We start from the raw sequence: 288,358 nt of genomic DNA, 5'->3' as shown, positions 1-288,358 counted from the left end.
ATTGTTAGAGATTGCCTTTAGACTATTGTGTGCAGTTTTGATAAAGCAGCTATCGGAAAGATGCATTTAAGCTGGAATGTGTTGGAAAAGATCCACTAAAACATTATCAGGACTGGTAGGCTTGGAAGGTGGGAGAAATTGTTTGGCATGGACTAGAAGGACCGAACTGGCCTGTTCCTGTGCTGTAAATGGTTATATGGTTAATTATAAAGAATGGCTAGATAGGCTGGTATTTTGCCACCTGGAGCATCAAGAGGATATTCTGGAAGTTTGTAAAATCACGAGGGGTGTAGGTAAGGTGAACATTTATAGTCTTTTCCTTGTGATGAAAGAATATAAAATGTAGATGTAGATTTAAGTTGATAGTGGGAACACTTAAAAGGGACCTAAGGAGTACCTTCTCACACAATGGTAGGAACGAGCTAATAGGTTGGGCTCTGGGTGATAATCTTCCCAAATATTAGGCTGTGAATATTTATTATTTATTTTTCTGTTTTATGGCACATTATAGTCATTTAATTTATACTTTTGGTGTAGCTGTAGCATTGGTATATTCTATTCATTTAAAAGAGGAAGTGATAAAGACAGGGAGATTTGTCATGTTCAAAAGACATCTAATGGATAGAGAAGGTTCAGAGATATGAGCCAATCGCAGGCAAATGGGGAAATCTCTCATTACTGCAGTTGGAGGTTCCCATCTGCTTCAAAAGAGGATCAACCAAGAAGAGCAGAATGAGCTGCCTCAATGACTGTCGTCCAGCAGCCTCACGTCTACTGTGATGAAATGCTTTGAGAGGTTGGTCAGGGCCAGAATTAACACACACCTAAGTAAAGATCTGGACCCACTGCAATTTGTCTACTGTTAGAATCGCTCCACAGCAGATGAAATATCACTGACTCTCCACACAACTCTGGATCACCTAGATAACAGGGATGTGTACATCAGGCTACCTTTGGTTTTCAATACTAATGCACCCTCAATGCTGGTCAACAATCTCCAAAGCCTGGGGCTTTGTACCCCTCTCTGCAACTGAATCCTTCACCACAATCAGTATGAATTGGATGCAACATCTCCTAACTGACAAACACAGGCACACCTTAAGGATGTGTAGTTTGCCCACTGCTCTACTTGCTCTACAACCAGGACTGTGCTTAGCCACATTTTAAATGCCATCTACAAATTTGCTGGCAGAATACAGACTGCAATGAGGAAGGGTCCATGAGTGAGATGGATCAGCGAGTTGAGTAAAACGTGAAAATCTGAAGACACTGATTCAAGCACGAGAATTTGCAGAACGCCTGCAAGACAGAAAGAGAGATAAAGAGATGTAACAAGAACAAAGAATGACGACAAACTACATATAAAGATGTAAAAATAATGTATGAATAAGAACTAAAGGAGGGAAGTAAGGGAGAAGGGGGAGAAGAAAAAGAGGGGTTAAAAATAAATAAAAAGAAAAAGAGAAGAAAAGAGGGGGAGCTTTGTTGTAATGTGAAGATAAGTCTTTTCTAGAGGGGGTTGGGTGGGAGAGAATAACAGTCACTGCGAAATCATTTGAAGCTTGCGAGCAGGTTCACAGTCCAAATGGAGAGGGGAGTTGTGGTTGCCCGTCAAGGACGAAGGGCGACTCAGAAAGGTGGGGGAGGGACACTTGGGGTTAAGGGAATTTTAGATTTGGGAATGGTTGAAATATTTTATGTTTTAGAAGTGTTGTCATACAGTGCGTTCAAAAAAAGAAAACTGAGAAATCAAAATGGGGAAAGGTGGTGGTGAGGAAGCGGAAATGAGATGTAAACAGAGAATGAGATGGCCATGTCAAACTAAATGACTATAAATATTAACGGAATAGATAACCAAATCAAAAGGAAGAGGCTATTAAATTTACTGAAAAAAAAAAAATAGATATAGCATTCGTGCAGGAAACGCATCTAACTGAAGTGGAACACAATAAATTAAAGAGAGACTGGGTAGGGCACATAACAGCAGCATCATATAACTCAAAAGCCAGAGTTGTAGGTATATTAATCAATAAAAATGTACCAATCAAAATAGTGGAGGAAATAATAGATCCAGTAGGGAGATGTAATGATAAAGTGTCAGATATATTCAGAATTCTGAAATTTGGTCAATATATATGCACCTAATGAAGAGGATCAAAAGTTTATGCAAGATTTTTTTTTTGAAGATTGTAGATTCGCAGGGGAATATATTGATAGGAGGGGACTTTAACCTTAATTTGGATTCAAAGATGGATGAAACTGGACAAAAGACTAGCAGAAAGAACAAAGTAGCCAAATTTATGGTTAAATCAATGCAGGAAATGCAACTTTTGGATATCTTCTTTTTCTTTGGCTTGGCTTCGCGGACAAAGATTTATGGAGGGGTAAATGTCCATGTCAGACAACACCCAAAGATGACGGAATACTCATTATTCGAGTAGACATAAAACATACTCAAGGATTGACCTGTTCCTATTGTCAGCCCGTATCCAAGGGAGAGTTAGGAAAACGGAATATAAAACTAGATTGTTATCTGATCATTCGCCCCTGTTATTAGCAATAGAACTGGAGGACATCCCACCAAGAACATATAGATGGAGATTAAACTCCATGCTACTTAAAAGACAGGATTTTAGAGAATTTATTGAATGCCAAATTAAAATGTACTTTGAAATAAATACGGAATCAGTGAAAGACAAATTTATATTATGGGATGGAATGAAAGCCTTCATCAGAGGGCAGATAGATAATAAGTTATGTAACTAAGATGAAAAAGGACTACAATCAGGAAATAGAACAGCTGGAAAGGGAAATAGTAAGTACAGAAAAAGAACTAGCAACAAGGGAAGATACAACAAAAAGAAGAGAATTGGCGGGCAAAAAAATCAAATACGAAACATTACAAACGTATAAAGTGGAGAAGAACATAATGAAAATAAAGCAGAAGTATTACGAGCAAGAAGATAAAAACGCACAAAATACTAGCCTGGCAACTTAAAACAGAACAAGCTAAAAGAACAGTATTGGCATCATGGAAAAAGGACAAACACATTATATATCACCCAACAGATCAATGAAAACTTTAAGGAATTCTTCGAGCAATTATACCGAATTGAGAACGAAGGGAAAAAAGACAAAATAGATGAGTTTCTAGCTAAATTTGAACTACTGAAATTGCAAGAGGAGCAAAACAAATTGATAAAACCATTTGAAATAGAGGAAATACAGGATATATTAAAAAAGCTACCAAACAATAAAATGCCTGGAGAGGACGGACTCCCAATAGAATTCTATAAAACATTTAAAGACTTATTAATTCCTCCTCTCCTGGAAGTAATGAACCAGATTGAAGAAACACAAAACATGCCAGATTCATGTAAAACAGCAATAATTACATTAACACCAAAGACAGGGAAAGATCCACTAACACCAGCATCGTATAGACCAATATCTCTACTTAACTCAGATTATAAGATAATAGCAAAACTATTAGCAAACAGATTGGCTGAGTGTGTACCAAAATTAGTAAAACTAGATCAAACTGGATTTATTAAGAAAAGACGAACAATGGACAATGTCTAAGTTTTCATTAACTTTATCCATGCAGTACAAGGAAATTGGGCGTTGTGTGGAGTGGATGTTGTGCGAATACTACATTTTAATATAAATATATATATAGATTTATATATATATATATATAAAAATATACACACACACACACACACACACACACACACACACACACACACACACACACACACACACACACACACACACACACACTGTACTCGAGTGTACCTGTCAATCCGGGTTTCTGAGCTGTCTCACTAGCCCCTTTTGTACTGCAAAGCTGTGGTATTCCTGTAGATGTGACCAATTTTAGCTAGCTTGTGTGTTCACAAAGAACCGAAAAAAGCCAGCTCCATTAGTCAAATACGCTTCTTATGTCTACCTACCTAAATGGATCAAAGACTGGTAAGTGTAGACCAACCCCCCCCACCCCCCACCCCAATCCACCTTGAGATTCTTTCACACAGTGCTCGAAAGAGGAGCTTTGAAGCTCTGTAAAAGGGGCTACTGATGTAATATTTTCAGCTTGGTGAGTGGATGGGTTTGGAACATAACTTTAAACTGTGCAACCGAGAGGGGAAAAAGAAAGAGGACAATTTAAATGCTGCAAAAAGGCTGTGCAGGACCGCCAGCAGCATTTGCAGATTTTGGCACACTAATGCTGCTAACAGCAGCACCCTGGTGGCAGATCAACAAACTAATGGCAGCAGATTCAAAACGTGCTGGACTACTGGAATTGCTTGACCACAGAGTTCCAGATTAAAGAGGTACAACCTGTAGCAATATTTGCACCTGTAATGATGCCGCTAAACAAATTTTGTGATGTTCATGACAATAAATTCTGAAATTTCGAATTTGAGTTTGGTTGAGCCACAGGGCCTGTTTTCATGCTGTGATCTTTGACTGTTTGATGGACTAATGAATGGAACTATTTGCTAAAGGTAATTATTGGCAAAAGGGATGGGATTTTCACTATCATCTTGCCAGTATTATGTTGCTGTAAATTTGTGTTGTTGAGTTTCATGGCTGTATTGCACTGCCTTAGTGAAAGGTGGAGGTAAATATCTCACATTTAAAACAGCTAGATAAGCATTTGATTGACCAAGACATCTTGTGTGGGTAAATGGAATTAGTTTAGATGGATCCTTGATGGTCAGCATGGATGGTGAGACAAAGGACCTACTTCTATGCTGTGTGATTGTAAGATACTGTGGCCCAGTTGTTGCTAACAAAAGAAGTTGTGGACATGTTTATCAAAAATGAAAGTATTCAAACTGGCAAAAGCTAGTAGAGGCGTAAAAACTAAGCCCATCTTTTGTTCTTGTTCAATAGAAATGATAAATATATTAATACTAATTGTGTTGCTTTGTGTTTGACCTCAGCCTCCACGTACAGCTCATCCCGTGGTAAGGTTCTCCTGTGCTGATTGTGAACCAATGGTCATTGATAAACTACCCTTTGACAAATATGAACTTGAACCTTCACCTTTGACCCAGTACATTCTGGAGCGCAAATCTCCTCACACCTGCTGGCAGGTAAGTGTGTAACTGCAACAACGACAGTTTATTCTGCATTTGTGCCTATTTCTTTTCCTTTAGGCCATATTCATATTTATTCTTTCTGTAATATTGACAGAGTGGATTATAGAATGCTATCTGGTACCAAACTGTAGAGTGCTCACGTGGGTGATGTATCATGCCTGTAGAGTCCACTTGCTCTTGTTAAAAATTAGAAATTCAAGACTCACTTCACTCATCCAAACTTACTCTTCTGCAGTTCCAGGTGTTGCTTTGTTAGGAGTGCCCTGATTTGTTAAACAGAGTCCTACTTACCTGTTTAGGTGAATGTTAAAAAAAATTCCATGTCATTATTTTTAAGAACTGTGTTTCCAATATACTGACAACTATTTATCCGTTGAACAACATCTAGAAGAGCACCCACTTATACCATTGATGTTTATGGGAGTTTGTACATTAACTGGCTGAACTACAGTCTTTCAGTTATCTGATATTGCAAATGGTTTTGGCTTCTCAGTTGATCATTAATACAGCCATGGTACATCACATCTGGCCCATGGGTTGGGTCTCCATGGCCTTCGACCCCTACCACAAACTCTGCTTCTGTCTGGTCAATTAGCTTACCAGTAGTTAGTAGAAATGATCTGGGCATCACCAGCTCCTTAGATTATGTCACCAGGATAAAGCACTGAAGGATGGAAGGGATGCAATGGTAATAGATTGCAGGAACTCTCCTAATCCTGGGCTTGGCAACCAGGCTTCTGTGTCCAGTTTAACCTGATCTTCTTGGCCCAAGTATTAATCCAGATCCATCTTCAACTTTCAAAGGACTGTAAGTGCATTATAACACCAGAGAATAGTGAGGGCAGATCCCTTATTGCCATGGATTGCAGCTGCTACAGCAGTGATGGTAAGGTTCTTTTAAATACAATACCTGCTATACAATCTCCATCAAGTGTTTTTCTTGTTAGAGGCAGGTATGTGTGCATGAACTGACAGCAGCTACTGATGATGGACTTCAAATGAGAATATGCTTTGCCTTAAGAAGTGAGCATGTAGCCTTTTTGAGGGTGGGGATCTTACTTTTTTCTGATTGAGACTTTGAGGCTTTGGAAAGAAAGTGGAGGATAGTTACCAATAGGGACAGGCAACTTTAAAAAAAATCTTTTCAGTGCAGTGGGGATGGCAGGGCAGGGCAAAGAACATTGGGAAGAATTTCAGTGTTCCTGGAGAGAAGTACCTCCAGCCGCAGCTCCTTTCTGGCAGTCAGATTTGAAGCTGAAGTTGGATGAACTCATATAGGAAGTTAAAAATATCATCTTCAATGACAACAGTGAGGTGTCACACCTGAGCTTCAGTCTGTAGGTTGTTGTATGGCCACTAGGAAAAGTGGAGAGAGTAGGCATACAGTGCAAGGTTCCCCTTTGGCCATCCTCTTCAGTAACAAGTACCATGTAATAGTTGATACAATGTAAGTGTTGACACCCCCTCCAATAATTTTTTGGCCCAAACATCTTGTATTTTCCCTATATCGTGTGTAAAAAATCAACCTCCCCCTGTTAATGGCCCTAGCCATCCAGCCACCAGAGCTCCTGAAGCCCCAACCGTATACTCTTGCCTAGGTCCCAGCTGGCTGCTCATCCGAGCTCCTGACACTCTAATTGCAGTCTCTTGCCTATACCCCAGCCACTTACCCACTGGAATTTCCAACAGTCTGACAGTGGATTCTTGCCTTGGCCCCCAACCACCTGCCCATCTGAACTCCCTATGCCCCAACCACGGACCCTCTGCCCCCAGGCCCCAGCTGCCAATCCACCGGAACTCCTGACACCTTGACCGTGAATTCTTGCCTAAGCCCCTGCTGCCTGCCCATCAGAACTCCTGAAGTCCCGAATGCAGACTTAGCACCCAGTTCCAGTCACCTGCTGCCCATCAAAGCTCCCAATGCCTCAAACAACAGAGGTACATATGCATTCAAAAGTAGTATGCGTGTAATAGTCAACCCCCTAAATTTTACCCTAAAAATTGGTCCTCAAAATTTGACTATTGCATGAGTATTGCTTGAATCCCACTTGGGATTCTGTTGGGTGAGCTATCATGGGGCAGCAGGAGCTGGGTCAGTGGCACCATGAGGCACAGCTGGGAAGGATGGAGCCAGGCAGAGCTATAGTGATAGGAAACTGAGGTAGCAAGTTTGGAGGAGATGATACAATAGTTACATTCAAAAGACTTGGGTAAATAGATGTAAGAAAAATAGGTTGTGGGTGTGAGGTAGGAAAACATAGGATAGTTATGGAGTAGATTTATATACAAAGGCACAACATCCTGGGCTGTGGGGCCTGTACTGTGCTGTAATATTTTGAGATGATTGAAGCCAAGTAATTGGAGGAAACGAGTAGCAAGGTGCTGAACTACATTAGAATTACAAGGAGGGGTCTTAGTAGCCTTTGAGCACATTAAAGTTAACTGGGCCTGATGACGTGCATTCTCTCATCCTGTGGTCATTTAGGGATTAAGTTGAGGAAGCTCGTGCTCCAATACTTACATCATTGTTTGCCTCAGTGAAGTGCCAGAAGACTGGATGATGGCTAATCTTGAGCCATTATGTAAAAGGAGCAGCAAGGTCAAGTCAGGCGGCTACAGGCCAGTGAACTTGATTTTAGAGGGTGGAAAACTGTTGGAGAGGGGTTCTGAAGGACAGGATGTACAGTATGGACATTTGGATAGTCACTATGGATTCAGGCTTGGCAGTATACGTCGCACAAATCTGAGGTTTTTTTTGAAGATGTGGCCAAGAGGATTGATGAGAGCAGGGCAGTGGATGTTGTATGTACAGACTTTAGCAGGATCTTTGACAAGGTCCTGAATGGTGTTAAGCTGGAATGTTATATTTTATGGGATCCGAGTTGAGCAGGTCGGTTTAAAAACTGGCTTTGTGAAAGGAGGAAAAGAGCAGTTGCATTAGGATGCTTTTCTGATTGAGCCTATGTCCAATGGTGTGCTGCAGGGGTTGGGTAAAGGTCCACTACTGTTTGTCTAGATTAACGAGTTGGATGGCATTGTAGTTAACATAGTGAATAAATTTGCAGATGTAGTAAACTGGGAGGGAGATTACTTAAGTTTACAACAGGAATTAGATCGGTTGCGTAGGTTGGTTGTCGAGAAGCAAATGGAATTTAACTCTGACAAATGTGAGGTGTTGCACTTCAGTAAGTCAAACCAGACCATGTGAACACCTCGAGAGTGGTGTTGAACAGAGACACCTCTGTGCACAAGTGCATTGTTTCTTGAAAGTGGTAACTCAGCAGCACAGTTAGCGTAACACTATTACAGCGTCGGTGACTTGGTTTTGAATCCGCCGCTGTTAGGAGTTTATACATTCTCCACATATCTGTTTAGGTTTCAAAGTTCAGATTGATGTCAGAATGCATATTGATATCACATGCAGCCTTGAGTCCTCGGGGTGCCCCCGTTTCCTCTCACCCTTCAAAAATGTACGGGGGTTGTAGATTAATTGGTGTATTTGGGGAGCACGGGCTCTTGGTCCAGAAGGACCTGTTACCATGCTGTAAGTCTAAAGTTAAAAATTTCAAATAAGGTGGTGAAGAAGGCATTTGGAGTGCTGGCCTTCATTGGATGTGGTATAGGGTACAAAAGTTGGGCTTCATGATTCATTTGTACAAGCCAATGTTGAAACCATGCTTGGAATACTGTGTTCCATTTTGGTCACACATCTATAGGAAAGATCTGAATAAATTGGAAAGGGTGCAGAGAAGATTCATCAAGAACTGGAGGGGTTGATAAAAGGGTGGTGTTAGTCTGGATCTTTAATCAAAGGAAGCTGAGGGGCAATGTTAGAGGTTTATAAAATCACAAGGGGCATGGATAAAGTGATGGTCTACTTCCCTGGGTAGATGATTCTCAAACTCGAGGCATAGGTTCAAGGTGATGGGGGAATGATTGAGAAGGGACACAAAATATTTTCATTCAAAAAGTGGTCTGCATGAATGATCTGTCAGAGGAAAATGTAGAAGCAGGCATAACAACAACATTCAAAGGCCTTTGGACAGATTTATGTGTAGGAGGTAGTTGGAGGTATACAGACCAAGTGCAGCTAAATGGGAAAAGCCCAAATACCATTTTTGTCATAATGGACTAATGGGACTGAAGGGCCTGTTCAATTTTGTATGACTCTCAAAATGCTAATGTGTATGGTTGGGGGGGGGGGGGGGGGTGGCAGGGGAGCATAGTTGTGTATTGCTGATTGAAAACAGTCTTCTGCCAGGGGCCAACAACCATTTATCTGACTGGAATCCAAGGTTGAGAAATTACTTCACTCATTGCAGTCTGGATTGATTTTAATCACATAATTTTCATACCATTATCTTCAACCATAGTGAGATGTAGTCAAGTTGTACTTAATGGCTCCTTGCAAATGGCACTGTTGTAAGTGCTAAGACTGGTGCTGAATTATCGAGTTGTCTTTTTGAGGGGTGGAGGGTGGGGTGCCAATGGGTTGAAGTGAATATAAGCTTTCAATTATTAGGTTGAGGGAGCAGATGGTCAAGGAAACTGTACCATGTCTTTGAAGCTGATACAAAGATGAGGAGTATAGATAAAGTAAATACAAGCAGCGTTTTTCCACTCAGGTTTGGTTTTTTAAAAAAAAAATTATTTTTCACACTGAACCATATCAATCAAAATATATATAAACATTTCCCTCTTAAATATACACAGTGGCAATTTCTCCCCTTTTTCCCCCCCTACCTTCCCTCCCCCCTTCCCACCTTCTCCAAACCCATTAAACATTCAACATATACAATACAATAAAACCATTAAACAATGTCATCACACAATGAAAATAAACAAGAAAATGGTGTCATCTCCATTTACACACTGGATCAAGTCATTTTGTCTTCTTATCATTTTAGGGGGTGGAGGTCCAAGCAAGCTCTCTCTGTTATGTTCCATGTACGGTTCCCAAATTTGTTCAATAATATGACTTTATTTTTTAAATTATATGTTATTTTTTTTACAATGGAATACGTTTATTCATTTCCATGTACCATTGCTGTACTCTCAGGTTCTCTTCTGATTTCCAGGTTGACATTATATATTTTTTTGCTACAGCTAAGGCTATCATAATAAATCTATTTTGTGCTTCATCCAGTTTGAGGCCTAATTCCTTACTTCTTATATTACTTAGAAGAAAGATCTCTGGATTTTTTGGTATGTTGCTTTTTGTGATTTAATTTAATACCTGATTTAGATCTTCCCAAAACTTTTCCACTTTCACACGTCCAAATTCCATGTACTGTTGTTCCCATTTCCTTCTAACAGCGAAAACATCTATCTGATAATGTTGGATCCCATTTTTTTTAAAAACTTTTGCAGTGTGATATATAACCTGTGTAACCAATTATACCCACACTCCTGCTCGGCTCCGAATCATGGGTCCTCTACCGGCATCACCTACGGCTCCTAGAACGCTTCCACCAGCGTTGTCTCCGCTCCATCCTCAACATCCATTGGAGCGCTTTCATCCCTAACGTCGAAGTACTCGAGATGGCAGAGGTCGACAGCATCGAGTCCACGTTGCTGAAGATCCAGCTGCGCTGGATGGGTCACATCTCCAGAATGGAGGACCATCGCCTTCCCAAGATCGTGTTATATGGCGAGCTCTCCACTGGCCACCGTGACAGAGGTGTACCAAAGAAAAGGTACAAGGACTGCCTAAAGAAATCTCTTGGTGCCTGCCACATTGACCACCGCCAGTGGGCTGATATCGCCTCAAACCGTGCATCTTGGCGCCTCACAGTTTGGCGGGCAGCAACCTCCTTTGAAGAAGACCGCAGAGCCCACCTCAGTGACAAAAGGCAAAGGAGGAAAAACCCAACACCCAACCCCAACCAACCAATTTTCCCCTGCAGCCGCTGCAACCGTGTCTGCCTGTCCCGCATCGGACTTGTCAGCCACAAACGAGCCTGCAGCTGACGTGGACTTTTACCCCCTCCATAAATCTTCGTCCGCGAAGCCAAGCCAAAGAAAACCAATTATACTGTATCATACATAACCTTGTGTTTATTATATTCTTCATAGTTCCAGAGCATAACTTTTCCCACCTTTTTCATTTTTTATCTTTATGTTTAAATCTTTTTTCCACTTTTGTTTGGGTTTATAGCTTATTTCATAATTTTCCTTCTCTTGCAGCTTGATATAAATGTTCGTTATAAATCTTTTTATTATTGTTGTTTCTGTAATCACATATTCAAGGCTGCTTCCTTCTGGTAATCTCAGTCTGTTTCCCAATTTATCCTTTAAGTAGACTTTCAGTTGATGGTATGAAAACATTGTACCATGAGTTATTCCATATTTGTACTTCATTTGTTCAAATGTTAATAAATTATTTCCCAAAAAACAATTTTCTATTCTTTTAATTCCTTTTCTCTCCCATTCTCTAAAGGAAAGGTTATCTATTGTAAAAACAATTTTCTATTCTTTTAATTCCTTTTCTCTCCCATTCTCTAAAGGAAAGGTTATCTATTGTACTGATTTTGCGTCAATAATAATTTTGGTAGTTGGTAATTTGTTTTTTTTCCTTTCTAAGTGAATCTTCCTCCATATATTGAGTAAATACTGGTGAGCATTTATATTGTATCAGCTTTTTATACCACTTATAAAGAATATGTTCTGATACCTTCTCCCCTATTTTATCTAACTCTACATTTAGAGTTCCCTTGACTGTCAGTCCCTTGACTGATAAAAATCTGATAAATACCTTAATTGTGCTGCTCTATAATAATTTTTAAAGTTTGGTAACTGCAAACCACCTTGGTTGTACCTCTCTGTTAATTTATCTAATGCTAACCTCTGTTTTCCCCCCCTTTCCATAAGAATTTCCTTATTATTGTCTTTAGTTTATTAAAGAATTTCTCTGTTAAGGGAATTGGTAATGATTGAAATAAGTTTTGTATACTTGGGAAGACATTCATTTTAATCCAATTTACCCTCCCTATCAATGTTAGTGGTAATTCTTTCCAATCTTCTAAGTCTTCCTGCAATTTCTTTATTAGTGGCTGATAATTTAATTTGTACAGGTGGCTTAAATTATTAGGTATCAGATTGCTTGTGTTTGCCATTTAAATGGTGATTCTTTTTTAAATTCTGTATAATCCGCATTACTCGTTGGCATCGCTTCACTTTTATTTGGGTTGATCTTGTACCCTGATATTTCTCCATATTCCTTCAATTTCTTATGTAGTTATTTTATTGATATTTCTGGTTCTGTGCTTTTTGTGATTTTATTTAATGATGTCATCTGCAAATAAACTGATTTTATACACCTTTATTTTTATCCCTTTTATTTTCTGTTCTTATCAGTTCTGCCAATGGTTCTATTGCTAAAGAGAACAGTGAGGGGGATAATGGACATCCCTGCCTAGTTGACCTACTTAATTTAAATTGGTTCGATACATATCCATTTACTGTTACTTTTGCCAACGGTCCATTATATAATGCTTTAATCCAATAAATATATTTTTCTGGTAGATTGAACCTCTGTAGTACTTAGAATAATTAATTCCATTCTACCCTGTCAAAGGCTTTTTCTGCATCTTAAACTACAGCCACTGTTGGCTTCTTCTTTCCTTGAACTGTATGAATTAGATTAATAAATTTACAGACATTATCCGCTGTTCGTCTTTTCTTAATAAATCCAGTTTGATCTTGTTTTACTATTTTTGGTACACAGTCGGCCAATCTGTTTGCTAATAATTTTGCTATTATCTTGTAATCTGAATTAAGTAGAGATATTGATCTATATGATGCTGGTGTTGGTGGATCCTTCCCCATCTTTGGTATTACTGTAATTATTGCTGTCTAACATGAATCTGGCAAGTATTGTGTTTCTTCTATCTGGTTCATTACTTCCAGGAGAGGAGGAATTAGTAGCTCTTTAAATGTTTTATAGAATTCTATTGGGAATCCATTCTCTCCAGGTGTTTTATTGTTCGGCAGCTTTTTTTAATATATCCTGTACTTCCTCTATTTCAAATGGTTTTATCAATTTGTTTTGTTCCTCTTCTTGCAATTTGGGCAATTCAATTTTAGCTAAAAACTCTTCTATTTTATTATCTATCCCTTCGTTCTCAGTTTGGTATAGTTGTTCATAACATTCCTTAAAGTTCTCATTAATCTCCATTGGATTATATTTAATTTGTTTGTCCTTTTTCCTTGATGCCAATACTGTTCTTTTAGCTTGTTCTGTTTCAAGTTGCCAGGCTAGTATTTTGTGTGTTTTTAATCTCCTTGCTCGTAATACTTCTGCTTTATTTTCATTATGTTCTTTTCCACTTTATACGCTTGTAATGTTTCGTATTTTATTTTTTTGTCCGCCAATCTCTTCTTTTTGTTATATCGTCCCTTGTTGCTTGTTCTTTTTCTGTACTTACTATCTCCCTTTCCAACTGTTATATTTCCCGATTGTAGTTCTTTTTCATCTTAGTTACATAACTTATATTATCTGCCCTCTAATGAAGGCACTGAGGATTGGTTGAGGGAGAAAGGTGAAATGTTTAAGGGGAACATTTGGAAAAACTACTTCATATAGAGAATGGTGAGAGTGAAATGAGCTGCCATTTGAAGTGCTGAATGCAGACTTGATTTTGATGTTTAAGAAAAATTTGGATAGGTAAATGGATGGGAGGGGTATGGAGGGCTATGATCTAGGTGCAGGTCAATGGGACTAGAAATAACAGCTCAGCACATACTAGTTGGGCTGAAGGGCCTGTTTCTCTACTGCAATATTCTATGGTTAAATCACTGACTGCTTGAATTGGAACTTCTAGTAATTGTACCTGGATAAACAAACCAGAAACCTGAAGTAAAGAGACAACCTGGATAAATTCAAGTTCAGATTTATTACAGTTATTATCTGACTGAACAAATGTAAACAGATGAAACAATATTTATCCAGACCACAATGCCACACACACACACACACACACACACTACATCAAACATATAAAAATATTTTGGAATTATTTACTTGATTACAGGATATTGTTCCATCTCACAGCCTGTGGGAAGATGCTATTTCCCAGCCCGGCAGTCCTGATTTTAATGTTCCTGTACCACCTCTTTGATAGTAGTAAGTCAAAGAATCTATGCTGGACGGAAGGGATTTTAAATAATTATTTGAACCCTATTTAAACAGTGCTTCTGTGGAATGCACTCAATACAGGAAAGGGAGACCCCATTGATCTTATTGGCTGTTTTGACAATCCTCTGTATTGACTTCTGGTCCGATGCTTTGCAGCTACTATACCACACAATGATGCAGCCAGATGAGACACTTCCAGTTGTAAAATTCGATGAGTTGACAAGATCAGTGAGAGAAAAGGAATGTTTCATTGTGAAATGTTCTGATCTAAAACATTGACCATTCTTTTGCCACCATGGATCTAAGTAGATTTGATTTAAAAGTTAAGTTAAATAAATGAAAGATCACCAAATTGTTTAAAAACTTCTGGTTCACTAAAGTTCTTAGAAGGTAGAACTTTCCTGCTTATGCTTCTATATGACTGCAGACCACTTGTATGATTGATTCTTAAGTGCTGTACTGTTCAAGGGCATTAGAAATGGCAATAAATGTCAATTCTCTAAATTTGAATTAAATTGATTGTCTTTGATTTAATTAAAGTATATTTTCTCACCTGGAGGAAGGCACCAAAGAGTTGAGAATTGATGGTCCTGATTATATATCAGCCTGAAATTACTAAAACTATAATGCTGTATCTGAGTTGCGTAGGTGATGAGGTCATTGATGTGTACAATAAGAGCATTTCAGCTCATTATTCTCTCCCAGCTACTTGAAATCAGTTCCACTTCCCTGTTCTTTTCTCATGATATCTCCTTTGAGAATTCCCTTCAAATAATACAGGTACACGATCCTTTATCCAGACAGCTAAAATCCGGAAGGCTCCAAAATCCGGCAAGTGGAGACCGGCGGTTGGGGGAAGTGGCCGAGGGACCTGCGGTTGGGGGAGGCGGCCGTTGGGGGAGACTGCCAGGCAACTGGAAGGGGGTGGGGGTGGATAGGCAGCACAATTTGGATGGGTTTTCAGAAATCTTGAAAAATCCGAAGGGTTCCAGATAAAGGATCGTGTACCTGTACTCCTAATACTTTGTATCTACACTGTACTTTGCCTCACTAATTTTTATTTTAAAATTTTTTTCCCAGGTATTTGTGAGCAGTAGTGGAAAATACAGTGACCTTGGATATCCATTTGGTTACCTCAAGGCAAGCACAACGTTAACCTGCGTTAACCTCTTTGTAATGCCTTACAACTACCCAGTGCTGCTACCACAGCTTGGTATGTGTATATTCAACATAACCATAACCTATTGGCTTGCAATGTACAAAGTGTGTTACCGACACAGGTTACATAGTTTTAAAATTTCCAGTGAAAGAATTTTAAATCAAACATTTAAAGATGCTATGGAATTTTGTTGTATTGAGCCATACTTTACTGAATCCAGCTCAATGCCCAAACTCCATGTCCATATAATGATACTGTCCTACATTTGCCTCCTTGGTCATGGAAGTTTGAAAGAATAAAACCCTTCTAATGAGGCAGGCTTGGCTTCAAGAGATGAGTAGCAAACTGGAGAAACACAAGAATTGCAGATGCTGGAGTCTTGAACAAATAAAGAGGAGCTCGAGGGGCTCAACATGGCAATCTAAATACCATCTGGCTGCACAAAGTCCATATCTTTCCATTCCATCTGTTCGTGTCCATCTAAATTCTGCTTAAATATTGTCAGCAAATCTGCTTCCACTACTTCCCCGGCAACACGTTCCAGGTATCTGCCATTGTCTGTGTATATTTTTTTTTTAAATCACCATTCTCGGTGTTTATTTTTTTAAATCACTTTCAATTTCTTTTAAACTTTCTCCCTCTCACCTTAAACCTGCACCCTCCAGTAATTTACATTTCTGTTCTAACTTTGTATGTCCTTCATAACTTTGTATACTTCTGTCAGACCATCCCTCAGCCTCCAACACTCCAGTGTAAGCAATCTACTTTGTCCATCTTCTCCATGTATTCCAAAATACAGTCACTTCAAATATTCTCCAAACCAGCCAACCACTTGGAGAGAACCCTCTCCAAACTGCACCCGATATTATGGAGGAACTTCAGTCGAAGGGTTGTGAAAAAATGGAATGATGTGTCAGTGGATGTCACGGATGCAGATTTGATTTGAAAAAATTTGAGACATTTGGATAGGTACACAGATGGTAGGGTTATGGAGGGCTCTGGTCAGGGTGTAAGTCAGAGATACTAGATGGAATAAATAGTACAGCATGGAGTAGATGAGCTGAAGGGCCTGTTTGTTTGCTGTAGTGTTCTATGGTTTAAGAATTGCCAGAGTGGTCACTAAAGATTGGAAAATTGCAAATGACACTCCATTTGAAGAAAGGAGAGAGGCAAAAGACAGGAGGTTATCAGGCACCCTACTCTCTTGGCTTTTAACTGTTTTGCTTTTGTTGAATACTGAAAAATCTCTTTAAAAGCCTTCCACTGTCCCTTGGCTGTCCCACGTAGTTCATGTATGTTCACAATCTACACTATCCAATTCCTCCCTCATCCTTTGTTCAGGCATAATACACTGGTTTTAGATCCAACTATTGCACCTTCTATTTGTATGAGAAGTTCAATTGTACAGTGATCACTCTTTCCAAGAGAATCTCTAACTACAAGATTGTAAATTTTACCTGTCTGTAATTGTACAGGTCCAGATCTAAGACCACGTATTCCCTCATAGTTTCAGTCACATGCTGTTCAAGAAAGATATCGTGGGTGCAATTTATGAAGTCCTCAAGACTGCTTTGACCTGAATCAAACTGAATGGAGGAGAAGGCCTGAATCTATGTTCTGTGTTTTCCTAATAAGATGTGCACTTTTATTTTTGGATGTATTTGATGAAATCATTGAATTGGAATATGTCATCTTGTCATTGCTGTCAAACCATATCCAAGTTGAATGCTCTATACCAATTAATGTTTGAATAAATTACAGCTGATTTTATTTAGACTATTTTGGTTAATTATTATTGTCTTTACAGATGATTTATTCAAAGTGCACAAACTAAAACCAAACCTGAAATGGCGCCAAACCTTTGATAATTACTTGAAGACCATGCCTCCATACTACCTATTGGTATGTAGCAAATGCTGTAAACTTGAGCTTTGTCTACTTTCGCTTCTTAAGAAAGCAAGTGTTCATTTCCTCTGAAGTGATTTTATTGGGATACAGTAATTAGATATCCACTAATACGAAAAAAGAAGAAAATTTAAAAAACACAAGCCTGAACTGAAATAAAAACTCATCGGGCAACATTTCTGGAACAAGAAACATAGTTAAAGTTTCAGGTCAAACCAAGATCCTTCATCAGAAGCAACAGCCCTAGTTAAACTACTAATGGTGCTTGTTAAAGTCCAGAGTAGATTCCACAAATGGATCGAGATAGCAAATTTAACTAGATACAGTTGAATTGCATTGAATTCTCTGTGACTCTTCCACTTCTACAAATCTTACCTGAAAATGGCTTTTGAAAGCTGTTGCGTTAACTTCAGCACAGTGCATGCCAGCTTTTTGTAACCTTCAGCAATTGTAATGTGAAGATCATTTGGAATGTTAAGGTGGATTGCAACCTAGTAATTCGTGGAATAATAATTCAGACAATTGTGCCAAGGTCTCTCTGTTTCTGTACTCAGTTTAAAACTGCCATTTGATTTATGTTGCCTTACTGTTTTCTATCAAAAGGAATGATTTCCAAAGAAGAATAGTCCATTCTGACCAGTAGCCACTCTGTATTAATCCAGTTGTATAGCATAAGCACTTGGATAATAGCCCTCCTTGTCAAAGCAATTTAAGTTTCACCTAAATGTATCTTAAATTCTGTAGTGACCCAGCTACAACCATTCTCTCAGACTGTACTACAGGTACTCGCCACTAGGTACTTTTCACCCTCAGATCACCTCTGAATCTCTTCCCCCTTATCCTAAATCTCTAGCTTGATCATTCTCTGATATGTGGAGAAGTTTCTTCCAGTCTCTCCTACCTCTACCCCTCATAATTTTATATACCCAAATTATGCCCCTCTGAACCTCCTGTGCTCCAGGCAGAACAGACCTGTATTAAGTATAGATGTGGTGGCCATTGGCCATTGTGCAGGGAAAACATGGGATCTGTAGGCCAATGAGCATGACATCTGCTGTTGGTAAGTTAGAGAATTCTGAGGGACTTAGATGGGCAAGGGCTGTTTAGTTCTGAACCTTGATCCATACCCCACCCATCCATGTACCTATCCAATCATTTCTTAAATGTTGAAATAGAACCCGCTTCCATGACCTCTGCTGGGAACTCAATCCACTCCCTCACCACTGTCTGAGTAAAGAAATTCCCCATTATGTTCCCCTTAAACATTGCACCTTTCACCCTTAACCCATGTCCTCTTTTTCTTGTCTCAGCCAACCTCAGTGTAAAAAGTCTGTTTACATTTACCCTACCAATACCCCTCATAATTTTGTGTACCTCTATTAAATCTATCAAGATTGGCTCCAAGGTGAAAGAGGGATGATGTTGAAGGTTCTTTTGGACTGATGGCCTGTGACTAGCAGTGTGATGCAGGTTTCAGTGATGGGTCCAGAGCTGTTTGTCATCTATACCAATGATTTAAATTTTAAAAATTTTAAATTTGGATGTTCAGCACCGTAACAGGCTCTTCCAGCCCACGTCCCCAAGCTGCCCAATTCTCCAATTTTCCTACAGCCCCCATATATTTTTGATGGGGGTGGGGGGGCGAGAGAGGGAAGGAAACAGGAGCACCCCAAGGAAACCCACGCAGACATGGGGAAAATATACGAGCTCCTTGATGACAGCACCAGATTGAAACCCAGGTTGCTGGCGCTTAATAGCGTGTGCTAACTGTTAGGCTAACTGCGCCACTCCTTTCATTTAGATGGCAAGATTATTAAGTTTGCGCATGAGCAAATTTGCAGAAGGTGAGAGGTATAAGCAAATTGGCCATTGTGTGAGTGGCCAGAACTGGAGTTGGTAATTGGGGCTTTGGTGAGAAGAACCATAAACTAAGGTGAGACACTGGTGAGAGTTTATTATTAATTATTCTTTGACTTTATTAGTGGCAAGATAGAATAGTCAGAATGGCAACAGGGTTATTGGAGTGTTCATCCTGGAGATGTGGAAGTTCTGGGAGACTTGGCATCTCCCTGATGACTGCATCTGCATAAAGTGCATGCAGATGCAGCTCCTTACTGACTGTGTTGGGGAACTGGAGCTCAAAGGCCTTCAGCTAGTAATGGAAAATGAGGAGTTCATAGATAGGAGCTACAGGGAGGCAGTCACTCCAAAGCTGCAGGAGGCAGGTAGCTGAATGTCAGTCAGGAGAGGGAAAGGTAAGGCAAGCAGTCGTGAGGTGCAGGGTACCCCTGTGGCTATTCCCTTCAATAATAAGTACACCACTTTGGATACTGTTTTGGAGGTGGGTGTGGTAGGTTGGGGAAGAGCCACCTACCAGGGCAAAACCATAGTGACTGCATCTCTGGCACTGAGCCTGACCCTGTGGGTCAGACAGCGATGAGGGAGAAAAACAGTGATAGAGTTTTCAATAGTTAGAGGGGCAGGCAGGAGAGTCTATGCACGTGAAGGAGATACCCCGATGGTTTGTAGCCTCCCAAGTGCCAAGGTTGTCTCAGATCAGGTCCATGGCATCCTGAAAAGGGAGGGTGAGCAGCCAGAAGTCAAAGTACATATTGATATTAATGCCGTGGGTAGGTAAAGGGCTGAGAGAATACAAGGAGCTAGGTAGGGAGCTGACGGCCAGGACTTCAAGAGTGGTAATCTCAGGATTGCTGCCTGTGCCACGTGCCAGTTATAGTGACAGAGTGCTACCACCAGGAGGAGTCTGAGACAAAGTGTGTAGCATCTGGGGAATGTTGTTGCATCTTCAGTAGATCCAAAATGGATGCCTTCACATGAGGTCTGGCATGTGTACTGTCCTTAGTGCTGTTTGTTTAGTTCATAAATCTTGTTTTAAAAAGAACCCGTTTCCTTATTGTAATAAAAGAAAAATCACACCAGTGAGGGTAAGAATAGTTGATATGGCAGATTAATGCATGGCTGTATAATTGGTGCAGGGGCAGGGTTTCTAGATTATTGAGATCTATTCTGAGGAAAATATGATCTGTACAAATATGACAGGTTACACCTGAACTGGAAGGGAACCAAAATCTTGATGGAGAGTTTGCAAAAGCTGTTGAGGGTTTAAACAGGTTTGAGAGGGGAATGGGAGACAGAATGATCAGGCAGAGAATAGAGCAGGTGATGGAAAGGTTGATGCAATGTGGCGTGAGATTGTGAGGAAGGACAGGCAGTGAAAGGAGCATAAATATAGTCAGTTGGAGGGATTGAAATGTGTTTTCTTCAATGCAAGAAGTATTTGGAATGAGAGAGATGTACAATTCATGGAATTATGTGATGCAATGACAGGATTAACTCCTGCAGGTGCTGGGGTTTAGATGTTTTAAAAGGGATAGGAAGGGAGGTAAAAGAGGGGAAGTTGCATTGGTAATTAGGGATAGTATCACAGCTGCAGAAAGGCAGGACATTGTGGAGGGATTGTCTCGTGAGTTAGTATGGGTGGAAGTCCAAAACAGGAAGGGAGTGATCCTTCTTGGGAGTAGTCCATAGGCTCTCAAATAGCCCTTGGGACACTGAGGGAAAGATAAGTAGGCAGAGTTTGGAATGGTGCAGAAATAACAGGGTTGTTGTTATGGGAGACTTCAAGTTCCCAAATAGTGACTGGTACATCCTTAATGCAAGAGGGATAGATGGGGCAGAATTTGTCAGGTGTGACCAAGAGTAATTCCTGACACAGTATGTGAGGAAGCTGACTACAGAAGAGGCCATTGGATCTAGTACTGGGTAACGAACCTGCTGATGTGACAGACCTCATAATGGGGGAGCATTTTGGTGATAGTGACCTTCAGCATAGATAACAATAAGAATAGGAGTCAAAATAGTAAAGTGTTTAATTGGGAAAGGGATAATACTGATGGAATTCAGCAGGAACTAGGAGAATAGATTTGGAACAGATTTTCTCAGGGAAAATCGCAGAAGTAATGTGGAAGAAGTAACAAAAGAAACTTGTGAAGTAGGGCATTAGGTGTGGTGTATGTGGATTTTAGTTAGACATTTGACAAAGTTCCCCCACCATAGACTCTCAGAAAATCATGAAGCATGGGGTACATGGAACTATGGATGTTGGGATTCAGAATTGGTTTGCCTGCAGAAATCAGGGGTCAGTGACTCGTGGATCTATTCTGGAACCTTTGTGATTTTTGTAAATGACCTGGATGAAGAAATGGAGGGATGGGTCAGTAAATTTTCAAATGACCAAAGTTGGAGTTGTGGATGGTGTACAAAGTTGTAGTAGGTTACAGGAGGATCAATCTAGACAGGATGCAGAGTTGGTTGGAAAAGTGGCAGACGGAGTTCAAACTGGATAAGCGTGAAGTGATGCATTTTAGAAGGTTGAACTTGAAGGCAGAGTACATGATTAATGCCAGAATTCTGAACAGTGTGAAAGAATAGAGGGACGTTGGAGTCCTAATCCATAGATTTCTCAACAATGGCATGCAGGTTGATAGGGTAGTTAAAGCTTCTGGTATGCTGGCCTTCATTAGTCAGGGGATTGAGTTTAAGTGTTATAAAGTAATGTTGCAGCTCTATAAAACTCTGGTTAGTCCACACTTGGAATATTATGTTCAGTTATGGTCACCACCTTCCAGGAAAGACATGGAAGCATGGGAGTCAATGCAGTGGAAACTTACCAGGATGCTGCCTGGATATTGGAGAACGTATTTTATGAGACAAGGTTAACAGAGCTAGGAGTTTCTCTTTAGAGCGAAAAAGATGAGAGGTGACTTATTAGAAGTCTAGAAGATAGAGAGACGTAGATACAGCCCACACCTTTTCCCAGGGTGACAGTAGTAAATATCAGATAAACAAATATCTGTTTAATGTGGAGGAAAGTTTAAGGGAGACATCAGGGCTATTTTTTTTATATACACAGATTAGTGGGTTCCTGATATGCATTTCCAGAGGTGGGGTGGAGGCTGGTACAATGGGTACATTTAGAAGACACTTAGACAGGCACAGGTTTAGTTTGTTGTACAAGTTGCAATAGGTTGGCATAATGCTGTTGACCAAAGACCCTGTGCTGTAAAGCTTTATGTTCTCTGAGACTGCAATGGACAAGTATGCTGGAGAAACTCAGCAGGCCATGCAACCTCCATCAGAATAAAAGGTAAACAAAGTTTTGGGCCTGAACCCTTCACCTTTCTTGATTGTCCCAAGATTACTCTCCTACTGTCACTTTAGTCACTTACCCTATCTCATTCCAGAAAAGGAATACAACACTACCAACTTTTCAATCTCCATTGTGAGAAACCAGAGAATGGTGGTAGAAGTTTCTATAGCTAAATGGAGGCCTGTAAAGTGCTGTCTCTCAAGAATTAGTGCTGGTCTATTGATGATTGTTAGTTACAGTGCTCTCCCTAATGTTTGAGGCAAAGACATTTTTTTTCCTTTATTTGCCTCTGTAAACCACAGATTTAATTTTAATTGCCCCGCTCCAGTGATTTTAGTGGCCGTTCCAGATTTTATTAAAGGGAATTTGTGTACATTTTGGTTTGACCATGTAGAAATTACAGCACATTTTATCCCCTCATTTCGGGGCACCACAATATTTGGGAAAAAGCAATGGTATGTATATTGAAATATTTATGCTTAGTACTTTGTTGCTTATCCTTTGCATGCAATGACTGATTGAAGTCTGTGATTCATAGACAACATGAGGTGGTGAGTATCTTTTCTGGTGATGCTCTGCTAGGCCTCTATTGCAGTCCTCAGATCCTGCTTGTTTCGGGGCCTTGTCCCCTGTTTTTTCTTCAGCAGATGAAAGGCATGCTCAATTGGTTTTAGATCAGGTGATTAACGGTCATTCAAGAATTTTCCTGTTTTTAGCTTTGAAAAATTCCTTTGTTGCTTTAGCAGTATGTTTGGGATCCTTGTCTTGCTATAGGATGTAGAATGACTTTGGAGGCATTTGCTCGAACTTGAGCAGATAAGATGTTTCTTTGCACCTCAGAATTCATTTGCTACTGCCATCAGCGTGGTGGCCATAACACTTCCACCATGTTTCATAGATGAGGTGGTATGCTTTGGATCTTGGGCATTTCCTTTACAGTGCCATACTTTGCTTTTGCCATCTTTCTTAATCTTGGTTTCATCTGTTCACAAGACATCTTTTGTAGAATTCTGCAGGCTCTTAAATACTTCCTGTCAATCTGTAATCTGGTCATCCTGTTTCTGTGGCTAGTGGTTTGCATCTTGCAGTGTAGCCTCTGTATTTCAACCTCACTGTGGCTTCTTTGTCTTTCATTGGCACAACTCTAGTCCTTGTGTTTAAAAATGCCAACTACAGACTCTAAAGATGATTGAAAACGTAGAACCAAGTTTCCCTCTCTTATATCTGCACCAATGAAGCAATTAAGCATACCTGAATAATCACAAACACATGTGAAGCCCAATGGTATAGTGCCTTGAAATGGGGGAACTATGTATAAAAAGTGCTGTAATTTCTACATGGTCAAGCCAAAATGTATACAAATAACCTTTAATAAAATCTGGATGGTGCACTTTAATCATATGAGAATTGTTTGATTCCAAGTTTAAAACTGGAGCAGGGCAAATAAAGGAAAAAAAAATTCCCAAAATTATGGAGGGCACTGTTTAATTGATGATCATGTTGAAAATTAGAGCAACAAGTTAGCTGATGACACAAAGATTGGAGGTATAAATAACAGCATAAAAGTCTTTAAAAGCTTGCAGCGCTATCTGGACCAGCTGGAAAAATGGGCCACAAAATAGCAGATAAAATTTATTCCAAACAAGTGTAAGGTTTTTCACTTTGAAAAGACGAACCAAGGTAGATCATAAATGCTAAACATTGAAGCAACAGAGGGATCGGGGGATACAGATACATAATTCCCTGAAAGTGGTGTCATGGATAGATAGGGTGGTTAAGAGTATTTCTGTCATGTTGTCCTTTGTAAATCAAAGTATTGAGTATAGGAATTTGAGTATAGGTAAAATTGTAGAAGACATTAGCGATGCCAAAATTCGGAGTATTGTGTGCAACTTTGGTCACCTAACTACAGGAAAAATATCAATAAGATTGAATATGTGCAGAGGAGATTTACAATGATGTTGCTGGGTCTTTTTTAAAATTTTTTAAATTTTTCATACTGTGAACCATATCAACCAAAATATATACAAACGTTTCTCATTAAATATACACAGTGGCATTTTCTCCCTTTTTTTCCCCCCTACCTTCCAACTCCTCTCCAAAACCAAGAAATATTCAACATATACAATAAAACCATTAAACAATGTCATCACACAATGAAAAATAAACAAGAAAAATGTGCGATCGACTTTTACACACTGGATCAAGTCGTTTTATCCTCTTATCATTTTAGGGGCTGGAGGTCCGAGGCAAGCCCTTTCTGTTATGTTCCATGTATGGTTCCCAAATTTGTTCAAATAATGTGACTTTATTTTTTAAATTATATGTTTTTTCCAATGGAATATATTTATTCATTTCCATGTACCATTGCTGTATTCTCAGGCTCTTCCATTTTCCAAGTTGACATAATACATTTTTTTGCTACTGCTAAGGGTATCATAATAAATCTTTTTTATGCTTTATCCAATTAGAGGCCTAATTCCTTACCACTTGTATTACTTAGAAGAAAGATCTCTGGATTTTTTGGTATATTATTTTTTGTGTATTTATTTAATATCTGATTTAGATCTTCCCTAAACATTTTCACTTTTTCACATGCCCAAATTGCATGTACTGTTGTTCCCATTTCCTTCTTACAGCAAAAACATCTATCTGATGATGTTGGATCCCATTTATTTAACTTTGGGGTGTGGTACATAACCTGTGTAACCAATTATACTGTACCTTGTGTTTATTATATTCTTCATATTTCCAGAACATAACTTTTCCCATGTTTCATTTTTTATCTTTGTTTAAATCCTTTTCCCACTTTTGTTTGGGTTTATAGCTTATTTCATCCTTTTCCTTCTCTTGCAGCTTAATGTACATGTTCGTTATAAATATTTTAATTATCATTGTGTCTGAAATCACATATTCAATGCTGCTTCCTCTGGTAATCTCAGTCTGTTTCCCAATTTGTCCTTTAAATAAGCTTTCAGTTGATGATAAGCAAACATTGTACTTCAACTGTTCAAATGTTAATAAATTATTTCCCAAAAAACAATTTTCTATTCTTTTAATTCCTTTTCTCTCCCATTCGCTAAAGGAAAGGTTAACTATTGTAAAAGGGATTAGCGGATTTTGCGTCAATAGTAATTTCGGTATTTGGTAATTCATTTTTTTCCTTTCTAAGTGAATCTTCCATATATTGAGTAAATGATGCAGTACTGTTGAGCTTTTATATTGCACCATCTTTTCATCCCACATAAAATATATGTTCCGGTACCTTCTCCCCTATTTTATCTAGTTCTATCTTAGACCAGTCTGGTTTTTCCCTTGTCTGGTAAAAATCTGATAAATACCTTAATTGTGCTGCTCTATAATAATTTTTAAAGTTTGGTAACTGCAAACCACCTTGGTTGTACCTCTCTGTTAATTTATCTAATGCTAACCTCTGTTTTCCCCCCCCTTTCCATATTAATTTCCTTATTATTCTCTTTAGTTTATTAAAGAATTTCTCTGTTAAGGGAATTGGTAATGATTGAAATAAGTTTTGTATACTTGGGAAGACATTCATTTTAATCCAATTTACCCTCCCTATCAATGTTAGTGGTAATTCTTTCCAATCTTCTAAGTCTTCCTGCAATTTCTTTATTAGTGGCTGATAATTTAATTTGTACAGGTGGCTTAAGTTATTATCTAACCTAATACCTAGGTATCGGTTTGCTTGTGTTTGCCATTTAAATGGTGATTCTTTTTAAATTCTGTATAATCCGTATTACTCATTGGCATCACCTCACTTTTATTTTGCGTTGGATTTTGTACCCCGATATTTCTACATATTCCAATTCCTTATGTAATTCTTTTATTGATATTTCTGGTTCTGTTAAGTATACTATGATGTCATCTGCAAATAAACAGATTTTATACACCTCCTTTTTTTATTTTCTGTTCTTATCAGTTCTGCCAATGGTTCTATTGCTAAAGGGAACAGTGAGGGGGATAATGGATATCCCTGCCTAGTAGACCTACTTAATTTAAATTGGTTCGATACATATCCATTTACTGTTACCTTCGCCAACGGTCCATTATATAATGCTTTAATCCAATAAATATATTTTTCTGGTAGATTGAACCTCTGTAGTACTTTGAATAAATAATTCCATTCTACCCTGTCAAAGGCTTTTTCTGCGTCTAAAGCTACAGCCACTGTTGGCTTCTTCTTTCCTTGAACTGCATGAATTAGATTACAGACATTATCCGCTGTTTGTCATTTCTTAATAAATCCAGTTTGATCTTGTTTTACTATTTTTGATACATAGTCAGCCAATCTGTTTGCTAATAATTTTGCTATTATCTTGTAATCTGAATTAAGTAGAGATATTGATCTATATGATGCTGGTGTTAGTGGATCCTTCCCTGTCTTTGGTATTACTGTAATTATTGCTGTCTTACATGAATCTGGCAAATTTTGTGTTTCTTCTATCTGGTTCATTACTTCCAGGAGAGGAGGAATTAATAACTCTTTAAATGTTTTTTTAGAATTCTATTGGGAATCCATTCTCTCCAGGTGTTTTATTGTTCGGCAGCTTTTTTTAAATATATCCTGTACTACTTCTATTTCAAATAGTTTTATCAGTTTGTTTTGTTCCTCTTCTTGCAATTTGGGCAGTTCAATTTTAGCTAAAAGCTCTTCTATTTTTATCATCTTTCCCCTCCTTCTCAGTTTGGTATAATTGTTCATAAAATTCCTTAAAATTCTCATTAATCTCTATTGGGTTATATGTAATTTGTTTGTCCTTTTTCCTTGATGCCAATACAGTTCTTTTAGCTTGTTCTGTTTTAAGTTGCCAGGCTAATATTTTGTGTTTTTTCTCCCAGTTCGTAATATTTTTGCTTTATTTTCATTAGGTTCTTCTCCACCTTATACGTTTGTAATGTTTCATATTTTATTTTTTTTGACCACCAATTCTCTCCTTTGTTATATCATCCCTTTTTACTAATTCCTTTTCTGTACTTAGTATCTCCCTTTCCAACTCCTCTATTTCCCGATTGTAGTCCTTTTTCATCTCAGTTACATAACTTATTATCTGCCCTCTAATGAAGGCTTTCATTGCTTCCCATAATATTTGTGTTTCACTGATTCCCTATTTATTTCAAAATATGTTTTAATTTGATGTTCAATAAACTCTCTAAATTCCAGCTTTTTAAGTAGCATGGGGTTTAACCTCCATCTATATGTTCTTGGTGGGATGTCCTCCAGTTCTATTGGTAATAGCAGGGGTGAATGATCTGAAAGTAGTCTAGCTTTATACTCCGTTTTCCTGACTCTCCCTTGAATATGGGCTGACAACAAAAACATATCAATCCTTGAGTATGTTTTATGCCTACTCGAATAATATGCCTTCTCTCTTGGGTGCTGCCTCCTCCATAAATTTCATTTCCTGCATTGATTTAACCATAAATTTGGCCAATTTATTCTTTTTGCTAGTCTTTTGTCCAGTTTTATCCAACATTGGATCCAAATTAAGGTTAAAATCCCCTCCTATCAATATATTTCCTTGTGTATCTACAATCTTCAAAAAAATATTTTGCATAAACTTTTGATCCTCTTCATTAGGTGCATATATATTGAGCAAATTCCAAAATTTTGAATATATCTGACACTTTATCATTACATATCACCCTGCTGGATCTATTATTTCCTCCTCTATTTTGACTGATACATTTTTATTAATTAATATATCTACACCTCTAGCTTTTGAATTATATGATGCTGTCGCTACGTGCCCTTCCCAGTATCTCTTTAATTTGTTATGTTCCACTTCAGTTAGATGTGTTTCCTGCACATATGCTATATCTACTTTTTCTTTTTCAGTAAATTTAATAGCCTCTTCCTTTTAATTTGGTTATGTATTCCATTAATGTTTATAATCATATAGTTCAACACGGCCATTTCATATCCTGTTTACACCTCATTTCTGCTTCCTCACCACCACCATCCCCCTTTTGCCCATTTTCATCTCTCAGTTTTCTCTTTTTGAACTCGATGTATGACAACACATTTAAAACATAAAATACTCTAACAACTCCCACATCCAATATTCCCTTAATGCCAAACATCTCTTCCCTCTCTGAGTTGCCCCTTATCCCTTGCCGGGCAACCACAATTCCCCTTTCCATTTAGATTGCGAACCTGCTCGCAAGCGTCAACTGATTTCACAGTGACGGTTATTCTCTCCCAACCCCCCCCACCCCAGAAAACACTTTTTTACACATATAACAAATTTCTCCCTTTTTCCCCTTGTTTCCTTTCTTCCCTTCTCTTTCCCTTCTTTAGTTCTTTACTTTAACATTGTTTTTACATCTTTATATATTATTTTATCGCCATTCTTCATTCTTATTACACCTCTTCATCTCTCCTTCTGTCCTGTAAGCGTTCTGCAAATTTTTGTGCTTCCTCCGGATCCGAGAACAGTCTGTTTTGCTCCCCAGGGATAAATATTTTAAACACAGCTGGATGTCTTAATATAAATTTATAACCTTTTTTCCATAGGATCGATTTTGCTGTATTAAACTCCTTCTTCTTTAAGAGTTCAAAACTTATGTCTGAATAAAAAAATATTTTTTGACCCTTGTATTCCAATGGTTTATTATCATCTCTAATTTTATTCCTTGCCTGCTCCAGTATATTTTCTCTTGTTGTATATTTCAAAAATTTTACTGAAATGGATCTTGGTTTTTCATGTGTCTATGGTTTCAGAGCTAGTGTAATGTATGCCATTCCTTCCTGCATTTCTGTTGTTCCCAGGACCTTTGGGATCCATTCTTTTATAAATTCCTTCATATCTGTTCCTTCTTCATCTTCCTTTAGGCCCACTATTTTTATGTTGTTTTGCCTACTATAATTTTCCAACATATCAATTTTCTGAGCTAACAACTCTTGTAACTCTTTAATTTTTTTTATCACTTTCTTCCAATTTTCTTCTTAAGTCATTTACTTCCATTTCTACAGCCATTTCTTGTTCTTCCACATTTTCTACTCTTTTCCCTATTTCTGTCATGACTTGCTCTAATCTTTGCACTTTATCTTCTGTTCTTTTCATTTTTTCTTTTTATTTCACTAAATTCTAATGACAACCATTCTTTTAATGCTCTCATTTGTTCTTCAAAAAAAGCTTTATCTATATTCTGACCATCTGTTTTACCTTCAATTTCTCTGTGAAGATCTTGGTCTTCTTCTTCCTCTTCTGAGTCTGTACCTGTATTTGTGTCTTTTTTCTTCTTTGTATCTGTGCCTCTTCTGACTTTCCTGATGAGTTGTTTGTCTCACTTTGTCGGGCCTCTTCTTGCTTGGCCTCTTGCTGTTGGTCTTGTTCTTCTGAGCTGCTCATCTGAGCCTCCTGCTGCTGCTCTTCTTTCCTTTCACTCCCTCTCCTGCTGCTTTCCTCCTCTTCCAGCTGAGAGCCTTGGTATCGAGCATCCTTCAGCTGGTCGCGCTGTGGTTGTCTGCTCCTCGGCTGAGCCCCCCTCCCGTCGATGTTCTCTTTCTCCTTAGATTGTGCATGCGTGAGGAGTCTCGCACTTTTGTTTGGTTCAGGGAGCCATTTTTGCAATCGAGGGTTCGCAACTCCGCAGGGCCAATACCAATCTCGGAGATCAGGCGCTCTTCACCACCACAGCTCCCTGTTTCTTTGTGCAGATAAAGCCTTCTCCTTTCTTTTCCGGCGTCTTTTCTTTTTTTCCCATTGTTTTTACTTGTTCCTTCTTGGGTGCCATTTTCTTTCTTTACAACTTTATCTTTTATTTCTTATATTTTGTATTTATTGAACTTTGTCTTTTCTTCACTTTTTTTCTTCTTTTCTGGAGAGGGCTGGTATTACCCTTCCGGCCACTATTCCATCACGTGACTCCTCTTGATGTTGCTGGGTCTTGAAGAACTGATTTACAGGGAAAAGTTAAACAGGTTGTGACTTTATTCCTTAGAGTGTAGGAGAATGAGGGGAGAATTGATGTGCATAATTATGAAGGGTATAAATAGAGTAAATGCAAGCAAGAATTTTCCACTGAGGTTAGGTGAGACAAAAACTAGAGGACATGGGTTAAGGGTGAAAGGTGTTATGTTTAAAGGGAACATAAGTTCTTCACACAGAGTCATGACGTGTGGAACGAGCACAGACTAAATGGGATGATCGGTCTCTTTCTCTGTTGTAGTGTTTTATGGTTCTTTATCATATTAATGTTGCATTTTTAAAAGTTTATTACAAAAGTCTTGTGTATTTGTGATAATTATTAAATTAATGCAAATTTGATAAATTTGTCATCTTCTGATCATTATATTTATGGTTTCAGCCATTGAAAAAAGCACTGCGGATGATGGGGGCTCCAAATTTATTAAATGATAACAGCATGGATTGTGGACTCAGTTACAGTGTAATTTCTTACCTCAAGAAACTTAGCCAACAGGTAAGTATTTCCCAGCAGTATTTGGAATGGGGTACTTTGCCTGCAGGGCATTACAAATGTCTCCACAGGGCAGGAGATGGTGATGTGTTTTGTGAGTTAAGGAGGCAGTCATGAGGAAAGCAACATAGTGCAACATGAAACAAAGTTCATACTTTTTCTTGGACTAATTGCCACTGAAGATTTATTTATCTACTCTTTGATATTTATTATCTTTATCTGTCATGGTATGGCCATTTTTTTGTACTATTGTAGTTGGTGTATGTTTTATACATGTGTTTGCAGCAAGCAAGAATTTTGATGCATTTGTACAGTGTATATTTTTATGACAGTAAACATGTATCTCAGGCCTGGATACTGATCTGAGCTATGTTATTTGAGCTAATTTGTGTAGCATCATGATCAGCCCAAGTCATTGTCACTGTTTGTGGATGATGTAATACAGGCCTATTTCAGATTTTCCCTTTGCCCCAAATATGGTCTTTGTTCATTTGGTCAAATTTTGAATGATGTTGTTTAGACAAAACAGCTTTGGCAAAGTAAATTTGGCAGAGATTTTATAAGAAAATAGCTGAACAGTTGTTACAATGTGTTTAATTTGTTATTTCAACATTGTTTTAAAATAGAGCAAAAAGCTTGATGATGCCAAAATTAGTGGTAGAGTGGACTGTGAAGAATTTTATCTGAGCATCTCAAGGGAAATAAATAGTGATGACCTGAAGAGAATCCATATTACAGAAGCAGAGGTTCTAGAGTTCTCAAAACACATACTGATCTAAATCCCCTGGGCCAGATCAAGTGTATCCTAGAATGTTATGGGAAATTGGCTAAGATATTGCAGGAACCCTATAAGAGATATTTGCAGCATTGGCGAGGTGCTAGAAGACTGGCTCATTGCCATCTCAAAGAATTCTAACCGGTCTGTCGGGCAAGATCTTCCCTAAAGAAACCATGCTGATTTCATCCAATTCTTTTTTGTTCCCTGAGACCTCATGTTTAATAATAGACTCGAAAACTTTGCCTCGTGCATCAATCATGGGTAAGTTGCTGGATGGGATTCTGAGAGGTAGGATCTACTTGCTTTTTTGAAAGGCCAGGACTGATTAGCAATAAATAGCTTTGTGTGTGGGGAAATTGTCTTGCGGCCTTGAGTTTTACCAAGAAGATTAACAAGGGCAGGGTGGTAGATGTTGTCGAAATTGGGTTTTAGTAATGCCTTTGACAAGATCCTGGATGATAAGGTGATACAAAAAGTCAGATCACATGGTATCCAGGATGAGACAGCCAATACAGAATTGATTTGATGGTAGAAGGCAGAGTGGTAGTGAAGGGCTCTGATTCAGGTTGGAGGCCTATAGCTAGTCGTGTGCTGAAGGGGTTGGTGCTAGGTTCATCACTGTTTGTCATCCAAGCAGTTATAACAAATGATGATGTAGTTAGCAGTGTTTGTGCCTGACACCACAATTGGTAGTGCAGTGGACAATTCAAAAAAAGTTATCTAACATTGCAAAAGGATCAGATCAACTAGGAAAGTGGGCCAAGGAATAGCAAGTGGAATTTTACTTGGAGAATTGTGAGGTATTGTACTTTGGGAGTTTTAACCAGGGCAAAGCTTGTAGAGTGAATGGTAGGGCTTTGAAGTCTTTCAAAGAGATTTTCATGGTGCTCAACAAAAGTATATTCCAGTTAGAAACAAGGTTTAATGGCTCTGGGACTTGCTGGAGTTGAGAAGTATAAACGGGATCTCATTGAAACAACTGATAGTGTTTGTGAAGATTTTTCCTAATGTGGGGATGGGAAGTAAATAGTCTGGGTCCAAAAGGAGCAGCCTCAGAATGAAAGGATGTCCCTTTAGTACAGAGATGTGGAGGAATTTCTTTACTCAGACAGTGGTAAATCCCTGGAATTTGTTGCCTTGGATGGCTGTGGAGGCCAAGTCATTGGATATACTTAAGACAGAGGTTGAATCATTCTTGGTAAGAATGAAATCAAGGGTTATGAGGAGAGGCAGGAAAATGAGGCTTAAGAAAGTATAGTAAGTAAATCAGCCATGATGAAATGATGGGGCAGACTGGATGGGCTGAATAGCCTAATTCTCCTATGTTTATGGTCTTGTAAGAGGAGGCTGGGACTTTTCTCCCTGGAATGTAGGCCACTGAGAGAGGACCTTCATTGAAGTTTATATAATCATGTGGGGGAGAGATAAAGTGAATAAGGACAAGTTGGCAAGCTTGTGGAAAGCCCATTTGGAAGGCAGCCTGGTCAAAGCCCCTGTGGTTCAAGCAAGAGGAGAGGACTGGCTGTCTAATGTTTTACTTGGAATAAGTGAAACAAAAAGGAACTCTGTGGTGACCTGAAAGAAAAAGGTTATCATCTGGAAAACCCTGATGGGGCAAGTTTCGTCAGCAAGACACTGGAGTGGCTGATTAAAAAAATAATCATTTGCGGATGTCCTGGAACAACAAATCTTTCTCTGAAAACCGACAAGAACCTTTCTGAGCGATAACCATTTTCCTCTCAAGCACCAAAGCCTGGTGAACTTTATAAATGTTAAATTCTGTGCACAGTATAATAATTGCCTGCAACCAGTGAACTTGGAAGAATAAGAAGTGAGACTGGACTGTGAACCAAAGAACTTTTCTGAACTAACATACACATTACATATGTGTGAGCTTAGAATTAGAAAGGGGTTAAGTTCGATTAGTTCAGTCAATAGCGGTAAGTTAAAGTGTGATTCTATTTTCATGTTTAAAGATAATTAAAAGCATCTTTTATTTAAGTAACCATTTGTCTTGGTAAATATCTATTGCTGCTGGGTTTTGGGGACCTCTGGGCTCGTAACAACAGTGAAACCCCGATTTTAGATGCTCTGATTTAACACAAAAATTGGAATATAATGCAATGTCATTAGACTTGGTCATCAGGGTTCCAGCTTGATTTAAAATACATACAGAATAACTGGGATGTTCCAAATAAAGGAGAAATGGAAATGATGTAGGTATGCACATTAAATAGGGAAATACAGTGAACCCCCAATTTAGCGCAACCCTGCTTTTTTCGTGATGAGATTTTATGGACTCCAACGATCATGCTATAACAGGGTTTCTCTGTAGCTGGCCCTTTTTCCCCCTCAGATTAGATGATGGATTATGTAAAGATGCCAGATTAAGTGAAGGAGGGAGTACAGGTGTATCTCTTAAAAGAAATTTAGACAGGCATGTGATTAGGAAACGTTTAGAGGGATATGGGCTGAACACAGGCAAATGGGACAAGTTTAGTTGACATGGGAAAGTTGTGCTGAAGGGCCTGTTTCCTTGCTGTAGAACTCTGAATGAGAGGTGACACAGTGGTGCAGTGAGTAGATCTCAGGCTTCGTTTGACAGCATAAATGCTGGAAAAATTGTTTCGCTTGTGGGAGTTCAATAAATAATTTTGGAATTAAGGGCTCCAATGGAGACTGAGATGAGGATTTTTTTTACCTTTCTCAGCTTTAGAGTGTTTGGAATTCCTTTCTTCAGAAAACTATGGCAGCTGAACCTTGAATATTTTCGATGCTGAAAGTTTTAAAATCAGTTGAAATTGAGGGGGTCCTGGAAGGTGAGTAAGAAAGTATACGAGGAATGTTGGATAGCCATGACCTTATTGAATGGCAGAGAAGGCCCAAGGGCCCGAATATCCTGTTCCTCCTTACTCCTTTCGTTTTAAAAGCTGAGTTATATAGCATTTTCAAATTTGTGAAAAGTACTTCAAATTTGAACTTGAGATGCCACATTTTGAGTTTCTTTCAGGCATTTTTGATGAATTTTGGGATAATGTACTTCAGTTCTGCTTAAAAGCAGAGTATTTATATGCTCTTTGACGGTGGTTAAAATATTGATTGGCCCAAAGTCTTTATGGGATGATGTTTTCGCTTTAATCTCATGGCTTTTATAGCCCCTACTAGTTGGTAAGAGTGACGTATCAGATTTTCCCATTCAAATTGTCAGGAGTTTAAAAAACAGAGCCAGGAGGATATGCAAAAAAAGGATGATAGCAGAAGTACTAGTTTGATATCTCAAGGAAAGGATGAATAAACTGTCATTTCCCTTAAAAAAGAGGATTTGTGAGAGTGACCTGATGAATGTCTTTCAAATGATGGAAGAGGCAAAAGGGTTCCATTGTGGGGATGGCAAGATGAGAGACCATTGATTCAAGAAATCACTTGAAAATCAAGTGGTGGTTTCAGAAGCAACTATTTTTTTAAATATTGTATTTTTAGTTTTCAAACACATATCACTTAAACATTCTAAATATATATATATATAAAAACAAACCAATATAAACATTCCAGCCCGCCCCCCCCCCTTCATTACCCTCTTAACTTAAAAAAGGTAAACGGATATAGAGTCTTTTTGTCTCACATCAAGGCTCACAATCTATTTTACTAGTTAAAAAAAATAGTATAAGGTTGAGGACAGATCGCGTATTTACAGCAGCAATATTACACTTGTTGGTGGTGCGTGCCAAGGACTGCTCAAAGAAATCTCTTGGTGCCTGCCACATTGACCACCGGCAGTGGGCTGATATCGCCTCCAACCGTGCATCTTGGCGCCTCACAGTTCGGCGGGCAGCAACCTCCTTTGAAGAAGACCGCAGAGCCCACCTCACTGACAAAAGACAAAGGAGGAAAAACCCAATGCCCAACCCCAACCCACCAATTTTCCCTTGCAACCGCTGCAACCGTGTCTGCCTGTCCTGCATCGGACTTGTCAGTCACCAATGAGCCTGCAGCAGACATGGACATACCCCTCCATAAATCTTCATCCGCGAAACCAAGCCAAAGAAAAAAGAAAGAATTACACTTGTGCACCAATAAAGTTTATATACAGTTGTCAGGTCTTCAGGAATGTATCATGTTTATTTCTTAAATTATAAGTAATTTTTTTCCATTTCTGATATCCATCTCTTCAGAGAAATCGGTGTATCTGATTCCACATGATGGCAACACATTTCTTAGCTATTGTCAATGCAATCATAGTAAATGAGATTTGGAACTCAGTTAAATGATTACTGATGTCTTTAAAATTCCCCAACAAATTTAATTCTGGATTGCCAGGGAAGTTGACTCCTGTAATCTTAGATGACCATATATAACCATATAACCATTTACGGAGCGGAAACAGGCCATGTTGGCCTTTCGAGTCCGCACTGGTTCACTGATTTTGTGCGCCCTCTTCAGGCATTGGTCCCGGTTTGTATGACTCGGTCTTGTACTTCTGACACTTCCTGCCAGAAAACATTTACTTTCACACAGGATCAAACAAAATGGAGAAATGTTCCTCCTTCTATTCCACATCGGAAACATCGGTCGGATATTTCAGGCTTTGGTTTGTGCAATCTTTGCGGAGTCAAATATAATTGATGAAGAAAATTGTATTGCACCAAACCATACTTCACATTAATAGTCCATGTTACCCCTTCTTTACATTCAGCCCAGGAATATTCTGATATGTTCATTGCTAAATCTGCTTCCCATCTTTCCCTGTACCTATGAATTCTGAGCTCTTTCCCATCCATCTCGAGGGTAAAATAAATTTGAGTAATATACTTCAGAATATTACCCACCCATAAAATGCGTTCCAATTGACTTGACCCTGGTGGAGTCGTATTTTTCCCCAAATTTCTCTTTAAAAGCTCTTAATTGCAGATAGCAAAAAAAAGGTGCCATTTGGGACATCATGTATTTGCTTCATTTGTTTGAATGACATTAAAATTTCATCCTTTTAACAATCTGCAATATACCTAATCCCCTTCTTGGACCAAATATTTTAAAATTCTATTCCCCATTAACATAGGCAACAATGGATTGTTACATAATGGAGCCCTTACAGAAATTCCAGTTTTCCTTCCTATTATGTCGTTGGTGTCTTGCCATATTATAATCAAATGAATCAATATAAGATCAGAAGACTTTTTTCTTAATTAGTTTCAAGTTCCACCTATAAATAAAATCTTTGGGAGATGCTTCTTCCAACCCATGTAGCACCATATGTAACCAATTGGGTGATATCAAAAGTTGTGAAGCTAGATAGTATTTCTTAAAATCCGGAAGCTTCCAAACCGCCTGATTTGTCGGCCCACGTCAATTTGTTCAGTGCTATTCTTGGCACTTTATTGTTCCATAAAAATTGCTTAACCATACCATTTATTGTTTTTAAAAAACTTATTTGATAAATATATTGATATTGATTGGAACAAATATTGGATATTTGGCATGATCTTCATTTTAATACAGTAACCCTTTCTATTAAGGTCAGGGGCAGGTCCTTCCACTTCAGCAAATCTTTTTCTATTTTTGCCAATAAGGGAGAGTGATTAATTTTATATAGATTGTTCAAATTGATATCGAGCATGATTCCTAAATATTTAATCTCATAATTTTTCCATTTAAGCATACTGTTTACTTGAAATCGCTCATAATTTTGGTTTGTTATTGGTAAAATTTCAGTCTGATGTTCGTTGAGAGGAGGAGGCATCTCCACCTGCACTTTCTGTCGAGGCGACTGGCAAGGCTTGAGTTTTTTCCATCACGAATTTTGGCTTCTTCCTGTGGGATCGTCCAATCATTCTTCAATATTAATCTTTAAAAAAAAAAGTATCCACACTTTTGTAGTTGAACATTTTTTGTTAAAACCACTGTATGGTCGCCTTTTAGAGGATTTTCTCGGAGAGCTCAGAGAAAGACGTCTGCCACACCCCCCACCCCCCAGAAGCAACTATTTTTAAGTAGTGAGAACAGGGAGCTTGTTCCCACAACAGTCGATGTATTTGAGGGGAAGTGGAATAGTGCACAGAAAAATGGAATTTTAAAAAATGTGTAATGAGCAAAGATGACAAAAGTTTGGGTGGAATGGTCTATATATTCTGTGTTATTCCTTCATGCTATAATGCAAGATGATACAGATAAATATGGTTCTTCGGGCAGTTGGTCTGTTTTGTGCAAGATTGGTTTTGGGATGGGGTTGGTAAGAGAAAAGTGAGAAATGTTCACTGCAATACACAAAAATGCTGGAGAAACTCAGGAGGTCACACAGCAAATAGATAAGAGGTAATGGGAGGTTAGAGAAAAATGCTGAGAAGTGATTGGGAAAGGGAAGCAGGTAACTCTGATCAGAAAAGAAAATAAAGGTGTGGGGAGCTGGAGGAAAGGAAGCAGGGGTAGGGAAAGAGGCAAAGGGGAGAGGGTTATCAGAAATTGGAGAGGTTGATGTTAATACCATTTGATTGGAGACTGCTGAGACGAAATACAAGGCGGTGTTCCTCTAATTTATAGGTCGCCTCGGTTTGGTAGTACATGAAGACGTGGATGGATATTTGGGGGAGGCATAGGTGTGTGGAAATAATATGGTTGATCACTGAGAGTTTCTTGTGATTGCAGCATAGAGAGTGAGGAGGTTGCATTAGGAGCATTGGATGCAGTAAATGACCTTTACAAATTCACTAGTGAAGTGTTGTTTCACTTTGAAGGACTGTTTGGGCTCCTGAATGGTGATAAGGGAGGAGGTGTCAGTTCAGGATTGGTATTTCTTGAGGAAATGTTCAATATTTTCTATCACATGATAACAAATACAGTAAATCCCTTGGTATCTGGAATTCAAGCAATGGGCAGCCTCAAGTAACTGGCAAAAAAAGCAAGGAAAATAATTTAAAAAAATTAGAATAAGTAAGAATAAGGTTAAAAAAATTGTTTAAAATTGTAAATATTATCTGAAGTAACATAACCCTTTGGTGAAGATGGGAACAAATATTGAGCTCGCAGAGTGCCTTGGTCCTGCTTTTCTCATAACAGCTGTTTGAATAAAGTTTGAAAAAAGTTGTGTTTGAATAAAATGGCATCGCCTGGGGTGAAGAGCTGGTTGATGCCTCCTGCTGTTGGGTTGGCTGTCTTAAAGTGTCTCCTTATCCCTGCTTAGTAAGTAAGAGTCACCCCAGTCAGAGGCTTTTTCTGTAAATTTGGGGGAGAGGGATTAATTATCTAAAATGTTATTGTCAAGGGGGAGGAACCTGCAGCTGCAGTGACGGCCAAACTTTTTCTAAGAAAGTGACTGAAAATAAAGTAAAAATGCTTTAAGGTTTATTTATTAATGCAAAGGAAGTTTGTTCCATGTAAGTACAGAATAGTAATTTTGTCTTTTAAACTTTATTCCTGATGACGGTATATTAAGCATTGCAAGAGTTTCTACCAATTCCCATAGGTGTTGGATACCACGGGTTTTACTGTATTGCTAAAGAATTGTGAGTTAGATAACTAATTAATGCAGGATTTGGTTGCTTGTTAGTACTATCTTAATTCAACTTTTGTGGTTTGAACGTCTGTAGAGACAACAAATCTTGATCAGATTCAAGATTGATTCACGATTCAATTTATCGTCATGTAATTAAAAACTGTCATACAAAATTACCTTTTGTCTGCTGCAAGGCAGTCAGATTTGCCATCGGCAGAAATTGCCTGGTGCTTCTTACAGTCAGAGAAAGAGAAGCAAAAGATAATTGCCCCCCCCAAACCCCCAGAGTCACCAAATGTCTGTCAATTCTCCTCCAGTGCTCCCACAGCCTCTGCAGCCAGAGTTCAGTCCATACCATTGGCAACCCAAGCTCCAGATCTGAGCTTCTAATATGATTAGGAACCCTTCAGCATCTTTGCACCCTCTCACATCATGGTTCCAATACCTGGTACCCCTTCATCTAGTTTTGAGCCAGTCTCCAGCAGTCTGCGGGCTGCTGATGCGAGTCCCTCTAGCCAGCAGCCTGCGGGAGTTCCTTGCCATGAGTCACCATCAGCCCGCTGCCTGTGTGGGATCTTCAGCTGCAAAACCCCTCACTGGTCTGCTGTTATGGTCACCATAACATGGGCTGTCTCCTCTGCTTCTCCTCAGGCATGGGGGTCTCCCTGTTTCCTGGTGCCCTGTGCCCATCTTCTGGTTCCCTGAAGTCTGCAACCCCTCGTGGCTGCTGCTAGTCATGGACGCAGACCAACAATCACGGGATTTTAAATAAAACCACTGTTGAGTCCTTCAACAGGCCATTTAAAGCCTGTGCTGAGCACTGAGACTTCACTCCCTGTTCTCCATGGATCTGCACCAGTGGCAGCGCTGCCATTTTTACAAAGAACTCTCCTGTGGGAGTATTCTTGTTGCTTTTGTTGTCTTGCTACTGCTGCTGGCAACACTGATGGAGATGACTGGCACTTAATATCAAAGATTTTTTTTTACAGTGGATGGAACATGTCAACTGAAACAACAAATATTGTAAGTTATGAATCAAGCAGCATCTCGGTTGATGTTCAGATCATCTTGCTTTCCATTGGCTTTTGAGAAAAGGTTGCTCACTCACAATGTCAATTGATTTTCCACAGATTTTGACTAGCTGAGTTCTTCCAGCATTTATGTTTTTGTTTCAGATTCCAACATCCACAGTGTAATTTAGTTTCCATGATAGCATTAATATGTGTTACAGGCCAAAATAGAGTCAGATCGTATCATTGCATCGGTTGGGAAAAAGACTCCACAGGATCTGGGAATCAAAGTTAAGAGCCAATCTGGTGTATTGTCTTTAGCTCATCGCAAAGACTTTAAGGCACTACTGCAAGGAATCACTGGAGAGGTGCCTCTCAGGCCCATGGAGCTAAGTATGAAGGAGTTTGCTGGCTTTCAGATAGCAATTCTAAACAAGGTAATTAATGCTTCAAAAAAGTGACTTCCCCTCCTCTACATCAACTCGGCCCTCACCTGCATATCCTCCATTACCTGCACATCTGCACTGGCCTCCCGCCAATGTGCAACAAGGACAGGATTTCCCTTGTTCTCACTTACCACCCACTAGCCTCTGTATCCATTTCCACCACCTACTACGTGATCCCACCAGCAGACACATCTTCCCCTCTCCACCTTCACGAACCGCTCCCTCTGTGACTCCCTCATCCACTCCTCCCTTCCCACCTATCACCCCCTTGACGCTGACCCATGTGACTGCAGACTTATTCTTCCACCCACACTTCCATCCTCACCACTATTTGGAGACTCAAGTGAATCTGCAGGGGTCATCTACTGCACCTAGTGCTTGCGTTATGGTCTCCTCAACATCAGAGACATGACGCAGACTGCGAAATTGCTTTCTTGAGCACTTCAACTTTGTCCGCCACAATAGTGGGGGTCTTCCAGTAGTAACACATTTTAATTCCCTGTCCAATTCCCATGCCAACATGTCTGTCCATGGTCTCATGCTGAGACAATCAGTAAATTGAAGGAACAACTCAAATTCCATCTGGGACCCTCCAGCTGGATGGCATAACATCGACTAATCTGCTTTCCAGTCGCCCTCCCCACCATCTATCCCCATTTTTCCTCTCGCTCTTTCCTTTTCTCTTCTCTCTTCCACCTCTGCATTCACAGAGCCTCCCCTGATCAATTCTCACCTTTCCACTCCTGTCCTGCTATCCATGTCCAATTTATCACCTTTTGTCTGTTGATGTGTGCTCCTCCCATTGCCCTTTCTTTCCTTCTCCTCAACCTTTCAATTCAGGTGACTGCCTACATTTTACACATACCTTGAAGAAGGGCTCAGGCCCTGAAACATCAGTTTTATATCTTTACCTCCTATGGATGCTGCGAGATCTGCTGAGTTCCTCCAACATTTGTGTTTTTACTACATTTTCAGCATCTGCAGACTTTCATGTTTCACTCCATAAATAATGCTTCTGTTTGTTGGTTTTTTTTTGAAATGAAATGTATTTTTGTGCTGTAATAGAGGCTCTATTGCTTTGTGAATTGAGTAAAAACTGATTTGAAAATTTTTACAAGTGGCCTTGTCTTCAAACATAGGACGTTAAGCCCCAGACTTACAGGAATGCTTATGACATCCCTCGCCGGAGCCTGTTGGACCAACTAACTAGAATGAGATCAAATCTACTAAAAACTTCACATAAATTGTTTCGTGGGCAAGACGAAGGTAAGGAAAATGACTGAAATGGCACACATGCACTCTGGTTTGCATCTAAATACAAAACTAAGTTCAAATGTATAGAAAACCTGAGGTCTGAATATTTCAAGCAGTTGAAAACCACAAGGTGATGGACAGGTATAAAGTGCCAAATGGTGGTATTGTTTTAGATCATGTGGAAGTTGGTCCCATCAATTAACATTACATCATCAGGAATTAGCATCAAAGGAAGGAAGTTAATGCTGTGGTGCAATCAGAGGGCTAATGGTGGAAGTAGGTCAGGGCAGTCCCACCTAGCTGATGGTGGACTGTGGTGTTGGCCAAACCAAACAGGGAAAATGTGTTCAAAGTGCTCTTGCAGCAATATGGCAATATGTAGCAAAACTAATTTTGACCTGTTCACTTCCATAGCTTTAAAAAAAAATGTTACTTGAAAAGTAAGCAATACAGAAGAACAAACTTGAGCAATAAATTTAAATCCCACCACAATAGGTAGGGATTTCAAAAATCAGTTAATTAAATCAATTATTCATAAAAATGAAAACATAACTGCCGTGTTGTCATTAAAAGTAGAGCTATCATTTAATGATAGTTAATATGCAGTTTTTGTGAATGGAAATGGTCTTTATCACATCCATTAATGGCATAAATGTTTTTTTAAATTGAAACAAGCATGCCTTTCTTCTGATGGTCAGCAGCAGCCACGTGCTGCCATTTTGAGTCAAATCTGAGAAATCCCCTGATTTCACTCTGTAGCATTTATTTTAAACAAGGATTCCTTAGGTCCAAAATTCCACTCTTTACTATTTTTTGATGTATTACCTTTAAATTAATCTAGTCTCTAAATATTTAGAACATTACAGCTTCATACAGTCCCTGCAGCCCATGATGTGCTGACCAACACAAACCTACTCAACAACTAAACCTTCTTTACCTCACACCCACAGAACAGAAAACAAGCCCTTTGGCCCTTCCAGTCTGTGTCAAACTATTATTCTGCTGAGTTCCACTGACCTTGACAAGGTCCATAACCCCCCCCCCCCCATACCCCTCCCATCCATGTACCAGTCCAAATTTTTCTTAAATGTTCAAATTGAGTCTGCATTCACCATTTCATCTGGCAGCTCGTTCCATACTTGCACTACTCTGTTTGAAGACGTCCCCCTAATGTTCCCCTGTAACCCTTAACCCATGTCATCTGGTTTGTATCTCACCCAACCTTGGTAGAAAAAGCTGACTTGAATTTTCTTTATATATATCCCTCATAATTTTGTATACCTTTATCAAATCTCCACTCATTCTTCTATGTTCAATGGAATAAAGTTTTAACCTGTTTAACCTTTCCCTGTTACTCTGTTCCAGAACTCCCGGCAACATCCCAGTAAATCTTTGCACTCTTTTTACCTTATTGAAAGCTTTCCTCGCTGTCCACATGCCTCTTGTCTTTGTGTCATCTACAAATTTGCTGATCCAATTTACCTCATAATCATCCAGATCATTGATGTAGATGACAAACAATAATGGTCCCAGCTCTGAATCCAATTTACCACATAATCATCCAGATCATTGATGTAGATGACAAACAATAATGGTCCCAACTCTGAATCCTGAGGCACACCACTAGTCACAGGCCCCTGGTCTAAGAAGCATTCATCCACTACCATTCTCTCTGTCTTCTCCCATAAAGCCAAAGTCTAATCAATTTTACTACCTTGCCATGAATACCGAGCTTCTTAACCTTGCTGACTAACTTCACATGTGGGACCTTGTCAAAGGCCTTACTAAAGTCCATGCTGACAACATTCACAGCCTTTCTTTCATCAATTTTCCTTGTTAAACAACCTCTAAGAACTCTATAAAATTGGTTAAACATGACCTCCCATGTATAATGCCATGCTGACTATCTCAAATCAGTCCCTGGCATAATCCTCTTTTTCTTGCACCCATGTGTTTTTCTGAGTCTTTCATATTCCTAACACTTCTTGCATTGAAGTAAACACATTTCAATTCTTCCAACTGACTACATTAATGCTCCTTCCACTGCCTGTCCTTCCTCACAACCTCACAATACATTGCATCAACCTTTTCACCATCTAGTTACCATTTCCTTGCTAAACTAGTTTAAACCCTCTCAACAGCTCTTGCAAACTTCTCCACCAAGATATTGGTCCCCTTCCATTCCTTTTCGCACAAATATTACGTTCCCAAGAAGGGAGTGGAATGCTTCAGAAACCTGAAATCATACCCCCTGCACCAATTATTCATAAGACCATATGATATAGGAGCAGATGTAGGCCATACAACCCATGGAGTCTGCTCTGCCATTCCATCATGAGCTGATTCATTCTCTCACTCAGCCCCTCTTGCCAGTTTTCTCCCCATAACCCTGACCATTCAGATACCGATCATTCTCTATCTTAAATACATCCAACAACCTGGTCTTCACAGCCACCCATGGAAGAAAATTCCAGAGGTTCACCATTCTTTGGCAACAGAAATTCTTCTGTATCTGTTTCTAATGGGCGCCCTTCAAACAACTTTGCCACATCTCTGTCCAAGCCATTCAAAATGCTTCACTGAGGCCCTTCCTCATTCTTCTGAACTCCATGTAGTTCAGTCCAAGAGCTGCCAAATGTTCCTCACATGCTAACCCAGGGGTGGCCAAACTTGCTTAATGTAAGAGCCACATACAATAAACTTCAGATGTTTGTGAGCCACAAGACATGAAAAAATATTACACACACACTTTGACTCTATCATTCACATTGTATTTCTTTTGCCACTTTTGTCCATTCTACGAATCTATCCAAGTCGTTCTGGACCCCTTCTGTTTCTTCATCATTACCTGCCTCTCAGTTGGTTGTTTTTCCAGACTCTTTTGTGTAATCTTCCAAAGGCGCTATTTGCCTTGGCGAGTCTGTTGTCTATCTCGTTGTCGATCCTTGCATCCGATGAAATGGTGCAGCTGAGATAGGTAAACTGGTTGACCGTTTTGAGTTTTGTGTGCCCGTTGGAGATGTGGGGGGGCTGGTAGTCATGGTGGGGAGCTGGCTGATGGAGGACCAACTGAAAAACCTCACAAAGATTAGCGTATACAGAGCCGTTGTCATACCCACACTCCTGTTCGGCTCCGAATCATGGGTCCTCTACCGGCATCACCTACGGCTCCTAGAGCGCTTCCGCCAGCGTTGTCTCCGCTCCATCCTCAACATTAATTGGAGCGACTTCATCCCTAACATCAAAGTACTCGAGATGGCAGAGGCCGACAGCATCGAATCCACGCTGCTGAAGATCCAACTGCGCTGGGTAGGTCACATCTCCAGAATGGAGGACCATCACTTTCCCAAGATCGTGTTATATGGTGAGCTCTCCACTGGCCACCGTGACAGAGGTGCACCAAAGAAGAGGTACAAGGACTGCCTAAAGAAATCTCTTGGTGCCTGCCACATTGACCACCGCCAGTGGGCTGATATCGCATCTTGGCGCCTCACAGTTTCGCGGGCAGCAACCTCCTTTGAAGAAGACCGCAGAGCCCACCTCACTGACAAAAGACAAAGGAGGAAAAACCCAACACCTAACCCCAACCAAACAATTTTCCCTTGCAACCGCTGCAACCGTGTCTGCCTGTCCCGCATCAGACTTGTCAGCCACAAACTAGCCTGCAGCTGACGTGGACATTACCCCTCCATAAATCTTCGTCCACGAAGCCAAAGCAAAGACCTGCCTCTCACTCATCTTTATATCATCTACAAACTTGGTCACAAAGCCATTTATTCTGCAATCCAAATCATTAACACACAACATAAAAAGTGTTCCCCAACTTTGACCCCTGTTGAATACCACTGATAAACAATAGTGAATAAGATCTTTTATTGCTGCTTTGTCTCCTACAGATTAGCCAATGCTGTACCCATGCCAGAATCTTTCCTGTAATTTCATGGGCTCTCATCTTAAGTAGCCTCATGTGCCGCCCCTCATCAAAGGCCTTTTGTAAGTCCAAATATACAACATCTACAGCATATCTTTTGTCTAGCCTGCTTATAGATTCCTCAGCTCTAGCAAACCTCTTTACCATGATGTTGGTCCCCTTCCAGTTCAGGTGCAACCCATCCTTATTGTACAGGTCATACCTTCTCCATAAGAAGTACCAATGATCCACGAATCTAAGTCCATGCCCCCTGCACCAACTCTTCAGTCAAGCATTCAACTGCTAAAACTTCCTTTTCCTGCCCTCACTGGTGAGTGGCACGAGCAGCAAAGCTTTTTATCTTCCTTTGCAACTCTTTACTCCTTCCTCAGGACCTTATCTCCTTTCTTATCTAAGTTATTGGTACCAAAGTGAAACATGGCATCAGGCTGCTCATTCTCCTGCTTGAGAATGCCGTGGATTCTGAGAGGTCCTTAATTCTGCATATAGGAGGCAGCATATCATCTGGGAGTGCCTGTCTTGTGCACAAAACCTCCTATTTGTTCCCCTAACTATCAAATCCCCAATCACAATAGCTAACCCCTTCCTTTTTGAACCAAAGGGTCAGACTCTGAGGGAGACCTGATCACTTCGGCTTGTCCATGGCAGATCGAACTCCCCAGCAGAATCTAAACCATTATACTTAGTGTTGAGGGGTACGGCCACAGGGATGCTCTGTGCTGACTGCCTATTTCCCTTCCCTGTCCTAATAGTCATTCACTCAGCTGCCTGCCTCTTGGGTGTGTTTCTCTTTCATAGCTTCTATCACCCACTCTGTCTCCCAAATCATCTGGAGTTCATCCAGCTCCAGTTACTTAACAGTCTGTGAGTAGATGCAGCTGTGTGCACCTCATAGGTTTAGTTCATAACACAAGACAGCAATATATTGGAGGTCATTTGGTCCATCAGGTCTGCTCTGCTCTTCCATCATGAGCTGCTCTCTTCTCCCACTAAGCCCTTCTCTCCATAACCTTTGATACCCTGACTATTGAGATACCTATCAATCTCTGCCTTAAATACACACAATGACATGGCCTGCGCAGCTGCCAATGGTAGCAAATTCCAGAAGTTCACTACTCTCTGGCCAAACAAATTCCTCAGCATCGCTGTTCTAAATGGGATCCCTTCAAACCTGAAGTTGTGCCCTCTTGACTCCAACGTCTGCTGTCCCAGATTTCCCATATCCTGAAATTGGAGCATACCACTGTCTAGGCTGCCCATCTCTATTACCTACTCAAGATTATTATGAAAAGTTCATGCCTTACCTGTAGCATGTCCTCAGCCTCTGCTCACCAAAGTTTCTTAATCCAAAGCCTCAAATTATCACAGCAGTTGCTCCACTTAAGCTCCCTTTCCCTTTATTAGCTGCAGCTAATTCATCGATGGAGAAATTTAAACAACCACCTACCTTTCCCAGTGCTTTTTAAACTATCTTCTTGTTTCAATTTCCACTCTCGCAGCTCCGAATGAGAAACCTGGGACTAACGAGGTCTAAATTTAGGACGTAGTTAGATGGAGTTAATCATTCACCAAGGTTTTTTTTTTTAATTGTTTTCTTTCTACCCTGTTTTGACTAAGGGTCACTCTACTTGGAATCCAATAGAGTACCATGATTTCCCACATGCTTCCCAGTTGTCAGGTAGGAAATACTGCCCCTTAACCTACATCAAGTCTGATTAAGACCCCATTCAATAAATGGGGGACATTAGGCTTGGGGAGAAGGTCAAATTGTTATATTTCATCTCTATATTTTTTTTTAATGTAGACATATAGCATGGTAACAGGCCATTTTGGCCGACAAGCCCATCCCATCCCATTACACCCAATTAACCAACAACCTGGTATGTTTCAAATGGTGGCAGGAAACTGAAGCCCCAGGGAAAACCCACACAGACATGGGGAAAATGTACCAACTCAAAATATCTTGCTCATTTATATCCTTTTTAGCATGAAGAATACTTTAAGGGATAGTAAACATGGCTTTGTGTGTGGTAGGTTGTGTTTAACCAATCTGATAGTTTTTCAAGGAGTTACCAGGAAAGTTGATGAAGGAAAGGGTGTGGATATTGTCTACGTGGGCTTTATAAGGCCTTTGACAAGGTACCATATGAGAGGTTAGTCAAAAAGGTTCAGACACACTAGGTATTCATGGGGAGGTAGTCAACTGATTCAACTTGGCTACTTGGGAGATGCCAGAGAATGGTAGAGGATAATTGCTTCTCAGACTGGAGGCCTTTGACTAGTGGTGTGCCTCAGAGATTGTTGCTGGGACCATTTTTATTTGTCATTTGTATCAGTGATCTGGATGATAATGTAGTAAATTGGATCAACAGATTTGCAGATAACACAAAGATTGGAGGTGTGGACAGCAAGGAAGGCTTTCAAAGCTTGCAGAGGGATCTGGTCCAACTGGGAAAATGGGCTGAAAATGGCAGATGGAATTTAATGCAGACAAGAGTAAGGTGTTGTAATTTGGAAGGACAAACCAAGAAAGCACATACACAGTAAAGATAGGACACTGAGGAGTGCAGTAGAAAAGAGAGATCTTGGAATACAGATATATAATTCCCTGCAAGTGGCATCACAGGTGGATGGGATTGTTTGGCATCTTGGCCTTCATAAATCAAAGTATTGAGTCTAGGAGTTGGGATGTTATGGTAAAGTTGTGAGGCCATATTTAAAGTATAGTGTGCAGTTTTGGTCACCTAACCACAGGAAAGATATCAATAAGATTGAAAGAGTGCAGAAATTTTCAAGGATGTTGCCCGGACTTCGGGAACTTAGTTACAGGGAAAGGTTAAATATATTAGGACTTTATTCCCTGGAGAATAGAAGAAAAAGGGGAGATTTGATAGAGGTATTTAATATTGAGGGATCTAGACAGAGTAAATTTAGGTCGATGTTTTCCACTGTAAACCAGAGAACATGAGTTAAGGATGAAAGGTTTAGAGGGAACATTAAAGGGGAACTTCTTAATACAGAGTGGTGGGCGTGTGGAACGAGCACCAGTTGAAGTGATGAATGTGGGCTCAATTTTAGTTTTTAATAATAATTGGACAGGTACATAGATTAGAGGGTTATGGAGGGTTATGGTTGGGGACTAGGTCAGTGGGACTAGGGAGAATAATCACTGACTAGAAGGGCCAGTTTCTATGCTGTATTATTCTAAGCTTTTATTGTATGAAATGTCCCTGAGCTTTTGTGAATGTTAGTTTCAAAAACTTTAAATGGCTTTGATAAAAATGACAGATTTGATGGAGAACAGCAAAAGCTGCAGATGCTAGAATAAGCAAAGAATTGCTGGAGATACTCAGCAGGTCCATGGGTAGAAATGATCAATTTGAGTTGAAACTCTCTACCTTGACTGAGATGGAAGAGGTAAAATTAAGTGCACAAGGACAGAAGCAGAAGATAGAAAATAATTGGGAAAGGGATCATTACACAATGATATTGAGCAAAACTTGGCAGTAATTGGGAATAGATTTTCTTGAGAAAATGCACAACAGAAATGTGGAGGTTGTTTGGGGACCACTGCCATGGGTTATGGATAGATTTGTCCCACTGAGACAAAAACAGGATGTTAGGGTGTACCATAGAACATTACAGCACAGAAAACAGGTCCTTTCAGTCTGTGCCAAACTATTATTCTGCTTTGTCCAACTGACCTGGACCCATGCCATATCCCTCCATACCCTTCCATCCATGCACCTATTCAAACTTTTCTTGAATGTTAAAAGTGAGCCTGTGATCATTCATTCCATACTCCCATCACTCTGTGTGATTGAAAACTCCCTCTAATGTTCGACTTCTCCCCTATAATCAACAATCTTGATGATAATGTGGTAAATTGGATCAGCATGTTTGCTGATGACACAAAGATTGGAGGACTGTGATGAAGGCTTTCAAGCAGAGGGATTTGAACCAACTGGAAAAATGGGCTGCAAATTGGCAGGTGGAATTTAATGCAGACAAGTGTAAGGTTTTTCACTAAGGTAGGATGTGCACAGTAAACAGTAGAGTAATGACGAGTGTGGTAGAACAGAGGAATCTGGGAATACAGATGCATAATTCCCTGAAAGTGGTGTCACAGGTAGATAGGGTCATAAAGAGAGATTTTTAGCACATTGGCCTTCATAAATCAAACCATTGATTATAGGAGTTATGTTATGGTGTTGTTGTATAAGACATTTGTGAACCCAGAGTTGGAAGTATTGTGTGCATTTTTGCTTGCTGAACCACAGGAAGGATATCAATAAGATGAAAGAGTGCAGAGGAGATTTACAAGGATGTTTCTGGGACTTGAAGAACTGAGTTACAGTGAAAGGTTGGACAGGTGTGGAGCTTAGAAGAATGAAGGGAGATTTGATAGAGGTGCACTAAATTATGATGGATATAAGCAGGCTTTTTCCACTGAGGTTATGAGATAAAAAGTAGAGGACATGGGCCAAGGCTGAAATGGGAAAATTTAAAGGGAATATTAAGGGGAACTATTTCATGCAGAGAGTGGTGGTAGTGTGGAATGAGCTGCCAACTGAATTGGTGAATGCAGGCTAATTTTGACAATGAAGAAACATTTGGGCAGGTGTGTGAATGGGAGGGGTATGGAGAGAAGTGTTCCATTTGCATGTCAGTGGAACTAGGCAGAATAATAGTTTGGCACAGACGAGAAGGGCCAAATGGCCTGTTTGTGTGCCCTTGGTGTTCTCAGTTTCACAGACTTCTCAGGGATATCATAGCTTTGTGAGGAGCAGGTTGTTCCGCATGAGCCAAATTGAGTTTATTTTTGAAGTGACAAGAAATTGATGTAGGTATGACAAGTGTATATGGATTTTAGTAAGGCATTTGACAAGGTCCTCCATGGTGGATTCCTACTGGAACCTTGGCTGTGTGGATTCCTAATTGGCCTTCCTGATGAACCAGAGGATTGTAGTAGATGGAACGTAATCTGCTTGAAGGTCAATAACTAGCTTTTTCTGATTTTTATAAATGCCCTAGACAATGAAGTGGAAGGATGCATCAGTAAGTTTGCAGATGACATAAAGGATGGAGGTGTTAATAGAAGATTGTCAAAGTTTACAACTGGATCAAAACAATATAGTTAGGCGAAGAAATGGCAGATGGAGTTCAGTCAGAATAAGTGTTAAGTGATGCATTTTGGAACATGGAACTTGAAGGTCGAGTGCATGGTTAATGGCAGGATTCTTAACAGTGTGGTAGAACAGAGGGACCTTGGGGTCTAAATCCATAGATTTCTTAAGGTTGCCATGCAGATTGACAGTAATTAAAGCCCTTTTGGCATGCTGGCCTTCATTAGATGGGGATTGAGTTCAAGAGGCCTGAGGTAACATTGCAGCTCTACAAAACTCTGGATAGATGTTGTTTGGGTTTGGGTGGGTCCCATAGGTTAAGAACCAGATCAAAGTTGAAGTACAAAGCACATGTTTATTTGGGGGATGCAAACGGGACTACAGGGTCAATATGTTAGGCAAACCTCGACACACATACACACACAATACGCAAGGGGTAAGTGTACACTTTGGATAACGAGGGAGAAACTGACAGAAGACTGGGGGAAATTACATGAACACATTCAGCAATCAGGATCAAGGTGATACTACGTGCCCCCATCCTTTGACCAGTATGGACTCTGCTCTTGCTACCTGCCCTAGAGACTCACCGCAACCCAGTGTGAAAGATACTACTTGCGAGCCACAAGGAGTACAAAGAGGCAGAACCAAGTCCTTTATAGTTTTTCAGGCAGTATTGGGGGGGCCAATCACTCGGGCCAGTCTGGGCCCCATTTGCTGCTGTGGCCAATGGCTCAAAGCCATGTGCAGGGGTTCAGCAGGGGTCAGCTGAGATGATTCACCTGGGCCAATTAGGTGAAGGTCAGGGCTGAGTTTAGGCAGGCTGCCTGGACTGCAGCACCTGGTGATTTAGGTGGGCCAATAGCAAGGGTCACCTTAATGGCTTGGGGTGAGTCTTTGACCTTGATTGTCAGTTAGTGTGTCCTCTGAACAGGAGTGCAGCAGCGCCACCAGGTAGTGGATGCTGCCTCTCCATTACAATAGATCATACAGAATATTGTGTCATTTCTAGTTGCCTCATGACAGGAAAGATGTGGAGGCTTTGGAGAGGGTGCAGAGGAGATTTACCAGGATGTTGCCTAGATTGGAGAATGTGTTTAATTTCTCTTTGGAGCAAAGAAGGATGAGAAATGACTTAGAGGTCTACAAATTATGAGAAATGTGGGTAGGGTGGATAGCCAGCATTATTTTCCCAGGATGACAGTGGCAAATAAAAGAGAACATCTGTTTCAGGTGAGTGAGGAATGTTTCGTGGAGATGTCAAGGTAAGTTTTTTTTATACACAGAGCAGTGGGTGCCTGGAGTTCATTGCCAGGGGTGATAGTGGAGGCTGGTGCAATAGGAGCATATTAAAGATTCTTAGATATGCACATAGATGCAAGAATAATAGAGGAATATGGGTGTGAGGTTGGGAACAATTGGGTTGCTGCAGAGCAGGTTGACATAGGTGGTGCAAAATCGTGGGCCGTAGGGCCTGTACAGTGCTGTAATGTTATAAGATAGGAATGGCTTGCAAGTATATGGACCAATTCCAGACATATGCCAGCTTGGATAGGCATGGATGAGTTGGGCTGATGGGTACAGCCTTTCCCTCCTATCTCCAACACCTCGATTTACTGTGTCACATTGTGATGAGGAGAACAAGTTCGGAGGGTCCAAGAAGTAACGAGTCTGAACACAGTTTAACCACGAACAAGAATCTTTATTTACACGCAGGGGAATTTGCAACACATGACAAAAAAACCACACACATTTCATGTGGATGCAGCTAAACAGCCAATACTTGTTACTCCTGATATTGAAACTACTCGCAGTTCCCATAATTAAAAGTGCAGTTTGCTTTTAATTGCAGTTCTCTTAAACACGCAGATCGCGACTACACTCAGTTCCCATGCTTAAACGTGCAGAAGAAACAAACAGTACCAGCCGTGCCTCACTAACTAGCAGTCAGGGTATCCCACTTAACTACATAATTTAATAATAAGGATAAGGGACAACATTCCTTTCTAGGTATGCATCACAATCACCCCCTACTTTGTACTGGCACTCATCTTGCAAATGACTCTTCAGTGTCACCCAGGGCTCACAACCTGGAGTGGAACTAGGGTATGTTTTCAGGGCGGGGGGGGGGAAAGGCCAGAAGAAGGGGCCACCCCAGGTATGCCCAAAGGAGGCAAGGTGTTCAAGAGAGCTAATTGAAAGCTATGCCCTTTGTATGTCATTTGTGTTCACACAAAGCTAACTTTGATTGACTTGGGGAAATTACTTTCAACCTTGCTGGTCAGAAGACCCTCCAGGAAGAAGCACATGGAAATTCCATGGGCTAGTTACCTGTCTGATCTGTTGGATAATCCTCTGGACAGCGCAATGTAACTTTGCCTAAGTGCCAACATTCCTCAGGAATTTCATGGGATAATTTCCTTGTTGGTTGGTGTCAGTAGGATATCTGCTAGTAAGATATTTTAGATGGAACACCTGAGAAACCTGACTGCATTGCTGAGTCCTTAATTAGCATGCTGTCAAATGTGGCAAACTGGACCACCAACAAGAACCCAGGTTTATCTGATTTTATCCAATTCTGAATATGAATTGAGTTGCTTGATTGGGATGCAATCTGATAAAGTGCTGCTGACATTAAAATAATCATGTCATGAAAGTGAATTTAAAAATATTTGTATAATTCATTCTATGATGTTGGAATCAAATGTTTATTATTACAACTGACAGACAGGCATTGTAGCAATTTAATACTACCTTTATTTCAGATTATTTGCACAGTATTCCTGTGGCACAGATGGGCAACTATCAAGAATACTTGAAACTTATGCCTCCTCCTCTTCGTGAAATTGACCCAGACCAACCTAAACGGCTCCACACGTTTGGGAATCCTTTCAAGCAAGACAAGAAGGTAGGCTATTGTGAATGGATTTCCGGGTTTTTAAGCTTCTAGTTAAATGTAGCAAGCTTAAGGGATGGGAGCATGTGTGAAATTATAATGCAAAGAGCCCGAACAAAATGACCTGCATGGACTATAAGATCATTTCAAATTTGGGACTGGCCATAGCATTTTGGTATCCTATTTGGGATGGATTGTTCCACATAGCCAACAAAAAGGCAGGCATAGCTGGGACCCATGCAGGGACCCAGAGCTACCCCTTTGATTTAGAAAAAGTGGGATGAGTCAAAAGGGAAGGTATTGAGGGTGAGAGCAAATTCTGCCAGAGGAGGGTGGTGGTGGAGGGGGACTGGTTGGGTCTGTTGTTAAGAAAGACACAAAGGGCTTTGAGACATTAGGTATAGGAGATGGAAGTGTATAGAGATTGGATATCCATAGTGAATATGAGGCAGTCGAGTTTAGGGAATTGGAAGTTGTTGAAATGATGGAGGGCATGTGAGGAATGGCAGATGCAGGTGAGGATGGACTAGACTGGGATTGGGGGGGGTCGAGAATGGAGTCGAGGTAAGATGATACAAGTTCAGTGAAAATGCAAAAACATTGGGTCTACCGGGACAAACCATGTTGTTTGTTGTTCTGGTTAACCTCTTCATGGGATCTCGTCACCTTTTTTGTATTGCTATAATTAAATTTTGCCTTCTATTGTTAGGGAATGATGATCGATGAGGCAGATGAGTTTGTTGCAGGCCCACAGAACAAAGTCAAACGACCTGGAGAGCCCAACATGCCAGGATCACTAAAGAGAAGACGTGGCTGGTCACCATCACTGCGACGACCTCAAACTCCACCTGCCATTAATCACATTGGAGAAAAAGGATCTGTGACTGCAGAAATCCAATCCCATGGCTGCCCTGAAAAGCCTCTGGAAGTACAGAATGGTAAAGGGCCTTCCATTATTGTAGTGTTAGAAATGGTATGGCTCGCTGCTGATTCCTGCTTTTAGCAGCGATTTAGCAATCTAATCCGAAGCGACACATCCACACAGAGATATAGGATGATGGTTATCACGTTTTAAGTTGATACACCTATGAATCAGCAGAATCTGAGAATGGTCATGTTGTAGGGAGTCATTTAAGCCACTGTCAATACAACCCTAATAGAAGAAGGAAAAGTACAAGCACAGGTACAGGCCTTGGAATCTATGACATTTGTGTTGAGCATGATGTTAAATTAAACTATGTCTATGCTACTTTTTTTTCTTTGGTTTGGCTTCGTGGACGAAGATTTATGGAGGGGTAATGTCCACGTCAGCTGCAGGCTCGTTTGTGGCTGACAAGTCCGACGCAGGACAGGCAGACACGGTTGCAGCGGCTGCAGGGGAAAATTGGTGGGTTGGGGTCGGGTGTTGGGTTTTTCCTCCTTTGCCTTTTGTCAGTGAGGTGGGCTCTGCGGTTTTCTTCCAAGGAGGTTGCTGCCCGCCGAACTGTGAGGCGCCAAGATGCACGGTTGGAGGCGATATCAGCCCACTGGCGGAGGTCAATGGGGCAGGCACCGAGAGATTTGCACATGATACATTACCCTCTGTGCCCTGTGTAATTGTGTGTCTATCCTGAAACCTCCAAAATGAGACTAGATTCTCCTTCCACCATCTCTACCCCTGGCAGCCTGTTCCAGGTACCTATCACTCTTAGTTAAATAAAAACACAACTTGCCCCACACAGTTACTTTAAGCTCTCCCCTTCCCCTCAAGGTCATGTGACATTTTTCCTATAAAAAAATTCTGAATTTCTACCCCATCTTTATCTCTCCTAATTTCATAAACTTCTATAAGATCTTCCTTCACCTTTGCTCCAGAAAAAAAAAACAACCCAAATTTGTCCTATCTCTCCTTATAATTCTTATTCCCTAATCCAGACAACATCCTGTTCAATCTTTTCTGTACCCTTTCCAAAGCCTCCACACCCAAAATCAGAATTGCACACAAGTCAAATTTGGTGAAGCACAAAAGTCTCCAGATGCTGTGATTGTAGTCAAAATGCATAAATGCTGGAGGAGCACAGCTGGTCTCACACCGTGCATAGGAGATAAATATACATTACTGACATTTTGGGCCTGATCGCTTCCTCATGGTATGAATGAAAAAAGACAAGGCTGTCTTGGTGGGTGAGCATTTCACAGACAGTGACAACTCCCTGACCTTTAGCATAGCTATTGTCAAGGATCGGAGACATCAAAATGGGAAAGTGATTAGAGAAGGGTTAATATCCTGTTTTGCGGAAACTGCCAAAATGTTTGGCCTGGAAGTCAGCCTGAAGAAAACTGAGGTCCTCCATCAGCCAGCTCCTCACCATGACTACCAGCCCCCCCACATCTCCATCGGGCACACAAAACTCAAAACGGTCAACCAGTTTACCTATCTCGGCTGCACCATTTCATCGGATGCAAGGATCGACAACAAGATAGACAACAGACTCGCCAAGGCAAATAGCGCCTTTGGAAGACTGCACAAAAGAGTCTGGAAAAACAACCAACTGAAAACCATGAGATAAGGCAGGAACTTGGGAACTAAATTGGGAACAATTTGGGAGTAAACTGTTCTCTGGTAAAGCATAGCAAAAATTGGAGGATGTTTCGGTACCACATATGGTGGGGGGTGGGGGGGGGGGGTGGTCCCTGGATAGGTTTGTCCCAATAAGACAGGGAAAAGATAGAATAAACATGTCATGGTTGATAAAAAGAGATGGACAACTAGTCAGGAAGCACACATAAGGTTTAGAAAGCAACGGTCAAGGAGAGCCCATAAGACTTCGATGTTATTTTACATAGACTTATAAGTGCCTAGAATGCTTTTATCCTATGGTAGAAGTTGAAACATTTGGGGCATTTAAGAGACTCAGGCACATGAGTGAAAGAAAAATAGAGGGTTACGTGAAAGGAAGGGATTTGGTTCTTTTGGGTTGGGATATGTAGGCTGGCACAATGTCGAGGGTCAAAGGACCTGTACTGTGCGTTCTGTATTTTAATTATATGGTAGCCGAAAATGAGCTGAAAAAAAGGATAGAAAAGCTGGAAAGGCGTACGAGAAGACCTTGACAAGCAGGATTAAGGTAAATCCTAAAGCGTTCTATACATACAAGAGGAATAAATACAATGATCAGAGTGAGGGTAGGACCAATTAGGGATAAAGAGGGAGGGGATGTGTCTGTAGATATGGGAGGTCTTAAATTTATACTTTGCTTCACAGGGGAGAAGGACCTTGGTGAATGTCAGGTCAGTCTAGAACAAAAAGAAAAAAAGGAAGAGCTGGATCTTAAAAATATTCAGATAGATATGTCCCCGGGACCGGAATGGATATACCCCAGGAAGCAATGGAAAAGATTGCTGAAGTGTGACAATGATCTTTGTGGCCTCCCTGGCCACAGAAGAGGTACTGGAGGATTTAAGAATGGCTAATGTGCCTTTTTAAAGAAAGGTAAAGGGAGAATCCTGTAAATTAAAGACCAGTGCATCTCTTGCATTAGTGGTGGTGAAAACTATTGGAGAGGATTCTTAGGAACAGGATCTATGAGCATTTAGAGAAGGAGTCAGCATGGCACAGTGAGGGGCAGGGTTTTTTTGTAATTCTTTATTTAGCGCACTATGAACCATATCAACCAATATATTTACAGATGTATCTCTTTAAATATTCACAGTGACATTTTCTTTTTTTCACTTCATCTCCCCCTTCCCACCCGCCTCCAAAAACAGTAAATATTGGACATATAAATTACAATAAAACAATATCTTTATACAAAAGAAATTCAAACAAGAAAGATGTATCATCTACTTATTCGCATTAAATCTTATTGTGTTTATCATTTTAGGAGGTGGTGGTCCTGGGCCTGCTCTTTCTGTTATGTTCCATATATGGTTCCCAGGTTTTTTAATCATTATAACTTTGTCTTTTAAATTATATGTGATTCTTTTTTTTCCAATGGGATACACTTAAACTTGGTTATATATTCCGTTAATGTTTATAGTCATATGGTCCAACATAGCCATCTTATATTTTTATTTTCACTTTTCTGCCTCTTCACCACCTCCATCCCTTTTTTTTCCCCATTACTGTTTTTTAAGTTTTCCTTTTTAATCTCAATATATGACCACACATTTAAGACATGAAATACGCCAACAATCCCCACAAGCAATAACCCTTTAACCCCAAATGAACCTCCCCTCCTTGGATTGCCTCCTGTCCCTTGATGGCAACCACAACTCCCCTTTCCATTCGGTTTGCGAACTTACTCGCAAGTGTCAACCGATTTCGCAGTGACCATTATTCTCCCACCCCCAGCCCCCCAGAGAACATTATTTTCCTATACTTATAACAAAGCTCTCTTTTTTTCCTTCTTCCCTTTTATCCATCTTTAAATTTTTATATATACATTATCTTTACTTTATATTTTTACATATTTTTGTATATTTTCTTGCTGGTCATCCTTCTTGTCACTCCTCCTCCTCTCTTCTCCTGTCCTGCAAATGTTCAGCAAATTCTTGGGCTTTCTTTGGGTCCGAGAACAGTCTATTCCGTTCCCCAGGAATGAATACTTTGAGTACTGCTGAATGTCTTAATATAAAGTTATATCCTTTCTTTCATAAGATTGTTTTTGCTGTATTGAATTCCTTCCTCTTCTTTAAAAGTTCAAAGCTTATGTCCGGGTAAAAAAATATTTTTTGTCTCTTATATTCCAACAGCTTATTGTCTTCTCTACCTTTTTTCTTGCCTGCTCCAGTATGTTTTCTCTTGTCGTATATCTTAGAAATTTTACCAATATGGATCTCGGTTTTTGATGTGGTGGCGGTTTCAGTACTAGCGTTCTATGTGCCCTTTCGATTTCTATTTCTTCATGTGAATCTGTCATTCCCAGCACCTTCGGGATCCATCCTTTTATAAATTCCTTCATATATGACCCTTCTTTGCCTTCTTTCAGGCCAACTATTTTTGATGTTTTGCCTTCTGTAGTTTTCCAATACATCAATTTTCTGTGACAATAAATCTTGCCTCTTTAATTTTTTTTCCCGCTCTCTTCCAACTTCCCTCTTAAATCGTTTATCTCCATTTCTACAGCAGCTTCTCGTTCCTCCACATTTTCTACTCTTTTCCCTATTTCAGTCATGACCAACTCTAAGCTTTGCATTCTGTCTTCAGCTCTTTTCATTTTTCTTTTGATTGAACTAAATTCTAATGGTAGCCATTCTTTTAATGACCTCATTTGTTCTTCGAAAAAGGCTTTATCTAAACTTTGTCCTTCTATCCTTTGAAATTCTTGGTCTTCTTCCTCCTCTTCTTCTGTGTCTCTATCTATGACTGTGTCATCTTATTCTCTTTGTATCTGTGTATCTTCATCCTTCTCTGGTGAGCTGGTTCTCTATCCTTGCTGGGCCTCCAGCTGCTGTGTCTCCTGTTGTTGGACCTCCTGCCGGAGGTCGACCCGCTTCTAGGCCCCCTGCCGCGGGTCAACCCGCTGCTGGGCCCCCTGCCACAGGTCGTCCCGTTGCCACTCACCCTCTTCCAGCCCTTCATTCTCTTTCTCACCACTCTTCTTTCTTGTTTACTTCCCCCAACCAAATGTCCTGATCCTGGCGTCTCTCAGCTGGCCGCTCCTCAGCTGAGTCCCCCTCCCGTCAGCGTTAACCTTTTCTTTTACTTGCGCATGCGCAGTTGGGCACCTCTTCTTGGCTCTGAGAGCCATTTTTGGAGTCTGCCAGTCGGGAGGACACCGCTCCTCTAGGAACTCACCAACACCAGAGATCGACCGCTCCTCTCTACGGTGGCTCTCTGCTCCGATGTGCAGGTAAGGCCTTCTTTCTACTCCAGTGATTTTCCTTCTTCCCTTTTCTCTGTTATTCTTACTTTTTCTCTTTTAGGTGCCATCTTCTGTCTCTTTGTAACTTTATCTTTCTCTTTCAGTATTTTGTTTATTGAGCTCTGCTTTTTCACACTTTTTCTTTTCTCTGGAGAGGGCTGTTTCCACCCAACCAGCCACGTGACTCCCTTAGTGAGGGGCAGGTTGTGCCTCATGAGCATAATTAAGCTTTTCATGGAAGTGACAAAGGAAATTACTAAAGATATGGCAGTGGATGAGGTGTATATGGAGTTTGAGGTGTTTGACTAAAAATCATGAGGCTTGAGATCCAAGGATCCTTGGCTGTTTAGATTTGGCATTGGCTTACCTGCAGAAAGCAGAGGGTAGTATTCTGCCTGGATGTCAGGAACTAGCAGTGTTCTGCTGGGCCTCTTGATCTATGATTTTTAAAAAATGTCTTGGATGAAGTGGAAGGGTGGGTCAGTGTGTTTGCAGATGATACAAAGGTTGTGGATAGTGTAGAAGGTTGTGTATGTTGCAACAGGATGCAGAGTTGGGCAGAGAAATCCAGATAAGTGTGAAATGATGGACTTTGGAATTTTGGTTGTCGGACATTATGGCAGGAAGGTAGCACTGTGATTAAAAAGCCAGTCATGATGTGAGTGAATGGTGGAGCAGCTGGGAGGCCAAATGGCCTTCTCTTGCTTCTTGTTAAAACACAAAATGCTGGATATCTTTGCCTTTGCTACATAAAGGACATTGACCTGCTGAGCTTCTCCAACATTTTGTGTTTTTACTTCAACCATGGTGTCTACAAAATTGTGTGATTTACTTGTGTGTTCTTATGAACTGATAGATTTTTAGATGCTAAAGAAATCCTGCAATAAAGTTCAATGCAGGAAAGTTGCATGAATATAAGAAATGACCAGTATCTTAATGAATAGCAGAACAGGCCCCAGGGTTGGAGTCAAATAGTCTAATCCTTTAAAATCTTAATTTTGTTATTGGAAAAGTGTTCATTAATAATGTTTTTAAAATATTATACATATTGTTGATATGAATCAATGTCCCTTATTGTTCTTTCACATTTAGATGCAAGCATTGTAGCAACAGATGAAGTAAACACAGAAAAGGATATATGGTACCCACTGGATAAAACAATTACAGATGTAAGGAATATGGCACCAGATGAAGGACCTGCTTCACTATCACCAGAGCTTCTGTTGCCTAGTGATTTCCAGACACTTCCAGAACTCAATCATGTGATTGAGGATGCACTTGGGCTAGATGTCATGAGGAATTCCTTGGAGAACCCATCTGAGACTGACAATGAAGCAGATGTGACACAGGAAAGCAATCCAGACATATCCTTGCTTGCCTCTGACATAGTGCAAGTTCATCCAGTTGTTGAAGGGAATAACGCAGAGCTCAGGATCAAAGTCATGAAGGAGATTCGCAAGCCAGGGAGAGGTAAATATATGTTGTAGCTACTCATGCAATGCTGATGAGTGAAAAGCAGGAAACTCACTTTACCAGTTTAGCCTCTGTTCATTTCAACAGAGCATTTGATTGGTTGAGAAAAATGCTTTAACCAAATTAACGCCAATTAGTTTAAGCAAGCTGCTATAGATCACTGTTAAAATACACTTTACAGCAATGGTCAAAATGCACAAGATCGCTATATTGAAATACTGCAAATGACTACTTGAAGCATCTGAACAAATGTGCAGCAACAATTTTGATTCCTTCACATTGGGACATATGAAAGTGAAAAAATATATTGAGTCTCCAGACATAACATGGCTGTCTAGTCAGATTGGTCTATATTTCTGCTCATTGTTGACAATTTTATTGTCATTTTGACCTTTTCTGCTCATTTCTAAACAACTGGGGGTTTTACAGATTGGTGAGCAATTGTTCCTGCTGCCTGTGCCATCAATACATTATTGGGACCAACTGCACAATCTTCTTGATTGAATTATACATTCCTGTGTCTGGAATTGAATGTGTAGAGCATGCTCTGGAAGTGAATGGGAGACATCAGCATATTAGAGGAGTGAGTTGGTGGGGCATTTTGGGAGGTGTTTTGCGATGTCAGGCGAGTTGAATTTTTTTTTCTTTGAGGCCATCTTTGAATTCTACATAAGTGCATAAGAGTGAGAAACAATAATGTAAAGATTTAACAGATTCATCTGGTAGAGAACTGAAACAGCCTTATATACCAACCTAAAATCAGGACTCCTCAGGGATTGGATTGGTCCAGCTTTTCAGGATTCTCAGGCAGTACTTTTTAAAATTTAAAACAGGTACATTTTCATCGTTTATTAGTTAAACATTTTTCCATATAAAATACAAAGTACAAAGATCAAATAAACATTTTTCTTACATGTCCATGAGTTCCAGTGCTTGTTACCACTGTACATCTATGGCACTTACACATGCACATAAAAGTCAAGAATTTTGAGAAGTCCAGATTCTCAGGTGGTCTGGATTTCAGGCATTCTGATTTTTAGATGTTTATTCTATTTCCCATTTACCGGCACTTCAGTCATTTTGATTCTCTCCATCTTGTACTACTTGTTGTAAAGGCTTGGATACCAGACAATATTTTGGCTGTAGAACAAAAAATGAGTGTGCAACAAACTCAATTCCAAGCTCCGACCCTACAACATGGCAAATTGCACATGTTCATAAGGTACAAAAAATCAAAACTCATTCATTATTGCCCAGTCAGAAGATGGTTCTGATGAGTGTGAGGTGTTGCTTTTTGTAAATCAAACCAGAGAAGGACTGGAACAGTAAATGGTAGGGCAATGGGGAGTGTTGGAGAATAGAGAGACTTAAGGATATATGCATAGTCCCCTGAAAGTATTGATGTAGGTAGACAGTGATAAAAAAGACATTGGGATGCTTGAATTCACAGGAGCAGGTTAGTCATATGATCACTGTACAAGAGCGTGGTGAGATCATATTTGGAATACAGTGCGCAGTTCTGGTTGCTCAAGGAAGAATGTCCTTAAACTGGAAAGAGTGCAAAAATAGATTCACAAGAATATTACCGGGGCTAGAGGAAATTTATTAGGAGAGGGTTGACAGGCTGGAACTTACTTCCCTGGAGGCTGGGGGTGACTTTATGGAGGTACCAGCACACAAAATTATATGGGGACATGGATAAGATGAATAGTCAGTCTTTTCTCCAGAATAGCAGAGATGAAAACTCAAGGGCATAGGTTAAAGGTAAGGGGTAGGGGGAAGATTTAAATGCAACCTGAGGGGCAACATTTTCACACAAATTACTCTGTATATTGAATTACCTGACAGAGGAGGTGGTAGATATAAGTGCAATTATAACATTTAAAAGACAGATGCAAGGATAGGAAAGGTTTAGAGGGATAGGGACTTAACGCAGGCAGTGGAACAAGCTCAGATTGGTCAGCACAGATGCACTGATCGAAAGGGCCTGTTCTGTACAACTCATAGCTGGAGGCAAATCATTCCATCTCCAGGACATCAGAAGTTCATCAAAGTTGTGACAAAGGACCAACCATCTCAAATTACTCTGTCTCTGATCTTCTTTGAATCGTGCCACACAGAGTGGTGGGAGTGTGGAATGTGCTCCCATCTGAATTAGTAAATGCAGGTTCAAATTTGTCATTTAAGAAAATATTTGACAGGTACATAGATGGCAGATTACTCTGTCTCTAATCTTCTTTGAATCGTGCCACACAGAGAGTGGTGGGAGTGTGGAATGTGCTCCCATCTGAATTAGTAAATGCAGGTTCAAATTTGTCATTTAAGAAAATATTTGACAGGTACATGGATGGCGGAGTATGGAGGGACATGGTCCAGGTGCAAGTCAATGGGATTAGGCAAAATAATAGTTCAGCACAGTTTGGAAGGGCTGAAGGGCCCATTTCTTTGCTATAAGGTTCTATAAAGATCAGAAGTGTAAATGTGCAATCTTAAGCATGTTCAATTCTATTTGATACTCTTCAGCAAATAAGGCAGTCGATGCCCATGTAGGCAAATACGTGAGAAGCAGCACTCTTGCCAGATAAAGAACCAAAGAGCAATGCAGCACAGGACATGCCTTTCAGCCCATCAGTCTGTGCTAAATATGGTTCCCAAATTAAATTAAAACTCTGCAACTTGCTTTTGATACATATCACCCTATTCGTTGCACATTTATGTCCATCAAAAAGCCTCTTAATTTTTTTAATGTTCCTACTACTATTCCTGGTATCACTTACCACTCTGTTTATTTTAAAAAAAATCTCCCACTCATTTCATTTATCCTCCCCTTCTTTCTGAAAGGCATGTCCTCTTTTTCGGAACATTTTTATCCTGGGGAAAATAATCTGATAGTCTACCCTAGCAATGCCTTTCTAATTATATAATACTCTGTCAGGTCTTTTCTCAGCCTCCAACACTCCAGAGAAAATAATTCAAGTTTGTCCAACCTCTCCTCATAGGTCAAACTCTCTAATTCAGTCAACAGCTTGATAAGTCACTTCCTTTGTCCCCTCCAAAGCCTCCATATCCTTCCTGTAAGAGGTGACCAGAATTGCATACAATTTTCCAAATCTGGCCTAATACAACTGCCTCATAACTTCCTTTCTCTTGTCCTTGATGCCCTGCCCAATGAAGGGAAGCACGTTACTTGCTTTATCACCCTATTTACTTGTATGGCCAATTTCAAGGATTAATGAACCTTGACCTCCAGATTCCTATAGAACCATTGAACATTACCACACACAAACAGGCCCTTCAGCCTTTCTTTCTTCTGCTTATTAATGATTTTAAGTCCTGCTATAAACTATATATTCCCTTTGTATTTGACTTGCCAAAGAGCAACACCTCATAATTGTCTGGATTGAACTGCTGTTTCTCTACCCATATCTATCTGATCTAAATCTGTTGCATTTGTTGACAGCCCTCTCCATTGACAGCTGTACCAACCTTTGTCATCTGCAAATTTACTAACCCACCACCTACGTTTTCATCCAATCTCTCTCCTCCTCTCTTACTACAATCAACAGGGTCCCAACTCTGATAGCTGAGGACCATTGCATCACCACTTGTCACGGGCCAAGTGTATGGACCAGCTGTTTCCAAATCCAAACCATCACCTCACTCTGGATTCCACAGATCTTTACCTTTTGGATCACCCAACCATGAGGAACCTCATCAAATGCCTTACAAAAGCCTATATGGACAATATCCACTGCCATATGGTCATGTGGGAAGGTTTATTAGAAATTATACCCGTGTTTGGTTTATTACCAGAAATTACCAGTTAACGCAATGCTTTTGCAGCATAATGAATGGGACTGGGGTTCAGCACTGTCTGTAAGGAGTTTGTTTCTCCTTGTGTCTGTGTGGGTTTTCACACAGTTTTCTCCAGTTTCCATCCACCGTTCAAAACATACTGAGGATGTAGGTTAATTGTGTATAATTGGGCGGCATGGACTCGTGGGCTAAAATGGCCTGTTACTGTGCTGTATGTTTAAATTTTTAAAAATTAAATTAAATGTAAATGACCTAAACCCAAAAGAAAAATTAGAATATGATTCCAAATCAAAACTTGTACCATAACCTTTTTGATAATCAATATAGACTTGGAATATTGTATACTGTTCTAGTCATCTCGTTACAGAAAGGATGTGGAATCTATGGAGAGGGTGTAGAGAAGATATACCAGAATGTTGCCTGGATTGGAGAACAAGTCTTGTGAGGCAAGATAACAGAGCTAGGGTTTTTTTCTGAGTGAAGAAGGATGAGAGGTGACTTACTAGATAATGGGAGGTATAGATGGGTGGACAGCCAGCACCTTTTTCCCGGGTGACATAGCAAACACCAGAGGATATCTGTACAAGGTGAAAGACTCTTAGACAGGCACGAGGATGCAAGAAAAATAGTTATGGGTGTGAGATAGGGAAGGTTTAGTTTGTTGAGTAGGTTTGTATAGGTTAGCACAATAATTTGATTCAAAGGGCCTGAACTGTGCTGGATTGTCATGTGCTGGAAGAACATGCAAATTAAAACAAGTAGGCAGTCTGCCCTTCAATCATGTTCAGCCATTTAATAAGAAGTAAAACTCAGAAATCTGCATGCACTGGTTGGAGTTAAAACACAATGCTGAAGAAACTCAGCAGTTCAGTGTACTTAATGTTTCATCAAACCCGAAACATTGGTTAATTATTCTTTAATATTGCAGCCATTTATTAAGATGATTTGAATGATCTGACTGTGAATGTTTATTATTTATTAGCACATTGTAATGATCTATTAAAGAGCTGTCCAAATGCACTTGTGCATCGTTTGGCTTAGAAATCGGTAGGGTTCCGGGGCTCTTGTTTTTAGCTTTTCTACCCACTTGCCTGGGAACAGTATTTCTGCAGATATATTGTGTATAAAATAAACACTAAAAATAAGTTTTTGTGTGACAAAAGCTTTTCAGTTAAAATTCACCAATTAAACTGAGGTTAAACAAAATTTGTAGAAAATGTTATTATTTTGACACAGAAGGAAATCATTCAGTCCATCGGGTTCACGCTGGCTTCCAACCGAGCAACCCCATCTGATGAATTCTATTCTGCTCTTTCCCTATAGCTCTGTAGCTGATTCTCTCTCACATACCCATCTGCTCCCCTTTGATTCTTTGGACACTGGGTGATAATCAACCTGCATTTCTTGGGGTCTGTGTTCCATTTGCAACTAATTGTTCTATAATTTCAGATTACAACAGGCTCTTCAGATTATTGGAGAATATACAAGGTTCATCAGACATTCAAAGGAATTTTATTCAGAATACCATCAAAGAAGCTGCCAGGTTTGTCTTGAAACCCTCATTCACTCTAATACATAGCATACTGAAAATGGAGACACAACTGGAGAGGGTGGTGAAAAAGTATTTGATATGCTTGTCTTCATAGTTGAGGTATTGACTTGGGATGTCATGTTGCAAATGTTGGTTAGACCTGATTTGTAGTATTGACTTCATTTCTGGTCACTGTGATACAAGAAGGATTTGACAGCAATAGAGAAAGCACAGAAGAGATTTGCCAGGATGTTACCTGGTAAGGACTGTACTTGTAAGGATTCTCACTGGAGCATAGGAAGCTGAGGGGTGACCTAATAGAGGTTTATAAAACTGAGGTCTATAGATAGGATGGAATTCCCAGGGCCTTAAAGTCTGAATCATAAAATATTGGTGCAAGGATAGACCATTCAGCCCTTTGAGCCTGCACCACCTTTCAATGCTATTATGGTTGATCATGTGACCTCAGCACCCTATTCCTGTTTTCTCTCCATTGCCCTTGATCCCTTCAGTCATAGGGTAACACTTCCTTTTGAATCTATCTAATGAACTGGCCTCAACAACTATGTTAGATGCACTTCCATTCCTACCATCCTGAGTCCACAACAGTTTCCATGTAAAGTACTAATTGTACTTATTCCAAATAGTATTCTGCATTTTTGTTTATAAAGTGTTTTCCTGATTCGGAAGCCCACTATGCCTGGGCCAGTATGAGAATGATCCAGTTATTTCCACTGCAAACAATGAGCTGCTGGAGAAGCTCAGCAGGTCATGCAGCATCCATAAGGAGAAACGGTTAGACACTACTTTGGGTCAGGTCCCTTCATCGTACAAAGTGGGAAGGAGAGATGTCAGTCAGCATCTGTTCTCGGCCTCATCCATTGCCAGGGTGAAGCCATATGTATACTTGAGGAATCATTAATTATTTTTCCTCCACAGAGAACCTGAAACCCAATAGCATGAATATTGTTTTTTTTCCTACTTTTAGGTACTCCCCACCTCTTATCTAGTTCCATTGTTTTTGTCTTTTATTTAACTCCTTTTCTTACCTTTGCCTCTAACCATCTCCACTTCCAGTAGTTGCTTTCCTATCACTTCTTAGCTGCTTTCACCCTTTCATGTACTTGCTCTCACCCCTTCCCACTTTAGTCTTGATAAAGAGTCTCGACCCAAAATGTTGACTGACCATTTCTCTCCATGGATCCTGCCTGACCTGCTGAGTCTGTCCAACTCATTGTTTGCTCAAGATTGTGGCATCTACAGATTTTGTGTTTCTCATTTATTTGCACTCAATTCTGGGAGGCAGAGAAATGACAGAAGGATGGTGAGGATAGAATAAAACTGGCCTTTTTATGGTTGGGGCTGGTCATACAGAGTTTGGTCTGTTCTATCAATTTTCCAAAGTGCCCAGAGGCACAGAAGATTGCTTATGCTGGAATCTGAAGCTAAACACTCTTTTGGATGACCTTAGTAGGTCAAGCAGTATTAGAGGGGTAAAAGAGTGGTTGACAATTTGATCTAAAGCCCTATAGAACAAAACGTCTACAGCATTGTGTCGACCTAATAACCTACCTGACAAGCTGACTAGAATTACCAACTGCGTAACTCTCCATTTCTAAAGATCCCATTGTCCCTGCCTCCACCACCATTGCCAGCAGTGTATTCTTTCTGAAGAACTTGCCTCTTGCATCCTCCTGTATTTACACCCAGTCGTCTTAAAACTATGCTCCCTGTTCATCCTCATGATCAGTGCTTCTCGTCATCCTGTCTACCTCTGTCAGGTCACCCCAAGCCTTCCCCCTCCATTGATGCAAGGAAAAAAGATCAAGTTCACTCAATCTATCTCTTAGGAATGTTTCCTGTGTGTCTCCAGTTTACTACTCCACTGTAAGTATCCCAGCTTTGAAGCTCTTGGTCCCCTTCCCTACAAACAGGAAACCAATAGGGTTCCTCTTGTCCTAACCTTTCCCCCATGTGGAATACCTGTCCCACCCCTTCCAAAAGTCATATTGACACTGGTTTTGTTAACATTTCTCATCTCGATAAAGGCTTTTAGCTCAAAACAGCAAACATCGGTTCTCTCATTGATGCTGCTTGACCCGCTGAGTTCCTCTACCAGTGTGTTTAGCTTTCTTACTCCCATACTTTTTCCATCTTCCATTTCCTTTATAGAAACCTTGAATATATTTTAGCCTCAGATTCTTGTTCATCCTGTCCAGAATTCCAAGTTGGAATCCCTCCCAAGGGGTTTTTGCCCCTACTATAATGCAACATCTCCGTTCAAAGTCAATTATATCCTGGGTGACTGTGACAAAGGTAAACAAATCTTGCTTTTCCCTCTCGATCTGCTTTGCCTTTTTGACAAGGCTGAGCACACAAGCCTCCTCCAACAGCACCCTTCTGCTTCCCACCAGCCTCCTCCAACAGCACTCCTCTTGCTTCCCGCCAGCTGAAAGCACACTTCTCTGAATTCATTCATATTTGTCCAGTCATAGAAAAACGTCGTTTCATGTGCCAATTGATTTAATTTCAACAAAACAAATTGCAAAGTAAAATTGTAGGCTTAATTGGTTGTGAGCTTCCAAAGGTCCCTCGATTCTGGAAAGATCATAGCATTTTGGAAACCCACAGATGTAATGCCTGTGTTCAAGGAAGAATCGAGGCAAAGCAAGAAATTCTTCATCATCTGTCATTAGGGAAATGCAGGTAGTAAAAATCATAATGCAATTAAGATTTTCTGTTTTTGATATTTTGAATTTTCATAGACATTTAGTTCTGTTAAATGTAATATTAAAAGTACCTTTTTTAAAAAATCTTTCTAATTGATGTTCATTTTATTCCCCAGATTTAAAAGACGTGTGTTAATCCAGCAACTAGAAAGAGTACTGGAAGATGTAACTTCAAGGTCACTGGCAGGACAAACCAACCATATCAGTAATAGATAGTCTAACTCTATGATTAGGAACAACAATATTGCCCTATCAGACTGGCCAGCACATGGACTACTTGTAACTTGTTTGAGTTAAGCATCCTGTCATCCAACTGAAATGGCAGTGTTGTTGCAGCCTTGTGGAGCAGGGTCCTGAAAGACTGGTTGAAGAGTTCTGCTAATACTATGGGGCCATTGCCTTTAGAAGTAGATATAGTGAGCATTAAAGGTAGAAAGGAAGGATTGATGATTGCCATTTAGCTCCCTTTGTTCATCCTATTGAAACTTTCCCTGAGGGTTATATTTTACCATCGTTCACATATGGTGCCTTCTTCGGCACATGATCAAGCCATGGGTGGATAGGGAAACAAATGTGATTTTTACGTTTTGAATAAAATAAAAAATGATAAATTTGTAGAAGGAACCATCTACCTCAGACTCACTTTAACATTTTGTTTGCAGTTTGGTAAATAGTTAAAATGTGGCCAATTATCACCAGCTTTGTTTCACTCTGCGAGGAGGATGCTTGCTGTCTGCTGTGAGTACTTTGCACAATGTGCTTTGGAAGCACTGAAGTGAATAGCGGGGTTACTAACCTTTTTATTGTTCATAAGATAAATTATTTTTGGATTACATTGTTACAAATTAAAACACAAAATTGTCATATTTTAAAGTGTGAATTAACTTTTGTAACTTATCTATTGAAAATAAATAGTTTATCATGGAATTTTATATTTACATGTGAAAATATGTATCTGTCATGTTCAGATGGCACTTTATGCAGTTGTAGGATATCTCTTTTAAGCTTGTTAATAAGAAAGTTGTTTTTCGGTTATTGTGGAATCGTATTTGAAAGCCTTTCGCAGTGTGGGGAAAACCAGGTTTGGATGCTGGAAGTTTAGAAATTCTGATGGGCCATGTATAATACATTTTAAAACACATTGTAGCACATTTATTGAATGCATGAACTTGTAATATTCCCATCTTTGCTAGATGTGTAATCTTTATATTTGTGACATAATTTCTAAAGAACACAATTAGTTATCACATTTTAGACTAAAATATATTTGTATTTTAAAAAGATACAATTTGAATGAACAAATCATACATAACCTGTTAGTCAGATTTATATTTGTCTGTTTGAATTTGTGTGGATGGAGGACAAAGTTGGAAGATTTTGCTGTAAATGTATAGGTCATTGCTTAGACCACAACTGGTATACTGCATACAATTTGGTTGTATTATTTAAGGCAGGTAACATTTGCTTTGGAGGCAGTATAGATCAAGTGCAAGTCTAACAGGAAACAGTACTGAGGGGATTGACAGGAGAATGTTGTGAAGACCTTTTCCTGAATGGGAGAATCCAAGAACTAGAGGGCATGGTTTCAGCGTAAAGCAGCATCAATTTGAGATGGACATAAGGAATTCCTTCAGTCAAAGAGTTGTATTTTTTAAAAATGTACAATTTAGGGAACTGTGGAAATGGTATAATTGAAGATACTTCCGCCGAGAGGCTCTGTTTCTTTTAATGAGAATTGTAAATGCATGTTATTTAACTTTGGCCGCCTTCTCAGAATAAGAGAAACAGCTGATGGAGCTATAATTCAGAACAAAAATGAAATTAAATCATTCACAGGGCTTTGCAAAACAAGCTTTTATTGTGCAATAATAATGGCTTGCAGAACCACAGCTGCATGTGTGATTCGTGTTCAGTCCTGACCAAGGGTGTTATTTGTTTGTAGTTTGCACATTTGTACCACAACTATGTGATTTCCTCTCATCCCACAAACACTCCTGGGATAATTGTGTAACGTAAATTACTCCTTGGTGTAGGAAAGTGGCAAAAGAACTAAAGAGGACGAGCATATGGAATAATGAGCAGACTATAGTAAAATGAGTGGAACAATGAAATTGTTCTATTGAGAGACTCCATGAACCTAATGAGTTGAAGGGGCTCCTTATTTGTAATAATAAGTATCAATCACATTGTTCTGTTTGAATCCATGTAGTCAAGGCCAAAGGCAACCAATTTTCTCTGGTGAAGGATGTTCATGAATCAGATGACTTTTTTTCCTTGTATCAAACCAGTACTTTTTTGGTCAGCATTACAGAAGCTGTCTTTTTTTTAATTTCAGGTTTGTTATTAGGTAAATTTGCTGAGATGGGATTGATGTTTTTTAATTTTTAAGTTTGGTCAGACAGCACGATTACAGGTCATTTCAGTCCACGAGTCCATACACCCCAGTATGTTTTGAGTGGTGGGAGGAAACCAGAGCCCCCAGAGAAAACCCACGCAGACACAGGGCAAATGTACAAACTCCTTACAGACAGCGTGGAATTCAAACCCCAGTCCCGATCGCTGGTGCTGTAAAGGCATTGCACTAACTGCTACGCCAACCAAGTTGCCAACTCTTCACTCCTCATCTCAGCCCAGCTTTAGAACATCAGTAACAACATCTGCTCTGCCATATCTGTGGAAAAGGGTGTGTGTGACAAGAGATGTTGCATCAAGTTTATCATGCGTTATTGTCTGAATCTAGAGGCCTATTGGCCTCTGTTAGTGATCTTTTGTGGTGTTCTTGTTTAGTAGAACCAGAGATGTGAGAAAAGATTGTTCTTAACTTTTGTCATATTGAAAGGTAAATTTTAAATGAGATTATTGACCAAATCCCAAATATCTGTAAGCTAAGGGGTGTACATTTATTGTAGGAAGTACAGGTCTGAAGCAAATGTAGTCCTTCAATTAGTTTCAATTATAGTGATTGCTTTATTGGTCAGGCAGGTGAGCATGACAGTTGCAAAAGGCTTGGTTGCACAATCCTTATTATTGCTTGTTGACAAAGGGAGGTTTGTAGAACTCCACATGGTTCAGCGCCTGAACATGTATTCATACAACATGCAACAATGTGTCCCAGAGCTCCAGATAAATGAGGGTCTTACAAGAGCAAATCAAATTCAAACTGAATGAACAGCTACTAATTAACATGATTAACTCCGTATACAATTGTTAGAGATGACGCAGATCGAGCACACGTGGGGTGAATAACATTTGAGAGGCTTTTGAGAAACATCAAAGAGAAGGAAATGACACAATGAAGTGAAGGAGGGTGGAAGGAGCTTTTGCTGCAGCATGGAATCAAAGAATACGGGTGAAGAAGGCCATTCAGCCCTTCCACCTGCACCATTATTTAAAGATATTGGCTGATCATGTGACCTCAGTACCCTATTCCAGCTTTCTCACATACCCCTTGATCCCTTTAAACACCAAAGGCTACATGCATCTTGTTTCTGAATATATCTAATAAACTGTCCTCAACAACTTCTGATGGTAGGGAGCTCCACACATTCACAATCATGAATGAAGTTCCTCCACATCTCAGTCCTAAATGTCTTGCCCTTTATCCTTGGACTGTGACTCCTTGTCCTGGATTTCCCCAACATCAGTGACATCCGTACTGCATCCAACCTGTTTGTCTTGTTTTAATGTGATCCCTTCTCGTTCTAAATTCTAATAACCCTATGGAACTGCAGTAAGATCACCCTGCTTCTATGTTGAAAACCCCTCACAATAAAGGCCAGCATGCCATTTGCTTTCTTCATGAAACCATGTTTCTTATTGTGCTTCCCCTTTTCCTAATCTGTCACCATTCACTAACCATTAGATGGACCAGTGGGACCAACCTATTTGTCCCTATTGAAAGATCTTTGATCTTAAACAACATGTGCTGAGCATTTCTCAGCATTCCCTTTTTTATTTCCAATTTTCAGCTTTTGCTTGCCATTTGCATTTTTGCTTTTTATCTTGTATTCAAGGGCAAAATTAAGCAAGATTGCATGGGACTTCGATGAGAATTCATTGGAATTATTACATACAAGTTTGATCCCAGCAAAATTGGTGATTTCTGATTTATAGGTGCATAGTTCCAAGAAAGTGGCTACACAGACAGGAGGGGTGAAGAAAGCATTTGGAAAACTTGCCATCATCGGTCAGGGCATTGAATACAGGAAATGGGATATCATGATCCAGCCATGCAAGACTTTGATGAGACTGCACTTGGAGTATTGTGCACATCTTTGGTCACCCAGCTATAAGAAGGATCTCAATAAGATGGAAAGAGTGCTGAGAAGATTCATAACTTATCAGGACTGATGGGCATGAATTATAAGGATAGGCTATGACTTTTCTCCCTGGCGAAAGTTAACTATGAAGGTTTGTAAAAGTTGAGGGGCATAGATAAGGTGAAAGCCCTTATCCTAGGGTAGGGGAATGTAGAGGGCATAGATTTAAGGTGAGGAGAAAGATTTGAGAAGGACCTGAGGGTAAGTCACCTTCATCACAGAAGGTTGTAGGTTTATGGAACAAGTTGCCACTGGAGGTGGCTACATTTGTGATGTTCAAAAGGCATTTGGATATATGGATGGGAAAGGTTTCTATGGATAAGGGTAAATGGGATGGGTTTGGTCAGCTTAGAGGAAGACCTGTTTCTATGCTGTAGACTCTATGACTATGCTTGCACTGGAGTCATCGCAATATAGATTCACCAGACTGATTCCTGGAGGAGATGATCGTTGGGAAAAGAAATGGAGTCGGATCTCATATGCTCGTTGCAGTTCATAAGAATGTAAACTGATCTCATTGGAGGCACATTTCTGAGAGAGATAAACCGAGTTGGTGCCAAGAGGTTGTGATTCAAAGGCAGAATGTCTTGAGTGGGACAAAATCAGTTCAGGACCAAAGAGTGTAAATATTTTTTTTAGAAATTAGTGCATTCAAAACTGGCATGTTGTGTGCACTAATGGAAATTAAAGAAAGGTTTGAGCTTGTACTTGGAATTTAGGAGAATGACGGGGATCTCATTGAAATATTTCGAATGTTGAAAGGCATGGACAGAGTAGACATAGACAGGTGTCCCATGGTGGGAGAGTCCAGGACAAGAGGGCACAACTTCAGGATTGAAGGGCATCTGCTTAGAACATAGATACGCAGTGGAATTTATTTTTAACTAGAGGGTGGTGAATCCACAGGTGATTGTGGAGGCTAAGTTATTGGGTGTACTTAAGTCAGTGATTGATAGGTTCCTGAATAGCCAAGGAATCAAAAGTTATGGGGAGAAGTCCGGACAGTGGAGTTGAGTGGGAAAGTGGATCAGCTCATGATTGATGGGTGGGATCAACTTGATAGGCTGAATAGCCTATTTCTGCTCCTATGTCTTATGGGTGGATATGAAATAGCAGTTGAGGCCTGGGTTTTTAATTATATTGAACAACAACTCTGCCTCAATATTGAGGGAGCATTGTGGAAGCAACTCTCATTGGGTAGGTAGAAAGTATTTCATTCTGCTCCTTTAAGTTCATTGAAAACATAATGATCAAAGGATTTCCCTTCCCAGTCACAATCTATTACTGCTACTATCACCAAGGAGAAAGTACAAAATCTATACTCTGCATTCTTGTTTATCTTGCCCCTCGAGGTTCAAGAACAGTTTTTCCAACATTTATCTTCACTTACTTCATTGACCATGCACTACTCTGGAACCACCAGAAAATCTGCCTGCACTGTTGAAACTTTTTTCCCCACTATTTATTATCTATTATATGTCTGTGCATTATGGTAATTTAACTGATGTTATTGCTGATGTGCCATGTGGATGCAGCAAGAATTTTGGTACATCTGAACACTGTACTTCTGTATATGACAATAAACTCATCATACATATGCCTTGTAGAAAGAACTGAAGTTGTCACTATCCTCCACACTTTTGATTATTTTCCACAACCTGTTGTACTCATGGATAGGTTGACTTACCTGGATGGCACATAAAGCAAATTTTTTCACAGAATCTTGGCATATGTGACAATAAATAATCCATTCAATTCATGCAGTGATTTATGTGTGGTCCAGATTGTGGCAGAGGAACTGGTGGTGGTAAAGGTATTGGATGTCTTGATAAGGTGGTGAAACACTTTTGTGATGGTCATTCCAAGGTGTGTGTGATGTCAATATCAACCTGTGCCTGAACACTGGACAAGTCTTGCTGTGTCTAGGGACAGGAGGTCTGAGTTGCATCCTGAGCTATGACAAGTTTTCTACTTCTAGAGCAGTCTTGTTCAGATGAGTAACTGGGTTTGGAATCATGTCCAGTTCTGTCGTTGCTCATAAACTGCTGTATCTAGAGTACTTGAAAGGATGATGCTATTGAAGATATGCTTCTGTGACTTGGTTTAGGAACTGGTAAAATTGAAACTTTTGCCTGATGTTTGTTGCAAATACTGCAATCTTGTCCTTGGCTCTGCTGGCATGAACAATAAGGATGTTCATATTGTTTTGAGTTGTTTTTCCAGAGTGTTAGAGACTGAGGAGAATTGTGATTGATTTATAAAATTGGGGTCAACAAAATCCTCCCAAGGATAAAAGTGGGGGGTGTTTAAAGGGAGATGTCCATGGCTGGTGATAGTAGTGGGAGCAGATACATTAGAAGAGGGCTGAAGCTTCTGGATAGAAATGGGAGTATGAAGGGGTAGAGGGATATCTATCTGGTGCAAGCAGTAGAGATTTAGTTTGGACTGTGCATCTGATGCTGTACTGTTCAATGATAAATTTCTTGCTGCCATCAATTGCTGATTGTGGAAGAAACCAACATTTGATCAAGTGCACTTAAAGTCCTGATGAATGTTGTCATGGATGTCTGCCTCAATTTTTCTTGTGGCTCACTCTGCTATGGTTGGGTTGTCATGTTTGTACCAAAGGCCAGGGGCAGGTTGCCTGATGGAGCCATATCTAACTGGAAAGAATGTGGAAGATCTCCCTGCCACCTACCACAGGGAAGTCATGGCCAGGAACCCCCACCTATCTCCCACCAGTAGACATGATGTTCACTGCTTGAAATGGCAAGAGTTGCACCTTCTCTACCTACTTCTTCTCTCCATACAATCAGCACCAGTTACTACAAACTTAATGGATGATTTCTCATTAAAAAAAACTGTATTTATGTGGCAAGCAGCTGAGGTCCAAGCATTGAACTTTTCATTTCTCTGCCAGTCCAGGACAAGTCAGCACCCATTCCCAAATGCACTGACTTTACTCTCATAAGTGGTTGGAAGGTTCTGAGAGTGCAGACATGCATCACCTCTTATTCTTCCTTGAAGAAGAGCTCAGGCCAAAAACGTTGGCAATATATCTTTGTCTCCTATGAATGCTAAAAGACCAGCTGAGTTTCTCCAGGATTTTGGTGTTTTTATACATCACCAGTAAGCTAAACTCACTCTGCTGAAGAAATTCAGAGGATTGGGCAGCATTAGTGGGAGACAAAGAATGGTCAACATTTCTGACTGGAGCCCTTCATCAGAACTGGGAATGTAAATAAGAGAATCCCATGCAAGGAGAATAAGGTGAGAGCAGGACAGTGACCTGCGGGATGGGCAGAGGGTGGAAATGGAGGGGGGGGGATGAGAATAAGTCAAGAGAGCTAGATGGGAAAGGGATGAGGGAAGGGAAACAAGCCAAAGCAGCATGGAGCAAAAGAGGGAATTAGTTTAGTTACGACATTAGAAAATTCTATGTTCATACTCAATGGGGTGTTGTTCCTCTAGTTTGCATAGATCTCACTCTGGCAATGGAGAAGGTCCAGACAGGTCAGTGTGGGAATCAGAATGCTATAAGCACAGAAAATAGGCCATTCTGCCCTTCTAGTCTGTGCCAACCATTATTTTGCTAGTCGCATTGACCTGCTCCCATTCCATAACCCTCCAGACCTCTCCCATCCATGTATCCATACAATTTATTCTTAAAACTCAAGATCAAGCTAGCATTCAACACACCAGATGGCAGCTCATTCCACACTCCCACCTCTCTCTGAAGGGGAAGGAAATTTAATTATAATCTTTGTTATATACATTGTACAATTTTTATATGCAGTGAAATTCTTGCTTCCCAAAGCCAAGTAGGTGCGTGGTTTAAAAACAAAAGTATACATTAAAAAGAGTCACTAAATATGAAAGCTAGATGGATAATATTCAGTTATCGAAGTGCAAAAAGTGACTTGGCAATGGTGCAGACAGTCATTTATGGTGTTAGAGCAGTTTCTGATTAGTTTAACATGAGCCTGATGATGTTGGACAGAAACTGATCTTGAACCTAAAGGTGCTGGTTTTCAGGCTTCTGTTTCTTCTGCCCAGGTGACCAATGTAATTGGGGAGGTGGTTCCTGTTTGATGTTGGCTGCCTTTTTGAGGCTGGGCTCCAGGAAAGGTTGTGTGAAATACAGACACCTAGGAGATTGAAGGTTCAAACCCTCTTCACCTCTATCCCAACAGTGCAGATAGGTGTGTGGTCCTTTTGCCTCCTTTCTATAATCAACTCCTTGGTCCTGGGACTAGGTGATGTAGAGAGCAAGATTGTTGTTCTGTACCACCCAGCCAGATTCTCCACGTCCATCCTGTATTCGGACTTTTTTCCAGTGATTTGGCCGACAACAAATTTGTCGATCAAGTTGGTACTGAACTTGCCTCTGCAATCATGAGGGAATGACTGGGGATTAGAGTAAAGGGCTGAGCACACAGCCTCAATGCGGAGATGATAGGGAACTGATTGGGATCTGACAATGAGGAAGTTAAGAATCTCGTTGCAGAGGAGGGAAAGGGAGTCACAATTTGGTCATATGTTTTGTTGGTAAGATTTTGTTGAATAACAAAGGTGTGCTTGTGGTCCAGGTGATCTCTCATAGAGCAGAGGGCCAGCAAGACAGTATGCTCTTGGACTGTTGTGACTATTGGTAAATCAAAATAGGTTCTGGCTCTTTCTGAGACAGGAGTTGATTTGCTCCCTTACCAGCTTTTCAAAGTACATAATTGCAGAAGAGGGAAGTGCCATTAGCCAATCATTGTTGAAGCAGGTCATCTTGCTCTTCTTAGACCCTAGTATAATGCATGTATTTTTGAAGCAGGTGAAAACCTCAGACAGTAGCAGCAAGAGGTTGAAAATGTATGCAAATCTCCAGCAAGTTGATTCATGCAGGATTTGAGGATGCCACCAGTTACAGCATCTGGGCCACTATCTCGAGTTCTGAGGGTTCACCCTCCTGAAGGTTCTTCTCGCAACAATCCAAGGTCTGCCTGCCTTTTTGATGCCTATGTGGAACAGTGTTCTAAACCTACCTAAGCACCAGCCCAACTCGTCCTCCATTGCATTGATGACTGTATTGGACTAATCCTGCACCCATCAACTTTATTACTAACCCACGCTCTGCTCTGAATTCACTTGAACCATTTCTGAATTAAACAAGAAAATTGGCAATATCTAACTCTTCTCTCTCCTTTCTAGATCTTTCTATCACTTCAGATGTTATATTCCTACATTTACTACAAACTAGCTAAGAGACCCCTCAGCCTCTTCTCTCCTCTCTCATCCTTTTTTTGTCCTCTTTCCCACCCATCTCATTACCATCCCCCCCCCCCAACTTCCTTTCACTGCCATTTCCCCACAGGATTCTTCTGTTCCCTTCCTCTGCCCCTATCCACCTCCTCAGTTCCATCTGGTATGAATATGGTATAACATCAGAAACCCTGGAGTTGTGGTCGCAAAGATAGGAGGTGATGGAGAAGGGAGGGGACAGCAGTGATCAAGGAAAGGAGGGATGGCTAGGTGAAGGGAGGGAGAACTAGAAAAGGAGAGGGGATGAGGAGAGCAGGTTAGCAGAAACTGTAAAAGTTGATGTAGCATGCACGCTACCCACAAGGAGTCGAAGTTGAAAATTGATTTATTGCACTGGCAGCTCTGCTTGTATTCCCTTCCCGCTACTGACAACAGGAGTGACATAATGGCAGTGCCAATCTCCAATTGGACGGCATTCCCACCATTGCTTGTTTCCCACCATTGCGTGTTTCCCACCGTACAGGCAGTCACCTGGGACGAAGGTCATTGTTCCCCACAGGGTCTGCGTGGGCGCCGCGTTTGTCAGCTATTTTGTGTGTTGGGTCGCGACCCAGTTAACGGGCCATTAGAGTGTTAATGCCATCCAGCTGGAGAGTGCCCAGATAGAAAATCAGTGTTCCTCCAATTTGTGGGTGGCCTTTGTGAGACAGTATATGAGGCCATGGACAGACATGTGAGTATGGGAGTGTGACGCAGAACTGATACAGACAGAGGAAAGGTGCTCAGTGAAGTGATCTCCAATCTGCGCCCAGCCTCTCTGATGCATCACTGGTCATGGGGACAAGGCTGGACAGTGAGGCTGAATGGGAAAATGTATCATCTCATGATTAAATGGTGGGGCAGACTCAATAGGCAGAATTGCCTGTGTCTGCTTCTCTGTCTTATGGTCTGATTGATCAGATTCCAGCATTGCCTCCCTGTCTGGCAGTGCTTCCCTCCCCCATCCCCTGGACATCTTGCCTCTTACCCTGGAATGGGGGATGTGCCCACTTTGCCCTTCCTGTGGATCCCTGCCACCCTGCCCACTTTGCACCATCTTCAGTCTTCATGTACAGTTTGCTTCTCAACTGCCCATTCTATTCAACGCCGCTCCTCTGGCAGAGTGGGGTCAGCTTCAGAGCCTAGCAGCTTCCGGGTACCTCGACGGGCAGTATTCTGTTTCAGCTCCGATGTGTGAAAGGTTTATGGGATCGAACTGCCGACATTCGCAACAATGACCAGCAAGTCTGCCCATGGACAGGGAACTTGGTGCTTCCCCCACACAACTGGGGAGCTCAGTGCTGCCTCTGGGGGAAGGGTGGATGGTGGGGAGGGGAAGGTGGGGAGAGGAGTGCTGCCATGGACTGAATGGCCAGTTCTAAGGGTTAGTTGTCAACTGGCGTTGCAACTCTCTACCGACAGACCAGATGCATGGTGCAAATGCAACCACTCAGCCAGACCTCGGGCTGTTAGCTCACTGACTTTGGTGCCAGAGAGCTCCGCAGCTTTTGAAATTAAAGTGTGAAGAGCTTGGTGTGGAGGGATGTTTGGGTCTGGGCTGTGAATCACCAAGTTACTAGCTGCTTTGCTACACCAGTAAGTGTGATGGTGTAGCGGCCCGCAGCCCACTCCACAGGACAAACAGCAAACAATCATCAAACATGACAGTTGGGCAGATAGCACATGGGGTGAGACGCCTGCTCCCATAGGCCACAGGAATAGCGGTTGAATCAACGAATCACAGCCAGCGGATCACACGGGGTCCAATCCGGGCCCGCACATATGGAACAACCAATCAGCAGCTGACCTTGCTCAAGCCATGCCCTGGTGGTGACATGGCCAGCTGCCTATAAAAGGCAGAGCTTCAGCCCAATAAAGTCAGTGTCGATTACACTCCCTTAGTGTGCGAGTTTTCTTTCTACCTCAAGCTATAACCTTAGTGACCCCGCTACAATGGTTCTTTATTGTAATAAAGAAACTTGGGTTCTTTTAAAACGACTATACTTTATTACCTAAAGTACACACATGACCGTGTGGAGGCATCCATCTTGAATCCAACGCAAGGTGCCACAAGCTAGTCTCTGACTCCCTCTAGTGGTCAGGAGGATCACTAGCACTCTTATGATAACCCCTTAAGATGTTTAATCTAACAACATGACACACTAAAACGGTTTTCATTTCAATTTAAAGTTCAACACTAATGTAAACAGAACATCACCAGCACAAACTTTTAAAAGTGTGCAGTTCTTTATCTTAAGGATTCAGCCTGTGAGGTGCTGTGATAATGCGTTTGAGTCAGGTGCCTGTGTCGGCTCTGCTGCTCCACTGGTGGTGTTTCCTCTGTTGCTGTGCAGGCTGGATCTTCTGCATTGGTCTGTTCCTACAGTGTCTCTTGCATTTTCAGCAGGCTCTTTCAATTCCTTCTCGGTATTTGACCATCCTCTGTTCTGACCATGTAGGATCTTGGATTTACTTCCTTCAGAACAGTAGCCTTTTTGTCCCAAGTGTTGGAATCTGAATCTTAATGTATCATGTTGTGCCAGTGGCCCTAAGCTTCTTGCTGACTTGTCATCGACATCTCTTCTTGTTTGGGCCTGCAAAGTAGGAAACTGTGGTGTGTCGTCTACGTCCCATCAGAAGCTCAGCGGGTGACGTGCCAAGTTTCGGTGGTGAAGCTCTGTAACTCAATAGAGCTAGATACAGATCTGAACCACTGTCTAGTGCTTTCTTGAGCAACTGTTTAACTCTGTGAACTCCTTTCTCTGCTTTAATGTTTGACTGTGGATGCAGAGGTCTTGAAGTCATGTCAAAAATCATACTCTTCTGCAAAGTTCTGGAAATCTCGACAGCTGTAGCATGGTCCATTGTCACTGTTGACAATTTAAGGAATTCCATGACTTACAAAGATCAATTTCATATATTTGATCACACAAGCAGCAGACATGTTAGGAAGCAGCAAAATCTCTAGATAGTTCAATAGAAAGTCAGTAGCCAACAAGTAATTATTCCCATCCATGTGGAACAGATCAGTCCCAGCTGTCTGCCATGGTTCTGTTGGTAACTCAGTTATTATCATGGGTTCCTTTGTCTGCTTTACATGATGTTTCAAACAGATCTCACAGCTGAAAACCATCCTGTTGATGTCGGTGTTTATCTCTGGTCAGTAAACAGCAGTTCTGGCTCTCCTCTTGCATTTTTCCATTTCAAGGTGCCCCTCATGCACCCTTTTCAACATCTCTTGTCACAGTGATTGAGGAATGATAATTCTGCTCTGTCTGAATAGAAGCCCATTGACAACACTCAGCACTGATGTTGTAGTATGGCTGACATTCACCTCTAGGCCATCCTTCATTCAGATTCTTGATGACCTTCTGTAAAACTGTGTCCTTTTCTGTTTCAAATGTGATCTGCTTGGATTTCATGTCTGATACAGGAAGATATTTAGTGACCAGATTCACATTTGTCTCTGTGGAACTCTCATTGTGTGTTTCACTCTGAGTCATTGCTCTGGATAACACATCAACTAACCCAATAGATTTACCTAGTGTGTACCCCCTCTTGATCAGGCTTAGGTTTTAACATGCTTTGTCACCCAGCAGTGATTCTTGTCTATCTGGGACTACTGTGAACATGAGTGGTGCTTTTTATTTTTAACTTTCACCTTGAGTTTGCATGTACCTTTCATGTCAATGTGTCATCCATTGTAGGCTTTGAGCTGTACAGGATTTGCATGGATGTATGGCTTTATCTTCATTGCCCTGATGTGGCGCTCACAGATCAAATTGACCTTTTCCCTTGTGTCCAGCTTGAAATGAATATTTACTCTATTTGTATACAATGATACAGTCCACTTGTCCTGCTCGACTCTTTTCACGTTTCGCTATTCAGTGTCTGTTGATGTACAATCTCCTGCACTACCACACAGTTTCTTCTATAGTGTGTACAGTTTCACTTCTGTTTTTCCCTTTGGAAAAACATTGTTTTGCTTAATGATTCTGCCCTTTATACTTAAATCAGACTTTTCCATAGGTGGGACATCGTTTTGGTGCATGTTGAGTGGTGCATTGTTTGCATTTGAATATCTCTCCATCTTTGTTGTTTCTTATATCTCGAATTTTGTTGTTTATTGTATCTCATTTTTTGTTCGTGTGTGTGGATACACACTGACTGCAGCTATGCCTTCATTTTCACTGCCTTTTGCACTATCACCTTTTTGTGTGTTGCAGAGCTAATTCACTGGCATGCCATATCTTCACTGCTCCAGCTAAGGTAAGCTCTCTCTTTCAAATTTTTGGGAAGAGGTATTTCATCCCTTGCGCTCTTTACATTAATTTGGCTCCAAATCCTTTTTTTGCTGTCTTTACAATTAGTGGCCCACAATCCCACGTAGTTGTCCTCTTATTGCAAGAAGGACTGTTTTAATGAGATGAAAAAATGCTGTCCCTCCCACTCATAATCAATGGTTGTCCGATATGATGGGATATCTGACTTTGGAAAAAATTAGATGTTCCACGACTGAAATGAATCTTAACTTTGTTTCTTTATGGGGTTCTTAATTACTTCCAAAATTTGTAAGATTAACTAGTTTTTGTTTTTTGAACATAATGTTTATGTTCCTTTTTTATTATTATTAGTTGTGGACTGTTTATGTTAGTGGCCTCTGAAGGGAGGGGATTGAATGAGATAATTAGTACAGTGTTTTTCTTTTTATGTAACATAGGTTTCAGAACTGTTTGTATTGCAATATGTTTATTTAAAATTTTCCATACATGTAATTATATTGATTAAATTTTAAATTACAATGATTTTACCCCACTTTTATATTTCCCTCCCTCCTTATACTTCCCACTCAAAAACTATACAAAAAAGATATCAGTGTGATATATAGTTATATGAAATATAGAAGAGAGAAAAACAGTTTCTTGGATTGCATGAAAGGTGGGTTCGCACACTGGGATCCTACAGTATTTGTACAATCATTTTAGTGAAGAAGATTAACACAGGTCTTAAGAGGCTGGAAGTACATTTTTACATTTACCCCTAAACTTTGCAAATTTGTATAAAGTCAGCATATTTATTTCTTAAATTGTATCTAATTTTCTCCAAAGGAATCCAACTTTGAATTTCTGCATTTCATCTCTCCATATCTAAATATGAATCTCCTTACCACCGCTAATGGTATTTTAATAAATTTCACTTGATAAAATGATAATTTTAACTTGGGTCTTGTGCTTTCTATATTTCCTAATAAAAATAAGTCTGGATTTTGTGGAAATACAATACCAGTAATTGGTTCTAAAAAAAATTTTCCTCAGTCCACTCAAAAAGACGTTTTTAGAACATGACCAAGTAGAGTGTAAAAAGGTTCCTATTTCTTGTTGAAATTTTTCTTTAATTTAAAAAAGTTTACATAAATTTATTATTTGAATATAATTAAAAATTAATACTTAGTGATTTTTAAAAATTCCCTGCTCCCATCCTCTCCCCCCTCCCCCAACAACCCAATAGAAAAGAAAAAGAAGAAAGAATATCTGCATAGTATTTATAAAAACTTAATAAAACTATCAAATAAAATCTAACATATCTTAATTTCCTTGATGTTAGGAATAGAAAGATTCAGGTTGGGCGATTACAACTACATTCCTGCAATTTGTAACCATAATTCCCAATTTTTTTTTTAAATTTCACATTTGTTACGTAAATTATATGTAATCTTTTCAAGTGGTACATAACTACCTATTTCAGAATGCCATCTACCCATTCCCAAATACACATCTGATTTCCACATATTTTCTAACTACCGCTTGGGCTATTTCAACAAATTATTTTTGATATTTAATTTCAATTTCAATTCTGTTTCAAAAATATTTTCAAATTTAAAAAAAAATGGATCTTGAGGAAACAACTTTTGTAACTCTTTCCAAAAATAAACCCAATTCTGTCAAAAAAGGGTCTTAAATTTTAATATTCCCATGTAGAAAAGTACCTATTTCTTTATTGCATCTAAAACATTTATCTAAAAAATTAGAATTTAATCCATTTTTTTTAGAGTAAGATATAGTTGATGTAAAAAAAATTTGTCGTATCATTCTATACTGGACTTAATTGTATTAGTCATACCATCCTGACCAAGTTCTAACCAAGTTGCCTTTTGAATATTTATTTTTAAATATTTCTCTCATCATTGTCTTATGAACTCTTGGTTTATGCATTCCTTTTTGCAAAATTATATACATAATTGATATAAACGTTTTAATATTTATATCTGTAAATTTTCCTATTTCTTCACCACATCCAAACCATTTATCTGATAAATTTGATTTCATTTAATTCAATCTTTTATAGTGTTAAATATAATTGGTGCAAATAATTATATTGAACTAATCAATACCTGACATTTTTAATATTTGTCATACAATCTCCACAAAGATCTGACCATCTTTTCTCATCAATTGTAATATGTAGATCTGCCTCCCATTTCTGTCTAGATTTATGGATTCCTTGTTTAATAGTGCCTGCTTGTAATAAAAGGTACATTACAGAAATACATTTCTTAATATTACCTCTCCTTATAAGAATTTCTGACTCACTTCAAGCCAATTTAAAAACATTGTGGGACCTAACTTTTCCTGCAAATATCCTCTCAGTTGAAGATAGCAAAAAAGTGTATTCTGGGTTATTAAATTTATCCCAGATAGATGTGTCTATTTTATTATCATTTTTAAGGACTCTGAACTATATAGTTTAGAATAAAGTTTTTAAATTTTAATTTATTTCTCAAGGTTTATAACTGATCACATTCAAATCATTTTTAATTATGCTAATCATTCTTGAAGCCTGTGCCGATTTCAGTTGCCATGCAAGTACTTTATGTGCTTGTTCACCTAATTCATAGTTTCTCTGTTCTTATAATTATTTTGTCAGTTTGTGATGTATTAGTTTTTTTATTAATTAGTTGCCTACGCTTATCTTTGGAACTTTGCTTCTAAAGATCTTTTTTCCAATTCCTTTATTTCTTGCTCTAATTGATCTACCTCTTTCATATAATCTTTCTTAATTTTAGAGGTAAAATATAATTTGTCCTCTCAAATAGACTTTTAAGGCAGTCCATAATTACAAATTTATCATTTACTGAATTCAAATTTGTATCACAAAATAAATGAATTTGTCTTCTAATAAATTCGCAAAAGTTTTTTAAAATAATATTGAATTCAGTCTACATCTATAAACTGATTTCTCTTTTTCTGGCATTACAATAATCATTAACAAAGGCGAGTGGTCAGATAAAATTCTCGTTTTATATTCAACATCTAATATCCTGCTCTGTACTTGTGCAGTATACTTTAATTATTTTTCCATGCTGCTTAGCGTGCCACAATTCATCAGCACAGGCTGCTAAGTGATGGGTCATTAAAGTCTTCATCTGCAAGCAGCAAATGGATGTCTTCTGACATTTGGTCAAGAAAAAGTTGCTTGTATAGCAGAGAGAGCTTGTGTCCATCAATGAGCGCCAGCATCTCGTTCATTAGTTCGGAAGGCTGTCCATATGGAGAAGTCGTGCTGCCCTGTTGTGTCGGGAAAGGCCAAAAATACATATGATCAGGACTTTTATGGCTTCATACCTATCATTGGCTGGAGGCTAGCATAAGAAATCGACAATACATCCTGCGGTAGTACTTTGTTGCATCAGTAGTAATCTGGCATAGATGGAAATAGGCCTCGGCCTTCTCGAACCAGATCTGTGACTATGAGGTCCAAAATACTGGAAGTTTGAGCGCAATGGCATTCTGCTCATCCATAGTAAGGTCCAAAGTGTTATTTGGATCGTCAGGGTCACAAATGTAGTGCAGTGAATAACGCACAACAGATGTTGTCTGTGAGCTGAACCAACAGAACTGTTGAATGAAATCTTCTCAGGTGTTTTCAGAAATTACAGTTGGCACACTATCACAATCACCCGACTTCTGAAGTAGTGTGTCTCCCAAAGTTCTTTGTGCCCCACAGCCACCATGAACTCCTGATCCTGCAGGAGCCTGCAACTACGGATGCTGGATTGATAATGGAGTGGTGCGGTTCGCCACAGTCGAAACAAGAATTAAAGTCTCCTCCTATCAAAATATTGTCTTGTGCCTCTGCTAAATTCAAAAAAAATTTCTTGAATAAATCTCTCAACATTTACATTTGGTGCATTCAGGTTCAGAAGCGTTCATAATTCTGAAAATATTTGACAATGTACCATCACATATCTCCCAGCAGGATCTGTAACTACATTTTGTATTTTAATTGGAATATTCTTTTTCACTAAAATTATCACACCTCTTGCCTTAGAATTAAAAGAAGCTACAATATATCCAACCCAATCTCTCTTTAACTTCAAATGTTCTTTTTCAGTTAAATGAGTTTCTTGAAAGAAAGCTATATCTACTCCCAATTTTTTAATATTTGTTGATATTCTTCACCTTTTTACATGTCTATTTAACCCATTAACATTATAATTAACAAATTTCACTGTATTACTCATCTTAGTAGACCACTACTTCCTCCACCTCTGCCTGTGAATCTTCCTCCCTCAACTCCATCATTCCAAATCCAATGTGCTTGCACATACCTCCTCTGGCAATCCAGATAAAAAGGAAAAAAAAGGAAAATGCAATTAAAGTATACTTATGACCAAACTTATTATATATAAACAAAATTAACCCTCCCCAACAGGTATTGTAATAATAAAGTCTAACACCACCTCCCTCTATTGAAGTCACAACAACTCACATGATCCAATAGACGTCAGAACCTCCTACCCTCCCCACCCCGGTACATTCTCCTTTCATTCTTTGTCTGTCTTAAAAATTTATTTAAGAAAACCCATAGATTAAACAAAGAAAATAAAGGTAAAGAAAAAATGTCTAGTCTACAATATTCTGAATTACTCCACCTTATGAAAACCACCAAAGGAATTTAGTCCATCAAAGAAACAAAAACATCAATAAATCTTATTCTTCACTGCTTCTGCACTCTTGGCAGATTTTGTGCAAAGTCTTCAGGTTCCACAAAGCTCAAAAATAACTTATTTTCTCCATCAGGTATGAAGATCTTCAAGGTTGCTGAATGGCACAGTACAAACCGATATCTTTCTCCTATAAAATCTTCTTAACTACTTTAAATTCTCTTCTTTTTAATAAATCTGCACTTATATAAGCATAAAATAAAACTTTGGCCCCTTCATACTCAAGTGAACCTCCTGTTGGTCTTGCTTTTTCTGCTACCAAAGATTACATCTCTTTATCTTGGTAACGAAGAAATTTAATTAATAGAGATTGTGGATTTTGAATTGGAAGCAGTTTTGCTCTAAGACAGTGGTTCTCAACCTTTTTCTTTCCACTCACATACCACTTTAAGTAATCCTGATGCCATCAGTGCTCTGTGATTAGGGTGGGATGTGAGTGGGAAGGGAAGGTTGAGAACCACTGCTCTAGACCCAATTGTTACTGAAATATTTTGCTTGAGAAAAATAATCATTGGCCCATTTCCTTTGGAGATATGAAACCCTGCACATAACGAGTCAATTAGGGACGATTAAAACAGTGATTTTCAAACTTTTTCTTTCCACCCACATACCACCTTAAGCAATCCCTTACTAATCACAGAGCACCTATGGCAAAGGGAATACTTAAAGTAGTATGTGAGTGGAAAGAAAAAGATTGAGAACCACTGCAAGAGCTCTGTGTGCTCTTTCAAATCCATACAGGATGCTCAAAATGTTCAGCCCCCAACATTTCAGGGAACCATTCTGGAAAAAAAGGCAATTAGGTCTTGTTTTTCTACACCTTCTTTAAGTCTGTCTATCTTAATGTTGTTTATCCGACTGAAATTCTCCAGTATATCCACCTTTTGCTGTAACTTATTCTCCATAGTTAAAACAGTGGTAGTATCTTCCACTGTAGTCACTCTTTCTCCATATTTTTCATATCTTTTTGCATTTTTTTCATTGAGCCTTCTGATTTGTCCAGTTTTTTCTTCATTTTATTAACAGCATCTAAAACTTTATTTATTTTTCCCTTTACATCTGACAGTACTTCAATATTAGATGTATTGAATCTGCTTTTACCAATGTTAACTTTTTTCATTACCTCTTCTTCCTGCTGCTGCTCTCCTTCTTGGACTTCATTCTCTTCACTGCTGGATGTCTGTAAGCCCATGTTGTCTTCCTCTGATGGTGTCGCTGAAGGCCCCCATTGCTCGTCCATGCGCATGTCACTTCCGGTTCCTTCATGGATGCCATCTCTCAGTCACTGTGGGAGAGCGATGTCAAAAGGTGGCCCCTCAAGTGGATCACTCACCCAGGGAGCAACTTGAACGCTAGCTCCCTGCTTCTCACCAGTTGTAGGCCTCAAGTTTCTTCTGGTCTTCTCTTCATGTCAGGCTCAAGGTAAGGCTGCAGCAGTTTTCACATTTTTTGGAGACGTGTTTAAAGGTATTGTAGATGTATTTAAATGTACTTCAATAACTTTTAATTGTTCAAAGCATTGCTTAGTTTATCTTTTTTTTTACAGTTTTCCCAAGAGGGTTAGGTTCCACGTCCTAACCCTAGACATCACGTTATATCCCCTTACGAGATTTGTTAATAGTTTATTATGTACCTATGGAACATTTATTTGATAAAACCAATAAAAATATTGAAAAATAAGAACAACCAACACCCAACCCAATTCCAATTTAAAAACATACACACATGCACCACTATTCACCCACACTGCACAGAATATAGCCTATGTGCCATCTCTCTCTCTTACACACTGCACTGTGTACATTATTAGAACATCATTTGAAATAGACTATATACTCCATTCTTACAGAATAAATGTAGACTCAAAAATCATTCAACATTTTGCATAATACTCATAAAAGTCAAGGCTGGCATCATAAAATGAATTGAACGCATGGCTTACCAGTTACAGGCAGCGAGTGTTGGTGCTAAATCTCTTAAGAATGGTGTCCTTCCACTCAGTTGTGCATTTTTGGGTTAAGTCCCTCTCAAATGCTAACTGAACCAACTGGACCTTTTTTTTATAGAGCTTTGCGTGACTGTTGTACAAAAATACTTTTCTCAGAGTGAATTCTCGCATATTGCTGTGGAGATGCCAAATGTTAAGGCATGTTTGAAAGCAGTCTGGGTTTTCTGATCAGATGTGTGTAGTACTTTGAAAGGATGTGCTATATAGACCAATCCCCCTCAATTGGCTGTGATTACTTTTGTGAGCTGTAAAACTGTTTAGCAACTTCGTACTCTGTCTCAATTATAGGCGATCGTGACAGATCTGTAATATGCTTCTTAGGTTTTACATCAAGAAATGTATCACTTTCTTTGATACAGTGCAACAAGTGCACTAGCCAACTGTGAGTTACGCTTGCTGAATTTGTGATTCATCTCTCCAAGCAATGAATCAATAGTGTTGTAGTTCATTCTCTGTAGTTCTGTTTTTTGTCACCATCCCTGTGTCCTGTAGTTCCCATAACAATATAATCCATAATTGCATTCACCTTGCATCTCTGTTTGATGATCGCGAGTCTCGGTGATGCGCTGGCAGTCGCGGCCATGTCCCACACCTTATTAAACTTCTCGTCACGATGGAGTCTCTAGTTCTTGACCCTTTCCACCGCTGATCCCTCAATAAGGACTAGTTCGTGTCTTGGATTTGATTGAAATGTACAAAGCCCCAAGTCATCTTGATAGAGAGGATATTTCCTCATGTAGAAGTATCTGTTTTAAATTGAGACATTGCCCAAAGATGTGAAGAAATCCTTTTCTCTCAGAGGGCTGAAGCTTTGGAACCCTCTTCCTCAAAGCATGGCCAGAAGTCGAACTATTTTTCAGGCAAAGGTAAAGAGATTCATCAACATTGGGGCTGTGGTTGCAGTCAGATCAGTGACTGAACGAGGTCCCTCTCTGATGCAGGCATTGACATTCTCTTACACCTAATTTATACGATGGTATGCTGGTACAGTTGGTTTTGTGCATCTATTAGAAGAGCAGAAAGGTTTTCAAGCTGTCCTTGGTCAATGCTGATGTCTCTTCTGTCATAGCTGAGATAGCAGTACCAAGGGGGCTGGTGAGTGGTGAAGTTCTGAAGGTCATGGAGGCTTTGTGGCAGACATCTCCATGAACAATAAGTATGTGCTTGTGATAGGGGATGGGATAAAAGAGGAGGCTACAGTTTTCCCATGGAGCATAGAGGTTAGGAGGAATGGTTCTCAGGTGATAGAGTTTGTAAATACAAAAAGGACAAGCAATTCCCTGTGATGTGTGTGATGTGTCTAAAACTGGTGGGCAGAGGTTGAAGGTGAGGGGAAAAGTTTTAAAGCTGAGCTGAGATACACCATCTTCATACAGATGAGGACAGTAAATGGACCGTTTTTGGGGGGGGGGTGGTGGGAGGAAACCAGAGCACCTGGAGGAAACCCACGCAGGTCATGGGGAGAACATGCCAACTCTTACAATGCCAGATTCGAACCAGGATCAGTGTGCTGTAACAGCATTGTGCTAACCTCTTTACTAACCATGCTGCCCTTATCTACCCCCATAGTTTTTAGTTTATTAACCTAGTTCACAGTAGCCAATGCTTATTTCATACATCTGTAAATGCCTTTATTTAAGTTTAAGACATGGCTTTCAGAGACATGTTTCTCATATCCAAACTGAATGTGAACAAATATTATGTTGTGAACACATGTATTGTTAACAATCCTTCCCAGAGGATCTCTCACTAACTACACATGATCCATGACTGGATGTCAATGAGCTCCTTAGTTAGTCCCACAATTATAGCATCATAGAGTCGCACAGCATGAAGACAGGCACTTTAGTCCAACTCACCCGTGCTGACCAACTTGCCTACCTGAGAGTTCATTTACCTGTGCTTCCCTTGTATCCCTTAGCCCTTCCCTCTCCATGTACCTGTCTAAATCTCTTTCAAATGCTGCAATTGTACCACTTTCACTGGCAGTTTGCCCTATATGCTCCACTGGACCCTTTTAAACCTTTCCCCTCTACCTTTAAATATATAATTCCATGTCAAATATACCCTGTGAATGCACGCAAATGTTTTGGCTCAAAGCCTTATCTGCAGGTTGATTTCGCTGTCTTGATTCCTTTGGACACAAGCTTCTCATTCCCTATCCAGCCTCTCCATATCATTCAAGCAATATCCCCATGAATCTTTTCTGCACCCTTTCCGGCTTCATATCTTTCTGAGAGCTGGTGACCAGACTGCTCCTAAGGGCGGTCTCATCAATATCTTGTGCAGCTGTAGCATGACATCCCTTCTGCACTCAGTTGCCTGACTGATGAAGGCATGTGTGTCAAATGCCTCCTTCACCATCCTGGCTAATCTGAGCCCTATAAGATGAAAGCTCTCCGGTGCTCAGTATGTCTGTGTGACAGTGTGTTGCTATCTCCTCCTTGTGCTCTTTAATGTCAAATTCCACCAATACTGACTCACTGTTGGATAATCGCCCTCATCCCTGCATGCTGAGTTCATCACCAAAAAAGAAGCATTCTTTGAATATTGAGTAATTAATATTAAAATAAGTGTTTCTGAATTCTCTTCAAATGTTCCAATCTTTAATGTCCCACAGGATTATTTTGCTGGCCTGTTCTATGACTTTCCTTCATATTTTTGTACTGAAACAACTTAATAAATTATGACAACACAGGAAAACAATTCTATCTGCCTTATCACAATTTTATAACAACGTGGCAGTGCACACAGTATACAGTCAAATCCCAACTGTCTAAATACATCTGTGGGTTCTTCAGGGAGATGTGAGGAGCTGTCATCGCTCCACCTGAACCATCCTGCCCCAGAACTCGTCTTGTAGTAAGTCTGCAGCTTTCACTGTTGCCCACATCTATGCCCACACAGTGCTGAGTTGGTACACAGCAATTGCTCTTGCATTCTAAAGCTTGGGAAGTTGATTCACTGACTGGGAGGTGCTGCTGGGCCATGATACCCTGCCTGAGCTTCAATCTGCTGTCTCGGTTTGGTGAGGAAGCCTGGAGGAAGAGCGTGGCTGCTCACCGTGTGATCTGCGCTGCTTCAGTGGGACGGTGGAATGTGTCCACTGCTGGGGGCTGGGAGCACTCTCCATGTCATCATCATCTAGTTCTATGGTACAGAAACAGGCCCTTTGGTCTATCTTGTCCATTCTGACAGTGATGCCCATCTTGGCCTGTATCTCGCCACTCACAGAACATTACAGCACAGTACAGGCCCTTCAACCTATATATTCCTACCAAAAAAAAACAAAACCCTCTCTACCTCATAAAACTTTTTAAAATCTATGTGCCTGTCAAAGAGTCTCTTTAATGCCCCTATTGCTCCAGCCTCTACTACCACCCATGGCAATTCATTCCAGGCTTCCACAACTCTGTGTTAAAATAAATAAATAGAAAAATTAAAAAGAACACAACTTATCCCTGACATCTCCCCTAAACTTTCCTCCCTTCATTTTGTACAGATGCCCTCTGGTGTTTGCTACTCCTGCCCTGGGAATAAGATGCTGGCTGTCTGCCTTATCTATGCCTCTCATAATCCTGTAGACTTCTATTAAGTCCCCTCTCATCCTTCTTTGCTTCAAGGAGAAAAGTCTTGGCTCTGGTAACCTTGCCTCATAAGACATATTTCCAATCCAGTCAACATCCTGGTAAATCTCCTTTGCATCCTCTCCATAGCTTCCACATCTTTGTTGTAATGAGGTGACCAGAACTGAACACAATATTCTAAATATGGTTACACCAGAGATTTATGGAGCTGCAACCTTGAACTCAATCCCCCAACTACTGAAGCGCAGCATATCGTAGGCTTTCATAACTGTCCTATCAAGAAGCACAGTGACCTTAAGAGATCTATTGATTTGGGCCCCAGGGCCCCTCTGTTCTTCCATACTGTTAAATATCCTAACATTAGCCTGGTACTTTTCCTTTAAGTTTGACCTTCCAAAATGCGTCACCTCACACATCTGGATTGAACTCCATCTGCCACTTTTCTGCTCATCCTGACTATATGCTGCTGTAGCCTTCAACGCTATCCATCACACCTCCAACCTTCATATCATCTGCATACTTACTGATCAATAAGAGCAGAAGTCCAAGAATAGAACTCTGCGAACTCCATTAGTCACTGAGCCCCAGGCAGAATACTTTCTGTCCACTACTACTCTCTGGTTTCTCCAGGCAAGCCAATTCCGTATCCACAATGCCAGGGTTCCATGGATCCAATGCCTCATGACTCTCATGGTCAAATACCTTACAAAAATCCATACACACCACATCTACTGCCCTGTCTTCATCAGTTTCTATTGTTACTTCCTCAAAAATCTCAATTGGGCTTGTGAGGCCTTCCCTTCACAAAACTATGTTGACTATCCCTGAGTAGACTGTACTTCTCTAAATGCTCATAAATCCTGTCCTTCAGAATTCCTCTAGTTTGACCATTACTGATCCCAGACTCACTGATCTATAAGTCCCTGGATTCCACCTTTTATCCTTTTTAAACAGAGACCATATTTGCCATTCTCCAATCCTCCGACACCTTCCTTGTGGCCAAGGAGGAAGCAAAGATCATCGCCAACATCTCATTCATTTCTGGGGACTTATCAATTCTAATACATTTAAGTAGATCCAGTACTCTTTCTAAATCTCAAATGGTCCAGCACATAAGCTTGCTCTATTCTAACATCGTCTTGACAAGATCCTTTTCTCTGGTTAATACTGAAGCAAAGTATTAATTTAGGACCTCCACAATCTCCTCCACCTCCAGGCACGTTTCCTCCTTTATCCTTAAGCAACCCTATCTTTATTCCTTCTGTTCTTCACATAAGCATGGAATGTCTTGGAGTTTTCCTTAATCCTATTTGACAAGGCCTTCTCATGCACCCTTCTAGCTCTCCTAAGTCCTTTCTTCAGTTCTTTCCTGGCTACCATAACATTTTCATGAGGCCTTTCTGTTTTTTGCTTCCTAATGTATGCTTTCTTCTTCCTCTTAACTAACTGCCCTAACCCTAAAATCCTATCCTGAACCCCACGCAAGAGATTCCTAAACATTCTCTGCATTACTTCTGTGCTTTCTCCCGTGAACATCTGTTCCCAATTTACTCTCCCTAGTTTCTGCTTGATCCCATCGTAATTAACCCTTCCCCAATTAGACACTTTGACATTTTGTCTGTTTTTTTTCCTTGTCCATAGCTATGCTAAAGCTCAGGGGGTTGTGGTCACTCTCACCAAAATGCTCCCCAATTGAGAGGTCCATCACCTGACCAGATTCATTACCCAGTACTGGATCCAGTATGACCTCTCCTCTAGTTGACTTCTCCACATTCTGCGTCAGGAATCCTTGGATACTCCTGACAAATTCTGCTCCATCTATCCATCTTGAAGTCAGCAGGTGCCAGTCGATATTTGGGAAATTGAAATCTCCCATAACAACAAACCTGATATTTTTGCTCCATTCCAAAATCTGCCTATTTATCTGTTCTCTCAGTGTTCCGAGAGCTATTTGGGGTCCTATAGACTACTACTAATACAGTGATTGCTCCCTTCCTATTTCTGACTTCCGCCCACACTGACTCGGTAGACACTCCATCTACAGCGTCCTCCATTTCTACAGCTGTGATACTATTCCTGAGCAGTAATGCTACTTCCCCCACCTCTTTTACTCCCCATCCCATCCATTTTAAACTCTGGTACCTGCATCAGCCAGTCCTGTTCTTGGATCAGTCATGTCTCTGCCACTCCTACCTGATTCATGTCACTCCCTGTCCAAATACCCCTTTCAATGTTGTAATTTACTAACTTCTAATATATCCTCTGCTAGCTTATTCACATACCCTCCAGCCTCTGTGTGGGAACGTTGCCCATCTGATCTCCATTACATTTCTCCCCCTTCACCATAAACCTGTGTCCTTTAGTTCTGAACTCCTTTACTCAAGGAAAGAGAAAGATTCTGACTCTACTCAATCTAAGCCAATAATTTCCTAAACCTCTATAAGAACACTTCAGCCTCCTGAGTTTCCAATGAGAATAAGCCCCACTTCTCCAAAGCCTCCTTATAACTATTATCCCTTAATTCCAGGCAACATCCTGGTGACTCTCCTCTGCACTCTCTATTGCTGCCATATCCTTCCTGCAGTGTGGTGACAAGACTCTTCAGATACGATGGTCCTCTCCATCTCCTGTAAAGGATGATAAATGTTGCTCTCTTCTCTTCCCTCTGCTCCCTTGTTCCACTGCACCACCCTCCATCCTGGAGACTTCTCAATTAGATCAATAGTTGATCTTTTGATTGGAAGAGAGGGGGAGACAGCAGCTCCATTGCAACCAACTGAACGTGATGAGAGATCAGTCAGTCAATACATAGGGAGGTGTTTCCAGCACCCACTTGCTTTGTGTGACCCTGAGCCTCACACCTCAACACTCACTGCTCCCTTCACCACTCACCCTAGCCCAGTTGCAAGTAGCCTCCCGACTCTGAGCTAAGGGCAATTTTTGCTGGAGCAAGATGTCACACCAGCTGCCCTGATGGTATCTCATCCCTCTCTGCATGTAATGCTGGAACTCCTCCAAGCACAGATTCTACAAGCACACTCTATTCTGGGAACCCATCTCGAGCATGAGGGATGCGAGGATTCAAGATGGATTTAGTGTTTTCAGTGTGGTTACACTGTAGTCTCAGAGACCATTCTAAACTACATTCCAATGCCTGAACACAATGAGAATGTTGAAACACTGGAGTATAACAATATAATAATTACAGCATGGAAACAGGCTATTTTGGCCCTTCTAGTCCACACTGAACTAAGTACTCTCTTCTCGTCCAACCTACCCTCACCCTGCCCATAACCCTCCATACCCATATACCTATCCAATTTTTCCTTAAATGCTGCTGCTATTTCTCCTGGAAGCTCATTCCACACAGCCACCATTCTCTGAATAAAGAAGTTCCCCCTCATGTTATTTCTAAACTTTTACCCTTTAACTCTTAACTTATGACCTCTTGTTTCAATTTCTCCTACTCTCAATGGAAAAAGCCTTTCCACATCAACTCTATCTATCCCTCTCATAATCTTAAATACCTCTATCAAATCCCCTCTCAACCTTCTATGTTCCAAAGAATAAAGACCTAATTTGCTCAATCTTTCTTTGTAATCAAGATTCTGAAAACCAGCTAACATTTTCATAAATCTTCTCTGCACTCTCTCTCTACCTGTTGATATCCTTCCTTTAACTCGGTGACCAGAACTGCACACAGTACTCTAAATTTGGCCTCACCAATGTCTTAAACAACTTCAACATAACATCACAACTCCTATATTCAATATATTGATTTATGAAAGCCAATTCCCAAAAGCTTTCTTCACAACCCAGTATACTGTGACACCACTTTCAGGGAATTATGTATCTGTATTCCCAAATTTCTTTCTTCCTCCGCTCTCCTCAGTCCCCTACCATTTACTGTGTATGTCCTACCTTGGTTTGTCCTTCCAAAATTCAGCACCTCACACTTGTCTGCATTAAATTCCATCTGCCATTTTCTGGCCCATTTTTCCTGGACTGAAGGGGAAGTCGATGGTAGTGAAAGGCCTCAATGGGTCCTGAAGGAAATTGTCTGGGAATTGTTCATGATCCCAACTTGATCACAATATTCTTCAGATCAGTTGATGGTTGTTCATTTAACCCCACTGATTTATAAAGGGAAGCGGTGTGCACAGGGAACTGTGGAGAGATTATCATGGCTTCAGCAACAGGGAAAATGCTCACTGGTGAACTGTAACAGCAGAGTACTTTGGAAACGGTGAGAGGATCAGACTAAGTCAACATTGATGTACAAAAGGCAAGTCATGCTGAACAAATTCCAGACCTTGGAGTCACTGTTTAAAAATAAGGGTTGCACATTTAAGATAGAAATTAATGTTTATTTACCCTTAGACAACTGTTTCTTCAAGGGGGTGGTGCAAGTAGAGTCTTTGAATATTTTAAAGGCATGCTTGCTATATTCTTGACATGCAAGAGGCAAAGGTGGGAATGTGGACTTTGGGGCAATAAGTGGGTGATATGACCTCCCACCAGGCAGTTGTGTTGTCTATAGGTCAATGATCCCAGCTAATGTCTCAGTTGCCAACTCAAAAATAAAGGTGGTAGATAACAGTGAATGTCACTGCAAAAGCTTTCACACATCTTCCCTACCCTCTGGAGACAGGCCAAGGCAAGGCATCAATGATCTGACAGAGGGCTGGCAGAGTGAGACAGGCCAGCCGTGCATTATAAATAAACCCTGGGATGTGGGGATTATCAGGGAGCTTTGTACTGCCCGATGGTTGGGGGGGGGGGTGTTCTGGTCTGTTTACTGCCCTGTGCGGGGTGTGTGCTTGGTGTACTGCCCTGTGCGGGGTGCGTGCTCGGTGTACTTCCCTGTGCGGGGTGTGTACTGCCCTGTGTGGTCTGTATGTAGACTTTCCACAGATAAGAAAACTGATGGCTATTATTATGTGGGATGTTTCTTTCATGCACAGGCATAGTCTTTTGAGTGTATAAATTTGGAAGATCAAAAGAATCCTTGTTATGCAATCCACCAACCTGTAAACCTGAAAGAATGTTGGTTTCAATGACCTTGTCCCATGGTTTTCAACCTAATCTTCAACTTTTTTCCTTGAAGATTATATTTGTTCATTAGTCCAACCGTGCAAAAAGGTGCCATACTGCCTGGGTCAAGAAATATGTGTACGTACCATTGCATTCCTGTTCTTGGTCTTGACTTGTACAGGCATTATTGAGAGTTTGCAGTTGTCCTTTCCTGCCCCAGTAAGATCACTTGTCTCAACTGAGGCTGTTACACTGTGGCTTGCTACTTTGTTTCCATTTGCTTATTTTCCAATTCCTTGTTCCTTTGGTGAATATGCAACATTTTAGGATGCTTCCGATTGCACATATCACAGTCGAGTTCCTTCTTACAGTTTTTACTGATGTGTCCTCCACACAGACTGCTAAAACATGTTCTGTTTTCCTTCAGAAAAGTGATTTTTCTCATCATGTGACTTCTTTGCTAACTGTGCACACTTTTCCAAAGTAGGCTCATCTTTACAGAACAGTTTTCCTCAGCAGGCAAACTAATTTTCTTCAGTTACTTTACCCTTTTTCTTATTTGCAACTGACACATTAATGGCAAAGGTACTCTTTCTCAATTTCGGACTAGGCTGTGGCTTGAACTTCTTTACGTCTTTGCTCCCTATTGGAGTATCTTTGATATTCCCAAATGCTGGTACAGTTGCGATCCACATGTGCCATTCAAGGAACTCCACAATATCCTCAAAGGCAGCATCCTTTCCATATTTTGTTTGAAGTTTGCAAACTTGTTCTCCACAAATCTTTCAATGTAAAGGGCAATTTGCCTGTGATGATTCACATATTGGGCCATTTTCTGTCCCATTTTTCCTGGACTGAAGGGGAAGTCGATGGTAGTGCAAGGCCTCAATGGGTCCTGAAGGAAATTGTCTGGGAATTGTTCATGATCCCAACTTGATCACAATATTCTTCAGATCAGTGGATGGTTGTTCATTTAACCCCACTGATTTATAAAGGGAAGCGGAGTCCACAGGGAACTGTGGAGAGATTATTATGACTTCAGCAACAGGGAAAATGCTCACTGGCCAAGTTGTGAAGTGTTGAATGGCCTGTTTTCTGTGTTGTAATGTTCTGACTTCCTTCCTATTCACTTGTATAGTTGCTCACAGGCTAAGTTAGAGGTTTGTCTGTGATGCGTTTTCTTTCATAAATGAGTAGCAAAGCCCAGTTGAATTTTCTCAAACAATTTTTAATAAACACAAAAGGGCTAACATCTGTAAAATACTGATTTATCTTTAACAACAAAACATTCATATAAAGTTAACAAGGCTTAAACTATTTTCAAATGATACTTAAATGGTCAACAGAAATTGTGGACCCCCTAACTCGCCCTACTCTGATTTCCAACTGCCGACGCGCCCTAGTGAACCTCCTTTTACGCAAGCCTGAAACTACTGTGTGCGCTCTTTGGTGTGGTGTGCTGGCCCTAGCTACAACCGCTTCACTGCCAGGGCCGAGTGGAACGCACATGCTTAACCACGCTCCATGGTGCAGCTGGGGCTAATCCGAGTGCACATCACCAAGGTCCATGGCACGTATACTGGTGGACATGCTGATCCTGACTGTCATGGCCACTGCTGGCGCCAAGGCAACCGTACTTGCACCGCCAGGCTCTGGGTCCATAAACAGTGCCAGCCTTCATATATGCACTGATGGGAAGAGGCACCCCAACAAACACTGCTGACACCAGTGACTGCAACAGGTAAGGACTGAGCCTATGTCTATTATGTTGAGTATCTGACAACATGTCAAATCTTCTCATAAAGTGGAGGTGATTGCCTTCTTCATGGTTGCCTTGACATGCTGATTCCAGGAGAGGACTTCTGATGTATGGACTGCCAGGTATTTGAAGGCCTCCCGACCTCTGTCCTGTGAATGCAGACAGGTATATGCTTCCTGGTCCTCCCCTTCCACAGTATGGTCCTTGGTCTTGAACCATGTGTATGGCTGCCTTGCCATGTGATCAATCTGTTAGTCACAGAGTGTCACTGAGTTCTGGGTTGATCCCCATCAATAAGCTAGAATGGGTACACCATCAGTTATAATTGCACAATCAGGCCCTTTGAGCCTCCTAGCCCAGTGTCCTTCAGCCCATCAACTCCTAGCCCATTGTGTACCTCGGCCCATTGTGCCTCCCAGCTCAAGATGTCTTTCAACCCATCAAGCTCCTTTAGGGTATCCTTTGGCCTATCAAACCTCCTAGACCAGTGTGTCCTTTGGACCATCGAGCTTCCTAACCCAGGGTATCATTTGGCCCATCAAACCTCCAAGCCCAATGTGTCCTATACTCCTATGGATGTTATGGTAAAGTTGTATAAGACATTGTTGAAGCCAAATTTGTAATATTGTGTACAGTTTTGGTCAGCTAGATACAGGAAGGATATCAATAAGAGTGAAACAGTGCAGAGAAGATTTACAGGGATGTTGCCAAGTCTAAAAAAAAACGAGTTACAATGAAAGGTTAAACAGGTAGGAACTTTATTCCATGGAGTGTAGAAGAATGAGGGGAGATCTGATCAAGGTGTACAAAATGATGATAGGTATAGAGAGTAAAAGTAAGATAAATACTTGAGGACATGGGTTCAGGGTGAAGTAGAAAAAATTAGAAGGGAACATTAGGGAAGACTTGTCCATGCAGAGAGTGGTAGGAGTTTGGAAGGAGCTGGCATCTGAATGAAGGCTCAATTTTTTAGTTTGAGGTTCATGGACAGGAGGGGTGTGGACAGATATAGTCAGGATGCAGGTCAGTGGGCCTGCAAAATAATAATTCGCCACACGCTCGATGGCTGAAGGGCCTGTTGTGTTCTATGGCCCATCGAGTCTCCTAGCTCGAAGTGTCCTTCAGCCCATCGAGCCCTGCTAACCCAGCGTGCCTCTGGCTTCCACATGCTGAGTGCCCTGCGCTTGGCAATCGCTGCAGTGAATGGTTAGGGTCTGATGGTCATGAATCAACATTTACACAGTGAGTTCGACCCGGAGAAGCCCAGGAATGTGAGCTCGACCAATAGCCGCCTCTTTCAGCCCAAGTACCTAAAATGGTCAACATACGATTTGGGAGGATTAAAGGTTTTGCCAGAGCGGTTGTGACTTGATCCCGGGTCCTGTATTAATAGCTTGCTGACAAACGGGAGGTGCAGATGATGGTCGGAGGTGACGGCGGGAGGAGGGGACGCTCGCACCATGGCTTTTCACAAGACCCCAGGTAAAGGCGTTGCCACATCTGTGGGTAGTTATCCGGCTGTTCAACTTGTTGCATTAATTTTGAAAAGCTTCTTAGTTTTAATTTTAAAATAATCCTACAGCACGGGAACAGGTCATTTCGGCTCATGAGTCCGTGTGGCCCAATTTACACCTCATTAATCCACACCCCGGTACGTTTTGAACAGTAGGGGGGAAACCCCACGAGGAGACGGCGCTGGACTCGACCCCCGGTTCGGTCCTGATCGCCGGCGCTGTCAAAAGCGCAGCGCGAACCACTGCACCCACCTTTGCACAGACTCCCACCGTAGAAACATCCCACTCATATCCAGCGACCTCGCCACCCGGCCCGACCTGCGCCCCTAAGGAGAGGAGTTTCTCCAGCAGTTTGATTTTGGCTCCAGAATCCAGCGTCTGCAATGTCCCGTGTCCAACGTTTCACGTCAATGGCTCCTGATCAGATGGAGGGAAAGCTGGAGATAAACGGCGACTGGAGTCGGTTGTGGGCGAGGTCCTTCCTGCGGGGGGAGAGGGTGTGGCGGCGGACTCGCACTGTTACCTCGTCGAGTCCAACAGCCGGAGTAGATCAGTGCAGGACTGAAACTGGAAACCCAATGCGACCCCCGAGAACGGACCCATCCAACGGTGGGAACACTGGACGCGTACGTGTGGGAACTGTCTGGGCTCCTGGATGGTGGGTAGGGAGAGGGGAGAGGACCTGCTGCAGTTGCAAGGTGGGAAGAGTTGAGGAATGCATCGTGGCGGAGGTGGGGAGACGGTGCTCTTACCCGTTGAACTTGGGGGCAATAGGAAGGAACAGGTAAACATTGTCCTGGCGGAGATGGGGTGAGAGCTGGTTATGGAAGGCTGATGGACAGAATGGATGTGATGTACGGGAAGAGAGGGAGCCTCTGGAGAATTAATGATCCGGTCCATTCTCGTCTGCTTGCAGTATCTCTCCAGATGACATTCCTTCTGGTAACCAGTTACATGTGGATTGTAGGTTGATTCCCAATAACGGGTCTGGTCTCTGTCACTTCAACCTTGTGGAGAATGCTTATCTCTTGGCCAACCAGATAAACACAGCCGCAGGATAATGATTCTGGCTCTCTAGATGCACAATAAAGTTAAGGGTGCTGCGCTAAATAGATCTTTTGGACATCTTTCACTGCAAAGCTTTCGTGAGCATTTATCTGTGACTTGATTGCTTTTGGGAATTGAAAACTAAACAGTTGACTTAAAGCAAGATGAAATAGCGAAGTGCAGCCCAGCTAAAAAAAAAAGTGATTCTCGACAAACTTGTCTGGAGAAAGGAAAGGTTTTCGGTTCTGACGAGGTCAGAACAACTTGTTCGCTGAATGCTAACCAACCACGGTGGCAGGTAACAAGCTTCTGGAGGGACTCAGCGGGTAAGGTCACATCCGCGGAGAGAGCTGGTGGGTCAGTCGGGATCCTTTATCCAGACTAAGATTTTTTTTTTTAATTTAGTTTACCACAGTCTTGTTTCCACAGGTACGGTAAGTAGACCAGAAATAATACATTTTTACATCAACGAGCATCCGATTGTATCAATACAAACCAACGAAACAATTCTTCAGTTCACGGTGTAAAACACACAATCAAACGATACACATAACCTATATACACGTCTTGTATACATATATTAAAATAAATATAGTAAAGTCACGGTCACGGGGAGGAGTTTTAGCAGTTCCTTTGGTCATTCTGCGTTCTCCCTGTCCGTGGAAGAAGCTGTTCCTCAGCCTTGTGTTCCTCAGGCTCTGATCCTCCTGTATCTCTTCTCCGAAGGGACCAGCTGAATGAGGCTGTGTGCAGGTGGAAGGGGTCCTCTCTCATCTTCCGAACTCTCTTTAAACAATGATCCCGGTAAATCGCATAGATTGGGGGGGGGGGGGGGGAGGTGGCAGGAGGGAGACCTCAACGATCTTTAAAACCCAGCAAACTGAGGGGAGAGCGGGCTAGGCGTCCTCTGTGGGCAGAAAGTCAGTAGATTCCAACATTCTCCTTCATTAACTGAGTAACACTGGGAGTTCCAGATCTTCCCCTTGTACATCCTTTTGGCACCCTTGGCACCTTTCATTTGTCTGAACTCACCCAGACGTGTGTGTTGCTTTCTATCTCGTTTTCATCGTAATAAATGTACACTCCTAAATATTTACCAAGATGACAGATTAATCCCTAACCCTTTGCTTCAACTCATCCAGACGCCCCTGTGGGATTTGTTTGCAGCTTCTATGAATCACTTGGCAATGAGTCTTGCGGTTTACATTCCCACCAACTCTCTCAAACTCCTGGAGGATAGATACGCCACCCAATTAGATCTATGTATTCGCGTGTTAGGAATGTGTGTTGGTTGAATGCATTCATTCATGTTGGGATCTATGGGCTTTGTGTGTGTGCATGCATAGATGCACGTTGTGTGTTCTCACATTGCATGTTTCCGTGCCTGTCTGTAAAATTAAAGTCCACGAGTGCGTTGGCATGGGCATACGTTTGGGGTCTGTGCAGGCATGGGCGTGCACTTGAACACTCGCGTGTAAGCAAACTTGTGTGTAGTGTAGGCTAAAACTTTATTCATGCTAATGTTTCCCTGTGTAATACTTGCATATTTGTATGTGGTTGGTACTTGGTGTGTGGGCGTGTGTGTTTGTGTGTCTGCTCGTGTCGTTGGACAGTGGGGAGGTCAAGGTCAAGGGAAGGTGGTGCTCCACATTTCTTGGCCATGACTGAGTTGTTTCCATCCACGGGGGGCGAAGTGCAACTGACTCATGCTGCAGAGATTTGTGTGCGGTCTGGTTTCAATCCCTGCCTTCTCTGTGAAGGTCAGAGGCACAATCTCCAGGCTCTGGAACTTTCTGTCACTCACTGATCCCTCCCCGATGGCCATCAGGGCTCCAAGGCTCGTTCTGTTGGTGAAACATAGAAACATAGAAGATAGGAGCAGGAGTAGGTCCTTCGAGCCTGCTCCGCCATTCAACGAGATCATGGCTGACCTTAAAGTTCAGTACCCCGTCCCCGCCTTCTCTCCATAACCTTTAATACCCTTATTACTGAAGAAATATATCTAATTCCCTCTTAAATATATTTAATGAACCTGCCTCCACTGCCCTCTGTGGCAATGAATTCCACAGATTCACCACCCTCTGGGTATAGAAATTCCTCCTCATCTCGGTCCTAAATGGTTTGCCTATTATCCTCAAGCCATGGCCCTGGGTTCTGGATTTTCCCATCATTGGAAACATCCCATCTGCATCCATTCTGTCCAGTCCTGCCAGAATTTTATATGTCTCTATGAGATCCCCTCTCAATCTTCTAAACTCCAGCGAGTACAATCCCAATTTGCGCAATCTTTCCTCATAAGTCATTCCTGCCATTCCAGGTATCAGCCTGGTGAATCGCCTCTGCACTCCCTCCATTGCAAGAACATCCTTCCTTAGATAAGGTGACCAAAACTGTACACAATATTCCAGGTGGGGTCTCACCAAGGCCCTGTACAGCTGCAGTAAGGTATCCTTATTCCTATACTCAAACCTTCTTGATATGAAAGCCAACCTACCATTTGCCTTTTTAACCGCCTGCTGTACCTGCATGCTCGCCTTCAGAGACTGATGTACAAGTACCCCTAGGTCTCTCTGAACTTCCCCATCTCTTAATCTATTGCCATTCAAATAGTAATCTGCCCTCCGGTTTGTATTACCAAAGTGGATAACCTCACATTTATCCACAAGGGATCTGCCCAGTCCCTCAATTTATCCAAATCACACTGGAGCTTCCTGACCCCCTCTTCCGTGCACACAACCCCTCCTAGCTTAGTGTCATCTGCAAATTTGGAGATATTACATCCAATCCCCTCATCCACATCATTAATGTAAATTGTGAAGAGCTGGGGTCCCAGTACAGATCCCTGTGGTACCCCACTGGTCACCGCCTGCCACTCAGAAAACGAGCCATTTATCCCAACTCTCTGTCTTCTACCTGCCAGCCAGTTCTCAATACTTTGCCCCCAAGCCCATGAGCCTTGATTTTGGAAGCCAGTCGTTTATGCGGGACCTTATCGAAGGCCTTTTTGAAGTCCAGGTACACCACATCCACTGGCTCTCCCCCATCTATTTTACCTGTCACCATCTCAAAGAATTCCAATAGATTTGTCAAGCACGATTTACCTTTTGTAAATCCATGTTGACTCCATCCGATCCCTTCTCTGCTAGTCATATGCTCCGCTATTACATCCTTAATAATGGATTCCATCATTTTGCCCACTACTGATGTAAGGCTCACAGGCCGATAATTCCCCGCTTTTTCTCTACCCCCCTTTTTAAATAGTGGGGTAACATTAGCTACCCTCCAATCCATGGGTACTGATCCTGAGTCTATCGAGTTCTGGAAAATAATTCTTAAAGCATCTGCTATCTGAATGGCCACTTCCTTGAGTACCCTAGGATGTAGATTATCAGGCCCTTGGGATTTATCTGCCTTCAATCCCATCAATTTCCCCAAGACCATGTCCTTAGAGATACTGATTTCTTTCAGTTCCTCCCTTGCATTAGTCTCTGTTTCCCAACATCCTTGGGAGGTTATTTGTATCCTCTCTTGTAAAAACAGAACTAAAGTAAGAATTTAATTGGTCTGCCATTTCCTTATTCCCCATTATATATTCCCCTCATTCCGAATGCAAAGACCTACTCTGGATTTCACCAATCTTTTCCTCTTGACATATTTATAAAAGCTTTTGCAGTCGGTTTTTATATTTGCCGCAAGCCTGTTAAGATTTGACACAACTGAACATCTCTCTGTTCCTCATCTCCAGCACGGAGTTTGGCCTCTCCGTGAACACACTCCCACCTCCCCACAGGCTGCCAGGGACCCAGAGAAGTGGAGGCACATGCCATTTGCCCCATCTTGTCCATGCTGACAGTGATACTCATCCAGGTGAATTTATCTACCCACATGACCATATGTCTGTCTTTCCCACACAATTCTCACCTGGTTTCTGAAAGGAGACTTGTTCCTTTCACTTCTATTCTTTCATGTATGTGGAATATTGAGCAAAGTAAACAGTGCTGCCCTGGAGACGTCCTTCAGTCCATGATGCCGGTCTGAACTATGCCTACCGACCTGTTCGGTATTTATCCACTCTCTATCTGTCCATATATTTGTCTAAATGTCTGTTAAGGTGCTATATGGTATCTGCTTCCACCACCTCTTGCAGGCATCCACCATCTGTGTAAAAATATAACACGGCCACCACACATCTCCCACAACTTAAACCATGTTTTTTGATATTTTACCCTGGGGACATTACATACATACCCAGATTTAGGATGGGCCAGGGTCCCAACGGCAACATTGCAAATTGAAATAGTCACAAGTCCAGACTATTGTATTCTGACTGGCTTTCCTAATGTTACAAGACTCTATCAGCCTCCAACACTCCAGAGAAATCAACCAAATTTTGTTCACTTCTCCCCATAATTCATTACCCTCTAAATCAGGCAACATCCTGGGAAACCTCAGTGCACCCTTTCCAAAGCCTCCATATCCATCCTTGTAATGGGGAAACTAGAACTGCACATAGTACTCCAAGTGCAGCCTCAGCAGTTTTGTATCACTGCAACATGATCTCCTTATTCTTGCACTCATTGCCTTACCCGATGAATCCCAACATATGACCCACCTTCTTCACCACCACTTTTGTGGCCACTGTCGCAGATCTATGGACATGATCCCCAAGCTCCCTCCGTACATCTGTGCTCCAAGGGTCCTGTCACTTACTGGATACTTCCCTCTTACATTTGACCTCCCACAATGCAACAGCCTACCCTTGTCCAGATTAAACACCATCTCGCTTGTCTCCACCCACATCTCCCACTAATCTGTATGCTGCTAAATCCTTCCACCCACCTTTCACTCTATCCACAACTCTGACAACTTTTGTGTCATCTGCCTAACGTACTAATCAGCCCACTTATTATTTCATCCAAACTATTTACATATGACAAGCATCAGAGGTCCTGATGCTGGTCCTGATGCTGGTCCTGATGCTGGTCCTGATGCTGGTCCTGATGCTGGTCATGTATTCCACAATACCATTTTGCCTATCATTGGCAAAAGTCTTCCTGAAGTCAACACATAGACAAGGTTCTATGTGAAAGACTGGTCCAGAAAGTTCAGGCCCATAACATCCATGATAGGTAATGGGTGGCTGAGGGTGATGGGGCGGGTTGCTTTTGTGAATGGGTCTATGACAATTAGTGTCTACCGAGGGACTGGTCCCTCAGAGCAACACACAAATGTGCTGGAGAATCTCAGCAGGTTATACAGTAAGGGTAACCAACATCAAGGTTATCTTGAGCCCTTCATCAGGAATGAGCCCTTTCTCAGCCCCGAAGTGAGGAGCTCTCTCAGTCCCAACAGTAGAACCCTGGATAGGGCCTCCAACCCCCACATCCCTGGAGCTGTGGTGCCATGGAAAGTCCTTCATTCCCCTACATCCCTGCTGCCCCTTCTCGCTATCTGCATCAATTCCACTGAGTTGCGTAACATCCGGAGGTTCTGTGCCTTGGCAATGGCATATTGCCAAGCAGAGGGATGAAATGATGTAATTTTTATGGATTTCTGGAGGATGAGATAAAGGCCTGATGAGAATTTACTGCACTAGCTGAGAGCTCATTGGTGTTGGAAGGACTGTTTCAGCAGAAATGGAGGTCTGGTCACCCAACAGAAACCACACGGATGAACAAACTGTAGCCAGTATTTTGACAGGGATCAGTCTAGCAGTGCATCTGTGGGCAATGACTGTTCATGATGAAGAGATCCAGCATATCAGACCCCAGTAACTCTCGTCCACAACTCAGTCGCACATTTACTGAATTTTAAATCCAATTGGATTTCATTGACCAGAGGCAACTGCAGGTGGAAAGATGTTGAAAGATCAACTGTGATCCTGTAGGATGAGTTAGAGAGCTCAATGGAATGGCCTCCTGACCTTGTGAGTGCTGAGAGATGTTCACTATCCTTTGCTCCCTGTTCAGATGCGTATTACAGGTTCAAGGAGCGGACGATGAGTGACCAGCTCCACTGCCATCACTGCAGGCAGTCGCTGCACGGCCAGAAGTACATCCAGAAGGATGATGAACCCTGCTGTGTGAAGTGCTATGAGAAATTCATCGCCAACCCCTGCGCTGTTTGCAAGAAGCCTATTGGTTGTGGATCAAAGGTGGGTGCCTAGTCCCCCATACCCCACCCATCCGTGTACCTGTCCAAATTTTTCTTTAATGTTAAAATTTAGCCCGGATTCACCTTTAGCTGGTAGCTTGTTCCACACTTCCACTGTGTGAAGAAGTACCCTCTAAATTTTTCCCCTTTCACCCTTAACCCATGTTCTCTGTTTGGTATCAGTGGAAAAAGCATACTTGCATTTACTTTGTCTATACCCATCATAATTTAATATGCCTCTTGTTAAATCTCCCCTCATTCTCCAATGTTCCAGGAAATAAAGTCCTAAGTTTACCAGGAATTGTTGAATGATCTATTGTCATGTGTACTGAAACACAGGGAAAAATTTTGTTTTGGGTGTTATTGATCCAAGTCGGCTCATGTAGCAGGTAGTGTAATAAATAAAAGGTGCAGTAGTGTTACAGTAAGTCGTCATAATGCAGGGTGTATTCTTTCAGGGTGAGGTGTATAATGGGGCATGCAACTCAATGTGAGGACCAAGTGCAGGGGCATCATCTTTTACCAGTGAGAGGTCCATTCAAGAGTCTGATAGCAGCAGGAAAGTAACTATTAATGAATTTAGTGATTTGTTTTCTTCTGTCCAAAGGAGTGAGGGGTGAACAAGAGCATGATTGGGGTGAACAAGAGCATGACTGGGGTGAACAAGAGCATGACTGGGGTGAACAAGAGCATGACTGGGGTGAACACGAGCATGACTGGGGTGAACACGAGCATGACTGGGGTGAACAAGAGCATGACTGGAGTGAACAAGAGCATGACTGGGGTGAACAAGAGCATGACTGGGGTGAACAAGAGCATGACTGGGGTGGGATCGTTAATATGTCCAGCAGCTTTTCTGAGACAGCAGAAGGTATAGATGGAGGTGAGGTTGGTTTGTGTGATGTCTTAGCTGTGTTCACAATCCTCTGCAGTTTCTTGCTGCCTTAGACAGAGCAGTTCCTGACCCATGATGTGATGCATCGAGACACTTGTAAGGGTTGGTAAATGATGCCGGGGATATGTCAGATTTCCTCAGGCTTCTAATGTACTTTCTTGATTGTGGTTGAAGCAGGACATATTGATGGTGATCCTACTCTTGAATGACTTGCTAACATGCATCACCTTGCACTTGTTAGGATTAAACTTCATAACACCTCCGACGTTCTATCAGATCCACATCCTACTGCAACCTGAGACAACCCTGTTCACTGTCCACAACACCGACTTTCATGTCATCCACAAACTCACTGGTTGTGCCTCTAAGCCCATTTCAAGTCATTCGTGTGGTGTGTGATATATCTTTGGCTTGGCTTCGCGGACGAAGATTTATGGAGGGGGTAAAAAGTCCACGTCAGCTGCAGGCTCGTTTGTGGCTGACCAGTCCGATGCGGGACAGGCAGACACGATTGCAGCGGTTGCAAGGGAAAATTGGTTGGTTGGGGTTGGGTGTTGGGTTTTTCCTCCTTTGCCTTTTGTCAGTGAGGTGGGCTCTGCGGTCTTCTTCAAAGGAGGCTGCTGCCCGCCAAACTGTGAGGCGCCAAGATGCACGGTTTGAGGCGTTATCAGCCCACTGGCGGTGGTCAATGTGGCAGGCACCAAGAGATTTCTTTAGGCAGTCCTTGTACCTTTTCTTTGGTGCACCTCTGTCACGGTGGCCAGTGGAGAGCTCGCCATATAATACGATCTTGGGAAGGCGATGGTCCTCCATTCTGGAGACGTGACCCATCCAGCGCAGCTGGATCTTCAGCAGCGTGGACTCGATGCTGTCGACCTCTGCCATCTCGAGTACCTCGACGTTAGGGGTGTGAGCGCTCCAATGGATGTTGAGGATGGAGCGGAGACAACGCTGGTGGAAGCGTTCTAGGAGCCGTAGGTGGTGCCGGTAGAGGACCCATGATTCAGAGCCGAACAGGAGTGTGGGTATGACAACGTCTCTGTATACGCTTATCTTTGTGAGGTTTTTCAGTTGGTTGTTTTTCCAGACTCTTTTGTGTAGTCTTCCAAAGGCGCTATTTGCCTTGGCGAGTCTGTTGTCTATCTCATTGTCGATCCTTGCATCTGATGAAATGGTGCAGCCGAGATAGGTAAACTGGTTGACCGTTTTGAGTTTTGTGTGCCCGATGGAGATGTGGGGGGGCTGGTAGTCATGGTGGGGAGCTGGCTGATGGAGGACCTCAGTTTTCTTCAGGCTGACTTCCAGGCCAAACATTTTGGCAGTTTCCGCAAAGCAGGACGTCAAGCGCTGAAGAGCTGGCTCTGAATGGGCAACTAAAGCGGCATCATCTGCAAAGAGTAGTTCACGGACAAGTTTCTCTTGTGTCTTGGTGTGAGCTTGCAGGCGCCTCAGATTGAAGAGACTGCCATCCGTGCGGTACCGGATGTAAACAGCGTCTTCATTGTTGGGGTCTTTCATGGCTTGGTTCAGCATCATGCTGAAGAAGATTGAAAAGAGGGTTGGTGCGAGAACACAGCCTTGCTTCACGCCATTGTTAATGGAGAAGGGTTCAGAGAGCTCATTGCTGTATCTGACCCGACCTTGTTGGTTTTCGTGCAGTTGGATAGAAGGCTGGCGGCAAAACTCTGCATGCCAAACTGCATGAGTTTTTCAAGCTTTGTTGGGACCAAGGTAAACTGCCTCAGGATCTTCGTGATGCCACCATCATCACCCTGTACAAAAACAAAGGCGAGAAATCAGACTGCTCAAACTACAGGGGAATCACGTTGCTCTCCATTGCAGGCAAAATCTTCGCTAGGATTCTACTAAATAGAATAATACCTAGTGTCGCTGAGAATATTCTCCCAGAATCACAGTGCGGCTTTCGCGCTAACAGAGGAACCACTGACATGGTCTTTGCCCTCAGACAGCTCCAAGAAAAGTGTAGAGAACAAAACAAAGGACTCTACATCACCTTTGTTGACCTCACCAAAGCCTTCGACACCGTGAGCAGGAAAGGGCTTTGGCAAATACTAGAGCGCATCGGATGTCCCCCAAAGTTCCTCAACATGATTATCCAACTGTGTGATATATAATCACAAGACATTTGGACAGATGTGTATAGGAAGGGTTTAGAAGCATATGGGCCAAACATAGGCAAATGGGATGAGCCTAGAATGTCAGCATAGCTGAGTTGGGCTGAAGGGCTGGTTCCAAGCCGTCTGACGCTATGAATCTGTCACAAACGAGGGTCAGCACTGATTCCTGGGCCACAGCACTAGTCATAGATTTCAATCAGAAAAGCACCCATAACATCATAGAACACTGCAGCACAGAAGCAGGCCCTTCAGCCCATCTAGTTCACACCTAACTATCTGTAACCGGACCCATATCCCTCCATCTGTATACCATCCAAACTTATCTGAAATATTGAAATTGAACCCATATCCACCTCCTCCACTAGCAGCTTGTTGCACACTCTCGCCTTGTTCTGAGTGAAGATGGTCCCCTGAAATAATTTATCTTTCACTCTTAACCAATGTCTTATCCAAGAATGCTGTTTGCATTTACCCTTTCTAATTTTGAAAACCTCTGTCAAATCTCTGATGCTCCAGGGAGTAAAGTCCAATCCAATTCAATGTTTCCCCATGAGTCAGGTCTCGGCAACATCCCTCCTCCACTTCCCTCTGCCTCCTACCCCTAGCTTATTTTGGATTCAGTTAGTCAGCTCACCTTGGATCCTGTTAATAAACTTTCTGATCTCACCTACCAAGCATTACCTTGTCAAATTCTTTGCTAAAGCAAATGATCTTTGTTGAACATTGAGCAACAAGCTTATGGGTCTGACCTGAAATGTTTTGCCCACGGATTGTCCCTCTGGCAGTTCATTGCTTGCGCAAGATTCCAGCGTCTGGAGACCTTGTGTTTCTTCACTGAAGATTGGTTTAATATAGTCTGGGAAAACTCCGATAACTTAAATTTATTACTAAAAGTACGAAGTGACAGAACTTTGTGCCTCTGTCACCATCTGCTGGGAGAAGGCAGAACTGCAGCACCTGGCCACATGATTAAGGAGATCGGTTTTGATGACAGTTTCCTGGCGGGCCATTGGCGAGGAGTGTTTCTTGGCTATCCAGGCCTGTCCTGAGTAGCTGCTTCGTGGAACTTGATCCCAGTCCGACAATGCCGTTAAAATCAAACCAGAAGCTGTCACAAGCAGCTCGCAAAAAGTGAGGACAGAGCTGAGCCAGGGAAGAGCGCCTCAGTCTGAAAGCTGAAAACTGGAGGGCTGAATTATATACAGAGGATAGTGGATGGGCAGAGAAATGGCAGATGGAATTTAATCCAGACAAGTGTGAGGTGTTGCACTTTGGGAGGTCAAATATCAGGGGAATATTTACAGTAAATGGCAGGACTCTTAAAAACATTTATGTGCAGAGGAATCGAAAAGTCCAAGGCCATGGCCCATTGAAAGTGGTCACAGCAGGTAGGCAAATAAGGCTTATGACTGCCCTCATTGCCTTCATTGGGCAGGGTACTGAGTGCATGAATAAGGAGGTCATGTTGCAGCTGTATAAAAGTGGCTGCTTGTGCATTTCTGGGCACCCCATTCTGGAAGGATGTGGAGGCTATGGAAAGGGTACAGAAGAGGTTTTCCAGGATGTCGGCTGGTTTAGAGCATTTATGGAGAGAGTCTGGAGCATCAGAGAAGGTGGAGAGACTTGATGTAAGTTTATAAAATTAAGAAAGGCCCTGATAGGATGGACACTCAGAATTTTTTTCCCCAATGTAAAAACAGCACACATCAGATGAGGGGGAAGTAGCTTAAGAGAGATGTGTTGGACAAGTATTTTACACAGGGAGCAGTGGCATTTCAGAGGCTTCTCGATAAGACACATGAATATGAAAGATCATGCATTCCATTCCGTCCATGTGTGGGAGGCAGAAAACACAAGGCTTTTTTTTAAAATCACCCGATCTACTTGTGTGCCCACTTTCAATGAGCTTTATTAGACAGGGACCCCCCAGATCCCTCTGCACATCAATGCTTTTAAGAGCCCCACCATTTACGGTACACTATTCCTTATACTTGACATCCCAAAGTACAAGAGCTAACACTTGTCAGGATTGAACTCCACCTGCCATTTCTCTGCCCATGACTGTAACTAATCGCTATTCTGTTGAATTCCCTGATAATCTTCGATACACTGCACATCTCAACCATTCTTTTTTCTATCTGCAAATGTATTAATTCACCCACCTACCTTTTTCATCCAAGTCATTTATATATAACAGGGGTTCTCACACTGATCCCTGGGGAACACCACTCTTCCACACCTACCTTTGTCTTTTCTGAGCCAGCCAATTTGTATCCAGACTATCAACTCACCACTCATCCCACTTACGTGCATCTTCTGAATCAGCCTTCGATGAGAGACCTGGTCAAACACTTTAGTAAAGTCCATGAACCCAGAAAGCTTTCCAGAACCCTCAGCTCCGACTAATTAAACAACTGTCTCCCCATCGGATATCTTTTTCAAGGATTCTTCTGCCAGTTTTCTGGGAAAGGACTTTCAAAGTCAAAATTCTTTCTCATCTCAGTTTTTGACCACATGGGAGACACCTCAAAAATGAGAATTTAACATCTACCCCCCCCCCCCCCCCCCCCCACAAATCAGCATGTGCAGACTTCAGCGGCTCACTTTTGTGTGTCTCTCATGTGGAAGCTTATTGAATCCCATCCCTGGTGCAGCCCACTGCCGTAACCTGGGTGCCTTCTGGCTCGCCCAGATCCCGCGGAGTTTGCTGGGAGACCCTCCTCCCTCGGTCCTTCCCTGGGTGATGACCCTGTATCCTCCCGCCTGCAGGAGCTCCATCACGGAGGCAAATTCTGGCATGAGGACTGTTTCCGCTGCTTCCACTGCAGCCGCTCGCTCGCTAACGATTCCTTCAGCATCAAGAACGAGCGCATCGTCTGCTCTAAATGTCTGCCCCGCACTGACGCTGCCACATGTCACAGCTGCAAGAGAGCCATCAAGGCAGGTCAGCAGTCAACTCCGCCCAGCTCTGCCTCACCTGCTGCCTACCCCCTCCCAGACCGACCCTGCCCCACTGCCGCTCCCTCCCAGACCGACCCTGCCCCACTGCCGCTCCCTCCCAGACCGACCCTGCCCCACTGCCGCTCCCTCCCAGACCGACCCTGCCCCACTGCCGCTCCCTCCCAGACCGACCCTGCCCCACTGCCGCTCCCTCCCAGACCGACCCTGCCCCACTGCCGCTCCCTCCCAGACCGACCCTGCCCCACTGCCGCTCCCTCCCAGACCGACCCTGCCCCACTGCCGCTCCCTCCCAGACCGACCCTGCCCCACTGCCGCTCCCTCCCAGACCGACCCTGCCCCACTGCCGCTCCCTCCCAGACCGACCCTGCCCCACTGCCGCTCCCTCCCAGACCGACCCTGCCCCACTGCCGCTCCCTCCCAGACCGACCCTGCCCCACTGCCGCTCCCTCCCAGACCGACCCTGCCCCACTGCCGCTCCCTCCCAGACCGACCCTGCCCCACTGCCGCTCCCTCCCAGACCGACCCTGCCCCACTGCCGCTCCCTCCCAGACCGACCCTGCCCCACTGCCGCTCCCTCCCAGACCGACCCTGCCCCACTGCCGCTCCCTCCCAGACCGACCCTGCCCCACTGCCGCTCCCTCCCAGACCGACCCTGCCCCACTGCCGCTCCCTCCCAGACCGACCCTGCCCCACTGCCGCTCCCTCCCAGACCGACCCTGCCCCACTGCCGCTCCCTCCCAGACCGACCCTGCCCCACTGCCGCTCCCTCCCAGACCGACCCTGCCCCACTGCCGCTCCCTCCATCCCCACTGTTTCCCCCTTCAACGCTCCCCACCCACCGCCACCCTTCCAAACCGACCCTGCCCCGCCCTCGCGTTCCCTCCCCAATGCCGCCCCCTCTCAGACCGACCCTGCCCCACCCTCCCGACTAAGCCCCTCCTCCCCGCCGTTGCCCAGCGCCTCTGCCGTCCGAGCAGGGCCAGGCCAGGCTGGGCTCCGGTGCTGACCCGGAGAGATGTCGTCCGCAGGACAGACATGAACATTCGGCCACTCCTGTCCAAATTCCCTGCTTAATTTTCCGGGAGCGCAGGCTCCCCCAGGGGTCGCGGCCGGTGCCACTGCCTCGATCCTGGCTCCAGTCCGCTCCCACGTCCCAAAGACGTGCGGGTAGGTGTCTCCAAAGAAACACTGAGATGGGGGAAGTGAGCCAGTCTGGCTGCGATGGGTCAAACGGCCTCTGATTGTATCGAACTCCGGCGGGTTCGGGTGTTGCTGATGTCCATTGTTTGCAGGAACAAAGAGTTTTGAATACGGTGGATCTCACTGGCACGAACGCTGCTTCACTTGTCACCGGTGCCTGAAGGAGATCGGATCTCAGAGCTTCGTCCCGCAGGGCGACGAGATCTACTGCGTCTCCTGCAACCAGAAGAAGTTTGCGAAACACTGCACCCAATGCAGGAAGGTGAGGGAGGCTGGTGGGGGGGAGGGAAGGAAGGGAGAGGGGTGGGAGGAGAGAGGGAAGGGAGAGGGGTGGAAGGGGAGGAAAAGTGTGGAGGAGGGAGGGAAGGGAGGAAGCGTGTGGAGGAGGGAGGGAAGGGAGAAAGAGTGTGGAGGAGGGAGGGAAGGGAGAAAGAGTGTGGAGGAGGGAGGGAAGGGAGGAAGAGTGTGGAGGAGGGAGGGAAGGGAAGAAAGAGTGTGGAGGAGGGAGGGAAGGGAGAGGGGTGGAAGGGGAAGAAGAGTGTGGAGGAGGGAGGGGAGAGTGGATCTGGAAGAATGTGGGGGGGGGGGGAGGAGGGTCACCTTTTCCTGAGGTATTGTACCGGCTGCTCTCCAACCCTCCCCCGGCTCTAACCATGCACTCCCGTCATCAGCCGATCACCAGTGGTGGGGTGAGTTACCGCGATGAGCCTTGGCACACCGAATGCTTTGTCTGCAAGACCTGTCGGAAGCAGCTCGGCGGGCAGCAGTTCACCGGCCACGAGAACTTCCTCTACTGCGTCAACTGTTACAGCGCCTTCATCGCCAAGAAATGTGGCACCTGCCACAAGCCAGTCACCGGTAGGTCCTTGATGAAGGGCTCAAGCCTGAAATGTCAGCTATGTATTTTTACCTTTGCTATGACCCTGCTGAGTTTCTCCAGCTTTGTCTTTTTACCAGTAGGTCCTGACGCCTGATGCCTCCTGCCTCTGGTGACCTGGGCTCCATCTCACCCCCTGGCTACTCCTTGCCCCTCTCTTCCCCTCCTCCCTGCCTTCTGGTGACCACCCCCCACAACTGTTTCTTCATTCAACTCGGCACAGACTGCAATTTCCATTCCATATTTACTGATCCCAATCTGGCCTCTCTCTTCCGCCCTCTCCCATCCAACCCAAATTCAATGTCCCAACAGCCAATACACTTTAGACGATTTATTCCATGGCCGACCTGTAACCTTCCTCTCTGTCCAGTCCAGGATCGTGGTTCCTTCTACTGCCCCAACAACTGGCAAGCAAGCTGCACCATCAGTGCTTAGAACACTGGTCTTTTAAAACAGGGGCCGTGAATTCGATCTTTCTTGGGGCCTCAATTCTGTGAGGGGCACTGGACAAAGTGGTGACTCTCTATCTTCCTTATGGTGGACAAAGTTAAAACATTTCATGTATGTTATATTCTAAATGTAGTATTACCTTGTCCACAGTCTTCTCACCTGACAGACATCCATGTATTGTAATGCCCGTCCTAGCTGCACAGCACAGAGACAAGGCCCTTCACCGATCCATACTGACGACATCCTCTTTTTGCAGGATTTGGAGGAGCTGAGATTGTTACCTCTGAAGATCGTCAGTGGCATAAGGAGTGTTTCAAATGTAGGAGGTGCTATACTAGCCTTGTCAACAAGCAATTTGTATCTCGCAACAGGGATATCTACTGCAATGACTGCAGTAAAAATCTGTAAAAGCCAAACCACATGGGCTGAAACACTTAGACTGCATTCATGGTCACAAATATTACTAACAGCAAGTAAATGCCAATTAAGGTAACCAAATCTGTATAACTAATAACTATTGGGAATCTTTTCAGAAGTTAGATAGACTGGTTTCTGTAGTGCTAAGTGTTACTCACAGGTAGAAAGCAATGGGAAGTTATGCAGTTTTCAATGCATGCAACATTTAAACTTGCAACTTTATAGATGAGCTTATGACAGCATTAAATGCTGGAATTATATTGTGCAAGAATACTATTTATTCAAATGTTTGATTGCATGAATTACCTGTAGAGGTTGCCCCACTTCTGGGCTCTGAGTGAAAAGTATGCCGTGAAAAAGAAATTGAAGAGTATGAAGTATTTTGCTCTTTTGAGCACCAGGTTATAAACATGCTGCCAAACTAGTTGCACAGCAGCCAGTTTCGATTTTCTGCTAATATTCAGTTGAATTCACATTCATGTCTTTGTTAGTCATGTGGTAGTTTTCAAACTAACCTTTGAGGTTGAAACTTTGTTCCTTTGAAGCAACGTGCCATATGGAAATATATAAATATGTTAATTATAGATGCTGAGTGTGACCTGTGAGCATGCGAGGTTTAACTCAATCCAGTGAATTATCTAGAGGATGAATATCAACTTTTAATAAAATCTCAAATCTTCAAGAGGCCATGAAGTTTTTGGAATGATTTTCAGATTACAAATGGGTGGAGTTTCCACCCAAAGGACCTGAGGCAACTGTATCCTGGGCACATGCACCAGTCTCAAACCCTGCCGCCATGGGGGGGACGGACGGACACACACATCAGTCTCAAACGTCTCCAAGCATCCAGCTGTGACAAATCGGGCTGCAATGTACTCAATCCTTTAGATAGCTTCTGTACAGTTCCTATTGTTTAAATTAACATTCTTTTACCAATGTTTGTACTGCAAACCCCCAAACCTGTACCTTTATCATATGGCACTTCCTGAAAATTGGTTTATTTTCATCTATTCTGCTACATTTCCTAGTGTGACATTTATTGATCTTGATTTTCTTTTCCCTCCACACTGTGTTGACTTCACCTAATCAAGTGATGTCCTGATTACACTTTTAAACAAAAAGAAATTGCTGGAAACAGCAACACTTCCATCCTATTGCAATCACTATTCCCCAGAGATCCTTTCCAATAAGATTAACAATTGACCATGATGTCCAAAATTACCTGATCACTGTGGTACAACTGTACATTGTTCTTGAAAGTGGCTTGAATGTACATTTTGTATTTTACATTTGCCCACTGATTTAGAATCCTAGGCACAGAAAGAGGCTGGTCAGCCTCCTGGCTGCAATGACCATTGTACCCATCTATGCTAATCTCATTTCTCAGCACTCCCTCCATAGCTTTCTGTGCCCAGGTATTTTCTACCTAAATAAGCTTCGGTATTATTCTGCCTCTTTCTGCAGTCTGTTTTGCATTCATACCAGTTTTGGATGAGGAAGTTGTTGCTCAGATCTCTTCTTAATTCCTTCACCTAAACCAGTGGTTCTCAACCTATATCCCCCACTCACATACCATTTTAAGTAATCTCTTATGCCGTAGGTGCTCGGTGGTTAGTAAGGGATTACTTGAGGTGGTAAGAGAGTGGGGGAGAAAAAGATTGAGAACCATTGCTCCACACTACACATGCTCTGTGTGGATGCTGCCTGACCTATCGAGTCTCCTGTTCATTGTCCGTCTTACCCCCGGCTCCTATACTCAATGGAGAACAAATCTGGTACTATGATCAATGCATTCATGAATAGTCAGAATGAAGCAAGCTGAAAACAGTGGTTGAAATTAAAGTTGACCATTGTTATTTTAAACTTGAAAAATTTATTTAAATGTTACACATATTGCTATTTACATAGTTGTGAATAGTGCACTGCACAAAAGCATCATCTGCACAGCGCAAGGGGCAGTTCTGCTAGAGATTGTCATTTTCTGGCAAAGTTTTCAAGTTAATTATCTTACAAAAAGACACAAAGCGGTTGATCTAAGGCACTGTTCTAGTCTAATCAACTGTCACCAAGAACGGAGTCTGGCTGCCTTCAGCACGTGTTACAGACCAGAAGATTTGCACTTCTTTTCCCAGCACTTACAACAAAACAGTTAAACACAGTAAAAGCAGTTCAAGTAATGAATTCCCTCCAGAGTGAATATGATTGAGATGGTTCATCATCATAGCCTGGGCCCCTCCTATCTGATGAACAGTTGTGCAACGTATCAGGAAAAACATTTAATAAGCTTGATAGAATGTGAAAACAGTGTTTAAAGATTCAGCTTCCTATGGACGGCAGAAGAAATTGGAGTTCAGAAGCTCAGGATGCAAGCAGCACATGGTTTAGCTTCACAACTCTCACAGGTTAGAGGCTGCTTAAAAATAACATCTTGATATGATTCCCTTGGGATGTTCCTCAGTTATATTGCATGAATAGATTATGATGCAAGAATGAATACTTAAAAAGACCACCAAGAAATGGTCTTCTGTTGCAATACTGTTTTGAATGTTCAACAAAATAATACTTAAATGTAAGCAGATAACCTTAAATACATTAAGCCAAAGAAAATTTCTTTCTTAAAATGAGTGAAATATTGTAAATGCAAAGTTCCTCCCAACAAACAATCCAAGTTTACTGACTGAAATTATACCATTAATGTACATTAGTAGGTGCAGCTCATTAAAATACAATATTCCAGAGGATGAAATGGAAACAGGATGTCTATTAAATAGGTAAATTCACAATTCCTATTCCAGAACAACATCAAACACATACTGGAAATGTAATGGAACTTCAACCAATATTTCCACATTACGGAGCTCCAGCATCCCTCACTCTCCATGATACAACTCCCTTCACAACTAGTCTCCGGAATTATTTTTAGCTCTTCCCATTGCTTCTGCTCTGCTCTGACAGAACTGAATCCAGTTAAGATCTGGACTGGGTATCACAATTAACAAGACACTAACATTTCCAGTATATTACAGGCAATAATATTTAGCGATTTGTGTCATAAAACGCCTTCACTATCTGATCCCATGACCTGTGACCAGAGACTAGAACAATACTGTAACACCTATGCAATCTGACCTGTAACCAGAGTCAAGTTCAACCATTATGAAAATAATGGTGGATCCAAGGAACTTGTTTGACAAGGTGGGGAGGAAGGACAGACATTAAACTTTACAAATGAATCCAAGTTAGAAAAGCCTACTTTGGAAAGTACAACCAGCAAGGAGTGAGCTCCTGAAATGCAAAAGGGTCTAAATCAGCCTCCTGTATGACATTTCACCATGGTAATGGGCTCATTAATTCTTCTGGGCATCAGGAAAAGTCCTCTAGAAGCAGCTTCATGTAACAAGGCCTTCAGCACTTGGTAAAATACTGGAAGTGTAAGTGCAATTCCAATCAAGATATTCAAAGTTCTAGGAAAATAAAACAAATTACAAAAGTCAGAAACTGCATGGAAACAGGTTGTTCAGCCCATCGGCCTTTCAACCAGGCATTTAACCCAATCCTGTTCATACCAGTTTCTTTCTATGCACATTCACACCAAGCCCAACAGTGGGGGAAACCCACAGCAGAACCTTCCAACCTGCTCACCTTTGGCACATTGGAGGAAACCGGAGCAGTCAGGAGAAACCCGCATGGTCACAGTGAATACATACAAACTCCACCCAGACAGCAATCAAGCTCTTGACTGAAGTCTGGTGTCTGGCACTGGGAGGCAGCAGCTCTGTTGGTATGGGTGGGACATTTTGGTTTTCCATCTGGCCCAGTCAGTCTGCTCCACCATTCAATAAGATCAGGCTGTGGGATTCAGCTTCACTGATCTGCTTACCCTTAATTTCTCTACTATTCAAAAATAAACGTCTTAGATGCATTTAGTGAGGCAGCTCCCAATGCATCCTTGGGCAGAGAATTCCACAAAATCACTACTCATTGGGAGAAGTAGTTCCTTATCTGCTTTAAATCTTGAACCTAGAGGCGATGTCCCCTCATTCTTGTCTCACGTGCCAGTAGAAACATTCTTCCTGCTTCTATCTTGTTTATTTCTTTCATTATTTTACGATTCTATAAGGTACCTCCTTATACTTAAAAACTCCAATGAGTATGTTGCAACCTCAGTCACATTAACTAAACTACACTGATTTATTTTCCACTCAAGTACCTACATTAATTCAAATTTACTATCATCTGACTGTACATTTTCAACCAGATGAAACAGCGTTTCTCTGGAGTATGGTGCACACACGATAAACAACACACAATAATCACATATATACATGAAGATACAACTTAAAGTAAATATATATATATATATATGTGTGTGTGTAAATATTTGGGATGATTTACTCTGTTACATCAATCTGAGCTATTTCATCAATCTGAGCTATTTCCCAGCTTGGCAGTTCTAATTTTGATGTTCCTGTACCTCTTTCTAGATGGAAAGGTCCAGTATAATTCTTTGAGCCTCATTTAAGTAACACTTCCAGTAAATATCATCAATAGAGAAAAGGGAGGCTGCAGTGATCTTCTCAGCTGTTTTGACAATTCTCTGTATTGACTTCTGGTCTGATGCTTTGTAGCTACTACATGACACAATGATACAGCCAGACAGGACACTTTCAATTGTGCCTCTTGAATGCTGTCAAGGTTGGAGCTGGTAGCCATGCCATTCTCAACCACTTTCGGAAGTGTTGGCTCTGCTGTACCTTCATGACTAATGAGGTGGTACTCTGGGTCCAGGAGAGGTCATCCTTTATACAGTACGCATACCGAGGAACTTTGTTCTCTCCACGACGTAACCATTGATGTATAATGAAGAAGGTTGACCTTCTGCCTCCAATCATCTCCTTTGACTTAGAACATAGAACAGCAAGATACAGGTCCTTTGGCCCACGATGTTGTGTTGACCTTAATAAACCTATTCAACAAACTAAACTTTCCCTACCTCACACCCATAATCCTCAATTTTTCTGGAATCCTCTTGTCTGTCTCTTTTAAATGTCTCTATTCACCAGCCTCCACCACCACTCTGGCAATGCATTTCAGGGACTCATTACTCACTGTAAAATAAAATTACCACTGACATCTCCCCAAAACATTCCTCCCCTCATCCTGTACAGATGTTGTTAGTGTTTGCTACTATCGTCCTGGGAAAAAGGTGCTGGCTGTCCGCCCTATCTATGCCTCTCATAATCTTGTAGACATCTATTAAGTCACTTCTTATTCTTCTTTGCACCAAAGAGAAAATCCCCTAGTTTATTAACCTTGCCTCATAAGACATGTTCTCAAAGCCAGGTAACATCCTGATAAATTCCCTTTGCACCCTCTCCATAGCTTTCAAATCTTTCCTGTAATGAGGTGACTAGAACTGAACACATGGATTAAGGGGAAAAAGGAGATGTTTAAAGGGAACATTAGGGGGAACTTCACACACAGAGAGTAGTTGGAGTGTAGAACAAGCTGCTATCTGAAGTGGTGAATGCAGGCTCAATTTTAACATTCAAGAAACATTTGGACAGGTAAATGAATGGGAGGGATATAGTGCAGGTCAATGGGACTAGGCAGAATAATAGTTTGGTATAGAATAGATGGGCCAAAGGACCTGTTTCTGTGCTGTCACATTCTATGGTTTTATATATAGACTGACATGCTTGGAAAATGCACAAAACAGTATTTCACTCTCAGTAAATGCAGTGTCATCACTAGTTAAGATGGTGCTAAAGCTTTCTCTCAATAATGTGGCAAAATCTGTTACACGTGATGTCCCTTCAAATCACTGTATTTTTAACATCTCAATGTTGCCAGCTTATTTTAAAAAAATGAGTTCTCAGTTTAGTGAGAACTTGAACTCCTGTCACGCACCCTTTTGATACAAGCTCTCACCCTCTGGATTGTAGCCCTGGAAACAATGCACTACATTACTCTACCCAGTTTCCTATTAACCGCTGAGTTCCAACAAAGGGCCCCAGGAAATTTAAACTGTTTCTCTTTTCACAGATGCTGCCTGACCTGCTGAGTTCTCCCAGCATTCTGTTATTTCACCCGTGGACTTGTCTTGGTTTGCACATGTCCTTTGCTCACTGACACAAATCATTCCGTACTCAGAATCACACCCCTCCACCACCTTCAACACAAGTGAATCAAACAGGAATGGGAACAAAGGGAAGGGTATTTAGCTCCTTGACTAATAGTGACTCAAGGGGGACTCTCTCTTGCTTCTCTTTCTCTGACAGTAAGGAGCGCAAGACAATACCTTATGGCAGACAAAAGGCAATTTTGTGTAATATTACATTTGTGTTTTATTACATGACAATAAATAGTATCTGATCTGAGCCTCTTCCACCAGTAGCCGAGATTGTGGATGATATATGCCACATTTCTCCCAAAGGGGAGTTCGCAAAAAAAGATTAAAACCAGATCCAAAATAAATCATGGCATCAACTGTTCATGGAAAAGTTCCACACATCTACTCCAATGACCTTACACTTGCTGAGATTCCAATTGGGTGACATGGTTAGCAAAGCAGTTAGTGTAACGCTATTACAGCGCTAACGACCCGGGTTTGAATCCGGTGCTGTCTGTAAGGAGTTTGTATGCTTTCCCTGTGTCTGCATGGGTTTCCTCCCATACCTCAAAATGTATGGGGCTGTAGGTTAATTGGGCAGCATGGGTTAAATGGGAGGAATCGGCTTCTACTGCGTTGTAAATAAAATTTTAAAATTAAAAAAATACATTTGGTGACAGAATATTCCATTATCCCATTTTTGGAAAGACCTACAGAAAGTGTTGAGTCAGACTGTACCTGTCGCTCTCTGGATAGGTTTGGTCAAAGATGTCACTCCTCCATTCTCTTCACTTCCAATCGTGTGACATTCCGGAATGCTTTGGCTACAGTCCTCAGCATTGCAAGCAGCCACAGTTAACTTGCTAGTCTTTGAACAAACACCAAGGTCAATAAACTCATCAATGATCCAGGTACTTGACTTCCCATTCTGATGTATAGTACTTTCACCGATTTCATTTACACCTAAAAGTTCCGATACAATGCAGTTGTCCTTTGGTGCAGCGCTTAAACAGAACAAATGTATATGCTATTACGTGAGAAACTAAAAAAGATGTATAAAGTTTTAAAATTCTTAATGTTATTACTCAATAAACTCTTGCTTTACAATCATCTATATTTAGCTACAATGAGGACTTGCAATTGAAATCCATGCAAGTGATTCGTCAATTATTAGTAATTCCAAAAGTTGACTTAAAAACGGACTCAGTTTCTTGAGCCATACATTGACCATGTTTGTATTTCCAGCATTTTCTGTTTTGATTTCAGATATCTGCATTGCTTTGGTTTCTTTCCCACTCTAGATTTTCTCTAATCTTCAATGAATCAATGAACATGCCTAATTTATTGTTTACTCACCACCAAAATTCTCTGGACTTGGCAGATTAGAATACAGTGAATGTAATACACTGTTTAAAAATGGATGTAGAGACATGGCAGGTAACTATAGACCAATTAGCTCTCATTAAGGAAGAAATAGAGATAGATCTGGATAGAAATTGCTCCACCATGCAGACACAGCATGGATTCAGGAAAGGACATGTTTAACTAATTTACTGAGTTCTTCTTTAATAACGAGTACAGTGGATAGAGGGGAATAGATGGATGATGTATACTTAGATTTCCAGAAGGTATAAGGTGCTGTGTAAAAGGGTTGTACAAAAAATAAAGATGCATGCAGTAATCTACTTGCTTGGAGAGAGGATTGGTAAACCAATAGAAGGCAGTTAGTGTTTCTCCAGTTGTCAGTGGTTAGTGGAGTGCCACAGGCTCAGTGCTGGGCCCAACTGTTCACAATATACATTAACAATTTGGAGGAGGGGACCAAGTAATCAGACAAGTTTGCTGGTGACACCAAATTGAGTGGAAAAGCTATTTTGCGTAGATGACACAGAGTATGTGGAGAGATGTAGATAAGTTGAGAGGTCAAGGGTCTGGCAGATGGAGTACGATAAGGGTAAATGTAAGGTCATTCACTTTGGACATAGTAGGCTGGATTAATATTTAAATCAGCCATTCTCAACCATTTTCAGCTATGCCCCCCTTGGACTCTGAGCAAAATTTATGGGTCCCCTTCCCTGACAAGCAGTCAAGTCTAGGTTTCTTCCCTACTTCTCTCCTACCGACTAATAAAAGACAAAAATTATTTATGTTACGTGAGGTGAAAAAAATAATTTTACTTCAATGTGCTGTGGCCCCCATTGAGAATGGCTGATTTAATTGATTAAATATTGCTGTTGTGCAGAGGGGCCAGGGACTGCTTGTACATGAATTGCAAAAAGTTAGTTTGTGGATATGACAGGTGATCAAGTCATTGCTAAAGGGACTGATCTTAAGAGAAAGGAGGTTCTGCTGCAACTGTACAGGGTACTGGGTGAGGTCTGCTCTCCTAACCTGAGGAAAGATTCAACACAATTTGGAGTTGGTGAAGAGGAGATTCACCATGTTGATTCTGGAAATGAAGGAGCCATTTTATGAGGAGAGATTGAGTACCTGGGACTATGCTCATTAAAGTTTATGACTTTGGGGTGTATGGAAAATCTTATAAATAAAATGATGAAAGGTATACACAAGGTAGAAGCAGGGAGGTTCTTTCCTCTGGTAGGTGAGACTGGAACTAGGGGACACAGACTCACAATCTGGGGCAGTAGATTCAAGACAAGATGAGGAGGAACTGCTTCTCCCAGAGAGTAGTGAATCTGTGTAATTCTCTGCCCAAGAAAGCAGTAGAGAGTGCCTCACTGAATTCATTGAAGACAGATTTTTGAATATAGAGGAATTAAGGGTTATGGGAGCAGGCAGGTAGATGGAGCTGAGTCCACAGTCAGATCAGTCATGAATGGAAGAGCAGGCTTGATGGCCCAGATGACCAACTCTTGCTATTATTTCTTTTGTGATTCATGAAGCAGAAGCAAAGTTTGTGGCTCATCACAGCAAGAAGATCCACTTGGTGTTTAACCGCTGAGTTCCAACAAAGGGCCCCAGGAAATTTAAACTGTTTCTCTTTTCACAGATGCTGCCTGACCTGCTGAGTTCTCCCAGCATTCTGTTATTTCACCCGTGGACTTGTCTTGGTTTGCACATGTCCTTTGCTCACTGACACAAATCATTCTGTACTCAGAATCACACCCCTCCACCACCTTCAACACAAGTGAATCAAACAGGAATGGGAACAAAGGGAAGGGTATTTAGCTCCTTGACTAATAGTGACTCAAGGGGGACTCTCTCTTGCTTCTCTTTCTCTGACAGTAAGGAGCGCAAGACAATACCTTATGGCAGACAAAAGGCAATTTTGTGTAATATTACATTTGTGTTTTATTACATGACAATAAATAGTATCTGATCTGAGCCTCTTCCACCAGTAGCCGAGATTGTGGATGATATATGCCACATTTCTCCCAAAGGGGAGTTCGCAAAAAAAGATTAAAACCAGATCCAAAATAAATCATGGCATCAACTGTTCATGGAAAAGTTCCACACATCTACTCCAGTGACCTTACACTTGCTGAGATTCCAACTTTCCTGAACAATATTATAGTTGAAATGAAAGAATGGTTCCAGCACAGATCCCTGGAGCCCAGTGAAATGCCACTAGCATTGTCAGCCTTCCAACTCAAAGATGACTTGGGAATTGCAGTGTTAGAAAGGAAAAGGGCTAGGTATCTGAAGCAACAATTTGCAGGCTGTAGAGGAGACATGGAATATTAACAGTAGGAGCTTGCTGGGTTGCACGACCTCTCCCCTCTGAAAACTAACAGCTGTGACGTTGCTAGAAAACAGATTCTTAAACTGCATTGGATCATTTATCCTATTTTATTTTTGGATCGAGTTATGTCTAATCAAACTGGGGTGAAGCAGCTTGGGATGTTAAAGGTGCAGTACACATTCCAGTTATTATTTGGTGGGGTGGGACTTAAGGATTTAAAATCTCAAGAGATTTTAAAGTGATCGAAAGAAGCAGATATCAACATCAAAGAAGTCATGTATTAACCAATTAGAATGGAACCCCATTGGAAAATCCAGAACCTTACATTGCACCGAGATCGATTACTACAAACAGTAAATGATGCTTCAGTAAGCAATCATTCTTTGCAGCTTACTTGTTTATGCATAGGTGAAGATGGATAATAGCTAGTCAAAACAGAAAATCGCGCAAATACACAACATACAACATGTCACGTGGTGCTTGTGGACTCCCTTCAGGAATGGTCACCTCTCTCGCCCATCAAACATGGTAGATAACACATAAACTCAATACAGATACAGGGACATACCTTAAACCTATCACCGGCTCTTTGTTCAAATGCACTGCCATATTATTGGGCAGGTTGACACCATTTAACCCAGCCGTACCATCTCCAATAGTTTCAGACAACTCCACACCATCTTGTGCTTGGTCTTGAAGCTCATCGATTCCATTGGTGCTATCTAAGAAAACACAAAGGCCGTGAGAGAGAAATTGACCATTGCTTTGACAACTATAGTTAAACAAAAGAAGGAACAGCCCTTTCTGTGTGGTATTAATATTGCAATGTAGGAAACGATCAGGTCTGTAAGGAGGCAAGTGTCTCTAAGTGAACCCAATGAGGTAGGGACTGATGGATGGCTAACGGAGGGGTTGCAAGGTACAGATTGGGCTGCATGGAGGATGGTCTGGTGCAGTGAAGTGCATGGGGTGGGGCGACAGAGTGCAAAGCTGACAGAGGACAAGAGTGCACATCTCTCTCCCTCTCATTCAAGGCTGTCTGCTGGCCTGCCGCAGATCTCCCAGGCTGATCACTGGCAGACCTGCTGGAGGATGTGCTTCCCCTTTTGTGTAGGTCAGGATCCCCTTGTCCAGCAAGAGGCAACTAGAGGTAGTGCACTTTTAGAAGCAGGAGTGCCACAGGACACCTGGGCAAGTGTTGGCACGGATCTGTATCTATGCTTCCATTTGCTGTATCCCCTTTTCAATCCATTGACAGCTGATCAGAAGAAACGTGCCTTTGTGTTGAGAGTTTCCATCTTGTCCCCTTGAAGTAGGAGGAAGGGAGATGGTGTGACTGTTTGTGAGGTCCAAAATAGTGTGGAATCACTTACCCTCTTCATCTGCATCCTCGTTCCTGGGTTCATCCTCACTGCTTTCTTCAGCTGTGAGATCGTGCATCCTTTCATCCTTCTGCGTGTAATGGGACACCATTACGGCTGAATGTTTATACATCTACCCAGAGAACCAGTCAACTCCTCCATTGTGTAGTTTATCCTCATATTTCTGTACTTATTGGTGTACAAAAGGATGATTGGGGTGGGGGGGGGGGGGTGGGGGTCTCACAGGGCATTTCAAATACTGAAAGGCCTGGACAGAGTTAATGTGGCAACAGGGTCGGCACCAGAATGTATGTTGGGGGGGGGGGGGGGGGGGCAGGGACTGACCTGTTGACGGCAGTGGGGGGGGGGGGGTGGGGCAGAGTGCTAACAGAAACCTAACTGTTGTGGAGGCCATCCCTCCAACGTGGGACAAGAGGGCATTGTTTTTATTGCGTCATGTATCACTATATGCTACTGACATGACGCCCATTAGTAATGTGAAGAGTTGTTAGCATGTGTCAATCTAGACCGACGGGGAGGAGTGGGGGTGGATCTGATGGCTAGGGATGCCCGTGACTGTATAGGGGCATAGCACCTCGTTTGTGGGGGGAGCAATGTCCGTGGATGACTCCCCCTTGGCGTCGACCCTGTGAGGCAATGATGTTTCCAATAGTAGGGGATTCTAGGACAAAAGGACATACCTTCAGGATAAAAGCCATCAATTTAAAACAGAGATGTGGAAAAATGTCTTTAGTCTGAGGGTTGAGGATCGTTGCCAAAGACAGCTGTGAAGGTGATGTCGTTGGATGTATTTAAGGCAGAGATTGACAGGTATTTGATTAGTCAGGGCATCAATGGTTATGGGGAGAAAGCTGGGGAGTGGGGCTGAGTTGGAGGATGGAGCAGCTCATGATTAGAATGGTGGAGCAGGCTCGATGGGCCAATGGTTCTACTTCTGCTGCTATATCTTGTGATTTTACCCCAATATAATTTGTCAATTGCACATGTGGGAATTTCAACTCATGCCAACCTCAGCAGTATTGTGGAGGGAATCACTTTACCCATGGACTAACACCTTGGGCTTTCTGAGAGGCACATTCCATGTGTGGAATTCGAATTCCAGACTGTGAATCTACTGCAGCGAGAGGAAAACAAGCCTGCAGATTCTGGGGAACTAGTAAAATATAGAATAATGGGTAGCATACTACAATTACAGTGCCAGTGACCTGGATTCAAATCTATCGCCGTAAGGACTTACTACATTTTCCCCACGCCAGTATGGGTTTCCTCTCACTCTTTAAAAACATACAAGGATTGTAGGTTAATGTTAATTGGGGAGCATGGGCTTGTAAGCCAGAAAGGACTATTACCATGTGGTATGCCTAACAAAAGTTCTGGAGCAACTCGGGCCACACAGCATCCATGGAAAACAATAGGTATTTGTCGTTTTGGGCTCAGGCCCTTCAGTATACTGCAGTACCAAGATTGAAACCATAATCAAATCCACCCCTCTGATCACTGCTGCAACAGTATCTTCTAAATGTTTCAATTCATCCCAGTTTTCAGAACCTAGATCAGTGAAATTCTACCCTCATTGCCTGTGCCTTATGCATATGGATAACTAGTAAAGGAGTCACTCCCACACAGCTCCAGCACCAGGGTGCTGTCTGTGTGGAGTTTCCATTGTTCTCTGTGACTGTGTGCAATCCTATCCCTCCCTAGTGCTCTAATTTCCTCCAAGATTGCAAAGGTTGGAAGGTTATTTGGCACTGATATTCCCGTGGGAAGAGATTATTGGCTTGAAGGTGGTGATGGGATAATCTAGGTAAGTAACTGCAGTGTATTTGGACATTACAAACTCAATCATGGGGTGCCAGCATTGGAGAAAATGAATGTCCAGGGTGAAGGATGGGATGCAAAGCAAGGCAGCTGTGGGTTAGATGCAGTTGAGCTTTGTGTGCCATTGGACCTTTACTCTTCCAAGCAAGTATGATGAAAGGTCCTTGACCTGAAATGATGGTTCCATTTTCCTCTCCACAGATGCTGCCTGATCTGCTGAGTTTTTGCCAGTCTTGTGGAAGGCAGATCAGTGGCAGGAGGATACCTAACCCATGATCTGCTCTAGTAGTTATATGGCTGTGCCTGGTAGCTTCCTGTACAATAGTACCCAAGTGATGTTGATAGTGAGAGATTTGCCAATTATAATGCCACTGATGTCAAAGACAGAAAGCAAGACTCTCTTCCTTTGGTGCTTCTTGATAGCCTGGAGCTAGAAAGGAGAGGGGGGCACTGGAGGGAAAATAAAGCCTTGCAGGAACAGACACTAGAAACACCACCAATTCCAATGAATTTACCTTTGATTGTTCATGATCATCCTTTCTGGTTCTCTTCATAATCTCTTTAATTCTCTATTAAGTATAGGAAAATGTTATTGTTATGTTGGACAGAACAAAATAGAATATTCAAACCACATCTGCTAAAGAAATATACATTATATTTTCCGAGCTGCACATATTCCAACGACGAGACCAAACTCTTTTCTCTCCTACAAGTACAATAATCCAAGAGGTGAAGGATCAGTTGCTTTCACACACACGGGTTCAGGCACAAGCTTTCCGTCATAGCAGATGAACCACCTCAGTAGCAACACAGCTGGATTGGACCAGATTATTACAAAGTGAATGATGACCAAGTGACTCACAGCTGTGTCACCTGTAGTCAGGTTTAGGCACATTCAATACCTCTCCTCTGCAGCTTACGAAAGTTCTCCTGGCCTGTGTGCTTCAGCAACAAATTAATCAGAAATGGATAGTTTGATTAAAGTCTCATTTCACAACACCTGGGAGCCGATTTCAATCCAGAGACCTCCCTGATGTAAAAGATGATGTGTCTGAAATATATGGGCAAATTTTTTATAATTGAGACAATGGCATAGTTGTGTTTCTGTGGAGTTTCAAAGGTAGAGGGGAGACCTGAATGAAATTTATAAAGATGCAAGTGGCAGAGAGAGGGTCAGAATCTTTTCTCCAAAGTGGAAATATCAAATACCAAGGCATTTGTATTTGAGGCAAGTGGGAGCAAGTTTAAAGGACAAGTTTTTTTTTATTTAAAAAACCCCAGATACTGCCAGGGCTTGTGGTAGAAGCAGATACCATAGCAGTGTTAAGAGGCTTCTAGATCAACATGTGAGCATACAGAGGATAGAGAGATATGGATCCTGCGCAGGCAGTAGAAGCTTAGACATTCAGCACAGTAACAGGCCCTTCCGGCCCACAAGCCCATGCTGCCCAAATACACCTAATTCACCTTTAACCCCCGTACATTTTTGGAGGGTTCGAGGAAACCAGAGCACCCAGAGGAAACCTACGCAGACGTGGGGAGAGATCCTCAAAGACAGTGCCGGATCTGAACCCTAGTCGCTGGCAGTGTAACAGCATTGCGCTAACCACTATGCCCTGATTCGAGTGTAATTTGGACGTGATGTTCAGGGCTTGTTCCTGCACTGTATTGCTCCATGTTCTCAAAACCTGGTGGCACCATTGACAGTGAGAACAGTCTCAGGATATAATATTGTTGGGAAGATGATAAAGCAAGAGCAAATGGAATTTTATCCAGACAAGTACTAGGCAATGCATTAGTGTACAACCACTAAGACCAAGACAGACACAATGAACGATAGGGTTCCACAAAGTAGTGAGGGATAGAATAACTTTGGTGGGGCACCAAACGCAAGAGCAAAGAAGTTGTGGAAAAGCATTATAAAACACCTGAAAGGAAGAATGTAATTGTACTGGAGAGGGCACAGAGGAGATTGACTAGAATGTCGCTCAGCATAGGACAGTTTTCTGAGGAGAGGAGGATAGCAAATGTGAAGCCAATATTTAAAAAGGCTGCAAGGATAATCTGCGCAACTACAGGTTGGTATGCAAGGTTTGAGTAGACAGAATAAGAGGCAACTGGAAAGAAAATTAACCAAGTGTCAGAGGAAGAGAAAGGCTCCAGGGCTGGATGCATCCATCCAGGTGCCAGGGAAGCATTTTAGGGCTGGACGCATCTGTCCGGGTGCTGGGGAAGGGTTCCAGGACGCATCTGTCTGGGTGCTGGGGAAGCGTTTCAGGGCTGGATGCATCCGTTCAGGTGCCAGGGAAGCATTTCAGGGCTGGATGCATCTATCCAGGTGCCGGGAGAGGGTTCCATGGCTGGACGCATCTGTCTGAGTATCGGGGAAGTGGTGCAGGGCTAGACGCATCCGTCTGAGTATCGGGGAAGTGTTCCAGGGCTGGACGCATCTGTCCAGGTGCCGGGAGAGGGTTCCATGGCTGGACGCATCTGTCTGAGTATCGGGGAAGTGTTGCAGGGCTAGACGCATCCGTCTGAGTATCGGGGAAGTGTTCCAGGGCTGGACGCATCTGTCCGGGTGCTGGGGAAGGGTTCCAGTACTGGATGCATCCAGTCAATGAAGTATGATTCTTTAGGCTGGGATGAATGCTGTCTGGAGCTCACCAAGGCCACGGGACACATTGAGACCATCTCTGGTGCACAACATCGGACACATTGACAGAATTTAAATGTGCGTTGAGAACACACCTCCTGCACTTTTTGAACCTAAAATGGACGTTAATTAGCCCACTATGCTTCACCCTTGCTTTGTCCCTGTGTAGCTCTCATCCAATGGGCTTCGGCCCTTCAATAAGTGAGTAAGTTAGAATCTCACCTTCTTCCTCTCAAGACGTTCCTTATGGTTCTGCAGCACGATTCGCTCTCGCTCTAGTCTCTGTCGTTCAGCTTCTTCTGCAGCTTTTGCCTCTGCCTCTTCTCTCTGAAACGTAGGCAGTAAAGTATTACATGATGCAACATCACCAAGAGAATTGGTTTCCCAACAAATTTCAGCATGACTAGATTTCTATTTGAAGATCCACTGAAAAGAAAATCATGAAATTAAAATGTGGACAGATCCAAATGGCCACACACATTTACATCAGACCATAAGACATATGAACAGAAATAGACTATTCAGCCCATTGAGTCTTCCTTGCTATTTAATCGTGACCTGGTCCATTCTCTCACTCAGCCCCACTGTCTGGCCTTCTCCCCATAACGTTTCATGCCCGAGCTAATCAAGAACCTATCAATCTCTGCCGTATACACACCCAATGACCTGGCCTCCACAACTGCCTGTGGCAACAACATTCCACAGATTTATCACCCACTGGCTGAAGAAATTCCTCCAAATTTCTGTTCTAAATGAATGCCCTCTCCCACCATGGGAAACAAACAACCTTTCTACATCTACTCTGTCCATGCCTTTCATCATTCAAAATGTTTCAATGAGATTCCCCTCATTCTCCTAAATTCCAACAAATACAGGCTAAGAGCTGTTATTTTTAAAAATTTTTTTTTATTTTTCACACCATAAACCACATTAACCATGATACATACTTTTTCCTTTTCAAATATATACAGTGCCATTTCCCCCCCCCCCCCCCCCCGTCCATTTAAAGTACAAAATCTAGGATACATTAAACCAGTCAAACAATGTTGTCATTCAATAAAAATAAACAAGAAATTCCACTGAGTCAATTCTTTTCATTTCCTTCTCCTTTCGTTAATTTAGGTAGTGAATGTCCCTGGTAGGTTTTCTCTATTGTGTTTCATGTATGGCTCCCATATTTGTTCAAATATTTCAATATTATTTCTTAAACTATATGTTATATTTTCTAATGGAATACATTTATTCATTTCTATATACCATTGTTGTATTTTCAAATTATCTTCCGATTTCCAGGTTGACATAATACATTTTTTTGCTACGGCTAGAACTATCTTAACAAATCTTTTTTGTGCATCATCCAAATCAATTCCAAATTCTTTGTTTTTTATGTTACTTAGGAGGAAGATCTCTGGATTCTTTGGTATATTGTTTTCTGTAATTTTATTTAATATTTGGTTTAGATCTTCCCAAAATTTTTCCACTTTCTCACATGTCCAGATTGCATGAATTGTTGTTCCCATTTCTTTTTTACATCGAAAACATCTATCCGATACTGTTGGGTCCCATTTATTTAACTTTTGAGGTGTAATGTATAGCCTGTGTATCCAGTTATATTGTATCATACGTAACCTCGTATTTATTGTATTTCTCATCGTTCCAGAACATAACTTCTCCCATGTTTCCTTTTTTATCTTTATATTTAAATCTTGTTCCCATTTTTGTTTAGTTTTACCATTTGTTTCCTCATTCTCCTTTTCTTGCAGTTTAATATACATATTTGTTATAAATCTTTTGATTATCATTGTATCTGTAATCACATATTCAAAGTTACTTCCCTCTGGTAAACTCAGACTGCTTCCTAATTTGTCCTTCAAGTAGGATCTCAATTGGTAATATGCCAGCACTGTATCTTGAGTTATATTGTATTTATCTTTCATTTGTTCAAAGGATAATAATCTATTTCCTGAAAAACAATTTTCTATTCTTTTGACCCCTTTTTTCTCCCATTCTCTAAAGGAAAGGTTATCTATTGTAAAAGGGAGTAACTTATTTTGCGTCAATATTAGTTTTGGTAATTGATAATTTGTTTTATTCCTTTCTACATGAATCTTCTTCCAAATATTGAGTAGATGATGTAATACTGGAGAACTTCTATGTTGTACCAATTTTTCATCCCATTTATATAATATGTGTTCAGGTATCTTTTCCCCTATTTTATCTAATTCTAATCTAGTCCAATCTGGCTTTTCCCTTGTTTGATAAAAATCTGATAGGTATCTTAATTGTGCAGCTCTATAATAATTTTTAAAGTTTGGGAGTTGTAAGCCTCCTTGTTTATACCATTCTGTTAATTTATCTAGTGCTATCCTCGGTTTCCCCCCTTTCCATAAAAATTTCCTTATTATTTTCTTTAACTCCTTGAAGAATTTCTCTGTCAAGTGTATTGGCAATGCCTGAAATAGGTATAATATCCTTGGGAAAATGTTCATTTTAATACAGTTTATCCTTCCTATTAGTGTTAGCGGTAAATCTTTCCAATGCTCTAAATCGTCCTGTAATTTTTTCATTAGTGGATAATAATTGAGTTTATATAGTTGGCCGAGATTTTTATTTATTTGTATACCTAGGTATCTTATTGCTTGCATTTGCCATCTGAATGGTGGCTAAGAGCTGTTAAACGCTCCTTATATAACCTTTTCATTCCTGGAATCATCCTCGTGAATGATTTGAATCCCCTCCAGCGGCAGCAGATCCTTTCTTCTCTAAACACACACACACCTCTATTTATTTATTAGTTATAGGTTCATACATAGGTAATAACAAGAATATATATCCAACAAAGTAATTGTAAATTAACAAATAGATGTAAACAAAAAAAACCCAAAATGTATATAAAACAAAAACGATCTTAATAATCTATTCCTTCCCTTGTGAAGTTACGATTAAATATACATACAGTATGTTCCATTAATGCATGAAAGTCAGGAAAACCAAACCATATAATGGGATCCAATAACCTTATAAATTCTGAAAATAATTAAGGAAAGGACCCCATAAATTTAGAAAATTAAGCTTCATTACATTAGTAGACCATCTAATTTTTTCCAGAGTCAAGCATGCCACCCCATCAGATAACCATTGAGTGACAGCATCCTTCCCTCTCATAAGTATAGCTCTTCTGGCAATAAGAAAAGCAAAGGCAACTACATGAACTGTAGCCCAAACAAATTTAAATCAGCTGACTCACTATTCCAAATAGGATAAGAAAAAGATTAGGAGCCAAATGAATATTAAGAAGTAAAGACAAGATACCGAAAATACTTTCCTAATAATTAGAAAGGGAAGAACATGCATGACCAAAACACACGAAATAATGCACCTTCCTCAGTCTTACACCTGTCATATTTTGATGAGAAATTAGAATGTAATTTAGCCAAGTGAACTTTGGAAAAGTAAGATCGATGTACAACTTTAAACTCCAATAATGAATGTCAGGCACACATTAACCAATTCCATGTAGCAAGCATATCCTTTCTTAAATGAGGTACACAAAACTTCTCACAATACTCCAAGTGAGGTCTCACCGATGCTTTTTAAAGCTTCAACATCACATCCTTTCTCTTGCATTCAATTCCTCTTGAAACAAATGCTAGCATGGAATTTGCCTTCTTCACCACCAACTCGACCTGGAAGTTTACCTTCAGGCTATCCTGCGTGAGGACTCTCAGGTCCTTTTGCATCAGGGTTTTTTTTTCAATTTTTTCCTAATTTAAAAAAATAGCCTGCTCATTTATTTCTTCTACCGAAGTTCATGACTGTACACTTTCCGACATTGTATTTAATCTGCCATTTCTCTGCCCATTCTCCTAATCTGTCTAAGTGGACCTGCAGTCTCCCTGTTTCCTCAACACTACCTGCTCCTCCACCTACCTTCACATCATCTGCAAACTTAGCTCATTCCATAATCCAAATCATTAATATATAACATAAAAATAAGCGGGTCCAACACCGACCTGTGGAACACCACTAGCACCAGGCGTACAAACCGAATATGATCCTTGTATTCCAACTCTCTGGTTCCTGCCAATCAACGAATGTCCTACCCACGCTAGTATGCTTCCTGTTATACCATGGGCTCTTATCTTGTTAAGTAGCCTCATGTGCAGCACCTTGTCAAAGGCCCTCTGAAAATTCAAATACACAACACCCACAGCATCTCCTTTATCTAATCTGATTGTCACTTCAAAGAATTCTAATAGGTTTGTCAAGCAAGATTTTTCCTTCAGGAAATGTTTTCTTTGGCCTATCTTGACATGTGCCTCCAAGCTTTGTAACTTCATCCTTGACAACCGATCCAACATCTTCCCAACCACTGACATCTGGCTAACCAGATTATAATTTACTTTCTGTTGCCTTCCTCTCTTGTTGAATAGAGGAGTGGCATTTGCAATTTTCCACTGCTCCAGGACCATACCAGCATCTATTGATTCCTGAAAGATCATTACTAATGCTTCCAGAATTTCTACCACTATTTCTTTCAGAACCCATCTGGCCTGAGAGATTTGTCCACCCGAGACCATTCAAATTTCTGAGTACCTTCTCCCTTGAAATAGTATCTGCACTCACTTCCCTTCTCTAATACACTTTGACATCTGGCACATTGCTAACGTCTTCCACAGTGAAGACTGATGAAAAATACTCATTTGGTTCCTCTACCATCTTTAACCCTTAACCCATGTCCTCTGGTTTGTATTTCATCTACCCTCAGTCGAAAAATCCTATCTACTTCTGAAAAGTGTAGTAGATGCAGGTTTAATTGTAATTTACAGAAAGCCAATGGGACTCAGTGGCTTTGTGCATTGTGTATTGCAATTCAAAGTGGTACATAATAGAGCGCACATGTCTTTTTTTTAAAATTTTTTATTTTTCACACCATAAATCACAATAGCCATGATATACACTTTTTCTTTTCCACACATTTACAGTGACTTTTTCTCCCTCCCCCCTCCCAAGCCACCCCCCCACCTCTCATCCATTTTAGGTATACAATCTAGGTTGCATTAATTCAGTTAGACAATGTTGTCATTCAACAAAAATACACCAGAAATTCTACTGAGTCCATTCTTTTCTTTTCTTCTCCTTCCATCAACTTAGGTAATGTTTGTTCCCGGTAGGTTTTCGCTATTGTATTTAATGTAAGGCTCCCATACTTGTTCGAATATTTCAATATTATTTCTTAAACTATATGTTATTTTTTCTAATGGAATACATTTATTCATTTCTATATACCATTGTTGTATTTTCAAATTATCTTCCAATTTCCAGGTTGACATAATACATTTTTTTGCTACAGCTAGGGCTATCTTGACAAATCTTTTTTGTGCATCTTCCAAGTCAATTCCAAATTCTTTATTTTTTATGTTACTTAGGAGAAAGATCTCTGGATTCTTTGGTATATTGTTTTCTGTTATTTTATTTAATATCTGATTGAGATCATCCCAAAATTTTTCTACTCTCTCACATGTCCAGATTGCATGAATTGTTGTTCCCCTTTCTTTTTTACATCGAAAACATCTATCAGATACTGTTGGGTCCCATTTATTTAACTTTTGCGGTGTAATGTATAGTCTGTGTAACCAATTATATTGTATCATACGCAGCCTCGTATTTATTGTATTTCTCATCGTTCCAGAGCATAACTTCTCCCATGTTTCCTTTTTTATCTTTATATTTAAATCTTGTTCCCATTTTTGTTTAGTTTTACCATTTGTTTCCTCATTCTCCTTTTCTTGCAGTTTAATATACATATTTTTTATAAATCTTTTGATTAACATTGTATCTGTAATCACATATTCAAGGTTACTTCCCTCTGGTAAACTCAGACTGCTTCCTAATTTATCTTTCAAGTAGGATCTCAGTTGGTAATATGCCAGCGCTGTATCTCCAGTTATATTGTACTTATCTCTCATTTGTTCAAAGGATAAGAATCTACTTCCTGAAAAACAATTTTCTATTCTTTTAATCCCTTTTTTTTCCCATTTTCTAAAGGCAAGGTTGTCTATTGTAAAAGGGAGTAGCTTATTTTGCGTCAATATTAGTTTTGGTATTTGGTAATTTATTTTATTTCTTTCTACATGAATCTTCTTCCATATATTGAGGAGATGGTGTAATACTGGAGAAGTTCTATGTTGTACCAATTTTTCGTCCCATTTATATAATATGTGTTCAGGTATCTTTTCCCCTATTTTATCTAATTCTAGTCTCGTCCAGTCTGGTTTTTCCCTTGTTTGATAAAAATCTGATAGGTACCTTAATTGTGCGGCTCTATAATAATTTTTGAAGTTTGGCAATTGTAAGCCTCCTTGTTTATACCATTCTGTTAATTTATCTAGTGCTATCCTCGGTTTCCCCCCTCTCCATAAAAATCTCCTTATTATTTTCTTTAACTCTTTGAAGAATTTTTCTGTCAGTTGTATTGGCAATGCCTGAAATAAGTATAGTATCCTTGGAAAAATGTTCATTTTAATACAGTTTATCCTTCCTATCAGTGTTAGTGGTAGCTCTTTCCAATGCTCTAAATCGTCCTGTAATTTTTTCATTAGTGGATTGTAATTGAGTTTATATAATTGGCCTAGATTTTTGTTTATTTGCACACCTAGGTATCTTATTGCCTGCGTTTGCCATCTGAATGGGGATTCCTCCTTAAATTTTGAGAAATCCGCGTTATTCATAGGCATTGCTTCACTTTTATTTACGTTTATCTTGTATCCCGACACTTCTCCATATTCCTTCAATTTCTTATATAGTTCTTTTATTGATAGTTCTGGTTCTGTTAAGTACACTATCACATCATCCGCAAACAGACTGATTTTATATTCCCTGTCTTTTATTTTTATTCCTTTTATATTATTATCTCTTCTTATCGATTCTGCTAGTGGTTCTATAGCTAGCGCAAACAATAATGGTGATAGTGGGCATCCCTGCCGCGTTGACCTGCTTAAGTTAAATTGCTTTGATACATGTCCATTTACTGTCACTTTCGCTAACGGTCCCTCATATAATGCTTTAATCCAATTAATAAACTTCTCCGGTAAACTGAATTTTTGCAATACTTTGAACAAGTAATTCCATTCTACTCTGTCGAAGGCCTTCTCTGCGTCTAAAGCAACTGCTACTGCCGGTGCTTTATTTCCTTCTACTGCATGAATTAAGTTAATAAATTTACAAATATTGTCTGTTGTGCGTCTTTTTTTGATAAATCCAGTTTGGTCTAAATTTACCATTTTCGGTACCTGTTCTGCTAATCTGTTCGCTAATAGTTTAGCTATTATCTTATAATCTGTGTTTAGCAGAGATATTGGTCTATATGACGCTGGTGAGAGTGGATCTTTCCCTTGTTTTAGTATCACTGTAATTATTGCTGTTTTACATGAATCTGGTAAGTTTTGTGTCTCATCAATCTGGTTGATTACATCCAGGAGGGGCGGTATTATTAGGTCTTTAAATGTTTTGTAGAATTCTATTGGGAGTCCATCCTCTCCTGGTGTCTTATTATTTGGTAAATTTTTTATTATCTCTTGTATTTTTACTGTTCCAAATGGTTCTGTTAATTTATTTTGTTCCTCTATTTGTAGTTTTGGTAGTTCAATTTTAGTCAAAAATTCATCTATTTTCCCTTCTTTCCCTTCGTTTTCGGTTCGGTATAATTGTTCATAGAATTCTCTGAAGTTTTCCTTAATTTCTTTTGGATTATATGTAATTTGTTTGTCTTTTTTCCTTGTTGCCAATACCATTTTCTTAGTTTGCTCTGTCTTAAGCTGCCATGCTAAGATTTTGTGTGTTTTTTCACCTAGTTCATAATATTTCTGTTTTGTCTTCATTATATTCTTCTCCACCTTATATGTTTGTAATGTTTCATATTTTATTTTTTTATCCGCCAATTCTCTTCTTTTGGTTGTATCTTCCTTTATTGCTAATTTTTTTTCTATGTTTATTATTTCCCTTTCCAACTGCTCTGTTTCCTGATTATAGTCCTTCTTCATCTTGGTTGCATAACTTATTATTTGCCCTCTAATGAATGCTTTCATTGCGTCCCATAGTATAAACTTATCTTCCACTGATTCCGTATTTACTTCAAAGTACATTTTTAGTTGTTTTTCAATAAATTCTCTAAAATCCTGTCTTTTAAGTAGCATGGGGTTTAATCTCCATCTATACATTCTTGGAGGGATGTCCTCTAGCTCTATTGCCAATAACAGGGGTGAGTGGTCCGATAATAGTCTAGCTTTATATTCCGTTTTCCTAACTCTCCCTTGAATGTGGGCTGATAACAGGAATAGGTCTATCCTTGAGTATGTTTTATGTCTAGTCGAGTAGTATGAGTATTCCTTTTCTTTTGGGTTTTGTTTCCTCCATATGTCCACAAGTTTCATTTCTTGCATTGATTTAATTATAAATTTGGTTACTTTGTTCTTCCTGTTAATTTTTTTCCCCGTTTTATCCATATTTGGATCCAAATTCAGATTGAAATCCCCTCCTATTAGTATGTTCCCTTGCGTATTAGCTACCTTCAAAAAGATATCTTGCATAAACTTTTGATCTTCTTCGTTAGGTGAATATATATTAAGTAGATTCCAAAGCTCTGAATATATCTGACATTTTATCATAACATATCTCCCTGCTGGATCTATTATTTCCTCTTCTATTTTAAATGGCACATTTTTGCTAATTAATATAGCCACTCATCTTGCTTTTGAATTATACGATGCTGCTGTTACATGTCCTACCCAATCTCTCTTTAATTTCTTGTGCTCCAATTCAGTTAAGTGTGTTTCTTGGACAAATGCTATATCTATTTTTTCCTTTTTCAGTAAATTTAGTAGTTTCTTCCTTTTAATTTGGTTATGTATTCCATTAATATTTAGAGTCATATAGTTCAGCGTAGCCATTTTATATTTTGTTTATCTTCTCTTTCCGTTTTTCCATCATTACCTTTCCTCCTTTTCCATTTCTGTTTTCTTATTTTCAACTCTTTACCAGACAACATTCCTACAACATCCAACATTTTCCTTATTCTCCTATTTCTATCTTCTTTATCCCCAATCTCCCCTTCCCCTCCTGAGTTGCCCTTTATCCCTTGTCGGACAACCACATCTCCCCTCTCCATTTGGATTTGCGAATCCACTCGCAAGCGTCAACTGATTTTGCAGTGACCGCTCTTTTTCCCCACCCAGCCCCCCCAGAAAAGATTTCGCTTTTTATATGTCACAAAGGTCACTCTTTTAATTCCCTCCTTATTCTCTCTATTCCATTACCTTCCCTTATTAATTCTTGTCTATACTCTCTATGTTTTCCTCTAATTACAGATACTTTCACATATGCCCATTGTCTCTATTCACTCTTATACCTCTTTACCCGCATACATATCAATCGTGGTCATTTTTACCCTCCTTACCCTTCTTCATCCCTCAGTCTATTTTTGTCTTTACCCACATACATATCAATCGTGATAATTTTTGCTCTCATTACCCGTCTTCACCCCTCAGTCTATTTTTGTAATTGTTTTGCAAATTTTCGTGCTTCTTCTGGATCCGAGAATAGTCTGTTTTGTTGTCCTGGAATAAATATTTTCAATACCGCAGGATGCTTCAGTGTAAATTTATATCCTTTCTTCCATAAAATCGCTTTTGCTGTATTGAACTCTTTTCTCTTCTTTAGGAGTTCAAAGCTTATATCTGGATAAATGAAGATTTTTTGCCCTTTATACTCCAGTGGTTTGTTGCCCTCTCTTACTTTTTCCATTGTCTTCTCCAGTACCTTTTCTCTTGTAGTATATCTTAGGAATTTTACTACAATAGATCTTGGTTTTTGTTGTGGTTGTGGTTTAGGGGCCAATGCTCTATGTGCCCTTTCTATTTCCATTTCTTGCTGTAGTTCTGGACATCCTAGGGCCTTAGGGATCCATTCTTTTATAAACTCCCTCATATTCTTGCCTTCTTCATCTTCCTTAAGGCCCACTATCTTTATGTTATTTCTTCTGTTATAATTTTCCATTATATCTATTTTTTGGGCTAGTAATTCTTGTGTCTCTTTAGTTTTTTTATTAGATTCCTCCAATTTCTTTTTTAAGTCTTCTACCTCCATTTCTGCTGCTATTGCCCGTTCTTCCATCTTGTCCATTTTTTTCCCCATTTCTGTTAAGGTCATATCCATTTTATTTATTTTCTTTTCTGTGTTGTTTATTCTTCTTCTTAAATCATTGAATTCCTGTGTTTGCCATTCTTTAAATGACTCCATGTATCCTCTAACAAGAGCAAGTATATCCTTTACCTTGCCTTTCCCTTTATCTATTTCACTGTATTCTTCCTCTTCTTCTTCCTCTGGGTTGGCCATCTGTTGTTTCTTTGTTGCCCTTTCCTCCTCTTCTTTCTTGTTATAGAGCGCACATGTCTAAGGCTAAATGGTCTTGCTTATATCCTTATATAAGTTCTTGTTGTGATAAGTGTAAGAGAGAAGCTTCCTTAATTCATATGTTCTGGACTTGTCCCAGTCTGGAAAAGTATTGAAGAAAGATCTTCCGTACCATATCTTTAATCCTTAATATAAAATTAGCGCCAAATCATTTGGTTGTTCTCTTTGGCACAACAGGAAAGGATGGCGTTCTTTTGTCTTCAGTCAAGAGTTGTACTCTTTCCTTTGCTTGTCTTTTGGCAAGACGTGCGGTTTTACTTAAATAGAAGGATGCTGCCCCACCCACTCACGGTCAAATGGCTGGGGGATATTATGCCCTGTCTGAATATGAAAAAGATTCAATATTCAGGTATAAGATTTCAGATGTTGTGGGGGGCCATTTATGACTCACTTTCCCATTTTATAATTTTTCAACATAATTTGACTGACATATCTTTTCTTTAATTCCTTTTTTTCTCCCTTTTCTTTTATTTCAATGCCAAGTATATATAACATCATACAACGGTGGAAAGGGTTGTGATTTTTTTTCTTTTTCTTTCCCTTTTTTTTCCTTTTGTTTGAATATACTACCCAAACTATGATTTATGGATGTGTTTTTCAATTTATATTCCTGTCTTGATGTATCAATTGCTTAATAGCCATGTATAACACTTCATAATGGATTTTCATTGTACTCTAACATTTGTATTTTTTTTTAAAAAACAAATAAAAAAAATTAAAAAAAATTAAGGACTTAATGAACAGATATGGCTTCCTGTGCCATTAAAATCGACTATTTGGTTTGCTGTACGAGTTCTGGTTTATCCTGATTTGGTGGTTCAAGTGAATTCCAATCTTCACACAACTGGCTTCAGGGAACACTGTCGATGTGTAGAACAATTTTGCCAGCTCCCAGTAGACTCTCTCTTCTCAAACTACAACATCCTGCTTTGCTCTCCCGCGCACTCCAACACTATACTCTGTAAACTGTGCTCTTCTACTTTACACTGCTGTATGAATTTTAGAGCTAACCTGTTAGACTGCTCACAGAAGAACCCTTCTCCCTGTACTAGGTTTGAGATGACAAAAAAAACAAAGTTGCCTCTGGGAAGATTCAACAGAACAAAGTACCTCTTTCTGCAGACTAATAAACATGCAGTATTTACATAGCAAATTGGAATCAGCTAGTTCATTAAAAAGCTGATGGCTTGGTAAGCACAGTCTTAAAAGAGCACAGGATGGCTTAGGATAAAAAAAAGAAAACGCAAAATGCAACTACAGGCTGTTTGTTAACAAAGTAACATTTCTTGTATGAAATGCTCACAGAACCAAAGTCCAAACTTGCAACGAACAGACATATCAGAACAAGAACAGAGGCAGGGTTGGCACCTGAACATGTTTAGTCAGTGTTTAAAAATTTAAAGTTGAAGTATTTTAACCCAAACCATATGTCTTTACCAATGCGTGAACTCTGACCTGGATCCTGAGATCTGCCAGGCGCTCCTGCTCCTCACGATCTCTACACAGTCTCTCTTCTTCAGCCTTTCTTTGATTCTCTTCCTCTGCAAGCTTTCTCTCTTCTCTTTCCAAGCAAGCTGCTTCTTCCATGCGGGCCCTCTCTTCAGCCTCCTTCTTCCTTAGCTCTTCTTTCCTATGCCTTAAAAAGTAAAATCTGCAGTGAGCTTCCACCCTACATTTTCCCATCTCTCAAATACCATCAGGGTACCAGAGTAAATCATTTATTCTTCAATCAATACATCCCAGATCATTCAGTGGCAGAGATTTAACCAGCAACTGGATCAGCTTCTATTACCTTATGGAAAGCTAAAAAAATCACAGGAGAATGCTGAAGTATTGGAGTGGTTCAAACTTGGAAGGCAGCAATAACACAGGTCCTAGTTCCACTGTATGCAACACAGGAGGAATAGAAGAGTGGCCACTCCTAAAGACACAGCGCCATGCCAGCCCGCAGCAACAAATATTTATGGTCACTGCCAAGTAATCAGTTAGAACGAGGAGGGCAGAGCACTCCCAAGATTTTCCAAAAAGGATGTAGTTCACAAATCAGGAATTATATCATTGAGGAAGTCTGGTGTACAGTGAGAAGATGGTTTCCATAAGAATGTGACCTGAGGAGCACCCCCAGATAGCAGAGAACATGACCTTGCAAGGCAAGGAAAGTGATACTGGTCTGATACACACAAAGTTAGATCAGCTACAATTGCACCCACCGTTGACATGTCATCGCCTCCACTCCATGGCTGTAAAGATAATGAAACAGTTATTCAATTGAGAACCAGAAAAAGGCTTTCTGGAGTGGACACCATTCACTTCTGTGAGATGTGTAGGTATAAACCAGTAATTTTCATCCTTTGAATCTGCCCTTCCTAATGTGGGAGATGACCAAGACCAGGGGGCCCATCTCATCATTTGTGTTTGCAGGAGGCAGGTGACTGCAGCCTCCACATCTATGCAAATACTTAGTGATAATTCAGTCACACATGGCAAGTAGTGCCTCCAGTGGAGAGACTGGATGCTTTGCTGAACACCTTTGCTCTGTCTGCGTCAGTGAGAGGGATCTCCAAGTGGCCAACCATTTCAATTCTACACCTCACTTGTCTGTCATGTGCCCTACATGTCCATGGCCTCATGTACTGTCAAACCAAGACCACCCGTAAATTGGAGGTGCAACACCTAATTTTCCGTCTGGGCACTCTCCAACATTAGCATCAACTTCTCCAGTTTCTGCTAGCCTAGTCCCTGTTCTCCCTCTCTTCCCCATCCCTCGGTCTTTTCTCTAGCTCTCCACCTCCTTTCCTCTCTATTTAAAGCCACCCTCCCCTTGTGTGCTGGTGTGCCCTCCCTCCCTTATCCACCCATCACCTTCTGTCTGTGGGGCTGTGCTCCTCCCCTCCATTCAGTTTGGGCGCCTGCTTACATTTTGTTATACATACCTTGATGAAATCTCAAGCCCGAAATGCTGGTTTGTATCTTTCTCTTTACTATATAAAGTGCATCTTGGTGCCTCACAGTTCGGCAGGCAGCAACCTCCTTTGAAGAAGACTGCAGAGCCCACCTCACTGACAAAAGACAAAGGAGGAAAAACCCAACACCCAACCCCAACCAACCAATTTTCCCTTGCAACCGCTGCAACCGTGTCTGCCTATCCCGCATCGGACTTGTCAGCCACAAACGAGCCTGCAGCTGACGTGGACATTTACCCCTCCATAAATCTTCGTCCGCGAAGCCAAGCCAAAGAAAGAAGATAAAGTACTGTGGCAACTGTGTTGCCGTGTGAAATGAAGAACCAGAAAATGATCATAGTCAAGTCGAAGTTCAGTAAAAATTGTTTACTCAGTCACTGGCAGCTTTCAAAACCCCATTCCAAATGTCATCGCATTATGATGTCACAATGTCATTCGGAACCTCTCAAACCAGTTCAATTAAGCTTTCGGTGAGCCGCTACATGGCCCCCCCTCCCCCAAGAATTGGCGACAGGAGGCTAAGCTTCTGGTCCCATTACTGTCCACTGCTCTTGGGTGGGTGTCCGTGCCTTCGCATCAGGGTTGCGCGCTAGGGCCGATCAAGGTTGAAATGAGTGAGCTTTAGTCAGTCAATCATAAATGTCTCTGAATGACCCCCAATGTCCAGTACACAAGCTGTATGATTGTTTCATAGCTCATATTGCCTCTGTAAGGGTGTTCCATGTGCACCTCTACCACAAACACAAATTCACAGTCCCTTTAGGATGAAGGGTGTTGTTGTTCCATGCCTTGATGTAGGAACTGGGGCCAATTTTTCAAGCCACTCCCACAGTCTGCCTAAGACTTCAGTCAGTGGCACCTCCTGTCAGCGTGCTGCAGGCATGAACTCTCCAGGTACAATGAGCAGAGCTCCATAAACCAACTTGGTAATGAGAAGTTGAGATCCTCCTTGGGTGCTGTTCTTATTCTCAGGAGGATCCAGGGCAGCTCGTTCGCCCAATCAGATCCCTGGAGATGGGCCATCAGTGCAGCCTTCCCCCCGACTGCTGTGTTGGACGCATCTATCGACAAGGCGGTTGGTGCATCCATTTGTGGATGGACCAGTAACGTTGCCTTCGCTTGAGCATCTTTGGTCTGCTGGAATGCTACTGTCGTCTCCTTTGTCCATTCGGGTTCTTTGGCACCAGTGGACATGAGGTCGAAGACGGGTTTCATAATATGAGCTGCAGAGGGTAGAAATCGACCATCCCCACAAATTCCTGGAGTCCTTTGATTGTATTGGGCCTCGCAAATTTGAGGATGGCTTCTTCCTTGCTAAGCAATAGAACGACAGCAAAACTGCTGATCTGATGTCCCAAGAATTCGATAGAGGATTGCCCAAATTTGCACTTGACAGGGTTCACAGTTAGCCTGAACTCCTGTAAGTGGTAGAGTAAATGCAGATGCTGCAGATTCTCTTTGTGGGAGTGGCTGGCGATGAGTATGTCGTCTAAGTATTGTTAGGTCTGCTTTGTTCATGAATGAGTGAGACAAACACCAGACTGAGTCGAAATCAGGGTTCTTTGTTCTTTATTACCAGATTGTAACACTTGCGACTAACAATGTTAGTCGGAGAATGCATTCTGCCGTTATCAGCAAAATGGTGATTTTTTATACCCTTGGATACGTGCTTAGAACATCATCATATCATTACTTGTCCAATGACTAAAACTGTTGCTATCCTTTCCCTGCTAGCTTCCTGCCTCTCAATCCATCAATGTCTCTCTTATCTTGTAAGTACAAGGATGCATTCACATCTTGTTACAGCCCTGCACAGGGTAACTCCTTACACATTCCCATCTCATGATGTTTTACCTAACAGGAGTACAAGGACACCTCCCCTTCTTGTTACAGCCCTGCACAGGGTAACTCCTTACACATTCCCATCTCATGATGTTTTACCTTACAGTATATGAAAAGGAAGTCCATGCCACATCCACTGCATCCATTAGTCGCTGGAATGTTTGTGAAGCACTTTTGAGCTCAAAAGGAATTCTCAAAAATTTGAAGGGGCTGAAAGATATTATGATGGCAGTCTTGGGCACATCCTCCGGGTTTACAGGTATTTGGTGGTACCCATGCACCAAGCCAATTTTGGAAAATATCCCAGCCCCAAGATGATTAGCTGAAGGGTAGCAGTCTGCAGTGGTAGTGTCATTGAGACACCTGTAATCCCAGCAAGGTCTCTAGTCTCCCATGGCTTTGGGCACCATATGAGGCGGGGAAGCCCATTGGCTATCAGATCTGATTCCAAGTGCTTCCATTTTGTCGAACTCACATTTTTCAAGCCGCAACTTGTCGGGGGGCAGACGTTGTGCTTGGGTGTGTAGAAGAGGAGCTTGAGTGAGGATGTGGTGTGCGACGTCATGCTTGGGTGTGGCAATGGAGAACTAGGGAGTGACAATATCTGGAACTCCTAAGAAGTTTGACAAATTTGTTGTTTGAGTACTTCACAGTGTCTAGGTGTGGGGCGGGTAGTTTGGCTTTTCCAAGGTGGAAAGTCTGAAACATTGTGTTCACCAACTGACTTCCTTTTAAGTCCACTGTCAGTGAGTGGGCCCTGAGGAAGTTGGCACCCAGCAATAGCTGGGACCCAGCAGCAAGAATGAACTTCCACGTGAACTTATTGTCGCCGAATTTCAGGGGTATAGCCTGTGTGCTGTACGTACAAATTAACTGTAGATTCACTGTAGTGAGCGCTGGACCTGCTCTTCTGGGTGTAAAAGCCTGAGGAGGAAGGACACTAACCCCCATAACCGTGTTGACTAGAAATTTGCACTGGTAGAGTTTGTTCCAGACGTGGAGTAGGCTGTTACGGGGGCCAGCCATCAGCAACAACAGGCCACAGTGTTTCCCGGAGTCATGCTTGTCCAGGGGAACGTGCCCTCATCGCCGGTACTTGTGGAGCCTGGGCCTTTGAGTGTGATGCAGCATTATTTCTTGCTCTTTCGCGCACCACAGAATGTCTGCATGGACGGCCACTGTTTGAGGGTTATCAAAGTCCTCGTCAGCCAACACGAAGCAGATGTCTTCTAGCATATGCTCTAAAAACAACTGCTTGAAGAGCAAACAAGGCTTGTGGCTATCCGCCAGTGCAAACACGTCATTCATTAACTCCAAAGGGGCATGGTTACCCAGGCCATCGATATGAAGGAGCCGTGCAGCTCGCTCACATCGTGAGAGACCGTAAATCTGGAGAAGGTGGGCTTTTAGAGCTTCGTCCTTGCCAAGAGGTGGTGAGACCTGAAGGAAATCCACGAGTCAACCTGTCGTGTCCTGGTTGAGAGTGCTTACCACATGTTAGTACTTAGTGGTGTCCACTTCTATCTTGTGAACGTCACACTGCGCCTCAGCTTTTGTGAACCAAACTTCAGGTTGGGTGGTCCAAAAGACAGGCAGTTTGACCAAAATCACTGTGTTGGTCCAAAATCCGTTTGTCGCAGTCGAAATGAAGAACGAGAAAATGATCAGATGTAGTCAAGTCAAAGTTCAGTAAAAGTAATTTACTCAAGTCACTGGCAGCTTTTTAAAACCCTGCATGTTCCAAATGACATCATCGCATTGTGACATCATGACATCACTCTGAACCTCTTGAGCTGGTTCAATTAAGACTCTGGTGAGCCGCTAAAGTACACTGTTTGACTTGCTAAGTTTCTCCAGCATTGTGTTTTTACCTCAAAAATGATGTCTCCAGCTTTACAGATTTTACTTCAGCACCCACTCTCAGTTGACACTAATCCATATCAGCTATTTTCTCTTGATCTCAAACCCCATCACAAACATTGCTCTCTTCAATTTTAAACATGCCTGTTTAACATTTCCTAGTCTTTTCAAAAAAAAACTTTATTTGTTAAAAAAGTAAAATACAAATATAGAATAAAATATAACAAGGTTTTCTCTCTATATACCCCCCTCCCCTTCACATTCACTCCCTCCCAACCTCCCCCCACCAATCTACCCCCCAAAAATATAAGAAATGGACCTCAATACATAGTCTTAATGAAAGGTCATTTCCGGGTCACCAGTATTTGTTCTTTCTTCTGGTTAAATTTTGAGACTGTCCTAAAACTGATCACTTGCATTACACTCTTGGGTTAAAATCACAATTTGATCACCCAGAAGAACCAGCAGCGCTACACAATCCAGATACTGACATCTTCTTTATGACACATTTCCCAGGGTTAAGAACGACACAACCATATAATATTTGAAGAACTGCTGCTTGGTTCTTCCAGTGATCTCATTCCCACCTGCTTCCTGTAACGTGCTGCAATGGAAACTGCAATGATCATATTAGGTATACTGTGGCGGCTCACCACCAGGCAGGCTCAGAAGCCCCACGCTGGGGGACCACGTGACGCCCAGGTGACGTCAGCGCCCTCCAGCATGGTTCTCAGCCAGGTCCTGCAATAAACTAGCCTGCTCACTGAGCTCAACCTGTCTGGTTGTGTGTGTTCTTTCTGGAGCAGTGTAGCTGCCGCTACAATTGGTGACCCCGACTGGTTCAAACGTCTTTAAACCCATCATGAGCGAGCATGGGATCAGAGCTATAGCCGTGAAACTGCCTGAATTCTGGGTTCAGGAGCCAGAGACCTGGTTCGGCCACGCGGAGGCTCAGTTTCACCTCTGCCAGATTTCATCCGACACGACCAAATTCTACCATGTGGTCGCTGCCCTGCACCAGGCCACCACCAGACGTGTGCTGCACCTCGCTCAGCACCCACCCGCCGAAGACAAATACTAAACCATCAAGCGAGTGCTTACCGGATCCCTCGGACTATCCAGACACAAGCGTGCCACTCGGATGTTGCACCTCGACGCCCTGGGGGACAGGTCCCTGATGGAGCTGATGGACGAGATGCTCGGGCTCATGGGTGATCAGACCAACTGTCCACTCTTCGAGCGCATTTTCCTCGACCATATGCCCGGGGACATCCAGCCGCTGCTGGTCCAGGAGAGCTTCACCGACCTGAGGATGGTCACCCAGGAGGCCCAAGAGCTAAAGCTCGCATGATTCCCGGAGGGGTCAGTGGTCCAGCAAGTCATGATGCACGGGCTTGACAATGCCAAGCCCGCCCCTAGCGCTGTGGTAGAGCTTCCGGCCCTTGCAGGGGCCCCCGAGCATAACCAAGGCCACAGCATCCGCTCCAGGCCTCTGGTTCTACCACCAGTGCTGGGGAGCCAAGGGTCAGAAGTGTCGTCAGCCCTGCTCATTCTAGGGAAACGACCAGGCCGGCCGCTGTGAATGGCTGCAGCGGCTGACCAAAGACACAGCCTACTCTACCTGCGGGACTCAGTCAGCGGCTGGCGGTTCCTCGTTGACACTGGAGCCCAGATCAGCATCATCCCAGCCACAGCCGTCGAGTCCAGGAACCGACCTCGTGGACCTCCCCTCCTTGTGGCCAACGCAACAGAAATCTGGATGTATGGAGACAAGACAGTTCACTTCCAGATCGGCCAATGAAATTTCGCGTAGAGGTTCACCGTCTCGTCCCTTCCGACTGCCATCCTGGGTGCAGACTTCCTCCTTACATACGGGCTTCTGGTGGACATTTGAGGTAGGCGCCTGGTGGACGCCCATACCTTCCAGGCAGTTCACCTCGACGCCTCCCGCTCGGAGCAACCGCAGATGGCCACGATCAACAGGCCCAGAGACGAGTTCCAGCGAATCATGGATGAGTTCCTGACACTCCTCAAGCCACAGTTCTCCGCTGCCTCGCCACGTCACGGGGTGTTCCACCACATCCCCACCCAGGGCCCACCGGTTCACGCCAAGGCACGCTGGCTCCCGTCTGACAAGCTCCAGGTAGCGAAGGAGGAGTTTTCACACCTGTTGGAATTGGGGATCATTCGGTGGTCAACCCATGGGCCTCGCTGCTCCATCTGGTCCCAAAAACCTACGGCGGCTGGCGTCCCTGCGGAGACTATCGACGGCTCAACGAGGCAACAGTTCTTGATCGTTACCCCATCTCTCACATCCAAGACTCTATGGCCACCTGCACAGTGCGAGGGTGTTCTCCAAGATTGATGTGGTGCGCAGATATCACCAGATCCCAGTGCTCCCTGAGGACATACCCAAGACGGCCATCATCACCCCCTTTGGCTTGTTCGAATTCCTGCGCATCCCGTTCGGGCTCAAGAACGCCACTCAGACCTTCCAGCGCCTCATGCACTCTGCAGGCAGGGACTTGGATTTCATCTTTATTTTTTTGGACGGCATCCTCGTCGCCAGCAAGGACCAGGCGCAACACAAGGCCCACCTACGTGCCCTTTTCTCCTAGATGGCCGATTTCGGCCTTACCATCAAATCGGCCAAGTGCCAGTTCGGGAAAGAGTCCATGCAGTTCCTGGTCCATACCATCACAGCCGAAGGAGCCATGCCCACCGCTGCAAAGGTTGCCACTATCAGGAAATTCCCACGCCCGGACAGCCTCAAGGGGCTGCAGGAGTTTGTGGGTACAGTCAAATTTTGCAACTGCTTCATCCCGGGAGCTGCGTGCATCATGCAGCCGCTATTTGCCCTCATCACAGCCAAGCACAAAATGCTAACTTGGAACCCAGAAGCCTGCACCGCATTCGAGGTCACCAAGGATGTCCTCGCGAAGGCCACCACGCTCGCCCAGCCGCACACCGACATTCATATGGCACTCTCTGTCGATGTCTCTGTCACAGCCGTTAGTGCCGTCCTGGAGCAGCAGGTGAATGGACATTGGAAGCCGCTGGTATTTTTCAGCTGCCTGTCTTGCCCGCCGGAATGCAAATGTAGTGCCTTCGACTGCGAGTTACTGGGCATGTACCTGGTGGTGCGGCATTTCCTCTATTTTTTGGAGGGGAGGACTTTTACCATCTTCACCGACTACAAACCCCTCACCCTGGCACTTGCGATGGCAAAGGATCCCTGGTCAGCCCACCAGCAGCGTCACCTCTCCTTCGTGTCGGAGTTTACCACTGACATTCGGCACAAGGCGGGGAAGGACAATGTGGTTGCCGATGCACTCTCGCAACCGGCCATCTGTGCGCTGTGTAAGGTAAAACATCATGAGATGGGAATGTGTAAGGAGTTACCCTGTGCAGGGCTGTAACAAGATGTGAATGCATCCTTGTACTTACAAGATAAGAGAGACATTGATGGATTGAGAGGCAGGAAGCTAGCAGGGAAAGGATAGCAACAGTTTTAGTCATTGGACAAGTAATGATATGATGATGTTCTAAGCACGTATCCAAGGGTATAAAAAATCACCATTTTGCTGATAACGGCAGAATGCATTCTCCGACTAACATTGTTAGTCGCAAGTGTTACAATCCGGTAATAAAGAACAAAGAACCCTGATTTCGACTCAGTCTGGTGTTTGTCTCACTCATTCATGAACAAAGCAGACCTAACAGCTGACACCCAGCCTTGACTTCGACCAGCTTGCCTGGGACCAGAAGTCTGATGAGGAGACAAGGGCCTTCAAGTTTGCCATCACGGGCCTGTAGTTCCGAGACCTCCCGACTCAGAGTGGTGAAGGCACCATCCTGTGCGATATTTCCATGGGCACCCCACGACCAGTGGTTCCCCAGCAGTGGCGCAGGCAGGTTTTCCGACACATCCAAATGGTTTGTATAGCATGGGCTGCGGAAGTAGATCGCGGGCTGGGCCAGAACATGCACCCATTGCCAGACGTCCAAGGTGCACAGGCACACCAGGCGTTCAAGCATGTCCGGGAATGGTTCAGCCACATTGATGTGGACATCGTCGGGCCCTTACCCATTTCCTGGGGCAACTATTACCTGTTTTCGACGGTGGACCACACCACTCGTTGGCCTGAGGCGATCCCAATGCCAGACGCCTCCAGTGATTCCTGCTCCCAAGCCTTGTTGCGTGGTTGGGTTGTCCGGTTCGGCGTTCCGGGTCACCTCACCAGTGATCAGGGCGCCCAATTCACATCTGTGCTCTGGGCACATCTCGCCAACAGGTTGGGGATCCAGCTACACCACACCATGGCCTACCACCCGCAGGCCAATGGGCTGGTCGAACGTCTGCACCACCACCTTAAGTCGGCACTCATGGCCCGCATCACCGGTCCCAACTGGGCGTACGAACTGCCTTGGGTGCCCTGGGGATCCGCTCCACTCCCAAGATCTGAAGGCGTTATCAGCTGAACTGGTCTACAGTGCACCGCTGGCACTACCTGGTGAGTTCGTCAACGCACCTCACAATCCCCAGCGGTCGCTGCACGAACTACTTCCTCACTTCAGGGCACGCTTGGACTTGTTTAAACCCCCACTGCCGCCCAGGCATGGCACCCTCCCGTCTCAGGTTCCCGGCGAACTGCTTTCCGTGGAGTACGTTTTCGATCAGCGGGGCCCGACCGTGGCACCTCTGCAGCAACCGTACGAGGGGCCATACAGGGTTGTACATCGTTCCGCTCTACATTCACGCTGGACCTTGGCGGCAGGCAGGAGCTGTTTACCGTGGACAGGCTGACTCGATCCCACCGAGCCCGTGGTCATAGCCCAGCCCAAGAAGCAGGGCCACCTGGCGAAAAAGGACATTGGCGCCGGTTCTAGGGGGGCTGTGTGGTGGCTCACCACTAGGTAGGCAAACCGGCCCCGCTTGTAAGCCACACGAGGGGCAGCTGGCCAAAATGGCGCCGTTGAGCGTTTTCCCTTCCTCCCAGCATGGGGTTCAGAAGCCTGTGTTGGGGGACCACGTGACGCCTGGGTGACGTAAGCACCCTCCAGCGCGGTTCTCAGCCAGGTCCGGGCTGGGAGTATAAGTGCAGCCCAGCAGCCTGCAATAAACCAGTCTGCTCACTGAGTCAACCCGTCTGGTTGTGTGTGTGTTATTGCAGGAGCAGGTGTAGCTGCCGCTACAATACAAACTTAAAACTATGACACACATTAAACAATTCTATGTGCCTGACCTGCGACATGAATGCAAAGCACATCTACCAATGCAAGGAAGCTTGAGCTTACAGAGAGGTTTGATCACTCTCTGGATGTGGTTTGTGTACAACTTACTTTTCAGCCTCTGCTAACTGCAGTCTCTCCTGCTCTTCACGCTCCTTCTGTTCACGAGCCAGACGCCTGTTCTCAGCCAGGATTTTAGCAGCTTCTTCAGCAGATGTGGTTCCTGTAATAGCATCAATAGGAAAATGAAGTACAGAGAGATGCAGGGGGCTGGAAATCAAGTGTCAGTTGTTTTACTGTGTGACTAAAAAAAATCATTCAGGTCACACAACTTTTCTGATGAAGGATCTTCAATCTGAAATGTTAACCTCTTTTAAGGATGCACAGATTAACTACAACAGTGGTCTGGGCAAAAATAATCAGGAAGGTGGCTCAGCAGTGGTTAACAAGGGATAATATTAGATCCAAGGAGGAGATAACTAATGTGGTCCAAAAAGTAGCAAATCTAAGCATGGGGAACGACACAGGATCCAGAGAAGAACAAAGATGAATGAAAAGGAGGAAATAAGTATAAGTATGGATTCAGAGAGCAAAATAAATGTAAAATTGGCCTTCGGAGGATTTTACATTTGTTTCAATTCATATTTAAAATTAAATATTTGGACGAGCAACCTTGTGATAATGATTAGTACAAGGAAAATAGCACAGCCTGTTGCAATACAACATCTTTAGTTTTAAATAAATATCTTTCACTGCAGTCTCCAACTCTTTATCAGTAAAATGGACAAGCCGCTCATCATCTATTCAGGGCATTAATTATCAGTTTATTTTGCAAATGTCAATCTCTTGACGGGGAACTTTGAATATCAGCAGATCACGTGCTTGACTCTAAGTGGGGATTGAGTACATCTTCCCTGAATCCTGGCAGCTCAAGTTCCCAAAGCACTTCGATGCCAGTGAAATTATCATTTGGTTTTTAACCCAGCAAAGATGGCTGGTATGGCAAATGGAAACACCATGATTTAGGTTTAGAGCTGGAGAGACTATGTTTGAGGAGAATGACTAGACTGATCCCTCACATTAACCAATGCACAGAAGTGAGCCTTGCACTGAATATTACAGCACAGTCCAGGCCCTTAAGCTCATGATGCTGTGTCCACCTACATAAACCTACTCCATCACAACCTAATCCTTCCCTAAGTTACATACTAACCCTCTAGCTTTCTTAAATCTATGTGCATGGCTTTTAACGGTCCCGATTGTACCAGTCTCCACCACCACCCTCAGCAATGCATTCCAGGCACCCATTACTCTGTGTAAATAAACTTACCTCTAGCATGTCCCTTACTTTCCTCCACTCATGTTGTGCATGTGTCCTTTGATATTTGCAATTGTTCCCCAGGAAAAGGTGCTGGCTGTCCACCGTATTTATGCCCCTCATAATCATGTATACCTATATCATCCTTTGTCTCTTCAAAGAGAAAAGCTCTAGCTAAGTGAACCTTTTTCATAAGACTTGTTCTCCAATCCAGACAAAATCCTGGTAAATCTTCTCTGCACCTCATCTAAAACTTCAGATCCTTTCTGCAATGAGGCAACCAGAACTGAATGCAATACTCCAAGCGTGGTCTGACCAGAGTTTTATGGAACTGTGATGTCACCTCTTGGTACTTGAACTTAACCCCCTAACTAATGAATGCCCCAACATACCATATGTCTTTTTAACCACCCTATCAACTGATGTGGTAACCTTATTGGATTGGAAGAAAGAAATGCAAAATATGGTCATCTGAGATTTCAGTACAGGAGATTGGAATGTGTTCCACTACTTAAACCTACTCAAAGCTGAGCAGGGCCAGAGAAGAGAACCACAAGTTGAAAAAAAAATTTAACAGAGCAAGTTGTGATTTGAAATGGATTCACAGCAAGGGCAATGGAAGCAGATTCAACAGAAACTTTCCAAATACTGGAACACAAAAATCTATTAACGCTGGAAAGAGTAGGGAGTAGATCCAATTGGTTAGTTCAAAGTACTACTGGAGGCAGAATGTGACAACCCCCTTTCATTTTGCATGATTTCATGCTGTAATCACATTTCTCCTTTTCCCCAATCTTGTTTACAATATCCTTGGAGAAGAAATTTCCATTCATGTCCAAGAGTTGTTTGCCTGACCCATGCTGCTGTTCTGGAACTGTGTGGCTCTAAAAACTGGTCCCTAGGAATTTCACTCAGAATACCAAAGGGTATACCAAATACTTGATCAAGGTAGGCTTGAATTAGATTGTTTCTGAATATTCATCACTACACAATGAGTTCACGGTAAGTGTACATTAATGGTGAGTTATTTCTAGGAGAGAACTCTCTACGGAACCTATTTGATGTGTTACTTTAATTGATTAAACATCTTTAATGTTGAGTGGGCTCCCTGCAACCAAAATAAATACTGCTCCAAAACTTTGCTGGGCTGCTGAGAATTACCCACAGAAATCTGCAGGAACTCAGCTGGTCTTGCCTCTTTACCGTCTATGGATGCTGCGAGACTGGCTGAGTTCCTCCAGCATCCCTGTTCCTTACTACAATCACAGCATTTTTGCAGACTTTCATGTTTCGAAATGAACTTAGATGCTGAGAATTACCTGCAGTTTCTAATCTTATTTCAGATTTCCAGCAACAACTAGAGTTTGCTTCAGTAAAAGTGACCTGTGAGTCTTTGTTACACTATACACACAGGCTTGTGTAGTGCACAGGTTCCAATATAATCACAAAGTGAGCAATTTGAGCAAATGTATCCACACCTCAAAAACTGCTACGTGCCAACTGCTGGAAGGATAATGCTTTATCATCCAATTCACAGGGCGATGACTGAAAAGATGCTCTAAATACAACCAGACATATTAGGGCCACTGAAGTAACAAGCTCAATACAACTCACCACCTACCTAATGGTGTTTCACTTCCTTTTCTGTTCAGCTTGAACAATAAGGAAAGTCTGAAAAAGGATGAACACTGCCACTGATCTTAGCAAAACTAGCATCTGCAAACCTTGCTGTTCTATCTCACTGTTGACCAGATGCAGGACTCCGAATAATTCATGGGCCGATTTCATCTTCAGCCTGCTGTGCAATTAACACTTCAACAACTAAAATTATAGGAAAGTTGAATGCTGTCCAGTCCTTGGGAACCACTGCACTATGCCCATTTGATCCAAATTTTGTTTGGCAGGCCCATTATTTTCTCACAGGTTCTTCCAACTTACTTTATTGAAGCATCTCTATTAAAAAGAATGATTAAGTTCTGCAAAGAGATCTCAGGGAATTAGTCACGAGGTTGAGGGCAGGACCATTAGGATTATGATCTCAGGATTATTATCCATCCCACGTGCTAGTGAACTAAGAGGATAATGCAGCTTAATATGTGGCTAAAGAGATGGTGGAGGGAGGGCTTCAGATTTCTGGATCACTGGGCTCTCTTCCAGGGAAGGTGGGATCTGTATAGGTGTGACAGCTTGCATCTAAACTGGAGAAAGACTAATATCCTAGTGGGAAGGTTTGCTAGTGCTGCTCTGGTGGGTTTAAATTAGATTCACAGGGGATTGGGAACCAGAGTGCCAAAGCAGATAGTGGAAGGGGGTGAAAAAAGATGTTATACTACACACAAGAATGGAATAAAAAGGCTGTGCGAGGTGAGTCTGTTTCAATGCAGATGAGCCAGTAGTGAAAATGGTTTACAGGAGGGGCAGGACTGGCAGTTCAGTGTTACCAGGTTCCATGTTTCAGGTGCAGTAGAGCTGGAGGGATGAAAGGATGAGAAGTAGCATTGTTAATCAGGGAAAATGTCACAGCTGTGCTCAGTAAGGACAATCTACAGGGCTCATCTACTGAGGCTATCTGTGTGGAGCTGAGGTTATGGGAAAGGTATAACCACATTAATGCAGCAACAATCGGAGGTGCAAATCTGCAGAGAGATAGCAGACAGCCGGAGAAAACAAAGTTGTGATAGCAGGTGATTTTAACTTTCCATTGATTGGGTTGGATGGGTGAGAGTTTGTCAAATGAGTTTAGGAAAGTTTTATAAATCAATATACTGTATATAAGTTACCAACTACAGAGAGCTACCATCTAATGAATCTCCTATTAGGGAACGAGACAGGACAGGTGATGGAAATATAATGTGTGCAAATAGAACAGAAAGCACATAGGGGAGAGTAAGGGAACACTGGGTCCAGTGATCATAACGCCATTAGTTTCAAGATAATTATGGTTTGGTTCTTGGGTTGAGATTCTAAATCGGAGAAAGGGCAATTTTTAGAAAAATGAGAAAGGATCCAGAAAGCTTGGATTGGAACAGATTGTTTACTGGCAAGGATGTGCTTGGTAAGTGGGAGGCTTTCAAAGGTGAAACTCTGGGAGAACAAAGCTGGCATGCTCCTGTCAAGATAAAAAGGCAAAGTTATCAGGAAGAAGGAACCTTGGCTTTAGAGGGATATTGGAGATCTGGTTACAAAGAGAGAGATGTACAGCAGGTATAGGCAACAAGGAACAAGTAAGGTACTTGAGGAGTATATAAATGCAAGAAAAAACCTAAAAGAAATCAGGAGGACTTAAAGACATGACCTTGCTTTGGCAGACAAGGTAAGAGAAAATCCTAAGGGCTTCTAAAGGTATATGAAGAGCAAAATTAGTCCTCTTGAAGATCAGAACAGTTGGGCTATTTATGCAGCCAAAAGAGATGGGGGAGACCTTAAATCAGTTTTTTGCATCCATATTTACTCTGGAATCTGGCACAGAGTATTGGGAAGTGAGGCAACAAGCAGCGAAGCCATGAAACTATACAAATTAAAGAGGAGGAGGTGCTTGCTGTCTTAAAGCAAATAAAAGTGGATAAATCCCCAGGACCTCACAGAGGTAACCCCCTAGACCTTGAGGGAGGCTAGTGCAGAAATTGTAGGAGCCCCGGCAGATGTATTTAACATGGGTAAGGTGCTGGAGGATTGGTGTGCCTGCCATCAGTAGTGGTAAGTTATTGGAAGGTGTTCTGAGAAATCAGATATACAAGGACAGGATAGACAGGGATTGATTAGGGATAGTCAACATGGCTTTGCACATGGTAGGTCACATTTAACCAATAAAGGTCAATTTTTTAAAAGGAGGTTAGCAGGGAAGTTAATGAAGGAAAAATGTGGATATTGTCTGTATGGTCTTTGACAATGACCCACATGAGTGGTTAGTCAGGAATGTTCAGCTGTTTGGTTTTCATGATGAGGTAGTAAATTGGCTTTGTAGGAAAAGCCAGAGAGTAGTGGTGGATGATTACCCCTCAGACTGGAGGCCTGTGATTAGCGGTGTGCCTCATGGACCCATCGTTGTTTATTATCTAGAACAATATCTGAAATATAATGTGGTAAACTAGATCAACAAGTTTACAGATGAGACAAAGATTGAAGGTATAGTGGACAATAAGGAAGGCTTTCAAAGCTTGCAAAGGGATCTGGACTAGTTGGAAAATGGGATACAAAATGGCAAATGGAATTTAATGCAAGCAAATGTGAGGTGCTGCATTTTGGAAGGATAAACAAATATAGGACATACACGGTAAATGGTAGGGCACTGATAAGTATGGTGGAACAGAGTGGGAATACAGATACACATTTCTCTGAAAATGGTATCACAAGTAGATAGGTTTGCTAAGAAAGTTTTTGGCCCTTTGGAGTTCATAAATCAAAGTATGAGTATCGGAGTTATGGTGAAGTTGTGTAAGTCACTGCTGAGGCCAAATTTGGAGTATTGTGTGAAGTTTTGGACACCTAAGGAAGGATATCAATAAGATTTAAAAAGTGCAGAGGAGATTTACTAGGATGTTGGTGGAACTTGAAAAACTGAGTTACAGGGAAAAGTTGGACAGGTTTGGACTTTATTCCCTGGAATGTAGAAGAATGAGGGGAGATTTGACTTGAGGTTAGGTGAGATATAAACTAGAGGATATGGGTTAAGGGTGAAAGGGGAAATGTTTAAGAGGACAATTAGGAGGAACTTCACAGAGTGGTGGGAGTATGGAACAAACTGCCAGCTGAATTGGTAAATAAATGCAGACTCAATTTTAACATTTATGAAACATTTGGACGTGTACATGGATGGGAGGGGTATGGTCCGGACCCAGTTCAGTGGGACATGCCAAAAAAGCTTGGCACAGGCAAGAAGGGCCAAAGGGCCTGTTACTGTGCTGTATTGTTTTATGGTTCAGCTGAAAGCTCCCTGATGACCTGAGGAAATGTTCCAGCTCTATGTGGTGCACAGAATAACCAGCAGGACAAGCCAGGTTGATCATAAGATGGTTAAGGAAGAGCTTTCAGGCTGATCCCCTTCCCAGCTCCTGCTGAGAATACTGCAGTTGATGGTAGTGTTCACCCAAACATCTTTCAAATGTCGTGACGTTTGTCTTTATTGACAGCGTCTCAGAACCCATTGCTCCCTCTTACCTTTCTACCTTACCTGGTTATTGAACGCTGCTCAAAAAAATAGATATTTCTGATCATTCAATCCAGGTATCATATTAAATCTGTTAATCACCCGTCAGCCTCCACTGTTCCAAAAACAATCCCAGTCTAGCCATTCTCACCCTGTAATTTGAATTTTGCACCTCCAATGTTAATTTGATCCAGGCATGCAGCTCACCAAGATGGATTATAATTCAATTTTAGGACCATATACCCTGATCTGTAAAATGGAATCAGATGATTTATCCATCTAGTGTTGATTTGCCAACTTGGCCTGGACATCAACCTTTTGGACCACCTTTCTCCAAAGGACCATGTGAAAAGGCTTTAGTGAAGTCCCTATCGTCCATTAGAACAAATCTCACCCACTTTCCTATATTTTGTTTAAAAAAAATCAATGAAATAATCAGTGTCAGGATCTCCCATCAACAAACTACTCCTGATCAACTCCAAACATTCCAGTGTGGATTTACCTAATCTCTCAGAATTCTTTGCAAGAACTTCCCTACCACTGAAATTCAAAAAAAAAATTAATGAGACCATCTGCACAGAAATTGTTCCATCACATTCAGCAAAGTCAGGCAGCAGGATCTCAATGAAGAGCTTTGGTTCGAAACATCGACCATTCTTTTTCTCCCACTAATTCTGCTTTGGGTGTTGATTTGCTCCAGAAGAGTGTGTTCAGCTTCAGATTGCACAATTTGTAGTCTCCTGTGTCTCAAGGCTATACTGCAACTGCACAGAGTACTGGTGAGGCTGCAACTTGAGTATGTATGCAAATCTGGCCTTTACTTGAGAAAGGATATATTGGCTTTGGAGGCAAGACAGAGGAGGATCAACATTCAGAAATGAGGGGATCAAATACTCATTGAAATTTGCTGAAGGATGAGGGGGAAATCTTATCAAGATATGTACTATTAAGAAAGGAATAGATTAATAGCAGGAAGGTTATTTGGCAGGTGAGACTAGAACTAAGGAACAAAGCATCAAGATTCAGGGAAATAGGATTAAGACAGATGAACTGCTTCTCCCAGAAAGTAGTGAATCTGTGGAATTCTCTGTCAAATGTAGTGGTAGAGTCAGCCTCATTGAATTTATTTAAGACACAATTAAGGTAAGAATTTTGAATAGTAGGGGAATTATGGGTTATGGTGAACAAACAGGTAAATGGAGCCAGATGAAGTAACAAACAGGATAAACAAAGGAGATTCAATGGATATTGTTCACTTGGGTTTTCAGAAGGCCTTTGACAAGGTGCTGCAGAAGAGGCTGCTAAACAAGATTGGAAGAAGGAACAAAGAAGGAGTGTATTTACAAAATGGGAGAGAATTCAGAGGTCTAACTTACAGGTTTAGTTAATAGTGAGGAAGCATGTTAGCATTTATTTCTAGAGGAGTAGAATATAAAAGCAAAGATGAAATGCTGAGGTTCTTTAAGGAGTTGGTCAGACATTTGGAGTATTGTGAGCAATTTTGGGCCCCGTATCTTAGAATCGATGAGCTGACATTGGAAATAGTCCAGAAGATGTTTACCGGAATGATTCCTACCCATTTACTTATTGTCTATTTCCCCTCCTCCCATATCTCCCCCCACCCCCTATAACCCAAGCTTCTGGTGACCATCCTCTTGGTCTACAATGCCACTCAGAATATACTGCGGTTTGACTCCTTTGGGATTCCCATGAGTGAACCAAAGGCGGTATACAAGGCATTGCCTTAAATTTTATTTTGAAAGGTTCAATCTGTTGCATCTCATCTATTCCCCTGTACCTGGTTTCTGCTCAGAATCTTTGGATTTGCTGGATGAGGACTCTTTTTCTGCACTGGTAACTTCCAATTTCTGCTTTAGTTTTCCTTCCTTCTCTGTTTTCTTTTTGGTTGTTGTTGCACTGTTGGAAGCAGCAGCGAGTTGGTGAACAGGTACAGGCTTATGGACAGATGAAGGAGATGGAAGGTTCTGCTTAAACATGCTGGGAGAAGGAGGACGGTTCTTTGGACTTGATCTAACATTCAAATAAAAATCCAAGGTCAATAAAGATTTAAAAAAAAAGTCCTTAACATTCATAAAGTGTCACTATCATCTATACACTATTGAATAAAATTACAATTGAACAACAGCATTTCCAAAACGATTTGCAGTTTAGAATCAAACACACTGATGTAACATGGGTAACATTCAGCCCATCCTTGCCAGAATGGCAGCTTTTTCTACTCCTCCAAACATTCCTGCTTCCAGCTATACCAAAGGAGCCTTTGAAGATTTCTTTTCAATGCTGAGGGTCCTTACGACTGGTAGGCTGAGCTCTGGCTCCCCTTAATACTCTTGGTGATAATAATTTGCACCTACCCCACTCTAATAATTTAATTCACAGTCTCTCTGCTGAGGAAAATTGTCTTCTTCTCATCCCATCTAAGCATTATAAAACATTATAAATTACAATTAAATCTAATCTGTCTCCATTAAAGATAGCTTTCTCATCCTCGTGGCCAATTTTGATTTCATCTGCCAACCTCTTCCCTTGCACTACCAAATCTGCAAGCAAGGCACCCAGCATTGACCCTGTGGAATACCACTGCATACACAGCCTTATTGCCAATACCCGAGTAATTTTTAACCTAACTTGTCATTTTCTGAAAATTAAAACAAAAAATCTGCAGACATTGGAAATCTAAACTAAAAATAGAAAATGCTGAGCAGGTCACACAGTATTTATCGAAAAACAGATAGCATTTCACGTTGAGGACCCTTCAATAGAATTGAGATAGAGAGAAAACAAGATTAAAATCCAGTGAGAATAGGAAGAATGGTGAAAAAGTTTTCTGAGAAAGCAATAAAGAACATTGATTAGGGTGGGACAGTGGATGTTGTCTACACAGACTTCAGTAAAGCATTAGACAAGGTCCCACTTGGTATGCTGGTCCAGCTGATAAATCAGATGGGATCCAGTGAGTTACGTTGAATACAAAATTAGTTTGACTAGAGAAGACAGAGGGGAGCGTTAGAGAGGTATTTCTCTGACTTGAGGTTTCTGACCAGTGGTGTTCCACCAGATCAGTGCTAGGACTTCTGTTGTTTGTAATACAGTCTCTTCCTGACTTATGACCTATGCATTGTACATATGACCAAAAATAATGGCTGTATGCATATGGTAGTGACCATCTCTCAGTTGCCATTCGGTAAACTCACCAAAGAAGATGGTGAGCAAGAGGAAAAACCTATCCCCCTGCTGATAGATCTGGCAAGAAGCCGAGGAAGACGCTTGATTTAGAATTGAAAATGACTTGGTTTATGACTTCTACGTGTCATGTTAACATACTTCCAACATATGTCCATTTCGAGATAGGTCTGGTCGGTCAGAACAGAACTCAGATGTATGTTGGGAAATAGCCATATATACATATAAAAATGTGGATGAAAATGTAGGTGGATGATTAGGAAGTTTGCAGATGACTCAAAAAATTGGAGTTGTGAATACTGAGGAAGGTTGTCAAAGAATACAGCAAGGTATAGTTCAGTTGGAAATATGGGCATAAAAATGGAAGATAAAGTTCAATCTAGACAAATGTGAGATGCTGCATTTTGGAGAATAAAAGCAAAAGAAAATATACAGCAAATGGCATGATCTTTAAAAGCAATGATGGACAGAGGCATCTTGGTGTAAGTCCCTGAAAGTGACAACACAAATTAATAGAGTGGTAAAGAAGGTATACATGTTGGCTTTCATGAGATGGAGCATTATGTACAAAAGTTAGGAAGCCACTTGCAGCTGTATAAAACATTATTTAGGGCACATTTGGATTGCAGGTGGTCCATAACTTACAGCCCTTTGGGTAATGGAAATTCATCCTTGTAGAATTCACAAATCACTACCCACCCACAGAGTATTGGGTTCAGTTCTAGTCATGTTTATACAGAAAGGATGTAGATGCTTTAGAGAGGGTGTTGTCAGAAGTGGAGGGTTTGAGTTATAGGGAGCATATGGATAGGCTGGGTCTTCATTCTCTTGAACATAGGAGGCATATGGGTGGCATTAAAGAATTTTATAAAATCATGAAGGATGTAGATAAGTAAAGGGATATTCAATTTATTTCTGATTCTAGGCAAGAAGGTGTTGGCTTAAGGTGAGGGGAAATTTTCAGGAGAGAGATGTGAGGGACATTTTCCTCTCAGAGTAGACCATATCTGGAACAAGCTGCCAGTGGCAACAGTACAATGACTAAAATGTTCATTTGGACATATGTATGAGAAACACAAAAACTGCAGATATTGGAATCTTGATAGGGTAGGCAGTATGAAATTAGGAAAATTAGGGAGTGAAAGTACAAAGGAAGTTAAAAGCTATGAAATGGAAACCTGGAGGTCAGGGACAGGACTGGGCAGGTCAGGCTGTGCAAGCAGTGTGCAGACCACAAAAGAGATGGAGAAACTCAGCAGCTAATACAGCATCCATAGGAAGCAAAAGGTAACCAACATTTCTGGCCGGAGTTCTCCTTCAGGAGAGCTGCAAGGTAGATGCCAGTTACTTCCTGCAGATGCTGCATGATCTGTTGAGCTTCAGCAATTTGGTGCACTGCACTCGACCCTAGCATCTGCAGATGTTCTTGTTTATCTATGGTAGCAGAGACTGGACTGGTCAGCTCCGATGCAGGTGGAAAAAGTGAGTTACATGAGGTTTGCAAATTCTTTCAGAGTCCAATAGGTAATGAGTATTGTTCATCAACCTCCATTGGGTCTCACCGCAAATGATGTGGTCACATCTGATTTTGGGTCTGGGACTAAGAATTAATGGTACCTTAACTCTAGTTTACCAACTAGATTCCAATTACTACATTGTATTTAATATCTCTTAATTTAATGTTTATTATTGTGTACTTTCTTTACTGTTTGGCTGCAGCAAGAAAGAATTTGTACATAGTACAACGTACATGACAATAAACTCATTATCATTATATCCAGAGAACAAAATAATGTACAGGTATTTATAAAGAGACAAATAATTTATTAAAATGCAGAATATTTACTTGACCGTTGATGGTGAAATTGATCGCTTCACTGTTCCCGATGGTGATGGGGGTCTCTTGGTGCCCATGTTCGAGGGTGAAGGGGGTCTCCTGGTGCCCGTGTTCGATGGAGAAGGGGGTCTCTTGGTGCCCGTGTTCGATGGCGAAGGGGGTCTCTTGGTGCCCGTGTTCGATGGTGAAGGGGGTCTCTTAGTGCCTGTGTTCGATGGCGACAGGGGTCTCTTGGTGCCCATGTTTGATGGCGAAGGGGGTCTCTTGGTGCCAGTGTTCGATGGCGAAGGGAGTCTCCTGGTGCCCGTGTTTGACGGCGAAGGGGGTCTCCTGGTGCCCGTGTTCGACGGCGAAGGGGGTCTCCTGGTGCCCGTGTTCGATGGCGAAGGGGGTCTCCTGGTGCCTGTGTTCGATGGCGAAGGGGGTCTCCTGGTGCCCGTGTTTGATGGCGATGGGGGTCTCTTTGCTATATTTGGAGAGGGAGACCGTCGACGGCTTGCTGTCAAAGCAGGAGATGAAGGGCGCCTTTCTTTGATTTGCTTCTTTTCCTGTATAAAAAAATATCACCCCTCAGTATCTTATAAACGACTCCCATTCCAAACCAATCCATACTATCAGCTTCACTCCATGCACTCTGAATTAAGAATCCCAACTCAACAGATGCCAATTTCTTGCCTGTTAGTCCAGCCACAGAACCAAAAGACATTACAGCACAGAAAACAGGCCCTTTGGCCTTTCTAGTCTATCCAAGACTCTCATATGTACAAAACAGTATTTATTTATTTGTATAGATGAAATACTTGCCCTGCATATGTATTGTTATCTGTATGTGTTTTATGTCTGGTTGTGTGTCTGCATGTTTTGCACTGAGAATCGGAAGATGCTGTTTTGTCGGATTGAACTTGTTCAATTGGATGGCAATAAATTTGACTTGAACTATTATTCTGCCTAGACCCAGACCACTTCTCTCTATAACCATCCCATCCATTTACCTGTTCAAATTTTTCATTAAATGTTACAATTGAGCCTGCATTCCCCTCATCTACTGACAGCTAGTTCCACACTCCCACCACACTCAGTATGAAGAAATTCTCCCTAAAGTTCTCCCCTTTCACCTTTAACCCATATCATCTGGTGTGCTTCTCACCAAACCTCAGTGGAAAAAGCCGACTTGGATTAACTCGATTTATACCCCTCATAATTTTGTATATCTCTATCAAATCTCCTCTCATTCTTCTACATTCCAGGGAATAAAGTTCTAACCTGTTTAATCTTTCCCTATAACTCAGTTCAAGTCCCAGCAACATCCTAGCAAACCTTCTCTGCATTCCTTCAATTTTATTGATATCTTTCCTGTAGTTAGGTGTCAAAAACTGTGCACGAAACTCCAAATTTTGTCTCAACAATGTCTTACAACTTTACCAACCCTTATTCTAAAAAATTTACAAAAGCCAATGTGCCAAAAGCTTCCTTTCCATCCGTATTTACCTCACTCCGTTCTACTGATTACTGTACAAGTCCTCCATTGATTTGTTCTCCAAAATGCCACATCTCACACTTGTCTGCATTGCATTTAAGTTCCATCTGCCATTTTGCAGCCCATTTTCCAGTTTGTCCAGATCCCTCTGCAAGCTTTGAAATCCTTCCTCACTGTCCACTACACCCCCAATCTTTAACTCATCTGCAAACTTGCTGACCTAATTTACTACATTATCATCCAGATCATTGATAGATAACAAACAACAATGGACCTGGCACTGATCCATGAGGCACACCACTAGTCACAGACCTCCAGTCTAAGAGGCAATCATCTACCATCACTCTCTGGCTTTTCCCACAAGGCCAATGTCTAATCCAATTTACTACCACATCATGAATACTGAGTGACTGAAACTTTCTGACTCACATGGGGCCTTGTCAAAGACCTTACTTAAGTCCATGTAGACAATACCCTTGGCCTTTCCTTCATCAACTTTCCTTGAAAAAAAAAGTGACCTTGATTGGTTAAATGTGATTTAATGTGCGCAAAGCCATTTTGACTATCCCTAATCAGGTCTTGCCTATCCAAACAGTCCCTGCCTATCCTATCCTTGTATATCTGATCTTTTAGAGCACCTTCCAATAACATATCTACTATTGATGCTAGGGTCACCCTCTAATCCTTCAGTACCTCACCCATGGTGAAAATGTTTACATTTAAGGAAATGTTAAATAGATCTGCTGGGGCTTCTACAATTTCTGCACTAGCCTCACTCAAGGTCCTTATCGGGCCCTGGGGATTTATCCACCTTTATTTGCTTTAAGACAACAAGCTCCTCTTCCTCTTTAATCTGTATAGGTTTCATACCCTCATGGCTTGTTTGCCTCACTTCACTAGACTGTGCCAGTTCCCTGAGGAAATACAGATGCAAAAACACTTTTAAAATCTCCCCCATCTCTTCTGGTCCCAAACAAAGTTGACCAATTTTGTCCCTTACTATCCTTTTGCTCTTAATATACCTGTAGAGCTATGATTTTCCTTCATCTTATTTGCCAAAGCAACCTCACGTCTTCTTTTAGCCCTTATGATTTCCCTCTCGTTTTTTCCTGCATTTTTTATACTTCTCAAGTCCCTTGTTTGCACGTTGCTGCCTTTACACATTTCTCTTCTTAACCGGATCCCCAATATCCCTTGAAAACCAACATTCCTTATGCCTGTTAACTTTGCCTTTAATCTTTAGAAGAACATACAAATGATGCATTCAAAATTTTTCCTTCGAAAGCCTCCCACTTACTGAGCACTTGCCAGAAATAACCTAGCTCAATTCACGCTTTCGAGATCCTTTCACATTTCTTCAAAATTGGCCTTTCTTCAATTTAGAATCTCAGGTTAAGGACCAGATTTATCCTTATCCATACTTATCTTAAAACTGCCACCTACCCCTCCAGCTGCTGACCCAGTCTGTGACCTTGTTTTCCCTGTCTAGCTTGCCATATCTTCCTCCCCCCTCCAACCCATCACCCCACCACCTCCAGCCTGTGACATCCCCCTCCACCCTGGCCTGTGACTCACTTTCACTGCCCATCACCTCTGGCATGTACCCTTGTTAGGGAAGCTCTAACCCTTCATTCACTCGCTACCTTATCCAGACACCCAGCCACTACAAGCAGGAAGGCTGAGTAAAGCCCTTTGAACATCTTGGCTGGGACAGGAGAAGGGATGTTGAAAACTGCTCATACTCTGAGCCTAGTGGGTGTGTAGCCTGGGCATGATGCCCTCTTACAGAAGTTTGCTCTGACAGACCCCGAGATTGCCCAGATTATAGTGGAATGCAATGCTTAGACCATGGAACTGTACAGCACAGGAACGGGCCTTTTAACCCACCATGTCTGTGCTGATTACGATGCCAATTTAAATTAATCCCATCAGTCTGAACATGAGACCACAAAATATTGGAGCAGAAGTAGGCCATTCAACCCATTGTATCTGCTCCGCCATTCCAATGGTTTGAATCTCTCCATTCCCTGTCTGCTCACATCTGTCTAAACGCCACTGTTGGATCTACTTCCAGGACCTCACCTGGTTGTGTGTTCCAGACACCTACCAACCTCACAAATCTCCTCTGAACTTGTCCCTCTCACCTTGGATCTACATCCACTTGTATTTGACATTTCCATTCTCGGGAAAGACAATGACTGTTCACCCTGTGAATGGCTCTCATCATTTCATAAGCTTCTATCAGATCACCCATCAGCCGCCGACACTCTAGAGCACACATTTCAAACTCTGGCCCGCGGGCCAAATTTGGCCCACAATATAATTATATTTGGCCCGCAAGATCATTTCAAAAATGTATTAGAGGTGGCCCACCCTGCAGCGAGAGCCGATACTGTTTTTTGGTAATGTCACCCCCACCATCCTCCCCCTTCATTGAACATCCTTTCCCATTGTAACACGAGAAATTGTAACATGAGAAGTCTGTCGATGTCATCAGCTGGCAAGCCAGTTGGAAGGCTCCCCGCACAACCAGTCACTTCTCCCACCTGTCGAGCGGTGCAGTGGATGGGCGAGCGCCTGTGATTTCCTGTCAGCGCGACGGGCATGGCAGGCTGCGCACAGCCCCCGGGCAGCGCGAGCCCCGCGCGACTGGCACTGGACGGCCCTTCCACAGCGCGAGCGCACTTCTCCCGGTCGCCACGGCCTTCAGTGCATGCACCCGCGCGGACACCAGGGACGGCTGGTTCGGCCCTGCATGTGAAGAGAGAGATGATGGCTGTCCGCAAAGGCTGATCGGCAGCGCGCTGGGCCTGAATGGGTGGGTAAGCAGGGGTGGGCAGAGGGTGTAGGTGAGGAGTAATGGGCAGGGGAAGTTATGGTGGTGCGAGGGGCAGTTAGAGGGAGGGATGAGTAGAAGGAGGGGTGGATAGGGAAGAGGCAAAAGGGGAGGGGCAGGGCGAGTAGGGGAGGGGTGATTAGAGGGTGAGAGACGGGTAGAGGTTGGAACAGGTTGAGGGGAGAGGCAGTAGAGGGGCGTGTATAGGATGGGGTGGATAGAGGCAGAGCGAGTGGAGTGAGGGGTGAGTAGAGGTTGGGTAAAGGACTGGTCAGGTAGAGGGATGGTGGGTCGAGGGTGAATAGAGGCCTAGAGCCTGAGGAGTGAGCAGGAAATGCTGAGTCCAGATGCAGGCCAAAATGGACACAGCCTGTGAATGCTGACTACATCTCCACAGGGACCAAATATGTTTACCTCAGGTCAAGCAAAGGGTGAACTTGAGCTACCTACTCCTGACCTGTAACATTATCCTCCTAAAGTTATATCCTAAAGTTTAACATTACATATGTTGAAAGAAGAGAAAACATGTAGATGTTGTTGAAAATTTTCAATAAGTATTTAGTTCGGCCCTCGACTTAGTCCAAGTTTTTAATTTTGGCCCTCCGTGAATTTGAGTTTGACACCCCTGCTCTAGAGAAAACAACCCAAGTTTGTCCACCTCCTTCTTGCAGCCAATAATCCAAGAAATGTTCTGGTGAACCTCTTCTGCATTCTCTCCAATGTCTCCACATCTTTCCTGTAATGTGACAACCAGAATTGCACAGAATACTCTAAATGTGGCTTAACCAAAGTTTTGTACAGCTGGAAATAACTTCTTTATTTTTACTCTCAAAGCCCTGATTGATGTAGACAAGCATGCTGTATGTTTTCATTACCATCTTATGCACTTGTGTTGACGCTTTCAAGGAGCTATGCACCCTAAGATCCCTCTGCACATCAATGCTCTTAGGGTCCTGCGACTTACTGGATACATTTCCCTTACGTTTCGCCTCACTTCCCAAAGTGCAACACCTCACATTTCTCCCAATTAAACACCACCTGCTGTTTTTCTGCCCAAATCTCCGACTGATCTCTATTGTTTCCCTTCCACAACCTTTCTCGCCATCAACAACTTCAGTTGTTAACTTAATAAACAGTCGATTTACCTTTTCATCCAGATTAGTTATGTAGATCACAAACAACAAGGACTACTGATCTTGCAAAACACTACTGGTCACAGTCCTCCATTGTGAATAACACCCTTCCACTATGACCCTTGATCCTCTCTGAAATAGCCAGTTTTGAATCTAATCTGGCAGGTCTCTGAGGATGCCAGGAACCTATTCTTCCTGCTTAGCTATCATGCAGAACCCTGTCTAAAGCTTCACTCAGGTCAAATATAGACAGCATCCACTGCCCTAACTTCAATTATCTATAGCCCCTTTCACAATGGCACCTTATGCTGGTAATTAATGGCCAATATACTGGTTAAAAGATCAGTGTGAACACTCATGAATCGGCACGCAGGCGTCAAGCACCCCAGCGATGGACCACCTTGGTAGGGTGATTCATTCCCCGGGGTCATCTGACACCTGCGTGCCCATTAGCCCATTGTGAAAAGGACATGGACTACTATCCAGGGCCAAAGTAGTGACTCATTGATGACATTTTTGTGTCAGTGCAGGAACGTGAAGGAAACAAAAGATTAAAAGGTGTAAACTTTGTTTTCAATTTATTAAATTATGATAAATGTTTTATGATCTTATATTTAAACAAAATTAATCATGCCCAATTATAACATAATTATAAATTTATAAAAGACCATGGGAAAGTGGGAGCAGGAACAAAACACATAGGTGCACAATTTATAAAGACCATGGAAAAGTCACAGAGAGAGACAGCGATCACAAGATAAGCAGGTCATTCGGCCCATCGAGTCTGCTCCACAAATCCATGCTAAGCTCATGACTAGTTCCAAATTCCAGCCTTTTCCCCATATCCCTTGATACCTTGACTAATTAGATACCTATCAATCTCCCTCTTAAATTCTCCCAATGATCTGGTCTCTTCAGTTTTCTACAAATTCATGACCCCTCTGGCTAAAGAAATTTCTCATCTGTTTTAAAAGGGTAGCTTCTAAGACTGTGCCTTCTTGTCCTGGATTCACCCATCTTATTCGCATCGACTCTGTCCAATCCTTTCAGCATTCAAAATGTCTCTATAAGATCCCCTCTCATTCTTCTATACTCCAACAAATACAGTCCAAGAGCCTTTAAACATTCCTCATATGTTAGCCCTTGCATTCTAGGAATCATCCTGGTAAATTTTCTCTGGACTCTCTCCAACATCAGTACATCCCTTCTAAGATAAGGGGCCCAAAACCACACACTACTCCAAATGAAGTCTCACCAATGCCTCATAGAGCCTCATTAACACCTCTTTACTGCCAGTCCAACCGAGTGGTTAACTTTTTAGGTTATCCTACAGAAGGACCCCCAATTCGAGGTTGTACATTGGACTTGCATGACTAAAGACAAATGATCCCATATATTTCTGGATCTAAATCCCCAATGATGTGACAGATGTAACAACAGGGAAGCAACCTTGATACACATGTTTTGATATTGTTGAGCTTATTGGAGGGAGATTTTTTTGTGTTTTGTCAACAATATTACGCATTGATCTTGAACCTAATCCTTTAACCTAGTGGTTCTCAATCTTTTTTTCTCCCACTCACGTGCTCATTCTCTCTCTCTGTGACTTTTCCAGATTTTATAAATTGTGCGCCTGTGTTTTATTGCTGTTACCACTTTCCCATGGTCCTTTATAAATTTCTAAAAGGTTTATATGTCAGGCCAACAACAGGGGCTAAAGGGTTCATACTGTGCTGTACATAATGCTTAATTATGTTATAATTAGGCAAGATTAATTTTGTTTAAATATAAAAATCATAATTAGTGGATGCGTCACTCAGAGGTCACCGATGGAGGATAGGCGCCTCTCTCCCTGGGGATGCCTGGTGGTGAGTGTGAAAGGACGCAGAGAGTCGGTTAACAGTGGTCCAGTGTGAATGGCAAAAACAGCTTCTTTAACTGGTTCATTGAACAGCCAATTTACGTTAGCCAGTGTGAAAAGGGCTTTTATCATTTTCTCCAAAAATATAACCAAATTTGTCAGGCATAATTCCTCCACAAAGTTATGCTGAGAATCATTTCAGATAAAATTAGACCTTGATCACAATAATTTCCTTATTATTGATGCAAGGTACACTAACCTACAATTTCCTGTTTGTCCCACTGCCCTTCTTAGCTCCTCTCCAGTCATTGCTTGTGGAAAAGAGGATCCAAAATTTTCTATCATCCCAGCAATCTCTTCTCTTACCTCTTTCGATACCTTGGGATAGATCCCATCAGGCCCTGGAGACTTATCCACCTTAATATTCTTCATAAGACTTTCTTTATTGATGTCCAACATGCCCTGGATTATTAGCATACCCATTCCTGATCTACTTCCCTCCATGTCCTTCTCCTTGGTGAATACCATTGCAAAGTACTCATTTAGTATATTGCCTCTTCCACTGGGTTCCATCCTTGATCCTTGAGTGAGATAGTTGCAGAGTAGGTTTACATAGGTCAGCATAACATTGTGGGGAGAAGGCCCTGTACTGTGCTGCAATATTCTATGTTTTATAAGTGGTTCTACCCTAGCTACCCTCCTGTTTTCGATCCATTTATAATGCCTTGGGGTTCTCCTTAATCCTACTCACCAAAGACATTCCATGTCCCCCCTTATCCCTCCTGATTCTCTGTTTAAGTTCATTCCTGCTTTCTTGACATTCTTCATGGGCCCTTTCACAAAGTAGAACTAGTAAAACCAGCTGGATAAGTGAATGAAATGGCCACCTGACAACGTTCAGCAATATCTCTATTTAATTGTACCCAAAGGAAGAGGGAAAGAGTGCAAATGGTATCCACAGCTCTACTTTGATTAACAGAATTCAGTGTAGACAAAACAACCATCATCGCATTTTTGGTCTTGTAATGTTGGTACTGACAATGATAGTAACATTTCATCGAATCATACAGCACAGAAACTGGCCCTCTCACTCCACGTCATCCTTGCCCGCCCTTGGTTTCTTGGATTCCAGTGAGAATAGCCCCAACCTATCTATCTCTCCTTTATCTATAGGCCTCCATTCCAAGCAACACCCTGCTAAATCTCTTCTGCTCTATTGCTCCCACATCCTTCCTGCATTGTGGTGACCAGAACAGTACACATTATTACTCTGAGCTTTGTACAGAAATATCACAGGTCTGGATGGAATTGGACATAGGCATGGTTTGGCAGGCAACACTGACTTAAGTCCATTCCAGGCTGACACCACTGTATTGAAATATTAAAATAAACTACTTTGCCTTCTCCGACAGATATCACAAGATCCCATTGTGGACTTGCAAAGGGGAATGCATAAATTAATCCTCGCATTTCAATGGCTCAGTTTAATACCAACTGAATTTAATTTTAAATAGACCCTAAAGCAGGGATGGGCAAACTGCGGCTCATGAGCCACATGTGGCTCTTTCATGTATCATGTCTTCTTTGGCTTGGCTTCGCGGACGAAGATTTATGGAGGGGGTAAAAAGTCCACGTCAGCTGCAGGCTCGTTTGTGGCTGACAAGTCCGATGCGGGACAGGCAGACACGGTTGCAGCGGTTGCAGGGGAAAATTGGTTGGTTAAATACCATATATTGTATAGGACGACCCAAAACAAAATTTTCACTTTAAAAAGGGTCTAAAATTCTCATCTTAACGACGAAGTCAAAACACCACTGCCATCTTCCTGCTGGCTCTGATGCAACCTTGTGCATGCTTCATTAATTATTTATGAAGTTTCAGCAGACCTCAGCGGGGTCCATTCCCCTGGCCCCTGTTTTCAGCTCTGTACAGGCTTTAAATGGCCTGTTACAGGAGCTGACAGTGGTTGATTTTAAAATATCCAAATAAAATTTAAATCTTTATATGACAATTTGTTATTAAAATATTGTGATTTCATTTGAACAGCATCCACTGGCCAGTGGTAAGTGCCAGAATTGGAGATCATCTTAAACAAAGGGTATTGCTCAGAACCAACATTTTATGTGGAAGTTCCGGGGTCATCCTGTACAACAGCATATACAGTTTATTGGCTGAGACAGAAATCACATGAGCCGCTGGTCACAATGGTAGTTTAAGTGGGCGTGCCTTGCAATCACATGATTGGTGTGGTTCTCAAACATCGGAAGTTTATTGTACGTGGCTTTTATGTTAAGCAGGCCTGAAATGTTCTATAATATTCAGTAATATTTCTTCAGCAATTCAAAAGTTTAATGAAGAGCAATGGATACTTTCTCTTTTCAGCTTGAACATTAACCATCTACAAAATGATACTAAATGCCTTCTTCCTCCACTGACCTGCATGACATTGTCTGGCTGCATGCCTCCATCTACAGCATCCAGCTTTGCATCCTGTCGATCAGTGCTGCGGCTACGCAGAGGCTTGCTGGCTGGGTTGATGGGGGAACTCACAGGACCAGATGAAGCTGAACGAGGACAGATATGAGACTCTACAAAGTTAGAATACAAAACAGGAAAACAAGAAAAGTGCAAGAAAATACAAGGGGAGAGAAGATAAAGAAATTGTGCACATTAGGTCACAAATCAAATTCAAAGTGCATAGCACAGCACTTTAAAATTAGGCAGCAATCACGATAATTAGTAATTCAGGTGAGGAAAATGACATCAAAGCAGAATTAGAGAACCTATTTTCAAGCATTCAAATTATCCATGTTCTCTGACAGCATTAAAAAATTGTACTTAAGTGTTAAGCTGCAGGACAACGCAATTCGGTGAGAAACACTGATTTCACGCTGAGTAAACGACTACTAAAACTCAAGCTGAGAAAGTACACCCTAGTGCTGCTGTTCTTTCTGCCCTCGCTATAATGTACCCTTTACAGGCAAAGACAGCCAGAATGAGTCTGCTTCAACAAGCTCTGCCCCAGGTAAGAAAGAGAAAGGCTGGATTTGAGCCCAAGCAGGCGGTACAGCTCCAACTGCTGTTGGTGCAAACCCAGGAGCGGTCACAGACTTTCAACGCCCCTCTGCCGGGGCCTACTGCCCACCAGGTGCACCTGTGGAGGTTTAAAATGTCTAAAGAAAGGGGCCAGCAGCAGTTTTTTTTTTTAACCTGAATGTCCAAGGTTGTCTTTGCCCAATATGGCTGCACCGCACTTAGCTGCGCAGACCATCAAAAATTCCAGGTTCCAAGGAAGCAGCGGATCAGGGCAGAACACCAGAGCAGGAAAATGCCCTACCTTCCCCCCACTTCCATTGGGAAAGCCTGAGAGAGGACCCTACAGGGTAGGAGACCGCAGTAACTTTCCAAGGTCTCGGGTGCAGTTAGCTTCTCAATTGCTTTGGCAGTTTTGAACTAGGGGCTAAGGAGGGTGACTCAGATGCATGGAACTTCAGTTCACCACTGGAATGAACAGAAGGCCATCCAATTATGGATATGGGATCCACGGACAATTTATGTTTCTGAAGGGATTCTTTTGCTTCTCTTTCACTTTTGTCTTGATAGTGCTGGTTTAGTTGTGACTTTGCATGCCTTTAAAGGGCAAAAAAATCTCTTTTTTTATTGTTTTGTGTACAATAAACTTGAAGAAGCTGAAATGTTTATTTCAGAATGCTTAGGCTCCATAATGCAGCCAAGTTCACAACCAGTACAAGGAAAGTAGAAAACTAAAAAGGCTGAAAATATGCCACAGATCATTAAAAAAAAATCAGATAAATGAAAATAAAATAAGCAACCAAACATCAAAATACATCAAGCATACATCAGCACATGAACCAGTTGTGGAGCAAAAATCTGTTCCCATTCCTAATCTTTCTATTAGATTGCAATTCATACCAGTCACATCTATGTGCTATAGGAAGGATGCGATTGAATTAGAGAGGGTTCAGAAAAGATTCACAAGGATGTTGTCTGTAGTGCTTGAGCTAGAAGATAAATTGGATCAACCAGGTCTGTTTTTCCTGGAGTTACAGCGACATGATAGAGGCATATAAAATTATAGGAAGCATGGATAGCATAGATAGCCAGTTTTACTTCCCATGGCATGTGTCTAAAACTTGAGAGCGAAGTTTAAAGGAGATCTGAGTGAATTTTTCACACAAAGGGTAGTGGTCAACTATAATGAGCTGCCAGAGTAACATTTAAAAGGCATATACCCAGATATTTTTTAAATAAACAAAGCAGAGAGGGATAAAGAATTAATGCAGGCAACTGGGGTCCGTTTGGAGAGCCATGATGGTCAACATACTGGAAAGTCAGTGGGCTGCAGCGCCTGTTTCCACAATGTACAACTCTATGACAAGGGAGTCCATCACTGTGACATTTTTGGCAGCAAATAATTTTTCCATGCATTAGAGTTTGGATCTTAAAATTACAAAATGAAAATAATATAGTGATCATCAGCTTTCAAAAGTTAAGCTTTGCTAATACTGTTTCCTGCAATAAAAATGTTTGAAAGGAGTATTTTTAAACATTCTGAACTAACAAGCCTGCTTAGGATCAGATTACAGGCAATGATGGAGACTCAGGGGAGAGTGAAGTACGCAAGGCTGGGCATGATTAAGATGTCTGCTGTTAGGCTGAGCCTCAGACAGCACCATGCCTTTTACCCCTGTCCTACACATCAGGAAGCCAGGAGGAGAACTTGGACTAAAAATGAAAACACATACATTTGATTAATCTGATTTCTTTTCCTGTCTGAAATTAAATAAGAAAGGTAATAAAATTTTTAAAAATATGGAGAGGGAGATTAGAAAATACAGTCAGAAAACGTATGCTTATTACGTACAGCTGGGCCTCAAGGAAGGTCGCTGAGCAGTTCAGTTACTCCAATCCTTGAGCTCGTGCAACTTGATGCTGATACACCCTGGAATCATGTCTCTGGAATTTATTAAATGTGATACTAGCAGAGTTCAAAATAAACATAGAGAGCCACAATTCAAAAACATAACTGCCTCACCTCTCTCATTTGTAATTAGTCTCATTTGAAAGAAATAATTCCGGAAATCTGAAAATACAAGCAGGAGTGGAGAAAGTAGAGGCTTTCAGCTTCTGTAACATGGAAAGGATGAGATTTCTGCTGGGATTATACTCCTCAAACAGGCCGGGAAATGACTGACAACCACTGTAAGATCTTGCAGCTGACTGATCAATTCAAATAAAAACCAGATTTCCTTTTAAGAAATCCAAATGTCCCAAACATGCCCAAGTGTCAATAAATTGTCTTCTGAAATATGAAATCTAACAAATTACTGGAAACAAATTTGAAAAAGAAAAGATGAGTGTAGCCAAAATGTAAGCAGGTATCTTTTTGTCAGCAACAGGAATTTCTAATGGGAATCAATACAATAGTTGAGCGATTAGCAGATACTTGGTTGTCTTCATGGAACAGGCTCCCTGGAAATTCTGGAAAGTCAAACAAAAAGGAGGAAACAAAATTAAAGCACATGTGCTTATAGATAAAACACACAGACTGAAAACTGCTCGACTTTCTTGGGGTAACAGACAGTGAAAAGTTGCTAAATTAAAAACCAGTGCTTCACCACCACTAGTCACAATACACATCAAAGGTTTGGATGAGAAACCAAATGTCGTATTTTTAAAATTTGCAACTAATACAAACTGAATGGAATCGGGAGTTACGGTTGCGAATAATTTTTGGAACCTGGGTGTCTTGCACACCAGGCACTGAAAGCAAACATGAAAAAGCAAGCTGTTAGCTTGCAAATTCTGCAGCAAATATGTCATGCACCAATTATAACGAGCTTTGGTGAGACCACATTTATATTACTGGATGCAGTATTGAACTTGTTAACCAAGGCACGATATATTTGTGAAAGAGGGAGTGCTGCAAAGTTTCACAGGTCAGATTCTGGGAATGGCAGAACTGCCAAATGAGAGACCGGCTCAACTACACCTTAATTCACCACAAAACAAGAGGGTATCTCACTGAAATAAAAGTTCTGACAGGGCTATAGGGGAAAATGTTTCCCATAGTTCGGAGTCTAGAACAAGGGGTTACAATCTCAAGATAGCAATATTTAGACTGACAGAGAGAGGAAAGTGAGATGCTGGAATCTGGAGCGATAAAAACAAACTGCTGGAAGAATTCAGCAGGTTACACAACATCTGTGGAGACTAAGGGACGACTGCTGCTTCAGGTCAAGATAAAGGGTAGTGAAACTGTGGAATTCTCTAGTATGAAGTAGTGGAAGCCAGTATGATGTCAATATTTTAGCTGGTTGATGGACAACTGGCATCAAGGGAGAGCTTGTGAACATGACATTCAGATAGACCATTAACCATTCCTGCCACTTTCTATCTTTGTATTTGTCTTTGTATTAAATTGCAATGGGATAAGAAGTGCATTCAAGTCAAATAAAAAAATCATTAAATTGATTAAGAACTCTAATTTAATATTGTATTTTTAACACTTATTTAATATTTTATTTAATGAATTCTATAGTCCACTTCCCCATTTCAACTCAACTCTCAAGTATCACAACGGTATTACGAATGGGGAGAGAAAGCACACAAGGTATTGGCGTAGCAATTAAAGAAAGAACGAGGACTATTAATGCTGTTAGACGGAATTCCATTATTACTTATAAACCTCGTGAGATTAATGATGAATTTTATAAAAAGTTATATACATCTGAAGGAAAACAGGAAACTGGATCGATTGATTTTTTTAAATCACAGTTGAATTTACCATATTAGAGGATGGAGATATACAGGAATTAGAAGAACCATTTACTGATTCGGAAATTAAAATGGCTATGCTGGAAATGCCAAACAGTAAATCGCCTGGTGATGATGGATTTTCGGTTGAATTTTATAAAATTTTTTATGATGATTTATCTACAGTGTTTGGGTATGTATTACGTCAAGTTGGAGAATATTATGATTTACCTGAGTTTTGTTCTAGTGCTTTAATTACAGTAATTCCTAAAAAAGATAGAAATCCTTTGAAGGTATCTTCATATAGACCAATTTCATTGTTAAATGTAGATTATAAAATAATAGCTAAGGTATTGGCTAAATTTTTACCAAAGTTGATTCATATTGATCAAACAGGTTTTATAATATTTTGCGAGCGATTAGTTTGATTAATAGATTTCGACAATCTTTAAATCATCTGATAGTGATATCCTTAGATGAAGAAAAAGCATTTGATAAAGTTGAATGGAATTTTTTGTTTAAAGTTTTGGAGAAATTTATGTTTGGTCCTTCTTTTATTGGTTGGATTAGGGCTGTATATAGTAAACTGGTAGCTAGAGTATTGACGAATGGTTTGATTTCGGAATCTTTTAAATTAACTCGATCAACTCGTCAAGGTTGTCCTTTATCACCAGCTTTGTTTGTGTTAGTGATTGAACCTTTAGCACAGTTGATAAGACAAAATACACAGATACAAGGTATGAAAGTTTTAGATGAGGAGTATAAAATTAATTTATTTGCTGATGATGTATTGGTGTATTTAATAAACCCAGCTCAGTCACTTTTGCATTTGAAGGAATGTTTAATACAATATGGATGTCTTTCTGGATATAAAGTTAATTGGGGAAAAAAGTGAAATATTACCAGTAAGTGAAGGAGATTATTCAGTTTATAAGAATATTATTAATTTGGACTGGTCAAATTAAATATCTGGGTATAATTTTGAATGTTAATTATCAATCTTTATATAAATTAAATTATGCTCCGTTAATGAAAAAAATTAAAACTGATTTGATTAAGATGAATATCTTTCCGCGTATACAATATTTGTTTCAACCTATTCCGTATTTACTTGATAAATTTTTTTTTCGAGATTTAAATATAATGGTTAGGGAGTTTTTATGGAGGGGTAAATTTTCGAGAGTAGCTTTGAATAAATTATCTTGGAAATATGAGTTAGGGGGATTACGTTTACCACATTTTCAAAATTATTATGAAGCAGCCCAACTTAAATTTATGAGTTCATTGATGGATTTGGTACGGCCTCCTAGTTGGGCTAAAATTGAGATGGCAAGTATTTCAGAATTTGAAATACATCAATTTTTGTTTAGGTGGAATATGAATTTGTTACAACAATATAATGTGCCTATACTAAAACATTTAATGAAGTTGTGGATAAAGAGAAATAAAATGATAGGTTCGAGGGGTAAATTATTGGCTTTGACTCCATTGTATAATAATCAACTTATTTCTTTTTCAATACATAATCAAAGTTTATTGCATTGGAGATTTAAAGGTGTAAAAATTTGGGAGATTGTTTTAAAGAGGGTAGGTTTTTATCTTTTAATCAGATGAGGGAAGATTTTGGTATTGATAAGAATTCTTTATTTCTTTATTATCAAATTCAATCTTTGGTAAAATGCATGTTTGGTAGAGATATGATTTTACCCAAAATGACTAAATTTGAGACTTCTCTTATGAAGGTACCAGAGAAGGGTTATATTTCATTTATGTATCAAATATTACAGGATGGTATGGATAAAAAGGGTTGGGATAGATCTAAAATTAAATGGGAAGCGGATATTGGTTTTACTTTTTCTGAAGAGGATTGGTTAGATATTTGTTATGATAGTGTAAGTAGATTGATAAATGTATGTTATGCAATGATTAATTACAATTTTTTACATCAATTATATTTGACACCTGAAAAATTTTAAAAAATATTTGTGTTTTAGATGTGGTGATACGGTTGGAACTTTTTTTCATGCTGTTTGGTGATGTATACATATACAATCTTTTTGGAAGAAAATTCAATCGTTTTTAGAATATCTGTATAAGATTAAAATAGTTTTAGATCCAACAGTATTTTTATTGGATAGTTTGCAACCTCTAGAAGGCTTGGGATTAAATAAGTTTCAACTTGCTTTTGTATATTTAACTTTATCCATAGCGAAAAAATGTATTGCTAGTACGTGGAAAGATACAAATATGATTGATATTAATAGATGGCATAATGAGATTAAATATTGTTTCTTCTTTGGCTTGGCTTCGCGGACGAAGATTTATGGAGGGGGTAAAAAGTCCACGTCAGCTGCAGGCTCGTTTGTGGCTGACAAGTCCGATGCGGGACAGGCAGACACGATTGCAGCGGTTGCAAGGGAAAATTGGTTGGTTGGGGTTGGGTGTTGGGTTTTTCCTCCTTTGCCTTTTGTCAGTGAGGTGGGCTCTGCGGTCTTCTTCAAAGGAGGTTGCTGCCCGCCAAACTGTGAGGCGCCAAGATGCACGGTTTGAGGCGTTATCAGCCCACTGGCGGTGGTCAATGTGGCAGGCACCAAGAGATTTCTTTAGGCAGTCCTTGTACCTTTTCTTTGGTGCACCTCTGTCATGGTGGCCAGTGGAGAGCTCGCCATATAACACAATCTTGGGAAGGCGATGGTCCTCCATTCTGGAGACGTGACCCATCCAGCGCAGCTGGATCTTCAGCAGCGTGGACTCGATGCTGTCGACCTCTGCCATCTCGAGTACTTCGACGTTAGGGGTGTAAGCGCTCCAATGGATGTTGAGGATGGAGCGGAGACAACGCTGGTGGAAGCGTTCTAGGAGCCGTAGGTGGTGCCGGTAGAGGACCCATGATTCGGAGCCGAACAGGAGTGTGGGTATGACAACGGCTCTGTATACGCTTATCTTTGTGAGGTTTTTCAATTGGTTGTTTTTCCAGACTCTTTTGTGTAGTCTTCCAAAGGCGCTATTTGCCTTGCCGAGTCTGTTGTCTATCTCATTGTCGATCCTTGCATCTGATGAAATGGTGCAGCCGAGATAGGTAAACTGGTTGACCGTTTTGAGTTTTGTGTGCCCGATGGAGATGTGGGGGGGCTGGTAGTCATGGTGGGGAGCTGGCTGATGGAGGACCTCAGTTTTCTTCAGGCTGACTTCCAGGCCAAACATTTTGGCAGTTTCCGCAAAGCAGGACGTCAAGCCATGAAAGACCCCAACAATGAAGACGCTGTTTACATCCGGTACCGCACGGATGGCAGTCTCTTCAATCTGAGGCGCCTGCAAGCTCACACCAAGACACAAGAGAAACTTGTCCGTGAACTACTCTTTGCAGATGATGCCGCTTTAGTTGCCCATTCAGAGCCAGCTCTTCAGCGCTTAAATATTGTTTAATAATGGAAAAAATTACATATGTTTTTCATGATAATTATAATTTTTTTATTAATAAGTGGTTGTTATACTCAGAATATTTACATTTCAATTTATATTGATTAGATTTTAATATGTATATTTAACTTTTTAAAAAATATTCTTTCTTTTTTCTTTTTTATGGCTCTCCTTAGGAGAGTTGGCTGAAGGGGGGGGGAAAATCTTTTCTTTTTTTTCCCTTTTTTTTATATATAAAAAATGTTCATGTTTAATTGCTGTATATGTCATATATTATTTGTTTTTTTGAACGAATAAATAAAGTTTAAAAAAAAACTCTCAAATATCAAAAGGCCCCCCGTCCTTGTCCCAATAGATTTTTTGCCTTGATCTGTGTCCCTCTCTATCCATTTAATCACATTAACTCTCTTTCCTCTCTGCTCCATGTCATTGTCTTGCCTCAGTGGCCCTTCCTTCTTCCTGACAGTATCTCTTATCTTCCAACCCACTGGCACAAGCTGCTGCTTCTCTTTGTGGGAGCTTCATCAATCCTATCATGTGCCAGGTTGACCCACATTAAAGTAAACAAAAGGTAAGTGCATAAGCAGGTTAATGACAGTTACTATTAGCAAGTTCCCAGATATTAGGGATATAGTTTTTAAGGAAGAGAATTACCTGTAGAACCTTGTCCAGCTTCAGGTAAAGCAGCAGCACTCTTGCTCCTAGCTAAAGAGGACTGTGTGGGTGTCAGCAGACGGCTGATTATATTGCTTTCCATGGGACTGTTCTGAGGACGGCGAGCTGAGGGACAGGATGAAACAGAAATGAAGTCAAGATGGGTTAACTGCAGAAGGGGATGGGTGGGGCAATAGCTAATACATAACAAAATATGTTAGTTAGGTTAGTGAATGCTAATGGAAAACAAAACCTAGAAAAGGTTAAAAACATCAGTCTCAAGCAATACAAGGAAAAGCAAACAATGGACCAAGAAATGGTAATTAAATTGGGTACAGTGAGCTCAAACACAGTGCATCAGCCTGCCCATTGACAAATGTATGCAACTACATGGAAAAAGGTATGGTCAAACAGAAGAACATGGTTAAACTCAGCACCGTATTAACATAGCAGCAAGAGCCACATCTGCTTGATAGGGTACGTACACTACCAAAAGTGCGTGCGTGAGGGGTGCATGATGTCAAGCTGCTAGTCAGTGGGTGGAGATATCACCAACTGCACTGATCAGACACCAAGAGACTCTTCAGTAAGCATAACCTTGCCATAGCTTCCTGAGATCAAACCACAAATTCATTGGAGAGCAGCAAACTGCACTGAGAAACTAGGAATCATGTCAACAATGAGCTTCAGTTCAACACTGAGGAAGAAAATTACTCCAATTCAGGGCAGCGCTCTGTCAAATTAGCACATCCTGTTAGCAAATTCAACATTTAAACAGAATGGCAAGCAACTTCACAGATAAAATTACTTCAAATTCAAGAAGGTTAACTACAAACAAGGTGCCAGAAGTTTTCACTTCCAGAATTATAATCACACAGTTGCGCAACAATTGTTCCTCATGGTGATAAAGTAAGGCCTCAGAGTCACCACTACCAACAACAGAGAAATTGAAAACTCTGGAGAAATTTATCTAAACAGATGGCTTTACACTCATCAGGTCAGATGGGGAGAGAAACAGTTGATGTTTAGGGCAGGGACCCTTTATCACAACAAGGAAAAGTAAGAAAATGAGCAAAGAAGTGTAGTTGCTGTTGGAGTGAACCAGGGGAATGCCTGTGATCTGGGTCCTAAGCTGTCAAGATAACAATTTCTTCAAAATAAAACACTGCAGTAAAAGACAGATTTAAACAATAAAATTAATGATCAGCAGTAAATCTAACAATTTCAAATAACTACCAAGACCCAGAATCTTTATTGGAGCCAAACAGAAAATGTAGAGCTGTTGGAGCTTATGCCTATCATTAATGGAGCAGTGTAGGACGAGGCTGAAGGCAGATCAGGAGGATAGTTTGAATTAAAGGCTTCTCCTCCAGGAAAAACAAGGACTGGTTTGACGAAAACAGCCAGGAAATCCAGGAGCTGCTGGCAAAGAAGCGAGCTGCCCACCAGGCTCACCTTACAAAGCCGTCCTGTCCAGAGAAGAAACAAGCCTTCCGTCGCGCATGCAGCCATCTTCAGCGCAAACTCCGGGAGATCCAAAATGAGTGGTGGACTAGCCTCGCCAAACGAACACAGCTCAGCGCGGACATTGGCGACTTCAGGGGTTTCTACGAGGCTCTAAAGGCTGTGTACGGCCCCTCACCCCAAGTCCAAAGCCCGCTGCGCAGCTCAGACGGCAAAGTCCTCCTCAGCGACAAGATCTCCATCCTCAACCGATGGTCAGAACACTTCCAATCTCTTTTCAGTACCAACCGCTCAGTCCAAGATTCCGCCCTGCTCCAGCTCCCTCAACAGCCCCTAAGGCTAGAGCTGGATGAGGTTCCCACCCTGGATGAGACATATAAGGCAATCGAACAACTGAAAAGTGGCAAAGCAGCAGGTATGGATGGAATCCCCCCAGAAGTCTGGAAGGCTGGCGGCAAAACTCTGCATGCCAAACTGCATGAGTTTTTCAAGCTTTGTTGGGACCAAGGTAAACTGCCTCAGGATCTTCGTGATGCCACCATCATCACCCTGTACAAAAACAAAGGCGAGAAATCAGACTGCTCAAACTACAGGGGAATCACGTTGCTCTCCATTGCAGGCAAAATCTTCGCTAGGATTCTACTAAATAGAATAATACCTAGTGTCGCTGAGAATATTCTCCCAGAATCACAGTGCGGCTTTCGCGCAAACAGAGGAACCACTGACATGGTCTTTGCCCTCAGACAGCTCCAAGAAAAGTGCAGAGAACAAAACAAAGGACTCTACATCACCTTTGTTGACCTCACCAAAGCCTTCGACACCGTGAGCAGGAAAGGGCTTTGGCAAATACTAGAGCGCATCGGATGTCCCCCAAAGTTCCTCAACATGATTATCCAACTGCACGAAAACCAACAAGGTCGGGTCAGATACAGCAATGAGCTCTCTGAACCCTTCTCCATTAACAATGGCGTGAAGCAAGGCTGTGTTCTCGCACCAACCCTCTTTTCAATCTTCTTCAGCATGATGCTGAACCAAGCCATGAAAGACCCCAACAATGAAGACGCTGTTTACATCCGGTACCGCACGGATGGCAGTCTCTTCAATCTGAGGCGCCTGCAAGCTCACACCAAGACACAAGAGAAACTTGTCCGTGAACTACTCTTTGCAGATGATGCCGCTTTAGTTGCCCATTCAGAGCCAGCTCTTCAGCGCTTGACGTCCTGCTTTGCGGAAACTGCCAAAATGTTTGGCCTGGAAGTCAGCCTGAAGAAAACTGAGGTCCTCCATCAGCCAGCTCCCCACCATGACTACCAGCCCCCCCACATCTCCATCGGGCACACAAAACTCAAAACGGTCAACCAGTTTACCTATCTCGGCTGCACCATTTCATCAGATGCAAGGATCGACAATGAGATAGACAACAGACTCGCCAAGGCAAATAGCGCCTTTGGAAGACTACACAAAAGAGTCTGGAAAAACAACCAACTGAAAAACCTCACAAAGATAAGCGTATACAGAGCCGTTGTCATACCCACACTCCTGTTCGGCTCCGAATCATGGGTCCTCTACCGGCACCACCTACGGCTCCTAGAACGCTTCCACCAGCGTTGTCTCCGCTCCATCCTCAACATCCATTGGAGCGCTCACACCCCTAACGTCGAGGTACTCGAGATGGCAGAGGTCGACAGCATCGAGTCCACGCTGCTGAAGATTCAGCTGCGCTGGATGGGTCACGTCTCCAGAATGGAGGACCATCGCCTTCCCAAGATCGTATTATATGGCGAGCTCTCCACTGGCCACCGTGACAGAGGTGCACCAAAGAAAAGGTACAAGGACTGCCTAAAGAAATCTCTTGGTGCCTGCCACATTGACCACCGCCAGTGGGCTGATAACGCCTCAAACCGTGCATCTTGGCGCCTCACAGTTTGGCGGGCAGCAGCCTCCTTTGAAGAAGACCGCAGAGCCCACCTCACTGACAAAAGGCAAAGGAGGAAAAACCCAACACCCAACCCCAACCAACCAATTTTCCCTTGCAACCGCTGCAATCGTGTCTGCCTGTCCCGCATCGGACTGGTCAGCCACAAACGAGCCTGCAGCTGACGTGGACTTTTTACCCCCTCCATAAATCTTCGTCCGCGAAGCCAAGCCAAAGAAGAATGGAGCAGTGTAGGACGAGGCTGAAGGCAGATCAGGAGGATAGTTTGAATTAAAATGGCAGGAGACTGGCATCACTATGGACTGAATGGAAGTATCTTCCAAAGTATTCCCCAATCTGAATTTGGTTTCTTTGATGATGAAGATGGAATGCAATACTGCAAATGGGAAGAAATGCAAGCAAACTGATGGTACACCTGGAAGGCCTAGCTCATGATGGCAAAAGGAGCAAAGGTTAGGTGATATCTTTCTTTCATTTGCATGGCACAAGTTATAAGATGTGGTTAGTGGAGGTAAAATAACGGTTGTGAAGACAATGGTCCCCTTGGAATGGAGTTTGGGGAGGAAAGGGGAAAGAGCAGTTCTTGATCCTCCACAATATTCCATGTGGAATTTAAACTGGAGGTAGGGGAAGGTGTGCAGTTCGTGGTGGAATTCTTTGAAGGTGGCAGAATGAAATACCTGCTGAATATGGAAACTGGTGAAGGAAAGGACAAGAACTCCGCACTTGTTCTGGCTTGGAGGAGATGTGGTATGAACTGAAGAGTGAGGAAGCAGAAAAGACATAGTGGAGAGCTTGATTATTTATGATGGAGGGAAAGCCATGGTTATGAAAACGGAAGATATTTTAATGTCTTGGAATGGAAGGTCCCATCATGCAGCAGATGGAGATACTGGGAGATTGAAATGGAGGGATTCATGTTCTTCAACTAGTGCCACATTTCAAGATATTTACTCTCGTGTGGGTGTAAGAGATTAATAATGGTTTAATTATTAGGCTCATTAAACACGCTTAACATTTAGGTCACAAAACATGAAGAACCGTCTGATGCAAATCATCAGCCACCTTGAAGATCTTCTCTTGGAAGTTTGTCTACTTGAGTAGACGATCGAGGGTTACTGGCCAATCTATTTAATGAGGAGCTCCTCTTCTTATCCACTGTGCCTGAGAATCAAGGGCATTGTCAATTATTTATTGAAACATCCTAACCAACAATGATTTCATCCAAATTTTTTAGGTTCACATTCAGAATTAAAATGCATCAATTTTGCAAAATGAGGCTACCGGCAAATTGGAGGAACATCTTATATTCATTAACACCCTCCCTCCCTTTCCCTCTGTCTTCAATCTTCCAGTTCCAACTCCCTTTCCTCTTCTATCAGAGAGCTACCCTGTCCCCTTATCATTTCTCAGCTTTTTTTCTCTTCTCATTCAACCATCTGCCTGATTTTGGTCATACCTGATGAAAGGTCCAGGCCTAAAACTTTGACTACCCTTTACTTCCTATGGTTATTGTGTGACCTGTTTGAGCTTCTCCAGCATGTTTGTGTATTGCATTCTATCTATGCTAGTATCTTTCCCCTAACGCCATGGGCTCCTATCTTGTTTAGCAGCATGGAAGGTGAGGTTTCTGATGGAGATTCAGGGGAGAGTGAAATACACCAATGTTGGGCCTGATTAAGAAGTCTGTTGTCAGGCTGAGCTCCAGACTAAGGCACCATGCCCAGTGAGTGGGAAAATTAAGTTTAATATGGGAAAATGGGAAATTTCCATCTTGGAAGGAAGCTGAGATGCAGAGGGATCTATGTGTCCCTTGCAAGAGTCACAAAAAGCTCCTTTGCAGGTACTATCAATAATTAGGAATGAAGAGGGCTGTCTAGTTACAACTGGATTTAGATCAACTGAGAAAGTGGACCAAGGAATATCAGATGGAACTTGCAAAGTGACCCATTATGGGAAATTAAACCACAGCACACCTGCAATGAGCCCTGGAAAGGTTTAATGAATAGAGACCTTGCATTACAAGTTTATACTTTTCTAAAAGTAGCAACACAAGTAGTGAAGAAGCCATACTGCATGTGTGTCTTCATCAACCAAGGCTTTGACTACAGGAGACAGAGCTGTTAGTTAGACACACCATTGGTTAAGCTGTACTTGGAGTATGATGTGCAGCTTTTGTTGCCACATTATAGAAATGCTGTGATTAAGCAAGGAAGGGTGGAGAAAGGATCAACAGGAATGTTCCTTGGACTGTTGCCTGGACATACTGGGACTGTTTTCCCTTAGGTGAAAGAAGCTGAGAGGTGATCTTATAAAGGGTTCATAAAATTGAGGGGCATTGTTAGCATAGTAGTCACAAACCTTTTCTCAAGACAGGGAAGTCTAACATTCAAAGCTATAGGTGAAAAGTGTGATGGGAAAAATATAGAGGGGATCTAAAGTGTAAGCCCCCACACACACAGAGGGTGATGGGCTTATTTGACAAACTGTCAGAAGATATAATTGAAGCAATACAATTACAATGTTTTAAAGGAATATTTGGGCAGGTGCATGGCTAAGATAGATTTATAGGGCTATGAGTCAAATGGGATTAGTGCAGTCAGACATCTTGGTTGGCATGACGTTTGACTCAAGGGCATCGTTTTCTTGCATCACTGACAGAATGGTATCATGTGATGTGGGGATGAACATAGAAGTATAGGTTACCCTTCATTTACATGGGTGAGACCATATCTGAAGTTCTGTATACTGTATTGATCTCCTTATTTAGGGAAGGGTGTTAAAACGCTTTGGAAGTAGATCAGAGCAATGTCTGGATTGTGTAGGTTGTCTTACGAGGAGAAAATGGATAACCAGATCAGTATAAATCCATTGTCCTCTACCTTCTCCACTGCCAGAGAGCCCAAACAAACTGGAACCACTCATGTTCTGCCTAGGTAGTCCATAACCCAATGGTGGAAACACTGGATTTTACAATTTTAAATAACCCACATTCCATATGCTCCTTTCTCTTTCCTTCTGTTTACTTATTCTGATCATCCAGTTTAATTTCCTTCCCCCGTTGTTCATCGCCCTTCCTATATTTGGCTTCACTTACGACCGTCCAGCCTGTGTCTATCTCCACCCTCCCCTGGTTCATTTACCTACTTTTCTTCCTCTTTATCTCTCTCACCCCTGGTGCAATCTGCTGATCATCTCCTTTGTCACCTGCCAGCTCCAATCTCATTCCTCCCTTCATGGCCCCTCCTTCCCCTCACTCTCAAATCCTGATGCAGAGAATTTTCCTTAATCAACTGTCCCATTGCCTCCACAGAAACTGCTCCACCTGCTATCTTCCTCCTGCACTTGCTCTTGCATCAGATGATGTGTTTTCCAAAAGTACAACAATAATAACAGGTTAAAAGTACAATCAGCTGTGAAATATTTTGGAAAATCCTGAAAAGAGCATGCAAGTTCTAGAATAAATGTTAATCTATCTCTGACTTTTCATGCAAATCTTTGAAGAGCTTGGATTAACCAAATGGTCTTGGTTTTCTCCAAACCCATTAATATAGGGTCCCACACCCACTTTAGTTTAATCTGCAATCATACTTCCAATCAATGCACTGAATCCCAATTTTTGATTAGAATGTTAAATTTAATTTATGAAGAACATTCCGAGATTATTGTATTCTAAAATAACAAAAGGAAATGCCAAGCCAAAAAAGTTGAATATAACAAGGAAATAGCAATTGCTTTAAAGGAAAAGTGTCTAACTCCAAGATAACTAGATAGTTTCTGAAGATTAGTATCTCTGAAAACCATGAACTCACTAAGACAAATTTTCTTCAGATGGATCCAAATCTGTAAGGTTCAAGATACAGCTTTACATTTATATCACAGCCACAGGGACATAAACACTTGAACCATTTTACTGAAATCTGCACAACTGCACTCTTTTGAGGGCACACATAGTAAGGCTTGACAATTCATCTCAATTCAAGAATTTGGCCTGTCCACGAGTCATACAATATTTGTTACATGTTCTCTGTTAGGGTTGAAATCTATACAAAATACTCAGTGTCACAGGATTTCAGAAAATGGTCAAATGGAACTGATTCATAGCCTAATAATCAGACCCATCATTAGTGACTTGCACATTTAGCCTCAGTTGGAGAAACAACTTAAAATTTATTGTTTTATAAAACATCTGCAGAAGCCAATTGCAATCAGTGCCCATTTTCCCCTCATTGTTTTGGGTAGCCCAATGCAAGTCCTTAATGTTGGCCCATGCATCCATATCAGTCTTCGGTCATCACTGATTTACTGATTCATTCCAGGTTGGAGAGGTTACATTTTACATTTTCCTTCATTGGTGCATCCCAGTGGAAAAGGTGCATACTCCAAATCTCTGACAGCCTTCTGTTGAAAATTAAGACAGTGGTTCAAGCAAACCTATGACACAATTTGCAAGTCAGCAATTCTGCTCCAGAAACAGGACACTTACCTTTGTCGGGAGAGTTTAGGAGAACTGTTGAGGATGAAGACAAACGCTTGTTCATTACTGGCCCTGCTTGCTTCATGAGATTCGTGGTGGAAGTAGAGTGTTTGTCTGTAGCTTGAGAAAAGAAAGAGTCAGTAGCGTTCCTGGAATCTTTCAGAAACACTATGCTTGTTCCAGATAAATCTTATCCTGAAAGCATACTTTTGAAGTCCACATCAATTTCTCTGCAACAAATTTGTTGCAATGTTCAGAGTGAAAGGAGCTCAACTGAATAGCCCCACTATTAAAATTTATGGCTAATGTGACAAAATCAATGCTGGAATTGCCCACAGGCTCAGGCTGCAAAGTGGAATAGAAATAGTTAACATTTCAATCCTTCATCATAATGGAAAAATAAGAAAATAAGTTCATGATCTGAGTAGAGGAATGGAGAGAACAGGCATCCCCTCTGACCTCTCCATCCATGCCACTGCAAATTAAAACAAATGCTCTCACTTTTCCAGTTCTAATGAGGGTCACTATTTCTCTCTTATTGCCTGACCTGCTGAACATTTTCAGCACTGTTTTTATTTCATATTTCCAGCATCAGCGAGTTTAAAAAAAAATTCCCTGGCTGATATGATCTTGCCCATAGGTCCACATTCCTTCTTGTTCACAACAAGTCTCAACTTAGTTGAAGACCATAAATTCCATCACAATTCTGACAGAATGAATACATCCTCAACTACATTTCAGGAAGTTCTTGTTCTAAAATTTGGCATTTTAATCTAGATATCCCACTAGATAACCCCTTCAACTCCTCCAACATTCACCCTGCCACTCCAACTCAGAATTTTACAAGATCACCTTCTCTCCAGACCACAATCTAAGTCAAGAAAGCAGTTAAGACATATACACAGCCTCAAGATTCAGGGGAGTAGATTTAAGATGGAGATGAGGAAAAACTTTTTCCCAGGGAAGTGGTTGAGGTGACCTCATTAAACATATTTAAGGATCAGTTAGTTAGATTTTTACATTAAAAAGGTACTAAGGGAAATGGGGAAAAGGTAGGTAGGTGGAGTTAAGTCAATGATCAGATCAGCCATGATCTTATTGAATGGCGGAGGAGGTTCAATGGGCTGGATGGCCAACTTCTGCTCCTGTTTCTTATCTTCTAAGTCCATGGCATACTATGCACATCTGTTCTGAGAGTTCAGGAGCCTGATGGCTTGGAGGAAAAAGCTGTTCCCCCTCCAGACGTAACGGCCCAAGTGCTTCAGTACCTCCTGCCAGATGGCAGGAGGGAGAATAGTTTACATGTGGAATGTTTATTGCTTTTCGCCTTTATCGAGTGTAGTAGATGCCCTTCATGGTAGGAAGAGGTTCCCCAATGATCTTTTCAGCTAACTTCACTATCCTCAGCAGGGTCTTGCGGTCCGAGGTGGTACAGCTTCCAAAAAAGGAAGTGATACAGTTGCACAGGATGCTCTGTAGAATGTAGTGAAGATGGAAGATAGAGTTTCCTCAGCCTTCGCAAGAAGTAGAGGCGCTGCTAGGTTTTCTTTACAATGGAGTTGGTGTTAAGGGATCAAGTGAAATTCTCTACCAGGTGCACTCTGAGGAACTTGATATTCTTGATGATCTCAACAGTAGAGCAGTCAATGGTCAGCGGGCCATGATCTCCTTGGGCCCTCCTGAAGTCGTCAGGTTGTTTGCTATGCACCAATTTGTTAGAGTCCGCACTTCGTTTCTGTATGCTGCCTCCTTGTTCTGATTGATAAGGCCCACCACTGTCGTGTTGTGAGTGAACTTGATGACATGGTTCAAGCTGTGTTTGGCTGCACAATCATGGGTCAGCAGAGTGAACAGCAGTGGACTGAGGACGCATCCCTGGGGGAGGGGGGGGGGTTGTGCTAAATGTGATGGTCTTGGAGGTGCTGTTTCCAATCCAGACTGCCTGAGGATTCCCCGACAGAAAGTCGAGAATCTAATTGCAGAGGGAGATGTTTACCATGAGGATTGGTAAAGAACATCTCCTCCATAATCTCAATCAGTACTGGAGTACCGCAGGGCTGTGTTCTTAGCCCTCTGCTCTACTCACTATACACACTGGTTGTGTGACTCGGTACAACAATAACACCATCTACAAATTCTTGGACGATACCATGGTAGCGGGCTGTATAAAAAGGAGTGGTGAGTAAGCATTCAGGAGGGAGATTGAAAACCTGGGTGAATGGTGCACCAACAACAATCTCGCATTCAATGTCACCAAAACCAAAGAAGGGAAAACCAGAGGTGTACAATCCAGTGATCATTGGGGGATCAGAGGTGGAGAGGGTAAGCAAAGTTTTTTCACGTTGTCACACTCTTGAAGGATCTTTCCTGGACCCAACACACTAATGGCACCATGGAGAAAGCACGTCAGCACCTCTACTTCCTCAGGAGTTTGAGGTGGTTTGGTTTTACATTGAAAACCCTGGGAAATTTCTACAGATGTGTGATGGAAAGTGTGCTGCATCATGATCTTGTATGGAGACACCAATACATCTATGCAGAAAGCCCTGCATGAGGTAGTGGGCGCAGCCCAGGACATCACAGGCAAAACCCTCCCCATCAGCAAGAACATCTACAGAGAATGCTACCATCAGAGACCAGCACCAATCATCAATGATACCCATTACCCAGCTCTATTCTCATTGCTACCAGTGGGGAAAGAGGTATAGATGCCACAAGACTTGCACCACCAGGCTCAGGAACAGTTGTTACCCCTCCACCATCAGACTCAACAACAAACTAAATTAGGGATTAATTTAAGGACCCTCACTTTTTACACTTTTTTTCCCCCTCTGCATTGCAGTTTGATTACATTTCTTTATGTGTTTACTTGTGTACGTTGAGTACAGTATTTTTTGCACGATCATTACGTTGTAATTGAGTGTTGCCCACAGGAAAAGGAATCTCAGTTGTATGTGATGTCATGTATGTACTCTTGACATTAAATCTGAACCTTGAACTTTAACTGCAGTCCGAACAGCTCAACCTGCCATCAAAAAGCAGCCCCTTCAACCTACGAATCAACTTTACATGGAATAATATTGAGTAAATGTAACGTAGAAGTTACAGTCAGGTCAGCCACCGATGATTAAATGATGGAGCAGGCTCCATGGGCTAAGTGTAGTAATTTGATTCACCGCTGTTCCTTTTATCTACCCTGCATTACATCCACAAAGAATTGTAATCGAGTCAGACTTTTACAGCATGGAAACGGGTACCTGAGCCCAATTCACCCATCCCAAGTTGATCTCATTTACCTGTGTTTTTCCAATATCCCTCTAAACCTTAACTATCCAGGCTGCAACATTACCTTATGGCTCTTTGTTTTTTTTTTTTTATAATTTTTTTTAAAAATTTTTTATTTTTCACACCATAAATCACACTAGCCATGATATACACTTTTTCTTTTCCACACATTTACAGTGACTTTTTCTCCCTCCCTCCTCCCAAGCCACCCCCCCATCCCCCCCCCCCTCATCCATTTTAGTTATACAATCTAGGTTGCATTAATTCAGTTAGTCAATGTTGTCATTCAACAAAAATACACCAGAAATTCTACTGAGTCCATTCTTTTCTTTTCTTCTCCTTCCATCAACTTAGGTAATGTTTGTTCCCGGTAGGTTTTCGCTATTGTATTTAATGTAAGGCTCCCATACTTGTTCGAATATTTCAATATTATTTCTTAAACTATATGTTATTTTTTCTAATGGAATACATTTATTCATTTCTATATACCATTGTTGTATTTTCAAATTATCTTCCAATTTCCAGGTTGACATAATACATTTTTTTGCTACGGCTAGGGCTATCTTAACAAATCTTTTTTGTGCATCCTCCAAGTCAATTCCAAATTCTTTATTTTTTATGTTACTTAGGAGAAAGATCTCTGGATTCTTTGGTATATTGTTTTCTGTTATTTTATTTAATATCTGATTGAGATCATCCCAAAATTTTTCTACTCTCTCACATGTCCAGATTGCATGAATTGTTGTTCCCCTTTCTTTTTTACATCGAAAACATCTATCAGATACTGTTGGGTCCCATTTATTTAACTTTTGCGGTGTAATGTATAGTCTGTGTAACCAATTATATTGTATCATACGCAGCCTCGTATTTATTGTATTTCTCATCGTTCCAGAGCATAACTTCTCCCATGTTTCCTTTTTTATCTTTATATTTAAATCTTGTTCCCATTTTTGTTTAGTTTTACCATTTGTTTCCTCATTTTCCTTTTCTTGCAGTTTAATATACATATTTTTTATAAATTTTTTGATTAACATTGTATCTGTAATCACATATTCAAGGTTACTTCCCTGTGTTCAGGTATCTTTTCCCCTATTTTATCTAATTCTAGTCTCGTCCAGTCTGGTTTTTCCCTTGTTTGATAAAAATCTGATAGGTACCTTAATTGTGCGGCTCTATAATAATTTTTGAAGTTTGGCAATTGTAAGCCTCCTTGTTTATACCATTCTGTTAATTTGTCTAGTGCTATCCTCGGTTTCCCCCCTCTCCATAAAAATCTCCTTATTATTTTCTTTAACTCTTTGAAGAATTTTTCTGTCAGTTGTATTGGCAATGCCTGAAATAAGTATAGTATCCTTGGAAAAATGTTCATTTTAATACAGTTTATCCTTCCTATCAGTGTTAGTGGTAGCTCTTTCCAATGCTCTAAATCGTCCTGTAATTTTTTCATTAGTGGATTGTAATTGAGTTTATATAATTGGCCTAGATTTTTGTTTATTTGCACACCTAGGTATCTTATTGCCTGCGTTTGCCATCTGAATGGGGATTCCTCCTTAAATTTTGAGAAATCCGCGTTATTCATAGGCATTGCTTCACTTTTATTTACGTTTATCTTGTATCCCGACACTTCTCCATATTCCTTCAATTTCTTATATAGTTCTTTTATTGATAGTTCTGGTTCTGTTAAGTACACTATCACATCATCCGCAAACAGACTGATTTTATATTCCCTGTCTTTTATTTTTATTCCTTTTATATTATTATCTCTTCTTATCGATTCTGCTAGTGGTTCTATAGCTAGCGCAAACAATAATGGTGATAGTGGGCATCCCTGCCGTGTTGACCTGCTTAAGTTAAATTGCTTTGATACATGTCCATTTACTGTCACTTTCGCTAACGGTCCCTTATATAATGCTTTAATCCAATTAATATACTTCTCCGGTAAACTGAATTTTTGCAATACTTTGAACAAGTAATTCCATTCTACTCTGTCGAAGGCCTTCTCTGCGTCTAAAGCAACTGCTACTGCCGGTGCTTTATTTCCTTCTACTGCATGAATTAAGTTAATAAATTTACAAATATTGTCTGTTGTGCGTCTTTTTTTGATAAATCCAGTTTGGTCTAAATTTACCATTTTCGGTACCTGTTCTGCTAATCTGTTCGCTAATAGTTTAGCTATTATCTTATAATCTGTGTTTAGCAGAGATATTGGTCTATATGACGCTGGTGAGAGTGGATCTTTCCCTTGTTTTAGTATCACTGTAATTATTGCTGTTTTACATGAATCTGGTAAGTTTTGTGTCTCATCAATCTGGTTGATTACATCCAGGAGGGGCGGTATTATTAGGTCTTTAAATGTTTTGTAGAATTCTATTGGGAGTCCATCCTCTCCTGGTGTCTTATTATTTGGTAAATTTTTTATTATCTCTTGTATTTCTACTGTTCCAAATGGTTCTGTTAATTTATTTTGTTCCTCTATTTGTAGTTTTGGTAGTTCAATTTTAGTCAAAAATTCATCTATTTTCCCTTCTTTCCCTTCGTTTTCGGTTCGGTATAATTGTTCATAGAATTCTCTGAAGTTTTCCTTAATTTCTTTTGGATTATATGTAATTTGTTTGTCTTTTTTCCTTGTTGCCAATACCATTTTCTTAGTTTGCTCTGTCTTAAGCTGCCATGCTAGGATTTTGTGTGTTTTTTCCCCTAGTTCATAATACTTCTGTTTTGTCTTCATTATATTCTTCTCCACCTTATATGTTTGTAATGTTTCATATTTTATTTTTTTATCCGCCAATTCTCTTCTTTTGGTTGTATCTTCCTTTATTGCTAATTTTTTTTCTATGTTTATTATTTCCCTTTCCAACTGCTCTGTTTCCTGATTATAGTCCTTCTTCATCTTGGTTGCATAACTTATTATTTGCCCTCTAATGAATGCTTTCATTGCGTCCCATAGTATAAACTTATCTTCCACTGATTCCGTATTTACTTCAAAGTACATTTTTAATTGTTTTTCAATAAATTCTCTAAAATCCTGTCTTTTAAGTAGCATGGGGTTTAATCTCCATCTATACATTCTTGGAGGGATGTCTTCTAGCTCTATTGCCAATAACAGGGGTGAGTGGTCCGATAATAGTCTAGCTTTATATTCCGTTTTCCTAACTCTCCCTTGTATGTGGGCTGATAACAGGAATAGGTCTATCCTTGAGTATGTTTTATGTCTAGTCGAGTAGTATGAGTATTCCTTTTCTTTTGGGTTTTGTTTCCTCCATATGTCCACAAGTTTCATTTCTTGCATTGATTTAATTATAAATTTGGTTACTTTGTTCTTCCTATTAATTTTTTTCCCCGTTTTATCCATATTTGGATCCAAATTCAGATTGAAATCCCCTCCTATTAGTATGTTCCCTTGCGTATTAGCTACCTTCAAAAAGATATCTTGCATAAACTTTTGATCTTCTTCGTTAGGTGAATATATATTAAGTAGATTCCAAAGCTCTGAATATATCTGACATTTTATCATAACATATCTCCCTGCTGGATCTATTATTTCCTCTTCTATTTTAAATGGCACATTTTTGCTAATTAATATAGCCACTCCTCTTGCTTTTGAATTATACGATGCTGCTGTTACATGTCCTACCCAATCTCTCTTTAATTTCTTGTGCTCCAATTCAGTTAAGTGTGTTTCTTGGACAAATGCTATATCTATTTTTTCCTTTTTCAGTAAATTTAGTAGTTTCTTCCTTTTAATTTGGTTATGTATTCCATTAATATTTAGAGTCATATAGTTCAGCGTAGCCATTTTATATTTTGTTTATCTTCTCTTTCCGTTTTTCCATCATTACCTTTCCTCCTTTTCCATTTCTGTTTTCTTATTTTCAACTCTTTACCAGACAACATTCCTACAACATCCAACATTTTCCTTATTCTCCTATTTCTATCTTACCTTATGGCTCTTGAACTCAATCTGACTAATGAAGGCCAGCACACCATATGGCTTCTTAACCATCCCATCAATTTGCTTGGAAACCTTGAGGGATCTTTGGACCTGGTCACCACCCTGTTCCTCCACGCTATTAAAAAACTTGCCAGTAACCACTTACTCCATCTTCAAGTTTGACCTTCCAAATAACATCACCACACTTATGCATGCGGATTGAATCCCATCTGCCGAACAATGCATCCTGTCCATATTCTGTGTAACCTACGACGACTTTCTGCACCATCCATAACACTTCCAACCTTTGTATTATCTACAAACTTACTGACTCACCCCTCCACATGTTTGTCCATGTTATTTACAAAGATCACAAAGAGCAGGGGTCCCAGAACAGATCACTAAAGCATGTGACTAGTCACCCACCTCCAGGCAGAACATGTCCAATAGTTTTCTAATACCCTCTGCTTTCTGCAGGCAAGCCATTTCCGAATCCAAGCAGCAAAGGTTCCTTGGATCCATGCCTCATGACTAGCTAAATGAACCTGCTATGTCAAACACCTTACTAAAATTCATTTACACATCCGCCACCTTATCTTCATTAATTCCTTTTGTCAACTCCTCAGAAAACTCAATTAGGCCCCTCACAAAGCCATGCTATTTTTGATTGGGTGCTTTCCCTTTTCCTCATAGCATGCCCCCTAATAGTGCGAATGCTTTCACTGCTTTCCATCATGTAGCTGGAGAAAATTGCTGCAAGATCTCTTTCTTTTCTTCCCATTAATTTTCTAGTCTCATCCTCTGAGGAACTAATATTCACTCTGGCTATGTTTTTTTTTAATATATGTAGATTTTACTTGCATTTAGTTAGATTACCCTCAACCTATTTTTGCTCTCTTATTCATCATTCTTTGTTCATTTCTAAAATTCTCTCATTCACACAGTCTGCAAATAAACTTTTCCATATTGTTTGAACTTGTTTTTTTTTAAATTTTATACCATTCTTTGGCTATACGTTGTTCATCTTATGAAGAGTCTCTCTCTCTTAACAGGACATAACCCCATAAATGACTACAAATGCTTATCTTTCATCCTACTATTTTTTTGGACCCTATTAGCTAATTCTGCCTTCACATCTTTGTAATTATCTCTTTTTAAGTTAAAGTCACAAGTTTCAGATGTGTTTTATTTTTTAATTGAGCGCTAACCTATCATATTTTAAGTAATCTGTAGCTTGGATCTGAAATGCAGAACAATTCTTCAAAATTGATTGTAAAATAAGAAATTCATTAAATTTTAAGTTACAACATCCCTACAATGGCAAAGTAGGATTTTCACAGTCATAAGGATTAACTTATTATTACTTATTTCCATATATTGTGAAGTTTAAGTGGGGTTTTGTTCTTGCAGTATGTTGTCAGTGAAAATGATGTAGCACCCAGTCAGCAGTTTGGTTGGATCACTGCTGGTTCTTGAACTTGAGTCTGAACCTACTCCAAAAAGGAAGCAGTTCATTGCAAGTACTATTACAGCCTGATCTGCTATAAATGATATTTGGTCAAGAGCCCCTAGCCCCTACCTCCACCCCTGAGCCCACATCAAAGCACTATTCACTGTCCTTCTCCACCTCACACACCCATCTCAGACTCAACTCAACCTTGTCCAGCAGCATCCCAAACCCTCAGAACAAAATTTGACATGTTGTTTCAGATTAAAAGACAGACATTTCTGGATTGATGCAGACAAGAGGGGCTGAATAACATTCTTCTGTTTTGCAGGTTCCGTCAACAGATTGATGCAAATCCAAGTCAATGCTTTCAGGATAAACATTCTGATTGCTGCAAACCAAGTGCATGCACCCATGCTGAAATATCTCCAGGAAAAGAAGCAATTACTCCATGCTAGCAGGATTAGTATTAGTTTCTCCTTTACAGCCACCACTAAAAAGTTAGCTTGCCACATTCATTAACACATTAAAGATCAATATGATTATTCAGCAATAGTTGTTCCAAACTTCTGATACCAGAACCATCTTCAGTGGAAGTCTGGGAGTCTGAGAAAGGAGGGGGGCAGTCTGACAAACTGAGAGGTGATGTTAAGGAACTGTCAGGTACACCTAAATAAAAGAAAATTAATAATAAAGTAAATGGAGATTAAGGTAGCAGCAAAATATGGGAATGAAGTGATTAGTGGTGAGAAAATGAAATGAACCTGGAAATAAGATGTAATGGTTGTTTTTGACCCTGTTTCAAGCTTCTTTCCCCGTTCTTTGACAATCCAATCTAATGACACAGCTTCTCTACTCATTTCCTCTGGGCTCTTGCATACAAATTGGCACAGGATTGATAAGATTAGTGAGCTAATGTGTGGCTCAAAGACTGATGTGAGTGAAATGAATTTGAACTAAGATCCTGCCGAACTGCATGATTTTGGATAGGGCTTTAAACTAAATCATTGGTTCTCAACCTTTTTCTTTCCACTCACATACCACTTTGAGTATTCCCTATGCCATAGGTGCTCTATGATTAGTAAAGGATTGCTTAAGGTGGTATGTGGGTGGAAAGAAAAAGTTTGAAAATCACTGTTTTAATCGTACCTAATTGACTTGTTATGTGCATGGTTTCAGAACTCCAAAGGAAATGGGCCAATGACAATTTTTCTCAAGCAAAATATTTCAGTAACAATTGGGTCTAGAGCAGTGATTCTCAACCTTCCTTTCCCACTCATATACTATCTTAAGCAATCCCTTACTAATCACAGAGCACTTAAAGTGGTATGTGAGTGGAAAGAAAAAGGTTGAGAATCACTGAACTAAATACTGTAATTGTAGGGGGGGGGGGGGGGCGGGGGAAGGTGGTGGGCTCAACAGATTGGAATGGTTAAAAGGAAGGAGAGGTTATTGAAGATTCCAGAATAAAAGCTGGACAGAAGTTTAGAAAAGAATACAAATTTAAACTCGGGCAACACAGAAACAAATGTGAGAAGGGTGGTGAACTTGGTGAAGGTGTTGTAATTGAATGTGGTGAATGAAACAAGGTAGATGAGCTTAAAGCATAGTTAGAAATTGGTAGGTACGATATTGTGGGCACAAAGGAGACTTGGCTGAAGGAGGATCACAGTTGGGAGCTAAACATCCAAGTATACCCATTCTATCGAAAAAACTGGTAGGTAGATAGAGCGTGGCTCTGTTGATTAAAAGAAATAAAGTAAAATCTTTACCGAGAAGGGACATAGGATCAGAGGATGTAGAATCCCTGTGGGTAGAGTTGAAAAACAGCAAAGTTTTAAAAAAAACCCCTGATGGGAGTTGTATGCAGTCCTCCAAATAGCAGCCAAGGTTTGGGATGCAAATGACAAGAGGAGAGGTAGAGAAGGAATGTAAAAAAAGGCAATGTTATGGTGGTCATGAGCAGGTAGACTGGATGGTGTTGGATCCCGAGAGAAGGAATTTGTGGAAGGTCTAAAAGATGTATTTTATAGCAGCTTGTGGTCGAGCCCACCATGGAAAAGGCAATTCTAGATTTGATGCTGTGCAATACACTGGATTGATAGGAAGCTTTAAGTAAAAGAACCATTAGGAGGTAGTGATTACAAGAGAATTCACTACAGTTTGAGAGTGAGAAGCTAAAATTGAATGTGACGGTATTACATCTGAGTATAGGTAACTACAAAGGCATAAGATAGGAGCTGGGCAATGTTAATTGGAAGGGAACCCTAGCAGGGATAAAGGAAGAGCAGCTCTGGGAATAATTCAAAAAACACAGAATCGTTTCATCCCAAAGAAGCATGCTCAAGGGAGGGTGCAGCAACTGTGGCTGACAAGGGAGATCAGACAACAAAAGCACAAGAGAGGGCATACAGTATTGCAAAAATTAGCAGGAGGAATGGGTAGCTTTTAAAAACCAACAGAAAGCAACAAAGGGAGAAAAGATGAAATATTAAAGTAAGCTAACCAACAACATAAAAGAGGACTCAAAATGCTTTTATACAGAGTGAAAGAGAGGCATGAGAAGACATTGGACCGCTGGAAAATGATGCTGGAGAAATGGTAATGCCTTTGTAGTTACCTATACTCAGATGTAATACCGTCACATTCAATTTTAGCTTCTCACTCTCAAACTGCAGTGAATTCTCTTGTAATCACTACCTCCTAATGGTTCTTTTACTTAAAGCTTCCTATCAAATCCAGTGTATTGCACAGCATCAAATCTAGAATTGCCTTTTCCATGGTGGGCTCGACCACAAGCTGCTATAAAATACATCTTTTAGACCTTCCACAAATTCCTTCTCTCGGGATCCAACACCATCCAGTCTACCTGCTCATGACCACCATAACATTGCCTTTTTTTACATTCCTTCTCTACCTCTCCTCTTGTCATTTGCATCCAAAACCCAAAGAAATGGCGGATGAACTGAATAGGAACCTTGCATTCAGTTGTTACTGTAAAAGACTCCAGTGATGTGCTAGAAATTCAAGAGTCGGGGAGAGAAATCAATGTAGTCATTCTTAGTAAGGACAAGGTGCTTGGGAAGCTGAAGGTTGATGTCACTTGGATCGGATGAACTTGAAATGTTACAGAGTGCTTAAAAACACAAGGCAAAATAGGCTGATGTCAGTAGTATTTCCTTTTGGAGTTCTTTGAGTAAGTTATAAACAGGATAGACAAAGGAAATTTGGATTTTGTTTATTTGAATTTTCAGATGGTCTTTAATAAGGTGACACACACAAGGCTACTAAACAAGATACAGTAGTAGCCTATGGTACAATGGTAAAGGTACTACTATGAATAGAAGATTGGCTGAGTAACAGAGGCAAAGAATGGGAATAAAGGTGGCCTTTTCTGGCTGGTTGTTGGTGACTAGTAGTGTTCCACTGGATTACTGTCACATCCACTACTTTTCAAATTATATGTAAGTAATTTAGATAATTAAATTGATGGCTTTGTGTCACATATGTGGAAGATTCAAAGATAGGTGGAGGGGTGGGTAGCGTTGAAGAAGTCCAGACTTTGATAGGTCGGGAGAATGGGCAAAGAAGTGCCAGATGGAATACAACCCAGGAAGTGTTTGGTCAAGCAGTCTGGTATGAGTAAAGTAGCAGACTATTTTCTTGCCCTTCCCTATCCTAGCAGGGAGATACCCTTCTTAGCCCACTGCCCTCTCCCCATCACTTCTCAATTTTTCTCTTCTACCCTCCCACTTACATCCACCTAATATGTCTTAGCTGTTAGCCTGTGCTTCTTTCCTTTCCCCTTCCTCCCTCTCCTTTGGAGGTCCACAGGGACTAGTGTAGGAGTCCCTGAGATAAACTTACAGGTTGAGTCAGTAGTAAGGAAGGGAAATGCAATGCTAGTATTCATTTCAAAAGGACCAGAATATAAAAGATGTAATGCTGAAGCTTTACAAGGTACTGGCCAGACCACATATGGAGTATTGTGAGCAGCTTGGGATTCCATATCTAAGGATGTGCTGGTGTTGGAGTGGGTCCAGATGAGGTTTACAAGATTGATTCCAGGGATGAGAGGGTTAATGATCAAGGAGCATTTGATGGCTCTGGGTCTTTAGATGGATGGGGGGGGGGGGGGGGGGGAAAGAGTTGTATCGAAACATACTGAGTGGTGCAAGGGCTGAATAGAGTGGTTGTTGGGAAGATGTTTCCAATGGTGGGAGAGTCTAGCACCAGAGGGCACAGGTGCAGAATAAAAGGCTATCCCTTTAGAACAGAGATGAGAAATTTCTTCAGTCATATGGTTATGAATTTGTGGAATTTGGCCCCCAAAGACATATGTGGCAACAAATCTTTGGGTATATTTAAAACAGAGGTTGATACGTTCTTGATTAGTAAGAGCTCCATGGTTATGGGGAGAAGGCAAGAGAATGGGATTGAAAAAAATACATCTGCCATGACTTGACTGGCAGTGCACACTGGATGGGCTGAATGGCCTAATTCTGCTCTTAAGTTTTGTGGGCTTACAGAAAAATTTACCATCACCAGCTTTACTTGGTAACCTCCCTACAAATACAATTCCAAACTGCATGGCATGTGCTTTCTTGGGCACTACGGTGTTGTACTGAATCTGGGCTGTGGGTAGAGATACTGGGAACTGCAAGCTTGATGAAACAGATAAGAAATCAAAAATAATCTGAATTATTTTGAGTGATAATTGTTAAGGAAGAGCTTTATAAACAGAAAAGCTACACCACAGAGGATAAAACTTCAACAATTATTATCTATTATTAATAAATGATCAATTTCCCTTAATTCAATTCTCCCAACTGCACAAGATTCTCCTGAAATTTAACAGATGCCAGGATGAATGAACCTCCCTCACCTCCCTCCTCTTCGTTGATTACCTTATCTGCATTCACCTTGGCTAAGAACAAGCTAATGTTCCTTTACAAATTCAAGCATATTTAAGAGCTAAACATAGCCTGTAAATCAAACACGCATTACTGCTATGAGTGAGAAACTACAAGACTAAGGTTATGTACATCTGGCAGTGACTGAAGGACCATTTTGCAAGGGTACTATAATGGCCATTTACCATTTGAACTTTCCTTCTCAGTTGATACAGCTCCTCCCCAAGACCATCTCTTCTGTCTCTGCTCCAGACGCTGGCTTCGTTCTAAGGTGCGTCGCATCACAGCCTCATAGTGCTCCTGTCAGTTGCAAAGAGGATTAAAAATGCACAAGCAGACAAATTGTACACGTCTCCTACGTTGATAGGAATCCTTTTCCAGAACTGCATAAACAGTCATAGATTTTCAAAATGCTGCTTTAAAACATGTATAAATTAGATCAATATGACATAGAAGCAGGTCCTTTGGCCCGCCATGTCTGTGCTGATGACGATTCCAATTTAAACTAATCCATCTGCTGGAACAAGGTTCATATCCCTTCGTTCCATGAATCTTCGTGTGTCCAAATGCCTCAAACATTGCTATTGTATCTCCTCCAACCACCTCATCTGACAGTAGATTCTGGGCACCTATCACTGTATTTAAAAAAAAAATTGCCTTGTACATCTCCTTTACACTTTTTTTAAAACTTTAAAGCTATAACCTCTGGTATTAGATATTCCCAGTCTTTGTGGGGGGGGGGGGGGAAGAGAGAAACAAAAAATATCTACCCTTTCAATGACTCTTGATTTTATAAGCTTCTATCATTTTGCTCCTCAGCCTTTAATGTTCCAGAGAAAACAATCCAAATTTGTCCAACCTCTCTTACACCTAATACTTTTTTTTTCAATATTTTTATTTTGTTTTATGTAAATTGCACATAGGTAATAATAAGTATCTAACAAAGTAGATATGCTACTACATATGGCTACAAATAATCAATGATGCATTGAAAAAGACAAAAAAGAAAAAGGCACATTTAAAAATTATGCTAATAATCTAATCCCTCCCTTGTGAAGTTATTGGTTGAACATGTGTGCTCCATTACTGTAAAAGGGAAAACAACCAAACCACAAAATGGAATCTAAATAATCTTTATAAATTATGAAAAAAATTAAGAAAGGATCCAATAAACTTAAAACATTTAATTTTTTCCAAAGTCTGGCATGTCATCACATCAGATAACCAATGAATCCGATAGGAGGGACAGCATCTTTCCATCTCACTAATATAGCTCTTCTAGCAATAAGAAGAGCCAAGGCAACTACATGGGATTGTAGCCCAGACAAATTCAAGTCCGTTGGCTTACTTGTTCCAAACAGGGCAAAAAAAGGATTAGGAGACAAATTAATATTAAGAACTAAAGACAAGGTACGAAAAATACTTTCCAATAAATGGAAAAAGAAGACATGACCAAAACTTATGAAACAATGTACCTTCTTCAGTCTTACATCTGTCACATTTTGAAATATTAGAAAAGAATTTTGCCAAGTGAACTTTGGAGAATAAGCTCGATAGACAAAGATGAATTTGCCAATTTCAAAATAGAATCCCATGTAGCATCAGAAAATAACTGTTGAAAATCTTGCTCCCATAATTTTTTGTTTTGTCTAGGGAATTACCACTAGACAACAATAATGACACTCATAAAGGACTGATATGAACTTTTTATGATTCGGTTTAAAATTATAAATCTTCTTTATCATATTTAATTCCAGATCTTAAAGGAGTCTCAATACAAAGGAATTCAAGAAGCTCCTAATCTGTAAATAGCTAAAATAAAAATGTTTAGATAGTTTAAACTTAGAAGATAATTGTTCAAAAGAAGTCAAATTTTGGTCAATAAAAAAAATCTTGAAAGGATTGGATACCGAACTCTGACCATTCATGAAAACTAAAATCTTGAACCGTATGTAAAAAAGAATTAGCTAAAAGAGGACTGACTAGCATAACTCTCTGATATCCAAAATGTTTTCTAAATTGAGATCAAATTCTCAACATATGTTTAACAACAAAATTAAAGTTAATTTAGAAGCAGAAAAAGGTAAAGATGCTCCGACTATTGAAATAAGAGAATTCTTCTTAGTAGATTCAACTTCTAGATTAATCCAACGCAACATCCTCTATATCCTTATTATGAATCCAAAAAATAATGTATGTAATATGAGCTGCCCAATAACCAAATCTAGGATCAGATAATGCCAACCCCCCCCCCCCCACCCCTTTCTCTTTAGGGTTCTGAAGAAAAGTTTTATTAAGACGGGGGCATTTAGTTTCCCAAATGAAAGAAGAGATCATTGAATCAAGCGAATCAAAAAAAACTTTTGGGAACAATACAGATACAGCTTGAAAAATATATAAGAACTTAGGTAGTATATTGATCTTAATGATATTAATGCCTCCAATTAAGGTCATTGAGAGAGGAGACCATTGAGCTAAGGACTTCTTGACATGGTTCATTAAGGTGAGAAAGTTCTCCTGAAACAAGTTATTGAAATTCTTGGTAACTGTAACACTTAAATAATTAAAATGATTTTAGCAATTTTAAAAGGAACAGCAAGGTCTAGAAAGCTGGAAGAGTTCAAAACAAACATCTACAGCTAATACTCTCTAATCAAGACAAACAATTGGTGAACGTATTCTGCATCTTTTCTAACACCTCCACATCCTTCCTATAATGCAGAGTGGCAACTAGAACTGCAAACAATACTAGAATACTCCAAACACCAGTCAACCACTGTTCTATAAGCTGCAACACGACAATTTTATATTCAATGCCCAACCAATGATGAATATAGAAACTTAGCAAAGCCTCCATGGATCCCACATGTGGACTTAACCAATGGAAGCTGCTCACAATCTACACTTCCTGCCGAATACTGTTGTAATTAGCCATTGCTCACTTTTTCTGAAGATCCAGACCTAGCCTTATCCATAACTATCTGAAATCAGTTATCACCTTTTCCAAATTACTATGGAAATCTTGATCATCTGACCAGGGTCATTTCTCAATGCAAGATAATGTATGGTTCTTTCACTAGTTAGTCTATCTTTATCAGGAAACCGCCTGGATGCACCTAACAAATTCGGCTCCATTTACACCTCTGGCATCGTCCCAAATAATAGTGGGGAAATGAAAGTCACTCACTATGACAACCATGTTTCTTTTATATCTTTCTGTAATCTGTATCTATTGGGTGATCTACAGTATAACCCTATTATTGTGTTAGCACCTCTTTTTCCCTTGAGCTCCATCCAAATTACCTCACTGGAAGACCTTCAGAATGTCCCAAGTGTCATGGTGCAATTTCCCATTTTTTACATCCTTCTCTATCGTATCTGAAACATTGAAAGCTTGGACATTGAAGTGCCAGTCTGCTCTTCTGTTAACCAAATCTCTGTAATGGCTACATCACAGTTCCATGTTCTGGTCCAGGCTCTATTTATATCTTAGCCGTAATATCATTGCATTGAAATAAGTACAACAGCTCAAGAGATGAACAGGTTTCAACTCCGCCAAGATGAAAACAAATGCTATGAGATGGTCCAAAGAGTTGTACAGGGACATTCCTGTTCTGAAGGATGCTGGTGTAGATGGAGGATGGGAGGTGTAGTATGGAGCAGTTATGAATCCAGTGGTTCCCAGCCACAGCTGGACAAGTACTACATTTGACCCCTGAATTTGTGACTTACCTTTTCCTCTTCTTGCTTTTGTTTCCTCTTCTCTTCTACTGCATCTCGCTTCTGTTGCTCCTTCTGCCTTTGTTCTTCCAATTTCTTCTGTCGCTCTTCTACTTGTTTCTCAAACTGTAGCCGTGCTTTCTTTTCTTTTTCTAGCAATTGATATTCTTTTGCAGCTGAAGACACAAAGTAAAGCCAGACAGTTCATAACAAGGTATATTAACGGAGCATAAATACTAAAATTATGCTTTACACAGTTCTAAGATCATTGCCTAATTGATTCACTTCACAAACAATACTGTTTTCAGTTATTCTATGCTTTTATTATTGCAAACATCCCAAATGGCTTCACAAGAACTTCAGGCAGTGTGTTCCTTAGATCCCCTGTAAGTTTCTTATCCCTTAATCCAAATCCATGTCCTTTAGTTGTAGGTACTGACCAATCTCTCTGTAACTTGACACTTTTGCATTGTTTTACTTGTCTACTATTTTGCTCATGAAACAACCTATATCACTGCACTATTAATACATGTGACAATACACTTGAACTTGAAAAAAGTTTCCTACTATCTACCATATCCAAGTCTCATAATTTTGTCTACCTCTATCAGATGTCCCATTACATTCCTCCATTAGAATAAAAGAAACAAACCCCATCTATCCATTATTTCAATTAAAAATGCTCCATTCCTTGCAACATCCTGGTGAATTTCCATAGCACTCTCTCCAGCACAATCAAATAATTCCTCAATTATGTCAACCAGAAATGTACACATTAAACCAGCTATGGCCACAGCACTGTTTTACAGAGTTCTCTACTCTTGTATTCTGTGCCCTTAATAATGTACGCAGGATTCCTAGGGCTCAGAATGAGACCATTTTGAGGAAGCTAGACTTTGAGGAGAACATCCCTTTATGGAGAATCGCAAGGTGAAGTGGACACAGATGCCAATGTCTCCATTTATTGTTCCACCTTAACAGAAAAGCCAGTTCCAAGATAGCAGTCTTGAAGCCAACGACAATGATAGGAACAAGGATTTTAAATTACACCCAACTATCTCATTTCCCATTTAAATGGATCTTTTCTTAAGATTTCTGATCTAAATAGTTGCTTTTAAATTCCTCAATTGCCAAACTATCAGGATTCAATCTTGTATCAATCAAAATTTCATGCCTCTTGTATCTTTCTCAACAGTTTAATTACTACATAGAGACACAAAGAGAAACAAGCCAAGAAGCTCGCAATCAGTTCACCATCATCCACAGGATGCAAAATTTTCTCCGTGGATTAGCAATTCAAGTATTTTTCTGAAAACGCAACAGGTGGGAGAGCAGAGTGCCAGAAATGGCAGCAAGGCACTGAAAGTGACAGAAAACACCTCATACTGTTCAGACAGCGAGGAAAGTGTACAAATTAACGGAATGGTATAATGAAGGAGAGGGAGAATTAGGGAAGAATGAAGATACACTGGAGATAAATGTAATTAAATGGCAGAAAAGAACTGTCGTATAACATGAGGAGCCTGGACCTTTTCTGAGATGCTTTAGAATGATGTATGAAGTTGCAGGCTGATTACCTCTTTTTTTGTGATCAGGTCAGTATTCACTCTTGAAGAATTACTGATAGTTCCAGGCTATGAAACATTCAAACAGAGTACAGGTGGCCACAGACAGTGAGTCAATAGAGGAGCAATAGACAAAAATCCATCATCTGTCTCACTTTATTGCCCTTTGAATGAGCGCCCAGCCTGAATGTCCGTGTGCCAAATTGCCAGTCCAGACACAGTGCACACGAGGCAGGTAGAAACTCTGAAGTTGCCTGTTACTTGGGGTCTGATTGCTTTGGTCACAGTGCAACTTGATAAGCTACATCCATCATGGCAACTTTAAACAGCTTTAGCAACAGAGCTACTAGAATTCACAAATGGATCTGGATTGACCTTTCGTGATCAGGCTCTGAACAATTATATTATCTTGCACCATTACACTGCCTCATCAACAGGCCATAACAAGTGGCTTGAGCACACTCTCACTCCTCCCCTCCCCCTCCCCCCCATTTGAAGTGGTCACACTGTCAAGGTCAGGAGTGATGCGAATGAAAAGCTTGGTATTTTTCTAAATGTGTCTTATGGTCACCGGACAAATTTGAGCTGCCACTCACCCATCTCCTTTTCCTTTTCTTCCCTCCGTGCTTTGGCTAGTCTCTGCCTCTCAACAGTCTTTAAAATGGAGCCATCTATTACTGTTAAGAGAAATCACAATGTGTTAATAAATATACAAAATATTTTTAAAATTAAAATTTCATTTTGTTTAGCAGTAGAAATTTGCATGAACTTTGCTTTATTGGACATACCCTTCCAGTCATTGGAAACAACTTCTCATATGGAGGCAATGGCTTTGATCAATGAAATGGGACTCATTGAAACTCCACTGAGAAATATAATTGGGGATAACAGTAATGAGACAATGAATGGAGAAGGGTGATGGGTTTATGTTTAACTATTTTAAATAACAGATCAATGGTGCAACATTGCTGCATGTCATTTTGGCTCAGACATAAAGACTCAAGCATAGTAGGCCACTAGGCCCTTCCATTCAGTCTGATCATGGCTGATCAGTTGGAGGTTTCTTTGATGAGATTCTCCAAAGTTATCTACCACCTTAAACCAGGGTAACAATTAGGGACATTAACCACTTGAGAAGTAACTCCACATACTGTACCTTCTGATGGTAGCAGTGTGGAGGGCACGGCTGAGGGCCCTCGAGGTTAGAGGTTGCTTTCTTTTAGAAGTCCTTGATGGAGTGAAGACTGATGGCGCTAGCTGAGTTTACAACTCTGTAGTCTTTTTCTGTCCTGTGCATTGGCACCTCTCACCCAGATAGTGATGCAACTATTCAGAATGCTCTCCATGGTTATACCTGTAGAAATTTGCATGTCTTTGGTGATATACCAACTCTCCTCAAACTTTTGATGACGTATAGCTGCTGGCAAGCCTCCTTCATGATTGCATCCACATGGTGGCCCCAGGACAGATCTTCAGCAATGTTGACATCCAGGAAATTGAAGTTCTTAAGCCTTTCTACTGCTGAGGACTGGTTCATGTTCTCCTGATTTCGCCCTCCTGAATTCGTCCTCCTGAAGTCCACAATCAGTTCCTTTGCTTTGCTAACATTAAGTGCAAGGTTATCTCACTCCTTTATGCTTCTTCATTGCCATCTGTGATTCTGCCAACGACTGTGGTGTCATTGGAAAATTTGTAATGGCTTTTGATTTGTGCTTAGCCACAGTCATGGATGTAGAGTGGTCTAAGCACACATCCTTGAGGTGTGCCTGTGTTGATGGTCAGCGAGGAGGAAACATTGTTTCTGAATTGTACTGACAGTGATCTTCTGATGTGGGTGCGGAGACTCAGGATTTGGAGCTTGTTGACCAATATTCAGGGTATGATGGTGCACGATGTATGTGTTGCTGTTGTCTAGGTGATCCAGAGCCAAGTGGAGAGCCAGTGATATTGCATCTGCAACCCACCTCAGCATATGGGGGATTTAACTTCAAAATAAAATGTGAATAATAAACTAATGTAAATTTGAAAGCCTTGACTATCAAAACTTTCTTCTGGTTCAAGGAAGGAAATCTACTAATCCTTGTGCATAAAGCAATTCCCAACCCAGCAATGTGGACTCTTAACTCTGAAATTACCTAGTCACTCAGTTCAGGGGACAACTAGCAATGGACAATAAATGACATCTATGTCTCTTGAGGAATAATCTATAAAAATCCCTACAAACTTTTATCTTTGCTGAGCCTTTAGACTATGAGAAGCAGATTGGGTTGCAAATTAAAACAGAAAAATAGAACGCAGTAGGTGCATTTCATTAATTCTCACCCTCCCCAGTGCCATTGTAACCACCCTACTCATCAAGGCTTCTTCATCAGCACCTCCCCCCCACTTCTTCAGCAGCAGAGGAGCAGGGATCACCACCAACTGCAAGTTCTCTTCCAAAATGCACATCACACTGATGTGGAAACTTACAACCAGTCCTTCGTTGATACTAGGTCTAAATCTTAGAAATTCCTATCCACAGCCCTGTGGGTTTGGCCCCATCAGAACTGCAGAGGTTCAAGATGTAGCTCATCACCACCTCCTCAAGGGCAGTTAAGGATAGACTACAAACGTTGGCTTTGCTAGTGAAGCCAAGATCTCAGAAATTAGTACGCTACAAAATAAATCATGAAAATGAATTAAAACATCTTTTCAAATGTCTTAAATACAGAGCTGAATACAAGTACTGGAAGGAACTGCCATGGATTGTACATGGTCCCACAGACTGGCATCACTAATATATTTTCAGGAATCTGACTGTCAGCATTCAGCAATGTTCCAGGTACCTGGTTTGGATGGTGCTTTTGCAATGACTGGTGGTGTATCGCAGACTGGACTATTTACACTTTGGCTTCTTCTTTCATCAGCTTGTGCTTGGGCCGCAGCAACTGTGAGAGAAAGGAGGAGGGAGAGGAGAAAAAGAAAACTCATCAATCATACAGCAGGCAACTGTTGGATGACTGTAGCCTTTCTTGGACATCTCTCAACATTTTGACAATCCACCTATTTCACAAACTAAATTTTGCATCTTCTGATGTACTGCTATCATATTTAATTACAGTATCTGGAAGCTAATCCAATACCATGACCACATTACATTACCTACACTTATGTTTTAGGACTGGGACCTCATGCCAGGTTAAACTGCTGCTACCCTACCATGCAAACAGAGCCACAGAATAATTCTTAAATTCATGCCAACACACCAGGCAGGCAGAACATTTCATTGTAACATGTTGCAAGTCAGATCCACAAGAGAGGGCGGCAAGACGAGGCAAGTCTTCCTGTTACAGGAAGCTATCCAATGACATTTAATTCACAAGTAGATTTTGAAGTAAATTTGACCACAAAATAGTTACAACACTGAGGATGCCATTTGGCCCATTAAGTTTATTTTAGCTCACCAGCTATTATCCTTCAAATGTTCTCCTTTCAGATACTTGTCCCCGTTTCCTTTAGAATGTTCTCCCCCCCCCCCACCCCCAGCAATTACTTGCTACAACTATGTTTTCTCTTTTAGTTCTTCAGCCAATCACCTTGGTTTGAAAACTTCTTAGCCTTGACCTGTCATGACTCTACACAATCTTAAAATACCCAATGTTTCAAAGGGAACATCACAACTTCTCCACAGTAAAGGATTTTACTACAAATCTTCTGTATTCTCTCCAAATATTTTGTCCCTTTCCCATTGCATTGTGGCTCAGAACTGGATTCAACATTTCAGCTTTGACTCAGTCGTTGAGTATGGGAACAGGATATTCAGCCCATCACATCCATGCCAACCAAAGGAAAACCGTCCACATTAATCCCATCTCCAGCACTTGGTCCACAGCCTCCTAAATCAGGGTGATTCAAGTACTCATCTAGATTCTTCTTAAATGCCGTTATCAACTGTTTCTACCACACTCTCTGGCAGTAAGTAACAGGTGTAAAGGTTAAACCTGGTGTTTATGATTGTGGTTGTTTTATGACTTTTCCTTTAAGAAAGATTGTTGATTTTTTAGCGTTACCATAGTTACTATGATGTCATATGTTGTAATATCCGAGCGTACGAGGATCTCATTCTCGGAATAACCGTGGAAGGAGAGGAAGCTCACTTGAGAAACCTTTCTTTGAATTCATCATTATTATTCATTATTAATCATTTATTATCATTTTAATGTGTTTATTTTTGTTTGAAGTTAAGTATTATTATAATTTAAAATATGCTTTGTTTTACTCATCATTATGATGTGCGAAGCTATGAAATGTTTATTTCACTTTTATCAATGAAAAATTAAAGCTATTTACAGCTGCAATTACAAAGTTTGATTTATTTGGATGAATAAGATGTAATTCGGAATATCGAGGCTTACGTTTCTCGGAAGATTAATGTTTTGAGATTGGGAATTATTAGAAGTTGGGAAGTGTCATCTATATCTTTTATTCGAAGAAAAGTTTTATAAAATTGTGAATTTGTTTGGAAGAAAGGCTACAAAACTCAATTTGTTAAAAATCGAAAAACTTTTAGTAAAGAAAGTCTGTTAGAAAATTCTGGAAGCTTCTATGAGAACATGTATTGTGCAGTTTGAAACCAGCTGAAGCCTTGAAGAACATCTGGTAACCTTGAAAGAGAGAGAAATATAAGATAAAGAGCTCTGGTTTGCAGAAGCTACCAGAGCCATTGGCAGGAAGCCCAGATTCTGTGTTCTATAAACTTAGATAACGCATTCAGTTTGAGAATCCTACAGAACAGAACTAAGAAATATTCTCAAAAGGACCATGCAAAATAATTTTTTTTTAATAATTCCAAGAAGAAGCCAGGAGAAGACAGGCTGCAGTGTGAAGAATTCAAGATGGAGAAGAAGCCTCGTCGGGCTAAAGACCTCGAGCAAACAGCTCCTCTCACAGAGCTGTCTGGTTGTGAGTTGACCCAGTAGGGCAGATGGATAAGGCTTGACGGAAGGTTGGAATTAGTGACCAGAGAAGAAGCGGCTTCAATTACCAAGCTGGAAAAAAACTCCATCAAGGCACTGCAGACCTCATTCACTGACTTAGCGGTTAGTGGAACTGGAGCAGATTAATGTATGTTGCAAAACCCACTGGTGCTGAACCGAGCGAAATGCTGAAGATATACCATTAATTGAGTCTCTCTGGATATTCAGATGTGAATCTTGATGATAGTGTTTCCAGGGTTATGAGCATAGGAAGATCTTCAAAGTCTTCAAAGGCAGCTAGGGCAAGTACACCTTTGCATGCTTCAAGGATATCAGCTATGCATTCTAAGGTGCAAGCAGACTTGGCTACTATCTGTGCACAATGTGAATGCATCACTATCTGGTTGAGAGGTGTCAATGCACAGGACAGAAAAAGACAACAGAGAAGTTGTGAATTCAGCCAACCCCATCAGTCTTCACCCCATCAAGGACATCTTAAAGAAAGCAGCCTCTAGCCTTGAGGGCCATCAGCCGTGCCCTCCACACTGCTGCCATCAGGAGGTACAGAAGTCATTGAAACTGCAGTATGTGGAGTTGCTTCTCAGGTGGTTAATGTCTGTAATTGTTACCCTGGTAGAATGTAGATTAATAACTGATATTTTAAGGTGGTAGATAACTTTGGAAAAATTGTGGAATTGAGTGCTATGGAGAACTTCATAAAAGAAAAGACATGTTTTAGAAGATATGGAAGTTGAAGTGAAGAATCAGCAATTAATGCAAGAAGCTGAAATGAAGATTCAGTGAGAAGACCGAAAAAGATTATCGATGAGAGAAAAGGAAAGACTAGAGCTTGAGGAACAACGTGCTATGAATACGGCCAGAGTAAAAACATTAGCTCAGGCTTCTACAAGATCTATCACTCAAAGTGAAGTATCCAAGGAGCCTCCAGCAGGTCAAAGGGTACCTCAGCCACAAGAATCAAGTATACTTACACAAGGAGCCACAGGTGGCGCTGTTAGTGCTCAAATGTCAATGAGTAACCCTATGGAAAGAGCTAGCGACATTGTATCTTTACCGAGTGCACAATTTATGGATCTTCCCAAAAGAAGAGCATTTCAATCAGGTTCAACCATGCGAGTTGATCATACTCAACAATTGATGTCTCTTCATGTTGCTGAAGAACCAGTGAAAAGTCAAGGATATTCACCAATGCCATCACAGCTATACCAAGGAACCCCATCAATGCCATCTCTTACATATCAAGGTCCAACACCTATGGCACCAGTTCAAGTTCAGCCAGCTCCATTGACAACATATTATCACTCATAGTGAAACAAAATGAAATTTCTGCTACGTTAGCGCAGTAACAAGGTTCATATGGTTTACCTAAGAAGGAAATTACAATTTTTAATGGTGATCCATTATAATATCTGACATTCATAAATTCCTTTGACCATCACATTGAAAGTAATACTAAAAATGCCAAAGATCATCTGTTTTACCTGGAACAGGTTAAGGAACTAGTCAAAACTTGCCAAGGTTTTAAAAGGGCAAAATAATTATTGAATTATTATTATGGCGATGAGCATCAAATTGCAAGGGACCATATAGACAAGATTCTTTCTTGGCCAGCAATAAAATTAGAGGATGCGAAGGCTTTACAATCATATGCACTCTTTCTGAGAGGATGTTGTAATGCAATGGGAAGTAGTATATATTTGCAAGAGCTGAATTTGATTGCTCATCTAAGATGAAGGACTTATGGAGTACCAAGGTTGCAGTTTAAAATGATTCCCCAAAGGGACATTACCTTTGAAGATATTGAACAATTTTTGGAATGGCTCATACATGTTTACACCATACCAGCATTCAATAGTTCCTAAAGATGTAAAGAAGTCTAAATCATCATCTCAACAGAAACCAAAGGGAAGTACCTTTGTTACTGCTGTGTCAGATACAAGCACAAGAAAGAACAAGGAAACAATGGAAAAAGAAGGTCAGACTGCTCAGGAAAGCAGTTTGTAGTTCAAAGATAAGTATGCTTTAGAAAAATGTTCACAACTGGAAAAAAAATCGTATGACGAGAAATTAACCTTTCTAAAGAAGAATGGAATATGTTTTGGTTGTCTGTGTAAAGAACACATCAGCAAAACTTGTAACAAGAGACTCAGTTGTGATATATGCAGTTTAAAACATCCCAAGTTACTGCATACTCAATGAAGTAAAGTTGAGAAGGATGACAAACAATCTGATTCCAAGACTAAAAACATAGTCAAAGAGAATGCCTCAGCTTCGATTCAGACAAACAGTCTTCCTGGGGCCGGTGACAAAGCTCTCTCGATAGTTCCTGTGCAGGTTAAAACTAAAAAAGGAAGCTTCATACTGAAGACCAATGCATTTCTTGATCCAGGAAGTACCACATCATTTTGTACTGTTGAATTAATGAATAAAAAATCTTCAGGGTTAAAAAAAAATAACAAATCTTGTTGAAGACAATGAATGATGAAAGGAACATTGAAACTAATATAGTTTCATGTTTACAGATTGCTGAATTGAATAGCAATGTATTTTGCAATCTTCCAAGTATATATTCTCAGAAGACAATGCCCGTGAATAAGGAGAATATACCTTATCAGGATGATATCAAACAGTGGGATCATCTAAAAGACGTTTGTTTACCCAAGATTAATGCTAAAATCGAGATGTTAATTGGATTAGGCGTACCAAGAGCTCTCGAACCTCTATAAGTAATGAGTCAAAGTGATGGACCTTATGCCATGAGAACATTGCTCGGATGGACAATTAATGGACCATTGGGAGGAAAAATGAATAATGATCAGGACTTGTTAAATGTAAATATCAACAGAGTTTCAGTTGTCAAACTTAATGATCTGCGGGAACAACAGTTTAAAATTGATTTCCCTGAATGTCTCAAAGATATTTAAGAACCTTCAAAGGAAGATAAACAGTTTCTGGATTTAGTTTCAAATTCTGTGAAAGCTGTGGATGGTCATTACTGTATAGCATCATCTTTGAAGAAAAATTTGTAGGCCAGGTAATAAAATAATTGCAGAACAGCGTATGCTTAATTTGAAGAGAAAATTCAAAAGAAATCCTTCCTTTCATTTGGAATATACCAATGTCGTGTCGGATATGATAACCAAGGGTTATGTAGAACAGGTATCTCAAGATATTTTGGAGTGTAAAAATGGTATAAAATGATTATTTACCTCATCATAGAGTTATACATCCACAAAAGGGAAAAAAAACGTGTAATATTTGATTGTGGAGCATCATTTTGTTTCATTGAATTCTCAACTTTTACAAGGTCCAGACTTAATCAGTACTTTAATAGGCGTTCTGATACGATTTTATAAAGAGCCTATTGTGATTGCAGCAGATACTGAAGTGATGTTTCATCAAGTGAAAGAAAGTACCATCAGAAGATCGTGATTTTCTATGATTATTATGGTGGCTTAATGGCAATTTCAGTAAAGATATGATTGAATACAGAATGACATTTCATTTATTTGGAGCAATTTGGTCACCGAGTTATGCAAATTTTCCTCTCAGGAAATGTGCTGAAGGTAATGAAGAGCAGGTTAGTTCTCAGTCTATAAACATCATCAGAAATAATTTCTATGTTGATTATTGTTTTACTTCAGTAGTTTTAGAAAAAGAAGCAATAAATCTTTATCACGAGTTAAAAGAGATCTGTAATAAAGAAGGCTTCTTCCTTACGAAATGGATTAGCAACAGTCGAGATGTGTTAGCTGTTATTCCTAAGGCAGAAAGAGCAAAGGAGATAAAACACATTGACTTGGATTGTGATGTGCGACCTGTCGAAAGATTTCTGGGGATGCAGTGGTGTGTTCAATCTGATGTTTTCAAATTCAAAATTTTTTTGAAATAATTACCTTTGACAAGAAGAGGTATTCTTTCGGTCGTAAGCTCAATATATGATCCTTTGGAAATATTGGCACCAATAGTATTAATAGCCAATAAAATTCTGCAAGAATTGTGCAGAAGAAAATATGGATGGGATGAAGCTATACCAGATTCCATTGAAAAAGATTGAGTGAATTGGATTGAGAGTCTTAAAATGTTAATTATTTTTGAAGTCGACAGATTTTTTAAACCAACAGACTTTGGAATTGCTCAGTTACACCATTTTGCTGAAGTACATGAAGGTGGTTATGATACTGTCAATTATTTAGTACTGCGAAATAATCAAGAGCGAATACATTGTGGATTTGTAATGGGAAAAGCCAGAATGCCTCCATTAAAGCCAGTCACCATACCTTGAATGGAATTGACTTCCGCTACAATGGCGAGCAAAATGGACACTGTGTTAAGAAGAGAATTACAGATGGAGTGAGCAGATTCTGTGTTTTGGTCTGATAGTACATCAGTGCTTAAATACATTAATAACAAAACTATGAGGTTTCATACCTTTGTGACAAACAGAATTAATGAAATCGAGAAGGTTTTGCATGTTAATCAATGAAGGTATGTTAACCACATAACCATATAACCGTTTACAGCACGGAAACAGGCCATTTCGGCCCTTCAAGTCCATACCGGTTCACTTGAACAACTCCACTAGCTCCTCGGCAAACTCCTGAGGAAGTAGAGGCTTTCTTCATGATGCCATTGGTGTGTTGGTTCCAAGAAAGATCTTCCGAGATAGTGCGGTCGAATCGAGCATACAATACATGCAAACACAGAATCAGACGGAATCCTCATCAGAAGTCCATGGTCAGTACGAGTTGGAAACAACGTCTCCTCCTCATTGATGATCAATGCAGGTGCACCTCAAGAATGTGTGTTTTGCCCACTGTTCTAATCACGATGGCTGTGTGGCTCGGCACAATTCCAATGCTAACTACAAATTTGCTGATGACACAACTGTTGTCTGCAGATTCACAAATGGCAGTGAGGAAGTGTATAGAAGGGAAGTAGTGAGTGGTGTCACAGCAAAAACCTTGCACTCAACATCAGCAAAAACAAGGAGACGATTGTGGACATCAGGAGAAAGTCAGGAGAACACAAACCTGTCCTTATTGAGGGCTCAGCAGTGGAGAGAGTCAAGAACACCAAAATGTTAAAACAGTAGATAATCCAGCTGACATGGCTTCACAAGGAGCAAAAGTTCGATCGTTTCTTGGGTGTTTGGTCCTCAATTTCTTTTGCAATCTCAAGAAGATTGGCCTCAAAATCCAGAAGAGTTAAATGAAGTTTCAATGGAGGATCCAGAAATCCAAATTAATAATGTAAATACAATTCAAATATTTGATAAGGAAGATCTTATTGTTTAAATTAATTTGCTATTATTCCTCATGGTTTCGTTTGAAAAAGGCAATAGCATAGATTCTCAGATTAAAGGCTATGCTTTTACATTGTATCAAGAAAAAAATCTGAAGTCCCAAAGGAGCTGTTACCTGACAGTTGATGAATTGGAGAATGTTGAATCGGAGATAATTTGTTTTTGTCAGGGCAAGGCGTTTCCTAATGAGATATCAAAATTGAAGAAAAATCTGAATGTTACAAAGGCAAGTTGTGTTTACAAGTTGAATCCTATTCTTGTAAATGGCGTATTGAAAGTAGGAGGAAGATTGGAAAAAGCAATAATTCCAAAAGAAGTGAAACATCCAATTATCTTAGCTAAAGAATTTCACATTTCTGAATTAACTGTTCAACATATACATGAGAAATATACGTGGTTATAATCATGTACGATCAGAACTGCGCCAGAAATATTGGATACTTGGTGCTTCGTCATTGATCTAAAGAATTATATCAAAATGTATTATTTGTCGATGTGCAAATGCTAAACCTGGACAACAGCAAATGGCAGATTTGCCACAAGACAGAGTTTCACCTGATGAACCCCCATTTACCTATGTGGGAGTTGATTATTTTGGTCCTTTACAAGTAAAACGAGGAAGAAGTGTTGAAAAGTGATATGGAGCTACTTTTACTTGTTTGACTACGAAAGCAATTCATATAGAAGTAGCTTCATCGCTTGATACAGACTCTTTTATCAATGTTCTTCGACATTTTATCGCCAGATGTGGTCAAGTGAAGGAGTTATGTTCTGATAATGGATCTATCTTTATAGGAGCTCAACTAGAGTTACAAAAAAAGTTCAAAATTGGAATCAACATCGAATTCATGATTCATTACTTCAAAAGGAGATTAATTGGATATTTGACCCACCTACAGAATCACATCATGGTGGTGTGTGGGAATGAATGATTAGATCAATCAAGAAAATTCTTAATTCCATTTTGAATAATCAAATGCTGAATGATGATAATCTTCAGACAGTATTGTGTGAGATTGAAGCTATTTTAAATAGTTGTCCAATAACTTAAGTTTCTATTGATTCAAATGACTTCAAGGCACTTCACCGAATCATCTTTTACTTCTTAAATCTAACCCTAATCCAAATTTCTATCAAGACTTCCCTCAACCTCCGATGCTCCAGAGAAAACAACCCAAGTTTGCCCATAAATTCTCCCCATAACTCATATTCTCTAAATCAGGCAAAGTCCTTGTAAATCTCTTCGGTAACCTTTTCAAAGCATCCACATTCTTCCTGTAATAGAAGACCAGAATCGCACACAGTACTGCAAGTTTATATAGCTACACAAACTGTAATCATTGGACTTAGAAAGAATTCTATTGCTCTTTCCTTAAACAATTCATCCCTATGTTAGAGCGGCTAGTTGAAATGAACTGGGACATTCCAAGATTGTTTATGACAACAGAGAATACTCAGGAGATCAAACTGCATCCGGGCTCAGTATTTCCAGATTTCCTGCAACTGCAACTTTCAGCTTGCTGTGACTGAAAAGGATGCTAGAGAAATACAAGCTTCTCTTTCAAACCCACGACTTAATCCTTTTCTCCAACATCTGTTTACTTACCAAACCTAGAAAAAAATCTATTCCACTGTCACCTAGTGAAATTCAAAGTTTAAAAATTAGACAAAAATAAACCAGCAAAGGGAAAAGTCATCAAGGAACAGAGAGAGACTTGCACCTCAAGATGGAACCTCTTCTGGTACATAAAATTCAGCAATAAAGAGGAATTAAATACCAATCTCAAACTGTTGTAGAAACAAAATCATTGCAAAGCAAGATCCCCATTTAGCTGTCCTGTTCCAGGGGGAGAAAACAAAATAGGATCAAAAATATTTTAACTTTAACATTAAAATAGAATCAAAATTATTTTAATTTCACTCAAACATACTGGTACATGCCTAGATTAAATTGTATATTGGCATCAATACAAAAAGTATCTATAGTAATAAGATCATTTGTATTAAATTGATAATTGATAATGTTTATTGTCATATGCATTGTACAATGCATAGATGCACTGAAATGTTTACTTGTTGCAGCCAAACAGGTACTTCACAAAAAACTAGTATACCTTAAATTCAATTGAAAAGTATTGCAACAAAAAAAAGTGATGATATAATAATACAGGTAGTCTTCTTGTGGAGTTGGAGCAGTTCATGGTTAGTGTAACTAGGGGAGGTTCAAGAGTCTGATAACTTTTGGAAAGAAATGGTTCTCGAGCCTAGGGGTGCTGATCTTCAGGCTTCAAGATTCAATTTGTTGAAATGTAATAAAAACAGTGTCATATTACACAAAATTGCCTTTTGACTGCTGTAAGGTAGACAGATTTGCTATAAGAAATTGCCCGAAACACCTCTTACAGTCAGAGAAAGAGAAACAGTCTTGAACCAGTCTCCAGTAGTCTGCAGCCTGGTGTGAGTCCCTTGACTGCAGTCTCCAGTAGCCCACAGCCTGCATGGGTTCCTTTTCTTAAGTCATCAACAGCCGCCGCCTGTGTGTTCCTCAGCTGTAGAACCCTTCATTGGTCCACTGCTGTGGTTACTGTCCCATGGGTCATCATCTCTGCTTCTCCATCTCCGACCGGGGGTGGGGACTCTCTCTATTTTCTAGTGCCCTGCACCAATCTTCTGCTTCCCAGAGTATGTAAACCCTCGTGGCTGCTGCTGATCGTAGGCAATGCCATCTTGGGCGCAGACCCCTGGTCGCGGGATTTTAAATAAGACCACCGTCAGCTCCTTTAACAGGCTGTTTAAAGCTTGTATGGAGGTAACTGCAGCTGGACTGGGTGGTTGGACCCCGTGGGAGCGTTGTATCTCTGCTCCTTTGGGTCTGCACCAGTGGCAGCGCCTCCGTTACAGTAGCTTCAGCAGTGCCACCCTTTTCATCCCAATTTCATCTGTACTGATTATCTGAAAGTAGAATAGAGAAGGAACCGTGACCAGGGTTATGACTATTTTTTATGATGATCACTATCTTCTTGAGGCATGGATGGGAGGTTAGACCCCATGATGGATCTGGCTATGTTTTCTACCCTCTGAACCCTTCTGCATTATTGGGTACTCAGGTTACAAAATCAAGCTGTGATGTAATCAGTCTATTATTTCCACAGTGCACCTGGAGAAGTTTGATAAGATTATTCAACGGCATGCCAAATCTTCTCAGACTTCTTAGAATGCAGAGGCATTAGTATGCTGTCTTCACAGTTGCATTGATGTATGGGCTCCAGGAGAAGTCTTCTGATATATGGACTATCAGGAATTTAAAGGTATTAACCCTCTCTACCTCCAGCCCTTCAATGCAGGCAGGTGCATACTTATTAGCACTATACATAACGTGGTAAATTGGATCAGCAACTTTGTTGATAACACAAAGATTGGCGGTGTAGTGGACAGCGAGGAAGGCTGTCAAAGCTTGCAAAGGGATCTTGACCAGCTGGAAAAATGAGTTGCAAAATGGCAGATGGAATTTAATGCAGATAAATGAGAGTTGTTGCCCATTTGGAAGAACGAACCAGGGTGGGGCATAAATGAAAAGGCACTGAGGATTGCAGTAGAACAGAGGGATTTGAGAATACAGATACATAAATCTTTGAAAGTGGCGGCACAGGTGAGCTTTTGGCTTCATAAATCAAAGCTATGGTGAAGTTGTGTAGGATATTGGTGAGGCCAAATTTGAAGTACTGTGTGAAGTTTTGGTCACCTAACTACAGAAAACATATCAATAAGATTGAAAGAGTGCAGAGACAATTTACAAGGATGTTGCCGGAATTTGAACAATTAAGTTGAAGGGAAAGATTAAACAAGTTACGACTTTATTCCCTGGCGTGTAGAAGAATGAGGAGATTTGATAGAGATTAATATAATATAATGGAAGTTTAAAAGCAAGTTTTTCTACTGAGATTAGATAAGATAAAAACTTGAGGACATGGGTTAAGAGTGAAAGGGGAAATGTGTCAAGGCAACATTCAGGCAGAATATTCTTCATGCAGAGAGTGGGGGAAGTGTGGAACAAGGTGTAGCTGAATTGCTGAATGCAGGCTCAATTTTGACATTTAAGAAAAATGTAGCCAGGTACATGGATGGAGGGGTATGGAGGGATATGGTCTGTGTGCAGATCATTGGGACAAGGCAGAATAATAATTCGGCAGTCTTGAAGGGCCTGTTTCTGCACTGTAGTGTTTTATAGTTCCTACAGTACAGGATTGTATAAATTTCTAGGGCTTAAATTCTTCACTGTCTGCCAAAATAATAGAAACATAAACAAAAACTGATTTTATATTTTTTACCCTGTTAAGATTACATGGTAATCACCCATTTTACTTGAGAAATGTGGCTTTCAAAAGCAGATATTTGCATGACCAGCGAACAAATTGCACTTTTTGAGGGGGGAGTAATAGACCCATTGGTCTGTGTCATAATTGGGAACCTACAGGGAATTGGGAGTGGAGGGGGAAAATGCATTTGATGCCAAAAAAATTGCATTGAAGGATGTTGAATGAAGCACCTGGTGGGGTGGAAGGAGAGGCGTGGGGAATGATCACTGCTCAGTTCAGGAAATGGGTGGAAAATAGATGAAACGCAGTCAAGATCTCAATGAACTACAGGGCAAGGGACACTGCTTCAGGAAAACCAACAACTACTGCGTGAGCCACTTCAAGGTCTCATGGTTTCATTATTTTCTTTGCTATATTTTTTTATATTCTGTTCAATTTTCTGATCTTTGTAATGATAACAGTCTCATTATCATTACCCAACTCACCATTGTCTCCAAAAATTAATTCATTTGAAAATAAACTGGTTGCAGTCGGCTTCAATTTCCACCAGGATTCATTCCTTCCATGCTAAATTTGAGCCATCATTCAACTTTTATTGATTGTGCCAATTTGCATGTGGCTCAGATAGATATACAGAAAGAATTAGTTCTGTGGTTCTGTATTTTAATTTACTTTTACATTAATTTACATTCCTTTTACTACCACCCTCAGTCCGAATTCATGCAGCTAGGTTTCCATGGATCCCACATCTTGTGACTTTCTGGATTAAACCTTGGGGAGCCTTGTCATACATGAATCCCTTTCAGGAAGAAACAATAACTCATCACCAGCCAATTAATTCTTCCCTTCCTATGTCAGTGATGTAACATTTTGATTACTTCCTATCTTGCAACTCCACTTAGTGTCGGCTGCTCAGGCTTCTGATCTAACTTGATCTTTCTCAAAAAATATAGCTATGGCATCTCCCCCCCCCCCCATTTATTTAATTGCCCCATTTGCCAAAATATTGAGTTTCATACTTTTCAGATTTCATTTTCAGTGGAACTTGACTTTATGCTATTTTGCTGTGCATTAGAAAAAGCCTTGTGGTCTTTCATGGCTTGGTTCAGCATCATGCTGAAGAAGATTGAAAAGAGGGTTGGTGCGAGAACACAGCCTTGCTTCACGCCATTGTTAATGGAGAAGGGTTCAGAGAGCTCATTGCTGTATCTGACCCGACCTTGTTGGTTTTCGTGCAGTTGGATAATCATGTTGAGGAACTTTGGGGGACATCCGATGCGCTCTAGTATTTGCCAAAGCCCTTTCCTGCTCACGGTGTCGAAGGCTTTGGTGAGGTCAACAAAGGTGATGTAGAGTCCTTTGTTTTGTTCTCTGCACTTTTCTTGGAGCTGTCTGAGGGCAAAGACCATGTCAGTGGTTCCTCTGTTTGCGCGAAAGCCGCACTGTGATTCTGGGAGAATATTCTCGGCGACACTAGGTATTATTCTATTTAGTAGAATCCTAGCGAAGATTTTGCCTGCAATGGAGAGCAACGTGATTCCCCTGTAGTTTGAGCAGTCTGATTTCTCGCCTTTGTTTTTGTACAGGGTGATGATGGTGGCATCACGAAGATCCTGAGGCAGTTTACCTTGGTCCCAACAAAGCTTGAAAAACTCATGCAGTTTGGCATGCAGAGTTTTGCCGCCAGCCTTCCAGACTTCTGGGGGGATTCCATCCATACCTGCTGCTTTGCCACTTTTCAGTTGTTCGATTGCCTTATATGTCTCATCCAGGGTGGGAACCTCATCCAGCTCTAGCCTTAGGGGCTGTTGAGGGACCCCAACAATGAAGACGCTGTTTACATCCGGTACCGCACGGATGGCAGTCTCTTCAATCTGAGGCGCCTGCAAGCTCACACCAAGACACAAGAGAAACTTGTCCGTGAACTACTCTTTGCAGATGATGCCGCTTTAGTTGCCCATTCAGAGCCAGCTCTTCAGCGCTTTACGTCCTGCTTTGCGGAAACTGCCAAAATGTTTGGCCTGGAAGTCAGCCTGAAGAAAACTGAGGTCCTCCATCAGCCAGCTCCCCACCATGACTACCAGCCCCCCCACATCTCCATCGGGCACACAAAACTCAAAACGGTCAACCAGTTTACCTATCTCGGCTGCACCATTTCATCAGATGCAAGGATCGACAATGAGATAGACAACAGACTCGCCAAGGCAAATAGCGCCTTTGGAAGACTACACAAAAGAGTCTGGAAAAACAACCAACTGAAAAACCTCACAAAGATAAGCGTATACAGAGCCGTTGTCATACCCACACTCCTGTTCGGCTCCGAATCATGGGTCCTCTACCGGCACCACCTACGGCTCCTAGAACGCTTCCACCAGCGTTGTCTCCGCTCCATCCTCAACATCCATTGGAGCGCTTACACCCCTAACGTCGAAGTACTCGAGATGGCAGAGGTCGACAGCATCGAGTCCACGCTGCTGAAGATCCAGCTGCGCTGGATGGGTCACGTCTCCAGAATGGAGGACCATCGCCTTCCCAAGATCGTGTTATATGGCGAGCTCTCCACTGGCCACCGTGACAGAGGTGCACCAAAGAAAAGGTACAAGGACTGCCTAAAGAAATCTCTTGGTGCCTGCCACATTGACCACCGCCAGTGGGCTGATAACGCCTCAAACCGTGCATCTTGGCGCCTCACAGTTTGGCGGGCTGCAACCTCCTTTGAAGAAGACCGCAGAGCCCACCTCACTGACAAAAGGCAAAGGAGGAAAAACCCAACACCAACCAACAAATTTTCCCTTGCAACCGCTGCAATCGTGTCTGCCTGTCCCGCATCGGACTTGTCAGCCACAAACGAGCCTGCAGCTGACGTGGACTTTTTACCCCCTCCATAAATCTTCGTCCGCGAAGCCAAGCCAAAGAAAAAAAAAAGAAAAAGCCTTAATTTATACTAGCTAAAATACCAAAGGTCTGAGTCAGCCCCAGATGACTTATTTAACAGATAACTAGTTTTAACAGGACAATTACCAACAAGCAGTTCATCTACTAATGCAGTGAAAGAAACAGCATTAAATGTAAAACTTAGCCAAATCGTAGAACACAATGATCTTCAAAACCTTTAAAATTCATCCACTCACCAGAACATTAAGTTTTGCGATCTTTAGAAATGGACTTTTTAAATCTTTTTATTGAGCTTTATAGAACAAGAATCTTTGGCTTGGCTTCGCGGACGAAGATTTATGGAGGGGGTAAAAAGTCCACGTCAGCTGCAGGCTCGTTTGTGGCTGACAGGTCAGATGCGGGACAGGCAGACACGATTGCAGCGGTTGCAGGGGAAAATTGGTTGGTTGGGGTTGGGTGTTGGGTTTTTCCTCCTTTGCCTTTTGTCAGTGAGGTGGGCTCTGCGGTCTTCTTCAAAGGAGGTTGCTGCCCGCCAAACTGTGAGGCGCCAAGATGCACGGTTTGAGGCGTTATCAGCCCACTGGCGGTGGTCAATGTGGCAGGCACCAAGAGATTTCTTTAGGCAGTCCTTGTACCTTTTCTTTGGTGCACCTCTGTCACGGTGGCCAGTGGAGAGCTCGCCATATAACACGATCTTGGGAAGGCGATGGTCCTCCATTCTGGAGACGTGACCCATCCAGCTCAGCTGGATCTTCAGCAGCGTGGACTCGATGCTGTCGACCTCTGCCATCTCGAGTACTTCGACGTTAGGGGTGTAAGCACTCCAATGGATGTTGAGGATGGAGCGGAGACAACGCTGGTGGAAGCGTTCTAGGAGCCGTAGGTGGTGCCGGTAGAGGACCCATGATTCGGAGCCGAACAGGAGTGTGGGTATGACAACGGCTCTGTATACGCTTATCTTTGTGAGGTTTTTCAGTTGGTTGTTTTCCCAGACTCTTTTGTGTAGTCTTCCAAAGGCGCTATTTGCCTTGGCGAGTCTGTTGTCTATCTCATCGTCGATCCTTGCATCTGATGAAATGGTGCAGCTGAGATAGGTAAACTAGTTGACCGTTTTGAGTTTTGTGTGCAAGGTGAACAAATATTAAGAATATGAACATTTCCAAAAATAAATCAATAATGATATACCCCTTTCCCATACAATGTCGGAATGACAAAAACACAAAAAAAACTCTAATCCCCTATCGAAAAAAGTAGAAATAGACTCCATCTATTTGTTAGCAAAAGCCTCCAGAATTGCTCTTACTTACATTAATATCAGTGTGTATTTACTGTGTGCAAAGGAATGCTGATCATCTATTCTTCTCTGGCTCATGTTTATGAAGACCAATCAGCTGTCTACTTCATCACTCCAAATCTGCAGTTATTTTGTGAAGTTTTTGGCTCTTTAATGTGGAAGACTATTCACAATTATTAGAGACTCACAGGAAGGAAATAAAACATCTGTGGACCATTATAGAGATGAAAGGATAACATAAAGGATGAAAGTATAATCCCACAGTATAATCCATAAATCTGAGAATTACTGGATTTCAAATTCAAAAATATACATGCAAGGTTATCACCGCTTTGAAAAGGAGCACCAAACAGTGCCTACTAGAATCCCTGCAAAGGTTAAGGACCCTGTGATATCTGTCTCCAAGGACAATGTCAGAACATCATTCAAGAGGATGAACCCTTGCAAGGCATCAGGCCCTGTCAGCATAGCTGGCAGGGTACTGAAAATCTGCACCAACCAACTAACCGGAGTGTTCACAGACATTTTCAACTTCTCATTGCTACAGTCAGAGGTTCCCACTTGCTTCAAAAGGACATTAATTATCCCGGTGCCCAAGGGAAGTGTGAGCTTCCTCAAGGACTATTGCCCAGTAGCACTAACTTTTATTGTGACGAAATACTTTTGAGAAGCTGTTCATGGCCAGAATTAACACATTCCTAAGCAAAGATCTGGATCCTCTGCAATTCACCCATTGTCACAATCGCTCCACAGCAATTACAATGTCGCTGGCTCTCCACAGCTCTGATTCACCTCGAAAACAGGAATTCATATAAAGAGTTGAAAATAAGAAAACAGAAATGGAAAAGGAGGAAAGGTAATGATGGAAAAACGGAAAGAGAAGATAAACAAAATATAAAAGGGCTACGCTGAACTATATGTCTTTAAATATTAATGGAATACATAACCAAATTAAAAGGAAGAAACTACTAAATTTAAATGAATAAATGTATTCCATTAGAAAAAATAACAGATAGGTTAAGAAATAATATTGAAATATTCGAGCAAGTATAGGAGCCTTACATTAAATACAATAGCGAAAACCTACCGGGGACAAACAGTACCTAAGTTGATGGAAGGAGAAGGAAAGAAAAGAATGGACTCAGTAGAATTTCTGGTGTAATTTTGTTGAATGACAACATTGTCTGACTGGCTTAATGCAACCTAGATTGTATACCTAAAATGGATGAGAGGGGGGGGTGGGGGGGTGGTTTGGGAGGAAATGGGGGGGGGGGGAGAAAAAGTCACTGTATATGTGTGAAAAAGAAATAGTGTATATCATGGCTAATGTGATTTATGGTGTGAAAAATAAAAAATTTAAAAAAAAAAAAAAACAGGAATTCATACATACAGATGCTCTGCATCAACTACAGCTCAGATTTCAATGCCATTATTCCCTCAGTGCTAGTCAAGAAGCTACAAACTCTGGGCCTCTGTACCTCCTTCTGCGACTTTCTCATTGGAAGACAACAGTCAGTACGAATTGCAAACAAAGTCTCCTTCTCACTGGTTATCGACACAGGTACACCCCAGGGATGTGTGCTTAGCCCACTGCTCTACTCATAAAACACCCATGACTGTGGGGCCAGGAACAATTCCAATGCTATCTACAAATTTGCCAATGACACCACAGTTGTCAGCAGAATCATAAATGGCAATGAGAAAGCGGTCAGGAGGGAGATAGATCAGCTAGTTGAGTGGTGTCACACCAACAACCTTGCGGTCAACGTTAGCAAAACCAAGGAGATGATTGTGGACTTCAACAGGAAGTCAGGAGAACATGACCCAGTCCTCATCAAGGGCTCAGTAATGGAAAGGATCTGTCCACATTGATGCAATCACAAAGAAGGCTCGCCAGTGGCTAAACTTAGTGAGATGTTTGAGGAGATTTGTTATGTCACTGAAGACTCTTGAAAACCTCTACAGGTGTACCGTGGAGAGCATTCAGGCTGGGTTCATCACTGGTTAATATCTCAGAACAAAGAAAAATCTCCACATGGCTGTGACATCATAGGCACCAGACTTGATGGACTGGATAGAGTCGACTCCATCGACGGCATCTACATGAGGTGGGGTTTTAAAAAAGCAGCCTCTGTCCTCAAAGACCCCCACCACCCAGGCCATGCCCTCTTCACTCGGCTACCATCTGGGAAAAGGTACAGGAGCCTAAAGATAAGCCCTCAGTGGCACAAGGACATCTTCCCTGATGCCATCAGATTCATAAATAATCAATGAACCAAAGACACTTTGTACATTATGATCTTTTAAAAAATATTTATTGTTGTAAGATGGTTTATAAATGATTGCAGTAATGATGTTGCTGCAAATCACCAAATTTTGTGAATTGTACGTGACAATAAATTCTGATTCCAAAATGCAATGATCTGTAAAACAGACTGGACAATGATTCACAGGATTAATGCAGTGGTAAACATTTCCCTTCAATGGTGAAATAAGAACAGAAAGAGTTTAAAAAAAAAATTATTTATTCATTCAAAATACAGATAATAAGTAACATATATAACAATAAACAAAGCATGAATGTTATATTTTATATATATTAAAAAAAGAAAAAAAAGGAAAGAAACCCCCTCCCCTTACAGCCAACTCTCCTATGGAGAGCCATAAAGAAAAGAGAAAAAAATAAAGAAAAGTAAAGCATACATATTAAAATCTAGTCAATATAAATCAAAATGTAAATATTCTGAATATAACAACCACCTATTAATAAAAAAAACTATAGTTATCCACGAAACATATGTAATTTTTTCCATTATTAAACAATATTTCATCTCATTATGCCAAAAGTCTCAAATTTAATCATTTCAGGTAAAATCATATCTCTACCAAACACGTTTTACCAAAGATCGAACTTGATAAAAATACGCTTACGCTTAATCGGACTGTTTAAACCCCGAACATTAAAAATAGCAAACTTCAACTTTGACATATCCACTAATATTACTAAAAACTAATAATATCAATATATAAAGACTCAGATCAACGTAAATAGGCCCTCCAATACGAGAAAAAGAAACCACAAATTAAAGTCTAAATAAAATGAAAATTAAAAAAAAGATAAAAAGAAAAAACCACCCCCCCAAAAAAAACTACCAAAAGGTAGTAATCCCTAAACAAAAGTTGGCTGTGGATCACCCACCAGTGGCTGATGACTAGTAGAACATAGAACAAATTTCTCCCTCCCCAGCCAAACAAAGAATAACAACAAATTATCATAATGACATAAAAAGAACAGAAAGAGTTCATGGTATTATATGAAAGATATTTGCATGGATAGAAGATTGGTGACGGGCAAGAAACAAAAAGTGGCGAGAAAAGGGACTTTTCTGGTTGGCTGCCAGTGACCAGTGGTGTTCCACAGGCCTCGGTGCTGGGGCTGCTTCCTTTTTCATTATATGTCAATGATTTGGATGAAGGCATTGATGGCTTTGTGGCCAAGTTTGCAAACTATACAAAAATATGAGAGGTAGGTTGTGTTGAGGAAGCTCCAAGTCAGGAGGACTTCGACAGGTTAGGAGATTGGGCAAGGGGATGGCAGATGGAATATGGAGTAGAGAAGTGTATTATCATGCACTTTGGTGGAAGAAATAAAGGAGTAGACTATTTCCTAAATAGGCAACGAGTTCAGAAATCAGAGGTGCAGAGCGACTTGTAAGACCTTGTGAAAGATTACTTAAAGGAAAGAGTCAGTGGTAATATCCTTGTATTCGTTTTGAGAGGAATAGAGTATAAAAGTAGGGGTGTATCATTGAGGCTTTAGAAGGTATTGATCAGATGGAACAAAGTATACTGAGCAGTTTTGCGCTCCTCATCGTGGAAGGATAATCCCTGGAATGAAAGGGCCATCATATGAAGAGCATTTGGTGGCTCTGATACTGTATTCACTGGAGTTTAGAAGAATGAGGCAGGGGGAGGGGGGAAACCTCATGAAACCTATCGAATACTAAATAGACTGGATAGAGTGGATATGGAGAAGGTGTTTCCTATGGTGGGGAAATCTGGAACCAGAAGGCAAAGCAAAACAAAAAGATCCCTTTAGAATAGAGATGAGGAGCAATTTCTTTACCCAGAGGGTGGTGAATCAATGTAATTAGTTGCCATGGACGGCTATAGAGGCCAAGTCATTGGGTATATTTAAGACAAAGGTAGATAAATAAGTTCTTGATTAGGAAGGGAATCAAGGATTACAGAGAGAAGGTAGGAGGATGGGGTTTGAAATGAACAGTAAATGATGGAACGGCTAGGAATTCTGAAAGTTCAAAGTTCAGATTTATTATCAGAGTACAAACATAATATCACGTATAACACAGATTCTTTTTCCTTCAGGCAAAACTTATTGTAGTGCAAAAAACTGTACTCAAGAAGATACGTACACGTAAACAAATAAATGTAAATTGACTGTGATAAAAAAATCAGTGTAAAAGAAAGAAGCTTTTCCATTGTGCAGAAAGAAACAATCCTGCTTCGGTAGCCTGCTTCATCACTACAATTCACCATGCCTGGCAACATCCTCCAAGTCTGCTCTGCACCATTACATCCTTCCTGTAAGCAGTGACCTCCATAGCATGACTTCCCTGCTCTCATATTGAACATAAAAGCCAAGTCATTGGGTATATTTATGACAGAGGTAGATAAAAGTGTTAGTTTTTAGGCTTCTGCACCTTCTGCTTGAAGGCAGCAGTGAGAAAAGGTTGTGACCAGGGTGATAGGAGTTACTTATACCTTCTTGAGGCAGCACCTCACATAGATGTCTGTAGTGAATAGAGGTCAGAACCTGTGATTGACCTGGCTACGTTTGCTACCTTCTGCATCCCTGTATACTCAAGTTTCCAAACCAGGCTATGATGCAACCAGACAATGTACTTTCCACAGTGAACCTGTAAGTTTGGTAGACAATGTGCCAAATCTCTTGAGACTCTTTAGAAAGCAGAGGTGCTGGGATTCTTTCATATAAAATTATGAAAGAGATAGGCAAGATAAAGTCAGTTTCCACTTGTAGGTTACACTAGAACTAGGGGACATAGCCTCAAGATTCAGGGGAGTAGATTTAGGACAGAGATGGGGGGCTGCTCAAGGAAGCAGTGGAAGCTGACTCATTAAGTATATTTAAGACAGTAGATAGATTTTTGCATGGTAGGGGAATTAAAGGTTCTGAAGAAAAGGCAGATTGGCGGAACTGAGTCCACAGCCAAATCAGCCCTAATCTTGTTAAATGGTGGAGCTGGTTCAATGGGCCAGATGGCACACTCTTGCTCCTATTTGAATCCGTGAATTGGGATAAGTTGTTTTCTGGCAAGGATGTGCGAGGACCTTCAAAGGTAAAATTTTGAGACTATAGAGTTTGTATGTTCCTGTCAGGATTAAAGGCAAGGTTAGCAGGCATAGGTTTTCGAGGGATATTGGGGATCTGGTTTGGAAGAAGTGTATAGCAGGGTTAGACAACATGAGCAAATGAGGTACCCAAGGAGTATAAAAAATATAAGAACACACTCAAGAAAGAAATAAGGAAGGCCAAAAGACATGAGGTTTCTTTGGTAGTTAACGAAGGAAAATCCTAAGGTTTTCTACAAGTATATTAAAAGCAAAAAGGATAGTAAGGTGCAAAATTGGTCCCCATGAAGATCAGAGTGGTCAGCTTTGTAAGGAGCCAATAAAGATGAGGGTGATCTTAAATGTTTTTATTCATCTTTATTCACTCAGGAAATGGACACAGAGACATGGGAAGTAAGGAAAACAAGCAGAGAGGTTAAGGAACCTATACAGAATAGAGGAGGAAGTACACACAAGAAAAGCAAACAAGGGTGGATAAATCCCCAGGGCCTGACAAGATATTCCCTCAGATCTTGAGGGAGGCTAGTGTAAAAATTGCAGGGGCTCTGGCAGAAATATTTAAAATGTCCTTAGCCATGGGTGAGGTGCCGGAGGATTGAAGGTTAGCTCATGTTGTTCTGTTGTTTAAAAAAGGCTCCAAAAGTAACCCCGGAAATTGATTAATATGGTTCATAGTGTGAAAAATTTTTAAAAATTAAAAAAAAAGAGGGATCAGGACCAGTTGGAAAAATGATGGAATTTAATGCAGGCAAGTGTGAGGCATTGCATTTTGGAAGGACAAACCAAGAAAGGACATATACGGTAAATGGTGGAGCACTGAGGAGTGCAGTACAACAGAGGGATATGGGAATAGATATACAACTCCCTGAAAGTGGCGTCACAAGTGGATAGGATTGTAAAGAGAGCTTTTGGCATACTGGCCTTCATAAATCAAAGTATTGAATAGAAGAATTGGGATGTTATGGCAAAGTTGTATAAGACATTGGTAAGACAAAATTTGGAGTATTGTGTGCAGTTTAACTACAGAAAAGATACCAATAAGATAGAAAGAGTGCAGAGAAGATTTACTAGGATATTGCCCAACCTTGAGGAACTAAGTTACAGAGAAAGGTTACACAGGTTAGGATTTTATTCCTTGGAACGAAGAAGAATAAGGGGAGATTTCATAGAGGTTTACAAGATTATGAGAGGTTTTTTCAACTTAGATTGAAGAAGATAAGTATGAGAGGACATGGCTTTAGGGTGAAAGGGAAAAGGTTTAGGGCGAACATGAAGAGGAACTTATTTAGTTAGAGAGTGGTGGGAGTTTGGATCAAGCTGCCACCTGACATGGTGAATGCGGGCTCAATCTTAATTTTTTTTAGAATAAATTGGATAGATACATGGATGGGAGAGATCTGGAGGGTTATGGAATGGGAGGTCACTGGGACTAGTGGAATAATGGTCAGCACAGACTAGAATGGCCAAATGCCCTATTTCTCTGTGTTCAATGTCTGTGAAGACCTTTGCCAATGGGTCTGCACAATCCTTCAGTACCTGACCTGAATTTCTCAATCTCTCACCATAAAACTGTTCTTCTGTACACACATTCTTACATTTTCCACACTGTAGTCCATCTGCTGTGTTGCTTGAAGTTTCTTGCATCTTCATCACTTCTCACATTCCATTCTGCCCTATTCTTCCAATCACACATCAGTTTTATTGTCTTACCAAATGGAATTCCCAATTAAAAATTCTCACTGTTTAAATAGTTTAATAACCCAAACCCACCTCCATTATACAACATCCCTGTACAAAACCCTTACATCCAGTTAGTAACTCTCATACATAGTAAAATTAGGTTCCTTTAATGAATAATTGAAATGTAATCATGCGGCTCAGGTAACAGTAAACCAAGAACAAAGATCAATTTACAATTCTAATTCAGATTATATTACTGCAGTAGATTCACCATCAATATTCCTTACATGTGGCACACTGTTCCTCAAGTTTCATAACACTATTTCCTTAATCTACAGTTTTTAGTTTTTAGGATCTGTTCAGGTTTGAAGTTTTTACAAGTAGAGAGTTAAAGACAGCCAGGCTGTGTTCTAGATGACTTTGATAAGATGCCTAATAGCCTGAATATGCCTGAGATTGATTGATCTTGGAAGTTAAGCAGGCTCAGGCCTGGTCAGTACTTGGAGGGGAGACTGCCTAGGAACACAAGGTGTTGAATGTTTTTCTGTGAAGAGCACTGGACAAAGTGGCAACTCTCTGTCTGCCTTATGGTAAACAAAAGTTAAAGAATTTCATGTATATTACATTCTAAATGTAGTATTACGTGACAATAATGGAACCTTTACTTTTAAAGACAGCTAGTGGACCTGTGTTCTAGATTGCTTTGATAAGAAGGCCATTAAGCCAAATTAGAACATGGGATTGAGGATTGGCTAAGAGAAAAACTGTTAGAATAGAGGGATTATATTTGGGTTAGGAGGTTGCAAAAGGGGTTGCAGGGATTGATGACTGGGGTAAGGAATCTAGTATATTAAAAAATCCAATCCAGGTTTTCTGCGGAAGCCAAATTCCAGATTCACAACCCTCTGATTGAAGAAATTCCTTTTCACTTGTTCTAAAGTCTTTCTATTCTGAGGTTGCCCCTCTGGTTCTAGACTCTCCCACTGCTAGAAACATCCTCTCCATGTCCTAACTAGCCCTTTCTATGTTTGGTATATTTCAATGAGATTCCGTTTCAACCCCCCACCTTCATCCTTCCAAACTTCAGCGAGTACAGCCCCAGAGCCGTCATATGCTTCTTGCGCAGTAACCATCTTATCCCAGGATGCATTCTTGTAAACCTCTAGTCCATATCTTACATAAGCACATCCTCAGATATGGTGCTTAAAATACTCCAAATATTGACTCACCAATGCCTTATGAAGCCTCAGCATTACATCCTTCTTTTATATTCTAGTTCTCTGGAAACAAGTGCTGACATTTGAATTGCTTTCCACATACCGATTCAACTTGCAAGTTAACCTTAAGGCAGGGATGTCAAACTCAAATTCACGGAGGGCCAAAATTAAAAACTTGGACTAAGTCGAGGGCCGAACTAAATATTTATTGAAAATTTTCAACAACATCTGCGTGTTTTCTCTTCTTTCAACATATGTAATGTTAAACTTTAGGAGGATAATGTTACAGGTCAGGAGTAGGTAGCTCAAGTTCACCCTTTGCTTGACCTGAGGGAAACATATTTGGTCCCTGTGGAGATGTAGTCAGCATTCACAGGCTGTGTCCATTTTGGCCTGCATCAGGTCTCAACATTTCCTGCTCACTCCTCAGGCTCCAGGCCTCTATTCACCCTCGACCCACCATCCCTCTACCTGACCAGTCCTTTACCCAACCTCTACTCACCCCTCACTCCACTTGCTCTGCCTCTACCCACCCCATCCTATACACGCCCCTCTACTGCCTCTCCCCTCAACCTGTTCCTCCCTCTACCTGTCTCTCACCCTCTAATCACCCCTCCCCTACTCACCCTGCCCCTCCCCTTTTACCTCTTCCCTATCCACCCCTCCTTCTACTCATCCCTCCCTCTAACTGCCCCTCGCACCACCATAACTTCCCCTGCCCATTACTCCTCACCTACACCCTCTGCCCACCCCTGCTTACCCACCCACTCAGGCCCAGCGCGCTGCCGATCAGCCTTTGCGGACAGCCACCATCTTTCTCTTCACGTGCAGGGCCGAACCAGCCGTCCCTGGGGTCCTTGCAGGTGCAAGCGCTGAAGGCCGTGGTGACCGGGAGAAGTGCGCTCGCGCTGTGGAAGGGCCGTCCGGTGCCAGTTGCGCGGGGCTCGCGCTACCCGAGGGCCGTGCGCAGCCTGCCACGCCCATCGCGCCGACAGGAAATCACAGGCGCCCGCCCATCCGCCGCACCGCTCGACAGGTGGGAGAAGTGACTGGTTGTGCGGGGAGCCTTCCAACCGGCTTGCCGGCTGATGACATCGACAGACTTCTCGTGTTACAATGGGGAAGGATGTGCAATGAAGGGGGAGGATGGTGGGGGTGACATTACCAAAAAACAGCGTTGGCTCTCGCTGCAGGGCGGGCCACCTCTAATACATTTTTGAAATGATCTTGCAGGCCAAATATAATTATATCGTGGGCCAAATTTGGCCCGCGGGCCAGAGTTTAACATGTGTGCCTTAAGGGAATCCTGCACTAGGAGTCCTGTCCATTTGGACCTTCATTTTTTGATTTCTCTCCCTATTTTGAAAATAGTCTATGCCTTTATTCCTTCTACCAAAGTGCACAACCATACACTCCCCAAAACTATATTCCATCTGCCACTTCTTTGTCCATTCTCCCAACCTATCCAAGCATCTGCAGACTCCTTGCTTCCACACTACCTGCCTCTCTACCTATCTTTTTATCATTCATAAAATTGGCCATAAAGTCAATAATTCCATCATCCAGATCATTAACATATAATGTGAAAAGTAGTGGAAGCAACACAGATCTCTGCGTAAAACCACTCATGGGCAGCTAAACGACCTAGCTGTATTTTTATTGCAAACAAGGATGTAGCATTTAAAATCTTTAAACATAGAACTCTATGGCAGGAAAGGCTTTCAGCCCAGAATTGTGCCATCCTAACAACCTGCCCTAAAAACTGACAAGAATTTCTCTACTGCATAACCCTCCATGTACCTACCTAATAGTCTGTTAAAAGATCAGATTGTACCTGCCTCCACCACCTTTGTCAGCAGTATATGCACATCCCTCTGCAGTTATGTTCAAAAAACCTTACAACAATGCCCCCTCCATATTAGCCATTTCAACCCTGGGAAAAAGTCTCTGGCCATCCATACAATTAATAACTCACATCATCTTGTACATCTCTATCAGATCACCCTTCATCCTCCATTGCTCCCAGGAGAAAAGACCAAGTTCACTCAACCTATCCTCATAAGGCATGCTCTCCAATTCAGGCAGCATCCTTGTAAATTTCCTCTGAACCCTCTTTATAGTATTCACATCTTTCCTGTAGTCAGATGACCAGAATGAACATAATGTTCCAAGTGGAATCTAAGTAAGGTCTTGTATAACTGCAACATTACTTCATGGCTTGTGAACTCAATCCCATGGTTAATGACAGCCTGCCTTTAAATAACTCCATGGTCTATATATTGTCAACCCATTAAATGCCAGTCTATCCTTGCCAATTAATTTATGTTCCATATCATCATAATTACACTTAATTTCTAGATTCGTCTCTGAATCAATGATGTCATTCTCAAAAAAATCCACCATATTGTGGTCACACTCAACAAGGTTATTCATTAATCGTGCCTCATTGCACAACACCATGCCTAGGTTTGCCTGCTCTTCAGTTGGCTCTCTGACAAATTGGTCAAGGAAACCATTCCTTACCAATTTCAAGAAATCTTCCATCACAGCTTTGCTGCCAGTTTGTTTCTCCCAGAGTCATAGACTCATGCCAAACAACATACCCATTTACTGGAGTCCCACGTCTGTATTTGGCCCATATCCCTCTAAATCTGTCCCATCCATGTAATAATCCAAATGTTTCTTAAAGGGAGCTAATAAAACTGCCACTACTTTGTCCCACTTCTTGTTCCATATGCCCACACACTATGCACTTTATCCATGCTCCAAGGAAAACAGGCTTAGTTTTTCTAGTTTCTCACAATAATTTAGCTTCCCTAATCCTGATGACAACTTTGTAAATCTCTTTTGTACCCTTTTCCAGAGACAGAGGAATTGAGAGAAAGGAATGGAATCCTTATAAGAGACAGTGGGAAGAGGTATAGTTGAGGTTACTGTGGGAGTTAGTGGAAAATGTCTAAAGATATGCAGACAGTTGGAGCCAAGTTCACAGCCAGATCAACCCTGATCTTATTAAATGGCAGAGCAGGCTCAAAGGGCCAAATGAACTACTCTAATTTCTTATATTCTTACAGTAACCATCTCAGTATGTTTGATGTGTAGTAAAAACTAGAGCACTCAGCAGAGTCACAGATAGGGAGAACATCCAAATTCCATATAGACTGCATTTTAGGGCAAGATTGAATCAAGTCCCTGGAGTGGAGAGGAAGCTGCAATCACTGCCGTATCACTTTGCCAACTCTGTCCTACTGTAGTTGCGCAAGCAAAATCAACCCCACCTCAAATAGGTTCTCATTTTATCTATGCAGGAAACTAAACTGAACAAGTAATTCATCCATACTTGTCAATATTTTAGCCTCATTCAATGGCTGATCTGTGACAATTTAAACATTTTCAAATTACTGAACATAAACACAATCATGTTTGCAAAGCAACACCATGTTGTCTCAGCTAAAGTTGTGCCTTGAGCTCAATCATCACCAAACCCAAGTCAGTTTCTAAAGTATAAACTCTAGTTTATATTAAAAAATGCTTAAGGCAGAAAATATTTCAAAAAATTTTACTTTCAGTGATATGACTTTTTTTCTTCATTAGTTCAAATCAAATTGACTAGAAAATATCTGAATCCAAACAGATCTCAGGACATGTACTTCACAGAGAAATAAGGTACTCAGACCATCTTAGTGACAAGATGCAATACTGCTATGTTTTTAAACCAGGCACAATCACAAATATACATAACGTGTATTGAAATGAATGAAAAATAAGATATGATGATAAATGAACATCGTGAGGAGAGTGTAGGGAGGTTTCATTCAATAGGTGCTTCGTTATTTGGATTGGCTGGATACATTAGAGACTTAACTTTCTTTTAAAAAACTGTCTGCTGCCAAAAGATTAACAGGTCATTGAAAAAGTTGTTAACAAATCCAAATCCTTCTGTACAAATAAGCCGCTTTCAAACGCAATGATTATAGACCACCTTTTCAAAACTTATATATCAGCTGCAGGAAAGAGAAGAATAATTCAAACACTGAATCTGCAATCCCACTGTATTGCAGCTTCCAGTCTGTGCATTAATTAACAACTCACATTATTTTACACGGCTGGATTTTGGCAAATTTCACACATGCTAAGTAAGGTTCTAAGCGTCACCTGCACAACACATTTGACAACTGTTAGTGAACCAAGATTTTTCACCTTTTAAAAAATTTAGACATACAACACTATAACAGGCAAATTCGGCCCAGCGAGTCCATGTCACCCAATTTACACCCCATTAACCTACACTCTGATACGTTTTTGAAGAGCAGGAGGAAATTGGAGCCCCGGAGAAAACCCACAGACATGGGAGAAGATATAAACTCCTTACAGACAATACAGATTGGTATAGATTATTGGGACCATTCAGTTCAAATTTAATGTCAGAGTACATACGTGACATCTCATACAACATGAGATTCATTTTCATGCAGGACAGGCAGAATTTCTACTTATCCGTAACTGTAAACTGTTTTCACGAAAATACGTATAAAAACAGAAATGTAAACATAGAACATTATAGCAGAGTATAAGCTCTTCAGCTCATGATATTATGCCAATCTATATAAGCCTACTCAACAATCTATTTCTTCCTACCTCACATCCATAACCCTCTATTTTTCTTGCATCCATCTTGCTTGTCAAAGAGTCTTTTAAATGTTCCTATTTTACCAGCCTCCACCATCACTCCTGGCAATGCATTCCAGGCATCCACTACTCTGTGTTTTTAAAAAAACTTGCACCTGATGTCTCCCATAAACCTTTTCCCCTCACATTAAACAGATGTCTTCTGGTATTTCCTACTGTCACCCTGGAAAAAAAGGTGGCGGCTGTCCATCTTATCTATGCCTCTCATAACCTTATAGACCTCTATTAAGTCATCTCTCATATTTCATCACTCCAAAGAGAAAAGCCCCAACTCTGTTAACCTTGCCCCATAAGATACATTCTCCAATCCAGGCAACATTGTGGTCAATCTCCTCTGCGCCCTCTCTAAAGCTTCCACATTCTTCCTGTAAAGAGGCGACCAAAACTGAACACAATATTCCCAGTATTCCAATCCAAGAAAGAAATCTAAACAAACGGACTGTGCAAATACAGAAAAAAATAAATATTCAAGTCCTGTCACACCCAGACCTTTCCTGATGGCAGCAACATGAAAAGAGTATGCCCTGGGTGGTGTGGATCATTGATAATTGCTGCTGGTCTCCAACAGCAGCATTCCATGTAGATTTTCTCAATGATAGCTGAAAGTTTTGCCTGTGATGTACTTGGCCACGTTCACTACCTTTTACAGGGCTTTCTGCTCAGAGGTTTTGGCGCCCCCTCAAACCAGTAATGCACACTTTCCACTACAGATCTGTAGAAGTTTGCCAAGGTTTTCGATGACATACTGAACCTCTGCAAACTACTGAGCAAGTAGAGGCGTTGATGTGCTTTTTTCAAGATGACATTAGATTGTCAGGTCCAGAAAATGTCCTCCAAGATAGTGACTCCCAGGAATTAAAATCTGCTCACCCTCTCTGATGCCCTGGTTTTCCTTTCCTAAAGTCTGCAATCAGCTTATTGGTCTTGACATTGCGTAAGAGGTTGTAGCATTCAGCCAAGTTTTCAATCTCCCTCCTGTAAGCTGACTCATTTCAATTTTTATATAGCCCACTATGCTGGTATCTTCAGCAAATTTGTAAATGGCGTGGTTGCTGTACTGAGCCACACAGACACAGGTGTAAAGTGAGTGGAGATTAAGTATGCAATCCTCCAGTGCTCCAGTATTGATGGAGATTATAAAGGATATGTTCTTGACAATCCACACTGACTGGAGTTTGGAAGGGAGGAAATCCAAGATCCATTTGCACAGTGAGGGATTGAGGTCCAAGTCATAGTTTGCTAATTAGTTTTGAGGAGATGATGGTGTTGAATGTTGAATTGTAGTCAGCAAAGAGCATCCTGATGTATGCATCTTCACTGTCCAAGTATTCCAGGATTTGCCTAGAGCTAGTGAGATGGCATCTGCCATAGACCTGTTGCTGCACTAGGCAACAGATAGCTCATTTGTTCAGAAAAATCCTATGCTCATTCATAAACAGTTGTTCCATGACAAACTGAAGATTTTTTTTAAATTAAAGCAGAGTTTCCCCTGTGTATCAACACAGTCAGAATCTTGCTCTGTGAATTAAACTCTGAACTTCTTAGCTTGAAGTAGGGTCGTAGATCTACCTTTTGTTTACTGATCATGATCTGTTAGATTAACTCAAGGTCAAACTGAAATAGCCATTTCTCCACACCCTTCACATTATGTTGCCAGGGTGTGCAAATGAAATTTGAGTAAAAGGGGAAAAGGTCAGTATGGATGTGGAGGGCTGTCGAGCCCATTTTTCTGCTGCACATAGCAATTTCAGACCTCAAACTAAGCCATACAACAAAGATGCAAAATTTCTACCTCAGCTAACTTATTTTCTCCAAGTGCATTGATCAGTGTTAATTTAGATAAAAGTTCTGTTAAAATTGGGCAGGAGGCTGAGATAGCAAACATTTATTTTACAAAGAACCCTTAAGCAAAAGTATCCTTCATGCCATTTTATAGATCAAGTTCAGAACAGTAAATTACTACTCAGAGTAAATCTTCAGGGCAACTGAGGTTTTGAGAGCACATGAAATGGGAGTTGCATTCAACCCATCCTCTATAATACTAGCCTTGAGAATTAATGCACAAGAACGGGCATGAATATATTTGAAAAAAAAAACAAGTTATTCAGTCTTCTCAGAATTACCGCAGTGTTAACACAATCTGTTGCATTATGACCAGAATACGGAAATATAATCCCCTCGAAATATACTTTCAGGACTCTGCTCAATGTTACAAAAGCCAAACATTAAATGGTTTACATGGACTGAGAAAGTTTACTACAAGAAGTCTGTTTGACCTGCACTAAGTTAGCAGTGCTGCATTTATTTTGTATGAGTTTGCTTTTCCTTATAGCAGAGAAAAATGCTGTTTGGTCCATTGAGTCTATGCTGGATCACCAGCAATTCTATTTTGCAACTTCGTTTCCAAAAGCCTATTCTCTCGCACACAATATTAACAACCCCTTGATTCTCCCACCTTCATTGCAGATAATTTGCTGTAGTCAATACAATCATCAACACTGCACCAGTCTGAGACACTTCACAAAATGGAAAGATAATTTAAAGTTATGTAAGTAAATAGGAAATCAAAATCTTGACCAAAGAGATAGATTTTAGAAAATCTTAGAATTGTATAGCATGGAAACAACCTATTTGGCCCAACATGTCTATGAAGAACAGTGGTCTCTCTTCTGTATTGATCCCATTTTCCAGTTCTTGGTCCATAGATTTTTATATCTAAACAATTAAAATGCTTACCTCAACAAGCACCCGGCTTACATTACTCTCAAGCAGTGCATTGCAGCTTCTTGCCACTCTGGGAGAAGGTGGTTCCTCTTAGATCCTCTCTAAATCTTTCCCCTTTAGCTATGTTCTACTTCTAAGGTAGATGGAAGTTTCCTGCAGTCCACCCCGTCTTTACCTTTCAATTTTGAAGGTCAATTTTTGATTGTGGAGTCTAAAGAACTCCAGATGGAGGTCTAGTGCAGCCATTCTCAATGGGGCCAGAACACATTTAAGTAAAAGCCTTGTTTTATTTTCACCTCTCGCAACAAATATTTTTAGTGATTTTTTTTAATATAAAGAATCTGTCAGAGAGAAGTATAGGAGAAACCAAAACTTGATTGCTTCACAGGGAAGAGGGACCATAAAGTTTAACCTACATTTTGGGCTTGAGCCCTTCATCAAGGTACAATAAAGTACATAATTTGCAAAGTTCCTCAAAGAACATAAGGACTCAAGCCTGAAACATTGGTTATGTATCTTTATCTTTGCTATATAAAGTACACTGTTTGACCTGCAGAGTTTCTCTAGCATTGTGTTTTTACTTCAATCACAGTGTTTGTAGACTTTCATGTTTTAATCCCATAAACTTTAAGTAGAGTCCTAGGGGGCCATAGCCAACAAAGGATTAAAAATGGCTGGTCTTGAGAATTCTAGAGTTTGGGGTTTAGCTAGCTAAAAGCATAACCACCTATGGAGCCATCAGTGTCAGGGAGGTCATCAAACCAAATATGCACTGAAAAGTTAGATAGCAGGCCTACAGTGCTTGGACAGGTCATTCTGTGTAGTAATTACGGTAGCCCCATTCAATAAAAGCAGGACAAATCTAATCTGATACTTAACCAGAATCTTGGGTTTCAACCTAAAACAGTGACCATTCCAAGTCAGTGTCTAACCTACTGAGTTCTTCCAGCAGTTTATTTGTTTCCTCTGGATTTCAACATTTGCAATTTCTTGCCTTTCCACTAATCCAAGATGCCTAATTATGACCCATTTAGTGTATTCTCAAATTTTAATGGTCTTGGGATTCATACAGCCAGGAAACAGGCATTAAACCCACCACACATCTGTGTTGATCATCAGGTATACTCAAACTATCTATACTAATCCCATCCTCCAGCATTCAGCCCATAGCATCACAGGTGCTCAAATGATGAAAGGGGTCATTTATAGATTTGTCAAGTAGTGCCTGCCAATGCCCATGGGGTTTTTCTAAAATGTGGACTGAGCTGAATTCCATATGCGAGGTAGAAGCTGCCCTAAACATCAAGGCAATATTGTTGAGAGTGACATTTAGGAGTTCTGGCAAAACTGAAGTCAATGGAAATTAAAACAATCCAATAGATTGAGGCATATTTTGTAAAAGGAAGATTGTTATGGTTGTTGGATGTCAAACTGCGCAACTATATTCAGCTTCTTCATTGATGATCTTCCTTCTGTCACAAGCTCAAACTGGAGATGTTCACTGATGACTGCACAATTTCATTCACAGATCCATAAAAAAACACAAAAGTTCATGCTTTCGCATGCAAAGATCTAGACAACATTCAAGCATGGACAGATAAGGAAGAAGCATCTCACTAAATCGCAAGAAACGACCATCTTGAACAATTAGCACTCTGTGCCATGGCTCCAATAAGCTGGGTTCAATCCTGACCTCTAGTACTATCCATGAGAAATTTGCAAGTTTTCCCCAACATTGTGGCCTTCTGCTTTCCTTCCAAACTTCAAATATGTGCTGGTATGTTAATTGGCCTATGTAAATTGTTCCTGGAGTAGATGTCATAAAGGCAAAACAGAAACACGAGAGAATACATTATAGAAAAATAAGTAGTGGTGGGTATGGGACAGGTGTGAACATTGAGAACCAGTGAAGATGGCATCCAATCGACCCACAGAACTGCATATACTCAATGAGCTGAATGGTTTCCTTCAGCCACAGTGTCAGTTATTGTAACATGGGTTTTACAAGAAGTACCCCTTCACTGATAAAGATCTCATGACTTGATCTTCGCACACATTTTAAATTTAAATACTGTCACTGTGCAGTGTACATTTTTAATGAACAGAATGTAATGCACAGGAAATCTAAATAAAAATCAACAACAGAAGATGCTGGAATTCTGAAATAAAAACAGAAGGATCTTTAACCTGAAACATGAATCACTGTTTCTTTCCAGATGCTGTCTGACCTGCAGAGTGTTTCCAGCACTGTGCTTTTATTGTTAATGTAAAACTCAGGATTATGAAAACAAATCTGAAAAAATATACAGCTTCTCTGTCACTGCTGAAGGAATGATCTAGAATTTTCTATGGATTTTACTATACCAGGTCTACCTAATAATTAGCAATATTACATTGCTTTAAATGCAGCCCAGATTTAGCAATAGCATGCAAAATTAACAGTGATTTGCATCCATTATTTTGAGCAATTATATACAATCTGAAAAATAACAGCAGCTTTCCAATTTTCAACAGGATTGGACAAATGCTCAGAAGTACATCAAATACAATTACAATAATTTTTCCTTCAAGCACCTGCTGAACTGCTCTTTTTAATTAGTTTGATCAGTGATTAGTTTCAGATTGGGTAAGCAGCTCTGAGTTGTTTATCAGGTCTGAATCTAACCAGACATTCTGTTCGGCTGCTGTCATAATGGCTGGCTGCTCATGAACTCAGTAAGAGACTCACAGATGCCCAACAATCATCCACTGTACAAGGCAGAATGATGCTTTAGAAACACAGGAACAACAGGCATCCTTTCAAGCCCAACGTACCATTCAGTTCGAATGTACAACACAAGAAAAAGCAGGAAGAGCCTATTTAGCCCTTGTGTCTGCTCCACCAATCAGTAACATCTTGATGCTGATTTCCTGCACTAACTCCATATCTTCTGATAGATTTTTTTTTATTTCTAAGGACATATCTTGAATATACTGAGCCTCCCAAGAAAAAAACATGCACTCTGGCAAATAGGTGCAAAGCTCTTTTGGGAAATGAATTCCACAGACTGACTCAAAAGATTCCTTCTCAGTCTTGCATAGTCAATTATTCAGTTTGAAACCGTGACCCTTGGTTCTAAAGTCCAGGGAACTACTCTGTTGAATCCCTTACAAATTATGTTTTCAATGTGATCTCTGCATTTCTCCAAACCTACAGACCAGGCTGCTTAATCTTTCCTTGCAGGAAACTTTTTTTTTTACAACTGTGAATGTTTATCTTTTCATATTTATCTCTTTTTCTGTCTTGACATATTATGGTAATTTAATGTGTTCTATCATAGTTGGTATATCTTACATATCTGCATGTCTGTAGCAAGCAAGAATTTCAATGTATCTGTACATTGTACTTATGTATATGATAATAAACTCTCATTACATTACACATTAAGCAGTCACAATACCAAAAACTAATTCACAGGACCTTCCTATAGATGCAGCTTGACCAGCTGAGTTTCTCCAGCATTTTTGTGTATTGCACTAATTCACAGATATATTGCTAAATGTCAAAACTACTTGGCTCTCATTCCCTACTGCATGCACATTATTGCAATACTATTTTGACTTGAAATACAGTATGCTCAATATAACAACCAAATCTTAATTACCTGACAATCTATTCCATTAGCAGATTAATTGTAGACTGTATAGGGTGGCATAGTTGGCATAGCAGTTATCGCAACACGTTTACACTTTACAGCTCCAGAGTTTGTATGTTCTCCCATGTCTGCATGGGTTTTCCCCAGGTGATCCAGATTCCTTCCATAAACATTCAAAATGTACCGGGGGAGTAGGTTAATAGGGTGTAAATTGGGTGGCACAGACTCATGGGCTGAAATGGTCTGTTACTGTGCTGTTTGGCTAAATTTAAAACTTTTAATTTAAATTCTTTGCCACAATGAAAGATGAAAGGAAATAAAGTAAACAATCCAAGATAAATAAATGTAAAAATAGAACCTGAACTAATAATTGGGTGCCCATATGGAGGAGCATTGCAGCAATTAAACCTTAAATATATTAATTATATTTGAAAAAGACTTTTATAATCCTACAATACAAAGCATAACCTGGGAGCTCCAATGATACTTCCAACAATCGATAATATCTATCGACAATCAATTAAAATCAAACAACACCGAAAGCTGCTATTTGGTCCATCACACTAATGCACTTTGAAAGAACTTTCCAATTACTATTACAATCTCTTCCTACAGCAATGTGTTAGGATCCCATTTCATTTTACTGCTGAATCTTCTTCCACTGGCCTTTCAGACAGAAAATTCCATACCATAACTTGTGGAATAATAATAATAATCTTCCCTGGCCAAATCACCTCAATCTATGTACTCCTTCTTCCTTTGATCCAGTATTAGGTTATCTCTTAACCACCTCACCTCCCAGAACAACTCCAATTTCACTTACTAAGTTCTTATTAGTGAAGCCTATCTAGGAAATCTCTGCAACAATTCTGAAGCCTCAATACCCTTCCAGAGTTATGGAGGTATGCACAAGACTGCCTCTGGGGCCAGAACAGGAAATTATGACTACTTATCATAAGTTCTGTATTAATTATGGCAAGAATTAATTTTTTTTTAAATGATGGGGCTACCGTAACGTCAGGGCTGCCACTTATGTACACCCAGGAGAGTAGGAAATGAGAATGCAGTGATGCTCTGCAGGGTCCTACCACCCAGTCTGATGCCTACAGATATGTAGGCTTTAAACAGACATGCTAAAAAGATGAGTGTATTTTTAAATCCTTCAAATACAGAGATTTGCGCACAATATGGCAATGCCTGCATTTGCAGTGTACCATGAGGGAGCAGAGAACTGGCAAAGTGTACCAACAACAGGGAGAGCACCCCCCCTCACCCCCATTGACAAGGAGAAGCACCAACGACAACCCTACAGGGAAGGTGACATTAGCGGACTAGCGAGGGCTCAGCAGTTGAAGAGCCCACAGAGGCTGCAGAGCTGTTGGTGACTTGTGGTTGAAAGACTCACATAGGCTGTGGCCTGGAGACTGGCTCATGGCAATCAGGCATAGAAACCTGAATTTGAAGGGGTCTGAGGGCAAGAAGGGATCTCGAAGGGCCTCGAGTGCTGAAGGTTCCCTGATCGTCTCGGAGGTTTGGATCTGATGCTTGGGTCGACAATGGCATGAACTGGTCTGTACAGCTACAGAAGCCCTGGAGGTGAATCCACAGCCACTCAGTGTCTCTGGAGGGACTCCCTTTTGCTTCCTTCTCTTACTGTTAGGGGTAGTGAGCAATGCTCATGGTATCTCTTTGTTTGCCTTACAGCAGACACAAGATGAAGCATATCATGCATATTACCTTTTTAATGTATTGTTACAAGAAATCTCTTGGTGCCTGCCCCATTGACCACCGCCAGTGGGCTGATATCGCCTCAAACCGTGCATCTTGGCGCCTCACAGTTTGGCGGGCAGCAACCTCCTTTGAAGAAGACCGCAGAGCCCACCTCACTGACAAAAGGCAAAGGAGGAAAAACCCAACCCCAACCAACCAATTTTCCGCTGCAACCGTGTCTGCCTGTCCCGCATCGGACTTGTCAGCCACAAACGAGCCTGCAGCTGACGTGGACATTTACCCCCTCCATAAATCTTCGTCCGCGAAGCCAAGCCAAAGAAAGACATGACATTAAAAGCCTTTGAATCCTGTGGGTTATTGATCTAACTCTTGTTGCATTCCCCACCAATGATTCTAAACATTTATAATATGTTCCCTTTAGACTTCTCAATGTCCTCCAATTAGTAAAATGCTCCTTAATCCAAGTGGTATCTGGCGGAAAGGCAGCAACATGGTTAGTGCAGCGGATATCCAACACTGTTACAGTCAGTGACAACACTATCAGTGACCCGTGTTTGAATCCACCATTGTCTGTAAGGAGTTTGTACATTTTCCCTATGGGTTTCCTCCTGGTGTTCTATTTTCCTTCCACATTACAAAGACACATGTGGCCATTTGGTTCATTGGTCACATGGGTGTATTTGGGCAACTGGTGCTTGTGAGCTAGAAGGGCCTGATACTGTGCTGTATTTCTAAATTAAAAATTAAAACCAGGATATTTTCAGTATAAATTCAGTGATATGCTTCTCTCCTGACATGGGGGAAATGGAATTATATCTGAATGGAATAAATCTGACCTTGAAATAGATTTAGCTCAGACCAAAGTATTCTTATGCCTGATTTGAATCTGAGACTTCCTGTTTGTGTATCTCAGAATCCCTTAATCGAAACGTTTACAATAAAACTCAATAAGTTGTATGGGAGGTCAAAAGTGCTGCAGAAACTCAGCAGGTCTTGCAGCATCCACAGGAGGTAAAGATATATAACCAACACTTCAGGCCTGTTGGGTTATTTCTTTACCTCCTGTGGATGGTGGTTTCTCCAGCACTTTTGTGTTTTTACTACATTCACAGTATCTGCAGACTTTCGTGTTTAATCTTGTCACCAAAACATACTCTAATTTAGTAAATACCTATCAATGTGGAGAAAATGTTTACAGCATAGAACAGGGCAGCAATGAAACAGGCCCTTTGGCCCATTTTATACTATCCCATCTTCTTGCACCGTCCATACCTACCATCCCTGCTCCTGGGTAAGTTTCTCAGATTTGACTTATTTTCCATCTGGCATGTCCTCACTCATCCTCAATGGTTCTCTGCATATTCCTCACAACTTTGCTTCCTGTGCAATTTTGAAATTTTACACTTGATTCAGTTAAAAAAAACACTGATGATCCTGAACGGCTGCAGGTCCACACCACTTTGGCACCATTACTATTACACTCAATCTCAAAATTATCTTCTAATTCAGTGGTTCTCAACCTTTTTATTTCCACTCACATACCACTTTAAGTAATCCCTATGCCACAAGTGAAAAAACACACAAATGCTGGAGAAACTTAGCAGGTCAAACAGTGCCTTTATCTCTCATCTTGATGAAGGGCTCAAGCCCAAAACATTGGTGATGTATCTTCACCTTTGCTACATAAAGGCTCTGTTTGACCTGCTGAGTTTCTCCAGCATTTGTGTGTTTTTTTACTTAACCACAATGTCAACAGAATTCTGTTTTATCCCTATACCATAAGTGCTCTGTGATTAGTAAGGGATTGCTTCAGGTGGTATGTGAGTGGGAAGGGAAAGTTGAGAATCACTGCTCAAGAACCAATTGTTACTGAAATATTTTGCTTGAGAAAAATTGTCATTGGCCCATTTCCTTTAGAGTTCTGAAACCGTGCACATAACGAGTCAATTAGGTATGATTAAAACAGTGGTTTTCAACCTTTTTCTTTCCACCCATATACCACCTTAAGCAACCCCTTACTAATTACAGAGCACCTATGGCATAGGGAATACTTAAAGTGGTATGTGAGTGGAAAGAAAAAAGTTGAGAACCACTGCTCTAATTCCTACTGTTCAGTCCATTAGCAAATCCTGCCCCTGCAGTCTATTCTTCCCCCACCCCTCCCCCAACCTGCCTGCTCCAGCTCTCACTTTCTGAAAGACCAAATACACATCCCCCAGTTTCTGCTCACTGCAACTTCAAGAAAAGTTCACAGATTTGTCAAATTCCCTTTCATAAATGCATGTTGATATACAATCTGACTATTTTCTAAATCTTATTGTAGATACTTCCTAGTGTTTTCACTACTAGTAAAATTAGGCTTTTACTTTTTTTTAAATATCTGCTGTCTTCCACAAAGAAAGAATCTTTTAATCAGAGCCCTCAACAGCATTCGCATTACCGTATTTACAATTTTCTAATGAAGCTTCACATCTCCTTACAAGCCACATGGAGCTAACTTCCCCTAATCACATGTCCAATTGTGAACCAAACCAAGCCAATATACGAGTATTAAATTACAATAACAACAATTTCTCTTTGGAATAAGGCACTATACAAATGGACAGAACAGAGTTCAGCTTGCAGAAAACTACCAATATTATCAGATCTTACACAGGCACCATGTTTCAGATGTTTACCATCTGTAACAATAGAACATGTGACAGCCTTGGATTGATAAATGTTCCAATCTCCAAACTCTTTACCAAATTCCCCTACTTTTTGGTGGGAGCAGAAGGGGTGCAGATTGCTGGGTGTTGATAAAAAAATCAAATATTTAGTTATTGACTTTTGCTGGCTAAAGGATTTGAGGAAGACAAAAATAAGGTAAAACTGACCAACTTTCATAATAAGTTCCAGGGCTAAGTGGTCCTCTGCTACTGCAGGATTTTGAATGGTACAGGGGTTGGGGGGGGGGGGCTAATTCAGGGAAAACTATAGAATCTGGGATGTTGATGGAAATGCTGGACTAATGTAAATGGTTGGCTGATGATCAGAGAGGACTAAGTGTGCAGAAGGGCCTTTTACTGCCTTGTATCTCTCCATGACTATATTTTTAAAAAGGTCATAGCACAAAAAGCCATTCAATCCATTAATTCTATTCTAAATGTTTGTAGTTTTACACCCATCCTCTTTACTAATAGCCCTGCAGAAAACTCCCCCTCTCTCTCTCTCTTTACAAAATATCTCCCTCATATCTTATATTCATCACTTTAAACCTCCCACCTGGTTAATGAACCACTAAAGGATTGTTGCATTGCTTTGTTTAATCCTAATTAAATCCATCAAGACTTGGTTTTCCTCTAGCCAATTTTCTTAACCTTTAAGAGCAACTCCAGCTTCTGCAGCTAAACATTGCAGCTGAAATCTGTCCTGGAACTATTCTATTGTGTTTTTTTGCAACCTCATGAGAATATTAATATCCTTCAACTGTGGCGACCAAAATTAAATATAGATTAATTTTAACATCACTTCTATATTCTAGGACAGAGCGGTTGGCACTGAAAAAGGATTGGAAGTGTTCTGACCATCGGTTGAGGATGGAGATCTTGTCGCTGAGGAGGACTTCGCCATCTGAACTGCGCAGAGGGCTTTGGACTTGGGGTGAGGGGCCGTACACCGCCTTTAGTGTCTCATAAAAACCCCTGAGGTCGCCAATGTCGGCGCTATGCTGGGTTCGTTTGGCGAGGCTAGTCCACCACTCATTTTGGATCTCCCGGAGTTTGCACTGAAGGTGGCTGCATGCAAGACGGAAGACTCGTTTTTTCTCTGGCCAGGAAGGCTTTGCAAGGTGAGCCTGGTGGGCAGATCGCTTCTTTGCCAGCAGCTCCTGGATTTCCTGGTTGTTTTCGTCAAACCAGTTCTTGTTTTTCCTGGAAGAGAAGCCCAGTACCTCTTCAGTGGATTGCAGTATGGCCGTTTTCAGCTGATCCCAGAGGGTTTCAGGAGATGTGTCCGTGAGGCAGTTTGCATCCTCGAGCTTTGCTTGGAGATTTGCCTGGAAGTTTCCTCTCACTACGTCTGACTGCATGTTTCCAACATTGAACCTCTTTCTGGGGGCTCCACTGTTCTTGAACTTTGACTTGAAGTGAAGGTTGAGCTTGCAGCGACAAGCCGGTGGTCAGTGTGGCATTCCGCGCTGGGCATGACCCTGGTGTGGAGTACATCTCGTTTGTCTCTTCCTCGCACCAGAACGTAGTCCAGGAGGTGCCAGTGTTTGGATCGGGGATGCATCCAGGTAGTCTTCAGGCTGTCTCTCTGCTGGAAAAGGGTGTTAGTAATGACAAGCCGCTGTTCTGCGCAGAGTTCCAACAGGAGGCGCCCATTGTCATTGCACTTGCCGACACCATGCTTGCCAAGGAATCTTGGCCAGGTTTCTGAGTCTTTACCGATGCAAGCGTTGAAGTCGCCAAGGATGACAACCTTGTCAGCTGTAGGGGTGCGTTGGTTGAGGTTGCGCAGATCAGTGTAGAACTTGTCATTTTTTGAAGGGGAAGTCGTATGGACATGATCTGGTCAGAGTGGCCTGTCGGGAGGTTTTCGAGTTTGGAGGCAATGGAGTTCTTGACCACGAAGCCAACACCAGATAGGCGTCGTTCAGCCTGAGGCTTGCCAGAACAGTAGAGTCTGCCTACATCTGCAAGCCGGCAGTCTCTTCAAATCTGAGGCGCCTGCAAGCTCACACCAAGACACAAGAGCAACTTGTCCGTGAACTACTCTTTGTAGACAATGCTGCTTTAGTTGCCCATGCAGAGCCAGCTCTCCAGCGCATGACGTCCTGTTTTGCGGAAACTGCCAAAATGTTTGGCCTGGAAGTCAGCCTGAAGAAAACTGAGGTCCTCCATCAGCCAGCTCCCCACCATGACCACCAGCCCCCCCACATCTCCATTGGGCACACTGAACTCAAAACGGTCAACCAGTTTACCTACCTCGGTTGCACCATTTCATCTGATGCAAGGATCAACAAAGAGATAGACAACAGACTCGCCAAGGCAAATAGCGCCTTTGGAAGACTACACAAAAGAGTCTGGAAAAACAACCACCTGAAGAAACACACAAAGATCAGTGTGTACAGAGCCGTTGTCATACCCACGGTCCTGTTCGGCTCCGAATCATGGGTCCTCTACCGGCATCACCTACGGCTCCTAGAACGCTTCCATCAGCGCTGTCTCCGCTTCATCCTCAACATTCAATGGAATGACTTCATCACCAACATCGAAGTACTCGAGCTGGCAGTCTGCAAGCATTGAATCCATGCTGCTGAAGACCCAACTGCGCTGGGTGGGTCAGTCTCCAGAATGGAGGACCATCGCCTTCCCAAGATCGTATTATATGGCGAGCTCTCCACTGGCCACCGAGACAGAGGTGCACCACAGAAGAGATACAAGGACTGCTTAAAGAAATCTCTTGGTGCCTGTCACATTGACCACCGCCAGTGGGCTGATATCGCCTCCAACCGTGCATCTTGGCGCCTCACAGTTCGGCAGGCAGCAACCTCCTTTGAAGAAGACCGCAGAGCCCACCTCACTGACAAAAGACAAAGGAGGAAAAACCCAACACCCAACTCCAACCAACCAATTTTCCCTTGCAACTGCTGCAACCGTGCCTGCCTGTCCCGCATCGGACTTGTCAGTCACCAACGAGCCTGCAGCAGATGTGGACATACCCCTCCATAAATCTTCGTCCGCGAAGCCAAGCCAAAGAAAGAAAATGAATGAAGCCTAAGATCCCATGATCTTCTAACTACTCTCTCAACATGGCCTACCAATTTCAAGGATTTATACACATGTACTGGGTTCAATTCCTATGCATCTTTTAGAACCATGTTATTTTCCTTATCTCTCATTCCTTCTGTAAAGTGCATCACTTCAGTTCTCTATATTAAATTTTGTCAACCACTCATCTGCCCATTCTCCCATTGTATGTACTCTTGAAATACCACAATTCTGCACTTAGATTTTGTAAAAGTGCCTTATCTTCTCAATGATATCTGTCATTCAAACAATTCACATAACTGCATAAGCAATTCCACGCCACTTCCAGAGTAAAGCATGGAATTAAAATTGAAATAAAATGGAGCAGAGCTGCTTCAAAAAGTGGGGGGGGGGTGGGGGGGGGGGTGGAAGGAGGGGAAATAGCGGTTAGCCTTTACATCACCAGCGATCGGGACTGGAGATTCGAACGCTGTCTGTAAGCAGTTTGTACATTCACCCTGTGTCTCTGTGGATTTTCCCCAGGGGTTCTGGTTTCCTCCCACCATTCAAAACATTCCGGGGGTGTAGGTTAATAGAGCGGCACAGATTCGTGGGCTGAAATGGCCTGTTACCGTACTGCACGTGTAAAGTTAAATTAAAAATTTAAAAGCCAAATCATTTACAATTGCTTCTATTTTGCAAGTTTGTCAGATGGGAATTGAAACCGGGACTAAAGGAGCACATTAAATGAGGAGAGGGTTTAATATAGGAGAAAGGGAGCTGCCAGACTGAATGAGGACATATTGAAAAAAGATGGTGAACTGGAAGGACCTCAGAAATTACAGGCAGTGGACTGAACACTGTGGGTTAGAAGGGACAAGAAATGTGGAAGCTTGTGGAATTGATTTCTTATAAAGATTTTTATTATGAATAACTAAGATTTAAAAATAATCAATTAACTTTATTGTGATGCTGCCTGGTGTAGAGAACTTGGCTTGTGAGGAAAGGTTAAGCGAGCTTAGGCTTTTCTCTTTGGAAAAACAGAGGGTGAGAGCAACTTTACAGAGGTGTGTCGAAGATTATGAAGTGCATAGATAGACAACCAGCAGCAGTCATTCCCTACAGCAGCAATGACTAATGCCAGAGGCCATCTGTTTAAGATGAGTGGAGGAAGGTTTAGGGAAGATTTTTTTTTTAATTTAGAGTGGTGGGTGCTGGAATACACTGCCAGGGATGGAGGAGGAAGCTGGTAAAATATGGGCAACTAAAAGAAAGGCACATTTTTTTGTAACTTTTTATTTATTGCACTATGAACCATATCAACAATTATTGCGCTAAGAAAGGCACATTGATGCAAGATGACCCTCCCCTATACCTTCTCAGCTTTTTTCTCTTCTGCCCTCACACACATATCCACCTAAGACATATCCATCTATCTGTAGGGTTGTTTCTTCCCTCTGCCTCTTCTTCTCTTCACTCCTCTCCAACCTTCCTGATTTTTGCTCATACCTTGATGAAGGGCTGAGGCTCAACACGTTGGTTATATATCTTTACTTCCAATGGATGCTGCTTGACCTGCTTAGTTTCTCCAGCACTTTTCTGTATTAAACTAAAATCACAACATCTGCTGACATTCTTGTTTAACCTCCTACAATTATGGAACATTGAAACCCTCACAAGGATTCGCTTCTCATGACCACTTCATGATCTTGTTAATTTATATAAATTTTACTTCTTACCTTCCAAGAAAAACTCAAAGTGTTGGAACTTCCAGACAGTAATTCACTGTTGGTAAAATAGGAGCTATCATTGAAAAAAATTTGGGGAATATGAATCTTGTAATATCTGATGGATAATACCAGATGCAAGCTCCAAAACTCCAGTCAGTGCAGTTTGAAAAGTTTAGACAACACAGCAACCCTGCCTGATTCTGGCAACTCTCAAGATGAACAAAGAATGGACGACGTTGCAGACTCAGCAACAACTCCATTCATCATCCTTAACCTTCCTGTTCCACCTCAAGCACGATTGGACACAACCGACAAGTCTTTTCGCACCCCCCCCCCCACCTCCCTCACTGCCTCCTCACACTCACACCTACCTCTGTCCAACACTCCTCGCCCACCCTCCCCACAGCCCACTCAAACCACCTCCCAACCCTCCCTCCTCCACACATCCCTCGCACCTCACCCCACCAATGCACTCCGCTGAGCTGACAACACTCGCCCTCCTCTCCGCACACTCTGACCGACCGACCGACGCCTCCCAGCATCTTCACCCATGAGAGGAGACCCCAGCCAAAAAGCAGAAGGGGGATAAATCCTTGCCGCCATCTCCCACATCCCACTCACCGTACTGGGCCCGCAACTCCTTCAAAGACGTCGCACCCTCCGCCATCTTGCTTCGCTGAGCGGGCCGCGCGTGCGCAGAAGCCACAGCGGGGAGGGACGGAGCAAAGGGGAGGGGGGGGGGAAGGGAGAGGGTGAGGGTAGGGCGAGGATAGGGCAGAGAAACGGAGAGGGAAAGAGATAGGGAAAAGGAAAGGGAGAGAAACGGGGATGAGAGAAAAGTGGAAGGGAGAGAGAAATGAGAATGAAAGAAGTGGGGAGGAGAGAGGAAGGGGAAGAAAGGGAGAGAGAAACACGGGGATGAGGGGATGGAAGGAGAGAGAAAAGGGGTTGGAAAGAGAGAGGGGAGATAAAAGGAAGGAAGGAGAGAAAGGGGAAGGGAGGAAAATGGGGATGAAAGAAGGAGAAATGAGGATGGAAAGAGGGAAGGTTGGAGAGAAGGAAGAGAAAGGGGGTGGAAGGAGAGGGAGGAAGGAAAGAGGGATGAGAAACGGGGATGGGTGTAAAATAATCTAAAAGAATGTTAAGCAAGGTTGTCAAACATGGGAAAGGGGCCTCTGCATCTATGTGTAGCCTTGCAGACAAATATTCACAATTTAGGCAATAGACTGGAGCATAGTTTTGTAAGTACAAGATTGACTGATATGTCTGAAAACAAAACCACAAGATATGGCTCACTTTGACACATATAGAATGACTAAAGTTGATTAAGTTGCATATCTAGAGACAGATGTTCATGAAAAACAGGAACAATCAGCTGCAAGAAACCTGTGCAGATAACTTATGAAACTACACGAATATTTAAGATGTACCTAAATGCTGTATGAATTGAGTGAGGCTCAGTGCAGGGAATGAGTGACACTGTCTGCTCATTCTTTGTACCCCTTACTCCTGCTGGCATTATCAAGGCTGAATAAAGAAACTGTTGTTTGCTTAATTGGTTCTGCTGCATTCTGCTGTTTGTCTTATTGCAGTGTGGGCTGACTTCCACATTGACATAGTCAGTAGGATCTCACTGGGATGATTGCTGCAGGTGAAGAAAGGGGCCACAAGGAAACCAGAACTTTGGATGGAGTTGACAGCATGCCTCTGGGTCCCTTGAGCCTGGACTCCATAGCTGACTTCCGGGAATACTGTGGTCCCTCATCCAAGGTTGATCTGGTTCCCTGCTGAGAGCTGACAAAGATCCCGAGAGTAAAGACAAGGTAAGAAAAGTAGAGTTTTGAGTTTTGTTGCATAGATTTGTAGCCTGGGTAAATTTTAATTGTAAGACTCATTTTGGATAGCAGGCTCAGGAAATGGGACAGATTGTGGACAAAAGTGATGGAGTTTTGAGTTTTGTCGCATAAACCTGTAGCCTGGGAAATTTTAATTGTAGTGCTCGATTCAGAAAATAGGCTAGGAAAATGGGACCGGTTATAGACAAAAGTGATGGGGAATGGCAGTTTAACACATGTTACATAAACTCGGAAAATAGAAGAGGTACAAGGACTGCCTAAAGCACACATGTCAAACTCTGGCCCGCGGGCCAAATTTGGCCCGCGATATAATTATATTTGGCCCACAAGATCATATCAAAAATGTATGAGAGGTGGCCCGCCCTGCAGCGAGAGCCGATGCTGTTTTTTGGTAAGGTCACCCCTACCATCCTCCCCCTTCATTGCACATCCTTCCCCATTGTAACACGAGAAATTGTAACACGAGAAGTCTGTCGATGTTATCAGCCGGCAAGCCAGTTGGAAGGCTCCCCGCACAACCAGTCATTTCTCCCACCTGTCGAGCAGTGCGGCGGATGGGCGAGCGCCTGTGATTTCCTGTCAGCGCGACGGGCATGGCAGGCTGCGCACGGCCCTCGGGCAGCGCGAGCCCCGCGCGACTGGCACCGGACAGCCCTTCCACAGCGCGAGCACACTTCTCCCGGTCGCCATGGCCTTCAGCGCATGCACCCGCGTAGACCCCAGGGACGGCTGGTTCGACCCTGCACGTGAAGAGAGAGATGGTGGCTGTCCGCAAAGGCTGATCGGCAGCGCACTGGGCCTGAGTGGGTGGGTAAGCAGGGGTGGGCAGAGGGTGAAGGTGAGGAGTAATGGGCAGGGGAAGTTATGGTGGTGCGAGGGGCAGTTAGAGGGAGGGATGAGTAGAAGGAGGGCTGGATAGGGAAGAGGTAAAAGGGGAGGGGCAGGGCGAGAAGGGGAGGGGTGATTAGAGGGTGAGAGACAGGTAGAGGGAGGAACAGGTTGAGGGGAGAGGCAGTAGAGGGGCGTGTATAGGATGGGGTGGGAAGAGGCAGAGCGAGTGGAGTGAGGGGTGAGTAGAGGTTGGGTAAAGGACTAGTCAGGTAGAGGGATGGTAGGTCGAGGGTGAATAGAGGCCTAGAGCCTGAGGAGTGAGCAAGAAATGCTGAGTCCTGATGCAGGCCAAAATAAACTACATCTCCACAGGGACCAAATATGTTTCCCTCAGGTCAAGCAAAGGGTGAACTTGAGCTACCTACTCCTGACCTGTAACATTATCCTCCTAAAGTTGTATCCTAAAGTTTAACATTACATATGTTGAAAGAAGAGAAAACATGCAGATGTTGTTGAAAAATTTCAATAAATATTTAGTTCGGCCCTCGACTTAGTCCAAGTTTTTAATTTTGGCCCTCCGTGAATTTGAGTTTAACACCCCTGGCCTAAAGAAATCTCTTGGTGCCTGTCACATTGACCACCGCCAGTGGGCTGATATCGCCTCAAACCGTGCATCTTGGCGCCTCACAGTTCGGTGGGCAACAAACTCCTTTGAAGAAGACCGCAGTGCCCACCTCACTGTCAAAAGACAAAGGAGGAAAAACCCAACACCCAACCCCAACCAACCAATTTTCCCTTGCAACCGCTGCAACCGTGTCTGCCTGTCAGCCACAAACGAACCTGCGGCTGACGTGGACATTACCCCTCCATAAATCTTCGTCCGCGAAGCCAAGCCAAAGAAGGTTGAGTATTTGTGAAAAAAATGAGAAGTTTCATGTTAATTATTTGGAGCAGAACAATGTTGATATCATTTGTTGGAATCATGGAAATGCAGCATGACAACTTAGCAAATTTAGAGTTGGTACTCTTTCATTACAAGCTTAACTGCATGCTGTAGTTTTGTTATGTAAGGGTTTTACAGGGAAATGCCTTGGATGAAAAATATTTCTCCATTTGGTTGTTTAGACCTAGACTTCCCCAAATGAGGACATTAGGAATGGGTTTGGTTTGAGATATTCAGAGTATTACAGAGTTCTGTTTTTCAAAATTTTAAATATATATATATTTTATAGTTACTGTTGGGGGTGGGGGGGGGGGGGTGGTTGGACCAGGGAAAGACATAGGTTCTCTCCAGAATACTGTTACCTGTCTGTTACATAAAACAGCTTGTTTATTGTTCCATTGAAATACTGAAACAATTAATGTTTACTAAGAAGGACATCTGTTTAAACAGGAGGGACTATTTGCTTGTTGACTCATGCTTTTGGGAAACTAAGAACCATGTGATTAGACACTTGAAATAACAGCATTTCAGTATTCAACTTGAGTCATCTAAAAAGACAATTCAAGTGACTTCAGAGGAAGATGGTCACTTTGACTGCTTCTCTTTGTCAGGAGAGAGTGGTAATGCTATGGCCATTGTAATAGCACTTCTGATTGACCCATATCTGGGTAAAGAATATAAGACAATTCATGCACTTGGATAATGACCATTATGATGGTTGCTTCATCTGACCCTTGCCTGGGTCTTTGAAAGTATTGCAGAAGTCACAAGCTTAATAACTCCTATGCAAGAAAGGGGGAGGTTATGACAAATCATTCGTATGAAGGAACATTTCTCTAAAAGCAACTTGACAAGAATTAATGAGTTTTGAGAAGTCTGATGACTTGATGCCTCATCTACTCCATAATTATTTATGAACATCAGTTTAAAGATTCTGAGTTTAAACACAAGATTTCTAAGACTGAACTTTGAATTTGACATTTCAGAATTGTGTCTAAGCTGTAATCTACACACACACACACACACACACACACACACACACACACACACACACACACACACATATATATACACATTTTTGCATAGTTGGGGTTAAGTTTAGAATTGAGTAAGATATATTAATAGTTATTAATAAAAAATATTGTTTTAAGATACTATTTTCTTCATGAATTTCTATTGCTGCTGGTCTATAACGTAAGAAATTGGGGTTTGTCCAGGATATAACCAAAATTGGAGCTTATTAATTGATTGATTTTCGATTTGTTTGGTTAAATTCCTCTGAGAAGTTTTTGGCATTGCCGACCTCTACAGAGAGTGAAAAGGAGTGAGTCAGTAACTATTGTGCAAAAGTTGGAACTTGCAGGAGTAAAGCAGTTGATAAAAAAAGACAGGGATCCAGAGAATTATAGCTGAACACTATGTAAAAGAGTGGACATTTGAGGATGAGGAGTTAAAACAATTTTCCAAGAGTATATCTCATGACCAGCAGTTGGAACAGTTTGAGCTAGAAAAATGTAGATACTAGTCTGAGAGAGAACAAAAGAAGCTTGAGCTATGTGCACTGGGTTGAAAGAAGATTTGAGATGAAGGAAGCAGAGTAGCAAAGGAAAGAAGATTTTTTAATAAAGGGAGAAATCAGAAAGGCAAAGGCAATTTGAGAAAGAGCAAAAACTAGAAAAAAATGTAGAGCTGAGTAAGCAGAAAACCAAAGTGAGTTTGAAAGAAATAAGAGAAGACAGGTATTCATCTCTTGATCCTCATGAGTTTTATGACTAGTAGGGAGGTGAAGTTAGTTCCTCCATTTAATGAGGCTGACATTGATAAATACTTTCAGCATTTTGAGAAAGTTGCTGAGAGTTTAAAATGGCCAAGAGACCATTGGTCCCTCATGTTACAGAGTGTGATTAAAAGAAAGGTTCAGCAGCTTACTCTACCCTCACAATTCAACAAGCCACTAATTATGATATTGTAAAGCAAGCTGTACTTCAGGCTTATAAATTGGTTTCAGAAGCTTACAGACAAAAATTCAGGAATTCAAGGAAATCAGTGAACCAGTCTTATATAGATTTTGCATATGACAAAGCTGTGTGCTTTGATCAAAAGAGATAAATGGTGACTGTAACAGATTGAAAGAGTTGGTGTTGGTTGAGGAAATTAAAAGGTGTGTTCCTAATGACATAAAAGCATATTTAGATGAAAAGGGTGTGGAAGCATGGCAGAATTCCGCTAAATTAGCAGAATAATATGCTTTAACCTACTAAGTTAGATTTGTATCCAATAGGCTTTTCCAAAAGGGACATGTGAAATATCCAAGTAAGTTAGAAAATAAATGGGGAGGTAGTCCTAGGGTTAAAGAAGAAAAGAAGCAAGAAAAGGAAAAATCTTTGGGTTCACTTTGCCACTATTGTAAGAAACCTGGTCATGTGATAGCAAATTGTCTCATGCTGAGTAAAATGAAAGAAAAGGAGGCAGCACCAGATGCCTGTATTCAAAGAGATGAAACACATGAAAATAAAGAAACGTTATGACCTGCTGGTTCACACGTTGTATCTGTGTATTTTGTCTTATCAGCTGTGCTAAAGGTTCAATCACTAATGCAAACAAAGCTGGTGATAAAGGATAACCTTGACGAGTTGATTGAGTTAACTTAAAGGGTTCCAAAATCAAACCATTTATCAATACTCTAGCTACTGGTTTACTATATAGAGCCCTAATACAACCAATAAAGAAAGGATCAAACTTAAATTTCTCCAAAACTTTAAACAAAAAATTCTATTCAACTCTATCAAATGCTTTTTCTGCATCTAAAGATATCACCATCGGGTGATCTGAAGATTGTTGAAATCTATTAATCAAACTAATCACCCGCAAAATATTATCTGAAGCATATCTATTCATAAAACCTGTTTGATCCATATGAATCAACAGGTAAAAATTTAGCCAATCTATTCGCTAATATTTTAGCTATTATTTTATAATCTACATTTAACAATGAAATTGGTCTATATGAAGATACTTTCAAAGGAACTCTATCTTTTTTGGGGATTACTGTAATTAAAGCACTAGAACAAGACTCAGGTAATTCATAATGTTCTCCAACTTGACATAATACATCCCCAAACACTGTAGATAAATCATCATAAAACATTTTATAAAATTCAAACAAAAATCCATCGTCACCAGGCAATTTACTGTTTGGCATTTCTAGCATAGCCATTTTAATTTCCAAATCAGTAAATGGTTCTTCTAACTCCTGTATATCTGCATCCTCTAATATCGGTAAATTCAACTGTGATTAAAAAAAAAGATCAGTCGATCCAGTTTCTTGTTTTCCTTCAGATGTATATAACTTTTTATAAAATTCATCATTAATCTCACGAGGTTTATAAGTATTTAACAGCATTAATAGTCCTCGAAATATGTTCTTTCTTTAATTGCCACGCCAATACCTTGTGTGCTTTCTCTCCCCATTCATAATACCATTGTTTAGTCCTAGTAATCACACATTCAAATTGATAAGATTGCAAAGTATTATATTCCAATTTCAACGTAGATAATTCTATTTTCTGATCTTCTGTAGCATCCTTCTGAAATTCCTTTTCTAACTCATCAGTCTGTTTCTCTAATTCAAGACTCTAACTTAATCGATTCTTTTTTATTTTAGAAGTATAACTAATTATTTGTCCTCTCAAATAGGCTTTCATAGCATCCCATAATACAAACTTGCTTTGAACAGAATTAGAATTTTCTTTCAAAATAAATTAATTTGTTTTTTCAAAAAATCAATAAATTCCATATTTTTTAACAACATTGTATTAAACCTCCAACGATAGGCCACTTGGATTTTCTCAGAAGTTGCATATGTAAAATATGAATGATCTGAAATCACCCTACTTTTATATTATGCTTGTTGTATTTTCCCTTGTAAATGTGCCGATACTAAAAAGAAGTCAATCCTTGAAACCAATTCATGTCTAGATGAATAAAAGGAGAAATCTTTCTCTGTCGGATGAAGACATCTCCAAATATCTACTAAATTAAGATCTTTAATCAACGCTTGAACCTGAACTGCCATCTTGGATTTCTTAACTTTCTTCGGAGATTTATCTAATAAAGGTTCCAAAACACAATTAAAATCACCACCAACTAAAATATTATCATTAGCCTGACCCAAACATAAAAATGCATCTGAAATAAATATTTCATTATCTGCATTTTGGGCATAAATATTAAGTAAAGTCCAAAATTCACTAAAAATCTTACAATTCAATTTAAGAATACATCCTGCCCTTTTCTCCATTGATTGTAATTCAAAAGATAAATTTTTATGTATCAAAATTGCTACACCTTTAGCCCTGAAATTAAATGAAGAATGTACATGCCCAACCCAGTCCCTCTTTAATTTCATACTTTCCTTCACATTCAAATGTGTTTCTTGTAAAAAAGCAATATCAATTTTCATTTTCTTAATATACACCAAGACTCGCTTACGCTTAATCGGACTGTTTAATCCTCGAACATTAAAAGTAACAAACCTCAACTTTGACATACTTACTATTATTATTAAATACCAATAATATCTTTATATGAAAACTCAAATCAACATATATAGGCCCTCCAATAGGAAAAAAAATCACAAATTAAAAATTAACTAAAATGAAAATAAAAAAAAAGTAGAAAAAAAGAAAATCCCCCCCCCCCCGCAAAAAAAACTACCAAATGGTAGTAATCCCCTAAACAAAAATTGGGTGTGGGTCACCCACCAGTGGCTGATGACTAGTAAAGAACTTAGAGCAAATCTCTCCCTCCCCAGCCAAACAATGAAATACATCAAAATATCATAATAACAAAAAAAATAGAGTAAGAAAAAGAAAATTCTTCTTTTCATCCAAGAGATTCCAATCTCAAAGATCCCATTTCAGAAGAAGTTGGACTCTTTCCATTCCCGTTTTTCCTATTTCTGCTATTTCTTCCGTTTCCAGAACAACCAGAATTTTCCTTAGGAGATAATGACTATGTCTTTGTCCTCTTATATCTGGCAATGAATCAGCAAAAATCATTGCTTCACGATAATTTTCAAAAAACTGAAATTGATAGTCTCCATAAAAAGCGAAAAGTAGACTTATAACCTTTACGCCACAAAACTTCTTTAACTGGATTAAGTCAACGTTGAATGACCTCTTGACTCAAATCAGGATTAAAAAAACTCTGCTATTCTGAATCAGTAACGGAGTTTGTTGTTGTCTCACATTTTGCACTGCTAGTCGAAGTATTGAGTATTGATTCTCTGTCCAAATAATTCAAACATCGAATTATTACCAGTCTCGGTGGTTGACCAGCTGAGGGTGTCCTTCTTAGAGCTCTATGGGCTCTTTCCAGTACCAATACCCCAGAAAAAAAAATCTTGCCCTTATACTTGCGGGATCCAGTCTTTAAAGAAACGAAAAGGATCTTGTCCTATACCTTCTGGCAAACCAACAATTTATATTGCTGCTGGTCTATTATGTAACATATGACACAAAATGTCGAGAAAATACTTGCTGCATTGTACATTTGTATTGCTGTTTGTTTCATCCTAGAATATTCACTTATAAACAACCTGTGTTAAAAATATCAAATTTCTTTAAGATGATGACCCTTTAACCTCTAGTTTATTCTTCTTTGAAGCATAAACCTATTTCAAATAGAGCTTTAAACATTCAGTCATAACCTGTAATTCCTGCAAACCTTCAAAGGTAATCCAATCAATAAGTAGCTAGCAAGGTCATACTATTTCTGACAGACTGAATATTTGCATATCATTAAAATGCAGTAACTCAGCAACAGGAGATTAGAAAAGCAAAGAGAAAATTATTTGTATAGGTGGACAAATGAGACAATGATAAAATTAAGAGTAAAAACTGAACATTTATATTACTTTGACTCCTAGACAGAACATGAGAATGATTTGGTGGATATTGACAAAATGCAGCAGTGGGCAGTTGAGTTACGGGATAGATAGTTGCAAAGAGAGAGGATGAGAAAGTGATGTGCCATCAATTTGTGAGTAAGTAACATTGCTTGTGTTAAGAATATATTTCTGTATATGTATAAAGCCATTACAATAGTGCATTAAAGAGTTCAATGTATGCAGAAAATTGGTTATATTTTTTTTTAAATTTTTTATTTTTCACACCATAAATCACAATAATCATGATATACACTTTTTCTTTTCCACACATTTACAGTGACTTTTTCTCCCTCCCCCCTCCCTCCTCCCAAGCCACCCCCCCCACCCCCCGCCTCTCATCCATTTTAGGTATACAATCTAGGTTGCATTAATTCAGTCAGACAATGTTGTCATTCATCAAAAATACACCAGAAATTCTACTGAGTCCATTCTTTTCTTTTCTTCTCCTTCCATCAACTTAGGTAATGTTTGTTCCCGGTAGGTTTTCGCTATTGTATTTAATGTAAGGCTCCCATACTTGTTCGAATATTTCAATATTATTTCTTAAACTATATGTTATTTTTTCTAATGGAATACATTTATTCATTTCTATATACCATTGTTGTATTTTCAAATTATCTTCCAATTTCCAGGTTGACATAATACATTTTTTTGCTACGGCTAGGGCTATCTTGACAAATCTTTTTTGTGCATCTTCCAAGTCAATTCCAAATTCTTTATTTTTTATGTTACTTAGGAGAAAGATCTCTGGATTCTTTGGTATATTGTTTTCTGTTATTTTATTTAATATCTGATTGAGATCATCCCAAAATTTTTCTACTCTCTCACATGTCCAGATTGCATGAATTGTTGTTCCCCTTTCTTTTTTACATCGAAAACATCTATCAGATACTGTTGGGTCCCATTTATTTAACTTTTGCGGTGTAATGTATAGTCTGTGTAACCATTTATATTGTATCATACGCAGCCTCGTATTTATTGTATTTCTCATCGTTCCAGAACATAATTTCTCCCATGTTTCCTTTTTTATCTTTATATTTAAATCTTGTTCCCATTTTTGTTTAGTTTTACCATTTGTTTCCTCATTCTCCTTTTCTTGCAGTTTGATATACATATTTGTTATAAATCTTTTGATTAACATTGTATCTGTAATCACATATTCAAGGTTACTTCCCTCTGGTAAACTCAAATTGCTTCCTAATTTATCTTTCAAGTAGGATCTCAGTTGGTAATATGCCAGCGCTGTATCTCCCGTTATTTTGTACTTATCTCTCATTTGTTCAAAGGATAAGAATCTACTTCCTGAAAAACAATTTTCTATTCTTTTAATCCCTTTTTTTTCCCATTTTCTAAAGGAAAGGTTGTCTATTGTAAAAGGGAGTAGCTTATTTTGCGTCAATATTAGTTTTGGTATTTGATAATTTATTTTATTTCTTTCTACATGAATCTTCTTCCATATATTGAGGAGATGGTGTAATACTGGAGAAGTTCTATGTTGTACCAATTTTTCGTCCCATTTATATAATATGTGTTCAGGTATCTTTTCCCCTATTTTATCTAATTCTAGTCTCGTCCAGTCTGGTTTTTCCCTTGTTTGATAAAAATCTGATAGGTACCTTAATTGTGCGGCTCTATAATAATTTTTGAAGTTTGGCAATTGTAGGCCTCCTTGTTTATACCATTCTGTTAATTTATCTAGTGCTATCCTCGGTTTCCCCCCTCTCCATAAAAATCTCCTTATTATTTTCTTTAACTCTTTGAAGAATTTTTCTGTCAGTTGTATTGGCAATGCCTGAAATAAGTATAGTATCCTTGGAAAAATGTTCATTTTAATACAGTTTATCCTTCCTATCAGTGTTAGTGGTAGCTCTTTCCAATGCTCTAAATCGTCCTGTAATTTTTTCATTAGTGGATTGTAATTGAGTTTATATAATTGGCCTAGATTTTTGTTTATTTGCACACCTAGGTATCTTATTGCCTGCATTTGCCATCTGAATGGGGATTCCTCCTTAAATTTTGAGAAATCCGCGTTATTCATAGGCATTGCTTCACTTTTATTTACGTTTATCTTGTATCCCGACACTTCTCCATATTCCTTCAATTTCTTATATAGTTCTTTTATTGATAGTTCTGGTTCTGTTAAGTACACTATCACATCATCCGCAAATAGACTGATTTTATACTCCCTGTCTTTTATTTTTATTCCTTTTATATTATTATCTATTCTTATCGATTCTGCTAGTGGTTCTATAGCTAGCGCAAACAATAATGGTGAAAGTGGGCATCCCTGCCGCGTTGACCTGCTTAAGTTAAATTGCTTTGATACATGTCCATTTACTGTCACTTTCGCTAACGGTCCCTCATTTAATGCTTTAATCCAATTAATATACTTCTCCGGTAAACTGAATTTTTGCAATACTTTGAACAAGTAATTCCATTCTACTCTGTCGAAGGCCTTCTCTGCGTCTAAAGCAACTGCTACTGCCGGTGCTCTATTTCCTTCTACTGCATGAATTAAGTTAATAAATTTACAAATATTGTCTGTTGTGCGTCTTTTTTTGATAAATCCAGTTTGGTCTAAATTTACCATTTTCGGTACCTGTTCTGCTAATCTGTTTGCTAATAGTTTAGCTATTATCTTATAATCTGTGTTTAGCAGAGATATTGGTCTATATGACGCTGGTGAGAGTGGATCTTTCCCTTGTTTTAGTATCACTGTAATTATTGCTGTTTTACATGAGTCTGGTAAGTTTTGTGTCTCATCAATCTGGTTGATTACATCCAGGAGGGGCGGTATTATTAGATCTTTAAATGTTTTGTAGAATTCTATTGGGAGTCCATCCTCTCCTGGTGTTTTATTATTTGGTAAATTTTTTATTATCTCTTGTATTTCTACTGTTCCAAATGGTTCTGTTAATTTATTTTGTTCCTCTATTTGTAGTTTTGGTAGTTCAATTTTAGTCAAAAATTCATCTATTTTCCCTTCTTTCCCTTCGTTTTCAGTTCGGTATAATTGTTCATAGAATTCTCTGAAGTTTTCCTTAATTTCTTTTGGATTATATGTAATTTGTTTGTCTTTTTTCCTTGTTGCCAATACCATTTTCTTAGTTTGCTCTGTCTTAAGCTGCCATGCTAAGATTTTGTGTGTTTTTTCACCTAGTTCATAATATTTCTGTTTTGTCTTCATTATATTCTTCTCCACCTTATATGTTTGTAATGTTTCATATTTTATTTTTTTATCCGCCAATTCTCTTCTTTTGGTTGTATCTTCCTTTATTGCTAATTTTTTTTCTATGTTTATTATTTCCCTTTCCAACTGCTCTGTTTCCTGATTATAGTCCTTCTTCATCTTGGTTGCATAACTTATTATTTGTCCTCTAATGAATGCTTTCATTGCGTCCCATAGTATAAACTTATCTTCCACTGATTCCGTATTTACTTCAAAGTACATTTTTAATTGTTTTTCAATAAATTCTCTAAAATCCTGTCTTTTAAGTAGCATGGGGTTTAATCTCCATCTATACATTCTTGGAGGGATGTCCTCTAGCTCTATTGCCAATAACAGGGGTGAGTGGTCCGATAATAGTCTAGCTTTATATTCTGTTTTCCTAACTCTCCCTTGAATGTGGGCTGATAACAGGAATAGGTCTATCCTTGAGTATGTTTTATGTCTAGTCGAGTAGTATGAGTATTCCTTTTCTTTTGGGTTTTGTTTCCTCCATATGTCCACAAGTTTCATTTCTTGCATTGATTTAATTATAAATTTGGTTACTTTGTTCTTCCTGTTAATTTTTTTCCCCGTTTTATCCATATTTGGATCCAAATTCAGATTGAAATCCCCTCCTATTAGTATGTTCCCTTGCGTATTAGCTACCTTCAAAAAGATATCTTGCATAAACTTTTGATCTTCTTCGTTAGGTGAATATATATTAAGTAGATTCCAAAGCTCCGAATATATCTGACATTTTATCATAACATATCTCCCTGCTGGATCTATTATTTCCTCTTCTATTTTAAATGGCACATTTTTGCTAATTAATATAGCCACTCCTCTTGCTTTTGAATTATACGATGCTGCTGTTACATGTCCTACCCAATCTCTCTTTAATTTCTTGTGCTCCAATTCAGTTAAGTGTGTTTCTTGGACAAATGCTATATCTATTTTTTCCTTTTTCAGTAAATTTAGTAGTTTCTTCCTTTTAATTTGGTTATGTATTCCATTAATATTTAGAGTCATATAGTTCAGCGTAGCCATTTTATATTTTGTTTATCTTCTCTTTCCGTTTTTCCATCATTACCTTTCCTCCTTTTCCATTTCTGTTTTCTTATTTTCAACTCTTTACCAGACAACATTCCTACAACATCTAACATTTTCCTTATTCTCCTATTTCTATCTTCTTTATCCCCAACCTCCCCTTCCCCTCCTGAGTTGTCCTTTATCCCTTGTCGGACAACCACATCTCCCCTCTCCATTTGGATTTGCGAATCCACTCGCAAGCGTCAACTGATTTTGCAGTGACCGCTCTTTTCCCCCACCCAGCCCCCCCCAGAAAAGATTTCACTTTTTATATGTCACAAAGGTCACTCTTTTAATTCCCTCCTTATTCTCTCTATTCCATTACCTTCCCTTATTAATTCTTGTCTATACTATCTATGTTTTCCTCTAATTACTGATACTTTCACGTATGCCCATTGTCTCTATTCACTCTTATACCTCTTTACCCGCATACATATCAATCGTGGTCATTTTTACCCTCATTACCCGTCTTCATCCCTCAGTCTATTTTTGTCTTTACCCACATACATATCAATCGTGATCATTTTTGCTCTCATTACCCGTCTTCACCCCTCAGTCTATTTTTGTAATTGTTCTGCAAATTTTCGTGCATCTTCTGGATCCGAGAACAGTCTGTTTTGTTGTCCTGGAATAAATATTTTCAATACCGCAGGATGCTTCAGTGTAAATTTATATCCTTTCTTCCATAAAATCGCTTTTGCTGTATTGAACTCTTTTCTCTTCTTTAGGAGTTCAAAGCTTATATCTGGATAAATGAAGATTTTTTGCCCTTTATACTCCAGTGGTTTGTTGCCCTCTCTTACTTTTTCCATTGTCTTCTCCAGTACCTTTTCTCTTGTAGTATATCTTAGGAATTTTACTACAATAGATCTTGGTTTTTGTTGTGGTTGTGGTTTAGGGGCCAATGCTCTATGTGCCCTTTCTATTTCCATTTCTTGCTGTAGTTCTGGACATCCTAGGGCCTTAGGGATCCATTCTTTTATAAACTCCCTCATATTCTTGCCTTCTTCATCTTCCTTAAGGCCCACTATCTTTATGTTATTTCTTCTGTTATAATTTTCCATTATGTCTATTTTTTGGGCTAGTAATTCTTGTGTCTCTTTAGTTTTTTTATTAGATTCCTCCAATTTCTTTTTTAAGTCTTCTACCTCCATTTCTGCTGCTATTGCCCGTTCTTCCATCTTGTCCATTTTTTTCCCCATTTCTGTTAAGGTCATATCCATTTTATTTATTTTCTTTTCTGTGTTGTTTATTCTTCTTCTTAAATCATTGAATTCCTGTGTTTGCCATTCTTTAAATGACTCCATGTATCCTCTAACAAGAGCAAGTATATCCTTTACCTTGCCTTTCCCTTTATCTATTTCACTGTATTCTTCCTCTTCTTCTTCCTCTGGGTTGGCCATCTGTTGTTTCTTTGATGCCCTTTCCTCCTCTTCTTTCTTGTTTCCATTGTCTTCTGTGGTCTCTTCTTGCTGCAGGTGTTCTGCAGCTGTCGTTGCCGGCTGTGGAGATCGACTCCCCAGCTGGTCCCCCCTCCCGTCGGTGTGTTTTTTTTCATGCGCATTGCGCATGCGCGACTCCTCGCGCATGCGCGGTTGCGCACTTTTACTCGGCTCTGTGAGCCATTGTTGTAGTTCTTTTTCTACCGACCTGAGGTAGTGGGGTCTTCTCTCCACAGCGGGCCTCTTCGGACAGGTAAGGCCTTCACCTTTTTCCTCCGTTGTCTTCTCTTCCTCTCTTCTTTCCGTTGATTTTGATTTTTCTCCTTTTGTCTCCATCTTCTTTCCACCTTTATACTCACTTTTCTTTAACTTGTATTTCTGTGCCTTTGTATTTTCTCTTGTTTTTCCCGACTTTTCTGGAGAGGGCTGGAGTTCACCGTCCGGCCACTACTCCATCACGTGACTCCTCCGAAAATTGGTTATATTGATGTTAATATGCTACTTGTTAGCCTAAACTTGGGAATCTAGCGATAGTTTCAAGTTCAGAAGTGGGAAGGTGGACAAAGTGATACAACAAAGTGGGTGAATGACTGTCCAGAGGTGCAAAAGCATTTCGATTGTCAGAGAGTGCACAAGTGTATACACACTGCATTATCCGGAGTTTTCCCATATTCCCAAAGTTCCGCACAGAGCTTTCCGTTTTTCAATATGTGAATTATTCACTTCATTTAGTCTGCATTCTTTTGCCTGTGCACGGCAGAAAATCCTGAGTGGGAGATCCCAGTGAGGGATAAACAAGGTGCTTTAGTTGACAGACCAGATTTGCCAGACCTGTAACAAATGCACAATGAGCTGAGAAACAACTAAGGGAGAAGATGGGCTGATACTCAGTTATGGGTTCCGCTGGCTGGCCTAACATGTGTACTTGATATCTTTTTACCTCCGTTACCAGATTATGTGCACATTGGTTCCCACCTGGGCAAGGAGGAAATGATAAAATTAAGAGTAAAAACTGAACATTTATATTACTTTGACTCCTAGACAGAACATGAGAATGATTTGGTGGATATTTGGGAGAACAAAAGGGGTGAAAGGGGATGGAAGGAGAGGGAAAACAAAAAGGGTTAAAAGGGGGTGAAAGGAGAGAGAAAGGGGGTAGAAGGAGAGAGAAAGGGGGTAGAAGGAGAGAGAAAGGGGGTAGAAGGAGAGAGAAAGGGGGTAGAAGGAGAGAGAAAGAGGGTAGAAGGAGAAAGGGGTGATAGGAGAGAGAGAGAAAGGGGTTGGAAGGACAGGGGAGAGAGAAGGGGAAAGATGCTAGAGAGGAGGGGAAATGGAGGGGGAGATGGAGGAGGGTGGTAGATGGAGGGGAGAGGGAAAGGGAGAGAGGGGCAAGGGTGGGGAGGGGTAGAGAGGCAGAAAGAGAAAGGGAAGCAAAGGGAAGGGGTGGTGGAGAGAGATAGGCAGAAAGGGAAAGGGAGGGAGAGAGAGATGGAAGCTATAGGGAAGAGAGAGGCAAAGGAAAGGAGAAGGGGAGAGGGAAGTGGATGGAGGGAGGAAAGGGGAGATAGAGAGAGAGAGCAATGTGGAGAGGGAAGGGGAGAGGAAGAGAGCAATATGGAGGGGAGGGAGAGAGTGAGGCAGAGAGGGTAGGAGAGATGGAGGTAGAGAGTGAGGCAGAGGGAAGGGAGGGAGAGAGGAAGGAGATAGAGTGAGGCGAATGGAGATGGAGAGAGAGGGCAGGGTAGATGGAGGAAAAGAGGAGAAAGGGAAGAGGAGATGGAGGGAGAGAGGGAAGGGAAAATGGAGGGAGAGGGGAGAGAGGCAGAGAGGGAAATGAAGATGGAGGAAGAGAGGTGGAGAGGGGAGGGAGGGAGTGAAAGAGAGAGTGGAAGGTAAAAGGAGGGTAGCAGGAGAGACAGGATTTTTCTGGGAGAGGGCTTTGAGAAGGGAAGATAAGGGTGAGAGGAGAAAAGGATAGGGACAAAAGAAATTGTAGAATCTGGAGCAAAATAACAAACTTCTGAGGAACAGTGGGTCGAGCAGATTGGGGAATTGGGAATTATTAATGTTTTGTAGCGGCAGCTACACTGCTCCTGTAATAACACACACAACCAGACGGGTTGAGCTCAGTGAGCAGACTGGTTTATTGAAGGCTGCTGGGCTGTACTTATATTCTCAGCCTGAGAATGATGCTGAAGGGCACTGACATCACCCGGGCATCACGTGGTCCCCCAGTGCGGGCTTCTGAGCCCCGTGCTGGGAGGAAGGGAAGACCCCCGACGGCGCCATTTTGGCCAACTGCCCCGCCGCGTAGCTTACAAGCGGGACCGGTTCGCCTGCCTAGTGGTGAGCCGCCACACTTTCAAGTCGATCGTCTTCATATTTTCTTTCTCTTTTTTATAATTTTTTATTTAGTACTTCACTGCAAACCATGTTAGTAACAATATATACAAATTCTTCTTTCTTCTTTGGCTTGGCTTCGCGGACGAAGATTTATGGAGGGGTATGTTCACGTCTGCTGTAGGCTCATTGGTGACTGACAAGTCCGATGCGGGACAGGCAGGCATGGTTGCAGCAGTTGCAAGGGAAAATTGGTTGGTTGGGGTTGGGTGTTGGGTTTTTCCTCCTTTGTCTTTTGTCAGTGAGGTGGGCTCTGCAGTCTTCTTCAAAGGAGGTTGCTGCCCGCCGAACTGTGAGGCGCCAAGATGCACAGTTGGTGGCGATATCAGCCCACTGGCGGTGGTCAATGTGGCAGGCACCAAGAGATTTCTTTAAGCAGTCCTTGTACCTCTTCTTTGGTGCACCTCTGTCTTGGTGGTCAGTGGAGAGCTCGCCATAGAACACGATCTTGGGAAGGTGATGGTCCTCCATTCTGGAGACATGACCCACCCAGCGCAGTTGGGTCTTCAGCAGCATGGATTCGATGCTTGCGGACCCTGCCAGCTCGAGTACTTCGATGTTGGTAAGGAAGTCATTCCAATGAATGTTGAGGATGGAGCGGAGACAGCGCTGATGGAAGCGTTCTAGGAGCTATAGGTGATGCCGGTAGAGAACCCATGATTCGGAGCCGAACAGGACCGTGGGTATGACAACGGCTCTGTACACGCTGATCTTTGTGTGTTTCTTCAGGTGGTTGTTTTTCCAGACTCTTTTGTGTAGTCTTCCAAAGGCACTATTTGCCTTGGCGAGTCTGTTGTCTATCTCTTTGTCGATCCTTGCATCAGATGAAATGGTGCAGCTGAGGTAGGTAAACTGGTTGACCGTTTTGAGTTCAGTGTGCCCGATGGAGATGTGGGGGGGTCTGGTGGTCATGCACTGGAGAGCTGGCTGATGGAGGACCTCAGTTTTCTTCAGGCTGACTTCCAGGCCAAACATTTTGGCAGTTTCCGCAAAACAGGACGTCATGCGCTGGAGAGCTGGCTCTGAATGGGCAACAGCATTAAAATATACAGTGACATTTTCATTCTCCCCCCCCACCCTCCCCACTCCCTATAACTTAAAACAAGAAATGAAAGAAAGAAGGAAAAAATAAATAAACAATAGAAGAACAGAAAAGAGGCACTGGTGAGACTGCTCTTGAAGTATTTTGTGCAGTTTTTGTCACCCAGCTATCAGAAATATATCATTCAGCTGGAAAGGATGCAGAGGATTCACAAGGATGTTACCAGGACTGGCAGGCTTGAATTATAAGGAGAGGCTAGAACCTAAAACTAAGGGGCACAGATTTCAGGTGAGAGGAACAAGGTTGAAAGGGCATCTGATTCACACAGAGGGTGCTAGGTTTGTGAAACAAGCTAGTGGGAGAAACAAGGACAGTTATAACATACAAAGGGCATTTAGACAGAACATTGATAAGAAACGCTCTTTATTGCCTCATGTTCCAAGATCCATGATAGAGTTTGTTTTGTGAAAAGTCCAACTAGTTATCCCATACATAATACAAGTCAGTCCAAAGTTACAGAGAGAGTTCAGCTGGTGTAGAGCAAAGACATTATTTTACTATTTTGAGGGCCTGTCCTCACACAACTCATCCTCTTGTTGTTCAAATACTGTAAAATGCCTTGGGGTTTTCCTTTATCATTCTCATGACCCTTTTGAGGTCTATTAAGTCCTTTCTTAAGCTCCTTCCTTTAGAGTTCTATCTTCATAAACTTCTCTGAAGCTTTTCTTCTTAACTACATTTTCTATATATCGTGTCCACCATAGTTCTTTCTCCTTTTCTTTCTTTTAAAATTATTTTTATTAAGTTTTATCATACATTATAATTATAATTATGCTATACATTATAAGTCTGTATAAATTAAATATTATATACATTTGGATTGGTATAATATCATATAGAAACAATAATACATGGACTCATATTCCAATCCAAATATATAGTAAATAATAAAAATGGAAAGAAAAATGAAAAAAAATGTTGATTCTAAAGATCTAACCCCCATCCACCAACCAAGGTTGAAATTGGTATTCAAGCAGACTTGAAAACAAGCAATGGCCTCTGGAGATGTGACAAAACATGCCCATTCACTGCATCCCCGCACCTTGATGATTCCAATTATAAAAGTAAGCTATAACTGGACCCCAAGTCTTATCGAAAGAGATCTTAATTTTCCTAATATTGTCTGATTTTATTTCCAAACTTAGTTCCAAAGGGCATAATATCCAGTAACAATTGTCTATGGGTTGTGGGAAGTCCTCTTTCCATTTAAGCAATATTCCTCCTCGAGCCAGTGATGTAGAAAATGCTAAGACCCGTTTTTGATTTGACATTAAATATATGTTTACATCACTGGAGAAGCCAAACATTGCAAATTAATGGACATGGTTCGAGATCGATCCCAAAAATGGCCAAAAATGTTCTGGAAATAGCTGTCCAATATTCTGCTAAATTGGGACAAAACCAAATTGTATGTATCAAAGAGACTTCACATCTTTTACATTTGTCACATAATGAGTTGATATCTGGGTAGATTCGAGCAAGCTTAACTTTAGAAAAATGTACACTATGCATCACTTTAAATCTAATCGAATTGTGTCTAGCACATAGAGATGAGTTATGGCCAAAATTGAAATCCAATCTTCTCCCATTCAATTTTGATCCTAATTAAAGAGACTTTTTAAAATCTATATTATAAGACAGATATTATATCTTTTTGTACAAATTTTAATTCAACACATTTGTCTATAAAATTCAGATCCAGAAGATATAGAAATACTGAAAGTTTAGAATGAATAAAATGACTAATTTGCTAATATCTAAAAGAGTGTCTGTTTGGCAGATTAAATATCATCATCAATTGTTGTAAAGATGCAACATTTTGTTGGTAAACAGCTCATTAAAAGTTTTAATTCCTAGACGATTCCATTCTTCATAGTTTACATCTAAAATGGTGGATTGGAATAAATGATTGAGTAGAATAGGACTAGTGAATATAAATCCCATAATTCCAAATAAATTCCTAATTTGACTCCAAATCTTCAATCTACATCTCATTATTAAATTCTTTGTTAGTTTTGGAATAGAGAGGTAAAGGTAAGCCCAATACTGCCTATATAGAAGTATTCTTAAGGGATTTCAATTATGTTTATATCCAATTAGGACAGTCATCTCTATTATCAAACTGTAAGAACAGTAACATATTTCTTATGCTCATTGTCCAATAATAAAATCTAAAATTAGGTAACAACAGTCCTCCATCATTTCTTGTTTTCTGAAGATAATTTTTGTTCATTCTTGGTTTCTTTCCTTGCCATATATAATGACATAGTAGATGATTCCAATGTGTCAAAGAAAGACTTAGAAATAAAATTGGTAATGATTTAAATAATATAAACATTTTGGTAAAATATTTATTTTAATCAAATTAATACAGCCAATCATAGTTAGAGAAAGTGGTGATCATCTAGAGAGTATTGTTTTAGTTTGATTAAATAAAATTACAAAGTTTTCTTTAAAGAGGTTTTTTTAATTCTTAGTTATCATAATACCTAGATATTTAAATTGATCTTTCACTATTTTAAAAGGATAATTAGAATATAGAGTAGGTGGGCCTTTTAGTGATAATAGTTCACCGTTATGCAGATTACGTTTATATCCTGCAAATTTATTAAAGCATGTAAGAATACAACAGTATGGATACCTTTGGAATGGACACAAAAAGTAAAAGGTCATCTGCATATAGAGATAACCTTTGTTCAATAGATCCACTAAACAAGCCTCTAAAATCTTCATTTGCTCATATATTATAAGACAGCTAGCACCTCAACCACTAAATCAAAAAGCAAAGGGTACAGGGGGTAACCCTGTCTCATGCCTCATTGTAATTTTAAAATCTTTGATTGTTGAGAGTTAGTATGAATTGATGCTATTGGAGAAGCATATAAAAGTTTTATCTATTGAATAAAATCTGGTCCAAAAGTAAATTTTACTAAAATGGAAAATAGGTATTCCCATTCTACTCTATAAAATGCTTTTTCAGCATCTGAGGAAAGAATACGGTCATTAAGGTGAGTAGGAGAATGCATAATATTCATTAAATCAATTCTTCATATTCTGGTCTTTTTGTTTATACTAGCTGTATATGAAATAATTTGACCATGTAAGTAGGCTTTCATTGTGTCCCAAATTATCGAATTGGAAATCTCGGGTTGAATTAACATCAAGAAAAAAATTGAATCTCACAAGGAAATATATTGATCGGAGGGGATTTTAACCTTAATTTGGATCCACTGTTGGATAAAACTGGACAGAAGACAAGTAATAAGAATAAAGTAGACACATTTATGGTTAAATCAATGCAGGAAATTATGGAGGAGGCAGCACCCAAAAGAGAAGGAATATTCATATTACTCGAGTAGGCATAAAACATACTCAAGGATTGATATGTTTTTGTTGTCGGCCCATATTCAAGGGAGAGTTAGGAAAACTGAATATAAAGCTAGACTACTATCTGATCATTCACCCCTGTTATTAGAAATAGAACTGGAGGACATCCCACCAAGAACATATAGATGGAGGTTAAACCCCATGCTACTTAAAAGGCTGGAATTTAGAGAGTTAATTGAACGCCAAATTAAAACATATTTTGAAATAAACACAGAATCGGTTAAAGATAAATTTATACTATGGGATGCAATGAAAGCTTTCATTAGAGGATAGATAATAAGTTATGTAACTAAGATGAAAAAGGAATACAATCGGGAAATAGAGCAGCTGGAAAGGGAGATAGCAAGTACAGAAAAGAAACCAGTGAAAAGGGACGATACAAAGAAAAAGAGAGAATTGGCGGACAAAAAAAAAATACAAAACATTACAAACGTACAAGATGGAGAAGAAAATAATGAAAACAAAGCAAAAGTATTACGAATTGGGAGAAAAAACACATAAAATATTGGCCTGGCAACTTAAAACAGAACAAGCTAAAAGAACTGTATTGGCATCAAGGAAAAAGGACAAACAAATCACATATAACCCAACAGAGATTAATGAAAATTTTAAGGAATTTTATAAACAATTATACCAAACTGAGAATAACGGGAAAGATAATAAAATAGAAGAGTTTTTAGCTAAAATTGAACTGTTGAAATTGCAAGAAGAGGAACAAAACAAACTGATAAAACCATTTGAAATAGAGGAAGTACAGGATATATTAAAAAAGCTGCTGAACAATAAATCACCAGGAGAGGATGGATGTCCAATAGAATTTTATAAAACATTTCAAGAGTTATTAATTCTTCCTCTCCTGGAAGTAATGAATGAGGTAGAAGAAACACAAAACTTGCCAGACTCATGTAAGACAGCGATAATTACAGAAATACCAAAGACTGGGAAGGATCCATTAACACCAGCATCATATAGACCAATATACTGACTTAACTCAGATTATAAGATAATAGCGAAATTATTAGCAAACAGGTTGGCTGACTGTGTACCAAAAATAGTAAAAAAAGATCAAACTGGATTAATCAAGAAAAGACGAACAGCGGACAATGTCTGTAAACTTATTAATCTAATTCATGCAGCTCAAGGAATTAAAAAAATAACAGTGGCTGTTGCCCTAGATGCAGAAAAAGCCTTTGACAGGGTAGAGTGGAACTACTTATTTAAAGTATTTCAGAAGTTCAATCTGCAAGAAAAATATATTAATTGGATTAATGCATTATATAATGGACCATTGGCAAAGGTAATAGTAAATGGATATGTATTGAACCAATTCAAATTGAGTAGATCAACTAGGCAGGGATGTCCATTATCCCCCTCATTGTTGGCTTTAGCAATAGAACCATTGGCAGAGCTGATAAGAATGGAAAATAAAATAAAAGATAAAAATAAAGGAGAAGGAGTATAAAATCAGTTTATTTGCAGATGACATCATAGTATACCTAACAGAACCAGAGATATCAATAAAAGAACTACATAAGAAATTGAAGGAATATGGAGAGATATCGGGGTACAAGGTCAATGCAAATAAAAGTGAAGTGATGCCAATGAGTAATGCAGATTATACAGAACTTAAAAAAAGAATCTCCATTTAAATGGCAAGCAATCCAATACCTAGGTATCAGGTTAGACAATAACTTAAGCCACTTGAACAAACTAAATTATCAGCCATTAATAAAGAAATTACAGGAAGACTTAGAACATTAGAATGAACTACCACTAACGTTGATAGGGAGGGTGAACTGCATTAAAATTAATGTGTTCCTAAGGATATGATACTTATTTCAAACATTACCAATTCCCTTAACAGAGAAATTCTCTGTTAAACTAAAGAGAATAATAAGGAAATTCATGTGGAAAGGAGGGAAACCGAAGGTAGTGCTATATAAATTAACAGAGAGGTATAACCAAGGAGGTTTGCAGTTACCAAACTTCCAAAATTATTATAGAGCTGCACAATTAAGGTATTTATCAGATTTTTACCAGACGAGAGAAAAACCAGACTGGACTAAGATAGAACTAGATAAGATAGGGGAGAAGGTACCGGAACATATACTTTATAAGTGGGATGAAAAGCTGGTGCAATATAACAGCTCACCAGTATTGCATCATTTACTTAATATATGGAAGAAGATTCACGTAGAAAGGAAAAAAATGAATTACCAAATACCAAAATTGTTATTGACACAAAATCCACTAATCCCTTTTACAATAGATAACCTTTTCGTTAGAGAATGGGAGAGAAAAGGAATCAAAAGAATAGAAATTTTTTTTTTGGGAAATAATTTATTAACATTTGAACAGTTGAAGGACAAATATGGAATAACTCACAGTACAATGTTTGCATACCATCAACTGAAAGCTTATTTGTATTATCAGTTAAGATCATTTGTAAAACAGATATGTGGCCGACATATGATTTTATTGCCTGAAACTAGTTTTGAGAAATATGTACTTTCCATACCAAAAAAGGGGTATATATCTGATTTGTATTGTATTTTACAAGAAAATGAAAGTAAGACAGATTGGGATAAAGATAAGTTGAAATGGGAAAAAGATTTAGGTTCTATAATAGCTGAAGAAGCCTGGATGGAAATTTGTCAGAATAATATTCAGAAATTGATCAATGCTAGATTAGCGATGATTAATTATAATTTTATACAGCAATTATATTTAACACCAGAGAAATTAAAAAAATTTGGTCTTAGTAAGTCAGATTGTTGTTTTTGTTGTGATCAGACGGCCAATACTTTTTTACATACTGTTTGGTTTTGTGATCGATTGCAACAGTTTTGGAAAGGTATTCAATCTATATTTAATAGTTTATATAATATCTATGTTGTATTAGATCCTGATATATTTTTATTAGGGAATATGCAATCATTAATTGACTTAGGCTTAAATGATTATCAGATTTCTTTTATCTATTTAGCCTTAGCGGTGGCCAAGAAATGTATAGCGCTTACTTGGAAAGACAGAAATATATTAACCTTAGATAGGTGGTATTTAGAGATGAAGTCTTGTTTAATTATGGAAAAGATATCTTTTTCAATTCAAGATAAGATGTCTTTTTATAAGCTGAAGTGGACTCCATTTTTTAAGTACATGCAATTAAGTTTGACTTAAATATGTTTTATGTGTGATATTTTAGATTTGATAACTTTTTTTATTAGTATTTTTACCTGTTTTTTTTTGTTTGTGAGTGGTTTTTTTATATATAATATTATTAACTTTATTAATTCTTCACTCTTTATTTTGGGGGGAAGGGTGGGGTTTGTTTTTAATATATATAGATTTTTTTTAGTGGCCGTATATATGGGGGGGGGGGGGTGTAGACTGATTTAAGTTAGGTCATTAATGTTGTGTTGTAATAATTACTTTATTTTTATTTTTCTTTAAATGTAATTTTTTTTGTTTTATTCATGTGATAAAATCTTTAAATAAAGTTTAAAAAAAACTGAAAGCTTATTTAAAGGATAAATTTGGAAACAGATTGAGACTACCAGAAGGAACCAGCTTTGAATATGTGATTACAGATACAATGATAATTAAAAGATTTATAACAAATATGTACATTAAACTGCAAGGTAAGGAAAATGATGAAATAAGCTATAAACCCAAACAAAAGTGGAAAAAGGACTAAAACATAAGATAAAGAATGAAGCATGGGAAAAGTTATGTTCTGGAACTATGAAGAGTACAATAAACACAAGGTTACGCATGATACAGTATAATTGGTTACACAGTTTATATATCACTCCTCAAAACTTAAAAGAATGGGATGCAACATTATCAAATAGATGTTTTTGCTGTAAAAATGAAATGGGAACAACAGTACATGCACAAAAGTGAATATGTTTTGGGAAGAACTAAATCAGATATTAAATAAAATCACAAAAAACAACATACCAAAAAATCCAGAGATCTTTCTTTTAAGTAACATAAGAAGTAAAGAATTAGCCTCAATTTGGATAAAGTGCAAAAAAGATTCATTATGATAGCCTTAGCAGTAGCAAAAAAAATGTATAATGTCAACTTGGAAAATGGAAGAGAGCCTGAGAATACAGCAACGGTACATGGAAATAAATAAATGTATTCCATTGGAGAAAATAACATATAATTTTAAAAATAAAGTTTGAACAAATTTGGGAACCATACATGGAACATTTCAGAGAGAGCTTGCCTCGGACCTCCATCCCCTAAAATGATAAGAAGACAAAACTATTTGATTTAGTGTGTAAAAGTAGATGACATTTTTCTTATTTGTTTTTCCCTTGTGTGAATACGTTGTTTTATGGTTTTATTGTATTGTATATGTTGAATATTTATTGGTTTTGTAGGGGGGAGGGAGGGAAAGGGGAAAAAAGGAGGAAAATGCCATTATGTATATTTAATGAGAAATGTTGGTACATATTTTGGTTGATATGGTTCACAGTGTGAGAAATTTTAAAAATTAAAAAAAAAGAAAAAAATCGAATCTGATTTTCTAAAAAAGTCAAAAACTCTTTGCTCCAAAGTCATATGGTATTAATTCGCCACTGGTTTTTAGTATTTGGAAACTCCAAATTTAAAATTACTGGAGCATGGTCTGACATAACTATGCCTTGATATTCGCATGATTTAATGATGGTAATCAATTGATTATCAATTAAAAATAATCTATTCTAGTATAAGCATGCTTCACACTTGAGAAAAAGAATCTTTACTAGTGGGATTTAAAAATCTTCATATATCAGACACTCCCATATTGGATAAGAAAGACTGCCAGAGCTGATTTAGAGGGATTAACCCAGTGGTTCTCAACCTTTTTCTTTCCACTCACGTCCCACTTTAAGTATTCCCTATGCCTTTGGTGCTCTGTGATTAGTAAGAGATTGCTTAAGGTGGGGATGTGGGTGGAAAGAAAAAGTTTGGAAACCACTGTTTTAATCGTAGCTAATTGACTTGTTATATGCACAGTTTCATAACTCCAAATGAAATGGGCTAATGACAATTTTTCTCAAGCAAAATATTTCAGTAACAATTGGGTTTAGAGCAGTGGTTCTTAACCTTCCCTTCCCACTCACATCCCACTTTAAGCAATCCTTTACTAATTATAGAGCACATATGGCATAGGGATTTATTAAAGTGGGATGTGAGTGGAAAGAAAAAGGTTGAGAACCTCTGGATTAACATTTTTATTTGAAGAATAGTCTAACACTGTGTTTATACAACAGTTAAAATCCCCATCTAAAATTAGTGAATATTTAGATAAATCCGGTAATAGGGCAAAAATATTTTGAAAAAATGCGGTTCATCCACATTCGGAACATAAATATTAACTAAAACAATAAATGTATTATGTATTGTCCCAGTGAGGATTATATAGTGCCCCATTTTATTTTTGATGCTATTATGGAGTCGAAATAGGACATTTTGTTGAATTAAAATGGAGACATCTTTTATTTTAGCTTCTGAAGATGAATGGTAACATTGCCCTGCCCGTTTAAACATTAGTCTATCTTATTCTGCTATTTTAATGTGTGTTTCTTGAAAGAAAGTAATATCTGCCTTTAAATGTTTAATATAAGCTAGTACCCTTCTCTTTTTTATGGGCCCATTAAGCCCCTTCGTGTTCCACAATATAATTTTAATAGGTGCCACCATTCAAATAATTTATAGTATCGAACAAATGAATGGATGCATTGGGACATATTTCATCTTTTCTCCAGGGGTTGCAGCTGCGAATGATTGCTGCAAAACAAAAGATGAAAAAGTAAATTGTTAATAACAACCTAGTACCTTGAAAAGCCAAACAACCCTCCCTTCCAACCCTCCCCTCCTTGAAGTTCACTGAAAGTAAATGTGACCAGCTCAAAAAAATTGAGCATTCCCCATTGCTTCCACTGTTGTTGTTACCTCACCTAATTAAACGTAGTGTATTTTATTTCTTCGTTATAATGAAACCAAAGATATCAAACACAGATAACAACCTGCTAGTGTCTGAAAAATATTCCAAATTTTCCTTTGCACATGTCCACTCGTTTAGCAACAGTCTGTAAAATATCACTTTTAACATTCAATGTTAAAATATATAAATATTTTCAAAAGAAAAAATTTTGAATAACCAAACCATCTATTGCAAGTGAACAAATTCTTAATGGTTTCACATTACTTTTAAATATAAGCAAATATATCTCTTGAAAGTAAAATGAACAAAGTAGTTCTGGGCGAATGTGCCCAGAGAAATCAATGTTTGGTAAAACTGGCAGAAAGAGTAATGTTCAGAGCACCAAAAGCTATCTACTGCTATTAATGTATAATTGATTTACCAGATATAATAATTTTCCTTATCAAGCACCTTGATGAAGGGCTCAAGCCCGAAATATTGGTGATGTTTCTTTACCTTTGCTACATAAAGACACTGTTTGACCTGCTGAGTTTCTCCAACATTTATGTGTTTTTTCAC

At 40.8% G+C, this 288,358-nt stretch overlaps 3 protein-coding genes across 10 annotated transcripts in view; 2 read left to right on the top strand and 1 right to left on the bottom strand.

Annotated features, from left to right (window-relative positions):
* LOC138740643 (integrator complex subunit 6-like) overlaps window positions 1–70,118 on the top strand; it is a 133,354-nt gene extending 63,236 nt beyond the window's left edge. The window contains 12 exon segments of the mRNA XM_069893569.1: window positions 4,953–5,105; window positions 15,328–15,460; window positions 17,214–17,308; window positions 30,813–30,926; window positions 40,419–40,634; window positions 41,783–41,909; window positions 53,720–53,862; window positions 54,560–54,788; window positions 57,095–57,277; window positions 60,789–61,166; window positions 66,435–66,528; window positions 69,362–70,118. Coding sequence (XP_069749670.1) covers window positions 4,953–5,105; window positions 15,328–15,460; window positions 17,214–17,308; window positions 30,813–30,926; window positions 40,419–40,634; window positions 41,783–41,909; window positions 53,720–53,862; window positions 54,560–54,788; window positions 57,095–57,277; window positions 60,789–61,166; window positions 66,435–66,528; window positions 69,362–69,461 — 1,965 coding nt within the window. The 3' untranslated portion in view covers window positions 69,462–70,118.
* Window positions 70,119–101,614: 31,496 nt separating this feature from the next.
* LOC138740642 (four and a half LIM domains protein 1-like) lies at window positions 101,615–118,579 on the top strand. 3 transcript variants are annotated; one of them, XM_069893567.1, is made up of 6 exons: window positions 101,615–101,727; window positions 108,776–108,960; window positions 114,762–114,936; window positions 116,246–116,415; window positions 116,825–117,011; window positions 117,737–118,579. In XM_069893567.1, exons 1-6 carry the CDS (start codon window positions 101,706–101,708, stop codon window positions 117,886–117,888), a joined length of 891 nt encoding a protein of 296 aa, XP_069749668.1. In that variant the 5' UTR covers window positions 101,615–101,705; the 3' UTR covers window positions 117,889–118,579. The 3 variants fall into 3 exon arrangements, with proteins under 3 accessions (XP_069749668.1, XP_069749667.1, XP_069749669.1); XM_069893566.1 differs by lacking the exon at window positions 101,615–101,727 and adding an exon at window positions 102,345–102,368; XM_069893568.1 differs by lacking the exon at window positions 101,615–101,727 and adding an exon at window positions 102,365–102,385.
* A 1,168-nt stretch (window positions 118,580–119,747) lies between these two features.
* Window positions 119,748–260,341, bottom strand: map7d3 (MAP7 domain containing 3). 6 transcript variants are annotated; one of them, XM_069893565.1, is made up of 21 exons: window positions 260,270–260,319; window positions 225,018–225,566; window positions 215,159–215,260; window positions 212,930–213,010; window positions 210,781–210,944; window positions 207,234–207,348; window positions 202,712–202,804; window positions 193,482–193,592; window positions 190,061–190,159; window positions 185,596–185,721; window positions 177,181–177,332; window positions 167,447–167,985; window positions 164,195–164,313; window positions 156,044–156,155; window positions 145,491–145,671; window positions 133,788–133,892; window positions 131,428–131,481; window positions 129,086–129,164; window positions 128,281–128,434; window positions 124,748–125,013; window positions 119,748–121,361 (listed from the first exon to the last, which is right to left on the bottom strand). In XM_069893565.1, exons 2-21 carry the CDS (start codon window positions 225,112–225,114, stop codon window positions 121,354–121,356), a joined length of 2,757 nt encoding a protein of 918 aa, XP_069749666.1. In that variant the 5' UTR covers window positions 225,115–225,566; window positions 260,270–260,319; the 3' UTR covers window positions 119,748–121,353. The 6 variants fall into 6 exon arrangements, with proteins under 6 accessions (XP_069749666.1, XP_069749661.1, XP_069749662.1 ...); XM_069893560.1 differs by having other exon boundaries at window positions 164,195–164,427; window positions 260,270–260,318; XM_069893561.1 differs by having other exon boundaries at window positions 164,195–164,427; window positions 177,181–177,308; window positions 260,270–260,317.
* Window positions 260,342–288,358: the final 28,017 nt, after the last annotated feature.

This window comes from Narcine bancroftii, chromosome 8, assembly GCF_036971445.1.
Source record: "Narcine bancroftii isolate sNarBan1 chromosome 8, sNarBan1.hap1, whole genome shotgun sequence".
NCBI classification, from domain to species: domain Eukaryota; kingdom Metazoa; phylum Chordata; class Chondrichthyes; order Torpediniformes; family Narcinidae; genus Narcine; species Narcine bancroftii.
The sequence above is the reverse complement of the archived record's forward strand: the minus strand, read 5'-3'. Positions and strand labels throughout refer to the sequence as shown.

Bases quoted from the DNA above. Each gene is read 5' to 3' on its own strand.
- LOC138740642 (XM_069893567.1), top strand. From the start codon at position 101,706: ATGGCTTTTCACAAGACCCCAG. The intron at 116,416-116,824 runs GTGAGGGAGGCT...TCCCGTCATCAG, and splicing joins ACTGCACCCAATGCAGGAAG to CCGATCACCAGTGGTGGGGT. The intron at 117,012-117,736 runs GTAGGTCCTTGA...CTCTTTTTGCAG, and splicing joins CTGCCACAAGCCAGTCACCG to GATTTGGAGGAGCTGAGATT.
- map7d3 (XM_069893560.1), bottom strand. From the start codon at position 225,114: ATGCAGGCTGTGGGCTACTGGAGACTGCAGTCAAGGGACTCACACCAG. The intron at 133,893-145,490 runs GTCAGAGTTCAC...CCTACGTTTCAG, and splicing joins TGGCAGATCTCAGGATCCAG to AGAGAAGAGGCAGAGGCAAA. The intron at 131,482-133,787 runs GTGAGATTCTAA...TATACTTAATAG, and splicing joins AACGTCTTGAGAGGAAGAAG to AGAATTAAAGAGATTATGAA.